Source organism: Setaria viridis, chromosome 7 (genome assembly GCF_005286985.2).
Source record: "Setaria viridis chromosome 7, Setaria_viridis_v4.0, whole genome shotgun sequence".
In the NCBI taxonomy this organism is placed as follows: domain Eukaryota; kingdom Viridiplantae; phylum Streptophyta; class Magnoliopsida; order Poales; family Poaceae; genus Setaria; species Setaria viridis.
In genome coordinates this window covers 23,143,284-23,382,763 of record NC_048269.2, presented here as the reverse complement: position 1 = coordinate 23,382,763, position 239,480 = coordinate 23,143,284, and the positions used below count along the sequence as shown (strand labels likewise).

The following is a 239,480-nucleotide window of genomic DNA, read 5'->3' as shown; positions in this document are numbered from 1 at the left end:
CAATTCAGAAAGCTATAGACAAATTTTCATGAATTACTGCAAACTTGAGATTCAGAATGATTAATAATGATGAACACTCAATTTTGATGCAATTCCAAGTCAAAAACAGTGCAATCCTGCTGTGCCTCAAGAGCTTATGGTTTGCAAAGCCCAAAACGATGCTGATAATGCAATGTGCCAGCCCAACCATGTTATGTATTCCTTCCCTGTAACATCTTATGGCAATAATAGTTTGTTAAGCGCAACCAAGATCTAATAATATACGAATTTCCTGTGAATTGCCGGATTGGCAATTGGAATCAGGGTCCCGGTATGCCTACCTGGTGCAGATTAGCAATTACATGTACTTAGTGGATATTATTTTATTTACTCTTACTATGTCATTACTTAGGTGTTTTCAGAACTTCTATTTCAAATTTACCTCCTATTTACCAATTACCATGTTCTCTTTTTTTGCAGTATCATGCTTTGTCCATGCCAGTAGAAGATTATTACTCTAAAACATTGGATTTTGGAGGTTCTTCTATGTGGCAACATCTTCTGAAGGTATTTTTTTACCTCTTTATTGTTAGCTAAAGCTCTTTTTACCCCATTGTGCCATTTGATCTGGATAGTCACTTTATGTTATTGGACGTAGTGATCCAGTGTTGCCCTTGGGTTCTTAAATAGTAGTGATACAAATAAGAGTGAAATTAAATTATCTTTCCTGCATACTGGTTCGCTTCAAAGATTTATCAGGTTAATGCTGCAGTTGTCGGGGCTGTATAGAGATCAATACACCAATTGGTAATCATAATTTTATTGGGATACATGTTGTAAGCACTGTCCAAGAAGAATGGATTACGTGCCAATCTTATCAACGTGGAAAAAAGCCCGTACCTCTCCGCGTCGCCTCCCAGGGCGACGGGAAGGGCGTCCTCCACCCCTGCCGCCTACACCGACTTTTTTGTTTTTCAGCCTTTTTTTTACGAAAGATTCTCACAAATACGCTCCTGGTAGAATCAATTTCAAAAATAGACCCTTAGCTTGGCGTGGCGCCAAGCGAGACGCTGGCGCCAAGGTTCATGCGCAGCTGCTGACGCAGACAACGACGTGGCGGGAGCTTGGCGCCATCCATCATGGCGCCAAGCCTTGCCACCATGGATCTTGGCGCCAAGCTTGGCGCCGTAGATCTTGGCGCCGAGCTATCTATCCCGTATCGCGTTTCGAACTAAACAAGTATAATTATTTTGAGGAGTGTGCAACAACTAAGCTATGGTTCAACTGGTTAGGAGGTGGGCTTCTTTTCCTGGAGACCTCAGTTCTTCAAGATAAGAAGCCCACCTCCTAACCAGTTGAACCACAACTTAGTTTGTTGCACACTCCTCGAAATAATTATACTTGTTTAGTTCGAAACGTGAAGGGGTACGGGGTAGATAGCTCGACGCCAAGATCTACGGCGCCAAGCTTGGCGTCAAGATCCATGGCGCCAAGGCTTGGCACCATGATGGATGGCGCCAAGCCTCCACCACATCGGCACCCGCGTCAGCAGCTGTGTATAGACCTTGGCGCCAGGACCTTGGCGCCAGGATGGCTGGCGCCGAGACATTGTAGCTTGACGTCAGCGTGGATGGCGCCAAGCTAAGAGTCTATTTTTGAAATTGGTTCCGCCAGGAGCTTATTTGTGAGAATCTTTCATAAAAACAGCTTAAAAAACAAAAAAGTCGGCCGCCTAGAGTCCCAGCGTGACGTCTTGCTTCGACCGCCGCCGCCCAGCAGTCTGGCAAGCGGCACTGGCAGCCCGCGGCGGCATTGAAGCCAGCACTTGTTCGCTTTCAACTCCCCCCTCTCTCCCACTCTCCTCCGTTCCAAGATTCACATAAGTCACAGTCATGAATTGCCTCCCCAATCCTCCACCCCTCCGTGCGGCCTCCCATGGCCGAATCCAGCCTCACAGGGTCCGGATCTGAGCGATGGCCGTGTGGCTAGGCTTTCTATGGGCCTGTTCGCTTCAGCTTATAAGCCGGCTGAAAAGCTGAAACGGCTGATTTGTTGTGAGAGGAAACACTGTTTGTTGGCTGATAAGCCAGCTGAATAAGCTGAAGCGAACAGACCCTATAGCTGGACCCATGGTGGAGTCCAAATCTGGCGTCTACTGTGCCCGACGCCGTCGTGGTCAACGGGGCCTCGTTCCATCTCTCCACGGCGGCGGCAGCTTCATACCAGCTCTGCGCAGGGGCACCAGTAGCGGTGCCCGGCGACGTCGTGACCAACGGCGGGTCTGGAGCTCAGAAAGGACGTGGTTGTCAGTGGCAACCGGCTGCCCCAGCAAGCCTGCTCATCCGTAAGGGCAGCTCCAGGTCGGGTGTTATTGGCTGGTGCTTAGGTCTCCTAGTTAACTTTTAAGCTAACTACTTTATGGCGTCTCCTTAAACAAGGGTAAAAGTGACCTTTCACCCTTTTTCTCTCTCATCCCAACTAAGAAATGAATATTTTATTTACTACAATATCCACTAGCAAATACGCACAAAGGAAACCCAACATTGAACAATGTCTACTGGCAAATACCGCGTTCCTACAATGTCCTGTAGCAAAATTACCGGGAAGGAAGCAGCCGAAGGATGCGTGGCCGTGATGAGGTCCCGCCGCGAAGTCGCGAACCGCAGCAGGTGCTGACCTGTCGATGCCACCGTCCCCCGGCTGACCGGCTCCCAGGCCGCCCACGCCGGCACGCCCCCACTGGCGCGGTGGCGCCGACGGTTTTGCAAGGAGCTCGGGCGGCGGCCGCCCACAGGAGGGCTCTACCAAAAAGCGCGGCAGATTCAGGTGCGTGCGTGCGTTGCGTCCGTGTGCTGGTGGTGGCCACCTACCTGGAGCCCAAAACTCTCCAAATGCATGCGTTGCGGTGGGCGCGCCCACGAGTTCTTCAGTCTTCAACGTCACATTCGCTCTCCTTTTTCTTTCCCTTTCTCCTTCGAACCAGGTGCCAGGATCTGGGTTCGCGGATCGCGAGAGGTTCTCCCCACCAAAAAAATGATTCAGAAAGGCTCGCCCGTCAGGCTGGCACGTGTGAGTGTGTGACCTTTAGATTCGCTTGGGATTTTTTTTTTGTTTAATCTGAAGCCTCGTCGGGCTGGATCCTTTGTTTCTTTGAACCATTTGTGCACGTCTGATGGTCTTGCTTCCTGGGGTGCGGAAGTAGTGAAAACTGGATTTCAGAAATTTTTTTTCAGACCTCGTTTTTTGAATTTTGATAGCACATGACTTGGCACTTCGAACTACGGAAGGTTATAGTGCTTGCTCAATTATCCATTGGTGGTTTATGAAGCCATCATGTTTATGATGATTGATGAATTGTAACTTCTGTCACTGATCATGAACTTGGTGCCTCGTGGCTCTGGGTTCATGTGACACCCAGCCCATGGCCCATGGGCAAGTTGGGCCGGGCCAAGTGGGCCAAAAACGTGCTGAGCCGGGTTCTCTAGTAGTAGTGTGAGTTAACCGTTTTACAACAAGCCAGCGTGTAGAATGAGCTTGAACTGGAATGTTACAGTTTATCCGTTTCCTTTTTCCTTCATTATGTCACCCTTCTACTGATGCAAAATTCTGGTAAAACAATCGGCAAAGTCCACGTTGCTGCCCTCGAACAGAGATTAAGCTATGTTCGACAAAGGTTCACGTTACTTGACAGTTGCTTTGAAGTATAACACTGATATTGCAATGTTCAGGATGAAGGTTCATGCTACTTGACAGTTGCTGTGAAGTATAGCACTGATATGATATCCTTGTGATTGTTCCAAAAACATGTGCTTCACTACTTCAAGTGCTAGTATTTAGACAAAATAGACAATATAGGGAACTTATACCTACAAGCCCAAGGTGACCACAACATATGTCTGCCAGTCAACCAGACACAATCAAATGAATCCAACAATGTATCTTTTCCACTCTGCAGAGTACAGGAAACACCTAACCTAGCTTATTGGCACCGTACAACTTCGCCATCCAATATTCAATGGAGTGCACTTGGTTAGACCCAGAGATCACAAGGTTTGAACTAGAATGGAGGGTTGAAGACAGTGAAATAAATAAGATACATTCGCTGTATGACATCCTCAAACTTGCTGATATACAAGAGCTGCCATATAAATACCAAATTATAGGCAGCCTGATTGACCGGTATATATTGATCATTCCCTGTATGCTATCTACTAGACTGGCGAGTGGCGCCCTTTACAGAACAGGGATAAATGAAATCAAAACCACTCTCCCATACAAACAGGAGCAAACCAAGCGCCATAATGCAATACAACACCAGATCACGGCATCCAGCATATAATTTACCTCGTAACATTATGCTCAGTCCCAAACCTCAATGTTTCTTCTTGACATGATTGTACATGCATCATCAATGGAGCTGCTGTTGGCTCCGTGGATGCCTGAACGACCCGCTTGCGTAGAGCATCTGATAGACTGGCTTTATCCTCGCTATGAAGAGCACGCTCAACAGGGTTCCACAGCAGCACACGATGCCACAGACATGGAAGGTGACTCTGAAGCAATCAGGCCCATAGCAGTTCGAAGGCTCCAGCACACCTGGGTGCTGCCTTGCCGCCTCCTTGTCATAGATGTAGCCAGCAAGAAGAGCCGAGAAAAAGAATGCACCAAGCGGATTCACCAACAGCATGAAGTTGTACATCAGGCCAAAGTCCTTCAGCCCGAAAAGCTCCGAGACGGTTGGTATCATGACGGCGAATTGGACCCCGTAGCATATCCCCAGGAGTGTAACCGAAACATAGATCAAGCTATGAAGACCAGTTGCAAAGAGCAGGAAGGTTACCACCATTATAATTTGTGTGCACATCATCCAAAATGGACGAGGAAGCATCCTTGACCTGCAAAATATCAGGTATTAGCCATTCTTTTCCAGAAGTAGCAGATCATATACGTACTCAATTTTTTTAAACAAAAATAACGGATTCAACCAAAACATATGCAAACATAATGGTAGAGATTTTCCTCAAAAAAAGCATAATGGTAGAGATAGTGATCAACAGCCAACACTGTATTAGTGGCTCGTTAAGAGTTAGAAGAGACGCAGAAGTGCAGTAAGTAATAGTTGCTTGCCATGGAGCAATTCAGCAATACCAGTAAAGAAATATCGAAACCTTACTACTTCATGTAATGTTAGTTAGGTTTCCATGCATACAGCTGCCTCATCAGTATATTTCAGTAATCCACTTATTGAAAATGCTGTGAAAGGGGGGGTTTGCAAACTCGTTAAAAGGAGCTTACCTTACAAAATATTCAGAGACAGATCCACCAAGGATACGCCCAATGAAGTTGCAGAAGCCAAAGAGGCACAACAAAATAGTGGTGTCATTAGCACCAACAGACATTCCAATCTGAGCCAGGTTGTTGAGAACAGTGACTCCTGTGCCAACTCCACAAAAGTATACAATAAACAGTAGCCAGAAGTCTGCTTTCACTAAGGCTTCAAGGAATGTGAAATCATCCCCCCTCCTTGGCCCTCTTTTCTTTTTCAAATTCACTGCTCCCTCACCCACTGCCAATAGAACATCCAAATCAGTACTGTCATCGGATTCATTGGTACCTGTTACAAGTATTGTTGAGGCGCTGCCCAGAAGTGGTTCTGAGTTCTCTGGATCCGCACCAGATAAACTGTCAGTTGAATAAGATGGAGCAAGGGTGCTGGGCTTTTCCTTTGTTTGTTTGTTTGGATAAAATGTCATCTTTATGGGTATGGCAAGTGGAGCAAGGAGCAAAAGTATCATTATACCAAACAAAAGGTAGGTGACAGCCTGACTTAGTTTCAAAGTATCACCAAGTATTGTAGCTACCATAAGGTATATGCCGAGAACCACACTTGAGATTTGTGTGTACATGAAATGGCTGTGTTCTGTTGAGTTGTCCTCGTCCAGTGATGGAGTGCAAGGCCTAACAAAATACATCACCACAATACAAGCCGTAGGGATCCCCAAGGCAAGCAACAGCAAGAGATTTGTGGGTGAATTCCCTAGCATTCCATTAAATGTTTCTGTGTAGACAGCAGCACTAACAGCAACATAACCCTTGATGAGACCAGCAACAGTGCCTCGGCTGAGAGGAAAATTCCTCATGTTGGTCACAAGAGCAGCAGTGCCCAACCATGCACTGCTGTTCGTACCAACACATAAAGCTATCCACAACTGCAAGCATCCGATAAAATTTGTCAAGAAACAAAGGAAGAAGCTAAATCTGGTAAGGATTCTGAAAATAAAAGCATATTGATTTTGCAACAAATGACAGCATCACAAGAAAACTAATGACGAGATATAACTACTTTTTATGGGATGCCAAAAGATAACGTCATTGGCAAAATTGGAAAAAAAAATTGTCATGACAAGCCATATGGTGAGCATTAAGTCTCACGTTCTGAATCTCCAACTAATCTATGAGTGCTTTTGCTTGAGTCTCGGTACTGGAGATCACTAACAGGATAACCATGCCGATGCAGCTCCCTGATGATAAAAGGCATTCATCTAACTACTTGCGATCTCCTCTCTTCAAACCTCTAGTGCTCAAGCACCCACCGCATGCCACAGCTAGCTGAGCTCAACCTTAGACACACAGCACCACACATAGGAACCAACTGTACAGGAATTCTGCCTAGTGCTGTCAATGAGTTGTGCTGAAAACACAGGTGATTAGCTGAAGCACTGTCATGGCATCACCTAATATCACTCCCATTTTTCTGTTAAATGCATGTATTTGGTTATAAGCTCCTATTGCTCATGATATGACTACAGATTTTGTAAACTTGTGGCTTACAACAATCCTCCAATAGTCAAGGTTATGTCATGATTACAGTTTCCCATTTTTTTCAGAAAGAACAATATGCAACGGCCCAACACGCACAATATTATCTCCAATCAGAGTAACTCAACGATACCTGAATAGCTTATGAGAAACAAACAATAACTTCCAATAAAGTATTTTGTACTTATTCATCAACGTTGGTTTTAGGTAATAATGCACCTTCCATCCTTAATCATTTCTTTGACAAACACTCCTCGATCATAACATGATTCAGTATACATGGAATACATTCAGAATCCACTCCAGAGTTAGAGACCAGCAACAACCATTGCTTTTTCAATTAATAATTATGATGTGTAGTTTTACCAGGATAGCCAATCTTTCCTGAAGCTATAAATTAAAACCAAGTTGAACTAAGCAATAAAAGTGCCTCGCAGATAACCTAATAAAACAGAATAATTTAAGTCAACTTCAGATCTTTGTGACTACTGAAGCCAAGTCACAAATCTTACCGAAACACGGTACCAATAAAGATATCGCTCCTATCAAATCTCTGCAAATCAAACTACTGGGGTGGGAATACATCTCAAGGATTTGACGAATTCAACAGAACTAAGATTCTGGATTTGCAGCACGGTACAATAGTGAGGCATGGCCCCCACTGGTAGAAAGGGTTGGCCAAAAACAACAATAAGAGAGATTGTGACCAAGACACGAATTCAACATGGTTGCAGTAAGGAAAATTTTCAGATCGTATCCAGCTTCACGGCACCTTGGAAAGGGAAAATATCTAGCTGTGCCAACATCAATTACACAATTAAGTAATACGCACATGTGGACACAATGATTTATTTACTTGAAACAACAATGCATAAACTAAAATATCATTAAATCTTGCCAGCTACACCCACGAAACTTGCTCAACCAACAACATACATTTAGAAAGTGACACAAAGAGGATAAAGAAATGGTAGAAATAGAAATTGGAATGTTTTAATTAAGGGAACTAGACACTGGAGACTTGAAAAACCAATGAGTATAGGCTCCAAATACCTCATTCATCACCCAGAACTTATGCAATGTCGCTGGCAATGGTAGACATCCCCCATGGCATGGAGCAGGCAGCAAATGAAGCACAAAGTAAAGACAAATGGCCCAAAACATCATACAAGGAAAGCACACATGTTGGGATTTATTGCATGGTCCACCGTTGAAACCAATTCCTTCCACTTAAAGGAATGATTGGTCAAAGCATCAATAAGCAACTTATCAACCAAAGCAAGCATTCTACGTGTCAGCAACAAAGGAAAAACATATCATATCTAGCTCCGTGCCCTTGAATAAGAAAATATGTGCTGGTGTTACCATCAATCATACAATTAACAAACATGCACATGTGGACACAATGATTTACTACTTACTCCAAATAAAACAGCATAAACTATGTCCTTAAAGTATGGCAGCTAACACACTTTACAATACATTTGCTCAAAAAATCAACTGAAAAAAAAGGGTTGAAAACACAAACTAGATTTTAGTTTAAATCACACTCTGAAAGTGGAAAGTTGAGAGCTAATGTCTAAGAACAAAGCCCCAATTAGCTCGTACATCACACAATCACACTAGTGCGCATCGTCGCAGGAAATCATAACCCCCACGGCATGCAGAACTCATCGAATCAAGCAAAGCAATGACAAATGGCCCAAAACAGCACGCGAAGGAAGCACACAGGTCAGGCGAGGGGGAGCGTACCACCCAGTACGGCATGGCGACAGTCTTGGTGACGGCGAGCCAGAGCGTGCCGAAGCCGAAGAAGGCGCAGGCGGAGCCGATGACGAGGATGAGCCATGGCGGGAGGCGGTTGGCGAGCACCCCCGGGAGGAGCCCCACGTTCTCGCCGACGTCGTTGCCGACGCCGAGCATGGTGAGCGCCTTCTGGTCGTACCCGAGCGCCTCCTTGACGGCGTGCGAGTAGAGAGGGAACACGTAGGCGCTCCCCGCAGCCACCTGCACCCACACCGCCGCCGCCAGCCCCACCCACGGCGGCCGTCTCCCCGCCTTCACCTTCCCCGGCCCTGGCCCTCCTCCCCCCGCCATGCCGCCGCAGCTCAAGGTTCCTGATCTCCTCTCCTCTCCTCTCCTCTCCTCTCCACCTAGCAGCGGCTGACTGGCGAGGTCAGGGCGTGGCAATGGGCAGTGTGGCAGCTGTGCGCCGCACGGGCGTGCGTGCCTACAGCGGCGGCGGCGGTATGGCTTCCTCAGTGCGTTCGCCGCGTTGGGCTGGTGGCTGGCCGGGCTCGCTGCGTCAGTGGGATATAAGATGCTGTGAGGCTCCCGGGACCTGCGGGGCGGCCAATTCTCGCGATTGGGATTTCGTTCGCTTCCTTTTCGTGGCGGGCGTCTGGGAACAGGAATTTGGGTGGACTAGTCAGTCTGAGTAGCGAGTACGTGCCCCGTGCCCTATGTTCAAAAAAAAAAAAAAACGTGCCCCGTGCCCGCCGAGCAGGAGGAATCCTAGCCGTGTTTTTCTTTCGGTTCTGGACTTCCGGCCGCGATGGATGTTGCTGTCGTCTTCAGCTCTGCGAAAGGGGAGTTTGGAAGCACCCTACATGATGAATGAATGCGTGATCAACTACTGTGCTGATAGGTTATAAGAGCAACTCGGCGGCTCAGGCTGCGTCCTCATCCGGAAGCTCCCCGGCCACGTCGAGCTGACCGGCTCCTCGAAGAGGAGCTGCGTCCACGGGGTCGTCGCGGCCGTGGCTGCGCTGTCGCCGTCGTGGAACCTGTCGCAAGGCGAGCTGTCCACGGTGAGGTCGAGCTCGGCGGCAATGGCGGCCTGGCGTCCGCGAGATCCGCGATTGCCGGCAAGGGAGAAGCTCCGCTTGGGCTAGAAGCGGCTCCGGCATGTGCGTTGGGAGGTGGGGAAGGTCGGGGTTGGAGGAATTTGGTCACGGCTCCAGCGTGTGCGTAAGGAGGCGAGGAAGGTCGGGCTCAGCCGAGGCGGCCGCGGCGCCAGGGTCGGGCCGGGAGGAGGCTGCGACGCCTTTGCCCCTGGCCTTGCGCTGCTCGTCCAGGTGGCACAGGGCGGCCTGGAAGATGGCGAGGGAGTCGCGGCTGTGGGCGTCGAAGAGCGCGTTTCGGACTTTCGGTCCTTGATGGGTAGCTTTCGGAGTTGCTCTAAGTGGACAGGACAGCTAGCTTTCTTTACTAAACTGCCTGCTAGTTATTTATAAATATAATAAAATCGTAGGCCATTTATAAAAAAAAACTGTTGGTAAAGGTCAGTGTTCTTTTCTTTCCAAATAAAGGGAGTTTTATTAACTAGGAGGCGCTTGGCCGAAGCATACTTCCGTACGCACAATCTGCATAACTAATAAGGCTAATTCATTTACGACTAAATTACACTCTCTTTTCACATGTGTTACTCTCCATTCTCGAATAGTTTCGTTTGTTCTATTGCCCCGGCAACTATGAAGCTAAGTTCTGATTTATCTTCCTTCTTCCACGACGCCTTAACCATTCTTGCACAGCTTGACCTGATGGTCACGAGCCCTTGCTAGTCGAGTTTCTTCTTCACAAGCTTTCGCCTTCGCTTCAGCCACGTCCGCGCATCTAAACAACACTCTACATGCTGTGAACAAGATATTGTCATAGCTGTTCTTCGCCACTGCTTTAATCCTAGTTGTGCGCCGATTTATTCTAGAAAGAAGCCATCCACGTTTTTTTTTTGTCCATCCAGGTGGTGGGGGTTCTCACTTCTCATGTTGCTTTTCTTTTGCCTTGTCGCATTATTATTGTAGCGGCGTTTTTTGCAATCGAGGTTCTATATGACTATATATATAAATGACATTTGTACCTTCAAAATATCCTTGCTGGGTTAGCCAATTATATTCACTCTGGATAATTCAGACCGTTAATCTTTGATGATTATATTTATTTATGTTTTATTCGGTAAACTTAGTAACGTCTAGTGCCATTTGTTAAAATAAATCCATCCTTTTAGTATTTATTTGTGTTTTATTATTTGGTAAACTCGGTAACGTCTAGTGCCATTCGTTAAAGCTATTCTACTTTTTAGTATTTATTTCTGTTTTATGCAGTAAACTCGGTAATGTCTAGCAGCATTCATTAAAATAATTCTGCCCCTTCTTAGCTGTGCACTGTACTTTTAGCAAAAAGAGGACAGCTGCACCGATACCGCGAGCTGCTGCTGAAAGGCTTTATATATTCGTATGATTGCTGTCTCCTTACAAAACTGAATGCACAGTACATATGATTTGCTGCTTAAGCTGGCAAACAGCGATCAGTTGGTAAATTGCAGATATGCACGACAACCGGAACCAAAGCAAAGAAACGAAATGATGTACATAAATCTATTTCAGTTTAGTCCTTTTTTCTTTGTATAAGAAAACTCTTCAAGGGAGCAAGAAACCTAGCTAATGATACAAGCTGCTGACAGAGATAAGGATGTTTCGCCTTCGCTCTATCCGGCCCTACTTGGCATCAGAAGATCCAACGCCCCCTTGTGCAGAATATGCCTTCTCTGACGAGGACCGAATTATAGAAAGCAAATCATTGTACTGCCAAGCATTAGCAATATACTACTAGTATACTCTACTCCGTGTCTTCCTCTCCGACAGGACATTTTCTCAATTATTCGCCTGCGATGCGACGACGTGTCGGCGCGACACGCCGCACCCGCACATGGAACTATGGAAGAGCCACTGATTACTTTTGTCCAGGCATAGTAGTATCATCACGACATCGCGTGGCTTCAGGAATTCTTGCCATTTTTCTGCGACGGCGCGCAGGAGTTGTTGCCATTTTTCTGCGAACGCCCGTGCCGTGTGCAACAATGATGAGCGGTTTTTTTATAAGGGAAGAGATTCTACAGGTAAGCGGAGCCGGGGAGACGCTGACAGTTTGTTTCGGGGGTAGGACGACGATGACCCGTTCAGCTATCATCATTCTTCGGGGCTCCCGGGTGATAAGGGGCCGCGGCTCCGTATTGGCTATCTGGAACTACGATCGGAATCGAAAACAATCGACTGCCGACCGATCGAGAATTGGCTCACGTAACCTTTTCTTTATTATGGGAGGGGATATTTCTTTTACAGGACTGTCATGTGCATGAACAAGAACAACCTGGCGCTGGTAACCTTATACGCTTCGTTACCACCTTTTCGAGGGTGTCGTGAGTCGAATTCGCTAAAAAAGAAGTGGCATGATCCCTTGGCAGCTAGCAGCTAGCCTAGCGCGGCGAAGATGCAATCTCCAATCTGATCACTGACGAGCGTGCCTCCCACCTGCTGGCGCGTGCGCCCCTGTCGACGACGAACCCTCTCTTGTCCGCCCTTGCCTGCCTCCCTCGACACCCCAACACGCAGGACAAAAATTGAATGACATGAATACCATATTCCTTCAATCCTTCCTTTTGGCTTTTGATCGCCCATTAGACCCTTACGTTGGGTGTTGTCGGTGGTTCTGCCGACACGGACAAGACTCGCAGGCAGTGACAACCTGGGACTGACGTGTCGCGCGTCACGCGAAAGGTCCAAAGGATACGGATGGCTCGAGCTCGAGCAGCAGCCGCGCGCTGCGCGCATCGGGCAGAGAACGATCGATCGGCTTACTAGGCGTCCCCATCGACCCGATTCGGAGCGAATCGGAAGCGGTGATGCGAACCAGTTGGCTTATTAGCTGCCTACGGGGTATGGATCGGATCAGCGCGAGGACAGCACAGCAGGGCTAGAATCAAAGCGGCCTTTCCGAGGCGCCAGAGGCCGTTTTGGCCTCTGCTTTGCCCCGGCCCCGATCGTCAGGCGCGGCCGATCTATCGGCGGCGCGGGGGCGGGATGAGGGTCAGGGTCAGGGGCCCGCCGCGCGATCCGTCGAGACTGATCGACGCATCGGTTCGTTCAATCATGCACCTAACCGGACAGAAGGGAGCGGAGTGAAGAAGGCGTACGTGAATAGCGGCCATGAGGGCTCAGGGCAATGATCGATTCGACAAGGACGGAGGACCGGCCTGTAAAGATTTCCAAATGGGCCAGACCCGTTGGGCGGCCCGAGGTCCGACACTAAAAAGCACGGCACGAGCACGGGCCTGGCACGAAGTGAATAGTGCCAGGGCTGGCCCGGCACGATGATAGTGCCGGGCCTGGGCCGCCTCCCCGGCACGCTGGGCCAGCACGAGCCCGGCACGATTTTTTGGCCGGCCCGATGCAGCCCGATCTAACTACCATATAAATGTAGAACCCTAACTTATCCTTTCAATTTTCCCCATTTCCCCAAGATTCCAGACTCCCAGCTCCTCCCGACCTTCCTGCTTCTCTGCGCGGGGCGCCAGCCGACGCCGCCAATGGCCGACGCGGGGGGCCGGCCGCCGCCACCGTCCGCGGGGGACCGGCCGCCGCCGCCGCCGCCAGGGGCTGACGCGGGGGGCCGGCCGTCGCCGCCGTCCGCGGGGGACCGGCCGTCGCCGCCGTCGCCAGGGGCTGATGCGGGGGGCCGGCCGCCGCCGCCGCCAGGGGCCGACGCGGTGGGCCGGCCGCCGCCGCCGGGGGCCGACCGTCTGCGGAGCCGGCCGCCGCTGCTAGTGCCGGGCCGGGCACTAGCACGGCATGGCCCGTCGTGTTGTGGGCTGGCCCGGCCCGATAAAAAGGTCGTCAGGCCGGGCCTGGACTGCCTCCTCGGCACGCAGTGCCAGCCCAGCCCGGCACGAAAACCCTTCGGGCCTAATAGTGCCGGGCCTATTAGTGCCGGGCCAGGATGGGTTAGTGCCGGACTAGGGTCGGGCGGCCCATTTGGAAAACTATGCCGGCCTGCCGCGCAGTGCTCTCCTCGTCTCTGATGCATGGGGGCCATGGCCGTCGTTTCCACACACGTGCTGGATGCCGGGATGGCGAGTGCATGCTATCCCATCGGGAAGCGAGGGGACGAAACGGCGGAGCGTCGTTGATCGAGATCTCGTTCGGCACACGCCCAGACGACGAAATGTTCGCATTCCTATCGTTGTTTTGGATAACGTCGCCGCATTCCTATCGTTTAGAGACCCATACCTGCTCCTCGGTACAGCGTACACGACGAACATTGGCTTCAAATTTTGTATGCGTTGCATTCTTGTACATCAACCGATCGAAACCAGAGAAGCCGTCCCGTGCATGGTCCAGATCAGGACGCGATGTTTATCTTTTTATCTCACTGGTCTACGACGCGTGCCCTCGTTCCATGCAAGCACTCCCTCGTTCGATTGTTTTGATTTTTCTAAATTCATTACTTTTATTTATCTATATTTTAAAATATCAAAACAATCTAAATTTGGAACAGGAGGCATGCGCCATGGGCACACCGCACATGACCTCCTGGTACACTTGATCTATACCTGAGTACCTCTATGTACAAATATGTATCTACAAGCTACATTTGTTACAAAGTTAATATTTTGCCTCGTTATATTGATGAGACTTCATCGATTCCTTCAGTTTGTATATTGTATACTACTCCACGCCTTACGTCGGACGTGATAAATTCTAGTAGTACTACACAACACCAACACCAGCCATGTATGACCATTTAAAGTTTTAAACGTGAGGATTGATTGACAAGGAATTAAACTAACATTACCAATAGTATCTGCTGCCTAAAAATCTCTAGTTCGACAATTTCGAAGGTAACCTCCCTGACACGTTGTGCCAGGTGACTGTGGAATCCGAGAGAAAAAAAGTACCACACGCGCGCCCAACAGTGGCGGAGGGAGGGGGGGCGTGGCACCCCTGACACGCTACTAATCCTGTAGACTCTGTTATAAATGTACGTATTAGCTGTTTAGCTCCTCACATCCTCCCATTCATTCCAAACATTAATTGGTTTTAGGTTTAGGCCCAATAAGAAGCAGCCCATTTAAGCCTATCTAGCTGCTGCTCGCCTTCTCCCTTTATTCTTGTTTGGAATACGAAGCATCAAGCGTCGTGACTCTGTCCGTTCGACTGTTCGTCTTCGGTCTTTCGGTCTTCTCTTTCGCCAGTTCGCCGGACACCGCGGCCGCGCGGCGTTGGTACTGCCGGACTGGCCACTGGGAGACCAGATGTGAGAGTTGAGACGCTGCGCGACGCCGCCGCCGCTATCCAAATTGACACTGCCGCAGGTAATCCATAATCATAAATCATCCAGTGATATTCTCTTATCTAATTAACAGTCACCAGTGATTCTAAATTTCCCTTTCTAATTTCAGATAATATGAAGAAGAGAAAGACCATCAATAGCTTTTTTAAGTCGATTGGTTCAAGTGCTAATTGTATTGAAGCCATTGCAAGCCGAGGCGGTCAGAGTAACGTGGAAGTGGAAGCTCCTTATCTAGAAGGGGAAACTCATAATGATCATATACAAAATCCTAATAATCAGAGTAATGTTGCTGCTACTGCTGAACCAATCGAAGCCGAGGTTGCCGAGCATCCACCAGTTGTAGCTACTAAATTTGAGAGAGACCCTGGTAAACGTGTTCAAATATAGGAACTGCCAGCTGATCAACAAGATAAAGCTTGGAGATTTTATATTTCAAAGGGTTCATATCAACCTGTGTTGGCAAAGTACCTACTCAGTGAATTAGCTTATCGTTATCGATTTCAGAGTAACTGGTTCAAGCAATTTACTTGGCTAAAAATATTCACCTCATACAAATTGTGTTTACTGTCTGCCATGTTTTTTTTAAGAAGTTAATTGGATCAGATACATTCATAGTAAAGAGGTTTCAGAACCGGAAGAAAGTTAATTGCGGAAATGAATGTTTTTTTCTAAAACACATGGGAGATGCCGACTTAGCCGACTTAGCCCACAATTCAGTTCAATATTTTAATAATTTTAAGAACACCATGTGCACCGTATACTACTGCCGAGAAAGATCTTTTGACACCTTCGAAACGAAAGAGATCAAAAGGCAAGCACCAGGAAGTATCAGGGCGCACTGTAGTGCCCGGTGACACTGGAACACCCCGAAAGCCAGGCAGGAAAGGCAACGAGCAAGAGGCATGCCGCACCGAGCAGTGCTGCGGCCTGCCGCATGATGCTGCCGTCGGGCGGCAGGGGATGACGCTGCTACGGGCCCCCGGCTAGCGAAGCCACTCTCGACGGCGACGGGCGACCCCGCACGCGTGCGGATGCTGTCTGGCTTTTCTCGCGCTGGGAGGGGTCGCCGCCGCCTTTTGCCTTCCACTTCTGGGGGAGCTCGATGAGCATGGAGATGGTGCATCGCACGGTTCCGTTGGAAAGTGGTGGGAAGGCACTGCCGCACCGCACCTGGATGGCAAAAGCGGATTCCAACTTTGCTTTGAATCCTGTCGGGCTCGGCATCAACCGTAATGGTGTCGTTGTGGTTGGAACGGCTTCAGCTGTGGCTTCTTTAGTGAAGTAACATTTTTTAGTTTCAGTTCATCTGGCTGAAAAATGTTCGGTAAAATAACTTTACCGAGTTGCTTAAATGGATAAAAAGTATGTAATGTCCAAAATACCCTTAGATTTTTTCTTTTCTTTTTCCAATTTTCTCTTATTCTTTTTTCCTCTTTTTCCTTCCCACTCTTTCTCCCTCTTTCTTATCCTCTCATCTCTTTTTTCGGCTCTCCCTCACCTCCGGCGCCATCCACCTCCTTGCCGACGGCCACTCCCTCGCAAGGCGCTCCTCGCCTCCGTGCCCTCCCACCTCCCCCCGCAGGCCGTGCCTCGCCACCGCACCTTCCACGCTCGTTGCCGGCCGCCTCTCCCTCGCAGGCTGCACCTTGCCTCCGCGCTCGCTACCGCCTCTCCCCGCGGGCCATGCCGTCGCCCCTGCCGTCGTCGTGCTCCGTCCCCACCTCGTCCCCGCATCATCAACATCAGTCCCTACCTCGTCCACTTCGCCGTCAACCTCTGCCCTCACCTAGCATCTGCCGCCGCCGACCACCGCACCCACTTCGCCCGCGTCGCCAGCCACCTCAGGGCCCGGCTCACCCGCGCCGCCAGCCACCTCGCCCATCTCCCTAGGCAATTTGGAAGAGTGGCCCAGCGAACGGGATGGAGCTGCGGGGAGCCAATTTTTTTGGCTCCCGCTCCCTTAATCGGCTCTGGTCACCGCAAAATCCGGGGCTTCTTCGATGAAGCTTTTTTCTGGATGCCCCTTTGGTAGAGCTTCTCAAGAAGCCGACGGTGAAGCCGGTTGAGAAGCCGTACTAAAGGGGGCTAAGGGCTCGTTTGGTTTGGCTTAGGGGGGCTTCGGCTTTGCAACTGCAGTAGCACTGTAGCAGGCGGAGCCGGAGCCGTGGGGAGCCACTTTTTTGGGCTTCACCTCCTTCTCAGTTCATTTTGAGGCTTTGGTATCCGTTCTAGCTTTGTGCTACAGGAACATACAATGCTAAATATTGCGCTTCCCGGTTTATTTTGAGATTTTGGTATCCGTTCTGGCTTTGTGCTACAGGAACGTACAGTGCTAAATATTTCGCGTTACTGTAGCGCGAAGCCGAAGCAAAGCGATGGCAAAGGGGGCCTAAAATTCCTAGGATTGATGCAATTCTAGGACATGTAGTACTGTAGCATTACCACTGACAGTGGGACCTGTTTTGAAAGAGTTCTGGTTGTTCGGTACTCCCTCCGTCCAGTTTAACTGCACTTGTAAGATTCAAAAAACGTCCTAAAAGAACCGCAACAGTAGCTGGTACGGGAGCATCAGTACACAAAAAAAAATCCCAGTGTTCCAGCTAAGCTTGCCGTTCACCCCCGTACGTGAGCCCATTTGTTAAAAAAATCTAAAGCACACGAGCAAGCCTTTCTCCATCCTCCTCCTGGAAAAATTCCACACTGCGCGCCTTGCCGGTAGTACTAGCTTCTGTAATTATACAGCTACTTCTCGAGATGTCTTTTACCTTTGAATAGGGGTATTATAGTCTTTTCCTATTAATACCAAATGTGCTACTCAAATCCTAAAAATGCACTTATACTGGGCGGAAGGAGTATGGGTATAGGTCACGAATTGTCTGGAACCATCGAACATCATTCTCGCCAACCCCACAGCTCCCCCGCCTCCGGCAGCTTCATCAACAAGACACGCGGCGAACCCCGCTCCCTATCTTCGTCCGCGAGGGCAACGAGAGGCGTAGCCGCCTCGATGCGCGCCGCCAAGAAGGATGAGTGCTGTGGCTGTATGCTGACCAGTGGCCATCCAGGGAGGAGCACGGAGCCCGGAGTGGATGAGCGGTGACAGTACGCTGGCGCACCGTGGCCGACGGGCGGGGCGCTCGCCGGTCGCCGCACAGGGCCCGTGAGCTGGGCAAGGCTGGCCTGAAGCGCTCCTCGGCCGCCACACTCCCCGGACACCACACTTGCCGGCGCAACCGCGCAAGGTACGTGCCCCGGCGCATCGCGTACGTCACTGCCGACTCCAACTCGGCCGCTGCCGCCCGCTTATGCTGCTGACGGCGTTGAGACGCTCAGAACCTGTTTGACAAAAGATGCGCAACGCATGTCCTGCGTGTTTTTTTTCTTTTGCTGCAGTCTAAGGTACAATCTGGCACTTGCGACGCTTGACAAATGTTACATGACCATTTTTTGGGAGAAAAAAAATAGAGATGAGGCTATCGAGTGACTCAGAAAGCAACTACATCACAGTGTGCTGCTGGCCTGATGCATAACTCATATAGTAGTTTACCAGATTGAATCATTGATGAAGTGATGATGCAATTTGAGATCTTAAGAAGCCTTATGTGATGCTTTCTGGTGTTCGGTACAGTTGCTACACGCATTACGTGCAGATGAGGGAAAAACAAAGTCACTGTCGACTTTGTAATCCTGGATACCCATGGGACCAAGATTCATTCCTTTGCTGGGGATTCAAGATTAATTACAACGCCTAGACAAAATAAATTGCTGGATACAAGATATCTTGATCATTCAGAGTTCATTACATTGTTCACTGCAATGTTCCTTTCTATTCCAGTTATTCCTATGTACATATATTCCTTCCACAATTATACACAGATACCTTAGACTAACAGCATAAGCAATGTCATGGGCAGGCACCGATCTGTCTAGTCGCTTTGAATCCACATCCGGGCTCGTCACCACCAACGTTAGGCTGGGGCCACCTATATAGGCTGTTAGTGTGTTAGGGCACCGCAATTGGTGCAGTTTTAGGTCCTGTTTGATACACCCTCCTAAAGATTAGGAGTCCACTTTTAGGATACTTTTAGGATTTGTGTATCCAAATATGGGTTCTAAAAGTGCAGTTTAGTTAGGAGTCCACTTTTAGGATACTTTTAGGATTTGTGTATCCAAATATGGGTTCTAAAAGTGCAGTCCTAAACTTTAGGAGGGTTATTTTCATTAGGAGGGCCAATGGGTACTAATGGATCCTATTTCTCTTAAAAGTGGTCCCAAGTCCCCCTTTACCCCTGTTGCCCTCGCATGCATTAATGGTGTGAATAGTGCAGGGGTAGTTTAGAGGAGTAATTGGGGGGTAAAAATGACATTTTCCCTCTAACGTCCTAATAGTCCATCCAAACAGCCCTGTACTAAACTTTAGGACTAGAGGGTACTAAAGTACACTACTAATCTTTAGGAGTTTGTATCAAACAGGACCTTAGGCCCTCTTTGGTAGAGCTCCAACTTTAGCTTCTATTCTGCCAAACGTTCTTACACAAAACGGCTTCGGGGGTGTTTGGGAGACAAGGGTTAAACTTTAGTCCCTGTCACATCGGATGTTTGGACACTAATTAGGAGTATTAAACATATGCTAATTACAAAACTAATTGCACAACCTCTAGGCTAAATCGCGAGACGAATCTATTAAGCCTAATTAGTCCATGATTTGACAACGTGGTGCTACAGTACCATTCGCTAATGATGGATTAATTAGGCTTAATAGATTCGTCTCGCGATTTAGCCTAGGTTTTTGCTATTAATTTTGTAATTAGCTCATGTTTAGTCCTCCTAATTAGCATCCGAACATCCGATGTGGCAGGGTTAAAGTTTAGCCCCTGTCTCCCAAACACCCCCTTCATTGTTGAAGCTACCAGTAGCTCGAGCTAAAATTGAACTGGGGAGCTGGAGCAAAAAAGGCAGCTCTCTCCGGCTCCTCCCTATCCCCTCAGTCATAAGTACAAAATTGCCCATCAAATTCATGATTATTATAGCGAAAATGCCACCATGGCTCCTCTCTCTTACCGTCAGCGTGCAACAGCCGCCTGCTGGCTAGGAGGACCACCGACGGCTTGTCGAAGCTCGTCCTCCAGCTCTATTCCAGCCCCGGCTAGCATCGACGCGGGCGCGTGGCCCAGCCTAGGCGGCCGGCCCCACCTCACAGTAGCAAATCCCTCATGCAGATGGAGAGCAGCAGCAGCGCTCGGGCGGTGCTTGGCCATTGGTGGAGGCGGGGCACCACCGTAGCAACGCACTTGTGGCCAGGAGCGACACGGTGAGGGAGCAAAGCTAGCGGCTTGGACCAGTGGCGTGGAGAGATAAGAATGAGCGGCGTGAAAAGATTGGGAGGAGGATACAAGTAATGAGAAAAAAAGAAAAAGGAGAAAAGGAGGTGAAGGGAAAAAATAAAGAATGGAGAAAAAATAAAAAAAGGAAAAAGAGAAGGATTATTGACCTAATACTTAATCATATTTATAAACCTTCTTTATTTTATACAAAACCACGTTATAAAATTGACATATATCATGCATCCATGAAAAACATGAGAAACCGTTTTGCCAAACATTTTTCAAAACGGCTTCAACTCCACCAAACAAGCCGCTCCACCAAAGGAGCCAGAGTCGGAGCCATTTTAGGCAAACAAGTCCTTAGGCTCTCTATAAGCTTCGAAAGAGAAATGAGGAATGCATGACTGATGAACCATCGATCCGAAAATGACAGAGAGGGCAATTGGCGATGTAGCGGCGACCTGACTGCCGCCGCCGCCGCCCTGCTCTGTAGGCCACCGTCGTTCCTCGTTTGTCAAGGAGGGGTAATGGAGATGGCAAGGCTTGTGTGTCTCATCCCGATGATGAGAATGCTCTCTGATTTCTGCGCCACCACGTGCGTTGGTACATGCAGTGCGGCGGGTGGTTCGTTGGGCGCTCCTAGTGCTCGTCATGGTACGGCGAGTTCAGTCACAGACTCGGTCGGGTTTTCAATCTAGAAGGATGGCGATAATCATCATTTATGGTGGCCTCTTTCCAAGTCCATCTGGGATACAGAAGATTCAAATCGATCGTACGGTGACAGGGAGGTCTCCTGTCCCTTTACGTATCAGCTTCATAAGAGGTATTCCTATACTCGGGAAGCAGCTAGGGTTTTGGTGTCTCCTTTATCTTCTTGCCGCCATGATGCCTATTGGCTCCCTTCCTATCTTCGATCTACGATCTGCGGTGGGGGTGATAAGGGATCTCCGCTGAGGAGGTTGCCCACATGAAGCCAAAGTTCGGTGATCTGTGTGGGTTGGGGTGTGTCCTGGTTATCGGTGCCATCGACTAAGAAGGAGATGAGTTCACGTCAGTAGCGGTCAGAGAAGAAGCTGGATGTAGTCGGGGATACCATGATCGATTCAGGCAGCTTGGAGGTTCAGCACCAGGGAGTAGATGGTGCAGATGCCGTGGCCTAGGAGGAGGTAAACTTGGATAGGAGGTCCATGGTCCATGGTGAGCCAGCAGGGGAAGACCTGGAGGAAGGAGAATTTGAATATGACTTCGAGGAAGAGGAACCTGCAGGAGGGGTGAAAAAGAAGTGGTTTGCAGTGGCGAGATACTATTCTAACCGCGTTGCCAAATCAAAGATCATGTTTGCAGAGTTGAGCAATGTGTGGGGTGATATGAGCTCTAGAGTTCTTGGTGACAACATATTCCTACTGGAGTTTACATCGGAGAGCTCGCTCAACTATGTTCTCCAAGGAGGTCCATGGAATTTTAAGGAGGATGTTTTGATTGTGGTCCGTTATGATGGGTTGTCTAGACTATCTGAGGTCATCATTGAATCCATACTTCTATGGATCCGCATACATGATATACCTGTGGGGATGATGACCACAGGTTTGGTCAATGCCCTGGGAGCAAAAGTGGGGAAAGTTTTAGAGGTGGGAGAAGCTGTCAAGGATTTCAAAAGGGTGAAGGTCGATTTTGTGCTAGCTGATGCTCTTAAGAGTAGTGTGCAGATCCGAGTTAGAGGGAGAGGCTTGATGGAGTTTATGTTGAAGTATGAGTATGTTCCCTACTTCTGTTTTTGTTGTGGCCGTATTGGCCATGCAGAACGTGAATACCCGAATGAGGAACTCTATGAAGGTGAGCCAAATTTTGGTATAGAGCTGTGAGCTTCGCCATTCAAGAGGGAGGCTGCAAGGACACTCTCCTTCCAAGTGACGGTGCCACTTGCGAAGAGAGGTCTCAATTTTAGTGGTGCGCAGAAGGATAAAGTTATTTCCTACTCCAGCTCCTCTTCGCTAAATGATGGGCGCCGCGGGAGAGTGCAACAGCGCTCAGGAAGGCAACAGAAGAGGGAGGAAAAGGAGGCTGGCGGCATGATGGTAGAAGGGCGGGTGGAGGAAAGCTCAAACACAAAATTTGCCGTTACCCCAGAGGTTGCGGATTACCTAGCAGATGGTGTCCAGAAGATGGCGGTGGATACGGCTGATCCATATATCAACTCTGGCCCATCAGTAACGGCAGGGTGTAACCATGATGCTATGTTGGGTTTTATGGAAAGAGTTTATGGCATCGTCTCTTATGATGGTTCGAGTGATGGTTCCCTATCTATCCAAGAAGAGCAAATGATGAATAAGTCGTCAGCTACACCGCTAAGCCTACATGACAGGTTGCTACGGGCCAAGGCCAAGGCCGGGGGGTGCACTAGACCGCAAATCACCAGCTAGGAGCCCTGGCGTGTCCAAAGACATCAATAAGCCATGGAAGCATAGGAGCGCGCTGAAGCCGGATGTGATTGCCAAGTCCTTGCAGGAGATGCAGCATGGTGGAGTGTGCCCAGATGGCTTGCATGTGCCATCGATTGATGTGGGCAGGAACAAGAACGATTGAAGTAGTGGCCTGCATGTGCCGTCGGTTGATGTGGGTAGGAACAAGAATGAAGGAAGTAGTGGATACAAAGGAGGGGAGGAGGCTACAGGAAACCTGGTGGGTGCTCAGGGCGAGCCCCACCAAAGGCAATGAATGTCTTGTGTTGGAACTACTGAGGGACCAAGCTCTCTCAGATAGTTCAAGAGCTATCGGCTCTGGTTAGAGCTAAAAGCCCGAGTTTAGTTTTTCTTTGTGAAACTCGTAATTTAGAAAATAGGGTAGCAAATTTGAGGTGGAGATTAGATCTTGAGAATTGTATCGCGGTTGATAGTGATGGTAGGAGTGGAGGTCTAGCTCTGTTTTGGCATGAGTCTGTTGAGGTTAAATTAATGGAGAAAAACTTTCACTACATCGATGTTTGGGTTCATGCTAGCTTGCATGTGCCCTGGTTCAGGGTAACATTTGTGTATGGGGAGCCTAGAACGGAGATTAGGCATCGCATGTGGGATTGCCCAAGATGCTTGCGCTCAGTCTCGGATTTGCCTTGGCTGGTTATGGGCGACTTTAATGAGGCGATGTGGGGTCTTGTACACTTTTCTGTTTGTGAAAGGCCGGAGAGCTGATGGTTTTGTTTAGGGATGCTTTAAATGATTGCGGTCTAGTGGAGTTGGGTTTTGTGGGTCTGCCTTTCACGTATGATAATGGAAGGGAGGGGGCGGCAAATGTGAAGGTTTGTATAGATAGAGCTAGTGCTGATACTAATTGGCGAGATTTTTTTGCAGATGCTACGCTGTACCATCTGGTGTCGTCATGCTCTGACCATTGTCCCTTGCTGCTAGAGATAAGAAAGGAGAACTGGAAACAGCACAAGCCACGGGTTTTCTGACATGAGATTATGTGGAAACTCTTGGAGTCTCTAGCGCACGAAATTAAAGAGGCCTGGTGCACGGCGCCGAGCAGGGAGGGCCTAGGGGGAGTGGCTACTGCTTTACGTTGTGTGTTATGTGCTCTGCGATCCTGGGGTAAGCAAAACTTTGGATCAGTGGTAGTGGAGTTGGAGTCCCTGCGTGCAAAGCTTGAGGAATTAAAGGGCAATCTATCGACTAGGAGGAACGACGTCCGTATTATTACCGACCGTATGGGCGAGCTGCTATACCGGGAGGAAATGATGTGGCTGTAGCGATCGCGTATTGCATGGTTAAAAGAGGGAGATAGTAATACGAGTTATTTCCATCGACAAGCAGTTTGGCGGGCTCGTAAATATCATTTAAAGAAGCTGAAAGATTCAGCAGGCAATTGGTGTGATAATCCGCATGGCCTTAAGCAATTGACGGCTAATTTTTTCATGAGGTTGTATGAAGCAGACCCGGATGTTATACCACACGAGCTACTGGACCTAACTGAATCCAAGGTTTCAGAGGTAATGAATCAGCAGCTATGCAAAGAATTCACAGATCATGAAATATCAGATGCTCTTTTCCAGATGGGGTCCCTGAAGGCTCCAGGGCCGGATGGATTCCCGACGCATTTTTTCAAGAGGTATTGGGACATATCGCGGGAAGATGTGATTGGGGTTATAAGAAGTTTTTTGTGGATGGGATTAGGCCACCAGGTATAAATGACACGGCTATAGTGCTAATCCCCAAAGGAAATAACCCAGAAGAGCTAAAGGATTTCCGACCCATTAGCTTATGCAATGTTATTTACAAAGTCATGTTCAAGTGCTTGGTGAACAGGTTGAGGCCGTTTTTGGGAGAACTTATCTCGTCAGAGCAAAGTGCTTTTGTGCTTGGCCGTATGATTACAGACAACGCTATTATTGCGTTCGAGTGCATACATGCAATCTAGAAGGGTTCTGGTGATAAGGAGGAGTTTTGTGCATATAATTTGGATGTGTCAAAAGCGTATGACTATGTTGGCTGGGGTTACCTAAATAATTTGTTGGTGAAACTAGGCTTTCAAAGTCAGTGGGTGGAGTGGATCATGACATGTGTGTGTACTGTTCGCTACTCAGTTCGCTTCAATGGGGCTCCGTTGGCGCCCTTTACCCCATCTCATGGTCTATGTCAAGGTGATCCACTTTCACCCTACCTCTTTCTTTTAGTTGCTGATGGCCTCTCTGTCCTGCTAAAACACTATGAAGGAATGGGACAGCTTGAGGGAACTAAAGTTTGTAGGCGCGCACCGAGCATCTCTTACTTGTTCGCCGACGACGGTATGCTCTTCTTCCGCGCTACTGCTGAACATGCATGCCTAGTTAAAGATGCTTTAACTATTTTTCAGAGGAACACAGGATAGTTGTTAAGCCCCAATAAATGTTCTTTGCTCATGCGAGAAGGAAGGGAGGGGGATGTTATCCAGCTGGTCCGAAGCATTCTAGGGGTGGTGAGATTGGATTTTGAGGAGAAGTACTTGGGCCTACCTACACCTTAGGGGCGCATGAAAAGAGGAACTTTTCAGCCACTCGAGGCGAGGTTTGCAAAGAGCATGCCTGCTTAGAACGAAAAGGAGTTATTGGCAGCTGGGAAAGAGATCCTAATTAAATCGGTAGCATAAGCGCTCCTGAAGTATATCATGAGCGTTTTCAAGTTTACCGATGGCCTATGTGAGGATCTAATGAAAGCTGTCGATGCTTACTGGTGGGATCAGAGAGGGGCAGACGAAAACTGCAATGGGTTCCATGGATGACCATTCTAATACCCAAAGATTTTGGAGGAATGGATTTTAAGGATTTGATTTTTTTAATCAGGCTCTTCTTGCTAAACAAGCTTGGCGCCTACTAATCTTCCCTGGCTCTTCTTGCTAAACAAGCTTGGCGCCTACTAATCTTCCCTGACAGCCTGTGTGCTTGCATCCTAAAGACAAAATATTTCCCTAGATGTAACCTTTTGGACACTGTGATAGCTGGGGAAGCCTCACGGACATGGAGGGCCATTGAGTATGGGTTGGAATTGCTCAAGAAGGGTGTAATTTGACGGGTTGGTGATAATAGTTCCATTTGTATATGGCGTGATAATTGGATACCCAAACCGTATGGTATGAAGCCCATCGGGAGTGTGAGGACGTGCAGGTTGAGACGGGTTTCCCATCTTATTGACCAGACATCCAATATATGGGATGAAGCTACTATTAGAAGGTTTTTCTATCCCTATGATGCTGATGAGATCTTAAAGATTAAGCTTCCATCCACTCCATCTGCAGACTGGATTGCATGGAACTTCGAGAAGATAGGCATGTTCTCGGTTAGAAGTGCATACAAACTGGCGATGCGTGAAAAATATGAGATGGGTGCCACCAGCTCCAGCTCTATATAGAACGAGAGCGAGCTCTGTGGAAAAGAATGTGGAGTGCTGGAGTTCCATCAAATGTTAGAGTTTTTGCTTGGAAGGTGGTCAATAATGGGCTACCAATGAGACAGAACAAGAAGTATAGGCATCTCGACCAGGAGTGTAGCTGTGAGTTGTGTGGTCACCAAATGTAGAATATTTTTCATGCGTTCATCACTTGCCCGCACGCACATGCCCTTAGGTACGAGCTTAGGAAGCAGGTGGCTTTGCTAGCGGAAACAGGACCTGAATGGCTACTTGCCATATTGGATAGGTATGATGTTGTTTCTAATTCAAATTTTCTTATACTAATATGGAGGTGTTGGAATGTCAGGAACAGGGTATTGCAAGCCAGGGAGCAGATCTCTATCACCAGCTCAGTCTTCCTGACATGCTACATAGAGGCATTGTTCCAGATCAAATATCAGCAAGTGGGAGGTGATACATGCGGGAAGAAGAAGCTGGACCGAGGAAGGAATGCCCATCCTGTCGTGGAGAAACCGACCGCTGATGGAAGATGGGTACCGCCGTCGAGAGAGACCTTGAAGGTAAATGTTGATGGAGCCTTCATCAAGGAAATGGGAGGGGCGGCTATGGGAGTTATTATCAAAAATAATTCGAGCCAGCCACTCTTGGCTTCCTGGCGCCTTCTAAGGTTTTGTAGAGACGCAGAGGAGGCGGGGGCATAGGCTTGCCTAGAGGGAATCAGGATGGTCGGTCGCTCGAGAGGCGATGTTGGAGTGTGACTGCTCAAGAGTTGTGGAGAAGCTTAAAGCTGGAGGCACAGACAGGTCGTTGGTGGCGTCCATAATCTGTGACACTCTCCAGGATGCTGAGGTTCTACCCAGCGTGAGATTCGTCAAGACTAGTAGAAAATAGAATAAAGTCATGCATGAGTTAGCTCATCTAGCTATACGCAATCCGAGTTGTATTGAGCCTTTTGTGCATACTGATTCCCTAGTTTCTTGAGAGAGAGAGAGATGAGGAGAGAGAGAGAAAAGCGCTGCCAGAGCTAGCAACAGCCGGTAGCACGCACCCCATGCTAAGTGGGCCTACCATGTGCTCATCAATTCTTCTCTCTTTCTTCCTTTGCCTCAGGCGGCCTCCGGCATGCAGGCGGAGCAGCTGGAGTCAGGCCACAATGGCGAGGCGGGGGGCCTGGCGTGGGCAACCTCCGACGGAGTCGGACAGGTGGCAAGGTCGGCAACACTCAAGGACGCGAATGGGGTGGTGACATTCGTCGTGGGCGGCCTTCGGCGCAGCCGTGGCCAGGCAAGACGGCGCTGGTAGCGCGCGGGGCCGCATGAGGGCCTCGATGCCGGCGCGGGCGGCGAAGCTCGGCTGGCGGCACGGAATCAGCACGACCACAACCGATGGGGCCGGCGGCGCGCGCGCAAGGCCGCAAATGGGCCTCGGCTCCGCCGCGGGCGAGCAGAGCGCAGCTAGCGGTGCGGAATCGGTGTGGCCGAGCGAGACGAGGCCGGCGATGCTGGCGGAGGTGAGGGGTCGCGGCCAACGCGGGTGCGGGGGAGGATTGGCGGGTGCTGGTCGAGGGTAGGGCGTGGCGGCCTGGACGGGAGGATGTGGATGGAAGACATGAGAGAGAGAGAGCTGTGATTAGAAAGCATTACCATGCAGGGCCCGCAAAGTTTTGGAGCATGCGGTTGTAGCTAAGGCCCTATTTGGTTCCTATGGACTAAACTTTAGTCCATTGTTTTTAGGCACTTTTAGTCCCCAAACACCCAAAAAGGTGGACTAAAGTTTGGAGTAAAAGCTTTAGTCCTATAGTCCACTAAATTGGACTAAAGGGTGTTGGAGACACCCCTACCCCTCTCATTAATTGCTCGTCCTCCCACCTGACTCCATCCCGCCGCCTCCTGCCCAGCCCCCGCCACCCTCCTGCCCGCCGCCAGCATCCCTCACACCCGACCCCCGCCGCCGTCGCCGCCGGCCCCGTCCCGCCGCCCGCTGCCCCCGCTGCCGGCCAGGGCCGTGCACTGACGGCAGCAGCCACTCGAAGCCGCACAACGCCGTCGCAGCGGGCCGCTAGGCAAGTCACCCGTGGTGGCCCAGCGCCGCACTAGGGCCAGCCACCCAAGTCCGCCTGCCGCCGCGCTGGGGCCGGCCAGAGGGACGCACCGAAGGCAACGGATGCCTAGGCTGCACGCTGTTGCGCTCCCATGCCCTCGCGCCATTGAAGTCGCAGATCGAGATCTAGAAGGAAGAAACAGGAAGAGATGGAGAAGGAGAGGGAGAGGAAGAAGGAGAGGAAAGGGAGGGATGAGGAGAAGGCAGGGGACTAGGGCCGCTACTGCCACCGCTGCCGTCGCGAGGAAGAGCTTCCGTCACGGGCTCACGCTTGCTTGATGCAGGAAGAGCTTCCGGGGACAGAGAAGAAGGCAGGAAGATCCTGCATCGGCGCCGGGGGCATCCAAGGGAAAGAGCCTGGTGCTCACTGTGCTGTTGCAATCCATCTTTGCAGTTCATTCTCATGGACAACTGCACTGATGAACTCTAGTCCATGTAACTAAACAAGCCAACTAACAGAAACTAAAGTTTAGTCCAACTAAACTATTTGAAGATTAGTCTATTATGCTCTCCACAGGTGACGTGGATTGCATCATAGAGAGCATGCTCTGTATATTGTTGCGGGTGCCCAGAATCAAGTGATCAAGTCACGTCACATGGACAGTGGACTTACTTGCTGCTGTGAGGCCCAGCCAAGAACGGACTAGAAAGCAAGGCCCATCGAGCCTCTTCTCTGGAGGCCAGCCCATCACGGCCCAAATACTATTTGACACTAGGGCTGCGTTCATGAAGCCCACTAGGTCCAGCCCACCTCCGACCCCGCCATTCATTTAAGCACAGAAGAGGTTAGGGTTTTAAGCCTCGGGCATTTCTTCGTCTCCACAGCTCCCGCCGCCGCCGCCGCCGCCGCCGCTTGAGGTCAGCGCGTTCCTCTACACCGGGCATCGGCGCCTCCTCCTTCGCGCGGCGACCATGGCGGAGCAGGTGAGACGCCTTGGGAACCACTTGTTTCAACCACTACGGCGCTGCGCCAGCTTTGATTGTGGCGGATCTCGTGTACATTGGGTGGTAGTGTACGTGTATCACGCGTTGCCTTGTGGCTCCATGTGGATGCTTCCTAGCGCTGTAGCAAGTTAGATTTTAGCCTTCGGAGATTGGGTGGTTAGGTTGTGAAGAGCTGTGATTTTGCGGCGTAGTGTGGATCTCATGAATCTGCACTGCACTATTCCGACATTGTTTAAGCTCCAAAATTTGATGTCCCTGCTAATTGTGGCGTAGCTGTGCATGTGATTTGATGCATTTGATTACTGTCGATGTTCAACATCTTCTCTTTGTTTTCTCTGCAGACGGAGAAGGCTTTCTTGAAGCAGCCCAAGGTGTTTCTCTGGTAATATTCAAGCGCTTATGTCTGACGTGCCTTTGTTCCATTCATATTTTAATGTGAGTCTCATGAGTTGTTTTCGAATTCAGTTCCAAGAAGGCCGCCAAGGGGAACAAGCCTGGCAAGGGAGGGAACAGATTCTGGAAGAACATCGGCCTTGGGTTCAAGACTCCCAGGGAAGCCATTGAAGGTCTGCATTCTTTTCTTGCTCAATCATTTTGCTGGTGTTTTCGTTTGCTTGATAAGTTGTATAAATCTGCTTGACATAACTACTTGCTATGTGTTAGGTTAGTGTTTCACCAGTTTGCTAGATTGTGCTGCTTCTACTTGTATATGTCCCTTAGAATGCATAGCATGATTTCTATGCTTGTTGAGATGTCCTGTTTTTATTTTTTTGCCAGCATAGGTTATTGTTATCCAAAATCTTAGTCATAAGGTTTTAAGGAAAAAAATGTAGGTTTAGGCTTTGAAGCTCCAAAACCTTGCTGTATAGCTATTACGATTGCTAAATGGTAATCTTAGTCTATAGCTCTTGTGGCGACGATGGCAAAAAGGGAAGCTTGTTTCTCTTAAACATTCACAGTGGCTGCCTGTTGCTTGGGACTTGGTAGCTTATGCTGGTTAATTCTTCCTTGGATATCTGATGCTAGTCACACCCACATTAGAACTATTATAGATCATGATTAACATGAATTATTATCATAGGTCCTTGGTCCGTTGTAATGTATGAATCATCTGTTGGTATATGCAAGTTGTACTGATTTTAAATGATGCATCTGTGTCTAAATAGCTGAGACTGCCACCATTTTCATACTATACTACTATAGTAATGAAGCGATATTAGTTTTGTTTCCAGAAAGTTCTGGTACCCTTTTAGATTGTTTTAGGTGCTTGGCTTTAGATTTACTCTGTTGAACCAATTTTCATTTACTTGTCCTTTATATGCTTCTTGGTGCAGGAACCTACATTGATAAGAAGTGCCCATTCACTGGCACTGTGTCTATCAGGGGTCGCATCATTGCTGGAACATGCCATAGTGCTAAGATGAACAGGACCATCATTGTTCGTAGGAATTATCTTCACTTTGTCAAGAAGTACCAGAGGCAAGTTAATTTTGTTGTGCCTGAAGTTGCTGAATTGTGTCACGTTGATTGTTTTGCTAAATGAACTTTTGTTTGGTGTTCTGCGTAGGTATGAGAAGAGGCACTCCAACATCCCTGCGCACATTTCACCATGCTTCCGTGTGAAGGAAGGGGATCATGTCATCATTGGCCAGTGCAGGTAAAACATTTTTATCTTTTCTGGTGATGAGCTTTATACTTTGGTACCTGGATGATGTGATTTCTGAAAATGAATTGGTCTTGTTTATGCTCAATGTAATCCATTAGTTTGACATGAAATATCTATCATGGCTCTTTTGGCACTTTGGCGTAATCTGTAAGTTGCATTGTTCTAATTTCAGGCCACTATCAAAGACCGTGAGGTTCAATGTGCTCAAAGTGATCCCGGCAGGTTCAAAGAGTGGAGCAGTGAAGAAGGCTTTCACTGCCGCTTAAGACATGATGAGTAAACCGTCGAGGGCCCGGAAAAGCTTGTCATAACATTTTGATGCTGCCTAGCCTTTTTTTTTTCTCCATATCAATTGTGTACTAGGAATTTGACTTGAATCACTTCCAGAGCTTGAAATCTTGAAAAATTCGGGACCCTGTGTGTATGTGATTGCTTAGTTCCCTACGATTTCAGTCATATGGTCCTGAGAATGCTTTTCTAGGTGTCATTTGTTTGGAATGTTTGCATCCATTGTGGGCTTGTGGCCCGTATCGGCTTCGTTGGGGGTCGCACTGCCCGCATCATGTGATTGCAATAAAATCCTGTTTGCGACTTAACGTGGAGCATTAGGTGTGGCGGCACGTTTGCGACTTCACCCAAGATCACTGCTCGTTTGCGACTTACCGAGGAGCATTAGGTGTGGAGGCACGACTGGAATGCCGTATAGCCATTAGGCAGTACTAGAATTGAAACCCCATCATTCTCCCTAGTTGTGCTGGCAAGAATAGACTGGATGGAAACAAACGTGTAAATAGCAAGTTATGAGTCGACATTCAGATTAAGAATCAAAGATTCTGGAATTATCAACATGCAATTCCCGTGCCTGAAATTCACTATGCTCGTACACTGTACACGACATGATTGTGTTACAAGGAAGCCTTCAAAGAGGCTAACAAACAAATCACATGTGGGGAAGGGAACCCTCTTGTATAAGATTTTTCACACCTACAAATGTCACGGTACAAAATGAGGTCTCTAAACTAACTCTGAAGAACTGCCTATGCTGTACCAACTACCCGGATATGGAATGGGGATCCACGGCATAGTATAGGTTCATCTGGTGACTCTGCCTTGGCACGAGCACGAAGAACGTCTGTGGCATCAATGATAACGGAAGAAGCTTGCAGCGAGTAGTCACCTGGTACAAGGAAGTACACGGAAAAAGGATGTACTACCTCTTGCAATGGTAGAACCTCCAGGTGTATATCACTAAGAACACCTGCACAGGAAAAAGAACACGTCAGAGCAGTGTAACAAGGACACTGGGTAATGCTTTGATGAATAAATCTCAGTTTGAAAACACCATAGAATCAAAAATATTTTGTCCAAAACGATCAGTATAACTCAGGTGAGGAAATGAAGGGGCTCTAAAAGTACAAATTGCCTAACCAAGTGCCCCTAATGTAAATATCTTTCATCATTCTGCATTACTAGTTAACACGGATTGTTTGCTGCCTCAATAAACTAAAATTGAAACCATGCATGAAAACATAAAGATAACTCACCAGCCCAGAGGACAGTTGCACTATTTTCATCGAAGCAATTCTCCCCTGCAACATCTTTGCATGAAATGCTAAGGTTCATTCGAATAATTTCCTTCGTGTTGTTGCGAATCTGAACTTCCATATGGGTCATTTCATGAGCAGATATTGGATCCTTTGAAGAATCAACATTGGTAACAGTTCCATTCTTAGCAAGCTTAAAGCTAAATGTCAAGGGATCTGGTAGCAGTATGTCCATTATAGATGCTTGTAGTGCCGCCTGAATAGCATCTTTAATATTCAGCTCACCTGAGCTATTTCTCCCAGAGTGCCATTTCACTTTTATTTTTGAAATCAAATTGTTGATAGACGCGTTTAGCTCTGCCTTGGCATTCCTTTCTGCTATGGCGGCAGCCCGGGATCCAAGAGGTTCATCACTACCACTTTCCTTAACAAAAAAGGAAGCATCAAGAACAGGTAATTTGAAGTTCTCAAGAGGTATGAGAACTCTGGCAGAGTAGTCGCGATCAATTCTAGTTTTGTGACAAGCCGCATCAGCAGCATTGCCTTCTGAGATTAGTCTTTGATCCAAATTTGTGTCATCCGAATGTACAGCAACATCAACATCAAAAACAACATCAGTAGGATTGAAAAGCTCAAGTTCCAGAAGGCGGAGGCCCCAACTTCCATTATAGGGATCAATCTTCAATAGATTAACATTAGTATGCTCTGTGTCATTTCCAGTGCTTATATCATGTTTGCCACTGACAGGCCTTAAATGCGCTTCAGTAAATCGAGCAGGTATTTCCATGGACAACAGGCGTGCTCTTACAAGACGCATGCCCTGCACAACACAGATATTCAATGGAACAACCAGGCGTCTTCCAGGTGGAAGAGAAATATCTCCATTCTCAGGATTAGCAGCAGGACCTGATGTGCAATAAACAAATTTAGTTTTGAAGCCACATAATGCCAAATATTTTAGCCTATGTAACAAGATGTGCATGTACAGGCTGTAAAGAAGAAATCTTATACAAATTACTGATGTCTATAGCTGATAAGAATATTGCTTTAACAGTAGGCACAGTAGATCATATTACCAAGAACGGACTAAACTATAATTAGGATGGTCATTTCAAAGCAACAATCACAACAAATAGCACATACAATAAAATGTCCATGGGCTAAAAAAAATAGAATTGTCCATGATGAAAGAATAATGAGACGAGGTGCAAGACAAAGAGAATAATAGGAAGCCCATAAAGCAGAGATGATTAAGAATTGCCGCTTATTAGAGCCATGTGAATAGCATTGAAACAGAGAGAGAAGCTAATGTTAAACCCAAAACAACTATTTCTATCTATGCTTCAGATATACTAATAAAAATATGAAATTAGAGAGGCATTAGTTCACAACAGGAAAATTTAATAAATTTGCAAATGTCCAGCTGTAACAGATATATGAAGAAAACTACAGATTCGGTCATTGAGTGTCCATAAAGGATGACAGTGTATTAAAGAGTTGAAACTGACAACCTACCAGCATAGTGAATATTCAAGAATGGGTTGATTCCTTCTCTTGCTATTCTCCTTGAACTTGCGGGAGATCTACTGCCATCAGCTTCCAAATCTGCCGAGCTAAGATGCCAGGCTCTTAGAGTCACTGCAAATGTCACTTCTCCACCTGGTTTAATAGGAAGAGCAGATTTCCATGTGCTATGGGCAATTGAAATAACAGAATCCTGATTCTTCCCTGACAAAGCAATATTTGCTTCTTCAACTGGTACGGTTCCAGCATTTGTCAGTGTTATCAGAACATCACGAATTTCTCCTTCATAAAGAAGGATGGAACCATCTCCACCCACAACATTGGCAACTAATAATGGCAGAGGAGGAACAACAGAAATACTAGGAAAGTTGACACTCTTAACCTTGCTAGAGCCACAACATCTGAAAGGATCAGAAAGGACAAGCCCTTGTGCAGCTCCAAGGAGCAAGCAGTCAACCTCTTTGAATAGGTGTTCAGTAATAACACCAAAGCAATGAACAATGCACCCAGGAATTGAAATTTGTCCGACTTGTGTTGGAATACCAGATAACAAAACTAATTTTGAGGTGTTAGGTGGAAGACTAACACTAACTGGAAAGGCATCGAAATTCCCAGAATGGACCGAGAGATAGATGCTCTCAACAACTAGGTCAAAGCTGCATGGGTTTGCTAACTCAACCATGACTTGAACTGGCTCCCCCACAATCCAACTAACCTCTTGCTTGGAAGTCCCAGACGACGCTCCTGCCTTGCTGAAAGGAGTATAAATGAAAGGTCCTGAAGGACCTGCACCAGTCCACCACTCCTTTTTATGTGGGTTGCGCTTTACTATATCTCTTTGAGAAGGGTGAAGAGGGAAAGAATGCAACCTGGAAAAATAGAATATAAGGAAAAAAAATTCACAGAAGATAGTAAAGATTAACTTTTCCATGAGCTTCAAACGTGACAATAAGATAATATTGATGAGCTTAAGTATACCTAATGAAAGGAAGGCATGGATCAGCACAGCGTGTGCCTGTTGGAAGCTTATCAGCAGAGTTCGCAAGTGAGCTTGCCAGGCCACTCTGACCAGCTGGTGTGATGAGTGGGTAAAATGATCTAAGAAGACGAGCTGCAGCACTCCATGATGAGAGTGGATCCGCAGCACGGATTGATGACATCAATATCTCTCTTAGAACGACCATTTGAATGGTACTCCATTGCGACTCAAACAATGACACTATAGACTGAGGGTGCACTTTTCCAGAATCAGTACTGCTAGCATGAGGTTCCTTAACAAAATAAGCAATGCAAATGAAACATGAATCCATAAATATTTAAGTATCTTTATGAAAGATAATTGATTCTCAGTATGCCGCAGATGCAAAAAAAAAATTATGATCTCACCTTGGATGGATCATGATTTATTTTGCTAGCCTTTCGGCTTTGGACATGGTATGCATTTGTAGTCATGGTTAGGACCTGCATAGCACTCATAGCAGCATATGCATTGTCCTGCTGAAGGTACAATTGTGCAACTTGTCTTGAAAAAAAGGCTGCCTTGCGCTTATAACCAAGTGTACCAAAAAGTCTTGCGATTTCAATATATAGTATGAGTCGGTCACTGGCATCAATCAGAGCCTTGGCACCATCTGCAGCTCCCATTAACAAATCTGACACCTCCTTGGCAAGTTCCCGCCTGACAAATAAAGACAGTGGATGACTTCACCATAAATAGAGTATGATTTGACACAACCTCAACCTCAACCTCATATCGTTATATCATGAATTCATGATTAACTGGAAACAAAGAACATGGGAGACTCACCTGCACAAGTATCTTGCCAACTTCAAGGCAGCTTCAAGCTCAAAGCTCACAGGTGAAACTCTACACCAAAGAGGACAGATACAATGTCAGTGCGCTAAGTAAATTTTCCAAGTAAATAGCTTGGTATTACATGCTATCCTGGATTCCAATTCCCACTGTTAAAGAAGTACTAATAAAGAAAACAGAAAAGGAGGGAATGGAGATGGCAAAAAACCAAAGAAGAAACAAAATGAACTCAAGGACAAGATAGGATATAACAGCCTTCAAGCCAACATGAATTCTATTCAAAACCAAAGGAGCTCATAAAAACAGATGAAAGAAATGCAGCAATGAAAGAAACAAACTGTTATAGAAGTAAGTATTATTTCTTCAATATACCAGCAGCTCACAAAAACAGATGAAAACACTTCAATCTTTTATGTGCAAAACAAAAGAAATAAAATGGGGTTCTGTAGAATATAACAGACCTAAAGGAGGAAACTGCCATATAGGACAGAAGGGCATGGGGTTCACAAACATAATTAAGACAACAGCAACCCTGAAATAATACCTTTGAGCATTATCTTGTAAAGTGGCTCTTCTGTATAGCTGGATAATGGTGTAATAACGATATTTCACTTCATCCTCCAAAACGGGATCACTTTGGCCCATCCTATCTACCTGTTCATAAGCACAATATAATCACCTAAAATGGTCATGGGTAGGTTGCCACAAATCTTATGTTATGTAAGATTTATAAATAAATGGAAACATTTCAAACGAAGTATAGATATACCACTTATCAAGATGAATGCAGTTCAACAACCAGAATGACTTTGATGTGAAAGCTTACCACTAATGCGCAGACACTACCCTCAAGGGCTCCAGCATGCCAGAAAACATCCCCAGTCAATCTTGCAAGCTCTATTGCGGTGGTGTAATGTGCATTAGCATCAACAGGTGATCCAGCCAAAAGGCAATAATCTCCTATTATCTTTTGTGCGCGACCCAGCCTTCTCTTTTTAGCCTTAATTACCTAAAAATACAGAAGTATATTGTCTTGTATAAGTAATACAATCTTGGGCCATTTGCATCATCAACATACACTGGTCAAAATACTTGGAACACCTAAAGTATGAACCTCCTCTGAGCCAAGACTGGATTGTGAATCCAAAGGTGTCTTTAGAATAGTTCCTGTAGATTCTGCACGCAAGACCCACTTCTCAAACTCCATCAACAATGAAGCAGCAAGATCTTGGATCATTGTAACCATATGAAGTTCCAGCGATTGCTGATCAGAAGGAGGGAACATGATAATATCGTCCCTCTTTTTTGCCACCATCTAAAAAAATAACCACAAACAGATAATGCATTAGAGCATCAGGTGATCAAACCCAACAGAAGTAGATGCATTACAACATGGGTACACCAAGATCCATGGTTCTAAGGCAGCTAAACAGCAACCTCATATATAAGTATATAACCTATCACCTAGGTGAATAATATCCTTCCTTCTATCACACGAGAAGGTAGGCGTACTGTTTGACAAGTTCTATTGCATTTACACAAAGAGAGAATGACATGGGAATAAGCACAGTACTGAACAAGCTAGATCCTCAGATACTAGCACAATGCAAGGCAAGTGAAGTGAGCACAATGCGTAACCAAACACCCAGCAAAAGTAAAATCCAACCCTCGAGCAGCAACAGGATTTTGAGCCCTCGAGCTAGAATTAGTGAACTAGCACAGTTTGGATTGTCGGATCAAAGGTCAAATGGGATCACACGGATCTCATATCCAAGTATTCAGAATACTTGGAAGCATGCCATTGCCATTCGGAACACTTAGTGGAGCAAATGAGCATGCACGAAACCAATGATCATCACACACACGCGCAGTGTAGATCACCAAGGTGAGATCCACGGATACCGAGCCGGGGATTCCTAAGACTTCGGAGGATACGCCGTGATAGCAGCAGGCACGTACCTGCTCGTCCGTGGGGCAGAAGGCGAAGCAGCGGTTGGCGAGCGCTGACGAGTACGACCGCGCCGTGTCGACGAAGTCGGCCGCGACGCGGTCGAGGTCGGGCGAGGACGGCAGGTGGCAGATGCCGATCACGGCGAGCACCTTGCGCGAGGACTGGAAGTCCTCCCAGGGGGAAGGCACGCACCCGCCGAGCACGAACTTGAGGCGGAGGCACCCGGTCTCCCAGGGCTGGTGCGCGAAGGGGCTCTTCTGGTGCTCCGCGTAGTAGGTGCGGAGCGAGGCGAGGTCGACGCGCGCGTGGCGCGACACCAGCGCCATGTACTCGCGCAGGCGCGGCGGCGGGATCGTGCCGCCCACGGGGAGCACCGCGACGCGGATGGCGGAGCCGGACTCGATGCTCAGCCCGGGCTCCATGGCAGATGGCTGGCGTCCCCGCCTCGCGCCTTCGCCTCGCTGGCTCTGGTCGGGAACGGCAGATCTGAGTGGCTCGCTGATGGAGGACAGGGAGGTGCCGGGCAGGTGGAGGAGAGGGGGAGGGGGGGAGGACAACGCTTTGCGCAGTGATGATCCTTTGGATCTGATTCTTTTCTGGGCCGGACTTTGGGCCATTATTGCTGGACATAGAGGCCTTCTCAGGAGGGCAGGCCGAGAGAACAATTGGGTGGATACAAATCAAGCCCACAACACCTGCTCCCGTCGCTCTCTTCCCGGAAGAACGGCAGGCGCTCAGCCCAGCCGCTCAGGGTAGCAGGTGGGGAAGACGACGGCCGGGCGCCCGGGCATGAAGCACGTGTTTCCCCGAATTCCCGCGCCTTTCTGGTCTCCGTTCCTCCCCTTACATATAACCCAACCCGACAGACCCGGCTCGACCGGTGGTCAATGCGATTTCCCCGAACAGCTATAGGACATTTCTCGGCAATGGATTGTCAGGATTGATTGTCTTCTCTGAATGTTCTGCGAACAGCGGCTCCATCGCCGTCGTCGTCTCATCTCGTAGAGGTAATTTATTCAGGTGCCGCCGGTGGCATCCGCTCTCGTGCTTTTCCATGCTTGAGGCTGCATTGCCGCATTGACCTGGGTTCCGAGGCCGTCTTGGACGGGGCCGGGAGGATGGAACGCGCAATCGGCATGAATGGACCAACCGGGTGAGGAAACGCTGCATGACAAGGTGTCAAGGTCTCTTTGGGTGAAATTACCCGGACATTGCATTAGATGCTCGGAGTAACCGCATATATATGCCTCGCTAATTGCGATTAGAAGCTGGCGCTAACTATTCACTACCTCTCTGCAGTTCATCCGCATCCATCGCAGCCTTCTTTGCAACTGGATGAATTCCTTCAATTCTTGGTCTAGCAAAAGCATTGGCTGCTGCTCCTCGTGATCCCTGGTCTGAAACCTTTTGCGAGAGCAGGTGTTGTGTTCGTTCCAGAAAAAAAAAAGAAGAAAGAGCAGGTGTTGTGTTCCGTGGCTTCTGTCAGTCTGAATGTCATTCAGGCATTCTGTCGGTCTGAATGTTCCTTGTTACTACGTTTCAGGCCATCTCTCGCATCACGTATTATCAAAAGTTTCAGTATCAGTAGGCACCATGGATGAAGAAACCGCTAGCTCTACGAAGGTAAGCGTCCCCATGAAGTTTTCTGGAGAATCGTACCCTTGTATTTTTCTCCATGTCAAGTGACATTATTGCACATAATCTTTCCTATATCCATTCACACTGTATGCCTCTCCTGTGTTTGGATGGAGGGACGGGACGGGACGGGATGGGACGGGATGATCCCAATTTTACAGGTGTTTGGTTGGAGAGACATGGGGATAAGGACGGCATCAAAATGGCATATTCCATAAAAAAATGGGATGGGTCGGTCAAAAAAACTCGGAACGATCCATCCCACCCACACGGCGTTAGCGCGCCGTCTCGCGCGAGTTGGGGCGCGACGTCTCGTGCGAGCTGGGGCCTTGGGCGGCGGCGCGAGCGGGCCGTGGCCGGGCGGCGGCGGTGGCCTTGGGGCGGCGGCGGAGCGGGCCGCCAGGCCATGGCCACGGCCGGGGGTGGAGGCGGAGCATGCCACAGCCATGGCGTCGGTGGTGGAGAAGGCCATTGGGGGGAGGAAATGGGCGACGCCCGCGAAGGGAGGAGGAGGCCGGCGGGGTGAGCGGCCATGGGAGCTCCGCGTACCAGAGTTGGAGGCGGACGGCTCGGGGGCGGTGCCGACGGAGGAGGGAGGGGGCGGCACCGCCGGGATGGAGGAAGGCCGGCGGGTTGGAGGAAGGCGGTGCCTGGAGGTGAGGGTCGGGAGGAAGAAGATAGGAGGAAGAAGAAGATAGTGGATGATATATGGGGCCTGCAGTTTTTAGGTGACCTACAGTTAACGGCACGCAAACGCCATCCATCTCGTCCCTCGGCCGTCCCTCCAACCAAACATAAAACTAAGGACGTCCCCGTCCCTCCAACCAAATATCAGGTGGGATCATTCCATCCCCGAAAACGGGAATAATCCTGTCACGTCCTCGCCGTCCCTCCATCCAAACACACCCCTTCTTCTTCTCAGAGCATCACAATAGAACTGAAAGTATACATGCACTGTGACGCCTGCGAAAGAAAAGTGCGCCGTACCATCAGCAACTGCGAAGGTGAGGAAGCTATACAGAAAATATTCCAACTTAATTATACGCCCGTTCGTGCTCGTAACGACGTCGTCTGGTATACCTATCTCTAGGCGTGGAGACAGTCGAGGTCGACAGGGAAGAGAACAAGGTTACGGTGACTGGCGATTTCGAGCCGGAGGTGGTGGTGAAGAAGATCAAGAAGAAGACAGGGAAGAAGGTGGACATCTTGATCCTCGAGAAAGATGAGGAGGAAGAAGGCATGGGACAAGAACCTTATGTTCCATATTATTACGAGAATCCAGCGATGTACCCTGATGATGCAGATGTGCCCGATGAGTTTCGAAGCTATAGGCCAGAAAGATGGAACTTCGACTACTTTGATGACGAAAACGCACAAGCGTGCATGATAATGTAGCAATGATAAATAAGTCTAATGTGTATATTTGTATATGACTTTTAAGGTTCTATGCAATCTGGAAATGGCCTATTAGCTCAGTTGGTTAGAGCGTCGTGCTAATAACGCGAAGGTCGCAGGTTCGAGACCTGCATGGGCCATCATTTTTTTTTGCTTCAGTAATTTTTTTCCAGAACTTCTTATCTTGGTACAAAATCTGACCATAATTTCGTGCTCCCTTTCTTCAACAAAATACAAAGCAAATAAGAATTATTTTGATGTATAACCACGGAGCATTAAAGCTAAACCAGAAAAAAATTGCGCATGCTTTGAAGCCTATGTGATGATTGCCGAAGAACTCTAGTGCCAACTGGGCAACAATCATTACCGAGCATAAGTTCTATGATATTGTCCTTCCAGTGAAGTTCAGGCCTTCAGGGTACTAGTTAGCAACTCCCATCATCTGTCTCTAAGATGAAAACAGAATGCTCACAGAATATATCACAGTTAAAGAGCTAGTTTGGGGGTGACAAACGCTAAAGGCAACTAAGCCTGTAGGACTCTTTTCTTTTTGGATATGAATCCACATCGAAACTTCCTAATGTCAACAACAATTGTTTCATGAAGGTAATTCCATGTTCCATCACCCAACAAATAAACTTACCTCCAGATTGGTACTATAACTCAACCTTCAAATGTGTACATCTCGGTGTCCAGATTTGAATTGAATGTCTACAGCAGTTCAGCCTCCACAGCCACAACACTGAATTCAGTGCCTTCAACAGCACTATCAGAAACTTCTTATCTAGACAGTGTATACTAGTTACATTTGTAAGCTGGAGCTACAATGACAGACATTACAAGTGGATCCGTACAATTAACAGCGCTCGGTTTGGCTGCAAGATGTAACCCTTGCAGCTACCAGAAATAATTTTAACTGAAGAAGAGAAAGAGATGCGGAACTAGTCAAGCTATCACATGCTTGTGGCTCGAGACTCCTGCCAACCCAATTGCCGAGCTCGTTGTTCCCACAGTGCTGTGAGTTTCTTCTCCTTAGAAATTGCAGCCTCAGACTGCTCCCGAGCTTCCTCGCAGGTCTCTGTGGCTGCATTACACTTCTCTGCCTCTCGCTGGTATTGAGTAGCCTGTCTTTTCGCTTCCACAAGAGTGGCATTCATGTGATGGCTGTGCTCCTCAGCTACAACCTGCTGCAGCTTGAGTTCCTCATTTAGGAGATCTACAAATTGCTTCTCCATTTCTTTGGCAAGCTCAGGGTCATTTTTTCCACAATCTGCATAGTTCAACCCGAGTATGATTTTTTTTTAATCCAGTGAACATAATATCTCGATAACAACAATATCAAGGCCAGAATTGTGCACTGAAAAGAAAATTTAGAAAACAATGTGAAACAGATATTTCCTTATTCCCCTTTTGGAAGTTTTAGTTATTTTGAGAGACAGGAAGCACAACTCATTGTGCAGAAAGGTGAGAGATTTGGGCTATCTTGATGAAGCATATGTACCGTCCGCATGAGAAGTATATCGGATTGTCGGTGAAAGAATCATATGCAGATGCAGACCTGAATGTTATAGTTACATGCTTTGCAGGTACTATTAGGCATTGCAAAATAATTATGATCTCCCCTATCCAGAAACAGCAGGATGCAACATGCCAGGTTGCGAAGTGCATCTCACTGGAGTGTTTGAACAGTGCGAAAATCTAGTTAGTTGGAAGAAATACTCTCTGAGCTTCTGTGGATGTGATGCATGTCAACACATACTAATGATTGTAGCATCATTAGCTTTTACCTGTGGTATATTGTTAGGGTAATAGCTAATAGACCAATGCCGCAGCCTTATGTATTCCAAACAAAGATAACGGAAAAGCATCCTTTTCCCCAGTGATGCCAGGATGCTATTAAGAAGCAAGCGTATTACTAGACAAATCTCTGAAATTTCATGCCTAAGCACAAAAGTCAGCCCTTCTAGAAAATTGCAGTGGTATTTCATAACCTGTTTGATAAGCTATCTTTCTAGTGTTCAAACAGGAAGTATTAGGCTTTTCTTTCCTTTTTTTTGAGGCAACATACTCGACTTTTCCAATAAAACAATCTGAGGTTAAGTGATAAGGAAAATATTTTCTGTACATTTTGAGAAAGCCAATTTCAATACATAATTTTACTTCTATAAGCACTGATCGTTTGAACATTTTAGTAGAGTGAAGAGGTGCTCTCGCAGGCGACTGGTTACTGGAGTTCGCTCTCAGTCCGGAGACCCTGGTTCCCTACATCCTCATATTTCAAAGCGGGGGTGCGGTCTGCTCCTTCCCAGCAAGTTTTTTTTAGTAACCAAAGTAAAAGGCTCCATCAGGTATAGAAATCACCCCGCGTGACTGAACTACTGAAGGAGGATAAAACTCCTCTACAGACTGAATTGTTCCGTAAGGAAAAAGAGCACGGTGATTCACTACAATTGCTATCATTCTTTGTTCAGACAAACACTATACTCAACTAGCAACGATAAGAATACTGGAAATTCATGAACCTCAACTGAACGGACCATGAAGGAAGGACCCTAACCTGTTGTGGAGAAGTTGGCAAGCCCTGCGAAGGTAGGAAAAATGCAAAATCATGTCAGTAACGCCGACATAGATGCAATTGAAAGCTTTCATGGTAGAAATAGCAACTTAAATCAGCTTATTTGATGTTCACATGCATGTGTCACTGGCACCACATAAACACGGATTTTGTTAACGAACTACGGGTGGCATACGTGCCGACATAGATCAGAGGGCGGCAGCGGCGAGATCTGAGAAGAGGGGTGGGACCGGACGGCTCACCTGGGGCAATGGACTTGAGGGAGAGGGGCGGCGGGCAGTCGCAGCTGCAGGGCGGGCACGCGGGGGAGGAGGAGGAGGATACCGCCGCGGGGGAAGAGAGCGAGGCGGAGAACCCCTTCTTGTAGCGCCAGTAGAAGGCGGGGCCGGAGACCCCCAGCGCGGAGGCCACGGCCAGGATGACCAGGCACCACCGCCCGAGCGCCGCCGCCGTCGCCGCGCGGCGCCCCCCGCCGCCCACCATCGGGTCCTCGGCCGTGGACGCGGACGCGCTCGGGGAATGCGGGGCGGCGGGCGGGGGAAGATCGCCGCGCTCCCGGCTCGTGGCCTGCCCTGCCGACTGTGCGTCTCGTCGCGCGGCGTTGGGGTGAGTCAGTGAGCGTGACCGCGTGCGATTTCACCTTGTTGTTTTGGCTGGGGGTGCGGTGGTGCCGTGGTGGTGGTGGCTGGTGCCTGGTGGGGTTGGGGGTGGTGAGAGGAACACTGGAGCAGGCAGTGGGGCAGTGGGGTTGGGGGAGTGTGGTGTGGGAAGCGAGCGAACTGCGGCTGGGGGTGGCGCGGAAAATGGCTGGTACACGCGGAGTTATGGAGCGGATTTCCTGCAAATCCATGAGCAAACGACAGTGCCGCGAGGGAGTGAGCTTGCCACTAGCCCACTAGCGTGCTGGTCCGTGTGGAGATGGACCCAACCCAACGTTTACCGCGGATGGGTCCTGGGCTCCTGGCATCCGTTGATGTTAGGTGGCTAGGCAGCTTTCCCCTTTTTTTAAAAAAAAATCAAGTACTCACGTCTAACCGCTTTAAATTGTGCGTGCGAGTAGACCCCGTTCTACGGTTAGCGGTCACCGTCACAAGCACTCTGTCTGATTGTAAGTTCTGAACCACATGCTCACTGCCATTGCCACGCCTCTCTTTTTTTTTTCTTTGTACGTCGACGGGGAGTACACAGTTTGGCGGCCGTCACAACTAACAAGTTTGGTTCTTCACTAGTACAAAAGGAAACACATTACCACGCATGAAATGGGTTTCCACTCAAGAGATGTACACTGAAGGTTACACACTGACCCATTCCATGCCTGTCGCAAAGCACATGATACATTGTTGACACGGGCAACACAACACACATGAAAATCGTAAGAACGGCACGAAAATGCTGTTACAGCTGATGAACACAACAAGACAATCAAACGGCTGATATGACCACACCAACAAAGGCACCATCCGTGGCTCACTAGATCCTACTGGCCTATCTATAATCTATCACGGCGCAGAAGGCGCGCAGTGTTAGTCTGGATAATCCATTCGCAAGTACATACACAGACCTTGATCCGGCAGGGCAAGTGCCACGCTGCAGGGGCACATGCGGAGTATGGCCTTGTACCGAGTCCAAGTGAACACGGTGCACATCAGGCAATTCATTGGTCGATTCGCACTCCAAGGATGCACTGCGCGAGATGGGTCAGGTACGGCTCCGCATGTGAACTGTTGCTCAGTGTAGGAGCAAGGCTCTGGAGCTCTGAATTGAACGCCGCTTGGAATTTCCTGCCGCAAAGACCAACGTGATGTTATATGATGCCGTAGCGGAGAACACTTTTGCTGTTTTGCAGATAGCCAGATAGGCAGAGATGCAAGATACGTACAGGATTGACTCTGACATGACAACATTCTCGGATGCTAGTTTCAGCTGCTGGTCTCTGTCCTGCGATTTGTTTGTCCTTGATCTTGACTTCCCAGATTTCGATGTATTCTCGGAGTTAGCAACTTCGATGGATGGCATTAAGAGCTGGATGGAAGTGGCATACTGAAGGCATAAAGCTTTCAGCTTCTCAACTTTCTGCACATGCAAGTAAATGAGATAATAAGGGTTGGACCTTTCAAGAGACTTGCATGTTATGTTAGCTAAGGAAAAACTGTCGACCAATAGTTTCTGTTTTATCTTCTTTTCTTTTGGTTTTCAGGAAAAGCAAAAGGACAGACCACAAGGAGCTCTGGCGACAACAGTAAGCATTCTTTTAGACACTTCTGGAGGAAGAAATCATGGATCTGGATGACCTGCAAGCAGTATTAACGCCAAAGGTAATGCACTCTGCAGCTTTAGCATTGCAAATGAACTTCAGTTGTAAAAATATCCCCCTAAAATATCAATTGTAAAAGTTCTGTAAAAACCTCATCTATGCTCCTTGCAGTTTGAAGGCGATCATGCATCAAATGCCAATTTGGTTCAAGAACCTGGGGAGCAAAAGAATAGCTTAGCACTTCCCCAACATGTATGGTTTACCTTGAACATTAGATAATGCATGGTGATATCTATGGTTTAGCATGGCCAAGAGAATAGTTTAGCATGGCGATATGTATGGTTTACCTCAAATGTTAGATAATGCAGAAGGCTATTTACAAACTTGAGCATGCTGCGACAGAGAATTGATGACCGCAAAATTGGTGTTCCTAGAATCTTGACAGAACGGAATACCTGTTGAAGCGTTTAATATCCAGTCAATGTTGGCATACAGCCATACACAAAAATAATTTAACTGATTTTACGGGATAAAAAGGATTCATTCGTACTTGTTGTATTTGCCATGCTGCACATAGCTGGCGACTAACATGCTTGCAGTGGAACAATAGGCGAAAGATCAATTGGTATTTTGTCAAAGCCTTCCTTGAAATTACAAGAGATAGCGGCCACTGGACCTGCAGTGTACAACAAGGTATATCATTTCGCTATCACAAGACAAACACGAATGAGGAAGGTTTTAAAACGAACTACAAGCAAAACCTTGTTGCTAAGGCAGAATGTTTCCAAACCCGTGATGCTTAATTGCATCGACTGATCAATATCTGCTGCAGCAAGCTTATCTGCAGGGCAATCACAATCCAAGTCTTTCAGAGTGGCCAGTTTCTTAAGGAGGGAGCTTCGTTCCTGTTGAACATAGATGTAGATAAATATGACAATAGAAAATACAGTATAGTATGACCAGACCTAGATAATATTTACCACACAGCAAATTAATTCTTCATGAGTTGGATCAGAAGCAGCTGCAGTACTCCGCAAAGCAATGTCAAGCAGAGACTGCAATGGAAATCAACAAAGAAAGCACAATGCAAAGTAAAGGAGAGTCAGCTTTTTCATAAACAGGGTTGCCAAAAATCTGTTTCTGCCATGGCACAAACAAACAGACAACATATACAAGACAAACCTGAAGTTTTTCAGCAGATATTTCTTCTGGTTTCTTCGTAAGCTCCTCTCGAGCAATATCCATGAAATGGACCAAAAAGTCACCCTGTAAACTAGAGAAAACAGATAAGATAAATAGTGCAAGGAAGGTCGACATGTATGGTCAAAATTAAATTGGAAATCATGACATTCATTATCAAGGACAATGTAACTAAGACACTCATAATTTCATATAACAGAATATAGAGATTATTTTCTGTATTTTAATAGAATCTCTGTACAAATTATGCTAAAGCATATAACACAAGCACATATATATGAAGTAATAACAGAAACATACTTGGTCAAGGAGTAGATAGCGCTTCAGGGATCGCAGTTTCCCAATGAGATCATACTGCACATTTAATGTGATAAAATTAGTAGCCTAGCTTATAAATGAACAAAATGCAACCCTAGGTTTACTATAAACAGTGATTACCTTATCTTTCATCAGAGTTAACAATTCACCACTTGCAAAATCATAAGCAGACTTAATACATTCGAGATATTGGTGGTTTGAACCAAAGCTCATAAGCTTAGAATTTTCTGAGAAGGAAACCTAAATAAAGTGTTCAAACCAATTGTGTTATTGTAAGTCATAAGACATACTACTAACATGGCATTTAATAATTTGACTTCAGGAAAAAAAAATGGATCATGTATACCTGAACATTGTGCCCACATTCTCTCATAACATTAAGGTACTTTCCTGTGGTCAGAATCATTGCGGCAACATTAGTAAGGAAACTAGGAATTCCTTCTTTTAGGCTGTATCGCTGCTGCCAATATTTGGCATCATAATCTTGAGTGAGGCTCTCCTAGAGAAACCAAAAAGAAAGGAAATAAAACAAGCACCTGGTGTTAAATAAGAAGAAACTAGGCTCAACATGTTAGGCTTAATATGATGCAGATGACAGAATGATAAGGTCCAAAATTTTAAAAGTCTTAAGGTACCTTCTGCAGAGATTTGTTTTCAGCAATGAAGAATTCACCATAAGGATCATCAATAACTCCCTCATACACCCACCTATATGAAAGCAATTATAAGATGCAGCTATTGTAGAAAAGCAAGCAAGCTAAGTGAACATTTGTTTTCCATCTAAACACTGACACTCCAAACAAGACAAGCCAGCAATTAGAAGATGTGTATTGAGTTCAGTTTAAACGTGAGAGCTAGCAAACTATTGAAAAGGTGCATCACTCCTAAGACCAACAAGGAAAGAAGCTATGAACAATCATGAACCTTTCTAGCATCCTGAGGTATGCTGCACTTGTATATTCTGTCATCTTCTCCAATAAAGACCGAACAGCACTATCGCCACCCATCGCCTTTGCCTGAGTTTCAAGGATATATTAGATGCATTCAATGTTTTAAATAAGCAATCATGTGAACCAAGGAGAACTACACTATGCGAAAAAATGTGAAGTAAGAAAGAAACAAGTCCTATTGAAGAAATTTGCTTTATCTATAAGAAAACTAGGTAGCCAGGTCCATTTAGATTAGATGTAAGTAGGCAGACAGAGGAAAGGAAGGAGGCATGAAACAAACAGTATGCAATCTCGGGAGCATAAATTCCTTGTGAAAGAGTACCTGGCTTTGAAGTAGATTAAGTGTTGCAGAACCACTGGTATTGTTGGAAGTAGCCTTCTCCACTAGAACTGCCAGTGCATTCAATGAACTCATCATCCTCTGCCAAATAGCAATATAACTTTTAATGCTAAAACCACAGATGGAAGTAAGGCAAATGCAGTAAAAGAAAACTTACCTGACAAAAGAACCATAATCCCTGAACAGAAAGCCTTCCAATGCGGAACTGGTGCTCCAGTTGAGCAACCATCGCTTGATAATCCTGATCATATTTTTTTTCAGAAGAAAAAGAACAGTAAGTGACTTTGTGCAAAGTGCAAAAATTTACAGACAAGCACCGAAACAGCAATACTGGCATAGACCTTCCCTGAGGACAATATATAGTGACTTAAGAAAGTCAATGTCTCATCAATGGGACTATCTCAGCGAGGATACAACTAATGAAAAAAATCCATGTCAGAATAGAACAGCTGAACTCTATCACATGATACAGCTATTTTCATATTCTTTCTAGTTTTGTCATACAGAAGAAAGCTTGCAATCACATACAGCAAACTACAGTTCTAAAGGGTGCTTCAATTCTCTCCTCAAAAAGTGAAAATCACAAATGTTAAAGCAGATTGAGGGCTTGATTTGCAACCACTCAACGTTCTCCTACCAGAAGTAGAAGAATACTGCTTCAACATCTAGACAACTTAGCTCTCACGAAAGCATAGAAGCACTATTCAAATTTTCTTTCTACAGATAGGGCCATAGGGGTCGTACCAGTAGGAATGCTCTTAGAGCTGCAGCTAGAGCATGGTTGACCAGACCATTCTTGAAATGTGACCTGGACTCCACAAACTGGCTTACCAGCACATAATCCTCACACAATGGGAAGATTCGGCGAGTCAATTCCTGCAAAAGCAAGATCATCAAGCGCCAACCAAATCCTTTTCTGTATGTGTGATCCAATGGGCTGTACACTTAGGGTTTACCTGGAGGGCAAGGTCCATTGAAGAATCAATCTGGAAGACAACATAGCCCTCCTTTCCACGGACTCTCTTAATAGAAATATATCGTCCCTCAATACCCACCAGAGCTGATAGCAAATCATCTATAACCAAAAGCTCCTGCATTGCAATTATACCAGCAACATTTTGTAAACTCGCTTTTATAGTTGTTCTGCGAAAGCTACATAAGTTCAGCTATTCTAACAGCAGTAAAAATTAGGCAGATATTAAGCCCTGCGGAAGAACAGAAAGTTGGTTATTTAGTTAGATGTTTTACAATGTCAGATTTAGACCAATATTTTTGCCAACTGGCACCAACCGACCGACACTTGGGCTCCAAATGCCAATTTTCACATTATTAGTAGGATTGACACTCGACCAAAAATCACATAGTAGTAACATGAACTGGGTCTCAAACTATTATCAGACTCGCACGCAATGACTAGTTGGCTCAAGACATCGAAGCAAAGTCTAATCAAGCATGACTACACTATTAAAATAGAGACATAATCTGCTTCGCTCCAGGAGGTAGACAATCTCAAAACAATACCCCAATGGCATTCCCATCACAACAGCAACAGATACAAACTAAGATCCACAACAATTCAAATTTACAAGTTAAAAAGTATGAAATCCACCGTAGCTAAGTCTCCAAATCATCAAGCTCAAATTCAAGCCCATAACCGGAACCTAAAACCTTGCCCCAGTTGGCCAGTTCACTAAATAAAGTCGCCTGAAGCTCAATTACGCTAGTTGAACCACAACCCTTTTACCTGCACCGAAACTGCGTACGATCCGATTACACTCCCGGGGCTAGCGCCGGAGCCGCGGCTGTAGATTCAAAGATTTTCCAGGCATCAGATACCACAGGGGATAGCAAAAAACCAAGCAGATTATCGCGCCTATACCACCCTGATTATGCCATAGTACCTACCTGAAGGAGTCGAGGGAAAACGGCTTGGATCCAGGCGCCTGCGCCGCCGCAGCTGCCTTGGCCTCCTGCCAGAGGGCGAGAGGGACATGAGAGGGAGGTCGAGACGTAATGCTGGCACCGGGCAGGATGAGGTAAGGAGCATACCTGGTGGAAGCGGCCAGTGAGGTACGGTCTCTCTAGGTTCCAACGCGGGGTCGCCGGCGCGGGATCCATATCTCGGGGCGGCGGGTGGAGCGGAGCGGGGGAGTGTGGAAGAAGAAAGCAGGGACCGGAGGAGGAACTGTGCGGGGGAAACGAGGCCGCGGCCTGCACCAGACTGCGTCCGTTGATGCTGGGCCGCTCTGAAAAATTCGGCCCAGCTGAGCGAGGACACACGTGGCAACGGGAAATCTATATAACTTCCACATTTTTTTCTTTTGTTACGTGCCTTTCGGTATTTGATATCTGTATACGGTAATAAATGGATGGTTAAGATAAGAACCATAAATAAATACATCATCCCTCGTGCCAACCATAAATAATATCTAATCCCGGTGAAATGTTTAACCTATTCAAAATGTTGAATTAGGATTCGCGGATTGTTGAATCAATTGTAAAAATATGTTGAAGCGTGTATCAAATATGGGAAAAGTTGGGTGAGGTGGGGGGAGAAAGTCAAAAATAAATATCTAATCTACGTGCAATGTTGAGTTAACCTATTTGAAATGTTGACATAGGTTAACAAATTGTTGAATCAGGTATAAGAAAATGTTGAATAGTATTTGTGAAGGGAGATTAATGGGTTGCAATGGTTATGTTAGATGGGCCTAATGGATTTTAACGTTATAAGACTTAACTACCTTGTTAAATAGAGCCCAAGCAAGTTAAAATTAAATATCTGATCTCCATGCAATGTTGAGTCAGTTTATTCAAAATGTTGACATAGGGTTAACAGACTGTTTAATCTAGTGTATGAAAATATTGAATGTTATTTGTGGAGGGAGATTGATGGGTTGCAATGGTTGTGCTAGATGGATCTATTGGATTTTAAGTTATGGGACTTAACAAAGCTACATAGGAGCCACTATTCCCACCACCGGCTCCGACATGGACGGATGCACATTAACCAAAGATGGATTGGGCAATGGAATTGATTTTTACCCTTTCTTAAGCTATAAACATCTCTCTTTTTACTTAAAAATTATTCAAGATGTGGTTAAATTTAACTAATTAAATTATAGTCTATTAGTAGCATATTCAGCTGCAAAAATAAGCGATTGCGGTTGCTTATTCTTGTCTCAAAAAAGTACTGTAGCTACAATACTTTGTGAGAGAAAAATAAGCGGCTGCAACAGCCACAGCCACTTATTTTTTCAGCCGAACAGGGCCTAGGTTTGTCTTGAGTCGAACTTTCTCTTTTACTGAAATCAGCGGAGGAAGCTTCAACCTATTTTTTTATATAGCTTTTTATTCAAAACTGTTTAATTCGCTTCCATGAGGGAGTTGAAACTACGTCTATTGGATGCTACTCAAATGTTCTAACCACTAGGTTAGAGATCATTTCACTAAGTCAAACTTTCTTAAATTTTAGTTATCAATGCATAAGCTTTTAGAGTAACATGTATTATGGACTTATGGCCTTTTAACTTTTCTTGTATTTCCAGTTAGGTTCATAAACTATCTGATCTAAGCCCCTGAATATTTTAAGTGGTTAGCGCTGATTGAGAGCCGAGTCTATAATTGGATCTAAAGGAGAATATATGAAAAGTTTTAAGGGCCCTAGTGCATTTCATTCACAATACTTTTATGTATTAATAGCACAAGATTATTTGTTAAAGCAAAGGTAACATCGTGTTGATGTCTTGACGACCTAATGGACTTATATTGGTGTTCGGAGGAAATAAGATCGATATCGAGATTGGGTGTATATTACTTAAAGTTTATTGTTTGTTTTGTACGTCTCGTGGTATAAACACAAAGTCTATCTTCTCCACATGACGTAGACAAACACATAGCACGTTTGGAAAGGCACATGAGCAAAGGTGTGCTTACGTCCACGTGGTGTATACAAACGTATAGCACGTTTGTAAAGGAGAAAGTGATTAGGTTCATATATGGTATTTGATATGTAGGTGAAGATGGTAGAGTATGTAAGGATTGGATATGGAAGGATAGAAAGTAAGGGAGTGATTGGTTCTCGTACTACCACCAGCCTAGATCGCACCAAGCATCCAGGCTTATTTAGTTGATGTTTCCATGTATCTAGGCTAGACGAGGATGTTTGGTTGCCTGTTCCTAGCGTTTTCTCTCTGCACACTTGTCCACGCACGCTTGCCTTGCACCGCGCAAGCCTGGCCATGTTGAAGCACCCAAATTTTCAGCATCTGCCGAGCCAGGTCGAGCGACAGCTTTTGCATCGAGCAGACCAAGCCCAACCTCACTACAGGCAACAAATAAAGAACACGTTGCATGTGGCGGGCCTGGATAAGCTGTATGTAGGGAGACAATCACCCCCTAGATGATGAGGCTTGGGCCGGAGATTAAAAGCCATTTGGGCCGGACTGTTTGACCCAAACTATAAGTGATTAAACCCTAGAAGGCTTTTGTTAAGCCTGGCTACCCTAGGCTACCCTAACCGTCTTATATATATTTTGAGGCCTCCTCAACACCAATCTTGCACCACCGCCGCCGCCTATTACTCTTCGTCTTCTACCTTGCCTCCACCATCCGTGAGTGCTTCCATCCATCCTATGTCTATTTGCTACTTGAAATGGTCACACATGCCCTGAGATGACTAAACGTGGCCTGGCGGAGACCTTAACAGCGATGTTTGGTCATCACGACGGAGTCGAGAGTGGCACAAGAGAATTGTCAACCATGGTGTTGTGTTGATGTTGCCTACTTCGTGGTGGCCATACCTCGATCGTTTGGGATAATATTGAAGATTGGGTACTTGGGTATGATGTTGAGAAAATTTACTTTATTCTTGGAGTTTATTAAGAGAAACTTTTAAGAACCTGATACGGGAGACACCAAATGTAAGTATTTGAATATGACATGCTATCATATTATTTTGCATTTCCTTGACGTACATCATACCTTTGCTTCAAGTCCCTGTATGCCATATAATTGGTGACATGAGTATATACGCTCTTGCATTTCTTTTATATTGATATGTCTATATATATAAGGGTCCATCCAAACAGTGCCTAAGAAGAGCATTTGCTACAAGGATCAAGACAATCACTAGGATTCAAAGTAGGATGTGTGGCAAGGGATATTATGGATATTGCCATTTTGCAGCAAATTGGGTAAACAATTAGAGTTTTATTAATCTAATCTTCATTTTTCCCTTTTTGCGAGGCAGATGGAGTGGGATGTTTTATTTGCTTATCGAGGTGACAGAAGATGACTAATTGTATAATATACTTCTCACATGTCGCCCCGTTTTATTTTATCGATCGTCATACTCCTTTTATTATTATTATTACTATTATGTGCTTCTCGTGTTTTTGTTGTCTAGTATTTTGTTTATATTTTATTTTATAGGTTTCGTTACGATGTTCATTGTATTATTTTTTGGGAAGGGCTTAGAGATGGTTAAGTACTTAGATTTACAAGAAACTAGTTTCAAAAAGTGCAAAGGAGGTTGTTTTCATCCATTACAGATGAAAAAAATAATGTTGGTTGAAATTTCTTTCTTATTTTTTTGCTTTACTTCGATTTATACTATTACTATTGACTTGCTATGTTTTTGTTGTTGGTCGAAATTTCTTTCTTATTTTTTTGCTTTACTTCGATTTATACTATTACTATTGACTTGCTATGTTTTTGTTGTTGGTCGAAATTTCTTTCTTATTTTTTTGCTTTACTTCGATTTATACTATTACTGTTGACTTGCTACGTTTTTGTTGTTGCACTTTGAGTAGAATCCACATGGGTCTTTAAACTTTTTTCCTATTCTCACATAGGTCCACAATTTATCAAAGTGAGCATACGGTCCTTAAAATTATCACGTGGCTCAATTTAGATCTAATTATGAACCTGGATCCTTACTTGGAATGAATCACTTAAAAAGTTTAAGAACCCAAATAATCCTAAGTGTGTTTTACTCTTTCATTTTGTTTAAACCTAAGGTAAGGACGATATATTTGTAGCTTCATTAGGATCCCTTCATGTAAGCATGGAAAATGATTGCGAAAGATAATAAGGAGAAAGAAGTTGGTGGCTTGTGTTTCTATTTTAAGTTTGGATTGGAGATGTTTGCAAGTGTTCATATGTGAGATAAATGATTTGGAAGTTGTGGCATCCATGATTTATATGTTTCTATTAAGAAGATTGCATTTTTTTTGTGAGTTAGAAATGAGAGTTCAACCAAAAAAATTTGATGTATACAACTTAGCAAGAGCTTTGGCAACACAGTTGTAAACTCAATTAAAATCATTCAAAGATTTGTTGGACATTAACTATTACAATAATTGATACACACATCTATTCGTGGAGGCATCCATGGAATACCCATAATCTTTTTCCTAGCAAATATTCTTTTCAAGGATTTTTTTTAGCAAATGTTGGTAAATGTGCATAAATAGCCTCTCACGTAAATTCTAACCTTGCAATTGCAGTAGTTATGCTTGTGATTAAATATTTTTTCTAAAAAAGAAAACATTGCAAGTTTTCACGTTAAAACCATTGCAAACAAAAAAAGGAAATCTTTGTCAACAGGCTTTCATGTAAACGCTAAACTCATGCTCCACATTTTTCAAAGAAAATCTGATCGTTTGCTTGAAAAGGCATGGTATTATAAAAAAAAACCGAGTATCTGCCAAGATTTTTTTTTAAAAGGAGGTATCTGCCAAGATTTTTTTTAAAAGGAGGTATCCGCCAAGATTTTCCTCCTTTATTATCCTTTGAATTCGAATTCGGAGCCAGCACGACCTGTATCTGTATGGCTGTTTGACCTGTCTCCTCGCAGTCTTTGGAGCCGACATTTTTGGTAAACTGGGTTGAAGGGGCCTCACCAGCTCAGCGCCTGCTCAACCCAACCAACCCAGATGTTCCCGTTGCGCGATTCGAACGGCGGCGAGTGGAGAAAAATTGGGAGGAGGGAGGGGCCGAGTGCGAACGCCTCCTCACCGCCGCCGCCGCCACCGCCGGCATCACCGTCGTCTAGTCGGCTATAAAACCCTGCCCCCGCTAGCCTTCCCGTCGCAGCCATCCCCCCTCGCCGAAACCCTAAGCCCACCCTCCCGTTAGGTCTTCCCCCGCTTCCAACGATGGCGGAGGACGCGTCTCCTCCAGCCCCTCAGATGACGCCTGAGGAAGTGCAGGCTGAGACCGAGCTGCGGCTGCGCGACATCGGCCAGCGCTTTGGCGCTCTCCCGCAGGAGAAGGAAGAACTGCTCCGGTTACTCTCGGTGAGCGCCGCGCACCGAACGCTTTGCTTTCGCCCTAGCTATCGTGCTCTGTTCCTGTTGCGTTCGTCAACCGGGCGTGCGGTTCTGAGTAGGCTGCCACAGAGACGGAGTTTGACTTGAAATTGTTTAGATTTTGGGAGATTTTTTTTTCTTGTAAAGCCTGCCCTAGCCGTTTGTTCATCTAGCTTAGGATTGAATAAAAGGTTCCCCTGTTTATTGATTGGGCCGGTGTGGTTTTGAGTAGGTTGGTTGTGGATAGCCTTGCGGTAGTTCAGGTTTTTTGGATATTATTTATGATATGCGAATTATGCCCTAGTAGGTCTCTCATCTAGCTTAGGATTGGAGAAAAGGTTGCTCTGTTGATTGATTAGGCCACGCGATTTTGTGTAGATTGGCACAGAGATAGAACTTGACTTGCAATAGTTCAGTTTTATTTAGATTGTTTTTGACGTGTGACGAATGCCCTATTTAGTCGGCCATCTTACTGTTGGTGACAAGGCCTACCTTTTTGATTGATTAGAGTTGGAATTGCTTGTTCGTTTGTGCAGGATGCTGAGACCTGGTTGTCCAGGGTGGACCAATCCCCGGATGAGGACATGCACAACACTCTTCGCCCCACCATGGCTATCTTGATTACAAATGAGCTACTGGAGCACCCTGATCCCAACGTGAAGGTTGCTGTTACCTCTTGCTTAACTGAAGTTACCAGGATTACCGCGCCAGAGGCCCCCTATGATGATGATGTCATGAAGGTGAGATTTGTTGCCATTGTTGTGATGAAATGGTGGTGTCTATATGTACTGACTGTTGCTGCTACTTGCCTGTTTCCAGGATGTGTTTAAGAGAATTGTGGAGGCTTTTGCTGAGTTGGATGATATGAACAGCCCCTCCTTTCAAAGGAGGGTTTCGATCCTTGATTCTGTTGCAAGGGTCCGTTGTTGTGTCCTGATGTTGGATCTTGACTTGGACCATCTGATACTAGATATGTTCCGTCATTTCTTCAAAACTGCCTCGTATGGAACTTCACTCACATTTATTCTTTTATCATATTTTCTGCATGCACTTAGTGCCGTATTTTAAGATCTGAGAAATGTATTAGGGCAATAATGTAGCTGTGGGTTTGTAGCCTATTTGGAACTCTATGAATGATTTCATTGCTGTGATGGTATAGTTTTAGAATATATGCATATGTTGCTATATTTGTTCCTATTATGCATATGTACCTGTTTGCATTTTTTATTTCATATCTCATGCATTTCCTTTCTGTATATTTCAGAATGGGGCACTCAGAACAAGTCACCAACTGTATGGAAACTATAATGGTGTATGTAATTCAGGAGAGTGATGATGTCCATGCTGAACTGGCATCGTGTCTGCTTCAGAATCTTACAAAAGAAGCACAAGTAATTCCATCCCTTTTATTTGCATTAACAACTAATTCTTGTCATCTTTACTAAAATTCTTATCCTAACTTTCCAGGAAACTCTCCCAGCGTCTTTTGGAATTGCAGAGAGGGTACTAGGCCTATGCAAGGACAAGCTCAAACCAGTGCTTCTTGAGTTACTTAAGGGCACTCCCTTAGATGATTACAGCAATGTTGTTACGTTGTTGTTCCAAGATGCTGGAGAAAACAATGTTGATGCATCAGGAAAGGACATGGTTAGTTAAAATCACTATTATATTGCGGTTCAATTGAAGGATTATTTAATACATGCTGAAAATTTGTTGGTCCAATAGTAGTACATTTCTGTGGCATGCTCAAATGAGATGCTTTTGTATGAGTTTGACATAAAGATATGCTATTTCTTCTGTTATTTAGATACTGCTAGGGTAGGGACATGGGAACTATACTGTTTTGACAGGCATGGCTTCGGTAATTATGTATCATCTAATGACTAATGTATCTTAACGCAAAATTCAGGCGATTCCTCGAAAAGGGATGTGGTCAGAATTTTTAAACCCTCAGTTTGAAGTGGGTTCTATATTGACCGTAATATAACAAATGTGAAATTTCAGTGGAACACTTTTGTTATGGACTGTATTGTGCACTGATAATACCTTTCATGGTATGTATAGTCACTTTGAATTCCAGTACCATCAGTAGCATGGTCTACCCTTATTCGCAATGCATATAATCTCCTTGTTGTGAATTACTAACGGTTTTTTCCTTGGTATGTATATGTCTCGACTGTGTGCTAACTTCCTCCAAATTATTATTGTGCAGGCAGCTGAAGGTAAACTTTCTGAGAAGTCTGTTTCTGATGAGTCCCCGCAGGTATGCCTACAGATTTTCAGTATTTACTATTTAGTGTTCTATAAAGTAATGTAGATACCACAACTTTATGTTTCTTATTTTTTCAGGAAACTTCAAAGTTAGAGCAAGATGTCAATTGTGTAGGACAAGATGGTACTAGTCCAATCAGTACTCCCGCAACCACCATTAGCAATGTTGGTGCTCCAGTTGACAATGTCAAGTCTCCAGGTGGACCAGCTTCCTCCAAACAGAACCAAGAAGTGCCATCTGGCGACGAGCAAATCAAAATTTCTGATCAATTGATATCTGGTGACAAAGAAGTGCCAGAACCAGTGACCGCTGAAAATGAAAAGCTATCTGATATCAGTTCAAAGAAAAGCCACAAGCTTGGTTCTTCCACTGGACCTGAGATGACTGAACAATCCAAGGTTGTTAAAGACAATGAGAGTCTGGTAGCTTCAGAGGAGTTATCTCCGGAGACAAATGATGGTGATAAAAAGCAGCTCACGGAGACTAGCAATAGAGCTGCTGCTGATTCATCAAAACCAGTCGATACTAAGCCTGCCGTGGTTAAACCAAAGCGAGGCCGGCCTCCTGCAGCAAAGTCTCAGGAGAAGAAGTCTTTTGGAAAGAAACAAGGATCAAACATAGAATCTGCAAAAGTTGATGCTGTCAGTGATTCTGGAGGGAGAGCTACAAGGCGGCTGAATAAAGATGATGCCAAGTCTTTATCAACTAAGGCTGCTGAAGGAGAATCTGGGAAGAAGCAACATAAAGCCAGTATGAAGTTGCAGAAAGAAGATGCTGCCTCTGATAAAGACACTGATGAGGATATCAGTTTGAAGGTAAATTTCTTGTTCTCAATGGACTATAGTACTTGCATTTAAGTAGTTTCTTTGCACTTCAGTCATGCCTGTATATCATTTGCTAAAGGTTAGATTTTATAGTGTCTATTTTTAGACTATAGTTTCATTACATGCTTTACTGTTCTAAGGTAGTTGGCAGGTAAAGCATTACTAAAGGTGGACCTGTAACTCAGTTTATCTTTCCAGACGTTTTATTTCTATCGTCCTTGGTTGCTGTTCATCATGTTTTTGAACTTCTCTGTATACACCTTTTTCTAATGTGGTTTCCCACAATAATTTAATTTTTATCAATTATCGTAATGCAGGAAATGGTGTCCCCAACAAAGATGGATAAATCAAAAGGCCAGCAAGAGGATAGCGGTGGATCGAAAAGGAAACATCTGCAGGAAGCTGAAGAGGTGTGCATACTTGATACACAGTGAATAGTCTTCAACCTAGTTTCTGTTTCAGTTAATAAGAACTTTTCCCATGCTTTTATCAGGCCACTCCATCGAAGAAAAACAAAATGCTTGATGAAAACCTTGTTGGCTCAAGAATTAAAGTTTGGTGGCCAGATGACAAAATGTAAGTTCGACGATCATCATATATTTTCTTAAGGATAATGGTGTTCTTAAGTGGTTAATTGATTTTATTTTTTGCATCAATACTTTAATGTCTGGTAATATTATGGGAATTTTTTTTCTCAATGAAGCATCTGACTATTTATGAGCATGCTATATGTTATTTGCTGCCTACCTTTTAGATACACTATGCATTTTTATTTCTCAAGGCTTCCTATTCTGTATTGTGGTTGCTCATTTGATTTGTTTATCACTAATAATATCGGTTCGGTCAATTGTTTATTCTGGTTGGAGTTCTACACCTATATATATTTTTATTTCCTTAAATCCTTTGTTATAACTGTTTTATTGAATATGCTATTTGCTCCGTGAGTTATGCTAGCACATAGTTTGGTTTTGAAACTGTTTCTTGATTTGCAGGTTCTATGAGGGTGTTGTTGAATCATTTGATGCCTCTTCAAAAAAGCACAAGGTTCCCATTTATACTCAGGCTTTATATGTGCTACTGCACACTTCATTTGTTCCTTTGGCCTTTCTGAACCGTGAAGCACTTTTTTCCCTTTTGCCTGATCTTTGGACCCTTTCTTATTGGTACTCAGGTTGCGTATGATGATGGTGATGTTGAGGTACTAATGCTCAGGAAGGAAAAATGGGAATGCATTGCTGAGGTATATCCATGAAGTTTGATGCAGTTATATACATCTTTCTTTGTTCCTTTTTTCTGATTCATTTGCTATCCTGCAGGAGCAAGATGATCCTGATGCAGCATCAAATATGTAAGCAAAATGTTTTATTTTGCACCTTCTATATGTTCAGTGTTTGAGACGATGATTGTAATTATGCAGAATGTTAAAACAATGTATGCGATTTACTGGTGTGATTCCTGCACAACTGTAGTCTCCCTTGCCTCGTGTTAAGGACTGACTTCTACTCAAGTTGCTCAGAGCAGCTTCATACACTAACTCCAGCTGTAGTGTGTATTTTTCTGGAGCACCAATGTTTGTCTTGTGCGTTTTATACTTAATATTGTTATATGTGCTTTTTCTCAAACTTTATATGCAACTCGACCTGTCTCGTGCGCCACTTGATGACAACTGAAATAGAGTATCATTTTGTGATTTATCTGATTCTGTAGCTATAATTTTGCTAGTTATTGGTGACCTGCAAGTTAAAACTTTGAAGTTGATTCGTTCATAGTGTTGCTTCTTTTTTACATATTTAAGATTTACTTGTGAATCAATTGATCAGCTTTTGGTTCTTTTGTTCCTGTTGCTTCCCCCACTGTTCCATGTCAATGTTACCTGATACTCCGTTCCTGTTCATTGATTATGTCATTACTTATACACAAGATTTCATTCATTCAATTATGAGCTGTTTCTTGTTTCAACCAGGCCACGTGGCAGAAGAGCCAAAGGGAGCTCAGGGCAGCAAATGAAGGAAGTAAAGACAGGAACACCTCAAAGGTATGTGTTTGTTATGGATGCACCATCTTGATAAATTGCAGGCACTGTAGCTTATATGAAACTGTTTAACTGCTTTCCACAGTGGCAGTGATGGTAAGAATCCTCCCAAGAAGAGAGGGCGTCCAAAAGGTGTGCGCTCCAGCAATAATACGCCAAATTCTGATAGCCCAGTGACTCCATCCAAACTGAAGGGGCAAGGTGCAGAGAAGGATAATCAAGAGGCACCTAAGACTGGCAGTAACTCTAAGAAGGAAGGTGCAAGGCCCTCTCGGTCCACTGGAAAGGCTAAGGATGATGTTGTCAAGGCAAGCAACAAAGATGAGACTGGTAGTACTGACAACTCAAAGGACGAGGCTGGCAGTGAAGACAAGGATTCAAAAGATGAAGTGAAATCCAGTGATGTTGATGGATCCAAGACCAATGGTCTGTCAACCAAAAGAAAGCCAAAGGAGAAAGAAGATGAGTCATCAGAGGAGGAAGAGAAGGGGTCTGCTAAAACTTTTATTAGGAAGAAGCGCAGAAGAAAGAGCCGCAACTAGTTGCTCTGAACCTTGCGGTCAGGGGCGTTCCACCCTCAGTGTCAAGATGTTGGCATGAGGCATGCCATGTATGCCTTCTACTCCTTAGACCGGGTACCTGCTTAGTGCAATGGTGATTGACCATCATGAGGTAGCTCGTAGTTAAGTCTTAAACTCTCAATAGGAGCTGTAATGTTTGGCGTTACATTTCTATTCTCCTTTCCATTGGCTGTGAAGCCTCTGGCGAAAATGGATTTCATGCTTGCTTTGGTTCAAGCGTTCTTGTTAGGTCGTAATGCAGTTTGAGTTATCTTCTAGCAAACAAACATGTGTTCCCGTTATGAAGTGAATGTTGCAAAAGAAAGTTGGTTCAAGTTTATAGCATCTTATCTGTTCTCTGATTTCCCCCTATTTTTTCCCCTTTATTTATCTGCTAACTTGAGCTATCTGCTGGGCGGGAAACCAGAAAACTGATTTCCCCTTTTCTATTCTACACTACACTTTTTAGGCATCTAACCTGTTGGCTGTTGCTAGTTGTCTTTACCGCACGGTTGTGATTTATTTTTACCACTCATACTCAGTTTGGCTCTTGGTATTTGTTTACTGATTCATGGTCCTAGCTCAAGTTTTAGATTCCATCATGAACTGCATCGCAGTTCTAAGGTTTTGTTTGTTCAGCTGGGGGATACCAGGAGATTTGGTTTTGTATTGTACTGTGAGCCTGTGTGCTGCTGCTCTGCAGTCGCACGTCGTTATTTCACAAGGATCGAGTCCGTCCTCGATCCTGCTCTGTGCACGGCCGTGGCCGCTTGGCAATGGCGAGCTAACCATTGCCAAATGCATCATGAATCCATTGGCGAGCTAACCATTGCCAAATGCCCTGAAAAAAGAGTCGTCGTCGTGTAATCGTGCTCAGCACCTTCCTCAAAGCCGTCGCTCCGGCCACCTGGGATCCGCCGCCAGGAGCCCCCAACCCAACAACCGTGCAGAACAGAACAAGCGCGCCGGTACGGCCGCGGCGCCATCTCCATCCACGAACCCCGACCGACAAGCCCTACGGCCCCCTACCTCGCGCAGTAGCAGGGAATAGCAGGGAAGTGGAAAGGGAGGAAAAGGCACGGACACCGGACACGGGGTTCAGGTCAGCGGCGGGACGCGGGACTAGAAAAACGCCGCGCGAAACGAGGCCGGAAGATTCGGCCGGCGCCGATGATTGGAGAGGGCAAAGCCCGACCGCGCGAGGTCTCGTGGAGCGCGCCGGGCCCGGGGCTTGACGACGTGAAGTGAAGTCAGTCCTGTGTGGCCACGTTCGCGGCGGTTGCACGGTTGCAGCTAACAAGCCGGCCGTGCGAATCCTGCCTTTCCACGTCAAACGTGGCGGACTCTAATTCACCATGACGACTCGACGTCGACGAGGTCCCCCCTATTTGCCCCTCGAGAGGATCGTTGACTAGGTAGCAAGATTACAAGCAATTTAGGTGGAATTTTTGTCACTAGGCGTTTCGCTCGATGGACCCCCAAATGGGGAAAACAGCTAGAAACCCCGACCCCGGCCGCGGCGGTGGCGACGGGGGACTTGTCCTCCCAAGCAAGCGCCGTCTTCACGCCAAAGCGACACCACCCCACCACCACCTTCGCCTGCTACCTGCCCGTCCCCACCACCAGCCTCGCCCGTCCTCCCCCGTCTCCTCCTCTTCCCCCGCCTCCGCCTCCGCGCTGCCGTTACGCCATAAATCAGGCCGAGGCAGCGATCCAACCAACCAGTTGATGCTAGCTCGTATACATACACGCCGCGACCTCGTACAGACGCGGCCAGTAGTAATTGCCCAATCCGCTGCGGCCTCCCCAACCGCCAGGTACAGCGCAGCAGAGGAGGCAAGTCCGGCAATTCGATCCCCACCGGATTCGCGGCGCAATTCGATCGGAGATTGTGAGCCGGATGCCGCGCCAAGCTGGGACGGTGTAAGGATCGGTTCTTGGGCAAGCGCCGGCGATGGCGGGCAGCGGGCGCGTGCGGTTCAACGTGGGCGGGCAGGTGTTCGAGACGACCACCACCACGCTCGCCAACGCCGGCCGGGACTCCATGCTCGGCGCGCTGCTCGACTCCTCCTGGAACGTCTCCTCCGGCGGCGGGGGCGGCGGGGTAGCCGAGTACTTCATCGACCGCAACCCGGCGTGCTTCGCGGTGCTGCTGGACCTGCTCCGCACGGGCAGCCTCCACGTGCCGCCGCACCTCCCGGAGAAGCTCCTCTACCGCGAGGCGCTCTACTACGGCCTCCTCGACCACGTCCGCGCCGCGCGGTGGGGCGCTTTCGACGGGGACCGCCTCCGCCTGGCCGCGTCCGTGCCCGGGCGCGCACCCGGGGACGGCACGGCCATCCGCGCCGCGCCCGACGGCGGTTGCTGCGTCGCGCACGGCGGCGCCGTGCGCGTGTACAACTGGATGCTCGACGAGCGCCGCCCGGTCTCGCTCGACCACTCGCAGGTCAACGACGCGGCCTACCTCGACGCCGGCACGCTCCTGATCGCGGCGCGCGAGCGGCTGGGCAAGTGCGACGGCGGCATGGCCGCGTTCTCCGCCGCCTCCGGCGAGCTCCGCCACCGCTTCCGCGTCGCGCACGGCCGGCAGGCCAAGTCCTTCACCGCCGGTGCGCTGGCGTTCGACCAGGACTCGAGCATCTTCGCCAGCTGCAAGGGCCGGCTCAACGAGTACGGCATCGGCGTCTGGGACCGCGCCACCGGCGAGCAGGCCGACTTCTTCTACGAGCCCCCCGGCTGCGCACTGGGCGACGCCGACAAGCTCCAGTGGCTGGACGCCACCAACGCGCTCATGGTGGCTACGCTGTTCCCCAAGGCCGACAACTGTTTCATCGGCCTGCTGGACTTCCGGGCCAAGGACGTGGCCTGGTCCTGGTCCGACGCCGGCGCCGCCGCGTCGCTCGACGACAAGCGCGTGCTCCACGCCATCGCCATGGAGGACGAGCGCTCCGTCTGCGTGATCAACCAGTACGACGACCTCGGCTTCCTCGACCTCCGGAGCGGCGCCGGCGGCGTGCGCTGGAGCTCCCGCAGCAAGCTGATGAACCGGAAGGTGCCCGGCGAGGAGAGCTGCTACCCGAAGCTCGCCACGCACGGCGGGCAGCTCTTCTCGTCGATGAACGACAGCATCTCCGTGTTCAGCGGGCCCGAGTACGTGCTGACGTCGACGCTCCGGCGGAGCCACGGCGGCGCCATCTGTGACTTCTCCATCGGCGGCGACCGGCTCTTCGCCCTGCACAACGAGGAGAACGTGTTCGATGTCTGGGAGACGCCGCCGCCGCCGATCATCTGACCGCCGGTGGACCACGACCTGCTTGTTTGCTGTGTACTCGTGACTTGATCCGTAATGTACCATTCGTTCTTGCACTGCAGCTTGCAATTGCAAGCGCTGGTGCGCACTTAACACAGGAAAGAAATACCCAGAATGGTTCCTGCATACTGAACACATTGTAACTTTTGGTCTTAGAGAATGAGAATTGGTTGACGGTGTACCTAAACTTTGTAAACAAAAAATAGATGAATATTCGACTGCTTTCTGATCCCTAGTTTGTGCGTATAGTATACTTGAATTTGCTTGCTCCTTGTGTCAGATGTTCTGTCGAAATCATCACACGTGGATTCCTCTCTGAAGGATGTCGGTTTATGTGAGCCCCTCTCTGCAGCTAGGCCTGCGTTTTCATACTACTGACGTACTAACGACAGTTTTCGATGTCGCCCATCATCGCTCGCATAATGTTGTTCAAGCCTGTCTCGACGATCTGCACTCATCTATTTTTCAGATTTCCTTCTTGAAATGAGTTCAGATCATAACCATTCTGTAGCTACATGGTTTCTACTCTGTTCTTCAGCAGTATACTGGCAACCGCGGATACTCCCTGCAGGTGGAGCTGGAGCTGGGGAAACCAAGCCGAACCAGTGGAGACGAAGCGAGTGGGTGAGCTTTTGCTTTTTTGGATTTGGTGGTGCCAGTACCTGTCTGGATATATCATATTTATTATCTATCCATCCCGAATTTCTTATCCTGCGATGACTCGACTTGGAACGGAAGGCACAGGACGGAGCTAGCTCATCCTGGCCATGGCCGAACCCTGGCGTAAAGCGCACACGAAAAGGATGCGCGACGCTGCCGTGGCATAGCGATCGCTACCCCTTGTCATGACTGACGAAATGATCTCGCCCTGTTCCGTGACAGGGACCGAACATTCCGAACGTCACCGAGCAGAGAAAAGAACGGTCAGCAGAGAGGCTACCCGATTGTTCGCTCAAACATGTTGCAACGCTGGATTCGGCTCCTGCTCATTGGTTGGTTGACTTGGGAGTGGTGTCTCGTGCTATCTGCGACTGCGAGAGGGGGGTTGGTTACAGCATCAGCGTCAGAACTGAACTGGTGTACGAATACTTGGCTTGAGGCGAAACCTGACTGAACAGCTGAACCAATGAATTAAGCTGCCAAGTACATCAGTGTTTAAAATCTGGAGTCGAGTACGATGATCTACCTAGCGTACAGCTGAAATAATTGGAGGAACGCAGCAGGAGCAGGAGCACGAGGGTGCGTGAGTGCGTGCCCCCCTGCTGTCCGTCCGATCCATGTGCCGGGACAGGGTGGACCAATCAATGATAGGAGCCGCGGCACGCCCCACGGGGGGCAGGGGGCGCCACTGGAGAGTGGAGAGCGATATCGGGAAGGCTTTGCCTGGTGTCGACTCGATGATTCATATCCCCAGTGTCAGAGCATCTCCAACTGTAAAATGAATACGTATCCCTAAAAAGTACCAAGATATCTTAAAACAGCAAAACAGAAAAAAAAACTACTCCAACAGCATATATATGCTATTACTATTTTTTTTAACTATGATCTAAATTTCTCTCTCAGTATACGTGCCCAACTCCCAGTTTGCTATATTCTCTCCTCTCTGGCGGGAAGGCCAACCGCTCCTGGTCGGAGCTTTCCGTGCCGCTTCTGTCCCCTCCGCCCCTGCGTCGCTGGCGTCCTCCTCGCCTCCGGCCACCACTGCCGCCATGGAAATCCACCCCGAGCTCGATTCAAGAACCCCCATGCTCGGTTCCACCGTCCCCATGCTCTTGCCGTCCCCGTCCTCGATTCACATCCACTGAACCAGCCCAACCCTTTGTGCGCGCCGCCGGCCTCGAATCGACGGTGAGGATGAAGGTGAGGTGCAGGAGAAGATGAGGACCGGCTCAAGAACAGCAATTGGTGCAGCGTACCTTGCGGGAGCCGTCGCTGGCGTAGTAGGGCACAAACCGGAAGCCCCCGTCGTCGGACTCGTGCAGGCGGCGGACCTCGTCGACGCCCCCGACGAGGAGCTGCGCGAGCGAGAAACCGGGGCCCCGCGCGGCGAGGACCCCCTGGAGCTCCCGCACAGCGCCGGGGCGAGGAAGGGCACCAGGGGACGCCGGGCGCGGGCCGGGAGTAGAGGACGGCGGCGGAGGTGCGCGCGGAGCAGCTACGGGCCGCGCGCGGGTGGAGCGGCGGCGAAAGGACGCGGGGAGGGAGGAGAAGGCGGCGGGGTGAGTGGAGCAGGGGGCGAGGGAGAAGAGGAGTGGAGCGACGCGGCGTGGCGCGAGCGGCGGCCGGCGGGCGCGAGGCGAGTGGCGGCGCGAGAAGTAGGCCAGCGGCGGGATGAGGAGGTGAAGGGATAAGAAGATAGTCAAGTTATAGATTGGCCCTTGAAAAAAGATTTTATTTGCAGATTAGTCCTTGAAAGGATTATAGTCTCCAGATTTACCTATGTTGTTGGAGAGGCTAACTTTGAAGTGTCTAAATTTCTCTCTTTCCTGTAACTAAAACTGATTTTAGGTCACAGTTTTACATATGCTGTTGGAGAAGTTCAGAATCCCCCACTAAAAAAAAAGAAGTTCAGAATCTTGACACAAAATTCACAAAAGAAAAAAAAAACAGAAAGCTCAGAATTGCTAAGAACAGAACGGCTAACCCTTGCTCGTCAAACGCGTGTAGCCTGAATCTGAGACCTTACCAAAACTACGCACCTCCCAGTTTCCACTTCGGAGATCCAACCAACCCATCGCGACCGCACGAGCCGAGCGGGTAGATCCGCCGCGCGAGACGCGGACGTGACTTGCCCCTGTACGCACCTGCAGGTACACGCCCGCTAGCCTCTAGCCTGTACAACTAGGCAGGGCCGGACGCCCGGCCCCGATCGCGTCGTCATGTGGCCTAAGCCATAATTGACAACGGCAAGTACCACGGCTCCACCACGCCACTACAGCGCAGTACGAGCGCGCCAACCCCACACCCGCTCGCGCGGCGGGCGGGCGGGTACGCTGGGGCGCCGTGCGCGCGCGTGCACGGCCGCCGCGCCCCGATCCGCCGAGGCCGAGGCCGGGGGGCGGGCGACCGGGGGCCGTGGCGCCCATCCTATTCGCTTGCCGGCCGGCCTTCGCGCTCAGCTGATCGACCGATGCAAACACCTTACACCTGTCGGCGCCCGGGCCCATCGGCCCATCGCGCTGCTTGGCATCGTCGGTAGCTAGGCATGGATGCGTGTGTGCCAAAATGCTCAAATATTCAAGGGACCACAAGCATTGTTGATGACCGATTTTATTTGCCCGTGTAGTACTGCTCCAGCATCGATCTTTACCTAGTGGCTTTTACCTTTGAATTTTGATATAGGAGGGGCTTGGTACAGACACACATAGCTTCGGCGCGGCACGCGAGCGAATAGGACCACAAGAACTAAAGCAGCATGCGTGCTAGTGCTAGCTTGCTGAATTTAACAAATGCGACCATGCTCGTGCGGCCGAGAGGGGATAGACGAACTCACGCACGCGTGCGAGATGATGCTCTGGCGAGCGAGAGGGAAGCGCGTCGATCCGCGACCTAGCTATTGGGAGTAAATTAGAGCAGAGGAGTATGAGGCGAAACGGAATTCTGCTAGCGCGGAGATTGGCTGTGCTCCTGCCCCCCTCTGGAAAGAAAATTCCGTGCATTTCTTTTTAATTTCTCGGCAAGTCGGCAGTCAAACATGTTCGCATGGCATTTTCTTTTCCTGGCTTCCATTGTTGTCCCACACCTCCGGACGTGGCATTTGTTCTCTGCTTCCACAGTCCAAGAGGATGGGTGCCATGCGTATATATAGCCAATATAGGGTAATCTTGTAGGAGTACTCGCTAGAAGCCATGCATGCCATAATTCATCACAGGAGCCGGGTGGCATGGAGTCGACCCATAATCTATGAGGTTTAGGGGGTGCCAAGTTCAACTTCGTTAGTTCTATAAATAGAAAACTTCTATATAGCTCCATTATTGCCTTTACTCCTTCCTATAAGCCTTAACCACTTATAAGAGCTCTTAAAAGAATGATTCAGATGGAGTATCGGTGGGAGGAAAACTGACATTTGTCATGTAACGAATGTTAGCAAGCAAAACAAGTAGGCCGGTTAAGAGTTTCTCAAAGTCAACCCAAGCTTCACAACTGTAGCTATAGCTTACAAAAGCATATTTTATCTATTTTGTGCATTCAATATCTAACTCTAAAGCGGTTAAATGCAGGTTGATTTTTAGAAAGTGTTAACCTTAAAGTTTGAATTCAAGTTGTTATCACTATAAGGAATTTTCCGATCTATAACGAAAATAATTGACTTTTACCTATTTGCATGTACGCCAGAGCAAGCAAACCTTCAGTTCAACAGTTCCCGCCACTAGTCCAAAGATGTGAAAACTGTATGCTAGTAACTTCAAATCTAATTTGCTCTCCGGAGCAGGAAAACTAATTATGATAAAGTCAATAATTTCTTCTTTTACAAATTTGCTAGTATGCACAAAGAAAGTGCCAGTTACCATCTTGAGATGATTGATCACTTCAGGAAACATTGTCTTTGGCATGCATTAGATATGAATGCAAAGAAACCTCAAAAAAGGTCGCTTGCTAAAAGAGGAAGATAGACTATCTATTCTGGACCTATATAAGAGTTGAAAATAATGCTTTGCTTTCGAAACACTTTTTATCTTAGGTTCAGAAGGAAATCATCAGTTTAATTTTTAAAATTAATTCCTACACTTCATCTTAAATTTCAATATTTAATTTATTCAGTAGGGCCCTGCTCCTGCTATTTTTTTAAAGGCAAGGTCCCTACCTGGTCATAAATACTTGCTAACACTTGCTTCTGATGAATGTCCATTTTCTCATGTTTTGTCATCAAACCACATATATAGATGAGTACGCACCTTCTCAACTCTCAAGCACAGGGCTTCAGCATGGTTATAAATACATGCTAAATCACTTGTTTCCTATGAATGTCCCTTCTCATGTTTCACCTAGTTCTCCGCTGGCACACCTTGAATAACGCTCTTAATCCATTTGTAAATGAGGGGAACGTTTACCAAAATTTAGGGGATGCTTATTCTTTTCTTCTAAAAAATCCACCGAATCTGGCTAAGTAAGAAACTCCAATTGAATTTGGATTTATATACTCCGACCGTCACCACCCTTCGCGTAGGTCCAGCTGGTCTTGATCCATCTGGAAAGGACATGAACTTTTGCCAATTTCTATAAAGATCGTTATTCTCTCTCCAAAACCCCATGACGCTAAACTATTTTTCGTTCCAAACGGGACCCCCTGCAGTGGTACCCGTACCGTGGACCACCACCACCGGTGTACAAATTCTGTGCTGGTAGCCTGGTACCAGGCCTATGGCCGTAGCGCTCCGGCGTAGCATATCTTGGTCTCAGCGGAACGGTTAGCAAAGGCGCGCAGGCCACAGGGTGTGCATGCATGCTTCGGGACTCGCAGCGGTCGCAGGCACGCCCCAGAAAAAGAAATCCACGGGGGAGGCATGCCGCGGATCAGCTGGCTCACCCCGGCCTCGGTGCCGGCGCCGATCGACCACCGGCGGACCAGGCCGCGCCCCACGTCGTACTGTCATATCATATCGCTCGCTGCAGGGGCAAGGCTACCCAGCGTCGCAGATTTCCACAGCACCCGTCGCAGGAGTACTAGTCTACCCAGTGGTGGACCCCCTGATTCTTTGCGCCACTCCCCCATGTAGTAACTCATGCTGTTTTTATCGAAAGGTAACTCGTGATCTTTGTTTAGATTTGCACTGCAAAGCACTAGTACTAGCAGCAGTAGTGAACAACTTGCCAAGAAACTTGGAGGTTAACTTTACGGGTCAAATTTTGTTGGCTGGAAAAGTTTTACCAGTCAGTTTCAGCGTGTCCCATTAAGCCGGATCACCTTTTTAACTGTCCGGACTACAAGTGGCCACGTACCCCCTGAATTGTGGAGTAATAATGCGGGCGTGATCTCGTTCCCTTTCTGAATTTAGCGGCGCGGCAGGGAGGAAAAAAAAGCTACTGGCAGCGTGGGGTCACAGGCAAGGGCATGTGCTCCGTGTCAAGCCCCTACTGGCCCTCCATTTTAATACCCTTATCTCCTGGAGCAACCCCACCCCGCGCGCGCACCAATTCCCCCGGCCGCGCAGAGGCAAGGGTAACCGGCCGCCAGCCTAGCTAGCCGGCCAGCGATGCCGGCCGGCCGATCGATCGAGCCGCCACCCCTCGCCGTTGCCAAGCTCCGATCCCGCCTCTCGTCGGCTCGCAGCAGCCGCCGCGCGCGGCACGCGGCGCACACCACCAGCGCGAACCCTAAAGCCCCTCAGCTCTTGATCAGCTGGAGCGAGAGCGTCCAGCCAGCCTGCCTGCCACGCCTGGCCTGGCCCACCTCCCCGCTATAAATCGGGCACGGCCGGTACGCGCTCCTCCTCGCCAGTCGCCAGATTAGCGGCCAAAACACCCCCAGGCTTTCGCGTCTTTCTCGCCGTCCCAGTTCGGCCGTGGACCAGCCAGGCCGGCGGTCGGGGGTGTCATGGGAGTGACGAGCGGCGGGGCGGGCGGGAGGTCGGCTGCCCGGTCCGGCGGCGCGGGCGGCGCGCGCGGTGACAGAAGAGAGTGAGCACACGGCCGGGCGTGATGGCACCGGCGCGGATGTGCCGTCGCGGCCGCGTGCTCACTACTCTTTCTGTCATCCGCTGGCACCCCTCATGGGCGCGGCTCTCGCTCACGCACCGCCGGCCGGCGCCGCCCCTCCCGCCACGCCCTAGCTAGCCCTCGGCCTCCAGCTTGCCTCCGTGGCCCTGGACGCGGGATCAGGTTCTCATCTTTGGGTTGTGTTTTTCATCTTCTTTCGCAAGAGAATTTTGATCTCGACTTTGGAGTTTGGATTTGTTCGATCTATCGGGTCGTCGTTTTACATTCATGGCACTGTTTGATTTGATGGTTGATGGAACCGGGGGGTTCTGCTGCTGCCTGTACTTGCTCGTGTCTTTTCCCTCCTTGCTTCCTCGGCCTCGTACGAGGCTCCTCCGTTCATCTTTTCCGAGGAGGCCTATACCATTAGGGGAAGTACCACCACAATTTTTTACTCCTTTCTTGGGAAGGAAATACATAGTGTTTACTGTGCCATTGATGGATCTTGGAACCCGGGACATGGCAGCAGCATCGTCCATGGAATCTACCGGCCGGACGCATGGATCCGAGAGACCGTGATCCCTCCATGGTTTTTTTGACCAGATCTATTTACTCCTACTCACAGGCCAGTCAGCTTGTTCCTCTTCTGTCTCGTTCTTGGTTTCCTCTTTGGTTTTCAGGGGCAGGCACTGTTAAGCTCGAGAGCGATTCACAAGCAGCACAGTGTGGAGCAGATGAGATGATGAGCTGAGCAAGACAGAACAGGAGACGCTAGCGACTGGCGAGAGGACGGGCAAGAAAAATGCATGGAATTTCGGGGGTGGAGGAAGGGCACAGTACGTTGTCGCGGTTGGCAGATCTGTCGCTGCCGTTTCCACATCTTATCATCCCGATCGGTCAGTTATCTCTTGTGCTGCCGTCCTTTTCTGTTCTTGAGAATTTACACCTCGAATAGTCACGTCGCTGGTATTCAAAGTAGGAGTAATGGTGCAACGATACATTGTCCCCTAGTGGCACCAGATATGTAGGATACTGTTGAGATATAGCTAGCTACTGTTCTATTCACGGAGCTCGTACTCAAGTTCCTGGCCGCACATGCAGCAAGTTTGACTTGATGTGTCCTTAGGGAGACTCACGATATATTTCTGAATTTCTTGTTGTGCAAATTAAGTACATAAATCCTATTTGATGGCCAATAAGAGATTATAGATTATGAAACAAATAGTTCCAAAAAGTTTGCTCAATTTAGTTAAGGGGATTTACTGTGCATTGCGGGTAGAATTAGTTGGGGACTTGGGGTATAGGATTTAGCAGAATATCCTCTCATTTCTAATTAAAAGAATAATGCTTTTCAGGTCATACATAGGCCAAATACATGTTGTACTGTCTCACCGTAATTTATATTAAAGGTACAGTATGCTGAAGCATGGAATTTTCGTAGGATGTTTCAACGTACGTGCAAGCAGTCAAGCTGGTAAAAATAACATGTTGGTTTAGAAACATTTAGTGGCATAGGCAAGCTTGGGAATTTTAAGTTCGATCCTACAAAGTTCTCATCAGTACAAGAATATTGGTTCTTCGCACACAAAATGACAATTCTGTTAACCTAAGAAATTGCAACTTTGCACATGCATTTGAAAGGCGTGAGATCGATGCAACTGCATGCAATGTCTTTCCATAAAAAAGATGGGCAAGTTGCTCCTAATTTTTATTTTACTGGACAACCATATATAGAACGTCCAACTACTATACCTAGGCTGCAATATTGCATGCTTTCTTTACAATATAATAGAGTCTGATTTCTACTTTAGAACTGCTAACCTTCTTGCCACGGCTGTTTTTCTATGTTCTTTTGGGGCTATAACGGTTAATGTCTGTATATAAAGTTTCAAGTAGAGATCCTATTCCTGTAAACAATAAAATGACATGTGTAAGATATTCTCAGGAATAAGAGAGCATTCTTAAGTTCCAAAAATGACTATATACCTTCTTTACGAATGCATGTGACCCTGTACTTACTCAGTTCATCATCCTCCATTACTCACATATTTATAAATAAACATACTTCAAATAAAAATTGACGCATGCATTGATCTTCCATGTAAGGGTTGCTAGTCTGGTGAATCTTTCTAGTTTGGCCGGTAGTCTTGGTCTACCGTATGAATGATCATGGCAGTACTTTTTTTTTTCATAAGCATGTTAACCACTTGCATTATCTAGCCAGTTCCCATTAGTTCTGTCACCTAGTTTTGTTCACTACAATCTTATGTTTAGTTGACCTATGGCTATGTGCCTGTGTGCAACTGAGCAACAAAACTTCCTTTATCTAAAAAATATAACTGAACAGTTATAAGATGGTCTTGAGGTGACGAGGAATCCCAATCGATGCCTGTCAGCTAGTCTGTCATGTGATTAAGGATGGAACTAGACTGGAGCCTACATGTTAGTTCTCACATCAGTGTGGCATGCATGCGCCCCTAGCCAATCTCTAGCGATCGCATACAGCCACCACAAGTAGAGAATAGACCTTCCATCCAGTATTTTTAGTTCCGGATCTAAATTTTATAATCTCTCGGAGCTCTTTTAATCCCGGTTGGTGGTTCAAACCGAGAGAACTTTAGTCCCCTTTTAGTCAAGGTTAGATCCTCCAACCGGGACTAAATATTTTCACGCGGCGCCCCTTTCTCCACCTTATCTTCTCTCCTCTTCTCCCTTTCTCCCTTATCTCGCGCAGGCAGCGCTCTTTCTCTTCTTCCTTGTCTTCTCTCCTCCTCTCCCTTTCTTCCAGGCAGAGCGACGGGCGGCATGAGCGGCGCGGGCTGGCCTTCGGCGGGTGAGCTAGTGCGGCTCCCGACGGCCGGCGCAGATGGGCAGGTGGCCGGCGGGGCGAGCTAGCGCGGGCGGGGCACATGACGGCCGGGACTGCCTCCCGCGGCCGGTCTGCTAGGGTTGGTGGGGTGCCGGCGGCCGTGGCAAAGGCCATGGAGCGGCGCGCGGCCTGGCCTCCAGCGGGGGCGCGGCTCATCGCGGCATGCCGTCCGGCCAGCGGGGGTGCGGCTCCCCACGACGAGCGGCCGGGGCCGTGCGGCTGGTGCGGGAGCGCATGGGTCGGTGGGGCACGCGGAGACCAGGACCGCCTCCCGCGCCGGCTTGCTAGGGGTTGGCGGGGTGCCAGGGGCCATGGCCAAGGCCATGGAGCGGTGTGCAACCTGTAGCAAGAGTGCGGTGGTGGGTGGCACGAGCGGCTGGGGCTGCGCGGCCCAATTTTTTTTTTATTTTTTTAACCTTTTTAGTCCCACTTGGTGTTACCCGGATTTAAGGTTTAGGGTTAGTCCCGGGTGAAATACCCGGGACTAAAGATGGGACCCTTAGTCCCGAATGATTAGTCTTGGTTGGATTTTCGAGACCTATATGTCTCTCCAACCGGGACTAAAACGCAGTTCTCCACCAGTGATCATGTATATGAATAAAGACACTCAAGAAAGAGGATCTTTTTTCAAGTTTGAATAATACTCCATATTGCTGGTTAGACTAAGCATATCTAATTTTATTGGTAATGGCAATTGTAAATGTAAGTCATTTTAGGATTTTTTTTTCATCATTTTTTACAATCTTTGACCATCAATATTTATAGAATTAAATACATGACAATGTAAGACTATTGGTTGTAGATCCATCATGAAAACTTCTTACATATAATCTCTAATTTGTTGGTCTTAAATTCAATATTGTTTCACAGATATTGCTTGTCAAATTTCACCTTGTGTAGACATTGTCGACACTGCAAGCAACTTATATTTGTATCAGATAAAGTACTTAGGTAACTTATCAATAATAGTATAATACATTGCAAACATTAATATAGTCATAAGATACCTACTTATACATTGTAGATGGTGGAGGTATACATGTATGACAAAAGAATGGACATACATATAGTGTAAATTTAGTACTTTCTATTTCTTCATCTGTTTAGACCACAAAATGTTTGGAATGTATTTCGATCAAGGAATGTTCTGGATTTTGCGAGTCATTGATCAGGTATATGTTGTTAATATGGAGTTGAGGGTAAATTATATATATGATCAAGAAAAATGTATAATTTATTTCATTTTGGTTTTATCATTTTGAAACTGACATGAATTATGCAGTTAGTTAACTTCAGGATCATGCACTACATCCCTAGACAAATTAAAGTGAGTATAAAAGCGTATCGACTATCTCTTTTTTTTAAACATATATTAGTCTGCCTACAGTTGCTTATGCGTGTTGATAAGTTAATTCATGCCTTGAAGCTAAAGTGCTGCACACATTAGATTGCTGAGTAGTTTATTCAACAAATAAATAATAAATAAGGTTAAAATAACGGGACAGATGAGACGTAAGGTGGATCATATTTGATCATTTTATGAGAGATACAATGATTGACCATTGACATAGGTGGTTGGCATCTCTGGAGAAAGTTTGGAACCTTGTTATTTGCTTGATTCAGTATTGGTTCCTGATGGTTAGTGAATCGATACATCATATGTATATGCAGGGATTTGAAATGTACCATACTGCAATAATGCTGAACCTGCAAGAATACTATGTTCTGATACTGTGATTAAACTCTACATATATTCCATGAATTCTTCATTTGAACAATTGATCACGGTGTGCTGACCCCCTAAGCTAATTATATTATGTTGATTGCACAATAATAACGATAAAGCCTTTTAATCCCAAGCAATGTAAGCTAGCATTGAAACCTACCAAGAATCACTGATATGGAGGGATGAGTAGCAGCAGCATGACTAACACAGGATGATAAGTAAATATTAGTAGTAGTAATAATAGTATGGTAGTAGCAGCAGCAGCTGAAGGGTACTGATATCATGGGTCATGTTTATGGCACCATAAGGAAACGTTAACTAGTACTAAACATAAAACATTCATGTGCTTCCTCAAAAAAAGAGTACTAGACATGCATGATGGCGATATCGAATACATATACATGCACTGAATTTGAAGGTGAGCCTTCGAGGGGACTAGAAACTTTGCCGTGTTGATCAATTATTAAGTTAGAAAAAGCAATGGTTTAGCTTCACACTCCAATTAATAAATAATTTGGTGTTTTAATTTTTTATTTTTACCAATATTCCTCAACATGATATACAAGTGTAGATATTGAGTTCTGACAGTTAAATGATAACCAAACAAGGGCTCTACACGTGTATTAAGTTTTTGTTTAAAAAGGAAAAAAAAGATAGGGTTCTGTATCAGTTGTTAGGTTATAGAAAGCAACAGTTTGCTATAGGAACCATGATATTATCTGGTACATTATAAGAGGGTTTATGAAGGAAATATGTACATCAGATTGAGACAAATGCATGGTTGGATTCCTCGCATTAACCAGCTAAACTAATAGTTGAATATATATATGTATGCATATTCTTTGCTTGAGATCATATGTCGGCTGCCTGTACATCGTGGATTATTGTCCTTTGCTCTGAAAGGGAAGAGACTGCTGATCGTTTGCCCTCCACTGCCATCATGCATTCATCCTTTTTTGACTTTTTCGTTGTTGTGATTCTGTTGCTGATGGGTGTTGGAAACAATTTTAACTCCTGCAACTGTCAATTGGTAATAAAGTCACTGAAGTTCATTCACGTACTGATAAATGGATCATTGTACTGAAAATTTCGAAACTACGATGTGGTTTCCCGCTACCTTGAGATGTTTACGAAAATGTCGGAAATGTGAAGAAGCCTACAAATGAAATGTTTTGCAACCTGCCAAAGCCGTGTATAGTTGGTTGGACTGCTTGACGAATGTAATGTTTTGCGACCTGCCGAAGCCGTGCGCGGTAGTGGGTTGGTTGGACTGCACACTCTCTGCGGGGTGACGTCACTGAGCCACGGCCCAGTTCCCCGGCCCAAAGGATCGGCAAGCAGCAACACCAACTACAAGGCGCAGCCCACGGAGCTGGGGCCGAAGTCACGGCAACTCCAAGGAGGAATTCCACTACACACAGCAAATTCTAGTCCAATTCGACTTCGACGACTTCGATCGATCTTCTTATAATAAACCGTTTCGACTTTCTACTTGAAAATATCGACGAGGGCTAGGTAGGAAGCACCTGCGCCGGCCAGTTTTTCCTATCCGAAATGGCGTCGGCGCCCGCAGGAAACAAGCGAGGCAGACCGCTCGCGGTCGCCAACGACGACGACGGCGTGCTGCCCACGGATCTCCTGTGCGAGGTCCTGCTCCGCGTCCCGGCCGACGCGCTCTGCCGCCTCCGCCTGGTCTGCCGTTCCTGGCGGTCGCTCACCTCCGAGCCGCACTTCGCCGCGGCCCACGCGTCCCGCCGCCCGCTCGTCGCCGGCCTCCACAATCGCAGCGGCGAGATCCGCATCATGGACCTGTCCGGCGGCGTGGTCAAGCGGATACGTGTCAGGGAGGACGGCGCACCTGCTCCTGAGCTGGCAGCTAGACACGGCCTGCGTCTCATCATTATCCAGGCACGGGAAGAAAGCCCGCGTGCGCGTGCTCAACACGGCCACCGGCGCCAGCGCCGTCTTGCCCAGCGACGTGCCCGTCGGCTATAGATTTCCAAATGGGCCGCCCGGCCCTGGCACGAAATAGCCTAGCCCTATCTGACACCTATTCCGTAGCGTGCTGTGTTGTGCCGTCGTACCGAACAGTCAGCCTAAATCCGGCACGACAATCCTTTTTTTTGCCGGGCCGGCACGGTGGCACGGTAGGCAATAGCGTGCTAGTGCCGAGACATCATGAATTCCAAAAGCAGATACACCAGAATCTGAACCTGTGGAAAAAATATCATCCCAAGCACTAGTTTTCTTACCAGAAGTGGATGGAGGTGGAGGCTTTTGCAATTTTACTGCATCAAACTTGTCATCATACAGTTTAAATGCAGTGGATAGTTCAGCTCTAACATCAGTGAAATAAGACCAGTAAGGTTAGATAACAACCTGAGCACATTTTGAAAACCTTTCAATTTAGTTCTAGGATCCAATATGAATGCAACAGAATAAAGCATAGAAATGTCTCTCCCGTACTTAAGATAGTAATCTTTCGTAGGAAGGACCACATGCCTAAGCAATTTATCATTTTCATAATATTTAAGATGCTTAGCAATCAAGATGAGCTGATGCAACATAAGTGGAGAGGTAGGATAATAAACACCAGATAGTGCAACGGTAATGAAAGAGTTCAAAGAAGGATAGCACACTCTATGCAACAGTCCAATGTTCTTCTGTCAACAGTAAAGGATCTTTTTCACCCCTGGGATAGTTAGTCTCAATGAAAATATTAAATGCTTGTTTGTAAGGGAGCAAATGCTTGAGCATGAGGTAAGTGGAGTTCCACCTGACATCCATGTCCAAACCAAACTTTCTAGGACAAACATTCACAGCAAAAAAAAATCTCTTAAATGCAGCAATGCGCTGGTTAGAAGCATTGATGAAAGATATTGCAGATCTAAATGCATCTAGATATGGCTCAACGAGATTCAAGGCAGATTTAATCATGAGATTGATGATATGACAAGCACAACGCTGATGTAAGAACAATGATCCAACATAAGAAGCTAATTTAGGACTAAGTTTCTCCATAGCAGTAGAATTAGCAGATGCATTATCCAAAGTAACAGAAAACACCTTTGAAATCAAATCATACTCCTCTAGCACATTAGTCACACGGTCAGAAATGTTCTGGCCAGAGTGAGATTCATCAATGAGCCTTAAACTAATTAACCTCTTCTCTAATTGCCAATCAGCATTAACATCATGAGCAACCACACTAAGGTAATTTTTCTTAGCATTACCAGATCAGATATCAGAAGTGATAGACACAGATGAAACAGCAACAAATGATTCAATAAGCTTAGCATGGCAATCAGTAAAGTGCTTGCACATATCTCTAGTGGTTGATTGCGTAGAGACAGCAGAAAACTTAGGATTATGAGGAAGTTTAATATATTCTTCAAAAGCAGCAGATGCACCGAAACATAGATCCAATCAAATGACATAGTTGAGTACGAGCTACCTCAGCAGAGTAATCCCATTAACGGACAGAACCGTCAGGGTTGAATTGGATTAAAGACGGGGAACTACGAACCTTAGCCCTCATCTTTGGGCATTTCTCAACATGCCTGTTGAGATGGCCAGTGCCAATGGAAGATCTAGCAGCATATATAATGCCACAATGATTACACTTGGCAGAGACCCTTACCTTCTTCCCATTGATGTCCTTGAAGATCTTTTCAAAGTCCTTCCAGCACTCAGAGGTGGTGGAATGGGTCCTCTTGGTGCCGCTGCTCACCATGTCTAGATCAGGAGCATCAGGTGCTTCTTGACCAGCAGGTGGTGCTTCAGCATCAGCTATGTTGATTGGATCGAGAGCGCTGCCACCGAAGAGCTCGTCCCACTCTGCCTCCATGTCACTCTCGTCATCACCTCGCTAGCCCATCATCCGAATCTCGTCGTTGATGGTGTGCACCTAGAAATTGTCGCCGCCATCCATCACCGACGCTCTGGTCCCTCAATGGATCAACCTGCAAACACAAAACAAGAACAAATCAGTAGAAGAACACTACCAGACAACAACGCAATGGCTTACCAACGAATCCAGAGCACCAGAGCGCACGGCAAGGTCAACGAACAACGAATCCGGAGAACCAGAGCCAGGGAGGAGCGAGAGGAGGCAACAAGACAGAGGAGTGGGCGAGGGGTGGGGGAAGAAGACAACAATGCAACGGCTTACCAACAAATCTGGAGCACCAGAGCGCACGACAAGGTGAACTAACAATAGATCCGAACACCGAAGCCAGGGAGGAGCGAGAGGAGGTGGGGCCGCGGGGTTGGGGGAAGAAGACAACACACCAACGAATCAATAGAAGAACACCAACAGACAACGGTCGAGAGGCGAGGGGGGCCAGGGGAGCCGGGAGGCGACCGACGCTGACCTCCGGTCGCCCGAGAGGGATGAGACGAGAGGGGCAGAGGTGAGAGAGCAGAGGCGGAGAGCCAGAGGTGGCGAGGCGCGTGAGAGAGCGGAGAGCCAGAGGCGAGAGTCGACAGCGGCAGCCAGGGGAGGGAAATGTCGCTAGGGTTTGCGGTCGGGGGGGGGGGGGGGGAGGGCGGCCGGCGAGGTTATATACGCCCCTCTCCAATGGCTTGATCCAACGGTCGGGAGGCAAGGGGATGCCGGCGATCAACGGTCAGGAGGCGAGGGGCGCGGGGGTGTCGGGTCAGCATCGAGCCGTCCCATTAATCATGTCGAGCTCGTGTTGGCCCAACATGCCTGGGATGCGGCCCAGACCTAGCACTGTCATCGTGCCGGGCCGGCCCAGGCACTATTCACCTCGTGCCGAGCCCATGCTCATGCCGTGCTTTTTAGTGCTGGGCCTCGGGCTACCCGGTGGGCCTAGCCTATTTGGAAATCTATACCGTCGGCGTCAACCGTAAGAGCACGGATCGTATGGGATCAGGCTTGTCTACGCTCGACTATGTTCCCTCGACCGGAGAGTTCAAGGTGCTTTGTATCCAATTGAACCTAGCTAGGCCGATGTCGTCACAGCGCTCTGCATAGGGGATGGACGGAGGTGGAGGGTGAGACCGCACCCTCCATTTAACGTACGGTCGATATCGGATACAACGTAGTCGTTAATGGGATCGTCTACTTCTTGGCAAATATGGATCTCATGAAGGACTCCAGCGGTGTTAAGCCTGATGATCGTATCTTAGAAAACAAATACGAATACTAATATATAATAAAGAAATATAAAAAAAATAAGAAATGAAACAAAAGAAAAAAGAATTTAGTACCAGTTGCGGAGACCAACCGTACTAAATTAGCCTCGGCCACGCGCGACGTGGCAGCCAATAGGTACTAAAGTACCCATTTGAACAGGTACTAAAGGACCGCTTTAGTACTGACTTAGCAATACCGGTTGCACAACCGGTACTAAAGGGAGGTTTGGATCCAGTACTGAAGGCGCTTTCCCCAGCTGCATGCTTACTGGCCCCTTGATCGTTGTCGGCCTCCATTCGTGTTGCCTTGTATAAGTTCAATACACTTATCAAGATATTAATTAAGATATGTTATTCTATCTGGCTGGTTTATGGTCAGCATCGGCGGGTCCTTGCTGTTACGTTCTAATCTTTTAAGTTAGTGGATTGATGCCATGCCCTCTTATTCGTGTTATCTTGTCTGAGTTCAATATACTTATCAAGACATTGGCTAGATCCGTTAGCTTATCTGATAAGTATGTAGTTGACAAGGGCTCCCTTTTATGCTTGTTGTGTTACAATAGTTTATCTTAGCCTGTCGGCTGACATAGTCGATATCACATGCCATTAATATTTTATTTACACCACATCCTTATATTAAATATCTATCTATCATGGTGTTTATTCCAAGAACGTCTACCCATGAGTTCGAAAGGTTTCGCTGCCGATCGGCCCAGAAATTTAATGTTTACTTTGTCAATTTTTAGGTCAAATTGACTAGCACACCTTGCACCATTTGCGAGCCAATTTGGAGCATGCACAGGAGTTAAGCAGATATCCCAGATCCTTCGTGTTGTTCAACGCAAAAGCTTGAGGTCCAGATTTTGCGTCAACAGGTGTCTGATCATTTCATTTTGCTTACTTTTTTTTTTGCCAACGCATCAATTTTGCATGTGCCTTATTTTTGAACAAACGCTTCAAACGTGGTACTAAGGGAAATACCAAATTACCTTCGCAGGAACTTTCTTCTTGCTGACCTACCCCTCAACATCACCAGGGTCATCTCGCCTACTCTTATAACGCAGCGCTTCGCTCACAGGACAAGCCTCCAATTTCTCGTATTTCTCACCGTGATAGAGGATACAGTCATTAGGACCTGCATGTATCTTCTGTACCTCCAAACCTAGAGGGCAAATAACCTTTTTCGCTTCGTACGTTGAGGACGGCAATTCGTTCCCCTCGGGAAGCACGTTCTTTATAATTTTCATTAACTCATCAAAACCGTGTTCAGAAACTCCATTTTTTGCCTTCCATTGCAGCATTTTCCAGTATGGTATCCAACTTTTTGTACCCCTATTTGCAATCTGGGTACAATAATTTTTTATGATCATCTAATATACGCTCGAACTTCTTTGACTTTATATTCTCGCAGTATTCCTTTGCATCTCACAACACCTGACCTAGATCATTGGTAGGACCTTCTGCAACCATCTTTTCTCTAGCCTCGCCCATTGCAGCATCTGCATAGGCAGCTCCATGAGTCCAGTCAAGAATGTAGTTATCATCTTCTTCTTCATCATCATCTTTCATCATAACTCCTCTTTCCCCATGCTTGGTCTAAACAAAATAGTTAGGCATGAATACCGAACCGTATATGTGGGCGTGAATACTTTTTCTAGATGAGTAATACTTCTCATTTTTGCAAATTCGGCATGGACAATAAATGAAATCAAACGGTGGCTTGTTGGACTCTGCCAGCCACGCAAGCCATTAATGTACTCCATAGATCATTTGTCCATGTTGTACATCCATTGCCAATCCATCTACAAAGTATTACCAAACCAAAGATATTCTGATCATCCATAAAATTATACATGAAATATAACAAACGTGATACAAAATTCATTAGACTCAAATGTTGATGAAAGTTTAGATATAAATACATAAATTTAAATTTTAGACCCAAACAATATCTAGGAGGACTTTAAGCATTCTTAAGTGGTGAAGACGAAGGTTTCGTTGACCCAGCCTCATCCTGTAGTTTATTTGTGCCTTCTGTGACGGTAGTACTCAGTGAACCTGAAACCCCCGTGACTGGCGGTGGAGCATAACGACCACCAAAAAGAGGTTCCTGACCCGCTGCAACAGCATCTTCATGACATCTTTCCAAATAACGAAGCATTGTTCTCTCCCATGTGCTCATTTTCTTCGGGTTATCACGAGGGCCAATTATGGTTTTCCTCTTGCTGCGAGAGGAACGAAGATCGTCCCCACCATCGCCACGCAGTAGCCATCTCTATGTACCACAATTTATTAAGCTCATATTTGCAACTGACTAAACTATGAACACATTATATTTTTTTTGCCACAATTTATTTAGCTCAAACATAACATATAAATGAAAAATTTATCCATTGTATCTTATTCTAAAAATGACTAATTACATACCTCTATTTCATCTTATTATCTCTATGTACCACAATTTATCTTGCTCATATTTGCAAATGACTAAAATATGAACAAATTATAATCTTTCCCCATAATTTATTTAGCTCATATTTGTAAAGGACTAAACTATGAAATTATTCCTCTAACCTCGTACCAATTTCTTTGACTAATACGTCTAACCTCATACCAATTTCGTTGACTAACATGAAACATAGCATCCAAAAAGTTGTATCTTATTCTAAAAATCACAAATATGAGCTCTAAATAACACATGCATATAAATGAAAATTTTCTCCATTGTATCTTATTCTAAAAATCACAAATTACTCTAGCTCTAAAGCATAAAACTTAGTATACTAACCATGTATCAAGGGAGCATAGAGTTTCTAACTTTTAGAACACTTGAATGAGTAAAATTCCCACGAAATAGTTAAAAATCCGGTAGCACCTCCCCTATTTCACCATGAATGGATGAAACCCGAGCTGGAGGAAATGGCTCGGGCATGAGGAAGAAGACACCTGATTTATAGGAGGAAAGTTAGTGGGGGCTCTAACCGGTACTAAATGTCAGCTATTAGTACCGGGTGGAGCCTCTACCGGGTACTAAAGGCCCTCAGTCATATTTGTATTGGGTGGAGCCTCCACCCGGTACTAAAGACACTCAGTCATATTTGTACCAGGTGGAGGCTCCGGTACTAATGGGTGACCTTTAGTACCGATTGGAGCCCCCAACCGGTACTAAAAGAGATCACGGGGGGCTCACGAGAAACTAGCCGTTAGATCCGGTACTAGTGTTAGTATCGGGTTAAAAAGTAACAGTATTAGACGACGAATGTCAAGTTTCCCGGCAGTGATGGTTAGCGCCAAAGACAAGGGCATTTTACACGAGCAAAACATGAACAACATTCGGTTAGCCGGGTTGGATGGTTGCTTGGTCACAGTCATTTATAACGATCAAGATTATTGCTCGATGGATCTCTGGTTCCTGATGGACGTCCACCGCTGCATGTGGACAAAACGATACTCCATACGGTGTACATCTCGTTCGGGGCCTCTTAGTTTCAGCAGCCCATATCCGCTGATGGTTTTAGACAACGGCAGGGTTATCGTACAGGATGAATTTGCCTTAAAAGCGTATGATATAGTAACTGGAACATGGGAGCGCCTGGCCTCGATTAGAAATTGCTTTTATATTCGCAAGCACGAAGGAAGCCTTTTGCGATCAAGATCTTCGGAGTAGGGACCGGCGTGAGCTTCCTCCTCCATGGACCATGGGCCAACGAAATGGGCTTCGTTGCATCTCTAGATCGAGGCATGGCATTAGCTTGTTTATAACATGTATATTCGTTGTTCATAATTGGATCCTGTTATATGTTATATATATATCTAACAGCAGCTATACGTATATTGATTGGGGGAAAGCACTCTAAGAAACAAAAGAAATATGATAAACTAAATAGATACGTATAATTTAACTCTAGGATTCCCGAGCGCTCCACGCCCCCCAGTCCCAACTCCCAAGCGGATGGGAGAACAAGGGTGTGGTACTGTGGTGCAGCGGCAGGCATAGCCCTGAAACAAGCCACCCTGGTGAGCTCGGGACCTCGGGTCCAGTCTCGAGAAGCAGAACTGCAGAAGAGGCTGCGACAGCAACGGCAACGGGCACCATCCCTCTTGCTCCTGGCCTCTTGGAGGCACGACGGCAATGGCACAGGAACCGAACGTTTCCGGGGAGGCACAGAGACATGGAGCGAACTGAGTTTTCCAGTTCAGAGGGAGTTGCTTGGCTGTCGATTCCGGGTGCTTTCCAACAAAAAATGCAGCGGTTCTCAGCTTTTCAGATATACTCTGAGCATGCCGTTTCAACTATTCATTTGGATACATTATCCTGTCCGAATCACCCCACCACCTACTCAACCCTCCATGTCGATTGTCGGAAGCTACCACTTTTGTCACAGCATCTCTGAACTTGCTGCTTGAACTATTAGGCTCTGAGCTAGTAGTTGTTTCCACAGCTCCATTGGATTCCGTACGGGCCAACCTACCCCTGTCCCACTTCTTCCTGTCCATAGACCGGTTTTAAGTAACAACTGGTTTTTATTCCTATATGTGCAGGTATGGACGAACTAGAATAGAGAACAAAAGCATATGGTACTTCATGCTCGTGAGATACAGGTATAAGCAACAACGCTTCTCAGAAGTGGACAAGAGGAACAACAGCATAGCTGACAGCGACAAGCCGGCTCAAGCAAATTTTTGGCAAACAGGTTGCACTCGCATCACAAAGAATATACATCATGACACTGCTGTCGGTTCAATGGTCTGGACACGCCCAAGGCTACAATGGTTCTACCTACATTGACGAGTGGTAAACTATGGAAAAAGAGCGTCGAATCACACCTACACTACAGCACACAAAATACACAAGCTAAGACCACCTCACCTCAGCACCCCGCACCCCCCTCCTCCTAACTGCTAGGAAATGCTGAGCTCGTCTATAGTTCTGGAGAGTTCAATATCCGCAGCCAGGCCATTGGTCCCGTTCATCTTCTGCTCCGTTGGGGCATGGTTGCTGTCACTTGAGTTTGCTTCGCTTCCATCAGTAAGTTTAGCAGGACTAGCAGGGGACGCTGCGCATTCAGCAAACCGGTAGCAGGAGATGAGGTGGTCGTTGGTCATGCCAGAGACTTGCATGAAGGTATACACGACTGTTGGGCCGACGCTGCGGAAACCCCTCCGAACCAGATCTTTGCTTATGGCATCTGCTTTTGATGTTTTGACAGGCACTTGACGAGGGTACCTGAATCGGCTCAATATAGGTTTGTGGTTCACGAAGCTCCAACAGTATTTATCAAATGATCCAAATTCCTCTACAATCTGCCAGAATAAGTACTTAATTCAGACAAGAACAGGTGTTATCTAAGAAATACTTTAAGTAAAAGGCATATATGGTGCTTCTCACTAGGAGCGTGCACAAAATGAAGAGCCACTAAAACATAGATGATGAAAGCAATTATTTTGAGGACTCCAAAGTTTCAGAAATGTATTTAAATACACGTGATTATATTTCAAGCTATGCCACATCATCATTCCTTAACACAAATAGTATCTAGACATCAGACTATATGCTGTCACGCCAGCAAATTATTCAAGAGTGCGAAGTGCTAACCTTGAGTATTTGGCGTGCATTTTCAATAACACCACGCAGTTTCTGTTCAGATAACAGTGAACTGCTGGGACTTCCAGGTGCAATAATTTTCTTCTCACTTAATTTTGAGACCAATACTGGGTCAAAATCCATGAAAACTTCCCTGTGAGGCATATTGAAGATTACTAAGACCGCCAAACACAGTATTAAGGTTCATGAACAAGATATAGCACATAAGGAAATGCAAAGAGATACCTGAATATGGCTCTCTTGTTCAGAATCGCTGGCCATGTTAGTTCAGCTAATGCACCTGACAGCACTAGCAACTCAAACAACTTCCTGCAATTATACAAAGCATTTTAATATTGCATAACCGATGCTGTTATGAGAATAAGGGGGGAAAAAGCATATCTGCATACTTGTCATCATGTACAGGAACTCCCCACTCTTCATCATGAAATGCAGCATAACAGGGATCTGCATTTGTAAGTGATAACAATTAAACTAAATATTCAACACACAGAAGATAATAGAAGGAGACTAAAAATAGCAGTTACATTACTCTGGCAATGAACACAAACAGAAAATATATGAGGGCCAATAACAATCCTACATTGTGCTCATTAATCTCATATGCATTCAAACAAAGGTGTAAACTTGATTTCAGATTGAACTATCATTTTTAGGGATGAATAAGTGACAAATTAAGTTACCACTGACTACATTGTTGGACCTACCCTGGTAAGGAAATCCAGTCCTGTCTAATTCAACTTCAACATGTCTATAATTGGGCAAACCAGTGAAAATGATTCCGCACATTGACCAAACTGGTAACCCTCATTAGCAGACTCATTTTCAGTGGTTTCCCTGATCAAAATGGCATTAAAAAGGAACCTTGGTGTATAACATAATCACATCCTATTCTGGATATTTTGAGGTAAACATCCTGATTTCAGAATAAATAAGAACTACAGAGCACGAAATGACAAAATCTGTAACTGTAACTCAATCCTCCGTCTCCTGATAGTCCCAGCATTGCAGGTTTCTTCCTGCATAGAAGTAATAGAAAATCTCTGCTCCCAAATGAACTAGTTCATTGTTAAATAACATAACATAACCAAATAGAAACAGCATTTATTTAACATTTCAATTTTGGGGTCTTGGTACAATGATCATAGGAGAACTTTAGATTAAAATGCCCCAACCATAAACAATTAATATGGTTCCCAGTTCTCACTATGCAAGCCCAAGTCTACTAGCATTCCGGATTCTATCTTAATAAGAGATATGCCTGGAGTTGTGCATTCTGAAGTCTATATCCAAAGTTTAGCTTCTTTGCCTACAACAGAATAACTACTACAGCACTGTAAGCTGTTACACTAGACTAATTGTTGGTTACCGAGTGAAGAAGTGCTGAAAAAATGGAAGCAGAAGCAAAATCACCTACCAGTATTTGCTGTCACCCAGGCGCACCTCCTCTTCACACCAGCAGCATCAGTCTGGGAAGCCAATCCACCATCCCTTTCCAGCATGGAAACAGCCTTGTAATCGGTCTGAGAGAGGGCCTTCTTCTTCTTCGCCCCAAACGCCGGCCTCCCAATCCGCCCAGTGGACGCCCTGCTGCAGAACGAGTCGGTGGACGCGTCCGAGGAGCAGGATGCGTCAAGAGACAGGCCCGAGCGCAGCAGCAGCTCCTGCCGGCGCATCCCGGCGGGCGCGCTGAGCGAGGGCAGCAATGTGGGCACGCCAGCGGGCTTCTTCTCCTCCGCTGCCGCAGCCGCCGCGGCCACATCCCTCCCGGGCCTCGGCGACGGCTTCCGCCCGCGAGTAGCGGACACCGAGCGCGTCCTGCTCCCCGCGGACCGCGGCTCGGAGTCCGCACCGCCGCCGGACGCCGGCGCCAGCCGCCCCCTCGCGCCAGCCCCGGACATTGCGCCCGAGCCACCGGCTCCTCACAATCACGAACCACCCGGCAACCCCTTCGCCCTTCAGAGCTTCAGAGCGAGCTCAAATCGGCGAGGCATTGCTGGGGAAACACCGAATTCCTGCCAAGGCAAGCGGCGGATTGCAGGCAGCTCCCGCGCTCGAAGCAAACCTGAGCTCTCCCCGCGAAATCCGCCCAGAAAACCCTAGCAATCGCCGCCCGACCAGCCCGGCATTGCGGAGGCACAGCTCGGGGCCCTCGATCCAAACCCCCGCAAGCGTCAAAACCTTCCCACCCGAAGCTCCCCTGAGGCCGAGGCGCAAAACCCCGCAGGAATCAGCACGAACAGCTCCGGCGAGGCTCGATTCGGAGCTCCCCGAGCGGCGGGACGCCCCACGCCAGCGCCCACGGCAATGGCGAGGCGGACACGGCGCGCCGGCGAGGCGAGGGGAAACCCTAGGAGGAGGAGACGGGTGCGGGTGCGGGGGGCGAGGAGAGGGGGCCTCGGCAGCTGCTGCTCGGAATTTACTGCCGCTGGTATTGGTGGGTGGGTGGAGGGTGCTCGGTGCCTGGTGTGGTGGTCGGCAGTAGATTTGGGCAGCAGGCGAGCAGCGAGCTAGCTCTCGGTGACCTCGGTTCGGTGTCTCGTGCGTGCAGCGTGCGTGCGTGCTGTGGTTTGAACTCTGGTGAGAAGACAGGGAGGGCGGAACGAGATCTGGAGGGGAATGAGGCAGGGCAGGCGGAGGTTTGTTGGCCGCAGCTGCCCACAAGCAAATTATTTTCAAATCGTAAGTGAGATTTGTGCAGAGATTGTGTTTCTTGCCATCTTTAATTAATGGAAAATTGCAGGAACCACCCCATATATATCATCTAAAATTTGAGGTAGCAGCATGTAAAACGTTTTTTTGTTGCAAATGTTCACCTCCATTTTACTTCCAACTACACCTGTGCTTGGCCGGTTTTGTCGACGTGGAGCTACTACAAGCCATGCTAGCCCAGTCAAGTTTGTTTTGGTGCTTTGATTATGCTTATTCATTATGTTGTTGTGAAGAAAATTTACATACGGCAAAAATAACCAAGCTTAAGCTTTTCATTGGTAATTCTTTTGGTGAAACCTCTGAAAAATGCTATGCTTATACTCTTAGAAGTATCTAATAACATCAATAAAAGAGTATATTAGTGGCTCTGTATCGGGGAAAACGGGGAATTGGCTTAGCTCATTTGTGGTTAGGCGATTTCTAGACAAAAGATTGGCAAGGTTTCACCGTACTTGCGCGAATTCCAACATTTTAGAGGTACTTCTAGAAAACTGTGGCTCACTAATATTGTACCATGTCACCGCCTAGAGATTGGCAAGGTTTCACCGTTCGAGTAAAAGACCTGGATACTGTCTGAACTAGGGGCCAAGCACACATTGGACCACCTCGGAGTTTTTACTGTGCAGTTTGACCCGATGGATCAGGCAGGATTGCAGGAAGACTGCGTGGATGCACCCGGTGTTCCTGCACGAACAAGGGCACCTCTGACGCTGTGGACCAAGAGGGACGGAGCTGGAGAACTCGGTTTGCCCCGGGAATAATCGCGGAAAATCACAAATCACCTCTTTGTGGCCTATCTGTTGGCATTTTTTCCCCACGTGTAAGCAAATCTCAGAACAGAGGTATCTATCAACACTAGGCCATCGCTTTCTCAGGGAAGGAATTATTAGAAACGACGTTCACCAATCGCCGCAGAAACACTACGTGCCGGTCCCGGGCAAAACGCACCAATGGAAATGTGCTATGTGTGCCTCTCCCTGACGTGAAGGCAACCTGCCTCTCTGGTACCACTGGAAGTCTGGAACACAAGGCTTCGTCTTCGTGTAGCCCTTACCACAGCAACACCCGCAATGCGAGTACTTTCTTGAGAGAGAGCAGCACAGATCTGTGTCATCTTTTCCTCTTTCCGGTGGAACAGTGTCACATGTACCAAACAGCAATAATAAAAGGTGTACAGCGGACGGGTGAAGCTACGCGATCAGAGCCCGTAATCTTTGAAAGGAGAAAAGGTCACGTGTACAGACAGCGGGGCTCTCGCTCCATCACCGCGCATTCGAGACGCTGCGGGGGTGTTTGGTTCCTGCTCATTTTTAGCACGTGTCACATTGAATGTTTAGATACTAATTAGAAATATTAAACGTAGACTATTTACGAAATCCATTACATAAGTGGAAGCTAAACGGCGAGATGAATCTATTAAGCGTAATTAATCCATCATTAACAAATGTTTACTGTAGCAATGCATTGTCAAATCATGGACTAATTAAGCTTAATAGATTCATCTTGCCGTTGCCGTTTAGCCTCCACTTATGTAATGGGTTTTGTAAATAGTCTACGTTTAATACTCCTAATTAGTATCTAAACTTCGATATGACGGGTGCTAAAAATAATAAGGAAGAGAACCAAACCAGGTCCAACAATTGCCGTGACCAACCTGCAAGATGCCACTTCGGCACAGCGGCGGCAGGGAGAAAGAGAATAGAAGGAACACCTGGCCTGAGAGCTTTCCATCTACAAGGGGAGAATCCTCCTCTTCCTGAAGTACCAGAGGAAGGAGCCGAACACGACGGCGCCGCAGACCCCTGTTATGACGAGGGTCCACTCGAACGCGTGGGGCACCTTGAACAGGGCGACCTCAAAGTTCATGCCGAAAACTCCCGAGACCACGCCGAAGATGGCCACCACGAATGTGGCGGTGGTCAGGAGCAGCTCGAACTGGATCAGCTGGTTCCGGACGTTATCCTGCAATATCAGCATTTGAGATGATCATGTGAGCATCTCTCTTTTTCGTCAGGATTGGGGGCACAAGTTGTACAGAAGTAGGCCAGGAGAAAATGCATAGGCCAGGAGAAAATGTATCTGTCGCTCACAGCAACTTGACTGCAATCTGAACAACTACAAAACCGTATCATCGAATCTTTGTAAACTATAGAGATACTGTAGAAGGAAAGAGTTGAAATAGGTTGGCTATCACCAGTCACTGTCGCTGCTTATTAAGAAATCTTAGTGTTCTGTATGCTATGTTCAGCTAGGCAAGTTATTTTGAGTTATTATTTCCCTGTCCCATCTTAATTAGAAAATTCACTGTATTGGAATTGGATTCTGCAATCAAACTAGTATCTCAATCATGCCATCGCCTGAGTCAGTCCTAGTGGCCACTATGTATAAGTGTATACTGCAAAAACAGTAGCTACTGGTTGTCTTACGGAGTACTTCATAAGTTGGTCAAAACGAAAGTTTTTTTTTTTTGCCAGACATCTGAAATCTATGGCAAAAACAAAAGAGCAACATGAAAGATATTCAATTGAAGGCCACAGTAAGTTAATATTTGCTCCAGCAGCCTCCTGCAAGCATCTGATATACGAGCCAGCCTATAGCGTACCTAAAGCCTCATCTTTGCCAACATTAATCATTTGCACAATGCTTCAGCTCAACTGAAGCTCAGGCTACTGTCCCCAGTTTACACTCAAAATTCACATCATATCACCTAAAGTTGCCATGTTATACTCATAAATCCAAAAGAGCATTCAATCTAGCCAATTAGTGTGCCTGAAGTTTCCAAGCTAACCTTATCATGCCATTTTAAAAAACAAAAAGGAGCATTCAACCTCCCTAAGTACTGCGCCTAACATTTCCAAGCTAACTGATCATTCTATTCTAAAAAAACAAAAAGGAGCGTTCAACCTCGTTTAGTGATGCTATTCAATATTTCCATGCCAACTAACCATTCAGAGATGAACAACATTGACATGCTTTCATACAGTTCTAGTTTGGGAGTAGCATATAGGCAACTTCTTTAAAATTTGCAGCATTGGAGAAGCAATAAGTAAATTCCTGAATCTACACAATGGGAATTAATTGATTCTGAGGGTGAAATTACCAGCTGTATGCTGATAAAATCCTCTGTATCATCAATATACTCCTTCAGCTGCAAAAATGTGCAAATAGCAAAAACCACTATGATGCTTCAAATAGAAACAATGCTAACATAAACTCAATTCAGGATTTATACCGAAGTTAACTTGCTGAGGGTGTAATCGATGACAACAAAGTAGGCTTCCAACAACATTTCCAGTTCTTCTATGTTGTACTGACTGCTATCTGAGCTCTTGAAGCTGCTGTGCCTGCTTCTGGCGAAACTGAATTCCTTCTCAAGCCTCCGGGATGCAGGGGGTGTTGAAACAGGTGAAACTGGAGCTGAGAGAGATGCACTGAACCCATTATGACTATTGCCAATTCCCTGAAGGTCCTCATCATCTAACAGGGATGCTTCCATCCTCATTTTCTTCTCAGTGAGATACATTTCAGCCATATCACCGTCATCGTCCATGAGCTGCTCTATCTCATCTCTGACCTTAAGTGAAAAAAGTGGATTGGAATATTGAAAAAAGCTGCCAAGCGATCGCACCAAGCAAAAGCATAACTATGACCATCCTTTTACCTTCTGGACTCTCCTTGTCAATGCAACCAGCTTGCTCTTTAGGCGCCGGACACGTTCCAAGTTGAGGGTGCTGATTTTTGCTGTCAGCTCATCTAGTAATGGGTAAGCTTCAGCCTCTAATTCGATAGCCTGACAAAGTGTGCATTAGTTTTAAATTTTCCACTGATATGCCAAATCATTATCTGTAATAGGAGGCATAACTGAAAGCCCACAAGTCGAAAAGCGAAGTATTGGATTTGCTGAATGATTGTAAAATATGTGAAGATGGTTTTGTTTCTTCCGAAATATTGGTGGTAGTAACTAGCAAGCAATCTCAGACACTGGGGAGCAAAAAAATGAACAGTAGATCAAGAGATACTGAAACTAATAACTGCAACTGAGGATCATATATACTGTTTGTCAAGCTTCAGACCTTCAGTTACTTCACCATAAAAAAAATAAGGGAGGTTAATCATTACAGTTCTGGTTATAGCAATATATACACCCTCATTTGATTCTTGGTAATCCAGGCAGCTATGATTCAGGGAAGTTAAAATTAAGTTCAGACCATCAACCAAACAATGTGGACGGGAAGTAACTAGACATGACAGCAAAGTAATGGCACACTGTTTTGCCAAATGCAAGGGTCCAAGTGGGCAAAAGACCCGTCATCACCTCACTCCTAGGATACACTGAGAGTAGTAGAGGACCCAAATCATTAGAGCTCACTGTGCAATGTGCACACATCACTAGACGAACTAATGCCATAAGTGGAGGCACGAAGGAAGAAACGCGAATGAAAGTTCTCCACTAGGCGAACCAAAAAACTAAAAAAGCTGCTAATCGAAGAGTGGTACCTGCGAGTCCAGGAAGGAGCAGGCGGCCTCGAGCGCGACCTCCAGAGCGATGAACTCGAACGGCAGGTCGTCGGCGCGGTCCACGAGGCGCCGCTGCAGCTCGTCGACGTACCTCCGCACGGCCTCCTCCGCCGCGGCGCCCCCCGCGGGGTCCTGCTCGCGCAGGACGAGCGCCTCGTCGGCGGTGATGATGCAGCGGACCCGCTCGAGGTTGCAGACGACGGCGCGCTCGCGGCCGAGGATGGCGGACGGGTAGACGAAGAGCGGGTCGAGGAGGCGGAGGTCGCGCGCGGGCAGGTCCAGGCGCCGCATCAGCGCCGGCTTGGCGACCTCGACCGCCTCCGCGGCGCCCGTCGCCGCGTCCACGCGCACCCACGAGCGCCGCCCGCCACCGCGCCGCTTCAGGCCGTTGACGTCGATGGACACGCCGCCCGCCCCGCCTCCGGCGCCGGGCGCGGGCGCGGCGCGGCGGTGGTGGGGCCCGTTCGCCGAGGCGGCGGCGGCGGCGCGGGAGGACGGGAGGAGGAGACGGTCCTTGAGGTGGTCGTGGTCCATGGCGGTGGCGGGGGGCGGTGACCGCGGCTGGGCTGGGGTGATGGTAGTGACGTGTCAATGGAGGATGTGAGCATGTATGTGGAGGGAGGGATGGGATGGGATCTCCACGGACACCGGGGTGGGGAGAATCCGGTTAAGGTTGCTCGCTGCATCGCCGCGTTATCGGTGCTGCGTGGTGGGGTCGGGTTGGCCAGGATGAGACGCGACGCATCTGCTGCCGTTCGATTCGCCCCATTTAACTTTAGTTTTCCGTACGCTAATTTTTTGTCCTTCCAACATTATATATTTTTTTAGCAGATCTACCAACAATAAATAATCAGCCTTTGCAGAAAAAATCGGAGACCCGACTCTGGCCCGGCCCAGCATATCTGTGGGGAAAGCCCAAATGGAAGTGCTTCCCTCTTTGTTTTGCGAGAAGGAAAGCATCGAAATCTTTTGTAACTGGAAATCTCTATCGAAAAAATTGAAACTGGAAATGCAGTGAAGATTCGAAGATATGTAAAATTAGTAGAGGCAGTACAGATTATTTGCGAGGTAACATCAATGTGTTTGCTCGTGATCGTGGCCTCGTGGGCATCAGGTCAAACCGGATTCGGAATCGACATCGACATCGACATCTCCGTGTCTTGGTCTGACAGGGAAACACTGGTCACATAAGTATGTTCTTGGTCTTGCAAATCCTTCACGGGCCATACAATCTTTTTCACGTTGCGCTACGCTCCATCGGCACAGCCGCCACAGCTTCGGTATTACTCCTACTACTCGGCAAGTCGGCACCCCTCGACGATGGAGCCCATAGTACAGGACCTGGTGATCCGCCACGACGCCGCGGACAGCCTCGCCTTCACGGCCTCCGCCTGCGGCGGCGCCATCCGCCTGCGCGCCCTGGGGCGGCGAACGCTGGTCGCAGACCACCACGAGCACCAGCTGCACGTCCACCTCGTCGCCGTCCTCGAGCACGGGGGCCGCGAGCTCAGGGCCAACAAGTCCGGGAGCGCCGCGAAGTTCCTGACCATGGGACCGGGCAGGCGTGCCGCCGCGGTGGCGCGCGTCGTGGGGAGGGCGCGGTTCCCGCCAGGCTGCGCGGGCGCCGTGGCGCGGTTCTGCGAGCTGGCGGCGCGGGCGGCGCACGGGAGGAGGTGCGACGACGTGACGGTGACCGTCGACTGGACGCCGACACGGTCGGGGGCGCGGAGCGAGCGCGAAGAGGTGGCGGGCGAGGACGCCGGTGGCGGTCTGCTGCAGTTTGCACGGGGGTTGTGCAAGTATGCCCTCGGCTACTTTGGATTTGCTTGAACGAGGTGACCGCTTCGCTTAGCCTCTCAAGGAAGCATGAAGACTTGGCAAGTTCACACAAAATTTGGCTGCGAGTGGGAAGCTACAGAGTACTGAAAGCAAGAAAAACCAACCATCCATGGTCTATTTGGCAATGGCTCACCACATCATGTAGAGCAACAGATGCAGGCATTACACAAAGTTGTGATTGACGCCATGCTACAGTTAAAACTATTTGATCCGCACCCACAAACTGAAACTGAATCCAGTCATGGTCAGGCTCAGAGCTCAGAGCAAGGCATAGTTGCAAACAACATATCCAATATGACATACAAAACCACTGGTGATGCAAGAAAACCTAATGGTCTGCTCATAAAGGAACTGATAGTACAAGCAAGTGCAAAGCTCAAATTAGCTCAACCGGTCACTTGGACGATACCGAATTCATAAGTGTGCATCAAGACATGGTAACAGAGCCACTGCGGCCCAAGATAAGGAATAGCTACAAAACTCTCGTTTCCCATAGAACTAGGACACAGATGCCTAATACAGTAGCAAGTAACTTAGATGATGCCGATTTTGTTGGCCACATCAAGAGCATCGTAGTCCGGTGTCAGCTTCACGTAAGCCTTCTTCTTCCCATCAGGCCTACACCAACACAGGTTTGATCGATTAGCAACACAACATAGACAATACAAAACAAGTGAACAATTAACACTGGAGCAAATGCGCTAACCTGATCAGGGTGTTGACCTTCTTTGCCTGAATGTCATACATCTTCTTGACAGCAGCCTTGATCTTCTTCTTGTCCGCCTTGAGGTCCACGATGAAGACCAGAGTGTTGTTATCTTCAATCTTCTTCATTGCTGATTCAGTGGTGAGAGGGTACTTCAGGATTTGGTACTGATCAAGCTTGTTCCTTCCAGGAGCGCTGACTCTTGGGTACTTCGGGTCCCTAGCCTTCTTCAGGGTCTTGGGGCGGTGAAATGTCACAGACGTGCGGATCTTCTTGGTCTTCTTCTTCACTGTACCAGACTTCACAGCCTTGGCAACCTTCAAGGCCTGGGCCTTGGCATCACCCTTCTTAGCAGGAGCAGCTAATCAAGCCACACAATTACATAAATAGTTAGCTCATTGGCCATGCATAGTGTAGAGTAAGCCTATCAAGTAGAAATAATTCATGAGTAGAAGGTGGTGATTATGCACAACAATAGACAGGTTCTGATCAAACAGGAAACAACACATGGATATGGTAGCATTAGATGTCTCTTCCGTATGCAAATGACAATGCAGTATTTCCAGTTCGCTTATTCTATACTGTCCCGTTTGAAATGATTTGCATGTCCTGGTCAAGGCATGGATTACAAATAGGTGCCAAGCAAGACCTTATACAATTCAACAGTGGAGACACACATACAAAGGAATGCAGAACATCCAATCCACAGAAATTTAAAGGCTAGCACATGACTTGATCAAAATGAGGCCCATAAAAATATGCAATATTAGTTGTGTACCTTTAGGAGCCATTTGTGCTTCTCAGAACTGCCTCCTGGACTGCACATAGAGCAAGATAATTATGTCAGATGGTGCAGATGCAAAGGAATATACAGGAACCATACAAGATTCCGGGATAGCATTAGCAAAAGCTATTATACATGAAAACTACTACATCAACAACAGTTCTTGTTAGTCTAGCATTAGCCCGGGATTGCAGTATTAGCACCAACAGCTGCAAACTACGTACTAATTCAATCTCAACCCAGTCACAGTTTGTCACTAAATGTAGTTACTTAACCACACAGCCCAGGCAGCAACATATTAGATCTCGATTAATCCAAAAACGCCATAGCTAAGCAATTATACCATGCCCCAAATCAACCATGAAAAGCATATTGGAAACATAAACATCACCCCTACGTATCATTACCACATGATACGATAAGCGTACCAAGGTCAAAGAGACTCCCCATAGAACCTTCTCACGATTAACCACAGCCACGAACAGAGACAAGAAACCTACAAGGAAGGCGAAAGAATTCCTCAAACGAGCTACACCTTGACGAAACAGCGCAATAAACCGCCGAATAACAGGCGCGTACAGAACAGATCCGGCTCCTTCAACAAACCAAGACCGAGCCGGCTACACAACAAAGAAATGCATCCGATTCGGAAGGCTAAGGAGAGCACGGAGCACGTCAGCCGGACCGGGATAGAGATGGGGTGGGGGGAGGGCGGCGGCGGTGGGTAGCTTACCTTACCTCTCCTGGCGGCGGGGCGGCGGCGGACGCGAAGCGATGACGGCTGGGAGGAAACCCTAGCTCGCGGGCGGAGGTTTTATAGAATGGACCCGAGTGACTCACTACCATGGGACAGGTGGGCCTAGTTGGGCTGGACAGGAAAACCCTGTCGTGCGCCGCCGTTGGTTGCATGGGCCTCATATGGGCTGGCCCACTTAGATTTGAATCAGAAGAAAGGTTCGCGTCGGTTCGGATACGCGCCAGCGGGCACTCTGGCAAAGGGCGTATCCCCATCTCTTGCTATCCGATCGAGATCTCCTCCGCGTCGCACCAACTCGCCGGCGACCACGGAATCCCGTATGGCCTCCTCGCCCTGGCGGCCGGGGATCCCCATGCATTCGACATGCCTGGCCCGTTTGAATCTAACATCGCTTTGGTCTTCGCGGCGGCAGAGGGCTGAAAGAACATGGTGATGCCGTTCGATCCTGTGGTCAGATTTTCAGTGCCTTTTGTGTTCTGGTGAGTAGGTTTCAGCTCGGTGCCTGGGTGGGATTGTGATCTGCATAACTTGAATGTAGCCTGATGGTGTTGTTTTCAGTGAACTTGTGGCTGATCTACTTTTGATCCATCCGGTGCGTGTGTGGTGAACAGCAGTGGTGCTTGTCTGTGCTGTGAACGAATTTCTGTAACTCTGGTCCTGTTTAATACATGCGCGGGGGTACGGTCGCTTCAACTATAGAAGAATTGGCAAAATATGTAGCACCGGCGGCTCAGTTGGCTCGAACTTGGATGCACGACCTTCTGTTTGGTTGGTGCGGGCGCGACGCAGAGAATGAAAGTATTTCGGTTTTTTTATCTGTTCTTTGGTTGGCTCGCTTTTGTGATTTGGATTGGACGTGTGACGTGTTCCCGCCCTGAACCGCTGCACGTCGTTGTCAACGATGGCCTCCGGTCTCCGGAGCGACGTTGGCTCTTTGCCTCCGCCCTCATCGTTCTCGGGTCTCGACTACCACTGCCACTCTGATTGCTTTTGCGGCTGTTTGTTCGATGCGACTAGCGGACCGGTACCGTGCCACCGCGCTTGCAACGGCTTCGCGGGCCAGAGAAGCTGCCCCGAGCTCGCGAAGAAAGTGTAATTGCGCGACATCTTAATTTGATCTCTGAATTTGAGCTATGCAATCTTTCGCAGTGCAGCGATCCATAAAGCATTAGAAATCCAGAATACCCACCCACACCCAGCTTTCCAGCCTAGCTTTCATAAACAAACTTCAAGAAATATGCAGTGACCATGTCTGTAAGACGTTCGTAATCTGGTGTGCGTGGAAGTGGAACTGGAACATAAACATTCTTAAGGCAGTGCTTGCCAAATACATATGCAACTATGCAAGCTCAAAATCCAGGCATGAGAAATCAAAGACACAGGAATGCATACAGAAGTTCTGAAGGAATTAACCATTTAGACATTAAGCATCCTCCAGACCGTAGGAAACAAAGAATATTGGTGTGTTAACCCAGACATATAGCTCACAGGCCAAAACCTCCGTCGTCAGTATACCTAGTACGACAAGCTACTCTCATAGGAAATCACAATATCGCAGACAGAAATCAAGTTCATCTTGTCCTGATGAAACGAATCCAAAACTCTTGTGGGGGATAAGATGCACCACATGAACGATCCAGGGTAATCAAGCTCATCTTTTCCTGAAAACGAACTCAAAGCTCCGAGTTCTTGGAGCCCTCGGCTGAGTTCTGGGAGCTTTTGGTCCTGGATTCGCCTGGGATACGGACCGGCGGAGGCGGGAGGCCATCAGCTGCAGAACCCCAGTTGGGGGTGGGCGGGTCAGAACTGGTGCTAGTGGGCTCCTTTTGGGTTCTCATACTCAGTGGCACCATTTGGGACTGCAAGCACGAAGCTTCACCTTCGGCGGCAGCAGCTGGTGGCACCTGATCACCATGGCCAGCGGCAGCAGCTGGCAGCACCTGATCACCATGGCCGGCGGCAGCAGCTGGCAGCATCTGATCACCATGGCCGCCAGCTGCTTCTGGCGGCACCTGATCACCATGGCCGCCAGCAGGTGGGACGATTGCTGGTGGCAGTGGTGGCGGTGGTGGTGGCAGCACGTTGCTGGAGCTAGCTTGGCCGGCGCCTGGGGTCTTGAACCGAACCAGCATGACAGTCATGTTGTCCCTCCCTCTAGGAAGTGCTACGCAGTGATCAAGAAGGGACTCGCAGATGAACGTCAGCCCTGCGTTCTGGATCACAACATATGTTAGGGCGACAACAGATGAACAAGATAAAAAGCACGCTATGCTATTTGAGAGTAGGCTGTAAATGCCCATAAAGTCAGGCAGTAGCTAAAATAAGAAGGCCAAGCACACTGCTATCAGTAAATAAGCACATCATGCACCCAAACCTGTTTTAGAATGCGATAACAAAATTTCCCCTTTTCCTTATGCATCACTGTTTAAAAAAAGCAAACACGCTGAGAGGGAATAATACTCACGGCAGCTAAGTATATCCTCACATAATCAACTGCTTGCTGGCTTGTCATGCAATCCCTACAAAGAAGGACATGAAGAGATGTGTGAATCTAGAGCAAACAACGTAAAGAAAATTAATTACATCAATGAATACTACTCAGGTTGGCCAGAAGCCACAACAACTTCACCAGCATGTTTCATTAAGTACTGATGTTATCCAGAGTTCTTCAAGTAAGTTCTTCCAAAATAAATCAAATATCTGGTGATCATTTTCAGAAAACTAGCACAAATATCTGGACTCGAGAAACATAAAACACACAGAGCATTGGTAGATTGCACCATGCTGCAACACTGACCCCTGTAGGCCCATCACAACAAACACTGGAAAGGAGTTAAATCCACAGCATTTTGAGAAATCATACAAATTTATGCATAATGGTGCAGTGGCCCAGTCCAAAGTAAATCAAATTAACTGAACCAAAATCTACAAATCCCTTGTGGACAATTTGAATACTATTCTACATAGGAACTTTGAAGAAACAAAAATGTAGAAGATAACTGTCATTTCAACTTGATGTATTCTGCATGGAATCATGAACACTGAATCAAACCATAATAGAACAATGCACCTGTGTTAGCTGAAAACTTACCAGATTCCATCACATGCTAAAATAAGAAACTGAGCATCATGAGTTATATGTTCCTAAACAAACAAGGGGAAATTTTCCATCAGATGATACCCACCTCGATAAAATCACATTCTAATGACACAATTTAGTAACACTTACAGTGCGAACTTCAGGTAAGGCAGTAATTGCTTGTTCTATGGCAGGTAAACTATCATCATTCTTGTATGACAGGTCACCTGAAATGTAAGGAAGTAAAACACTGATTACAACAAAAGCAATTGTATAATCCAATAACGGGCCAGAAAAGTCAGGCAGAACTATACCGAGTGTTCTTGAGACCGCAATTCCTTCATCAATACGAGGGATATTTCCTCTTGCTTCAGTTATGGTTACCGCACGTCCTGCATTTTCTATTCTCTGTCTTTCGGCTGGAAGGTTTGGTTTAAAATCGGTGGATAAATCAACCGCCTTTGCAAACAATAGAACAAACAGAGCATTTAGGCACCATTAGAATACATGTATTGTTACAAAATATCATGCTGATTTGGTATCAGATAAACACAAGTGAATTAGTCAGCGCACCAGATCATTCCTTGAGAGTACACAACGAGAATCACCAGCATTTCCCACAATGATTTCGTTGCCTCTAATGAGAACCACACATGCTGTACATCCATCTTGTAATGGCCCCGAATAGGGAAGCTTCTGAAAAAACATTGAAGACAAAGTAAATATTACATGTTTTCATAGATCAGATTTTATGAAAAAAATAGCTGAGTTTGCACCTGCCCACAGAATGGTAGACAAAAACGTCGTCCACGAAGGGCCTCTCTATATTCATCCCAATATTCATTACCACCATACCCAGATAATTCCTTCCCTGCCTTTCTGCGTCTCATCATCTCATCCATCCTGCAACAGTTAAGTAGGAACAACAATCACATATTTGTTATTTGCATGTGCAGCAAGTTTAACTATCAACTATAAACAAAGAAAGTGGCAATATTAGTCCTTCGCCATCCACTATAGTAATGAAAGGAGCTAAGTTATGTGAACTCAAAATATGTAATGCATGAATTTAGTGAGCTACAGAAAGTTTCAAACCTTAAGAACGTTTCCTCAAGTGCAGTAATGGGATAACGATGAAATTGTGGATGTTTGCGAAGCTCAACGTGTAAGTGCTTCCCGCAATACCTTGAAACAGCAGGTCCTGAAACAGAACGTCAAATAACTCTCAAGTATCATGGTAAATGGTATATATTGCTAAAAACAAAATAACGAGTCAAAAGGACTCATGAATGCATAGAGGACTACATATCAAAAGAATGCAATGAACTCATATTGCTAAACATCCAGCTGTCTGCTGGCATCATGCATTTAAAACTTGTTCAACAGAACTAGGGTTAAAGATCGAACCTCCATGGCCATCATAAACACCAAAGAATGATGTGGCAGTTGCAGCATCAAGTTGTAAAACAGCTGTGTGCTGCAGAGCAAGAAGGCTACACATGAGGCTTCATCATTTAGCAACAACTAATAGCAAGTCAATCATGTATATTTCATATAACTATGCTCTCAATGACCCTACAAAAGCCTGGTAGGTTACTCACAGCATCTTCCATATTTTCACGAAATCCTTGCATAGCTGACACGGCATAAGCAAGTCTTCCATTCTCACCACTCTCAGTAGTCTTTGCTGTCACAGGCACACTAAGTGCCATAGTGGAGCTTGATATCCTGTGGCATAGTAATGTGAGTACAATATCCTAAAAATCCTATCAAGAAAATTTTAGGAAATGGACAAACTGACATCAGATTGCAGATCAAAAAGGTACTAGAAAGCACTGATGATATACAAACAGAAATATTCATTAGCAATGGCAGTCCACCGCATGCAAAATTAGGATTTCTTCGGATAAAGAAACCATAGATACACATACTTCATTGCTTGCAATGCTTTATGCGGAACTCGTCTTCTCTTGGCCCCACATTTTCTATGAACAAGGAAGCAACAGAAACAATCTATGATGGCAGGATGTAACTGAGGCTTGGGAACAGGGCCTTAGGTGCATTCCAGGACAATTGTACAAGATGGAATGGCAGTTTTCAAGGATGCATTAACAAAAGTTGCACCTAGGATCTATCTAAAAAGTTAACCCGCAAGTGAACTGAGATTTTGCAATAACAACATACAAAGTTTCAAACCCAAATCACAATAGCAAATTTCGACGTGGCTGGAGATGTTCAACTTCCGCGAATTTCGATGACTGGTACTTCAACTTGCCCAATAACAAACTAGTCGTACAGGCACTCGATCTAAATGAAGAAGACAAGCAACAGGAATAGCAGTGCAGACATTTCTGACAGCAAGGAGCTAGCGATGTGCCACTGCACAGAACCCTTGACAAGAATTATAGTAATAGATAAGAACACACACCACAGTCTTGCAAGAGACGGAGATCTAACAGATCTAGCACAAGTGTTTAGGGGAACAAAGCAAGGAAACAGGTAAAGGAGACAGGCAGAGACCACGACTGCCGCACGCACAGTATTGTCGAGAAGATCAGCAGGGAAAAACGACAAGAAAAAGGTTCAACTTCACACGATTCTAAAACCCTAAAACCACATAAAGAAACAGCGATCTCTCAAACGTACGGCGATAAATAGATGCCAAAACAATTAAAAAAGCAAGAGAGTTCCCTCAAAAATAAAAATAAAAAAGCAAGAGAGATCACAAGCAGATTTATCCACGAGTTTTGAATTTTGACGCACATAAGCAGTAACACGAACGACAGGCTTACAAGAGAACTAAGAAACCAGTGACGAGAGGAAGACGGTATAATTTTCGAGGAAAGGCGAACAGAGATCACCATGGAGTCGCAGCGCTCCCCTGTCGCCTTCTCTCCGAATAAACGACTACCAAAAGCAACAGCAAAACGAACACGGAACGCAACAACACAAGCGAAACTCTAAGTACGAACTGAGGGCACGACGGCGCAAAAATGTTTTGGAGATCCAAGGGCCTCACAGAGAACGAAGAACTCCCAAATGAAAGTGCTCATCGACACTGCATAACCACATTATCAGCGCACAAAAACAACAAGGGAGACGTCAAGAGATCGACGACGGTGAGACGGCACGCGTAGTTCCAACTTCCAAGGAGGGAAGCGAGCGGAGATCACCATGGAGCCGCCGGTGTCCCCGCTAGCCCCCTCAACCTCCTTCACCACCACGAAAACCACCGCGACAGCAAAAATCAGCAACGGCAACACCACAAGCAACAAAAACACGGAGGAACAACTCACAACAAGACCAAAATCCGCGGGTCAAAATCTCCTCAAGGATTCGCAAACCCAAAAGCGCCAGCACGTCGAGAACGAAAATCCGCTCCACGACAAGGAGAGGCAGCAGCAACATTCAAAACACCACCGCGTACATCACGCACGGGAGCGAGACCAAATCGCAGCGCGAGAGCAGAAGAGGAGACGAAATCGTACGGGTTTCGGAAGGAGTAGCAGGAGGATGGGGTTTTGGGAGAGAAGGGGAGGAAGGCGTAGGGATCAATCTCACCTTCCCTGGCGGTCCTCGCAGGAGAGAGGGAGGAGAGAGGGAGGGAGGGAGAGAATGCGGCGTCGTCCATGCAAGGCAAGGGAGGGGAGCACTTTATACCCTGCGCCACCCGCTCCACGCTTTCCACCCCGGCTCGTTTGCTTCGTCGGGTGGATCGGCTCGGCTTGCTCGGCTCGGGGTCGGGCTCGGGCACAGGCTCGGCTCGGGGTCGCGCACGCGGCACGCCCGGCCAAGATCACGCCGCGCGCGCGGTGATTTGCCTTTACCGCCTTTGTCTTGACCTGCCCAATCAGGAAGGCGGTTAGAAACTATCAATCCAGATTCCAGAGCCATCAATGGCAAGCCTACAGAAAATGTGGATCAGTAATTAATCGGGATCGCGGGTCAATCATATGATAAGTGGATTAACCATATGATAAGGTGGGTTAATCATATGATAAGGTGGATTAAAGCGTGGTGAATTCCAGATTTTCGAACGGAACACGGCCACACGGGTGCCGTACCACACCGTCACGCAGTCACGCTTCTTTCTTGGAGGCCACTTCTCTCTAGTATTCTGTTGTGTTTACAGCGGCCTGCTTTTTGACCGAGACAGCTGTAGCACATTCCCCACCCCTATTATCTTCTTTTGGTTTAATTTTTCGGGCGGAATATTCTAGAACCAGGGGGAAAATATCTGGTGCCACAAAAGCGAAGATTTGCTAGGTCGATTTCGAATTCGTTGCAGATCTAAGCTTGGTAGCATCAAATTATTAGGAATGGCATTGTGAGAACAGTGTCTAGACTCGAGATCATCAAATTGGCACGGCTCTAGTGAAATACAGAAATCAGGGTGTGGCTTAAATGCTTAGTGAAATAACAAGCATAAACAGAATAGGAAACTGGGAAGCTACGAGACGCTAACGCGTGACTGGGGGATTAATATTAAACATCTAGCATAATCAGCGAGAGAAATTCGATCTCTCGAGGTGATCTGAATTTGCTGTAGGAGTAGGAGTAGTACCTGGGGGCGGCCCCCGATTCCCCCGCACGTGTGGTGCGGATGCGGCGTGCGCGAGGCGGAGTTGCGGTGGCGCACGGGCCCGCGAGCAGGTTGGCTGGCACTCGGCGTGCGCCGCGGCGAGCGGCCGACCAGCCGGCGCGCGCACGGGGACGCCCACACGAGCGCCGCGGCCCGGTGCTGGCGGCGCCGGCTCGATGGCCGCGCACGTGCGGGCAATGCTGCAGGGGTCGTCGCGGCGCCGGCGTCTGGCACACGGCCAAGGCGACCGGCCTACCAGCAGCAGCTGCGGGGTCGAGGCGCCCGGCGGCGCTCGCGAGATGGCGGGCCGGGCGGCGCCAGGTGCCCGGCCGGCGCTCGCCCTCGGCATGGCGGGCCGCGGACAGCAGCCGCGGCGCGGTGGCGGTCTTCCGGGGCGCCGCGGACCGCGCCGGAGCCCAGCCAGCCCGTGCTCCGGCGGCGGCGGCCCAGCATTCCCAGCGCGCCGGAGCTCTCGAGGCGCCCCGGCACTCCAAGAAACGCTCGCCCGCGGCCGCGCTGCGTCGTCGGTCGCGGAACGACGGGTGGGGACTAGCCCTAGCCCGGCGGCGCCGCTGCTTCATCGCGGAGGGAACGAGACGGGAAAAGGCGAGGGGGGCGGAGGCGGCGAGGTGCGAGTGGGAGTGGGACGCACCCCGGCACGTGGCCTCGGGCTGTGCGCTCTGAGGCTTCGAACTCCCCGAGCGTATCAGCCTTGCCTCAGCGTCCGTCGCGGCCCACACGTCGGTCGTGGACCAGTGGCAGAGCTAGGAGTAGCATTTTTTTTTTTTGCGAAAAGCTAGGATTAGCACTTGGGTATTCCTGAACTGCCGGAAAAAAATGTCAATAGTCGCATGTTGATGTCTTATCTTATTCTTTGCGTGATTTATTGAGGAAAATGTCCTCTCAGCACTAGCAGTTTCTTTTTTTCAAAAAGCATAACACAGAAAACGCGCAACAATATTTTCAAAACTCAAATGCAACTTGTCCAGATGGATTTTAAACAGGAGCGGGGTTCTAACGAATTGTCGAATGTCCATATTGTACACAAAACGAAATATCAGTACAAGTTGCGCAATGAAAACAAGCTCAAAATGTAGAGGGATCATGACAGTGTGAGCGTGCGAGATCGAGAGACGAGGTGGGCTGCGGGCATCAACCAACACTTGGGTCACGAGGGCGTCGGATTTGGCGAGTGCTGAATGGGCACTAGGAACTAGGAAGGTCTTGCTATAGTTGTTGTAATATCGCAAATTGAGCACAAAAAATAATATGTACTCTAAAGATGTGTGATATACTCGTCTTCCTTGCAAAATTTTTGGGTGTTAATTACAAATAATAATAATAATAATAATAATGCTGGCTCAGCCCCTGGCTTCGACAACAGCGAGCGGCAAGAACTCATGACTTGTGGGCTTGTACAATTATGTGGAGCTGGCTCCAAGTTTCTCCACTGCAAGTTTTATCCTCTACATAGAAAGAACCCATCACTTGTAACTTGTACAATTAAATGTTTCAAGATATCCCCCAACCAAGGGAATAAAATGGCCAACTATGAATTCACTATACAAGACCTATAGACCAACAGAAACTGGGTTCACTCTGAAGATTCAGCCATTCCACCAGCGAGAACCTGGGTACAGCCTGGAACTTTTCTTGCCCAAAATCCTTCTTCAACAAGTAATAACGCCTTCTGTTTAAAACTCGAAGATTAGCTTTCTGAACTTCTCCATGTGCTCAGCCTGCAAGGATATCACGATGGACAGGCTCCATCGCCATTTGCGCTTGGGAGAACAAAACCCAGACCCTCGCATGTAATTGGGCCCATGAACACAGGCCGCCCCCAACCAAAGTCAGCATCATGGATAGGCAGCCGTGTCCAGCTGGAGAACCCCAGGTTCGGGCACTTGAAGATGTGATCTCCAGGTAACATTTTCGATAAATCCGGTTGCATCCCCAGGTAGTTCAGCACCGAGCGGCAGTAGTCGTTGTCCATCCTGTTGAGGGCTCCCTGGATGACTGCTGCCCCATCTGCTAGCCCATTGGTCACCTTGCTTGCCTCAGCAATTGGTGTGGCAGTGAAGATGACATTGCCAAAGACATCTGGAAGTGGAGGCTGCACTGCTGCAGCCGTTGGCGCCCATCAGTGGCACAAAATAGCTTGGTGGGCTGTTCAGGAGGCAGGCCGTACGCAAGGGAGACACACCGCCAGACATGCGCAGCTAATTTACATATGTGCTGAACCGCGGTGCACATTCACCGGCAGTAAGCTGTGAGCGCAGCCTACTAAGGTCTGCGAGAGTGAGCTTGAAAATGCCCACAGCAGGGGAAGGTGGCACTGACTTGGGAGCAAGGGGATGAGGCGTGGAGGACAACATGGCCGGGGGAGGCTGATACTCAACATGCTGGAAAGATGGAGTCGGTGGATCACAGGCGCGTAGAAGAGTGTGGTCAATGAAGGGCATCAGAGAAATTTGAGTTCCACGGCAGAGATCAGACCACGAGTCAATGAAGTGCAAGCTGGACATGCCATCTGCCACGTTGTGATAGGTGCCAACACCAAGTGAGACGCCTCCACACTTGAAGCAAGTCACCTGGAGCAAAAATAGAGGAGAATCAACATTCATAAATGTCTATTCCTAAGAAGAATGTAATGCATATTGCAACCGGTAGCTACATGCAACAGCGCGTGATTGCATTAGAAAGTTGCCTTGACTAAAAGGCAGCAGACAAACCTGGAAATCTGAAATTATCCATGCAAAAACGAGACTGATAATAATTTTTGAACTGAAATACAATTTCATACCACCACTCAACACATGGAACCGAAATTTGACCAGATTAACAACTCTTAGATTCAGATTGAGCACAATTTTCAAAGTAGACTTAGCCATAAGCACATTTGCACATGAACCCTAACTTGCAAGTTCTAACGATATTTTAACTGTGAAGCATTATCAATCTAAACTCTGACATACTTCATGAGGACAATGAGGCAAATAATTGAAATCATATTGTATGCATGCATATTAGACCTCAGTGTGGTAGCATGGGGGGCACATGTGGTTTACAATAGGGTAATTTAATTCATTGGATTTAGAGGTAAACAACATTTAGTTGCTGTTTCATCAAAACAAGTAACTGGTGATTGGAAATGTCGATGTTGGTACTTAGTATGAGTTTGTCCAGCACAATATAATCAGCAGATCAGCTGTCCAACGTGATGTCAAAGTATTCTACTGCAAAAACAGCAGGTGCATGAATTAGCTGAGTGCATTACGCATATGGGTATGTAACCTCATGATGTAATCTTACTACATGGTTACCCTTCATACCAAACTGTTTTCATTTTAAAAAGATCATATGCCCCCACCCCCACCCCCAAATAATAATAATAATAATTGCAGGTGCACGAGACTCAACACTGGACCATCTAATACCCAAAGGCACACTGAAATATGCCTTCAATAGTTTATTCTCTATCAATCTCACTAATCTAGTAGTACGAAATTGTCCATAATTGCTAATAACAATACTTTTTGCATGGCAGAATGAGCAGCTATTCAACAAAATGAAATCTTGCAACAAAGCTCCAGCAAAATAAAAGCGTTCTAGTGAGAACAAGTAACTTCTTTCTTTTAAAGTTTGAGGTAGGCAAACAGCACCAACTAAAACTATTGGGAGAAGAGGCAAGCTTCAATATTGCTCGATACTAAATGCTCCTCAGGTTTGGGCTAAAAGGCTTTCTTTTTCTTTTTTGTAGGGGCCACTATGTAACTGCTAAAAGGTTTGGGCTAACCAGTTTTGCCACAATGGTTTTAAATGGGCGAACGAAAATGTTTTGATTGAACATAATAACGTTAACAATATACCATTAGTACCTTAAGACTAGATTTAAAAAATGGAGAGGACTTCTCAACAAATGAGGGAAAAGGATGCATAAACATAAAAGATTATTCTTAAAAAATAAAGCCTTTTACAGAAAATTTTCACATGAGAATGCTCCAATTAGACTATAATTTCCACACCAACAAATTTCAAGCCCACATCACAAACAAGAGTGTCAGCATGTGGGTGGCAACGTAATAGTGAGTGAAGAAATCACAAGTTCAGCACACTACACGAGGACCTAGTAAACTGGTATTTTTCAGGTATCGTGGAAATTCATAACAGCAAGGTGAACTGCATGTGCCATCGTAATAAGGTAATCAACTGTTGGGATAAAGCTTATGCTCCAATTGATCTGAAAAGCACTGTTTTTCATTATATGTTGTACTGTACAGCCTTATTGGTATCTTTTGAAGTTGAGTACTCTGGATCTAACAGTGGTGATTCAGCCTACTCAATCTTCTATTCCAGAACATAAGAAACTTGGACCAGCTTCATGGGAAACAGAAATGAAAGCGGAACACCTAAATGAAGTATCTGTCAACACAAAGCAACAAATGAATAGCTTACATGGTTCCACATGGCAAATTATCCGATTCAGGGACAGGCAGGAAAGCTATTAAGCTAAATGTCAATATCACTATCGATTAAGCTTTACTTTAAAAAAACTATCAATTAAGCTTATGCCGTGCACGTCCAGACCATTGGATAAATGCTGACATTTTGGAGCTAAGAACTTGAGCAGTCAACCCCAATAGGGTGACGTGTAACGACCAAACTGTCCCTATGTGTATATGGCATGATTTGTGCAATCAGCCAGTTACTGCTAGCTAAAAGGGTGCAATGTTAATGAGTTAAAGTGCTACATATTATTGTCACCAGGATAAGTCCACACATGCTAGTTTTCAATTATTGTCATGAACTGGATTAAGATGACTAACAGGTTACAAGTGCGCTCAATAAAGCAGCTGGGTGGGGCAAGCTTCTCAATTATAAATGCTAAAAGATCACCATGGCAGCAACCTCAATGTTCAGAACCACAGTAGGAAACGGTAAAATGAGCATATCGAATGATGTGCAATTACTAATTAGTAAGTACTCAAGTTTGGCACGATTATATTTTCATCAGTGACCTCATTGACAATTAATTACACTTTAACAGAACCAAACACACAGTGCCATTAATTTTACAGAGTGTAACCCTCAGCGAAAGAAAAATAAAAACTCAGTATAAGATAAAGTAGACAAATGGTGGATTCTAAATGCATAAAAGAGCAATTGCTTGAAAACAAATCAGTTTATTAGCAATACACTTCTACCTGATCAAGGTGAAGCAAGAGTCTATTTCCATGGACTGACCAATATGAATGATGATGCCACCGACTCTTAACCAATCCTAGCTAAATCTTCTGATCAAGTGTACCGTTACAGGTATCCAGCCAAAAATAGTATCACCACACCCACTAGAACAAGACATCAACTACCCCGGGTATGACCACAAAAGTGGAGTCCACCACAAAGCTAAGCTCTAGGAACTCTGAGTGGACCAAATCCACAGCCAACCAACAAGGGACCCAGTTATCCAATCCAAACATTAAAAGTAAGCCCAAATTAGGTCCTGTTTGGTTCTCACTTTAGTCTATGGACTAAAGTGGTGTTTGGTTCCTTGATAAAAGTGACTAAAATCATTAAGGCCTGGTTTGGTTCCTCCTACTTATTTTTAGTACCCGTCACATCAAATGTTTAGATACTAATTAGAAGTATTAAACGTAGACTATTTACAAAACCCATTATACAAGTGGAGGCTAAACGGCGAGACGAATCTATTAAGCCTAATTAGTCCATGATTTGACAATGTATTGCTACAGTAAACATTTGCTACTGATGGATTAATTAGGCTTAATAGATTCGTCTCGGCGTTTAGCCTCCACTTATGTAATGGGTTTTGTAAATAGTCTATGTTTAATACTCCTAATTAGTATCTAAACATTCGATGTGACACATGCTAAAAATAAGCAAAGGGAACCAAACGCCCCCTAAATGCTGTAACAAGAATACCATTTTGCCCCCGGTTCTTCTTCCTCACGCAGCAGCCCTTGTCCCGCTCCAGTTACCGAATTGAAGTTCCCCGCAACCAAAATCGAGTTCCTACCGGCAAGAGATCCCAACCGTCCAAATCGAGCACTTCCATGGAGATCGAGGCCCTCGACTGCTGCTCCTTCCTGCGCACGCGGCGAGGAGCGGAGTGTGGCACTCGAGCCTTTCCTTCTGCCCGCGCAGGGCGCCGTACCGGAACACGAGGAGCGACTCCACCGCGGCGCGGTCGACGCCGGAGTTCCTCCGGTCCCCCGCGAGGACGGCCACCCCGGGTCGGAACGGCGTCGCCGACGAGGGTGGCGGTGACAGCATCGAGCGAGGATAGCATCAGGCGAGGGCGGCGGAGCCTGGGGCGTCGCGGCTAGCCCCTGCGGCGCGGAGGAGCGGGGGCACCGCAGCCAGCCCGTGCGGCGGCGCGAGGGAGGGTGCAGGGGTAACAGGTGGGAACTCAGGGGGTGTTTGATACCCTGCTAAGTACCTGTCACATTGGATATTTGATACTAATTAGAAGTATTAAATATAGTCTAACTACAAAATTAATTGCATAGATAGAATCTAATTCGTGAGACGAATCTATTAAGCCTAATTAGTACATGATTTGACAATGTGGTGCTACAGTAACCATTTGCTAATGATGGATTAATTAGTCTTAATAGATTCGCCTGGTGAATTAGACTCTATCTGTGCATTTAGTTTTGTAATTAGCTCATGTTTAGTTCTCCTAATTAACATCCGAACATCTGACGTGATCTGCTAAAGTTTACACCTCGTATTCAAACAATCTTTAGTGGGAGGGCTAAAGGATGCTAAAACTTTTTAGTCATCTTTTGATTAGGCTGTTTGGCTAGTTTTTAGTTACTTTTTAGTCAAAAGATCTTAGGAGCTTAGTCAACTTGTAAAGCATTATGGCAGTACTTCTTCCGAATGATTTCGACGGTCTGATTGTACTAGCATTGCGTACTATAAGAACTGAACTTAGCTCACCTGAAGCAAGACGAATGGGCGCGAAGTCGCCGTAGTCGTCGACGGCGGTGTCGGGCGCGTCGGCCTCGACGAAGAGCACCCCCTCCCGGCTGCAGTCGATCTCGATCCTCCCGTCCTCGTCCCGCGCGAGGCGCCCCGCCCTCGGGTAGAACGGCACGAGCGCCTCCGCCAGCTCGCGCCGCATCCGCTCGCCGTCGAAGAACCCCTCCGCCTCGGGGCCGCCGCCGCGGCGGTAGAAGTAGACGCTGGGCGTGTGGGTCCGCGGCATCACGAGGTCGAGGTCGGAGAGCCACAGACGCCGGCCGCACGATCGTCGACCGCCGCACCGCGATCGTCATCCGCATTCCCGCACCAAACAGCTAGCTCACTAAGCAATTCCCAAATGCCAGAAAATAACAGCAAATCAAACTATGATCCAGCGGAAGCAGAACGGGGACCAGACCAACCTCAACGGAACGCGGTGGGATCGGCAAAAATCAGGCAGATGTTTTGGGATGCAGGAAATGGCTAGGTGAAAGCCTGTGTCTGTAGCCTGTAGGCGAGAGTGTGGGATTGGTGCGTTTTTGGCGTATTGTATGCCGTACGTATGCGGAAGCTCGGAGCCGGGGATATAGACTCGTACCGTATTTTTCTTTTTGTTCGCTCCGTCGGCGTGGCGCACTGGCGCCGGGCCATACTAAACTCCAATACTGGGCTCTGGCCCAGCGCGCAGTGCCCGGTGCATCAGATTAATCCATGTTGACGTGGATTCCTTCCCCCGGCAGGTCACATGAAGATAGCTCCCGTCACATCGAATGTTTGATACTAATTAGGAGTATTAGATATAGACTAATTACAAAACCAATTTCACAACCCTAGGCTAAATCGCCAGACGAATCTATTAAGCCTAATTAGTCCATGATTTGACAATGTGGTGCTACAGTAAACATTCGCTAATGATGGATTAATTAAGCTTAATAGATTCGTCTCACGATTTAGCCTAGGGGTTCTGCAATTAGTTTTATAATTAGCTCATGTTTAGTCCTCCTAATTAGCATCCAAATATCCGATGTGACACGAACTAAACTTTAGCTCTAGGATCCAAACACCCTCTAATCTTGACGCAGCAGTGTCAAACTGCGGCATTGGGGCTGCCGCAGCCGTTGCACGTGACTCGACGGGTTCGTTCTTGGGAGCTTCAGCAAAGGCAAAATTTGCTCATGGACAACGATAAAATATGTCTTTTACCACAAGCCACTAAAATAACGTGATTTAGAGGGTGTTTAGATCCTTGAGCTAAAATCTAGTTCATATTATATCGAATCTTCAAAAGCTAATTAGAGGACTAAATATGAATTAATTATAAAACTAATTACATAGATAGAGACTAATTCGAGACAAATCTATTAAGCCTAATTAATTCATGATTAGCACATATTTACTGTAGCATCATATTATCAAATTATAGACTAATTAGACTTAATAGATTCGTCTCGCGAATTAGTCTCTATCTATGCAATTGGTATTGTAATTAGTCTATATTTATATTTAATACTCTTATTATGTAAACATCCGACGTAACATGGAAACTTTAGTCCAATAACGACTTTGCTAGAAGACACTACAATTCCGTGTAAATTTGCCAGAGACACTGCAGCATTATTTTATCCGATTTAATTGGAGAGCCACCGGAAAGGACAAGTTTGCCCCCGTTGCCGACTAATTACTCCCGCGGAACCGGCCGCAGCCTTATCCAATCGTTGATTCGTCGCACGCTCCCTTCCATCCTCGCGAACAGCGAACTGCATTCGCCGCCGGCGGTCCCTCCCGATGCAGCCCCCTCCCCGCGAGGGCCCTTCTGGCATTGGCTCCTCCCGGAGCGCTTCCCTTATGGGCGGAGGGGAGTCGAGCAGCTCTGGGGAGCCGGGACGGGTGACCGTACTGGAGCTTGGAGCTCGATCTGCTTTGCCGGATGCCGGTGGACATGAGATAGAGCTACTCCTTTGCCTTGCCATTTGAATATGGATTCTGCAAAGGATTTAGTTTGGTGTTGATTTTGGAGGTGGGGCTTGGAAGTGAAGGAGCTGGAGGTCGCTTGCAGCTCCCTGATTGGTGCTTGCATGTGCTTGCTTTGCTCTGATTGGAAGGAAGGGAGGCGGACAGCTGCAGCTTCTAGCTTATTTTTCGCCTGGATTGGCCGCAGGGAGGGGGCTACTCCAGCCGTCGAGAGGGGCCGACGCGGGGATGAACTACCGCAGCCGCCGGGAGAGGCCTGCGGAGGAATGCACGACGCCCGCTTCTGACGCGGGGCTTGCTCGAGGTGGACGCGGCTCCCGCTCCTGGACACGCGCGTACGATGTCAGCTCGAGGCAGCCAAGACGCTCGATCCCGGCGGGGCTCAGTCCAGGAGGCCGCGCGCTACGGCACCACTCCAGAAGATGGCGAAGAGGACAGGGGTATACTAGTCTTTTACAAGTGTTTGATCCGTTCGAGTAGAAAATGTTATTAAATGAACCATAGTGTCCAGCAGCATATTTTGCCTCAGCAACAACATAGAATTGTAGGTGGTGTGTGGCAAAAGACACATTTTAAGTTTTTAACGGTGTCCACCAGTCAATTTTGCCTCAGCAATAACACTTGAAGGGATAACGGGCCCTGGCATGCAGGGAAGGTTTTTCAGACTAGCAAGCGACTGCTTGAATGTGATCAGGAGCATATGCGCGAGGAGGCGATGGGCGCATATGGCCACATCATTAAGGTAATCAAGGCAAGGGCGTCTGACTTTCAGTCCGGACTTCATCCATGAGAGAAGAGAAGCAAATTTCGACGCGCATGTATTAGCTAGGAGCTCACTATTTGAAACTCTAGGCAGGCATGTGTGGTACCTGGAGCCGCCAGCAGGCGTTTGTAATTCTTACAATATAGACGCCTAGAAAGGGCGCTATCCCTAAAAATAAAATAAAATCAGCCTTCCTCCCTACAATATAGATTAATCCATGTGTCGTCTCCTTTCTCGCAATTTTGAACATAATTTTATCAAAATTACCGTAATGAAGTATGAATCCCATTGTAACGAGAACAAAGGACCAATGGTACATGATCAAACGTTTCAGCCTTCCTTCCTGTGCCTGGAGCCCTGGAGGTTCTTCTTCTTCCAGGCTTCGGGTTAGGGGTCGTTTTCAAGATTGCCAAGATCTGCACCTGTTATGATTTATGAACCACGCGCTGGATGATAGATCAAGATTCGCCAATTGATGAAACCTCAGCCAACCAGATAGACCATCACCGGTTGCAGCTCAATCAGAGCTAGGTCTACGAACAAGTAGAAATTGTGGATCTTCAAATGTTCGCCAGCCGCTACATCCACGGATCCCACAAAATCATTAAACCTGGCGGTTGCTCGCTCTTTGATCAGTGATTCACCGGCCACCAGATCGATGAAGAATCTCTCAAAAATCCGCTTTTTGATCAGTGATTCACCAGCCACTACATTCTTGGATCCCACCTTATTCTCAAACCTGGTGGCTCGCTTGATTGGCAGTCCTGTAAGCTCATCTTGCATACAAATTTTGGGGGTACCAAGGCCTGCATCCACCAAGAACATTTCTTCCCTTAAGCGTAAAACAGAAGATTGTGAGGCGTTTCCACTGACGCTCATGTTCAATACTTCAATTAAACCCCATCTATAATCTGGTACTCTGGTATATGAGTGTGTTCACTTGGTTACAATGATTTCACCATGTTCCTTTAGAAAAATGTCTAACCTTTCTCTATTATTGATATTAGTCCATACAAGTAGAAGTTACCCAAAACATCCCCAGCCGAGGGTAAAAAAGAACACTGATCTTGAAGGGTGAAAGCGCAGCAACTTGGTTCACTTGAAACTTCAGGCATTTTTTATGAGAACTGGATACAGCCTTTAGCCTCTAGCCCTATTACATCCTCCTTCAAAAGGTATAATGCATCCCATTTATAACTCATAGATTAGCTTTCGGAACTTCACCATGTGCTCAGCCTGCAACGAGATGGCGATGGACAGGCTACCATCTCCATTGGCACTAGGGAGGACGAACGCCAGACCCTCATATGCAATGCCGCCTGGCCCCATGAACACAGGCCGGCCCCAACCGAAGTTGGCATCATGAATCGGCAGGCGCACCCAGCTGGTGAGTCCTAGGTTCGGGCACCGGAAGGTGTGTGCTCCACGCACCAGTGCTGACAAATCTGGCTGCAGCTCCAGGTAGTCCAGCGCTGAGCGGCAGTAGTCGTTGTCCATCCTATCTAGTGCTCCTTGGATGACTGCTGCTCCTTCTGCCAGCCCACTGGTCACCTTGCCTGCCTCGGCAAGTGGTGTGGCGGTGAAGATGACATTTCCGAAGTAACCATCTGGAAGTGGGGGCTGTAGCCGTTGGCGCCCGTCGGTGGCACAGTACAATTTGGTGGGCTGTTCAGGAGTCAGGCCACGTGCAAGGGAGACACATTTCCAGACATGCGCAGCTAGCACTGCATACGTGTTGAACCGGGGTGCACCTTCACCTGTGGGAAGCTGTGAGCGCAGCCGACCAAGGTCTGAGCGAGTGAGCTTGAAAATGTCTACGGCGGTGGCAGGTGGCTTTGATATGGAAGTGAGGGACTGAGGTGTGGAGGACAACATAGCTGGGGCAGGCTGGTACTCGATATGTTGGAAAGATGGAGTTGGTGGATCACGGGCGCGAAGGAGAGTGCGGTCAATGAAGGGCATGACAGAAATTTGAGCTCCACGGCAGAGGTCAGACCATGAGTTAATGAAGTGCAAGCCAGACATGCCATCTGCTACGTGGTGTTGCATACCGACACCAAGGGAGACGCCTCCACATTTGAAGTAAGTCACCTGGAGCAAAAAAGAAAAGGGGGATCTTTAAATATTTCATAGCTAATAGCTCCCTTTTAACAAATTGTATATTTCCAGCTGCAGCTACCAAATAACAGGTGATTGAATAATCCACTCTTAAAACATATATAAAGGTGCATGGATGAATCAAAGTTGCTTTGACTAGTAGGCACAAATATACAGATTTGAAACTAACCATGAAACAAGAAGATGTTAACCATTTTTTCTAAATAGAAGGGTCCACAAGATACAGATGTATATTTGAACTGAAATCCAATTGCATGCCATCCCTTAAGTAGGTAGAATTGAAACAATGGATGGCTTACAACTCTTATCGTAGCCATAAGCACATGAAATCTAAACTGTCAAGCACTACCAATCTCAACTCCAACATACTTCATGAAGTCTAGGCATAGGGATACCTAAATATCTAATGCAGCCGGATAAGTATTGATTTGTATTTATGAATGCATTTAGAAAAGAATGTTATGGGCACACATGTGATTTCCAAGACAGGTAAATTTATCCATCGGCTTACTGTCCCACTGAGCCTAAAGAAGACCAAATACATCTTGAGGTCTGGTGAAGGCAATAATTTGTGGATTTTGCATCAAAAGAAGCAACTGGTGAACCAGAAGCATAGAGCTGGTACGAGTTTGTCCATGAGAATCAGCTATCCAGAGAGGTCACTAAAAACAAGAGTCACCTGACAACCAATGCAACTCAAAACACCAAAACTGGAACAGCAGCACGAGATGGCAGAGCACTCCAATATGAAAACATCATGTGCATGAAATAGCTCATTGCACAGTGGCATGGGTTTGAATTTGTAAATATCTGATTCACACTAATGATGGATTATAAATTTATAAATGATGAAGTCTGGCAAGCAATTCCAGAGTGATCTGACTGTATTTGTGAACTATTCTATTGCCAATTACATAATATAGTTGCAACTGTGTATCTGCATATAGCTTGCCTGCCCCAGGGTGTAATACTGCTCACCTAACATAGGGTGACCCCTTATGACAGTTTGGCAAGAAGCCAATGTAAAAAGATAAACTCTGCTGTGCTAGCTTCAGGTGTGAGACATGGTACAAAAAACACATGCTCATTTACAGCTTCCTCCCTTCCCACTGGTAATATCTCATACTAATGCTTCCAGTTTAACATGTTATTCTGTATCCATCTCAACAAGCTAGTAGTAGAATAACTTCCACAAACCTTAATTTGTGCAAGGCAGCATTAGGTATTCAATATAATAAAATTATACAACAAGATCCAACATATTGTATAAGAACAATACAAGGTTTTAGCTCTAGTGAGATAAGCAGAGTCCTGGGCGAACTCAAAACCTTTATTTTGGAAAAGTTGGATGTCAGCCAACAACATCAACTAGTACTAATGTAAAGTATACTATATTATCTGCACAAAAGCATTGAATAGTCGAAGTATTGAAGTGGTAAATATTGAAGTCAACAGAAAGGTTCTGCACATGCTAGTTAAGTAGTTGTCGATTATTGGTTAAGGAAGCAATTCCAGATTAAAAATGGTTAAAGGTCAGGAAAGTTTGAGAAGTGGACAAGCACAAGGTATATGATTAACACATTGCATGAAGCCTAATTAGTGAAGTGCCCTTCTACTGAGAAATTACCACATTTGGCAAGGCTATGTTCTCATGACTGAAAAGCTTGACCGTTATTGTGTGCAATGAATTGATGCAACAACAAAACGAATGCAGACAATCATTTTAGACAGTACAAGATGTACAGCAATGATGGGGAAATTTTACAAAATACAGTCACTTGATGACAAACCAATTTGTTAACAATTGGCTTTCGAGCCAGTCAAGGTGAAGCAAGAGTTTATTCCGATGCACAATCGGATGATGACACCAAGCATTTCTAACCGAAGCTTCAGACTACGGATACTAATCCAGCCAAAACAGAGGCCCCACTAAAAATAACAAGACAGCAACAACATGCATGAAACTAGGAAAGTGGTACAGGCGTGCCGCGTGCACAATATGAATTCCCAGAGGATTAAATCAACAGACAAAAAAGGGACCCAGCTATCCAATCATGTACACAGGTAAGCCAAATTAAATGCCGTGCAGAGCTTGTATAGCACTATGGTACGCTACTTCCAGGTGAGGATACTGGTAACTGAACTCACCTGGAGCACGAGGAGCGGGAAGGCCGAGATGTCGTCGGTGTAATCGACCGCCGGGATGAGGCGCTTGAGCTCCATGGTAGGGGCGAAGTCGCCGTAGTCGTCGATGGCGGCGTTGGGCGCGTCAGCCTCGACGAAAAGCACCCCTTCGCCGTTGCAGTCGATCTCGACCCTCCCGTCCTCGTCCCGCGCGAGTCGCCCCGCCATCGGGTAGAACGGCACGAGCGCCTCCGCCAGCGCGCGCCGCATCCGCTCGCCGTCGAAGAACCCCTCCGCCTCGGGGCCGCCGCCGCGGCGGTAGAAGTAGACGCTGGGCGTGTGGAAGCGCGGCACGACGAGGTCGAGGTTGGAATTCCACAGCCGCTGCCGCGGCGTCTCCCGCGCCGGGCGCACCATCGTCGACCGCCTCACCGTGATCGCCATCTGCATTCCATCCATCCCGCCGAACAGCTCCGTCAGGTCAGCACCCACCTCAAATTCACCCCCCCCCCCCCCACCCCCCACCCCCAACAACAACAGAATTCGAACAATCGGAGCTAAAAATACTACTGAGGAGTTAGAGAGGAAGCCGGACGGCGACCAACCTCGGCGGAGACGCGGCGCCGTGGATCGGATCTGGGGTCGCCGAAACGGGCAAAGCTCTGGACGAATCCAGCGACCGGTTTGGTGGTAGCAGCAGCTCTTGGTGGAGAGCAGCTGGTGAGCGAGTGGGGGGTGGGGCGGCTTTTATAGGCGGAGATCTCGGAGCCGGGGAGGCGGGGTGATCCTCTGACTTGCTCGGTTTGCCTTCTGCTTCTTCCATATTCCCCTTCCCCCTCGTCCTATTCGGCGCTGTGCGTTACTTCGGAGGAGGTGGTGTGACGACTAGTGGGGTGGGCGGTTGGTGGGACGGGGACGGGAGGCTATAGGGAGGGAGAAGGACCGTGGAGTGGAGGTGTGGGTGGACGCGGTCCAGCCCACCTGTTCCTGGACTCTGGGGGCTTCTGCACAGTTACCCGTGCATCAGATTATCGTTGGCAGATTATCTTTTTTTTTTGGCAGAACAGTGTTAGTTAAGTTAATCCTGCACGAGCATCAGCCACCCGCTGGCAGTGACTTGTGGTGGTTGCTGCATTTGACCGCCGCTGCTGCGCCACCATCGTTTTCTCTCGGCGGCAATCATTCAGCCACAGCGCAGGTTAATCTCAAGTGACATCTTTCGGTGCGTGGCCGGTGAATGAAGAAGAAGAAAACTAACCGGACTGAGGTTTGTATGTGTACCTCACCTCGGCTGGTATACAGCCTAATCATCGAAGGACTAAAGGAGAACACTTGGGTCTTGTTTAGTTACCCCAAATTTCCAACTTTGACACTATGCAAAAGAAGATTTCCCATCACATCAAATTTGCGGTATATGCATGGAGTACTAAATGTAGACGAAATCAAAAACTAATTGCACAGTTTTGTTGTATTTTGCGAGACGAATCTTTTGAGCCTAATTAGTCAATGTTTGGACAATAATTCACAAATACAAACGAAATGCTACAGTTGCGTATTTATGGCAAAATGCTAATTTTGCCACTCCTAAATTAGGAACTAAACAAGACCTTGTTTGACCGTTTCACTTTCACCCACGGTCACACACACGCACGCACACAGAGCTGGAGTGAACAATCTGAAGCTTCATTTACCTACCCCCGTGATAGAAGCGATGCCGCCCCAGAATTGTTGTTAAACTTGCCTATCAACCTTACGCAACAAAGATGTTATGTTACAAGGCACATATCTCCTTTTTTTTCCCCCTTTGGAGCTGTCGAATAAAAATCAGATCGCACTTTGTGAGGTTCTGGAGATGTAAGTCCAGCTAAAGATGGCAAGGTCACCAACTCACCGTGATCATGGTGTGATTAACACTGACAAGTGTGGATCCCTTGTCCCATAGCAAAGGAACTTTAGAAAAAGAGAGACAGTCCATGAAAGAGAACTGGTTTCATCAGTATAATACTGGCTTCAACAGTTCAACTAGAATGTCCGTGCTTTGCCTTCTCCAGTTCTCCGTCCAAGCAATCTGTTTCTCCCTTTTGTCTGATCGTTGCTGCGTTCTGATCCGGCGTTCCTGTTCCTCACGTCCCGACTTTTTTTGTTTTTAGCTCCTTTTTCGAAAGATTCTCACAAATAGGCTCTTGGCGGAACCAATTCCAAAAATGGACCCTTAGCTTGGCGCCATGCTACAACATCTCGGCGCCAACCATCCTGACGCCAAGGTCTATACATAGCTGCTGACGCGGATGCCGACATGGCGGGGGCTTGGCGCCATGGATTTTGGCTCCAAGCTTGGCGCCGTAGATCTTGGCGTCGAGCTATCTACCCCGTACCTCTACGCGTTTCGAACTAAACAAGTATAATTATTCCGAGAAGTATGCAACAAACTAAGCTGAAAAAAGGTTTAATAGTGGAGTTCGAACTCAGGTCTCCAGGATAAGAAGCTCACCTCCTAACCAGTTGAACCACAACTTAGTTTGTTGCATAATCCTCGGAATAATTATACTTGTTTAGTTCGAAACGCGTAGAGATACGGGGTAGATAGCTCAGCGCCAAGGCTTGGCGCCAAGCCCCCGCCACGTCGGCATCCGCGTCAGCAGCTATGTATAGACCTTGGCGCCAGGATGGCTGGCGCTGAGACGTTGTAGCTTGGCGCCAGCGTGGATGGCGCCAAGCTAAGGTCCATTTTTTGGAATTGACTAAAAAAACAAAAAAGTCGCTCCTCACGTCCTCCGTGTCAGCATTGGCCTAGTACTTTTTATGAAATCCCATGTGGCGAATGAGTAAACAATACAGACACGACGGAGGAGTGGCGGGTCAATTAGCCAACAGCTATTATACTCTGATCTGAATTTGCCTACCATGACGAATAATTGTTGCTCCCACGGTGACAGCTGACAGCTGTAGAGGGCGGGTCGATACGGTTGCTTCTTGTTTTGGCGTAGCCTCGACGTGGTGGACAGATAGCACGTACGGGGCTACGGGCGCGCGCGCGCGTACACACGGCCACACGGGCACGGAGAAGACGACGACGCTGCGCCTCCATTTAGACTGCGTGCGCGTCCGTCCACGGCGAACCAAACAGCCTGGATGGGATGGATGCCCCGCGAGCATTGATGGGAGTCACGATCGGCCACCTGGTGGCGGTCACGTTCGACGCCGTGGAGTGCATGTGCATAATCCGGCCCGGCAACGTGACTACTAGTAGCAGGCAGTCGATCATGTTTCATGTGTAGTAGAGCATACTCTGGCAGATCATATGTACGGAGTACTAGTTGCTAGTTAAATCCTGGCTCACTGTCGAATAAACCCAACGGATGGGATATAGAGCTTCCTTCGTGCTGACATTTCTATGTAGAGTTTACAGAAAAGTTAACTGCTATATGACACGATGACACTTTTTTACGACGGGACTGAAGCATCGAATTCTTGCTTGTGGAAACGGCGTCGATTGAATTATCAACGGGTGGGAACTCAGGGTGTGTTTGGTTGGTTGTATCATTTGATTCATGTATGAAATGATTCAAAATAATAATGATCCTTTTGTTTGGTTGGTGAAATGGACCAACTCATCCAGGATGAGGCCATCCCACTTAATACATTAGTTTACTAATTAGAGTGAATCATATGATACAAGCAATTTGGTTAAATCACCCCATCCAGAATCATCCATGCATGTATCATATGATGCATGCAATCAAACACACCCTCAGAACTTCAGATGGCACACGTACCGGAGCCCGGAGCCGCATGCAGTTCCCGACTCTTGCTGTCTGAGTCGGAAAAACTATTCCATGATGTGCAGTCGCACGAACGTCACCGGTGACCGACGGGGACGGGCCACAACCCTTCTTGCTCTGTCAAGCGCGCGCATAGTGGACTCTATCCAATACACGAACGTAGCTGCTTGGAATAGACGAATAGTCCACAATTCGCACGGCCAGATTCAAGTGTTAACATGTTAGCAGCTCTTCCTCAGGAGTACCTTCGTCGGGACAGTTGGATGTGCCGCGAACGAGTACAGCTCGAGGGTCGTTGGGCCAGAATGGGTCAATGTGCTTGCATGCACAGAAGAGGCAGAGCCCATGTAATGTTGCTACTGCTATATTAGGCAGATGGGAGAGGAGAGATGAGGATCGTGTATGAACTGAATCAACTTGTATTCCAAGCTGTCCTCTGCCTGTATCTCTTTCTCCTTCCCGATCCAATCTAATTGCTACCCTTCTCCAATTCCTGTATCCGTGTCTAGTCCGCTGCTAACAAATTAGTATCAGAGCTCGTCGATCCTTGGGCGAATTCAGATCGAATTGGTTCATAACTCCATTGATTGTCCTGAGCAAACGGATCCGGTGGGTTATTCCTAAGTTCGTACGCTTTGTGCGAATTGAGTAGCCCGTGATTCCAATCCACGCTTGGGCAATTTGTGGGAACCTATCGATCTGGATCCAATCCCTCCCCACGACCAATATACAAGATTCCAATGCCGCCACGGAGCCATGAACCCTGAGACGAAAATCATCATCGACACCCTTACCTAGTGATTCGACGATCTAGAAGCGAAGTGGGAGACACGCTTCACTGAATCGGAGAACAAGTGGGATTCGCACTTCTTCGAGTCCGACAAGAAGTGGGAGCGCAAATTCACTAACCTCAAGGTGTTGCAGGACGCGCGGGTCGACGCGCTACAGCGCGTCGCCGTGTCCTTTGAAGACGGGAAGCCGAAGGTGGATGGTACAGTCGACGACGTCCGTCTCGAGGTACGCAAGCTCTCCAAGCACTGGGAACGGACGGTGCTGGACCGTCCTCATCCCCTTCTGGCGACTACTCCCCCGGCTGCTGAGCGCCCATCTTCTCCGAGCGAAGCCGACATGCACCATGGGCACCGTGTCGACAACTTCCACCGAAGGATAGCTTCGGGTCTGTTACGATCGTAGTTCATCCCCCGGTCAAGGGTGCGTTAGAGCAACTCCAAGAGACTGCTAATCTTACCCCCAATACTTTTTTAGGGAAAAAGGAGAAAAAACGAACTCCAACAGTCCACCCAAACCTTCCCCAATTTTTCAGCAATGCTAAAAAACAGACTACCATCGCGTATATTTTAGCGTTAGCATTCCTCCCCCCAATCCTGATTCCCGCACGCTCGCGCGTCCCTTCCGTTGGGTCCAATACGATGACGTGGCCTGTTTTAAAATATTGGGAGCTATTTATTAGCGATCTGCTGTGGATTGATATGATTTTGGGGGAATGTTTTTTTGAAAGAACCCCAATACATAGTTTTGGGGAAGAATTTTTTGAAGTACTCTTGGAGTTGCACTTACGCCTCCCCACCCCTCCCTAACCTAAATTGTCGGTTCCTCCTTTGCCTAGCTCTAGAAATCGTTGGAGATCTGCTAATTGTGGGGAATCTGGAGGGTCTAGGACAGGACGTTTACCTAAATTAAACTTTTCTAAGTTTGAAGGCGAGAATCCCAAACTCTGGTTGAGTCACTATGAAGATGACTTTGAGCTCTATAATGTTGAACCCTTCCGTTGGATCATGGTAGCATCTATGCATTTTGACACTACTTCTGCACGCTGCTTACAGTCAATAGAGGAAAAGCTTAAAACCTATACTTGGTCTACTTTTTCGGCTACGGTGATAGACCGATTTGGTAGGAATCAGCATGAGCTCCTAGGGGGTCTTTGGATCCCCGAACTAAATTTTAGTCCCTGTCACATCGAATGTTTGGACACTAATTAGGAGTATTAAATATAGGCTAATTACAAAACCAATTTCACAACCCCTAGGCTAAATCGCGAGACGAATCTATTAAGCCTAATTAGTCCATGATTTGACAATATGGTGCTACAGTAAACATTCGCTAATGATGGATTAATTAGGCTTAATAGATTCGTCTCGCGATTTAGCCTAGGGGTTCTGCAATTAGTTTTGTAATTAGCTCATGTTTAGTCCTCCTAATTAGCATCCAAATATCCGATGTGACACAGACTAAACTTTAGCTCCAGGATCCAAACAAACTAGTAGTACGGGAAGATTATGTTGACCATTTTGCTGGGTTAGTTAATTTGTTGGCTGCTTATGAAAGCAAACCAGATCCTCTGCATTATACCATGAGATTCATTGATGGGCTTAGAGAGGATCTACATGCTGTTGTTCTTATTTAGCAACCTTCCTCCCTGGATACTGCTTTTGTTCTCGCTCAATTGCAGGAAGAGATGTCCGTTCCTGTAAGGAAAGGCTGACTATACTCTGCCTCATAAGAATGATGGGCCTTCTTCAGTACAGCTACCTTCTACTCCAAGGTTGAACAAGCATCCTATGGTTCAGCCTTCTGATTGTCGTGGTACAGAGATCGCTAGGCAGCTCTAAAGGCACACCGCCATGCCCAAGACCTTTGTCAAAGATGTGCAGAGCCATGGTCTAGGAACCATGCTTGTGCAGAGAAGATTCAGCTCCATGCTATGCAAGAAGTGTTGCACATGCAGTCTGATGATGTCGCCGGTGAGGACCCCAAAGCCCAACCTGCTGAACAGTTATTTTTTACATTATCTGTCGCTTCTGTGTCTGGCACATCTGCTCCCAGAACTATGTGTATGTTGGGTTCCATTCAAGGACAACAAATCAGGATATTGGTGGACTCTGGCAGCTCTCATACATTCATTAGCTCCCAGTTGGCTCTGAAGTTACAAGGCATGTCTGCTATTGCTTCTCCCCTGTCTGTATAAGTAGCCAATGGTGGAATTATTCAGTATTCTTCTCAGCTCTCACAGGCTTTGTGATCTATTAATGGGTATGAATTCCAATCAGACTTGAAGGCTATTCCTATGTCATCATATGATATGATTCTGGGGTTAGATTGGTTGGAGACCTATAGTCCAATGAAAGTTCACTGGAAGAACAGATGGCTAGCCATACCATATCAAGGGTCTACTGTCCTACTGTATGGTGTGTGTCCTGAACTGCCTAAAGAGATAATTATTGAAGTATGTTAAGTTGAAGTCACTGTGGGTGATATAGTGGAGGTCTCCCTACCTGAACCTATTCAACAGCTCATTGAAGAATTTGCTACGCTTTTTGAGGTACCTGTGGACATGCCCCCTCCCAGATCTTGTGACCACTCTATACGTCCGGTAGATGGTGCTGCTCCTGTCAATATTCAGCCTTACAGATATGCTCCAGCTCTTAAAGATGAAATTGAGAAACAAATTGCAGAAATGTTGAAAGCATGTTTAATCCAACCCTGTTCTAGTCCATTTTCATCTTCTGTGCTGCTGGTTAAGAAGAAGGACAATACATGGAGGCTTTGTGTGGACTATAGGTATCTGAATGCTATCACAATCAAGGGCAAATATCCGGTCCAGTAATTGATGAGTTTTTGGATGAACTATCCCTTGCTAGTTGGTTTTCTAAACTAGACTTGAGAGCTGGATTTCATCAAATTAGATTGAAGCCAGGGAGGAATATAACATTTCAAACTTATTGTGGCCACTCTGAGTTTAGAGTGATGGCATTCGGTCTGACGAGAGCTCCTGGTACCTTTCAGTCAGCAATGAATACCACACTAGCACCATATTTATGGAAATTTGTCATAGTCTTTTTTGACGACATCCTTATATACAGCAGGACATTTGAGGAGCATATTATCCACATCAGGTTGGTATTTGTGCTGTTGGCTAAAGACCAGTAGAAAATCAAATTGACCAAGTGTTCTTTTGCTCAAAGACAAATCAGTTACTTGGGCCATACTATAAGTGAGCAAGGTGTGGGAACTGATCCTCAAAAGGTAGTGGCTATTGCTGGCCGTCCCCTACTACAGCCAAAGAATTAAGGAGTTTCCTTAGGTTGGCAAGCTATTACAGAAAACTCGTGAGACATTTTGGGGTCATCAGTAAGCCATTGATAGATTTACTGAAGAAACACACATTGTTCATTTGGACCAGTGATCATGAGAAGTCCTTCCAAGCACTTAAGTCAGCATTGACTCAAGCTCCATTATTAGCTCTTCCAGACTTCTCCAAGGTGTTCTGCATTGAGACTGATGCCAGTGCATGTGGTGTAGGTGCAGTGCTGTTGCAGGACAATCATCCTTTGGCATTTATTAGCAAGGGCTTGGGACCTAAATCAAGAGGTTTATCCACATATGAGAAGGAGTATTTGGCAATTCTTATGGCTGTGCAACAGTGGAGGTCGTACTTACAATATGCTGAATTTATCATTTATACTGATCAGCGAAGCCTGATCCAACTGACAGAGCAGAGACTGCATACTCCCTGGCAGCAGAAGGTTTTTACCAAGCTTCTCGATCTCCAATATAAGGTGGTGTATAAAAAGGGTACTGAGAATCGGGTGGCAGATGCACTGTCCAGAAAACTAGTTCATTGGTGGTTGAAGGTTATCAGCAAGATGAGAGTGGCCAAGTTATCTATAGATCCTCAAGCTGTGCCTTATTACACCTTGTGCAATGGACTGCTCAGATACAATTCTAGACTATGGATTGGCAACAACACAACCTTGCAGCAAAAACTGATATCTACTTGCCATTCTAGTCCATTGGGAGGTCATTCAGGTGCTCCAGTTACATATATGAGAATGAAGAAATTATTTGCATGGAGAGGTATGAAATCTGCAGTTTTTCAATTTGTTCAGTCCTGCATCATTTGTCAAAAGGCCAAACCAGATAGAGCAAAACTTCCTGGTAAATTGCAACCATTACCTGTTCCATCTGAGGCCTGGCAGATCATCTCCTTAGATTTTGTACAGAAGGGTTACCAACTTCTGGTCATGCCAACTGCATTTTGGTGGTGGTTGACTCGTTTACCAAGTATGGACATTTTATTCCCTTACACCACCCATTCACTATTGCTGCTTGAAATAGACGAATAGTCCACAATTCGCACGGCCAAATTCAAGTGTTAACACTGTGCCGGTGACGGCATCTGCGCTGCACGGTCCGCCCATTTTTAGTATAGTCAAGCCTGTGCCTGTCGATCGCCCGCGCGTCTCGGGCGGGTTTCAACGAGCTCAGCGTCACCCGACGGCCCCGGGGCCGCACCGGCGGCGACATTTCAAGCCGAGGAGCAGGAATTGTACGTGCTCGCGCGCGTACGTGACGGGCGACTTCTCTAAGTTCTTTGTACGCTCTCGAGAGACGGAAACGGACGAGGTGACCAGACTGGGACGAGCTGCATGCTTACCAACTGGTGTGAGTGTGACAGGGATGACGTCATGCGCCGCGGGCTCGCTGCCTTGCTCGCTACTTGCAGGCTGCGGGGTCAAACGGCACTTAAACTGCCGGCGTGAGACGACGACCAGTCGGCCAGGGCAGCGGCAGCATCGGTGTACGCCGCCGGGAGAAGGGCGTGGCCGAGATGATGAGCCTCCTCTGCAGTAGTTCAGGAACCGTTTGGCCCGTGCGCATGGCATCATGCGCGGCGCCATCTCAAGCTGCAACATCTACATCTTCTTGGTAGCGGTATTGCCGTGACAGAGAAATTGGACCGCCTTTTTGTACCTTTGTTAGCTTTTGTTTCCTCTCATAGTCTCTCATGCATCCTGTGGTTCGCAGACTTGGCCGAGGCGTGGAGTTGCAGTTGCAAGTTTGTAACCTTGCGGGCGGCCACACGACTGTGGTTAGCATCTCTTCTGTCAAGTTGGTGTGTTCGTTCTGCCACGCGTGAGCTTCGACGTTACACGGAGCTATATACTCCTAGTAGTATAAGACGTACTGTATCTGACACTGGTAGGAATTAATCCAGCATCACAAGCTGACCCCAATCACAAAGGCACACATTTGAATTGGCAAAGAACAACACACGCGTGCTACGTATTCGGACTCATCGACTCCGATACAGAAACCGCATACATGCAAATCAATGCCACTGGAGCGAGAGCTGCCGGGCATCTAGGCAAAATTAGCTTAGATACACTGGAGCCCCAGCGGACCCTCGACGCACAGCTGGGAGAAGAGGCTCGGGTGCAGCCAGACGCGTACGTTGATCTCGAAGAACATGTCGCTGGCGCACCCGTTCTCGGCGTTGTCGTTGAGGAGGTCGCTGTAGGGGCACGCGAAGGCCTTGAACGCCCCGCAGCACCACTCCGCCGACGGCACGCCCCTGCAGCTCCTGATCACCGAGCCGATGCCGCGCGCGTGCTCGAACCGCACGGGGCTGTCCGCTGCACCAGACATCTACGCACGCCGACCAAACACAGAGCACGCCGGTCAGGATCACGCGCCACCACGCCCGTTAAGCTTGGTTTGATTAGAGCATCGTGTATCGTTTAGTTACCTTGTACCAGCTTGCGCGATCGGTTTTCCGTTGTGTTGAAATTGGAGCACTCAAGGGCGTCCACCGGGGAAAAAAAAACGGAGCACTCAAGGGTGGACAAAAACGGAGCACTCAAGGGCGTCCACCGGAAAAAAAAAAGGACATATAGGTTAGCTGTCACCGCTGAAAAAACGGCTCTTTAGTCCCGGTTGGATAGAACCATAAATCCCGAAAATCCAACCGGGACTAACTATTCGAGACAAAAGGGCCCTTCAGTCCCACGTCATCCACCCAAGACTAAAGACCTCCTTACCAACCGGAACTAAAAAGTTTCAAAGAAATAAAAAAAGCCACCCGCGCTGCCTGCCCACCCTCGCCCACCTCCACCCGCGCCCGTGCCACACACGCCGCCCGCCGCCTGCCTTCGTCCGCACCCGCTGCCGCTCGGCCACCCGTTGCCCGGCCGCGCCACCGTCCTGCCCTCACCTTGCTGCCACTCCTCACTGCCGGTGAGGAGCGAGCAGAGAGGGAAGGGGAGGGGCAGCAGAGGGGGAGGGGGCGACGGTGGCGCATAGAGGGAGGAGAGGATGAGGAGAGGGAGGAGAGGATGAGGAAAGGAAGGGGGTGTTTGGGAGGAGGGGGCTAAATTTTAGCCCCCGTCACATCGAATGTTTGGACACTAATTAGGAGTATTAGACCTACACTAATTACAAAACTAATTACACCACCCCTAGGCTAAATCGCGAGACGAATCTATTAAGTCTAATTAGTCCATGATTTGACAATGTGGTGCTACAATAACTATTCACTAATGATGGATTAATTAGGCTTAATAGATTCGTCTCGCGATTTAGCCTAGGGGTTCTGCAATTAGTTTTATAATTAGCTTATGTTTAGTCCTCCTAATTAGTATCCGAACATCTGATGTGACAGGGCTAAAGTTTAGCTTCCTCCTCCCAAACACCCCCGAAGAAGATAAGGTTGAGAGGAGGAGAGCATTGCCTAGAAGGAAGAAGATAAGGAAGGTGGAGAGAGAGGGGGCCGCGTCCCTTTTGTCCCGATTGGTAATTCGAACTGGGATTAAAGCCCCCCCCCTTTTGTCTGGTTGGTAGGCGTCGGTGCCAGATTTTTTAGCCGTTATAACCAAGACTAAAGGGAGGCTTTAGTCCCGGTTGGTGTTTACAACCGGGACTAAAGTCCTCCTCTGGCGGCCTTTGGTGCCTCATTTTTTGACCAGGACTAAGGCACTTTAGTCTCGGATCTAAAGTTAACCTAGACAAAAGTACCTGAATAGAAGGTTAGTTTTTCAGTAGTGTATAAGAATGCCAAACTATTTTTACAAGTCTCCAATGCTACGATATGTCGGGAAAAAAGGATGCACAAGGTTCTTTTTTAAACACAATATATGTTAGCTGGAAAATATGTATTAATACCAAGATGTACATAATACATAGATGAAAAGGAGGGTGCATAGAATTTGAGAAAGTTAAACATTGTAAGTTTTAACCAATAATTTATCAATTTGTATGCATGCTTGCTGTATAAAATTGTATCAGTAGAATCACACAAATATTTACATATGTTGGTTCTTTAGCACATGATGATATTTTGTAGGAGAAATAATGATCAGATCATAGAACACACAATATAAAATGGAAAAAATGAGAGAGTACGTGATATGAATTTGGGGTTCCCCTCTAATACCGCAAGCCCAACGGCAACCATGGACAATGCGATGCAGTACAAGAGCATCGTGGTAGTGCTTGTGGAACCCATCCCGCTCAGATCTTTTGCCTCTCACAAGCCACAAGGGTTAAGTTTGCGGCTTTTTTTCGTGAGTGCAAATGTTCGAGGAGGAATTGGAGCAGTGGTGCACCACTACGGGAATCAGAATATTTGCCGAGTGCCCTAGGCACTCGGCGAAACCCTAAAAACACTCGGCAAAAGTGTTTGCCGAGTGTTACACTTGGCACACCGCACATGGCAAAAAATTTCTCAGCAAACAAACTTTGCCGAGTGTTTTTTGTCGGGCATTCAGCAAAGCTTTGCTGAGTGCCCAAAAAACACTCGGCAACATTTTTCTAAAAAAATAAAAAATAAAGCACATCGCCGGCCACCGCCGCCGCCGGCCGGCACCACCACCACCACAGCACCACAGCCCCACACTGGCCTCGACCGCGCCGCCGGCCACTTGAAGACCGCCACCGCTCCCGGCCTCGACCGCGCCGCCGCCGCCGCTCCCGGCCTCGACCGCACCACCAACGCCACCGGCAGGAGCTCGGCCGGTTCTCCGTCGCCCAGCTCGACCTCGGAGGCGGCGGATCTGGGAGGCACTGCCGGCTGGCCTACCATGGAAGCCGCCGCCCAGCAGCGCCCTGCTCCGCTTCCTGCTGCCGGTGGCCCGTCCGGATCCGGGGACGGGGGGCACGATGGCGGCCGGATCCGGGAGGAGGGTCGCGGTGGTGGCCGGACCCGGGAAGGGTCGGGGCAGGGCGGCGGAGATGGAGGGGAGGGGGTTGGATCCGGGGAGAGGGAGGTGAGGGAAGGGAGGGGGCCGGGGCCGGGGTGGCGCCGGGATGACGGATGGGGCGGCGGGAGAAGGTGGGGAGGGAGGAGGGAGAAGGAGGGCGCCGCCGGAGGGGAGGGGTCGGGGCCGGCCGCCGGCGTTAGGAGGGGAGGGGCCCGGAAGAGGGAGGAAGGGGAGGAGGGGCGTCGACTGGCAGCATGGAGGGGATGAGGGGCGCTGGGGGAGTGGGGACGGGAGGCTGGGAGAGCGGCAGAGAGGGAAGAGGGGAGGGTGGGGCCACGCCGGCGTGGCGGAGAGGGAGGGGAGGAGGGGGGCACGACGAAGAGGGAGGGGGTGCGCTGGGGGTGTAGTGCGGGAGAGAGAGGAGCGGGGGAGGGGGGCACGGGAAGGAGGGGTAGGGAAAGGAGGGGCATGCGGGGGGCCAGGTGCGGGTCGTTTATTTGCGTAGGGTTGGGGATTTGCCGAGTGCCCTGATCTGGCACTGGGCAAAGCATTGTTTTGCCGAGTGCTCCCATCAATATGTATTTGATTATTCTACTCATATTATTTCATTATTTCATGCAGTTATAGCTTAAATTTAATTTATATCAATTGAAATTCTATAATTGCACTTAATACATTAAAATTATCAAACGGTTCCAAAAAATTACCAAAATTTCACATGAAACAATATATGTTCTCTATTGCCTATAAAAAAGTTTTGTAGTCAAATCAAATTTGACCATCACTTTGACTCCAAATCTTATCGAATCCTTCTCAACATTACAATTCTTCTTCTGAGATGCTTTGGTTTGTAAACATCCTATGTGATGAAATGTGCGAAACTTTCTTAATTTTTTACCACAACCTCCATGTATGATACCATCACATCATGACAAATCTCATAATTTTTCGACTTCGTTTGCTTTTTTTACAATTTAAAAATAATTCGGTCACATGTTCGTGGTTGTGTTTCCTGAAAAAAATGTTTGAAATTTCTTTTTATTTCATGAGTAAGGCCTCAAACTGAGCTAAATAACATAAATATCATTTTTATACTTATTTTATTCTATAATTTGAATCACTGGCGGTTCAAATTTGACTTACACAAAAAATTCCCTTCAAATGCAATTAATTAATTAAATGTAGCAAACAAATCCAAAAATATACCAAATTTTAATATGAAGTACCACATGTTGTATGTGGAGAGTAGAAAAAATTTCAAGGTGAGAAGAGAAAAAAAACTAATTATTTTGCCGAGTGTCAAAAAATCACTCAGCAAACCTCCTCTTTTGCCGAGTGTTTTTTTTACACTCGCGAGTGATTTTTTGACACTCGGCAAAGCTCCTTGTTTGCCGAGTGTTTTTTTTACCGAGTGTTTTTAGCTCGGCCCTCGGCAAAGATCTTGTTTGCCGAGTGTTCGAAAAAAACACTCGGTAAAGAAAAAACACTCGGCAAATTTGAGGTTTCCCGTAGTGGTGGTTAGCGAGACGCCGACCACACCGGCCTCAAAATTTGTGAAGGGAGTTGGTTTTCGCTCAAGGCCTGTTTTTATAGCATGGTTGATGGTGAACTGATTATTATTGTATGTGTGGTTTGAGCTTTGTGTGTACCTCCTGGTTTTGAGAGCATGAGGCAATGATGAACAAATTATTGTGGTTGTGTTGAAAGAGACGACCGAGTCAACTAGCTCTAATTTGCTGTTCTCAACGGTTTCTAATGTAGGAAATGGCCCAAGTTAGTAGTATTAGGAGATCTTCAAAATTTTTCTGAACACGAACGGGCGCAGAGTTGTATGCCATTCTATTGATAAAGCGTAGGAGAATACAAGGATGCAATCCGGGAGGTTTCTTACATGACAAAAACATAAAACATGAGGCAACTAATGAAAAAAAGGATCGCACGTTCTTGCTTGGTGCTCCATGCAAAGAAGTCTAAAAATAATGATCGCATTGCTAGGTTCAACTACAAATTGAACCAGATAGAAGAGGGATTTGGGCAGAATTTAGAGGAAGATCATGGTTCACCATTTATACGCACGGTCACAGGCCGGCCGGGCTGGCCAAAGCTTACGCGGCTCAATGGGCTGCAGCTTGCAGACCTGGGCTTGGCCCACATGCCGTCGTCCGTCCCTGACAGTGACAGGCATGAATGCAATAGCCCTCCAGGAACTCCATAGGCAACAAATCTGAAGCACACGTCCCAGACTCCGTAACATCGTCGTCATGGGTTGCCGAGTTCAGTAATTCTACTAAATCATATATTTTGTATAGAGTTGGGGGGGTCCTTGACATGAAAATGTGCAGAATCCATACCATGCTAGTATAGATACGGAGTATGCTCCAAACTTCATATAGATCGAGCCATTTATTTGTTATGATATTTTGAATGAGGCTACGTATCGACAAGAAAGAAACACATTTCACGAATTAATTTGTCACTCACAAAGTCACATTCCGACAAGCTCAATTGTTCATGCCCTCGTTCATAATAATCTAGTTCTTCCATGATAAGCCACAAGGGACAATCCTAACCCAACTCCAAGCGGTAGTGTGAAATCCCAACCATATATTACTTCGATTCGCTTCAGCCGGACGATTCCATCAGATAAATAAGTTAAGAGGAAAACACACAACTAGAAGATATCATTCCGTATATGAACCCCTTCAATCAAGCTTATTGCTATCGATTTGATGATCCCCATAGGGGTACTTCCTTGCTTCTCCTTCAAAACCGCAAGATATTCACTCGATGACTTGAAGACACTATAAGCACATGTGTAACACAATCTAGAAAATCAAAATAAATTTCAAAAATATGCTAATAACTACTAAAATTTGGAACAACAATACTAATATATTCCAACCTCTCACCCAAAAGTATATAATTATATTTTAAAATGTAACTTTTAAAACAAGCTAATTAGCATAAGTAAACTAATTAGCTTCCCTAAGGGTGGTTTTTTAGAAAACAGAGCAAGTATTATACTACAATCATTTATCAGTGTGTATCCCACATCATCAGTAATTGAATAAAGTTTCTTTCAAACAGTGCAATATTGTCGTTTTTACCCTGTTTTAATATAAGATGTCATGAATCCTAATAAAGAAATGATGACAAATAGCAGAGGGATCGATGGTCGATATGACTGCGGTTGGTACGAGCCGAACTCAATTCCCACGGCTCAGTTCCCTCGCGGAAGCCGAGCCCACCAGCTTCCTGGTCCGACTCAACCAAACCAGGCCCAAGTGCCCAACCCCAACCAGACACGAACGCATACGTCCACACAAAACCCTACCTCCTCGGCTCCTCCCAATTCCCAACCTCCCGCCGCCGCCGCCGCCAACGATTGCAATGGCATCCACTCCCTCCACCCCCGCCAGCCGCCTCCGCCGCGAGGATGCGGCCCGCGCGGTGGCCGCACTCCTCCGGTGGCTCCAGAAGCACCCGACCCCGGCGCCGGAGCCCATCTACCTCATCGTCGCCCTCAAGAGCGCCCCCGCCCGGCGCTTCAAGCATCAGCTCCGCCTCCCGCACTCCCCGTTCCCCTCCATCTCCCTCGTCTCCGATCGCCTCCCGGCCGACCTTCCCGACGACGTCGACCCGCTCCCTTCCTCCGCGCTCCGGTCCCTCCCCGCCACCGCGCGGCGCGGCCTGGTCCTCGTCGATCGCCGCCTCAGGGTCCCCGGCGCCGGCGGCAGCGGCAAGCCGGCCGGCGCCAAGCGCGGCGTGACCGTGCCTGTGGACCCGTCCGACCCGGCGTGGGCGGAGTCCGCGAGGGAGGCGGCGCGGTGCGTGGAGCTGCAGGTGGAGGGCGGGACGTGCCGCGCCGTGCGCGTGGGCCACGGTGCGATGGCGCGGGAGGAGGCCGTAGAGAACGTGGTGGCCGCGGTGGAGGCGGCCGCCGCGTGCGTGCCGAGGAAGTGGAGGAACGTGCGGGCGCTGCACATCAAGTCCCCCGAGTCGGTCGCGCTGCCGCTCTACTCGGTGCCCGGCACGAGCAGCGGCCAGGACGGCGACGGCGACGGCAACCCAGAGGCTGCGAAGCGGGAATTCGCGGCGGCGGCGGCGGCAGAGGAGCAGGGGAGGGTGAAGAGGAGGAAGAAGAGTGGCGTGGATTGTAATTAGGTGTCAATTGCCCTGTTTCCCAATTCTGCCGAGTCTGAATCAGCTGTATTCAGTTGATGTGCGTGTCGATGGCCATAACATTGCTTGATTGATGCCCAACAGAATTTTGATACGAACAAGTGTTGCTTAGCTTGTACTATGCATTTTCTGGATATTCATTCTGCATCTTATTGTTCATGTACTCCTCGGTACCAGTGAATGACAATATAGCATCTTCTAATCCAGAAGGAAAAAGGATGTATAGTTCAGCTTGCAGCAATCTGGATTCTCCAACAAACTGCGAGCTTCATTTGCACAACTCAACACAAATGCTGAGCTTAAGTTGCTTTCCAAACTGGAAATGCCTAGACAGCAATTTCTTGATGTGTTCTTTGCAATCAGGTTCCACTGCTCATGATTTAGTGCCAGGGCCTTAGATTATTTGATAGCATCATGAGTTCATGCAGTAGCAAGAATTACTATTGCCATGCCAGTAGCAGCACATAATTGACACCATTTCTGTATTACTGGGTTCAGATCACAAAAATAGGAGATGCCATTTACCAATGAGCACAAAAATAGATCAAACATTAAACTGGAAATACATTTTGACTAGAGCAGATCAAATTGACACCAGATCATAAACAAACACCAATTTCCTATGGTACAATCCATGTTGATTACCGGTACAACTTTACAGTATGATTAATCAAATTGCTGTCAATCAAGATTTTTTTATTATGCTTAATCAACTTTACACTATGCTTAATCAAATTGCCGTCAAAAGAGCAGTTGCATCCACCAATGAATAGAAAGTATGAAACTATGCATCATGCATCCACACATGATCAGCATGGAAGATTGGTGGATCAGCACACTTGCGCCTTTCAGGAGGAAGGAGAGGCGATCAATGTACACGGCGTGGAATTTTTGAAAGAGAGGAATCGACGGGTCTTCGAAGGGAAGAGGACGGGTCTTCGAAGGGAAGAGCACAACGTCTCTTGAAATGTTCGCATTGATTGAAGAAGATGTAAATTTGCATCATCGAGCGTGTGGTACCCCATCCGTGGGATAGAGATCTTTTAAGTAAGGCCTGGTTTGGTTACTCTTGCTTATTTTTAGCACCCGTCACATTAAATGTTTAAATACTAATTAGGAGTATTAAACGTAAACTATTTACAAAACACATTACATAAGTGGAGGCTAAACGGTGAGACGAATCTATTAAGCTTAATTAGTCCATGATTTGACAATGTGTTGCTACAGTAAACATTTGCTAATGATAGATTAATTAGGCTTAATAGATTTGTCTCGCCGTTTAGCCTCCATCTATGTAATAGGTTTTGTAAAATAGTCTACATTTAATACTCCTAATTAGTATCTAAATATTCGATGTGACACGTGCTAAAAATAAGCAAGAGAACCAAACACCCCCTAAATTATGTTATTGTCTCATGAATTTAGCTTATTGTCTCATGAATTTAGCCTTTTATGTAATAGCAGACTACCTGTAACTTGGACCTCCTACTTTCTTCTTAAATAAATTAGCAGTCTCCTCTTTTATTAAAAAAAATGCATCATGCATCCATAAAGTAACAGCCCCTCTGCTCAAACTGCCTCACCTAGGAAACCAGCTGTTTTTCTTCAAAAAACAAACACTCTTTTCTTGTCACTTTCTGCACTCCTATTCCTATACTATATGGCTAGACATTTAGGCCTTGTTTAGTTCCCAATCTGGGAGTAGCAAAATTGGCATTTTGCCATAAATGCGCAACTGTAGCGTTTCGTTTGTATTTGTGAATTATTGTCCAAATATTGACTAATTAGGCTTAAAAGATTCGTCTCGTAAAGTACAACAAAACCGTGCAATTAGTTTTTGATTTCGTCTACATTTAGTACTCCATGCATGTACCACAAATTTGATGTGATGGGAATCTTCTTTTTGCATAGTGTCAAAGTTGGGAGTTTGGAGGGAACTAAACATGGTCTTAGTATCAAACAAGCTAATGTTGTCACTGTAAAAACACTAAGAACATGCTGTTGGATTTAATGTGGGCCAAGCCTAATATTTTATCTAATTAAATCAAATAATTATAAGACCCATATTAAATATTGTGCGTACTCTCTGGTTTAGTACCACATGAGAATTTGACTGAATGTTGACTCGATTTATATACATGAAACATATTTGCTTATATTGAGAAGTTGAGAAAAGGGTGAAGGTGTGCCACACACGCACGCCGCCGCCGCCGAGCTGAGCCGAGGTATGCCGTGCCTGCCTGAGTTTTGCCACTCAAGGCTATTAATTCTAGTAGCTTCTAATGGAAAGGGGTTTCTAGAGTTTAAAGCTGGTGGGATGGTAGTGTATGCAAGGGTTACAAGAGTTACTTCCTCCGTGACTACTGACTCCTCCGTTCAGTTTCTGCCTGTGAGAATAAAAGGAGAACTCCTTCAACATTTAGTAAGTGAGGGTTCGAGTTCACTGCTGGATCAAGTTTCCCCGTCCCTGTTCTTGCAAGCACAAGAATATGGAGAGCAGGCCTCCAAAACTGAACCATCTACGAGTTCATCTGCTTCGGGTGAAGGGCGGCCATCAGGTTTTTGGGGAGTGTCCAGAAGAGACGCGACTCCTCGTTGGATGACATCTGCTTTCACTGCATCGAGAGGAACAACTACATCAATAGAAGCTTTGAACGACGCTGCTGGGTATGCTACTATTACACTTCGTATTCTCATTTCAGCTTTGATTAGTATTGTCTACATGTTCATGAAGCTTAGATCACCCAAACACTTCCACATATTTGATGTCACAAACTTGGTAGTATTTTTTTGATTAAATTAGTACTAAAATTGTCTAGTTTGCTAATACATGCCTCATGCCACATAATCTCAGTGCTCCTCCTACGCGTCAGGGCTGTCAGGCCAAGGGTCCTTGCTGCCTGCCAGCTGGGGGCGGCGCGCGCTCTCCGACGGCCACGGCCGCTGGCAGGAGAGACGGATGGCTTGGGCAAGCTCAAGCTCCACCCTCGACGAGCTCCATGGTCTGGCTTGGGGGCAAGAACAGGGAGGAGAAGATGGGGTTGCAGATGGCAGCCGAGTGGAGGATGGATGAAGCAGGAAGGAGGAAGGATAAGGTGCTTGAGAAAAAGGTCCTGGGTAGAGAATGACTAGGGTCCACTTTTAGATGACAGGTAGGACCCAGCTAACCGTCGGATCCTATCTCGCGTACTAAACAAAGAATTAGGATAGAATCTCTCTCAACCAAACACGGAATATGACCATTCCATAAAAAATAAAAAATAGGGATAGGACCATCACGACCGACGTTGCCTCCGAACCACTGCGCTTGCTGCTTGGGTAATGGGACTAGGACGACGAACTGCTGTTGCGTGTGCGGACAACAACACTTGGTGTTGTCAGTTTGTTTTTTAATTTTTATATAAACATGTGGGCTCCACATAATAACCTGAATCTAAACCTGGACATACCAAAATATGGGGATGGGATAAAACTTCATATATCCCTAACCCAAATCCAGTTAATTATATCGTAACTCATTTCCCGATGCCTAACCCAAAGTCTATCCAAACGCCACCTGAGGGAATGAACGTGTCGTAGCAATAATATCACAAATTGAATAGAAGGGGATGTACTTCACAAAAGGACATGAGTACAAAAATCGCACAAACATTAACATGAAAATAGAGTAGATCGCGCAAACATTAACATGAAAATAGAGCAAATCAAATTGACACCAGACTATGAGCATACACCAATCATCCTATGGTACAATCCATGCTGATTATTTGTAGAAATTTACCCTCAAATTCTTGAAAGTTTAGATAATCACTTCTAATATTTCATCATGTTGTTGTCAATTGTCAATATATTTGAGAACTGCATTGCATCCATGAAAGAAATGAAAGCAAAACCCATGGACAAAAGAAAGCATCACAAACTTTTTTCTTGTCACTTTCGACACTCGTCAACTACGAGCGAACTCCATCTATTATTCGAAGGCACCTGCAAAGAACATGACCAAAAGATGACCGGGTAGGAAACCAGAATCAGAGAACATATCAAGACAAAACTAGATTAGAGAAAGATCCAAGAACTGTTCCTTTCAAGAAATAGGAAAACGTGTATAGATCCATCACCACAAGAAAACCAACATGACCATCACATGAGAACATCCATCAATTAGCAGGAATCAAAGAAAACACCATGCAAGATACCACTCACTTAGCATTTTAGATTCTCATTTTTCTCCAGTACTCATTCAAAAATAAGAGAAACGACATCTACATGCTGTAGAAAATTGGCTCATCGTGCCTTGATTACATTGGCATCAGGAGTGTCATTTCAGTATGTAGACACTTTTTCACAGCACAAAATCGGAATACCTTGATTCCTCGAATGGGTTGCGGCACGACTCCACGCTCAGGGGCTTAGTGCCATTCATGTTAGGAGCAAGGTTCGCACGGAACAGACGGACAAAAGAGCGGAACACGTCGTCATGGCAGCCATAGCGCGCCGCCACCCCAGGCATCGATCTACTGACGTACACGTCGTCATACGACATCTTGCCACAAGCATGCGCCATGGTCACTTGCTTTAGGCGAGTGGCATGGGTCTTTTGCTTTGGATGGTGATAATATAGCCAAGTTGCATTTGTGTATTTACTTGCTGCTAGGGGCAAATGCAATGGTGCTATGCGCACAAGGGAAGCTCCAGAGAATCACAAAGGTCATGCCACACGTATGCACCACAGCAGGCCGGCCAATAGGTATTCTGGTCACTGCTGAACATTTGTATATTTGTTTTCTTTCAAACTATTTTGTTATTTAAACATGTAATTCACTGTTGGTTTCTATTTGTCTTGAAGAAGTGTTAGATAGAATTGCATGTTGTTGTTTGGTACTAAATTCTATCACTTTATATGTTCTAGCACTTTATATGTTACATGGTGCCATCGCATGTAATAAGTTTGTAGATTAATGCTCTCCTATCTCAACCGTCATTTGGATGTCTCATTCGTGCTTAGTATTGTTCACAATGCTTTTTAGAGATAGATATAGAATATGAGAGATGCTTAGGTAAGATTGTTCTAAGAATTCTACTTCTATTAAGCCTTGAGCAATTAACGATGTATTAACAACATGAAGATTTAGAAAAACTATCATCGGTATCATGACAACACATGATGGTAGCTAGCCAACACTACTCTCCAACAACGCTTTATTATTTATTTGGAAGCAAATATTTTGCACACATTTTGAATGAATATAGATGCACGGAGTATCTTAACGAGTACAATAGAGTTTTGAATTATATAGTTGAGAATCTTGAGTGCACTAGAGTTTCGTTCTACAGTGGCAGTCATGTCATCTTAGCTCGATATGAGAGGTCTATGGTGAAGTTTGTAAATATACTTTACCTAATATCACATTTGTTAGTCCCATCTTGATGATTGGGTATATATTTATTTCCATACTTTTGATAAAAAAGAAATAACTTAGCACAAAACTCGCGATGGATGATTCGATCACAAAATAAATCATTGACACTCCTCTTTCGTAGCTATATGACTAGACACATTTATTCTCAAATAAGAACTATCAAACAACATTTCACAAGTCTATATAAATCATTTAGAATTTTCTCCATTCTTATCCTATCATACAAATATCTCTATTCTAGAACATTCCACACTTCACCGTGAAGCATGTCTACCCAAATATATAACTTATACACTCTTCTTACTTTGACACGATCTTATCCTCATACATGCGTGGCAAAGTTAGTGTCTTGTAACCTCAACAACATTCTAGAAGTTTTCAAGTATGCATTGCATATTTCAACATGTCTCATGTCATATAATCTCTATGTTAACAATGATGGATTCCTGCGTAGGTGAAGGGACGATGGTGCTTTTCCCTTGATTGCTGGTTTCTCTTATCTTGCGCTCTAGCCGTATATATTTCTTGCCCCCTCTCTTATTTTTCTTTGGTAGGAATCGAGAGTTTTGATCATCGCTATCGGGCTGATGTTCCTGCTCGTCGGTGACGGTGGACGAGGAAGTAGCCCTCACGCCGCCAGTAATTGGAGGGGGAGAACCCTGACGGGTTCCCGATCTTGCTTCGCTTCTCTCCTGTGGTATCATCGTGATTTTTTTGGCAAAAACCACGGTGGGTGCCACTATTGGGATTAGAAATCCCGAATAGACAAGAGGGAGAAAGAGAGAGGACAAGCCCAAAATGAACAAGTGAGCAAGTGAAGAAATGGCCAAGAGCCCCCTCCTTCAAGCCTTGTGGCTCTATTTATAGGAAGGAGGAGATGGTTGTTTATACTTATTCCATTGGTGGAGTTAAATATTACAAATAGATTACTAAACTTTACAACTAAGTACCTAAGCCTCACAAATAAGCCGTCGTACCCCTATTTCGAGCAACTTTTATACACAAGAGGTCACTAGCCTTAGGCCTTCTAAGACACACTCCCAACACTCAACCCCCATTTTGTACTAGTTTTGCCAACTGGTACAACTAAGTCGGCACTAAAGGGGTACAAATAAGTCAGCACTAAAGGGGATCCTTTAGTACTTGGTGCTCAACCTCTATATTTTGTACCGGTTTCGCAACCGGTCCTTTAGGGTTTGTATTAGTACCACCAAGGAGGCTCACGCATCGTCGCAAGGCACAAGTCAAACTTGTGGAGAAGATTTTAGTACCGAATCGTAAAACTATCCGATACTAAAAGGTCTCTGAAACCTCCCTCCAAATTTGAAGCGATACTAATGCTAACATGACTACGAAAGGTCGTTTCTCGCTTGTCGCGGACTGCAGGACCCCGCGAGCCTATCTCGTTGCGGCGGCTCTTGTATCCGCTCCTCATCGTCCTCCCTGCGTAACTGCGGAGGAAGCCCGCGATCTGCCTCGTCGTCGTGCGGAGCTCGATCTCGCGCTGCAGCGCTGTTGGCCGGAGCACTACGGCCGGCTCGTCCAGCGCCCTCGTGCCGTACTCCTCGCGGACGCATAGCCGGAAGGACTTCTTTGGAATCCTGAACCCGACTCCCCTCTGTTGACGTTTCCTGTGTAATATTAAACATGCATGGGGCTCAATCGTTAGTTTCTGCTGTGGTCGGCGATGATCATCCACGAGACCACAACCAACTAGGAAATTAAACTAGCTATGCAGCATGTCACATGGCACAGTGCTTATTAATGGCAACATTCACCAATTTCAAAGACAGGGAATACAATCACTAAGAGTAAACAGTGATAGAATCACAGCGAGTTGCAACCATCAAAATACTAGTTGTGTTCAATCTTCTGCATCAAATGGCCAGGATGGCGGAGCACTAGTCCTCTAGGATCACTTGGCTCATCACTTGTTTAGCTTCATATGCTTCTTCAGCCTTCTTCAAGTAACGGGGCAACTGTCCTAGCCACTTATTCCTAATTCCAAGGGCCCACACGATGTCTTCATAGACTACCAGGATGGCCTTCCGCTTTAATTTGTCTTTGTATTCTGGTGCATTCTGCAGCAGCTTCTTATGCTCATCTTCTGAAAAGATCTGGAAAAAAAAAGCACATCAGCCCATTACCCAAATGACAAGTTTGTCAAATGCACACAATATTAGAACATATTTGCAAAATACTATGATTTACCTGCCGAGGATCACCAGTTAAAAAAATCTTCAGGGTAACATACCATCTTGAGAGCGGTGGCAAGTTTCAACAAATCCCAACCCTCAGAATTAATGCCAGATATGTTCTTAAGGTGTTTGCCAGCCTCACACGCAAGGATTCAGAATGTTTGTCCACACAATAATCACAGTTTGACACATGCCACCTCAATAATACGATCATTAATCTGGATACAAAGAGCATTTGTATGTCACTATCAGAAAAGAAACAAAAGCAAAATAAAAATATTTCATCAAAATACTTTGGCCAGTGAAATTCACGAGCTAATATGCACATGAAGAGTAACAGTACATGACAGGGAGCAACATAAAGCACTTCACGTAAGACATATATGGGAAATGAGGTGATGAGCTCACAATCTCTGGTTTGTAGTCAAAGTGATGTTTATCCAAGACCCTTTTCATTCCTTCACTCATGAGGGGGCGATCATCCTTAGTCAGCTCGGCAGGCACATAACGGTGCATGCAATTCTTCAGGCCCCACATAACCTCCATCACAGTACTATCATGCAGGCAAGATATTTTCTGAAAAAATCCGCAGTAAAATTGGTGCTCAAAATTGTTCACAGACGACATAAGCAAAACAAGGAGCTCATACTGACCATGGTTTTTTCAATGATTTCCTTATATTCATGACTTCCAACTGCTAGTTTCTGGTCAGGCTTGATACAATCTGTGATCATCCTCGCAAGCTGTTCGTTAACACCAGTATCAGGGTTAATGGCACTGGTCTTATCCTCAAATGCTTTCAGCCAACAAATCTGATAAAGAAATAAACAGAGACAAGAATATGTTAAGAGGACACATGCAATTAGTGAAATGACATGCCATGTCTTAGCTATAGAGCTGGTAATTCAGTAAGTATATGTGCCTCAATTGTAAAGATATAGCCTTGCTTGATTGAAAACTGACCATAGCGGCATTAGTTGGTAGTAGTATCATTACCATTTCAGGCCTCAATCATCCCTATCTAGCAATTAGTAGTCAGAAATTCGGGCATAATATCGCCAAAGGTATAAATTTGTACCAACCGCTTATCTCTTTGCACCTCTAGTGACCTTTTAGCTAGTAAAATAGTTTTGGGGCATAAGAGTAATACCATCATGCTACATGCTTTCTAACTGATTTATGGAGACAATTTTGCATTCAGAGTCTGTTAAATTAGTAAACAGCTAATGACCACATGACTTCACAATTCTTATCTGATGCAACGAATGAATAAAAACAGCAAACATGAATGCTGCTAGATTGATGCTCACAGTATAAATTGGAAACGACAACATAGAATCGAAATAACAATCAGATGGAAACAAAGAGTTCTAACTTCTAACAGTTTCTGCTCTATCACACTTCACGAAGTCAGTCCATATGTGCTGCATGTCACAGAGAATGGAGAAAAATGAGGTCAATGGCAAAGACAGGAAGAGCAAACTGCAGATGAATACACAAAGGATGCCGAATAAACAAAGTTACCTCTATGGCACCTGGCCGAAGGAGCTTCACCCCATCATAACTGAACAACGCAAAGCCAGAGGGCGTTTCAAAAAGAACCAGGATGATCCCACAGTTTCCCAACTCGACACTTGAGGAAACGAAGATTTAAAATAAATTTAGGCAAGCAGAATTAGCAAGGAGAAACATAGTTCGTCCAGATACGAAGCGCGAAGTCAATTGTTCAGAGGCTTTCCTCGTCCACGACAGATCGACCACCGCAGATCACCACAGATTGACCACCTCAGACTAACCACAACACGTCAGCCCCAATTCCCGAACCCTAAAACCTAAATCGACTTCAGCACCCTAACAACAATGTCAGGCTCAATTCCCAAACCCTAACAACTAGATTGAGAGATAGAGGATGATGGCAGCGGGGCGGTTTGACTCACCTAGCCCGGGGAAGCAGTTCCAATTCTCATATTCCTCCTCGTCGTCTTCCTCCCCCTCTTCCAACTCCCAATCCTCATAGTACTCCTCCGACTCTTCCTCCCGGTCCACCGTTTCCTCCGCCTTCTTCTGCTTCGCCTCTTCCCACGCCCTGGAGGGCGAGGCCTTCGCCTTCACCACTTTCCCCTCCCCCCGCGGCGTTGAGGGCGAGGCCTCCGCCTTCACCACCTTCTCCTTCCCCCACGCCGTTGAGGGCGAGCCCTCCGCCTTCACCACCATCTCCTTTGCCCCACGCCGTTAGTCTACTCTGATTACTCCGGATGAGCCCGGCCCGGGCTCCCGTATCCGTATGCCGTTGCGTTGCGTAGTTGCGCGCACACGACAGGAGGCCCGAGAGCGCCACCGCGTTCCGATCCTCGCCAAGACGCCAACGGCGAAGGGGGGCACGCCTGCTCCTCCGTACGTCGTTGAACTTGGTGTGAGTGATCGATCAGCAGCATGGCTGCGTGTGTTTGAAATGGGCTGTTTTAGCTTCGGGGCCTCGGCCTGAATTTGGTAAAGCCCAGCCCAGTTGAACAATACGCAGTCCAGTGAACAATACTGTGGGCTTTCTCTGCCATTTTTTTGTTTGGGAAACGGATTAGAGAGAGACGTTTGGGCAATTTCAGCCTCCTCCTGTTCAACCTTTTTATTTTTCGGGTGCCACTCCTCTGTCGTCCGCTCTCATGTTGCTCACACAGTTGCAGCTTGCACTCCTACCGATCCATTTCAAGACTTTGAAGCTGGAACACAGTTACATTCCTTGAGGCCACGGCACCGTGCGCTCCAGCCTAGCCGCTTCCAGAGCTTTCACCAGGCAATTACATTCCTCATGCTTTCCCTCCTCAGCCAACAGCCATTACCCCGTCCTTCGCTTTCGCGCCAACGCCAGCTGCATCGGTTGCAACCTTGCCGAAGGCAGCAACGCCACATTTTGGGCTCCCGTATTCACAGCAGACCAGATCGACCCGCTACAATAGATGGAGACAGAAGAAAAACACACAAGTAGTTACCTCTCCATACAGTTTTGTCAACAGGATGGATTATGCTGATCAGTTACCTCTCCATACTATTTTTTTACCGAAAAGGGAAAAACAAGCAATTCTTTCAGTATCACGCGTGCTAGGTCGAATAGTGTTCGACCATGACATCCGGTCTCTTATCTGCTTACGAGGCCACGAGCACCACGCGCGGCAGCAGGACACACCACGTACGGATGTCAACATCTCATTCCTAAACAATGTTGTCGCCGGGACTGTCGCATCTATTAACCGCTATGCCGTGCTGTCGTATGCTTGCATTTCGTATATCTAACTATATACTTAGAAAATCCAAAATAAATACTAAATAATTTTACTAATCAAGGGAGGTGGTAGCTTACATGCGACTAAAAAATGATTTAGTGTAGTTAGATAATGCCCCTTGTTTACTTCCTAAGTTGGGAGGTGCCAAATTGGCATTTTGCCATAAATGCGACACTGTAGCGTTTCGTTTGTATTTGTGAATTATTGTCCAAATATTGACTAATTAGGCTTAAAAGATTCGTCTCGCAAAGTACAACAAAACTGTGCAATTAGTTTTTGATTTCGTCTACATTTAGTACTCCATGCATGTACCGCAAGTTTGATGTGATGGGGAATCTTCTTTTTGCATAGTGTTAAAGTTGGGAGTTTGGAGGGAAGTAAACAAGGGCAATGATCTTCTACATAGTTAAATACTCCCACCATCCCAGATTACTGTTCGTTTTGGTTACTGTTCGTTATGGCTTTTTTAGATACACACATTTTGATATGCACCTAGATATATATTTATGTCTAGATATATAATAAAAGTGATGTATCTAGAAAAACCAAAACGAATAGTAATTTGGAACGGAGGAAGTAGTTACTCCCTCCATTCCAAATTATAAGTTGCTTTGATGTTTTTTACATCTACTTTATTTGCTATGCATCTAAACATATTGTTATATCTATATACATAGCAAAGTGAATGTATCAAAAAAGTCAAAGCGACTTATAATTTAGAATGGAGAGAGTAATTTCTACTGTTCCTGAATTTTTTCTGCACCCTCTTCAGTTCTTCTCCTCCTATCCGTTTTGCAGCAGTGTTGTGCTCTCCCTTGCCTTCCGCCCTCCTGTCCCGCCGTCACTAGTGCCACCTGCCAATGGCTGCCACTGGTGCGGTCTACTCTTGAGCCTTTTCTCAGGCTCTCAGCCTGAGGTTATCAGAGATACGGAAACCCTCTTTTCCTAACCCCTCCCAAACCTTTTGCATGTAACAATTCGAAGAAAACTGCATTTTCACACACATTATCTGAAATCTCGCATGATTTTTCTGAAGACTGAAATATAGGGCGTGCGTTTTACTAAGTAACAATTAAAACACTCCAAGCATTCACAACTATTATAAAAGAACTACGGGAAGTGCCTGTGGGCAGAATGTTAATTATACAGGAAGAAAACTTCATTACTTTAGAAGACTGATTATTACAAATGGTGACCTAAGGTATGCGCCAACAGCCAATCGACATCATAGTACGCATGCGCAAACGTGTTCGACACAAGAATTGAAACAATCTATGAAAATAAGTAAACAGTTCCAAAAAAAATGAAAATAAGTAAACTATTGTTACACTGACGCAACTAGTCATCATGCTGACATGCTGTACCAAGAATCCGGCCTGCATCCATTGGCCATCTGTTGGATCGCTTGGTTGCAATGATGGTGCTACACACGTACTAGTCTCGGAACTAATAGGAGCTTCTCCTTCCTGTGCACCACCAGCCCGAACTCCTCGGTCATGTCGATGTCGCGCGCCTCCTTCCCCGGCGGCATCTCCCAGTCGAATCGGTGCACGAGGTTCGCCAGCATGACCTCGACGGCGGCCATCCCGAAGTTCATCCCGGGGCACTGCCTGCGGCCGGCGCTGAAGGGCAGGAACTGGAAGTCGTTCCCCTTGAAGCTGACGCCCGCCGCGCTGCCGCCGTCGAGGAACCTCTCGGGGATGAACTCCTCCGCGTCCTGCCAGAAGCGCGGGTCCCTGCCGATGGCCCAGACGTTGATCAGAACGCGAACACCGGCGGGGACCACCATCCCGTCGATGCTGCAGCTGGCCATGGAGAAGTGCGGCGCGAGGAGCGGCGTCACGGGGCGCTGCCGGAGCGACTCCTTTATGACGGCTCTCAGGTAGGCCATGCTGTTCAGGTCGGCCTCGCTGACGATGTCCTGTCCGGTGGGCACGATGCTCCTCACCTCGGCTTGGAGTCTCCTCATCACTTGTGGCCTCTGTATGAGCTCAACGACGGTGTATTCCAGTACCGAAGCTGCTGTGTCTATTCCCCCGAAAAACACATCCTGCTTGACCAAAACTCCTTTATCATCAGGATTCAGGCCTGAACGAAACAGAATTCGCGAGCTGTGTGTATTTGTGCATCGAAATTTATTAATAATATGAGATGAATGTAAACTTACAAGCAGGATAGCTTTCATGTTCTCTCTGGTAAGGCCGTACTCCTGCCGAACAGAGAGCAAGACGTGTATGAAGTCGTCATCCTCATTTTTGGACTCGTGCCTTTTGCTCTCATGGTCATCGATCAGCCTGTCCAGCAGCTCGTCCCACCTTCTCCTCAATCTCTCGGACTTGGCGCGAACCAACTTGCTTAGCACGCCGAAGCGGGCGAGGAACGGGAAGAATTCCTCGGCGTGGAAGCCGCCCAGGAGCGGGGACGTGTCGACGATGAGCTGCCGGAACAGCTTGCTCCGGTCCTCGTTCCGGGATGACTTTCCCATGACGGCGCGGCAGGCCAGTTCGTTCGTGAACGCGCCGAGCAGATCGCCCACGTCCACCGCGGCGCCGGCGGCGGCCGCCTCCCCGATCTGAGCCATCGCCGTGCTCACCTACCCAAGAACACGCAGCATCAACTAATACTAATTAAGAGTTGCTGACTTTTCGAAGGATTATATCATTGTCGCTTGTAAAGGGTGGGTAATTAAAGACGTATTAATCATTAATTAATCTTACCTCTTCCTCGCGGGCGTGGCGTAACAGCTGCACCCTCTTGACGGTGAGGAGGTGCGTGGTGATGAGCTTCCTCGTCTTCCGCCAGTAGTCCCCGTACGGCGCGCAGCCGATGTCGGTCGTGCCGTACATGACGACGTCGGCGACGAGGGAGAGCGGTCGGGACGCGAACACGTGGTCGTGTGTGCGCAGCACCGCCTCGGCGGCGCGCGGCGACGAGACGACGACGACCGGCATGGCGGCGAGGCGGAGGAGCATGAGGTCCATACCATGCTTCCTGGCGAGGTTCTGGAGGGAGACGTGCGGGAGCGAGCCAACGAGGTGGAGGTGCCCGAGGACCGGCAGCGCCGGAGGCGAAGGCGGTACGTGGTCATTTTGCTGCTGCCTGATCTTCCTCGATCTCTTGGCACTCAACGAGAAGCGCACAAGCAAGAGGAAGACTGGGAGGAGCAGGAGCATCCATGCTCGTGGAGCCGTCAGCTCGCGCATGAACTGTTGCTGTGCTATGTTTGCCATGGCAATGGAGTCGTAGCACGAGGCCACGGCCCACGAGCACCACGCGCGCCGTAGGACACACCAGAAGAATCGTGGATGTCAACATCCCATCTTAAACAATGTTATCGCCATAATGGAGTGCCCCATTTATTAAGCGATATATATGGCGTGCTGTCATATCCTTTGCATAAGACGTTCTTTGACTATCTTATTGTTCTAGGAATGGTTCATATAGATACGACCAACGATTTGACTAAGGGTACAGGCGACTGAAAAAACAGTTCAGTTTAGTCAGATCATTTCAAGCCGCCCGATCCGCATGGAATCGATACGATTCTTTCTACGGCTCCTGGATTGTTTCGTGAATTCGTGGCCCCCCTTCTCCTATCAGTAATCAGTTTATAAGTAGTGTTGTGCTCTCCTGCCTCCCGTCCTCCTGCTACGGTCTTGCCGCCATCTCTCAAATTCGGTGCTCCTCCGCGCACTGACTGCTAGCCTCTTGTGCCACCTGCCACTAGCCGCGGTCTACTCTTGAGCCTGGCCTCTCTTAGCATGAGGTCGTCTGCGATACAAGAACCCCCTTATAACTTTCAGAGATGCAATGGCACAGAATGAGTTCTCACAGAATTTCCACCTGCCACTTTCCATCCAAGCTTTCCAGCAGTTCTCTGATGTTCAAACCTTGATTGCAAATGGCCAACAACATGATGGCAGCGATGTTTGGTCTTATATTTGGGGCAATCCAAATTTCTCAGCATCCAAAGCATACAAATCCTCAATTGGCACCAGAAATGTCCACCCCATCTTCCAGTGGTTGTGGAAATCCAAATTTCAGATAAAACACAAAGTATTCTTCTGATTAGTTCTCAAGGATTGGGTAAATACAAGGGATTTACTACGACGGAAAGGAATGGAACTAGAATCCTATACTTATGACTTGTGCATTCTTCAGAGGATAGAATCGGTTGCCCACCTCTTCCTGAGGTGCAATTTTGCAAGGACCTGTTGGGAATTGATTGGGGTAATTGTGATAACTACAAGACCAATTTTGCAGATTCTCATGAGAATTAAATGACAACTAAATGTCCCTTTTGCCATGGAAATAATTGTCCTAATGACTTGGAGTATCTGGACAACAAGGAACAATTGAGGATTGCAGAAACAAGTTCAAAACTGAATTCTCTCTAGTACTTCACAGAGCAAAACCTAGTCTTTTACCTCAAATGAAGTCTTGGCTTCATGCCCTGTAATTTTCCTTCTGTTCTCTTGCTTTGGTCTTTTCTTTGTCCCTCACTTGATTTTGTTTGTTTGTAACACTCTTTTTTGTCTATTTATTTATATATAATCAGTACGGGCTTGCATGGAACCGTGCCAACTCAACTGTATTACAAATTACCTGAAATCTTGAATGACTTTTAGAAGACTGAAATATAGGACCTCTGTTTTATAAAATAACTCTTAAAACTAGCAAGATGATTTGTGTAGGTTAGACTTGTTTTATTATTTTATATTTTTATGTAAGACATCATAAATTTGCAATTGATCAATACATAATTTTTGGATTTTCTTGACAGATTTATCAAATAAAATTACATGTGCCTCTCCATGATGATGCTTAGAACTGTTAAGTCATTACTAATGTTCCTCAGTTTGGATAAATGGTGAAATTAAGAGCAAAACATGAAAATAGGAGTTTATATTTTCCTTCAATTTGTACTCGTGCGTGTTCCTTACCTTTTCCCATAATGTACTCTATATAAACTCTCTTTTCTATTTTTTTTATCTGAATCCAATCATTGTCAATTAGATTTTACATAAGACATTTGTTTAGGTCTTTTTCATCACAGCATGTATGAAAATATAACCACATAGTGATTTGTTTAGCTTATAGTTTTACTAAAAACTTGGGCATTTATTTATCTATTTGACATAGACTCTTATTTTATTATTTTAATATGAACCATATGAAAAAACCAAATTACTAATTTTAATTAATTTTGTTGTCTCATTGGGCTCACTAAGGATCTTTGATTTGACATAATTTCATAGTTTTTAATTCATTAAATGTTTCTATGTTTTTATGAAGATCATTTATTTAGTTCTAAAATTATTTGGAAGAGAATACAGAATAAGCCCTCTGAATGCACACCGGTCTCTCCGTGGTTTGGCTATGTCCTTCCTTCTAGGAATATCCTACACATCATAGTATGCACAAATGTCGTTCGACACAAGAATTCAAACAATCTATGAATATAAGTGAACAATTTTTAAAAAATGAAAACAAGTGAACCATATATTGTTACATGGATGCAACTAATCATCATGCTGACGTGCTGTACCAATAATCCTGCATCCTGCATCCATTGGCCATGATGGTGCTACACATGTAGTTTGGGAACCAAGAGGAGCTTCTCCTTCTAGTGGACGACCAGCCCGAACTCCTCGAACATGTCGATGTCGCGCGGTATGACATTCACTCAATTTGTGGTGTATAGTGTTTATTGCTCTCACGGATTCACCGAGCAATACGAGTACAATGATTCATTCAACGACTACTAGTTAACTAGGGTACACACGGGATCCGTAGATCACCGCCTCCTTCTCCAGACACACCCGACCAACAACGTCTTCTTCCTTCCTACCTCCTCTCTCCTCTAATTCCTCTTCAAATAGATAATAGACTCCTTTTGTGAGCCGACATTACTTGGGCTGTCAATCTGGACCGTGGTAGCATGAGTTGGGCTTGCAAACCAGTCTAGTCTTCCTTGGCGGCCTGTCGATGGCTTCACCCCCTTCAGGTTCAGCAACATCTTCGTCAGTGGCTGCTTCATCAGGTAGCAGGTCCGTGACATCTCCCCCTCCATGAGAATCGGCTTGCCCCCAAGCCGGTGCAGCCAAGAACTATTGTTGGAGCTTGAGTTCATCCTCCCAAGTTGCCATAGACACCGGCCAAGAAGACCAATGTATCAATACTTGAGAAACTTGTTTGTTATCTCTCATAATGGTGCGACATTGAAGAATTACTTGTGGTACTTGGTATTGAACACATGAGGAGGGGAGAGTGGGAATGATATGAGAGGTAGCACCCACTGCATGTTTTAGTTGAGAAACATGAAACACAGGGTGAATTGCAGAGGATGGCATCAATTAGAGTTTATATGCCACAACACCAATTTTATCAATGATAGTGAATGTACCAAAATATCTGAAAGACAACTTCTAATTAGCCCTCAGCATCACAAACTGTTGGATGTATGGCTACAGTTTTAGGTACACAGCTTCGTCTATAGAGAAAGACCATTCAGTCCTGTCAGCTTGACACTTTTACCTTTGCTGAGCTCTCATTAATTGTTGTTGCATGAGTTGAGTCATTGTCTTTCTATTGGACAACCACTCTTTGAGATCATCCACAGCACAAGATTCAACTTTGTCAATCCCAAGTTGCCCAGGCTCATGGCCATAAAGAATCTCAAAAGGAGTCTTGTTGAGAGAAGAGTGATAAGTGGTGTTATACTAGAACTCAGCTAATGATAGCCAATCCTTCCATTTTGTGAGACACCCATGAACAAAACAACACAAATATGCTTCCAGACACTGATTAACCCTCTCAGTTTGACCATCAGTTTGAGGGTGATAAGCTGAACTCAGTCTCAAATTAGTACTAGATAACTTGAAAAGCTCTTGCCAAAGATTACTGGTGAAAAGTCTATCTCTATCAGTAACTAAAATTTGAGGTAGGCCATGCAACTTATAAATATTATCCATGTAAAGCATAGCCACTTTCATAGCAGTAAATGGGTGAGACAATGCCACAAAATGAGCATACTTGGAGAATTCATCTACCACCACTAAAAGGCAATTGAAATGCTTATAAGAGGGTAAACCTTCAATAAAATCCAATATAACCATTTGCCAAGCATAATCAGGTACTGGTAAGGGTTGGAGCAACCCAGGGTACTTAATTTTCTCAGTCTTAGCCTGTTGACATATGGAGCACTGGTCAACGAATGCATGGACCATCTTCTTCAAATCAGGCTAGGCAAACATGCTCTTGATCTTGATGTAAATAGGATATATTCCAGACTGGCTTGAATGGAGGGCTTGAATAATATTTTTCTGTGCATTAGGATTATGAGCCACATATATTCTGTTCTTGAATCTGATTAGACCATTTTTCAGGGAAAAATCACCAATAGTATTCTGGACAGATAGGGCTAAAAACAGTTCTTTAATTTTAGGGTGATTTAGATATCCATCTGTAACTTGTTGGACCCAACTAGGCTGTAAATGAGAGATTACTAGAATTTCTTGTTCTTGTTCATTGGGGGCTTGAACTCTGGAAAAAGCATCGACAACTCTATTATCATAGCCTTTTCTGTAGCATATCTTGTACTGAAGCCCCAACAATTTTGTCAATGCTTTGTGTTGCTAAGGAGTTGTCAGTCTTTGATCATCAAGGTGTATAAAACTCTTCATCAAGGTGTATAAGACTCTTCTGATCAGCTAATATCATAAACTCTCCTTGCAGGGTACTGTCTCCAATGATCAACAACCAGAAGTATTGCCAAGTATTCTTTTACATAAATAGAAAAGCCTTGATTTTTAGGACCTAGAGCCTTGCTAACAAAAGCCAAAGAATGTCCTTCTTGTTGTAAGGCTGCACCTACTCCTTTATCTGAAGCATCAGTTTCAATCACAAATTGCTTGGAGAAGTTAGGTAGTGCCAAAACAGGGGTGGTGGTGAGAGCAGACTTCAATGTTGAAAAAGCCTCATCATGAACTGATGTCCACACGAATGATTCATTCTTCTTAAGAAGATTGGTAAGTGACTTGGAAATTATACCAAAATTCTTGACAAATTTTCTATAATACCCAGCCAATCCTAGGAAGTTTCTCAGTTCTTTGACAGATTGGGGTGTAGGCCAATTTTGAACAATTGTTATCTTCTTAGGATCAATTGCAACCCCACTAGCACTAATTATATGCCCAAGATATGGTAGTTCTTTTTGGCAAAAGAACACTTTGACAGTTTTACTTTGAACTGATTCTTCTCCAAAATCTTAAAGACAACTATGATGTGCTGAATGTGTTTCCCCCAGGTTTTACTGTAGATTAGTATGTCATCAATGAATACAATGACACACACTCTGAGTAATGGTGCCAGTATATTGTTCATCACTCTCTGAAAAGTAGCTGGACCACCAGTGACTCCATAAGGCATTACTTTGTACTCAAAATGGCCATGGTGTGTTTGAAATGCAGTTTTGTATTGATCAGCCTCCTTCATCCTGATTTGATGAAAACCAGATCTCATATCTAATGATGTGAACCATTTAGCCCCCACTAACTCATCCATGAACTCATCAAGAATTGATAGTGAAAATTTAGCTTTAACTATGTAAGCATTTAGTCTTCTATAATCCACACATAGCCTCCACACATTTAGGCTTGAATCATGCCATTTTGTAGTAACTCAGCAACTTATTTTTCAATCTCATCCTTTTATGCAGGATTATATCTATATGGCCTAAGCCTGAAAGGTTGAGCACCAACTATGAAGGGTATAGAGTGATCATGGGGTCTTTGTGGAGGTAAACCCTTTGACTCCTCAAATAGCTTAGCAAATTGAGAGATCAACTGTTGAATGCCCCTAGGCCAATCATAAGTTACTTTAGCTTCAGAGTTGACAGTATACAGTTGGAGGATACACCAGACTTCATCTTTCTCGTGTAGATGCTCCAGTTCATTTCCATTAACAATTTCACAAGCCTCAACCTTTGGTTGGATACCCTGAGGTGTAATTCTGGACCCTTGATACTCCAATGACATCCATTTCAGTTTCCAATGTACTTCCATAGGACTATGAATTTCTAGCCAGTCCATGCTTAAAATAATATCATAACATTTTAGAGGAAGTATCTTCAGAGAAATGGTGAAGTACTACCATCAATCCATACCTTGCAATTCTTAAGCTCATGAGTGCAAGTCAAGACAGCTCCATTGACAACCTTCACCTGTATGGATTTTGGCAACCTCTTCCAATTAGGTAAATTTGTAGCCATCAGCTCACTGACAAAATTTCCAGAGCTGCCAGAATCAACCAAAACTATAGCTTCTGAATTTCCTATTCTTTCCATGAACCTAATTGTCCTTGGTCCTTCCTCACCATTGACTGCAGCAAGTGAGAGAGCACAGAGATCATCACCAGAATCATAATCATTCAATTGAGCAGAAATATTGAGTTCAGTAGTTGGATCTTGAACTAGTTGCCAAAGTTCTTCAACTACATGTAGGGGAACTGTAGAAGCACAACTGTGATTAGACCCCACTTCAACCCACATTTATAGCACATGACTTCAGCTTTCCTAGAAGCCATGAGTGTCGTACATACACTTGTGGGTCCACCAAAAGGTTTGGATAGTCTTAAATATAGGGCTGGACACCGAGACATATCTGATATGGAGATTATGGCGCAGGATGGCGTAGTCTACATGGCAAGACAGGAACTAGTTGAGGATTAGAAAAAATACTCTTAGCAAGAAGTAGAACTTGTCTAGTCGAATTCGACTAGTATTCTTGTAAACAACCGACCTGTAATCCTGCCCTCAGAAATGTAAGGTGAGGAAGGGACCTCCTCCAAAATAATTCAATCCAACCAACACACAGGACGTAGGGTATTACGCTATTCTGCAGCCCGAACCTGTCTAAATCATGTGTCTGTGTTCACCTTCGAGTTCTTGATCTCGGCAAGCCCAACTAACCAAAACACTACCTCAGGCACCCCCTCGGTAGGTTGCCGGGTCTAAACACCGACAGCTGGCGTGCCAAGTAGGGGATCTCACCAAGAATCCGCTGACGAACTCGATGGCACGAGTCATCATCAAGCCAATCATCGTGTTTGAAGCAGGCATGATGTTCATCTTTAGCTCCTGGGTTTGCGTCGCAGACGCTCGAAATTTCCATCGCCACATTACGTCGACCCTGGAGAAGAAGCAGCAAACCATGAAGCTCCAACGTCAAGCTCTGGAGGATCTCGTCAAGAATTTCAATGAATTTTCAATTTTTAACTTAGTTAGAGGCTAGGGGGACGAGTCCGAGTAGAACTCGACTTCTCCCGCCAGTCGGATTGACTTTCACGAGCCGGCACGTGCGAGTCGGACTACCACCCGAGTCGATTCCTGTTCAGACTACGCAACACGACCACTGTTTATCAGGCAATCTTGTCCAGATCACAATCCAATATGGACACGATCGAGGACTTCGACTACTACTCGGACCCGGATGAGGAGACCTCTTTATTAGGTCCACAGCAGGGCCTGTTGATCACATCAACTCCCCAAGGCAAATTTGTCTACTAGCCCAACATGAAGCCACCTGCTCTCACCAAGGATGATGATTCACGCCTCATTACCTACCTCGACACCCTCCTGTACCAGGTGGAAACTCCTCTGTCACCCATCAATGAAGAAGGCAGCACCACGGAGGTCATCACCTCAAGTTCAGGAAGCTACTATTCAGAATGAGAACTCTTCGCTCTTATTACTGGACAAGAGAACAAAGAAGAAAAGCAATGGGACAGAAACCCGCGACATGAACGTCACCCGAATGATGTCTCACAGGATGAGCAAGGAACACCGCAAGAGGATAGCGCCGTCGCCGCCTTGCAGCGGACCTACCAATCTAGAACCTAGATAACGCTTTCAAAGCAGTTCAAATGCGTCATCATCGCACTCCCCTAGCTACCGTCGCGTCTATTGATCTCATCACCCGCACAATGCCTCAGAACAAGTACACAAGACAGTTGGCTCAACTAGCGGAACTCACTTACAAACAACTTGATCAGCATAATCCAATACAGTCAGTTCAACATTCTCCATCCTAGTGTAGTCATCATGGTAGTAGCCATAGAGGCTCTTGGTCCAGATCAAGCCAACTTGGAGGCGCCATACCGAGCCAAGCTGGAGCAGAGGGTAGTCAGGCAGGACCCTTGGGAGGCCGTGGTCATTGTGGGGCTAATCCAGAACTCGAGTGCCCAGCAGAAGACCTCCACAACAAGATCAACACTAACTGCGATGCCTGTACCATCATCGATGGATGGTGCAGCGAGCGCGAGCAAGAAGTCGAGTACCTAGGAAATGATTCTGAGGGGTTCCCCGCCTTCTCAAGATGCGTGAGGAGGATAATTCTATCCAAAAAATTGAAACATTCGGGTACCACAAAGTATGATGGCAAGCAGGACCTAGTCCAATAGCTACGATGCTACTCGCTGTCAGTGCAAGCAGCTGGGGAAACGACAATACCGTCATCTACTTTCCCATCTGCATGGAGGCAGCGCAACTCACATGGCTCAAATCATTGGATAAGAATTCCATCGATTCGCAGCGACCTGGCAACAAGATCGACTTGTCTCAACTTAAACAACAAGAAGGGAAGACCCTGCGGAGCTACTTACGTCGATTTTTTTGACAAGAAGGTTACAATCGTGGACATCACGGAGCACGACGTTATAGACTACTTCTAGAATGGTCTCGATGATTGCCGGATGTTCTAAGATTTTGGCAGAAGACGCCCCGTTGATGTCAAATCTCTCGAGATCATGATACAGGCATGGGCAGATGAAGAAGGCAGGGAGATCAAGAGGTTCGAGTCTAATCGCAACAAAGGCCAGAACAACAATAATCAGAACAATGGCCAACACAATGACAAGAACCGTAATGATCACCCTAGCAACGACAACCAAAATAACTACTTGGAAGGTAACAACCGCAAGCGAAAGCCAGACAATACTATTGTGACAATATCACAGCCGTCCAAGAAAGGTGGCAGCAAGAATCAAGACAGGCCCTCGTTCAACGAGCTCCTGAAGAAACAGTGCCATCCCATGGCACCCATACCACAAGCAGACTACGATAGATTGTTTCAGTCTACGCAGAGTCATGAATGACCTGTCAGAACCATCTGGCACAAAAGATAAGGGCAAGACTAAGGAAGACGAAGACGATGGTGACAATAGCAAGTTCCAGAACCTATCCAACACCATCAACACCTGCCAATGGCTGCCACTAGTGCGGTCTACTCTTGAGCCCTTTCTCCAAACTTACTGCATTTTCACACACATTATCTGAAATCTTGCATGATTTTTCTGAAGGCTGAAATATAGGGCGTGCGTTTTACTAAATAACAATTAAAACACTCCAAGCATTCACAACTATTATAAAAAAACTACGGGAAGTGCCTGTGGGCAGAATGTTAATTATACAGGAAGAAAACTTCGTTACTTTAGAAGACTGATTATTACAAATGGTGACCTATGGTACGCGCCAACAGCCAATCGACATCATAGTACGCATGCGCAAACGTGTTCGACACAAGAATTGAAACAATCTATGAAAATAAGTAAACAGTTCCAAAAAAATGAAAATAAGTAAACTATTGTTACACTGACGCAACTAGTCATCATGCTGACATGCTGTACCAAGAATCCGGCCTGCATCCATTGGCCATCTGTTGGATCGCTTGGTTGCAATGATGGTGCTACACACGTACTAGTTTCGGAACTAATAGGAGCTTCTCCTTCCTGTGCACCACCAGCCCGAACTCCTCGGTCATGTCGATGTCGCGCGCCTCCTTCCCCGGCGGCATCTCCCAGTCGAATCGGTGCACGAGGTTCGCCAGCATGACCTCGACGGCGGCCATCCCGAAGTTCATCCCGGGGCACTGCCTGCGGCCGGCGCTGAAGGGCAGGAACTGGAAGTCGTTCCCCTTGAAGCTGACGCCCGCCGCGCTGCCGCCGTCGAGGAACCTCTCGGGGATGAACTCCTCCGCGTCCTGCCAGAAGCGCGGGTCCCTGCCGATGGCCCAGATGTTGATCAGAACGCGAACACCGGCGGGGACCACCATCCCGTCGATGCTGCAGCTGGCCATGGAGAAGTGCGGCGCGAGGAGCGGCGTCACGGGGCGCAGCCGGAGCGACTCCTTTATGACGGCTCTCAGGTAGGCCATGCTGTTCAGGTCGGCCTCGCTGACGATGTCCTGTCCGCTGGGCACGATGCTCCTCACCTCGGCTTGGAGTCTCCTCATCACTTGTGGCCTCTGTATGAGCTCAATGACGGTGTATTCCAGTACCGAAGCTGCTGTGTCTATTCCCCCGAAAAACACATCCTGCTTGACCAAAACTCCTTTATCATCAGGATTCAGGCCTGAACGAAACAGAATTCGCGAGCTGTGTGTATTTGTGCATCGAAATTTATTAATAATATGAGATGAATGTAAACTTACAAGCAGGATAGCTTTCATGTTCTCTCTGGTAAGGCCGTACTCCTGCCGAACAGAGAGCAAGATGTGTATGAAGTCGTCATCCTCGTCCTTCGGATCACTCGCTGCTGACATCGGTTTGTTGTGCTTTTTCTCGTGGTCATCGATCAGCCTGTCCAGCAGTTCGTCCCACCTTATCCTCAACCTCTCGGACTTGGCGCGGACCAACTTGCTTATCACGCCGAAGCGGGCGAGGAACGGGAAGAACTCCTCGACGTTGAATCCGCCTAGAAGCGGGGACGTGTCGACGACGAGCTGCCGGAACAGCTTGTTCCGGTCCTTGCTCCGGGATGACTTGCCCATAACGGCGCCGCAGGCCAGGTCGTTCGTGAACGAGCCGAGCAGATCGCCCACGTCCACCGCCGCGCCGGCGGCGATCGCCTCGCCGATCCGAGCCATCACCGTGCTCACCTGCCCAAGCACGTACACACGTCACGTTTTTACAGCGTCAACTAATAATAAGAGTTGCTAACTTTTGGAAGGTACTAGCATCAATCTTACTTCTTCCTCGCGGGCGTGGCGTAGTGACTGCACCCTCTTGACGGTGAGGAGGTGCGTGGTGACGAGCTTCCTCATCTTCCGCCAGTAGTCCCCGTTCGGCGCGAAGCCGATGTCCGAGGAGCCGTACATGACGACCTCGGCGACGAGGGAGAGCGGCCGGGACGCGAACACGTGGTCGTGCGTGCGCAGTACCGCCTCGGCGGCGCGCGGCGACGAGACGACGACGACCGGCATGGCGCCGAGGCGGAGGAGCATGAGGTCGTGGCCGTGCTTCCTGGCGAGGCTCCGGAGGGAGACGTGCGGGAGCGGGCCCACGAGGAGGAGGTGCCCGAGGACCGGCAGCGCCGGAGGTGAAGGCGGTACGTGGTCGTCCTGCTGCTGCTGCTTCATCTTCCTCGCACTCTTGGCGCTGAGCGAGTAGCGTGCAAGCAAGAGGAAGAGAGGGAGGAGCAGAAGCAACCATGCTCGTGGAGCCGTCAGCTCAAGCATGAACTGCTGTGCTAGGTTCGCCATGGCAATGGATCGTATCGTCTCAGTTTGTGGCGGAGGTTGATCGATCAGCGATGGAATGATAGTGCTTATATAACATTTCGATTGTATTGTAGGTTCTGACTTCGGTAGTTTCCGCACACATGATGACATGCATACACGATCGCATCCATAAATGTCAATGATGTATGAGAATTTGTATTTTTTTTCTAAGTTTAGATAACCCGTGAAGTATAAAAACATATCACTCATTCAACACGCTAATTAACAAGCTACTAGCGTTGATATCGTAAGTGCTAATAAGTAGAGGCCAGAATAAAGAATACGGAAACGCTAGGCTACGGGCGTCCGGCGTCCGGATGCTCCGCCAGCCAACCTCATTCTCGTTCACATATTCGTTTCCACCGACAGGCATATCTTATCCTCTGCGCTCTTCATCGCCGCTGCAGCCTTCCTTCTCATCCCCGCATCAATCCCGTGCTGCAGATGGAGGCTAAGGTGGATGCCTAGGTGGGTGCACTCCCCCACCCCAGCAGCCTCGTCCCCCACCCCGGCATCCTCCTCGCCCACCCCGGCGGCGCCCCTTCCCCACTCCGGCATCCTCACCCACCGGGAGCGCCCAACGTCCGCGGATCCGATAGTCCTCTTCCCAATCCCAGTGAGATCCAAGCAAGCCCCTGATCCTCCCCTACCCCGGCCGGCGGCGCCCTCCCCATATCCGGTAGCGTCTCCTCTCCTTCGACCGACGATGGGCAGGCTGGTCATCATGGATCTGAGCGAGCTCCGTCTCCTCCGCGTGATGCTCGACGTCGTAGCGAACCGGAGCAGCAGAAGCTCGCGCCTACTGACGGCTCCATGTTGCAATAGGTACCTCCTGGTGTTGCATTAGTTATTTTGGGATGTTGCAACAGTGGCTTTTGATATTTCATCTGTTTTGCAACAGTCCGACTTGCCAGCAATCAGGTGCTGCACCAACTTGTTTATGATGTTGCATATAGTTGTTTTCTTTATTTCGGTCTCTTATTCTTTCGTTGTTGCAATGCTGTAAGAGATACTTTTTATGTTGTTGCAATGTTGTTGCAATGTGTCTGTTTTGAATGTTGTACAAAGTGGTTCGAGATGTTTCATGCACGTAAAGGTATTGCAATCCTCGTGTTGCAAGTGTTGATTTTTGATGTTTCGATAGTTATTGTTCAATGTTGCGACGGAGCGTTCGATAAAAAAAAATTATCAAACGTCCGGGCGCTAGTACGTCCGTAAAGAATATTCCTTTGCCGAATTGTGCATGACAGCTGTAAAAATGTCACGACGACACTCCGCGAAGTTGCTCTTGAGTCTTGACGCATTTTGTTGGTTGCAAAACTTTGATTTGGTAAAGCCGCCTCCCTCAATTACGAGATAGGTTGGGCTTAGCTATCAGTGGACTTGGGCTCATGAAAGGACATTCCTCGTGAAATACAACTTCGAAGTGGGCTCTGATAAGCAGGCCTGCTGCAAGAATTTCCCACTTGATGTATATCACAATATAATTTATATATATGTATAGAGTCAGAACAGTGATTTCTACCTTAAACTAGCTTAAACTAAGAGTTCAATTAAATGCATGTCAAATATGTATTCAAGTGCGATGCAAAGTGAAAAAAAATACTCCCTCCGTTCCTATTTATAAAGCGCACACATATCAAGATTCAAACTTTACAATCTTTGACCAATAATTTAACCAACAAATTTTTATTTTTAATATAAATTTGACATGATCAGATTTGTAACCAAATGTACTCTCCAATGATTATAAGTTTATAATCATAAATAATATAAGATAAGATAAATGAATGATCAAAATCTAATTTGGAAGACGCCTTATGAACAGGAATGGAGGGAGTATGATCTGAATGAAAAAAACTAAATATAGTAATCGCTAACTACAGTTTATGAAGATGGATAAAGATAGATATATATATTTATATGAGCATTTATTTTAAATATTAACAAATAAGAGAGGAAGGTAAGCTATTTTGAGTCTTAGCTTATGCCCTAATTATTTTTATGAATTATTAGTCCGTGCAGTAGCATGGATCGGCGAACTAGTTATTATAATTTTATAGCTGTACTGCAATTAAAAAGACAGTAGTTTTGTTTTTTGTCAGACTCTGTAATTAATATTTCCATCACTGCCCTACTGAGCTCTGTTTGGTTCGTAGGACTAAACTTTAGTCTCTCCTTTTTAGCCTCTTTTAGTCCCTAAACTGCCAAACATAGGGACTAAAAGAGGACTAAAGGGTTTAGTCCTCTAATTCCTTAGGTGACTAAAGTGGACTAAAAGCCCAGAAGGACACCCATGCCCCTTCTTTATTGCCTATTCCCACCCGTTCCGAATCCTCCCTTTGGGTTGCCCTCGCTCGCTCCCCACACCGCCGCTACCGCCCCCTCTCCTCTCCACACCCTGCCCCCGTCCCCGCTCCTCCCCACGCCGCCGCACCCGCTCCACCCACACCCGACAAAGAGGAAGATGGGCGACGGCGGGGCTCCGGTAGCCCCGGGGGTGCCGTCGACGATGTACTTGACGGTTGAGCACTCCAGGAAGAGCTCGGCCGGGAAGTTGGACTTGGGGATGGCGGCGTAGTGCGGCGGGAAGTGGTTCCTGGAGAAGCAGAGTGGGCAGATCCAAATCTTGGCGGCGAAGTCGACGCGCGCGAAGGGATTGAGGAGGGCGGAGCAGGGTGGCTTGCAACGGAGCGGTGGGTAGGGTAGCGGCAGCAGGGCCATGGCGGAGGGATTCGGGACGCGTGCGGGTGAGACAATGGCGGCGAGCGGCACGACGCAACGACTGGCCTCGACCTTGGAGCGCAGCCAGACGTTCCAGGTGAGGTGGACGGCGTTGGGGCTGTCTGGGTCGGTGGCCGCCACGGAAGGGTCGGTGGCCGACATCAGGGTGCGGCGAGCGGCGGGGCGGGAAGATCGGGCGAGGAGGTGGTGGTGGTGGTGGGATGCGCCTGCGCTCTGCGCTCTGCGCGTGCGTGTGGTGGCGTGGGCTTGGTTTCGTCAGTCGTTTGTTCGCTCCTCCTCGATCTCCTTGGTTTTGTGATTTGATTAGAGATATTTTCGTCTTTGTTTGTTTGTATTAATGGACTTTAGTCTTTGATTCAAACATGGTAGGGATTGAAGTTTAGTCCTGGACTAAACTTGACTAAAGGAACCAAATAGAAGCTTAGACCAATATCCAACTACGTACGTTTCTGCAAGTCTCCTTGCACGCAAGCGCCTCTGCTTGGAAGTTGGAACTGAATGGGCGCTGCAAAGTGCAAAACCCCTCACCTGTAACTGTAAGTTCTTGCTAGCTCCTGCCGCAACCACAGTACTTTGTATATTCAACTACGATCTCATATATTTTTCTCTTGTCCAATTAAATCACCAGCACCACGAGAAAGTAAGATGCACCAAAATATTTCGGAAGTCGACTTGGGATCCTAATTTTATATTGTCGTACGTTGTACGATTATTGTGCTTAATTAAGCAATATAGGCCGTAGCGGTTTCACATCCCTTGCGGCCTACTTCTACCATTTAACAATAATTAATTTGAGTTACTACCTTTAGGAACCTATATATGCAAATTAAAAGTTCAAAAACCAAAATGGTTACTATTAATAAACAAGTTTGAGGACAACTGGACAACTTATTCTACTATATCCACGGCCATTCGACATTTATTTTAGTGCTTGCATGTAACATATATGATTCTATATACGTAATTTTGGAACTAGCTAGGAGAAGCTTCTCTCTTTGGCTCGCCACTAGCCCAAACACTTCGGACATATTGATGTCACCTCTCTTGTTCCCCACCGGCAACTCCCAGTCAAGACGATGCACAAGGTTTGCCAGCATCAGCTCTATGCAGGCTATCCCGAAGTTCACTCCAGCGCACATCCTTCGTCCAGACCCAAAAGGCAAGAACTGGAAGTCGTTCCCCTTGAAGTTAACATGCGTAGCACTACCGTCACCAACAAACCTCTCAGGGATAAACTCCTCGGCATCCTCCCAGTAGCGTGCGTCCCTGCCGATCGCCCAAGAGTTGATCAAGACTCGTAACCCAGCAGGGATCGTGTGACCATCGATGCTGCATCTAGCCATTGAGAAGTGCGGAAGGAGAGGCGCCACGGGGTGTAGCTGGAGCGACTCTTCAACGACAGTCCTCAGGTAATTAAGGTCTTGTTTGGCACGACTTCTTCAGCGATTCCTCCATCGGTTTTTGAAGAAGCCATACCAAACGCTAGTTCCCGGAACGACTTCGCTGATGAAGCCGCTTGAAACCCACTGACTAGAGCTATCCGAGGGAGGGGAGAAAAAAAATTGGCTCCCCGCGACTTCTCCCCTTCAGTTGCCATCCTTGCCCCCGGGAGGAGCCCGTAGGCGGAGCAGGCGACTAGTAAGGGCAGGAACGAGGAGGTGGAGGCCGAAGGCGATGACGACGCGGGATGCAGGCTCGAGGCGGCCGGCGGCCATGTGGCCCCCACTGTGGCCCCCTGTCGGCGCATGGGTGGTGGCCATGGTATCCATCGTAGCCCCTGGCGGCGCATGGGTGGTGGCTATGGGCCTCGTCGCAGCCCCCGACCCCCGGCGGTGGTGTCGGCTCGAGACGGCGGGGAAGGACGCTGCAGCGGGGTGGGAGGGTGTGGTAGGACAGCGACGGATGAGCAGGCCTCAATCCAGAGACTCCCTGCTTCTCCACCAGCAGGCGCTGCTTGTGGATGAAGGGCGCAGCAATGGCAATGTCACGACAGGCCTGTGGACTCACGAGCTAGGTTGGAGAGGATAAGGACGAAAGAAAGAAGCAGGGCCGATAGAAAAAAAATGACCGTGAAAAAATACGGTAGAAAAAGGAGGGGTGTCACGTGGGAAAAATATTAATAATTATTTTTTTATTTCATATAAAATTACATTATAAATTGATAAAAACATATGCACATCCAAATTAAATTAACAAGGGCACATTTGACAGTTTCCATTTTCCATCTAACGAACTCAAATTATAATTTATCCATTCAAACAATCCGCTAAGGGCATGCAGGACATTTGATCTCTAGCATCCATTCCTAGGAATACAGGAGAAGTCATTTTGCCAAATACTTTACAGAACAGCTTTAGCTTTACCGAAGAAACCACTCCACCAGAGAAGTTGTAGCTGGAGGCGTTTCAGTCACAGTCACAGCCCTACCAAACGAACCTCAAGTCATGTTTGTTGTTAGATCCGCTTCACTGACAAGTTCTACTCCCTCGGGGACGCTGCTATTCACCTCAGCTTGAAGCTTCGCCATCATTCGTGGCTTCCGCATGAGCTCTGCCATGGTGAAGTCGAGCATCGAAGACGTTGTCCCTATTCCTCCGAAAAATACGTCCTGCACACCCAAAACTCGAGAAAGATCATCAGGTCGAGAGGACAAAATAGCACAGGACATGAGACCTCACCTAGTACTTCTCACTAGAAGAATTCACTTAGAAGCTTTGTACTCACAAGCAGGATAGCTTTCATCTGCTCTCTGGTGAGGCCGTACTCGTGTCAAACGGACAGCAACACATGGATCAAATCATCATCATCTTGTCAAGAAGCTCATCCCACCACCTTACTGCTGGAAAACTGAGCATTGGTCCTATCCTTTAATACCGGTTGCTTTTTAACCTAGTACTAATATGAGCATTAGTACCGGGTCTAACGGCTAGTTCTCAGGAGCCTCTCGTGACCCACTTTAGTACCGGTTGGAGTCACTCATTAGTACCGGGTAAAGCCTCCACCTAGTACTAATGTGCCTGAGGGCCTTTAGTACTGGGTGGAGCCTCCACCCGGTACTGATGGCTGACCTTTAGTACCGGTTGGAGGAGCTCCCACCTGTCGCCCCATCCGCCTTATCCACCCCCCTACCCCGCTCCTATCCTCTTTCTCCGCCCCCCCTCAGCACCTCCTTATTCGCACCCTCCCTCCTCCCTCTCTCCCTCCCCCGCCAGCTTTCTCCCCTCCCTACCTCCTCTCCTACCGGCCCTCCTCTCCTAGCTACCACCCTCCGCCCCTTTGCTGCCCCTCCCCTTCCCCCTCCACTTGCCCCTCACTGCTAGTGGAGAGCAGCAGCGGGGCTAGGTGCGGCGGCAGCAAAGGCGAGCGCGGATGGCGGACGCAAGCTCGACCTCGGTGGCGTGGCGGCTCCGACGGCGTGGCAGCCTTGGTGGGTGGCGGCTCCGGCGGCATGGCCTCGGCTTCCTCTTCCCTGGTATGCCTCTCTCTCTCTCTCTCTCTCTCTCTCTCTCTCTCTCTCTCCATCTCTCTCTTTCTCTCCCCCCTCATGGCGGGGGTGCGGCCGGGGCTTCGGTGGGGTGCGACAGGCCGGATCCGACGGGGCTGCGGATGTCGGCGGCCGGCGGGGAGGCGGCGGTTAGATCCGGCGAGGTACGACCGGTGGGTCGCGGGGGAGGGGCAGCCGACGCTGATGAGCGCGGTGGCGGGGCAGCCAGGTGCGGTCGGCAGGATGCAGCTCGCCCCACAGCGGCGGGGTGCAGCTTGGGCCCGGCTTGCCTCATCAGTGCCACATGGTGCCTACATGGCAGCCATGTGGGCCACAGTGGCGGCACGTCACGGCGCGGCATGGGCGCGCACAGGCGGCCGATGGCGCACGGTGACCGCGCCCACGACATCGCGGCGTGGCACGACGTTGCATGCGGTGCATGGCCAGAGCATGGTGGCGAACAGTGTGAGCGGGCGGGCGAGGCTAGGCTAGGCGGCACGACACAGCAGCGCACGGCCCCAGCGGCCGGCGGCGAGGCTAGGAGGCGGCGGTCTAAGCTCTTCGGCACTACTGTTAGGTTACAAGAGAGAGGGAAGGAAGGGGACCTCACATAGGCAGGACAAGGGCGACGGTGAATGGTGGCGGCCTCGGATGGCTTCGGGCGGCGGCGCTCGAGCGGCGATGGCGGACGGCTCCGGCTCCACGGGCAGCCTCCTCTTGTTTCTCCCTTCTCCTCCTCTCCTCCTCCTCCTCCTTCTTCTTCTCCTGCCCCTCCTCTTCTTCCCCTTCTTCTTCCTCCCCCACTCCTTCCTTTCTCCCTCGGCTTCTCTTTCTTCCCACTGGCGGCGGCGGCGGGGAGAGCCCCGATGGCTTGGGATGGCTCGCAGGGGGGGGACGCCGAGGTCCTATTTATAGCCCAAGGCCGGCTAGGGTTCGCACAATGGGGCACCATTGACGAGCATCATCGATCCTCGGTGGACGAGCTTGAGGCGGCGTGGTGCCTATCGTATGGCACCGTACTAAGGCTCTGGGGCGCGGTGCAGGGGCAATGCGGTCCTTTCCCCCCCAGTGGAAGCTTCCGGAAGCTCACGGGCACGGTAGTGCATGCTCACGTGGCCGGCGGGCGCTCACGCGCCTCGGGCATGCCGCGGTTGGAGAAGAAAGTGGAACAGGGCGGCGACTGACATGCAGGCCCAAGTAGCAGAGAGAGAGGAAAGGGAAGGCAGGGCGTGGCGCTGTGCAGCTGGGCTAGGCCTGCTGGCAAGGAGCGGGGAGCGGGCGAGCGAGCGCTGGCATGAGCTGGGCCGACCTGTTGGTAAGGTGGCCGGCTGGGCCGAAGGCGAGGCGCGGCGTTGCGAGCGGGCTGGTCGGGTTAGGTTAGATTAGTTTAGGATTTGGGTTTAAATTTAATTTGAATTTTTGAATTGAATTCAACTTCAAACAACACTTAAACATGAATGAGCACACAAATTTTTAAATGGAATTTTTGGGATGAGAGAGAAATTAACTAGCATTTTCAAATGAGCACACAATGCAAACAAAAAGTTTTAAATTTTTGCAAATTTCACTCAAACAAATATTACAAATTTTTGGAATATTACACCTATGGTCACCATATTGACATCCTTAGATCCAGATCTATGATTAGCCCTTTTATCCTTGCGATTCTGCGCGATCTGGATAATTCTTTGAGAAATGTCCCAACTCGCCGCAGGTATAGCAAGACAACTCGGCTTTGTTCATCTTCTCCTTGAAGGTAGTAGTGTTAAGGACCTTGTTTTTCCCTTCATTGTTGTTGAGGTCCTTCACAATGCACTTCACCTCATGCGTTTGCTTTACCATAGAATAGTTGTTCACTATCTTGTAGTCATGGAAGCTCTTCATGAGGTACAGTTCAGTGCCTACATCTGTTGCACCATGCTTTGTAACCAAAGCATCCCACAACTCTTTCGCATATGTTGAGTCCACATAGATAGGACCAAACGGTCAAAGAGCATGCTAATGGTACATCCCACGAAAAGATTATTGGCATCCGTGAACTTCTGCTACTACTTAGCAGTCCGTTTGCTTTCTGATTTGCCTTTTCTCGTGTCCCAGATGTGCATTGCATTAAGCCACAGATTGACCTTTGCTTGCCTTCTCTTAAAGGTCACCAGAAAATTTTTAGGACCTCAGTGACTCAGCAAAACCAGCCATCATAAAATCAGCAGATTGCCTATGATAAGATTTTTGGATTGTTGGATATTTAGATAATTGTTGTATTAATTTCAAAATAAATAAATCATGACAAGAGACAATCCTAGTATGCAAAACTCTAACATATTAGGGAACATGATCAACACAATCATGATCTCAGAAAACATGATTAAAAACCAGATCAGATCATGGCGCACGTACCGAGAAGCTGTAATGACGAGCGCCGCTGACGGGATGACGACGGTGTTGACGGATCGCAAAAGCCGGCATTGAAGATGACAAACTTGAGCAATCGTGCAAAGCGCTTCCCAAAAATCTTATTCGCCCTCTCCCGATGCAGGATCACAAGGATGACTAGTTCCGGAGAATTGCTCTCCCGTTTGCTGGTGCACGCCGACGCAACGGAATGGAGAAGACTACAGTGGTGGCGCAGCAGTGTAGAGAGGCGAAACCTAACTCGTATAAACCACCTTAGGGATACCCGAACTAGGAGCATTCCCGTATAATGGTCTATGGTGCGTCTTTTTCACGAGGGGTGGTCCGTATTTATAGTGAGAAAAATCTCCATACCCTCATCTATTAGCAATATGGGATTAATAGATGGTGTACACTCTAACGCTAATAGACCTTTAAGATTTATTACGGATTATTTATATGGTCAAGCTCATATATCTAACAGAGATGTCCTCGATGAGCACCCGCAACAGCTTGTTCCGGCGCTCGCTTCGGAAGGACTTTGCTCATCAGTCCATCACCGCGCGGCAGCCCGATGAACGAGCCGAGCAGGTCGCTCATGTCCACCACCGCACCTGCGGCGGCCGCATCGTTCATGCGTGTGAGCGCGTGTCATCTCATCACATCGCATGCTTATGCTCAAAGTGTCGTTAGTCCAGGAAAATTTGATTAGTTGGTAATTAATGCCACATCACTGGATTAATCAATGGAGTTTTTTGGTTTATTTACCTCCTCCTCGCGGGCGAGGCGCAACGACTGCACCTTCTTGACGCTGAGCAGGTGCGTGGTGACGAGCTTCCTCGCCTGCCGCCAGTAGTCCCCGTGCGGCGCGAAGCCGACGTCGGAAGGGCCGTAGAGGACGATCTCGGCGACCAGGGAGTGTGGCCGGGACGCGAACACGTGGTCGTGCGTGCGCAGCACCGCCGGCGCGCGGCGACGACACGACGAGCACGGGCATGGCGCCGAGGCGGAGGAGCATGAGGTCCATGCCGTACTTCCTGGCGAGGGTCCGGAGGGAGACGTGCGGGAGCGAACCGACAAGGTGGAGGTGGCCGAGAACGGGCAGCGCCGGAGGGGAAGGCGGTAGGTGGTCATCTGCTACCTGCTGCCTGCTGCCTCCGCCTCCCTCTCATGGCACTGAACGTGGACAACGAGTAGCGTACGAGCAATAGGAAGGGAGGAAGGAGTAGCACAGAAATCATGTTCGTGGAGTCTTTAGCTCACGCACGAACTGTTGTGCTAGGCTTGCCATGGCAATGGATATGATGGCAGTGCTCTCAGTTTGGGAGCTTGAACTGAGAGGTAATGGTAATGCTTGGCATCTGATGGTTAATATAGCTTCCAAAGTTTGTAATTTCTACACACATGCGTCATTGATGTATGACAGATCAAGTATTTCCAAGTCTAGATATAACCGGAAGTGAACGTAACTCTCAAAGTTGCAGTGTATAAATTTAAGTGATTCTGACCCTTTTTGAGTGGGACGCATTTGTTTCCTAGGATCCTATTTCTATGATTCTAATGTATCTTCCTTGAGGTCCACGACACTATGCCCCCTGTACTTAAATCCAAGCAATGATCGAAATGCAACCTATTATTACCATTAGGAGGTGTATGCACCCTCCTACGTGTCACATTGGATGTTTGTGTCACATTGGATGTTTGGATACTAATTAGAAGTATTAAATATAGTCTAGTTACAAAACTAATTGCATAGATGGAGTCTAATTAGCGAGATGAATCTATTAAGCCTAATTAGTCTATGATTTGACAATGTGGTGCTATAGTAACCATTTACTAATGATGGATTAATTAGGCTTAATAGATTCGTCTCGCGAATTAGTATAGGGGTTCTGCAGTTAGTTTTATAATTAGCTCATATTAGTCCTTCTAATTAGCGTCCGAACATTTGATGTGACACTCCTAAAGTTTAGAATCTCGTATCCAGACACCCTAAGTTTAGTCCATTATCGTGTTGCTATGCAGAGCTACTTGTTGGATTCGTTCCATCTCTCTCCATAGCACTGCCTATGCCCAAACTGCTAGCCCTGCAAAGGTCAGATAGATATATGCTCGCCACATGCATCGAGCTACTTTTTAGGTTGGTGGCATCTCTGATCTCCCAACCTATATGCTCAATCTGCTGGTGCTGGCTACGCAAAATAAACCTGGCTGAACAGTGTTCGAATACGACCTGTACGTCCTCCTAGTTCTTGTTCACTAAAATAGAAAGCCCACGAGCACCACGAGAAAGTAAGAATCAACAGATACAAAACACTATGTTGGAATGTCAATTTGTGATATTAATCTTTTTCATTCTACAAATTACTGTGTTTTTAATTAAGCTATATGCCGGGCTGTTTTCATATCCCTTGCAGCGCACTGCTATCAGCCGTTTTCACATCTTAAATATAATGATTTGTAACCAACGATTACTGTTCTTTCAAAAATAAATTTAAAAAATACAAGTGCGTGACTCAAACTCAAATGTGCAGCATCTACTACAAGATACTCGATGGCAATATTTTTCTATTGGATCTGAAGGTATTTAAGGTGCAATAAGGGAATTATTGCCGCATATCAATAGTTCAAGCCTGGGCAGAGCCAGCTATAGAAACTAGGGGAGCTCCTCCTCTTCTTCTTTTTTCTTCCTTCTTTCTCCTCAAAAACGATAGGAGGGATCAAGAGACAAGGGGGCTTCATTATTGTGGGAAGGTAAGGGGGGCTCAAGCCCCCAAATCCCCCACCCCCTTAATTATGCTCCTCGCGAACTATCAACAAAGCACGCTTGTAGCAATACAATCTAAAATTTCAAACAATTAAAGCAAAAATATACAATAGATGAACTCATTACTTCAAGATATTGATCACTGAAAAGCAATGATGTATTGATGTACAACATTTGTGCACAAAATGAGAGATGGGTAATTAAACAAATTGGTAACAGTAAATTAAATAATTTAGGAAAAATTCTATTTTACCACCCTGAACAACTAACTTTGTCCATTTGATCTCCTGGCTAAAATTTCGCTCAATATACTCCCCTAAACTATTTTAGATGCTCCAATCTACTCTTGTTGAGTTTTTTTTTCATTTCTCCATGTACTCGTTGAACTTGAAGTTGAAATTTTATGAGATAATAGAGGACATGGACATGGTGTACTATGTTAGAAAATCACCTTAAGAACTTATTATTATTGTTGTTTTTCATGCAATTTTTGTATATCGTAGGATTAGTTTAGTAGAAATGCCCCTCGCCTATAATATAAAACTAATAACAAAAAATTCTTGATATATATTTTTCTAACGTTTATCACAGGTCAAATGGACAAAGTTAATTACTCAGGTTATAGGGATGGGATCTCCCGATCCAAATTTCCGTAGAAATGACCCACATTGCCTTTCATAAAAATCATCTACATTTTTTCGCGCATACACAATTGTTGCATTAACTGATCATCATGCTGTATAGGAAGTGAGCTTAGATCATCCAGGTTCGAGTCCCTCTAACTTGAATTTGAATACCTATTTCTTTTTTTAATGAAAAATCCCCTAGCTCCTCCTAGGTTCATCTAAATTAATATTATCATCATGCTGTATGCATGTAATAGTGATGTAAACAGTAAACGTACACCCACCGATGAGTTTTTATTACAGTGCCTCCATCCAACACAAGCACTATGCACGTAATTTTGGAACCAAGAGAAGCTTCTCCTTCCGTCGGACCACAAGCCCGAACACCTGTGACATATCAATGTCGCGCCCCTCCTTCCCCGGTGGTAATTCCCAGTCGAAACGGTGCACCAGGTTCGCCAGCATCACCTCTACGGTGGCCACGGCGAAGTTCATCCCGGCGCACATCCTTCGTCCGGACCCGAAAGTCAGGAACTGGAAGTCACTCCCCTTGAAGCTAACATCCACAGCGCTGCCGCCATCAATGAACCTCTCGGGGACGAACTCCTCGGCGTCCTCGCCCCAGTAGCGCGCGTCCCTGGCAATGGCCCAGGCGTTGATCAGGACCTGCACCCCGGCAGGGATCGCGTAGCCGTCGACGCTGCAGCTGGCCATGGACAGGTGCGGCGCCAGCAGCGGCGTCACGTTGTGCACCCGGAGTGACTCTTTCGTGACGGCTCTCAGGTAGGGCATGCTCTTCAGGTCGTCTCCGCTGACGATCTCTTGTCCCGTGGGCGTGCTGCTCCTCACCTCGGCTTGCAGCTTCTCCATCACGCGTGGCTTCCGCATGAGCTCCGCGATGGTGAACTCGAGCGTCGAAGATACCGAGTCGATTCCCCCGATGAACACGTCCTGCATGTCCAATTCTTATTCAGGTAATCAGGTCTTACGAATTTACAATTCTAATTGCCAGACATGAGCTGATGTATTGTATACTTACAAGCAGGAGGCCTTTCATTTGGTCTCTTGTGAGGCCGTAATCCTGCCGAACGGAGAGCAGAACGTGTATGAAGTCATCGTCATCCTTCGGATCACTCGCCGCCATCGGCTCGTACTTGCTCTCATGGTCCTGGATGAGCCTGTCGAGCAGCTCGTCCCACCTCCTCCTCAACCTCTCGGACCTGGCGCGGACCACCTTCTTGAGTACGCCAAAGCGAGCCAGGAACGGGAAGAGCTCCTCGACGTTGAAACCAGCCAGCAGCGGAGTGGTGTCGCAGACGAGCTGCCGGAACAGCCTGTTCCGGCCCTCGCTCCGGAAGGACGCGCCCATCACGGCGCGGCACGCCAGGTCGTTCGCGAACGAGCTTAGGAGCTCGCCCGCGTCGACGGCCGCGCCCGCGGCGGCCGCCTCGGCGATCCGGCCCACCACCGCGCCCACCTCTCCCTCGCGGGCGTGGCGGAAGGACTGCACCCTCCTGGCGCTGAGCAGGTGCGCGGTGATGAGCTTCCTCGCCCGGCGCCAGTAGTCCCCGTGCGGCGCGAAGCCAACGTCGGAGGGGCCGTACAGGACGACCTCGCCGACGAGGGAGTGCGGGCGGGACGCGAACACGTGGTCGTGCGTGCGCAGCACCGCCTCGGCGGCGCGGGGCGACGAGACGACGAGCACCGGCAAGGAGCCGAGGCGGAGCAGCATGAGGTCCGGGCCGTGCCTCCCGGCGAGGTCCCGGAGGGAGACGTGCGGGAGGGAGCCGACGAGGTGCAGGTGGCCCAGGACGGGGAGCGCCGGTGGCGAAGGTGGGAGGCGGTGGTGGCCGTCTCGCTGCTGCTGCTGCTGCTGGTGGTGGTCCCTCGCTCTGTTGGCGCCGAGGCCGAACAGCGTTGCCCACCAGCTGCGTAGGAGTAAGAGGAAGAGAGGGAGGAGGAGCAAAAGCCACGCCCGTGGAGCCGTCCACATCTCGTGCACAAACTGCTCTGCTAGGTTCGCCATGTCGATGCAATGGAGCTCGATCGACCTGCAGTGGAGGTTGATATAGCTCCAACTCTTGCCGCTTCCAAACGAGCTAGTTGATCAGTGAGACAAGGACACGATCGATCAGCTGTGCACACGTCACTGACGTAGGACAGACTTCAACATTTCTAAGTTGGGTTTATAGGGGGTTGGTCAAGAACATATCTAAATTCAGCAATCGGCTCCAACGAGCATTGGCATTTCCATTGCGTGTGCAGGAGGGTGAATGTGAATTGCATGATAACGTGGTGCCACGAGAAATTAAATGGCATGGAGATTGCCGAGCCTCTGTCGAATCGGCTACAGCTACGTGTACGGAGTAACCTTGAAGGTTTTGGGCGTGGATCTTGTGGCGCTGCGAAGCTACAGGACAGGGCTGTTCGGTGCTGCGGTTTTGGACGGGCGAGCTCTCGGCGTCGCGGGATCGGACCGTCAGGATCAGCAATGCTTTTGCCATTCAGAAGTGCAGTTCGTCATTTAAGCACCAAAGGGAGAAGTAGGCACCCTTCCTCCTAGACGTGGATAGTTTGTCGTAGTGTATCATGTTATTTGAATCTGAATTTTAAATTTGTGTATTTCTATCAAAAATTTCAGCAACATTTGAGTTTTATGAGATTTGAATGATGTTTGTTATGCTTTATAACTAGATGCATGATCACAAAATCTTTGGTTTGTTAATACTTTGTAGATGAATCGATAATCGATGTACAACGCAGACAAACGCTTCATGGAGTACATTAATGGCTTGCGTGGTTTTCTCGATCTGGCAGAATCCAACAAGCCGCCGTCCGGTTTTATTTGTTGTCCATGCAGAAATTGTAAAAATGAGAAAGATTACTTATCCAGAAAGACTATTCACGCCCACATATACAGTTCTGGATTCATGCGTAACTATTTTGTTTGGACCAAGCACGCGGAAAAAAGGAGTTATGATGGAAGATGATGATGAAGAAGAAGATGACAACATTTTTGACTGGACTTGAAGAGGTGCCTTTGCAGATACTCCAATGGGCGAGGCTAAAGAAGAGATAAGCGAGGCAGAAGGTCCTATTGATGATCGAGGTCAGATATTGCGAGATGCAAAGGAAGATTGCGAGAATGTGAAGGAGTCAAAAAAGTTCAAGGGTATGTTAGCTGATCATATGAAATTATTGTACCCAGATTATAAACAGGGGCACAAAAAGTTGGGTACCACACTACAAATGCTGCAATGGAAGGTAAAAAATAGAGTTTCTGACAAGGATTTTAATGAAAGAACATACTTTCCGAGGAGAACGAATTGCCGTCCTCAACGTACGAAGCGAAAACGGTTATTTGTCCTCTGAGTTTGGAGGTATAAAAGATACTTGCATGTCCTAATGACTGTATCCTCTATCGTGGTGAGGAATACGAGAAATTCGAGGTTTGTCCTGTGCGCGAAACGCTGCGTTATAAGATCAGGTGAGATGACCCGGGTGATTTTGAGGGGCAGGCTAGCAAGAAGAAAGTTCCTGCAAATGTAACGAGGTATTTCCTTGTAGTACCACGCTGGAAGCGTTTGTTCAAAAATAAGGCACATGCAAAGTTGATGCGTTGGCACAAAGAAGAATGTAAGCAAGATGAAATGATCAGACACCCCGCTGATGGGTCCCAGTGAAGAACAGTTGACAGAGAATTTTCCGAGTTTGAAAATGATGCAAGGAACATAAGGTTTGGTTTAAGTACGGATGGATTCAATCCATTCGGTGAGTTCAGTAGTGGTTATAGCACTTGCCCTGTGACCTTATGTATATTCAACCTTCTGCCTTTGATGTGCATAAAGCGGAAGTTCGTTATGATGTTGGTAATTATCCAAGGTCCAAAACAACCTGGTAGCGGCATTGATGTTTATCTAAGACCATTGGTTGATGAACTTTTACTATTATAGAAGGAAGAAGGTGTACGTGTGTGGGATGAGGACAAAAAGGAGACTTTTAATCTACGAACATTGTTGTTCTTAACCATCAATGATTGGCCGGTGGCTTGGGAATCTGTCTGGACAGATAGACAAATAAGGGATATCGAGCCTGCATGCACTACTTATATGAAACTTGCAGCATGTATTTAAAACATTGTTAGAAGGTCGTGTATACGGGTCATCGTCGATTTTTTTCCTACTAAGCGTTAAGAAAGAAAGGGAAGCATTTGGAAGGGAAGGAAGAAAAACATACTAAGCCCGTTCACCGTAATGGTAAACATGTATTTTCTATGATAAAGGATGTGAGGGTAGTCTTTGGCAAGGGATCTGATAGCCAACATGTTCCGAACGATGAGGACGGATATGCACCCATATGGAAGAACAAGTCTATATTTTGGGAGCTACCTTATTGGGAAGTCCTTGAGGTTCGTAATGCAATCGATGTGATGCACCTGATGAAAAATCTTTGCGTGAACGTGCTTGGCTTCCTAGGTACATATGGAAAGGCAAATGATACAATTGAAGCACGTCGGCACCTGAAACATGGGATCCTACCAGCTACATTCTCAGCAAGGAAAAGAAGGAAAGCATGTTTGAGTGTTTAAATAGTGACAACTTCAAGTGAGCGTGTTTCCCATCTCTTTTATTTTTTGAACTAGCATTTAAAAATAATACTAAATAGCTTTTCACTATGTATATATGTCCATCTTCCACTATATACTCCTTGTTATCGTGGTTGATCGAAGCATGGTCTATATCCTGGACTCTCTGAGGAGACCAAGAAATCAATGCATCGACCTCATAGACATGCTTAACAGAGCATGGGCTCGCTTCCGTCAACATCACTTGAATACAACAAATACTTCATAACTTATTTTGCCATATATATATAGTGTTTGAGATAGAATCCGATGAATAATTTATGCGGACACTACGTATGTGAGTTCATCCATGGCTTTGTACATCCTAAGCATATAACTGACCACAAATTCAGAGTACTTATACAAATTTCTTAACAATAAATTAGTTCTAATTGTGTAAATCCATTGATCTAATATAATAACCTTTGCTAATAACATAGATTATGCACATGAAGGAAGAACTCCTCAAGATGGAAAAAATCAGGGCAATTCAAGACACAACTGGAAAACTAAGCATTGGTCCTAGCCCTTAGTACCGGTTGGTTTTTGACTCGGTACTAATATGAGCATTAGTACTGGGTCTAACGGCTAGTTCCCCAAGAGCACCCTGTGACCCCCTTTAGTACCGGTTGGGAGCTCCACCCGGTACTAAAGGTCACCCATTAGTACTGGGTGGAGCCTTCACCCAGTACTAAAGGCCCTCAGGCACATTAGTTCCGGTTGAACACTTCACCCGGTACTAATGGGAGGCTATTAGTACCGGTTGGAGCTATCAACCGGTACTAAAGGATCTCCCGACCTTCAGCTCCCGTCGTCCCATCCGCATTATAATCCATCTCCCCCATATCCGCTCCCATCTCTCATGCTCACGCGATGGTGGGATTGATGATGACTTGGACCATCGAGTTCGCAAGTGGATTCTCAGCAACATCCCCTACCTAGCGCACCAGCTGTTGGTGTTTAGACCCCAGCAAACTACCAAGGGGGTGCCCGAGGTAGTGTTTAGTGCGTGAGGCTCGCCAAAATCAGTAACTCAAAGGTGAACTCGAACACACGATTTAGACAGGCTCGGGCTACTAGATTGCATAATATCCTACGTCTTGTGTGTTGGTTGTATTGAATTGCTTTGGAGGGAATTCCTGCCTCGCCTTATATTGCCGAGGGGCAGGGTTACAGGTCAGTTATTTACAAGAATACTAATCGGATTCGACTAGTGAGTCCTACTCTAATTTCTACGAGTAGTTTCTTAATCCTCGACTAGTTCCTAGCCTATCACGTAGACCACGCCGGCCTGCACCGTAGTCTCCATGTCTAACGACACGTTTCGGTGTCCAGCCCTATATCTAGGACTGTCCAAACCTTCTGGTGGACCATAAATATATGTACGACACTCTCTGCTCTCTCATCCTCTCGTTCTCCCCTGTCACCAAGCTCCTCTCTACTCTCTCATCCTCTCATTCTCCACCTCTCGTTCTCATTCACGGTGGGAGGGCGGCGGCGGGGGCCGGGCGGGAGGACGGCGGGAGGGCGGGTGAGCAGCGGGATTTCTTTTTTTAATACCCCTTTATTACCGGTTATTTGACCGGATACTAAATACCCCCTTTTACTACCGAAGTAGAAATACCAATTGCACAACCGGTACTAAGAGCAACTTCAAGAGTATCCTAAAAAATTCTTCCCAAAAACTATGTATTGGGGCTTCTCCAAAAAAAATTCCCCCAAAAACATATTAGTCCACAGCAGATCGCTAATAAATAGCCCCCAATATTTCAAACACAGGCCACGTCATCATATTGGGCCCATCGGAAGGGACGCTGAAGCGTCCCCACATAAGTAGAGACTAAATGTGATACAAATATCAGTCCCAGAAGGCTGATAACACATTTATTCGACAGATAATTCAGTTACCGTACAACTCCCGAGGGAGTGGGCGTGAGAGCCATGCAGCGATAAGAAGTAAATAAACAACAACGGCTAACCAAGAGACTGCCAAAAGACAGCACTCGGGACTACACGGCAGCAACAGCATCTTGGAAAGGCCAACACCACAGGCAGCGTTGGGTGCGGACACAACCTCTACTCAGGGTCTTCTACGATGAAGTCCGGGTCTTCCTCTGAAGCAACGAAGCAAGGGTGAGTACGAACGTACTCAACAAGTCCAACCCCATCCACAGAGGGGGATACAAGCAAGTATATGCATAGGATACAACAAGGATAGGCTAGAGTTTATTTGCAATAAAGCTAAATTTTCAACACATGCATAGGTTCGTTTTTAAACAAATTTTTGTAAAGCTTTTCTTTAGTAACCGAACAAGGAGTGGGGTTGATCCTACACAAAGGATCCAAGTTTTTATCGCTATCGGACTCCCCGTCCGCCATAGCGCACGGCACGACTGCCGGACTCTTCCAAAATTCGACACACACACACACACACACACACACACACACACACACACCATCCATACCCAAGTGCTAGTTATGTGACCAAGCCGTAACTCGTCCAATGCCGTGGACACGGCTACCCGGATAGGTTTTAACTCTGCAGAGGTTGTACACTTTTCCCACAAGTAGGGTACCGCAGCACGATCACCTTAGTGTCGGTGCAGATCCTAACAAAGCCATTACCCACCTTAGCTAAGACTGGCTAGCCCTCACGGAAGCACCCAAGGGGTTCACGGCTCACCCACGAGACCGTAACCGGGACCTAAGTCACCAAGATCTTACTCCTTTTCCATGGGCTCCCGTTTCTCACCAGCACCCCTGAAGACTAACATTTTAGCTAGTGGGAATTATGCTAAGCCGCTGCCCATACAACGGTCGAGTGGTTGCACGATGGTGGAATTAGGCAAGATGACACATCAACTCGGTCCTTAATCATGACAAGATGGATATCTCCCGACATTGCTCAACCACCAAGGTACGAGCACCACACCCTGGCATCCCACACAAGGAATACCCATCCATCCTGTCTACGCATCCTTTTTCCTCTGAACCCAGAAAGCCATTTTCCTTACTTGTACACACACACGCTTATTTTCCGAAAACATCATTGTAGTGGTGATTGTATTTAAGTAGTAATTTCCTAAGCATTCTAGCGGTGGCTATCGTCCAAATAGAGCGAATCATATTTAGAGACAACCATAGGGTAACAAGGAATGTTCATAACAATCAAGGGGTGGCTATCCAACCATGTCTTGCGATGAAATAATATGCATTTTGTAAAACAGGCCAATAGGTTGTGTTTGAAAATCTAGGTATTAAATATGCATCAAACGGGTGAGATTGGACTTGCCGTCTTCAAAGCCTTCCGGGAGTTCCGGCTCGTGCTGCTGGTCCTCGGGCTCGGGCTCGCGGTCGAACTCCTCCTCGGGATCCTCCTCGGGCAAACCGCGATCTACGGCACACACAAACGGACACACAAATAAATAAAAGAAATATCGGTTTTTAATCGTGAGCTCCGAACAGAAAACGCGAACGGAAAATAGGTAGAAAGATTATTTCTGGGAAATTTGGATATGGATCGGCGAAAGTATTCCAGAGAATGACGTGGTGAAATTTGGGATTAATTGGAGGAAGTTTGGCACATGAAATGACGGGTTAAACATGAGTTAGGGGCTTAAATGGAGGTTTAGGACTGATTTATAATAAACTAGGGACCTATTTGTGAATACTTTTGGAGGTGGAGGGGCTTATCCGCGAATAGCTTTATGAGAGTGGTGGGAGGACCTGTTCGTAATTTGGGAAAAAGTAGGGGTCAGATCGGAATTTTGGGGAATTTTCCCCTTCTCCTTCGCTGGGCCGGCCAGGAGGTTGGGGAAGGTGGGGGGGGGCCGACGGCGGCCGGCCGGCGGCCTCACCGGCGGCGACCGAGGGGTGGAGGAGGTGGGGAAAGGAGAGAGGATCCCGTTTTGCCCCTTACCTCGAGCACTTGGGGTAGGAGAGGGGCAGCCAACGGGGGTCTAGGCGGCGGCGGCGCTCGGGCGGCGGCGGTGGGTGGTGGTGGCGGCTTGGCTCGGGCGGCGGCGGCGCTGGAGGTGTTGGCGGGTGGAGGAGGTCGGGGTGTGGTGTGGTGTGGGGAGAGGGGCGGCTGGGCGGCCTCCTTTTATAGCCGGTGAGGAGAGCGCCGGCGGTAGGGGACCGGCAAGGTCCGGCGGCGGCCGGTGGCACGGCACTGGTGGCGTGCCGTGGCGGGGAGGTAGGGGCCGGGAGCGGGGAGGTAGGGTCCGGCGGGTGGGCGGCGCAGGGACGTGCCGGCGGGGCCAGGAGGGCTGAGCGCGAGCGCCTGCGGGGTGGCGCGCGGCCCGATGGCGCCGGCGTGGCCGGCGGGGCCAAGGCGGGCGGCGCGGGCCCGGGCGTGCAAGGGGCTGGCGACGGAGGAGTATGGCGCCAGGGGGGTGGGGCGTCGGAGTAATGGCGTTGGGACCGGCCAGGGGTAGTGGCGCCAGGGGAAGGTGGCGCCGGGTGCCAGGAAGAAGAAAGAGGAGGAGAGAGAAGAGGGAAGGAGGGAGAAAAAGAAAGAGGAAGAAGGAAGGAAGAAGGGAAAAAAAGAAAAAGAAAAAAGAAAAAGGAGGGAAAAGAGAGAGAGAAAGAGAGGGACCGGCGGCGTTCGCGGCACGCGCGCGGCGTCTGGCGACGGCACGCGCGCGGCGTCTGGCGACGGCACGCGCGCGGCGTCTGGCGACGGCACGCGGCGGAAAGTACGGGCACGGATAAAAGAAAAAAGGCAGGGGTCGGCCTGGGTGCCGGGACGGCGAAATCGCTGGGGAGACTTTCGATTTCCGGGAGCTCAGCGGTAAAAAGATTTTAAAGACGATTTTTAACGGGTGATTTTAGTTGGTGATTTCCGCGGATGTTACAGACGCGCGGGCGTGCGGGAATCAGGATTGGGGGAGGAACGCCAACGCTAAAATATACGCGGTGGCAGGCTGTTTTTTAGCGTCGCTAAAAAATTGGGGAAGGTTTAGGTGTATTGTTGGAGTTTATTTTTTCTCTCTTTTTTCCTAAAAAAGGTATTGGGGGTAAGATTAGCAGCCTCTTGAAGTTGCTCTAAAGGGGGTTAGGAATCGGTACTAAATGCCCTTTCCCCAGTAGATTTCTTCTGGACGAGGTAGTAATTCCAGCGGGAGAGTTCCATAATGATGGATCAAATCTGCATCACCGTCCGGACATGGGTTCAGAATAGTTGATCCAAAATGTTGAAAATATTATTCATATATGTGTATGCACAATATGTTTATATATAATATTATCTCAAATATAATATTATAAATCAAATACAACTTTATATATATTAGCATAATAGAGCAGTATACGAAAACAAATACGAAATACTAATATAGAATAAAAAAAAGAAAAGAAAATGACAAAAGCAATAGAAATGAAAAAAGAATTTAGTACCGATTGGGGAGACCAATCGGTACTAAATTGGCCTCGGTCACGCGTGACGTGGCATCCAATTTAGTACCGGTTGGTCCCTGTCATGTATACATCCCCGGGCCCACGAGTAGGCCTTGTATGGCCTACCCAGGGGCGTACTCGGACGCGATCAGGACTTGGAGGCTACGCCGCAGGGTAACATAGAGTAGAACTCTGTAACCGTGTTCGACTAGGATTCTACCCTGTAACCCTACTCTCCTGAGTATATAAGGGTGGGCAGGGATCCCCTCCGAAGAATGCAACACAACTCACCAATACAATCCACACACAGGACGTAGGGTATTACGCGATCTAGCGGCCTGAACCTATCTAAATCGTGTTCCCTGCGTCACCATCGACTCCTTGGTTCTCGGCGACACCAACTGCACAAAACACCACCTCGGGTACTCCCTAGGCGTGTTCCCGGTATAAAATACCGACAGTTGGCGTGCCAGGTAGGGGATGTCGCCGAATTTCTCCACGCGATATCGATGGCACCGACCATCATCAAGCCTGCGTTCGCCTTCGAGGCGGGCGCAACTTTCGTTTTCGACTCCTGTCTCTTCATCGCCGATGGTGTTGGGTCCTTCCAATGCCACACCATCAACAGCTGGGCGAAGAAACATCTCGATGAAAACCCTTTTCGATAAGAAGCAGAAGATCTCACCGAGAAAATCTCAAATTTCAGATCTTTTCAACATCGTGTTTGATTACAACTCGGACTCGATCATGGCTTGGAGTAGTCCGTGTGAGCTGGCATTCGAGTCACCACGCAGGCGACGACTGCGGGCGACTCGCCGACGACTTCTTCGAGTACGTCGCGACGCTCGCCGATGACTACGGGCGTCTCGCCGATGACTACTCCGACCACACGTAACACTCGCCGACGACTACGGGCAGCTCACCGACGACTACTTCTACTACAAGTCTCGACTAAAAAATTAGTCGGGGCAAACTTTGCACTGTCGACAACTAGTCAGATCCGCCTCCAACTAGCCGATTTTGTCATCAACGATCGCTACGGCTTCATCAACAATCGTCCATGAATCAAGCTAAGTCTCTTTTCCAACTATTTTCCAGCTTGCTTTCCTCTCGCGCTCTACTCGCCGGAGGGCAGCAAACTCTTACGCACCACACGCGCTCCATTCGCTGAACTCTCGCGCACAACACGCGCTCTACTCGCTGGTGGGTAGCAAACTCTTGCACGCAATCATGCGCTCTTTTTATCGCAACAGCGCTACTCTTTTTTGTTTTCTCTTAAGGTCACTATTCTCCTCGAGCAGGACACGCCTTAATTTGTGAAAGCCTCGGGCACTTCCGTCATGCCTAATCCCATACGCGTATACGGGATACAGATCTCACACACGCAGCGGCAACGACTACTCGGAGACCGAGAGCCTAAATGTAACAAGCTAACTACTCGGGCATAATATGACCGAAACAAGAGCTTGACACACAATATTCATATTGATCGCTGAATAAATTTCAATAGTTTCAATATTCCACAAATATGCTACATAATATGTGCGTCTTTTCTTTCAGATCAATATTCAGCGACGACGCTCCAGTACAGTCAGCATACCTCCAAAAGCGCAGACTAGTTCCCGAACTCGGGGGCTAAGCGCCAATCAGTACTCGGGATATCTCCAATGGCTCAGCTAGCTCCCAAAAGCTTGGGGGCTAAGCGTCAACAAGTACTCGACGTAGTTCCTACAGCTCACCTGGCGCATATGCTTGGGGGCTGGACGTCGCGAGACTACTCAGATGGTGACTTAAGTAAAGATTCAAGATCCTTGAGTTGATTATTCAATCAATCCAAGCCTCGGGGGCTGCGTACTCCCTCCTCGTCGGACAAATTTTTTCAAGACTAAGAGAAGTCGAAGCAAAATTGCAAGTTTGACCCTCAGCTTGATTCTTCAATTCAATCTAAGGCTCGGGGGCTACTCCATATGGAGTGCGATTCTCATCGCACTACCATATAAAATTTCAAGACAAAGGTTACTCGAAGCGATGTCAAACGAAGCGAAGAATACCTTCCAGCCACGTGACAGTACTCGGATACTCAAAGACTAGCCGTAATGAGAAGCACTCAATGAGCGCCAGAAGATACTCGAGCGACATCTTCGAAGTACTCGGAACTGCTCCACTCAACTACAAAGTACTCGGAGGCTTGTCGGGCATACATCCCCAGGCCCACGAGTAGGCCTTGTACGACCTACCCAAGGGCATACTCGGACGTGATCAGCACTTGGCTACGCCGCAAGGTAACGTAGCCTACACGGACTCCTGAAGACTAGTTGGATTACTCAAGGAAACTACTCTACCGATTTGGAGTAGAACTCTGTAACCGTGTTCGACTAGGACTCTACCCTGTAACCCTACTCTCCCGAGTATATAAGGGCGGGCAGGAATCCCCTCCAAAGAACGCAACACAACTCATCAATACAATCCACACACAGGACGTAGGGTATTACACGATCTAGCGGCCCAGACCTGTCTAAATCGTGTTCCCTACGTCACCATCGACTCCTTGATTCTTGGCGACACCCACCGCACAAAACACCACCTCGGGTACTCCCTAGGCGGGTTGCCGGTATAAAACACCGACAGTCTCCCGAACTGGTACTAAAGGACCCCTTTAGTATCAACTTAACAATACCGGTTGCACAACTAATACTAGGGGGTTTGGACCTGAAGGCGTTTTCCCCAGTAGTGTCCTTAGATAATTTTTTTCTTAATTAAATGATGAGCGCTTAGGAAAAGTACATTAATGTGACCGTGTTGTTTTATTTATACGTGGTGTCGTGCGTTGACACGTAATTTTAAGAAGAATTTACGAATATATTACGTGTCAATGATTAAGTCTTATTTATATAGCACTGAAATAATATGGTTGCATGCACCGATTGTACACGATCTTTATCATCTTTGCACTCACGACAGTACTAGTAAATGGTTATAGCACTGAAATTCCTTGTTGTAAAATTTGGGACCACTTATAGATTATTCTGGACCCAGAAGGCCCGTATAACAATAAAAATGTTATGGGTGTACGGCAGAGACCTTCTGGACAATTCTCTCGACATCATGTGTGTACTATTTTTGATAGCAAGTTTGACTTTTACATTGAACCATATGCCTCAGGACCATTCAGATTTTTTAAAATATTAGGACTCATAGCATTGATTGAAACAATCATGGAGCGGAAATGACAATCATGGACAATTTCTCAAATAAATACTCCCACCAGTCAAACAAAAACGTTTCATACCAGTAAAACAATTTATTTCTACTGCTGCTAGCTGATTGTTTGAACGCCACAAGTATTCTTGGCTCGAGGTAGGATATATATAATAACCAACGGTTGCTTCCGTCAGGGGATTTGAAACGTGTGGAGCGGAAATGATCGGGTGCCCGTGTGAAGTTCTATCGGAGAACGGAGAGCATTCGATCCGCACGCGATAATATCCGTTTAGTACAGGCCACGGATAGGGCGTGCAGCGAGAAGATGGAGACTGGCTTAAATCCAGGATTAATTGACCATCGCAACTCGACAACGATGAATTCCCTCACAACCGTGTGGCGGCAGTCGTCACAGGTCTCTCGAGCAGAGGGGATTGGCCGTGCAATTCTGCACAAATATAGCTGGTCATGCTCAGTGGCGAGGGTCTGCCCTCTGCCGGCCGTCCAACCGATGTCGCCGAAGATGCAGTTGGGATGGGACTCGGGACTGGTGGGACGGCGAGCCAGCAGAGGGCTGTGAGCCCGGCGCTGCTGGTAGTATGTAGTCAGGCGCGGAGACGCTAGTGTGCTAAAATTAGCATGTCAGGACTTTGACGATGGGGCTATGGGGGGAACAACAAAGAAAAAAAATCCAAATTGCTATGAGTTTATCAACTATGCTATGCATTTTTTTTCTTGAACGACGCAGTCTCCTGCGTGTCATTTGATTTGATTAGAAGGAGAATGATATGCATGTTAACTCTCCAGCCCTACTTTTTCCCCAATATATGGTGCTCGGCTTGAGGTCGAAACATCTTCCATTTTCTAAAAAAAATGGTGCTCGGCTTCTGATCTGTTGCGATACCGATACCGTTCCATTTTTTAAAAAAAAAATGGTGCTCTAGAAGACTAGAATTGTCCATAACATCCGAGGGAGTTGGACTGGAGCTAAGTATCCCTACCCCATGCATCATACAAATTTTGTATTGTCGATTTACTAATCATCGACAGGTCTCTTTGTGTCTTATGTGGTGGATTTTGGAGACCAAATTAAAAGGAAATAAATATTGCACCATGATTGGCCATCACCAACGAGAGGAAAAACAAGAAATTAATTCACACAAGACTATGGTTCAGGAAAAAATCTTAAATAGTATGCCTTTTCACAAAATTCTACTGTTAATTTATTTTAGAAAAAAAATTCTAGCCCACGCTAATTTAGATGTATCCTTAGATGTTGGTCACCATACATATGGTACATGCTAATTTAGTTACTGTGGTGTGGTCACTACTTGGAACATTGATGGGAAAAAATATTTTCCTTCCTCCAAAAAAAAAAACTCCAAGCGTGAGCAGTGTTGTAAGGTAAATACTCCAACAAAACTAAAAGCACGTACAATATATGAATTCACTCGCTGTTGGGGGGAAAGAGCCTTCGGTACCGGTTCCTAACCTCATAGTACCGGTTGTGCAACCGGTATTGCTACTTTGGTACAAAAGAGGGCCTTTAGTACCAGGTCAAATAACCGGTACTAAAGGGTATTAAAAAATAAAAAAAAGAAATCTGCCGACCGCACCACGCCGCCACGCCCGAGCACCAGAGCCCTGACCGCACAGCACCTGAGCCCCGCACCAGAGAGAGAGAGGGAGGGAGGCAGCATACTTACATTGCTCAGCCACCACCGCCGGTTGCCGCCACCGGTGCTCCTCAGCCCACCAATTGCTGCTACCGCCGAATCTGAGGGAGAGGTGGCCGCTACTCCAAGATCCACGCGCTCCTTGCTCCGCCACGCCTGCCGACGCTCCGCCGCCTCGCCGCAACCTCCCTTCTTGTCTCTACCGCTCCTCGCCATATGAGGTGAAGGGCAAGCTGAGGGGGAGGGACGGCGACGGCAGGGGCGGCGATGGGATCGATTTGTGTGGGGGGGGGAGGGGATTCGGTGAGGCGCGGGTGAGAGATTGGATGAGAAGGACGAGCGGATAAGTAAGTGTGGGGAGGGGGGTTGAGCGTTGGGTGAGAGAGAGAAGGGGCTGATGACACGTGACGGGAGGTACCTCTTTAGTACCGGGTGGAGACTTCACCCGGCACTAAAGGTTACCCATTAGTACCGGGCTTCACCCGGTACTAAATGCCCTCAGGCACATTAGTACGGTTGGAGGGTTCGACCGGTACTAATGAGTGACCTTTAGTGCCGGGTGAAGCCTCCACCCGGTACTAAAGGGGGTCACGGGAACTCCTCGGGGACTAGCCGTTAGGCCCGGTATTAATGTGAGCATCAGTACCGAGCCAAAATGCAACTGGTACCGAGCCTCGGGACGAATACTGAGTTTTTCGGCGGTCACTGGTTCAGAAAAGTGATACAGATCGTACTACAGAAATGAGATGATAAATGAGTAATCTATGGAAAATAAAGAGTGTATTTATAGTGATTCCCCGGTCGATTCTTTTTATACTAAAATTCATATGCGTTTTCCACCCGTACACTTCATGTTGCATGTTGAATTGATATACGCCAATGCAACTTTTATTAATTGTAGCGCTCCAATCCGACAGGCTAATATACACGAAATTTTGGGACTAAGAGAAGCTTCTCTTTCCGCTTCACCACGAGCCCGAACACTTCTGCCATATCAATGTCATGCCCCTGCTTCCCCGGCGGCAGCTCCCAGTCAAAGCAGTACACAAAGTTCGCCAGCATCAGCTCTACGGCGGCCATCCCGAAGTTCATTCCAGCGCACATCCTCCGTCCAGACCCGAAAGGCAGGAACTGGAAATCGTTACCCTTGAAGCTAACATGTGCAGCGCTGGCATCACCGATGAACCTCTCGGGGATGAACTCCTCGGCATCGTCCCCCCAGAATCGGGCGTCCCTGCCGATGGCCCAGGTGTTGATCAAGACCTGTACCCCAGCTGGGATCGTGTAGCCATCGATGTTGCAGCTAGCCATAGAGACACGCGGCGCGAGCAACGGAGTCACGTTGTGTAGCCGGTGAGACTCCTTTATAACAGCCCTCAGGTAAGTCATGCCGGCTAGGTCGGGTTCGGTGACAGCGTCTGCTTCCTTGGGGACGCTGCTCCTCACCTCAGCTTGCAGTTTCTTCATCAGGTGTGGCCTCCGCATGAGCTCGGCGATGGTGAACTCGAGCACCGCGGCTGATGACTCTATCCCCGCGAAAAACACGTCCTGTGATTTCATAACTCAAAGAACATATTAGACGTACGAGGAATATACTAATGTATTTCTATTCATAATAACTCAAAGATTTCGCTTGGGAATTGGATTACTTACAAGCAGGAGAGCTTTCATCTGTTCTCTTGTGAGGCCGTACTCCTCTCGAACGGAGAGCAAAACATGTATGAAGTCATAGCCCTTCGCATCACTCGCCGCCGCCGCCGGCGCATCATACTGCCTCTCGTGGTCATCGATCAGCGGCTCCAGCAGCTCGTCCCACCTCCTCCTCAGCCTCTCCGACTTGGCGCGGACCACCTTGCTGAGCACGCCGAAGCGAGCAAGGAACGGGAAGAACTCCTCGATGTTGAAGCCGCCCAGGAGCGGAGACGTGTCGGAGACGAGCTCCCGGAACAGCTTGTTCCGGCCCTCGGTGTGGAAGGAACTGCAATTGCCCATCACGGCGCGGCACGCAAGATCGTTGGTGTACGAGCTGAGCAGGTCCCCCACGTCCACGGCCACGCCCGCGGCGGCCGCCTCGCCGATCTTGGCCATCACCCTGCCCACCTACGCACCCAAGCACAGCATGCAACTTATATATTTACAACGTTATAATAAGTAATCACCTGATAAATCTTCAGGTTTATCACAAAGCCAATGGTCTTCAATTCCTTACCTCTTCCTCGCGGGCGTGGCGGAACGACTGCACCTTCTTGACGCTGAGCAGTTGCGTGGTGACGAGCTTCCTGACCCGCCGCCAGTAGTCACCGTAGGGCGCGAAGCCGACGTCGGACGGGCCGTACATGATGACCTCGGCGACGAGGGACTGCGGCCGGGACGCGAACACGTGGTCGTGCGTGCGCAGCACCGCCTCGGCGGCGCGTGGCGACGACGCGACGAGCACGGGCATCGCGCCGAGGCGGAGGAACATGAGGTCCATGCCGTGCTTCCTGGCGAGGTTCCGGAGGGAGACGTGAGGGAGCGAGCCGACGAGGTGGAGGTGGCCGAGGACCGGCAGCGCCGGAGGGGAAGGCGGGAGGCGGTGGTCGTCGTCCAGCTCCTTCCGCTGCTGCCGCCGGTCCCTCGCGCCGTTGGCACGGAACCATCTTGCCAGCGAGAAGGAGCGCGCGAGTAAGAGGAGGACGAGAGGGAAGAGCAGCAGGAGCCACGCTTGCGGAGCCGCCACCATCTCGCGCATGAGCTATCGTGCAAGGTTCACCCTGGCGAAGGCGAGGAAATAAGACGTGCCAGTACTACGGCTAATTATGGAAGGGGAGGTTGATTTATTTGTGTCCGAATCTTGCCGCTTTTTAACAAGGAGGAGGGCAATATCGATCACATCTTCAAACGTGTCACTGACGTAGCCACGTATGTTGGAGAGATTTGTACACTTCCTTATCTGGGTGGGGCCTGTACGTAGTCAAATGATGAACAGGTACCTCCACCAACCAGGCAACAATAGATTCGTACTAATGATAACAAATTAAAAGCCTAGAGGAGACGCCCTGGCCTGTGCTTGGCGCATGCATGGCGGGGAGCTGCTGAGTGCTGACCTTGGCCGCGGTCAGCAAGACGTGGCATGGCTTTGCTACGTGCGGACGCACGAAAGCAGGAATTTTTTTTATTTTCTGTTTTACGATTTTGCAGGAATAAATAATCGAACGAAAAATTTGCAGAAATAGAACTACGCCGCCGTACGAAACGGCGGCGGGTCCACTTCCACCGGTTGGATATGTGTTTTTCGCTGTACCAAATGGCACTAGCCTACTTTAGCCGTTTCGTACGGCGGTAAGTGGCTTTACGCCGTTTCAAGTGGCGGCAGGCTCCCCCTACCTGGTTTAGCTAGGTTTAGCCTGCCTTAGCGGGGTGTAGGATGCTATAGCCGGTTCAAACGGCTATGGCGGAGTTATAGGCGTTTGATTAGTTATTGTTCGTGTAATTTTGTATGATATTTTTAGAAGTGAATATGTAGTTCTATTGCAATATGTAACTTCGTAATTTAAGAGAGGTAGAGTGATTGAACGAAATAATTGGAGATTTAACTCCCGACCATTAGATACATAGCTGTTTCCAGCGAGATTACAACGGATCCAAACGAAATTCCTAAACCAAGTGGCATGTTGCTAAACCTAGCATGCCTTAGGTAATTGAAATAGCTGGGGAAAGAGCCATGTCTACTTCCTAGTAGAACTGGCTCTGCGAGAACTGCGATGGCCCAGCTCCATAGTAGCCAGCAACCCCAGAGGATGGCGGAGACAGGAGGCGATCCTTGTTGTGGTGGTAGGGGCACTTGCACCATGGATCGGTGCAAATCAAGTCACCTACGATGTCAACCGCCTAAGGATTCGCGTGAACTTCGGACTAAAGATCCTCAACCTTATGCTCCAGGTCAAAGATCTTGCACTTCAGGTAGTGTATGTACTCCTGCGTTGGCTCAGGAAGTGGTGGATGCGTAGCGGCAATTTCCTTCATCGAGATAGGTCTGAACATGATGTTAGTTTGAAGCACAAGAAGTTTAGAAAGAGTAATGAAGTAATAACTTTACTCACCAACCCATACAGGCATCGAAAGAAATAGCGACTTCCATCACCGTAGCCATCATAGAGCTGGACGACACAAGCCACGCCATGGTGACACATTGGCCACGCATCCTGGCGGTCGTCATAAAGCCTAAGGGAGTTTGGAGGGGCATAGTTAGCCCTGTCCTCCAAAGGGAACTCGTCGAGGGGTGCCTCATACTCCGTTGGGCCAAAAGAACCTGGCCAAGTGATGGTTGGAATAGGAGCACCCCCTCCTCTTCCCCTCCCCCCATGACCTCTCCCTCTTGCAGATGCCATAGTTCTTACTCATGCTCAGTGGCGTGGAAGGATATGGGAGTCTTACTCGTGCTCAGTGGCGTGGAAGGATTTGGGAGAGGGGGGTTCAATATAAGGAGTGCTGAGATGAAGACGCGTTGTGCCCCCATGTGCTCAGTACGCAGTCGTGTTCAATCATCCTGAGAAATGGTACATATAGCTTTTGCAGGTGCAAGGATGTAAGTGTAAGTGTGGAGTCCCATCCGCCTGAGAAGGCATCACAATCAGGGTCCTTGCAATCTATAGTGTAGCCTTTTCAGCGAGGGTTCACGTCAACATTATATAATGTAGGCTTTTCAGTGAGGGTTCACGTCAACAATGTGTAGTGTATGCTTTTGAGTGAGGGTTCACGTCAACAGTGGAAACCACTATTTGAGTAATGTACTTGCCGCAGAGTAGTGTAATTGAAATAGTGTGGAATCTCAGTACTCGATGAAAGGAGATGAAATGTTATAACAGTAGAAGTAACAGTACAAGTAATAATACAATGCCATCCGAGGCGCTCAACATGACAAATCTAAAAGAGCACCTTCACTAGGATAGAATGCCTTAAGTAATGTAAATCGGTGGAGGACAAGAAACATCCTACTGGGTGAACCGGGGAAGTTTCCCCTTCCTCGCTGTTTTAAAGGAAGATTCTGCCTCCTGCTGCTCCATCTTCTTCTATCGTTCTTCTTCCTGGAGGAGCTGCGCCTGACGAGTTTCGAATTCTTCCTCCTACCATTTGAGTGCTGCCTCTCAAGCACCTAACTCCTCACGCGGTCTTTGTAGTTGATCCTCCTTGCCCTTCAAACGGATTTGTCGTTGGCGGACGCATCGTTCTTCCTCAAGCTGAGCAGCACATGCCGCATCTCGAGCTGCTTCCATCCTTCCGTAGTATTGGGCTTTGGTCTCCAGCTGCACTGGCCAAAGGGGCACCCCCCCTATAGGCCTAGCGTCGATCCATTCCATAAATGTGCATGCCTGCATGTTCACTCGTTATTAGTTAAAGGAACCGGAACATGTAGAAAATATATGTAAAATCTTTGTGAACAAATGTACTGACCACGAAATTATCATTAATGTCGGGACACTTGAAGTACCTACACCCCTTCTCCCCCCTGGATCTGTCATTCTCGCATACCTGCAACCACGCATGAGCCGCAATGGAATTTGGGGCGCTCATTCCATGGTGAAACCCCATTTGACTCTTGCCTCCATGACAACATTTTTTAGAGGGAGACGCAACCTCACTACAAATGGTGGATTCAGGTTGGGTAGTGTTAGTAGTACATTTGAACGTTGGCTGAACGTCTCATACATAGAACGCTATTAAGATGGTCCATGGACCATGTCCATAATGGCAAATGGAAAAGCACATGTATGGACATCATAGCCTACACCGGCCTACTTGGGATAGGCGGGGACCGACCTGGGTGAAGTGATGTCTCGACCAGACAAGCTTTGCCGAGAGGACCGAGGAGAGGGTAAGCATGTCCGCTTTTGTAGTAAATAGCCTACAGAGTACTGTACACTCTAGCGATTCAAGAGCTTGGGCATCATGGATGATTTTTTTGTTGCAAGCATCGAAACGTACACAACACACACTGGATAACATCATAGCCTGCATCGGCCTATATAAGATAAAGAAGGTCCTATGCACTAAATGAGTCCTTGCTTGAAACAAGGCTCACCGCGACCACGACCTTGCCTCATTGCCCGCTGCGCTGCTCTGGTCTGGTACTGGTCGTACATGAAGGCCTCCGGAGGGGTAACATCGCGAGGCGAACGTCCTGGTGCGGCCGCAGGTGGTGTCACGAAGTCCTGGGTGGCACCCTGTGTGGGAGGCACGGGGGCATCCCCCAACTGCGAAGGACCAAGCTCGTCAGGGTCGGATCTGAAAAAATCGTCCACCCATGCCGAGCTCGACCTCTGTCCTTCCTCCTCGACGGAGTCCTCCAAAGCCCCTCCGCAGTCTATGAACCCTGTTATGGAACCAAGAAAATATTATTGTAAGGTTTGTTCTGTATTTAAAATGGAATAGAAAGCATGTATTCACGACGCACCGAGGTGGTGTAGCTCTGTACCCGGTGTAGCTGAAGATGGCCCTGCTCCACTGTAAGCTCGGTACATCTGCGGGGCTGTGTTACGAAATTATATGTTAGTACGAGGAATTAGACAACATTTCGTTAGTGGAAAATGAGAAACTAACGAACGTGTACCTGTCGAGGTCATGTACTGCGAAACAGTGAACATGCTGGGGGGGCATACCAACACGGTGGGACAATCGATGGCCCGGGGGTAGGTGCATGTGCCTGTGGTGCAGTACAGGGGTCGGGGTACGGCGGACGAACGGGTGGCTGAAAAGATGTAACAGGCTGGTGAATAGGAGCTAGAGAGAACGAATGGGGGTAGGCAGCCCGTGGTGGAAGCACGACATCCTCGTGACCCCCATGACAGCTAATGGCCTCATGAACCTAATGCAAACGCCCAATGCCCTCCTGTACAGTGTCTCGTGGTCCCTCACAGTCATGTCCTGGAAGTGCTCGATGCCGCACCTCAATGTTGTCTCTACCTCTGCAATAACGTTGTACTTTTGGCAAGGACAGAGTTGAAGTTAGGCACACCACATGATGCAGTTTGAGTAACAAATGATGCAGAAGCTTACTGCGACATCGAAGTTGACGTCCCTCGAACGAGGGTACGTCTGCATCATAGGCGCGGTCTCCGTCGGTGGCTATCTCGGAACGTACATGACCCACGCCCTGTTCCTCGGTAAGAACCACCGCAGGTACGCTGCGAAAGCATCATCGTCGTGCTGACGGTTCTCGTCCAGCACCTCCTCCGAAGCGTCCGCCCACATCTCCAACCACGGAACCATCCTCGGACCCCATAGGGTCCCAAACTCACCACCACCTTGATGGGTCCACCTAACATAACCATCGTGCAACGTGTTAAAGCAATGAAAAATCTTTATTACAAGCAGAATGAAAGGGTGGGGTGTACCTGAGAACAGCAGCCGGGACGACGTGAGTAACAAGGACTGGGGAGTGCTGGTACTGGCCGAACTGCCTCATCACACAGTGCACTGCGTAGTCCTCGATGTGGATGTCGTAGACCAGTGGCCTCTTCGCCATCCAGTACTCCATGTCCCGATGGCACAACGAAGGGAAGCCATGCGGGGAACGAGCGTGCACCTCAGCTACATTGTACAGTCTCCACCTCATGTCGGTGTTGACAAGAGCGTCGAACTGACCGAACAAAGTCAGGGTACAACTTCTTTGTCTGGACCCCAACCCACAATCCCTACAAGAAACAAATTCACGAAAACGTTCACAAATCAAAACATGTAAGCATGCATCATATGAATTGAGTAATTGTAGGTGTAGTACTCAAACACCACATCGACCCCATCATGGGTCTGTCGACGTCGTCGTGGTCGAAAGGCAGCTCCGAGTAGGGTGCCATGTCAATTCGTGGCCAACCTATTAGGAAGCGCTCGTACGACTACAACTGAAGCATCAACGGGCAGCCAAAGAAGATGGGCTCCATTGAGTCTACCTTGCAGCAGCCCGTGCAAAGGCCCCTGCAGGTCGCTGCCAATACAGCTGAACCCCAGTTGTACTGCGGAACCTCATCGAGCGGGGCCTCCGCAATGGCCCTCACTTAAGGAAGTAGGTGCTTTGGCACCGAGTTCCCTTGTGACGTGCAGAACATGATCCACCCAAAGAGCCACAGCAGGTACGCCTCCAAGTGCCGTGCAACTGTGGTGTCGTCGGTGTCGTCTCTCATGTACTCGGCCTACACAACAATAAAAGTTAGTTGACAAATTGACAAAAGTTAAATAAAATGATATGAAAATTCAGGTAACTAAGTACTCACACTGAACTGCATGAGCCACTTCTTTGGGGGCCCGTGTGTCGTGCTGAAGGTCCGGTACGACTTGGCTTGATTGTTCCGCTGAACGTGGGCAAACCAGGCCAACAACTCCTCACGCCAGCTAACTGGCACGTCCACTGCGACAACGGCCCACCCGGCACAAGAAGCCCACGTAGGAGGGAGAAGTCCTCGAGTGTCGGGGCCATCTCACCCACTGTGAGGTGGAAAGTGTGCGTCTCGTGCTGCCAACGGTCCAAAAGAGCTACTAACAGTGACATGTCGAAGTGGAACCGTGTCGACTTCTCCGCCCCCCGCGCATCGACGTCTCCCTCAACCAACCTCGCTAGAGGGAGGAGGCCCGCAGCGCATAACCTGTAGCATGCATACCATTTATTAGTTCAAACAATGCAATGTTAGAACTTTCCACTTATTTAACTAAGTACGATGTACCTCGGAATCCAACGGGTGTCGATCAGCATCGTCGAAAGCGGGACACATGCTCGAAACGTACCTAGCCTCGCACCCCGTACGACTGACATCAACGGCCTGTGAAGGCCGTCCAAGGTAGGGTCAAGCAACTCAGGGGTCTGATACTTCTCTGAAACCTGCTGCACCATACTTGGAATACGAAAAATATAAGTACACACCAAAAATAATAACAGAGGCAAAACGTAAATGAAATAAAATGCACTAGATGTGATATTGCAAAGGCAGCATAAATGAAATAGTACATGATATGCAAATATTACAATGTCTTACTACTACAAATTAGGTTACATTCCACAATCTAAGAAATATAGGAGTCTCTCGACATACAACAAACGTCATGAATGACATTACATATGACAAGGTTCGCCTAAGTTACAAATTCACAAACATACAACACAACGACTTCACAAACATAAAACTTCCTCGATGCATGCAGTAATAACATGGGTGCAAGGCATGTGTGGCAACCTTAGATTTTGGTAAGAGCAAACACACCCTTCATTGCTAATGATACACTCCTGTGTGTGCTTCTTGCGCCTCCCCCCAATCGACCTTTGTCCTCGCAAACAACCTCGAACCATCGTTCCATGGCTCCTACTTCATTGACACGATCTTATGAGCCTTCTTAATCGCCTCCTCTATGTACTCTGTCATCTTGTACCCATAAATTTTGTGATTGTCGCGCATTGAGTTATCACCGACATGATACCTTTCCTTGAAATACTTCATGGTGCGATACTGAAATAATTCCACGATACCGATAAGGGCAGTCCCCGAACGCCGTGCAGGACCCAGTTGTAAACCTCAGCTAGGTTTGTAGTCATTATTCCCCACCGAGCACCTCCCTCGTCATAGAGTAATGCCCACTTTTCCTTCAGCTCATGCTTAATCCACTATGAGAAGCTCTTGATGGACCTTCCCCGTCATCGCCTGACATTCGGACCATCAAGTCCGACATCCTCCAGAGACATAGGGTGGTCGGCCTCGCTGTTTACTGGCCTCTTGCCTAGATTTTCGGACTATTTCTTTGTAAGCTCATCAAGTTTCTTCCACAGCAGGTTGAATTTCCTCTCCTGATTCTGGCTGCATAGCCGCTTGAACATTTTCATAAGGGACTTCTTCTTGAATTGACTATGGAAGTTTGCACCCATATGCCTCATGCACCACCTATTCTTCAAGTCCGGCCATATCGGCACCCTAAAATGTTGCACACTTCCATTATGTAGGTTTTCGATTGCTTGTAGAATGCCTTTGTGCCGATCATGAATTAGACAAACACCCTCCACGTCCTTCACAATCATATGCTTCACCCTCTCCAGGAATCAATACCAGCTATCTCAAGATTCTTTCTCCGCAAAGGCGATCGCCAGCGGCAACACCTGATTGTTACCATTGGACCCAATAGCTATCAAGATTGTGCATTTATACCTTCCAGTCAGAAATATACCATCAATGCAAATGACTGGGTGACATCGCTGAAAAGCCTCAATGCAAGGACCCAAGGCAAGGAATGACCGTTGCAGGACCTGTTTGCCTGGAAATTGAGCACATAGATAGGCTTTCAGGTCGTAGTAGCTTACATGGTTCCTCTGGCATATGGTGTGCAATAGGAGAGAGAGGTTATCATACGATTCTTCATACGTACCCCACTTCATCTCCAGCACCTTCTGCTTGGCTGGGTAGACTTTGTTGTAGCTAACCATGTACTTGAACTTCTCCTCTATGGCACAAACAATCGACTTGAGCTCGAAGTTGGGATCCTCCACCATCTGAGGATATATGTATTAAGCAACAAAATCAGCAGTGAGGTTGTCGTGTGTTCCTTCCAATTCATCCAGCAAACATTGGTGCCCAACCACTCTAGTCACCTCCCATTAATCCTTCCACTTCCCCTTATATGCATGCACCCTAAACAGGCAATTGCTTCACACACAGCACACATCATACACCGTCGGATTGCTCTTCACCACCCTAAGCTGACGCTACAAAGATAAAATGGACCATCGCTTCACAACTGCCTTCACCTCATCCCCACTGGGGTACATAGCACACGCAAACCTCATTCTCCCTGTACTCCTAAGGGATATTTTCCCCTACATTGACCTTTAGGGCGAAATGGTCATAACTTGACCAGTTCCGCGGGATAGGGTAAGCATCTTCCTCATCCGACGAGTCATCATCCATGGCACTATTGGCCTTTTCTTCTTCCCTCTCCACCTGCTCAACTAACTCATGCATGTCTTCCCCCTCATCAGCCTCCCCATTTGGCTCACGGGTTGCAACATCATCCTCTACATTTCCCTTTTCTGCCCCCTCTTCATGAACTTCTTCATTTTGCCCATCAGTACGCTACACACCTTTCTCGGCTTCAACTTCAGCACTTCCCACATCTTCTTCCATTTGACTGCTAGACCCAGTCTTCGTGAACACTTGAACATACAATATGAGCGATAAACCGTGCTTCATGCAACCATTTACATAAGTCCGGTAGTTCTGGGTTTCTTCAAGCGAGATCAGCTCCTAAAAGCTTATATCAGGTCGTCTCCTCACTACAGCCCTAACAAACACATCCACTTGATCTCTATCAAGACCGAAATCCTTACAAAGCCACCTACATATGCCTCCCCAAGTCCTCTCTCTTGCTCTTGGTAAATACTTGCATAAAGACTGAAATCCACTCAAATCTACCCCTTCTGAACCATATCTAATCTTCCCCGAACCATAGAACACTTGGAAATATAAAATTTCTGCATGCCTACCAATACACACGACACGAGCAGTGCAAGTACTCTCAATAACTTAAATCACTCAAACAACACCTACATTTCAATATACGGTCCAACCTTACCAACTAATTCATTTCATTTTACCAGGTCAATATACATGATACTATCATATCCCATTACAAAATATTACTACATTAATGTAACTTTAAACCACAGGTCAATATACGTGACAAGAACAAAAGTTCTAACTAAATCTAATAATTCCAACTACCCCTGAAACAACTACATCTTGAATAACTATACATAATATAACTCTAGCATTGCAAATAATATTCATCTAAAATTAATCTACATAAATCAACGAACTAATTGTACTGTCAACTAAATATCTAAGCTAAATCCACTAAAGCTAACTACACTGTGAACGAATTAAAAAAATAACTAAACTAGACTAACTAAACTAACTAGATCTGCTAACTACACTAACTAAACTAACTACACTAATTGAACTAACTATATCTATCCACTGCACTAACTAAACTAACTAAATTGGAGGATTAAAAAAATGCCTCTAAGAAAGCAACGAATGAACTCTCAATCTCCCTTCCTTCCTTCCTTCCTTCCTTCCTTCCTTCCTTCCTTCCTTTCCTTTCTCTCCCTTCTCCTCCCTCCCTTCCTTTTCTCTCGGTCTGGCTCGCTCGGCTCTCGCTCTGGCATGGCACGTGAAAATGAACTGGACGAGAGCCCGGAGCGGCCGCGCGTCTCCTTTATATGGGGAAGCCCCGCCGGCTCATTTGGCGGAAGTGCCCCACTTCCGCCAATTCAAACAGCGGCCCGCCAGTTTCGCCAAATCACGCAGCGAAAGAGCCTTGACCCCGCACCACTGCATCCCGTGGGCAGCCCGCCGGACAGGGGGCGGTACGCTGTATGCGGGGCCCTACCGCTATTTCACCCGGCAGTAGGTCCCCTTACCGCCGTTCAACCGGTGATACTCCTTTACCACCATTTTGTACGGCGGCATAGTTCTATTTCTGCAAATTTTTTCATTGGACTATTTATTTCTGCAAAATCGTAAACAAAATAAAAAAAACTTCCGAAAGCAGAAAGACTTCGGCAGTCGATCGGGACGCGAGCCCTGCGACGTCGCACGCGCCGTGGCCCGTGGGCGGCGGGCTGGCTGGCAGTGCCGCACGCCACGAGCGAAGCCAGCAGCTGGGCCTGGGGAGCGGGCGAGCAAATGCGGTGGGCTACTACTTCTGGAAGGCTGCTGGGCCGATGGTATATTTGTTTTGGGCTCGATGGGAATGAGGTTGATGCGGGCCGGCTAGTAGAGTGGGGCTGGCTAAGGAAGGCAGGCCACGGGAATAAGGAAATAGGTCGTTTCGGTCCAGTTCAAGACTGGGTGGGAGTGTGGTTTTTATTTTTCTTTAATTTTGTATGCATTTTGGAAAGGATTTCAAGTTTTCAACCGAACAATTCTTGATGATATGTATTATCCTTGTTTCCAGTTGGCTTTTAAGTGCACGTTTGCTCTGAAAGGTCTAATTTGTGAAAAAAGAGCTTACATGTTCAATCGAGTTCAAGTTAATTGGCACCCTTGCAAATTTCACGGCCAGGGAACAACCCGGACTTCCATTTTTCTGTTAGGGTCCATAGATGAGAAATTAGCATTAAAGAAAAATTCTCAAATTGTAAAAATAGAAAGGTAGGCCTTTTTTGGAATGCGAGTTTTTTTTTCCGAATCCTATGCGAACTGAACAGATATTCGTATGGAATTCCTGCAAATTTTCTATGTCCCAAAGGAGCTTTTAGATTTGTGCAAATTGGCTAAACCTGATGTACTGCCTGCCTGATAGAAAAAGAAAGAACTTAGGAGTATCGTATGCTAAATTCTGCTGCATTTTACTGTGCGAGTGCGTTCCCGGTCTCAACTTACGTCCACTATCAGGAGAGGGGACTAGACGAGATAGAGCATCATTGTGCAGCTGAACGCGGTCACCCAGATGTAAATACCCCGACCTCTCCTGCCCAGAACCGTCATTACCCACCACCACCACAGCCAACGCACCCCGACAGGCGGGCCCAAAACGCCACCCCTTCCACAAAAACCTTGCACGCAATCACGAAACAGCCCTCGCCAACCCGCAGGAAACTACGATACCGCCCCACAGCCCTAGCTCCACCGATAAAACCCCACCACCTCCCGTCGCCCACGCCTCCCTTCCCTTCTCCTCTCTTCCCCCGAAAGAGAGGTCGCAGACGGAACCCTCCCACCCTCCCCACACAACCTTCGATTCCTCCGCGATTTCCCCCCGCGCGCTCGCCGATTCCTCGATCGAACGCCGCGCGATTCGCTTCCTGGTCGGATTCTCTCCCCCGAAGCATGCAGCCGGATCAGCCTGTGATCAGCTTGCGCCCCGGCGGCGGCGGCGGCGGCCCGCGCGCCAGCCGCCTCTTCTCCCCCGCCTTCGCCGCCGCCACCTCCGGCTCCAGCGACTTCCTCCGCCCGCACGGCGGTAGCGCCTCCGGCATCTCCAAGGTGAGGGGGGCTCGATCTGGTGGGATGTGTCTGCTGTCTGTAGCGGGTTCGATTGGTCTGCGGCAGGGCGGTAGGCGGAGATCCGGGGGAAACGATCGGATCTCGTTGTTAGGGAGCGGGGTGAATTGTAGAGGACCGTCTCTTGGCGCTGCGTGCTGTATCGTTGTCAGATACGGGGAGATTTAGTAGCCGTCACGCCATTTAATGAGGTTTCATGAAGTGCTGATGCGTAGCAAAGGATTGATACTCATAGCTGGGATGCGATTTGGTAGATTCTGATGCATGGGATGCGCGTGCTAATGTGTTTTTCGACCTTCCGGGCTTACTTGCCCTAGTATGTGGTTTGTGGGGTAAGATATTATGTGGCTAAGTTGTTAGCTGAACCTGACTTTGCTTGTTTGTCTATTTTATAAGGACCTATACTTAGTAGGACGCAAGATTTGTTTACATCGTTTACTTGTTTTGATTGGGTTCAGTTCTTAAAATTATACCACAGATTGTAATCTGCTGCTAAGTTCAATTTGCAAACTTGTCAGTGCTAGTCTGACATACCCAAATTTGTGGTGCAGATTGGTGATTCACATTTTGAGCCACGTGAGCGTGTTCGTTATTCAAGAGATCAACTTCTTGAGCTCCGCGAGGTACTTGTTACTTAATGTCAGATGCTTCATATAAAGTCGGTTTCTTGATTGAGGCTTTGCTAAGAGTATCTCATTACATGTTTCATTTGTGGTTTAATGGAGAGGTGCCTATAATGCAGCTTGGCATATGTGGAATAACAGAAATTCTTGTAGAATGTTCCTACAGTCGTGCTATGGCAAAAGAAGCATATGTGCATTTTAAAATACTACCTCCTTTTATTGCATACCACTGTAAGTTGCAGCCAGATGGCAACTTCGGCTGAGAACAAAATTCTCTAGATTGAATGCAAGAAAATGGTTTCAATGGATTACTTTCCTATTTTTTTAGATTTTCTTGAGCATATCACTTGGAAAATTATATTTCTCTGAAAGTTGTATCTTGGAGACAGTGCTGTATTCAAAGTGAAATACATTTTTAAACTGAGAGTAAAACTGAGGATGAAGGTAGAGTCGTTCAAAGTACACAAGCGTGACATGCTGATGTTAAAAAGTTATGGCAGGACACCTTCTAGCTGATTAAACTTCTCTCTGATCAGTAGTTTTTAGGTAGCTTGTTCTAATTTGAAAGGATGGCAACTGAAAAGGCTGGATGAGTCTAGATGTTTATGTGCTATCTTTCCTTTTAGAGATATGCATGCTACAGCTCTGCCAATTTCAGTGACTTGGTTAACACTTCTTGGGAAAATATTTCATATGACACTGGGTAACTTCATGATTGTAAATAGCTGTGAGGCTGTCATTGAATGCATCATGCAGTATACTTAGTTGACCTACCGTTCTTCTTGATATTTTATACGCTTTGTCAATTTTGCGTGCACTGATTGCAGTTCTTCCCCTTTACAGATTGTTGATGTCCCTGAGGACATTTTAAGAATCAAGCAAGAGATTGATGCTGAGCTTCATGGTGAAGATCAGAGCTGGCTTCGCAGTGAATCTACTGTGAGCTCCCCATTTTCTTCTATTTACTATTTTACCTTCTACTTTGCTCAGATGTTCCTTGACCTTGCTAAACAGTTGACAAGAGTCATTTTGCTTAAACCATCAAAAAACAATTCATTTCTGCACCTTTTTCCTTAATTCTTAAGCTAGTTCTTTGTTATTCAGGTTCAAGTGCAAACCCAAGCCCCAGCCCAAGCACAAGGAAACAATCGGTATGCTGAGGCAGACAACCGTGATTGGCGTGCACGCTCAGTACAACCACCTCCGAATAATGAAGATAAATCTTGGGACAATATTCGTGAGGTTAAAGCTTCTAGCAGGCAGCAAGAGCAAGCTAGAGATCAGTCAAGCTCCCAGTTTACTTCAAAAGCTCAGGTACCTTCAATATAAAGAGTATAAATTGCTCTGGTTACTTTTGCTGTTCCAATGCATTTTGAATATGCTCCTATGCTAATCTTGTTCGCTCTTTATATTTGGCATATTTTGTTTTGCTTTTGATCGAAACTGAGTTGGTTATCTACCCATATATGTTAGTTACTCTGCTTGTTGGATGCAACTTGTTTCATCAATGTTTTGCAGAACAACTTGATTCTGCTGACCTATTATCATGTTAATGTTCGAGTCATCTGATTTGCCTCAATAATTGAGTTGGAGATGTTTCATTACTCTATTTGGTTATGGTTATACCTTAGTCACGGATGTTGGGCATGTAAATTACACGAAGTTGCGTGCTGAAAACAAATTGTAACCAAAACAACACTGACCTGAAGTCGAGTAAACCGGAAGCCCTTAGTCGTATGCCTTCAAGGCTTCAGCATTACATATTGTATTATTTATTATATTAACATAGCTTGCATGTGTATTGAGCAGTCTAGCCATTGCAATCTGTCTGTTATTTTCATGCACTTCAGATCATTATCATTCTTTTATTTTTTTTAAATTCCAGGTTGGCCCTACCCCTGCTCTTATTAAGGCTGAAGTACCTTGGTCAGCCCGAAGAGGCAATCTCTCGGAGAAAGAAAGAGTCTTGAAAACGGTGAAAGGGTAATATAATGATTATGCTTTTGAATGGTTATTTAAGTGTGATGTTTGTTGGTATTATTTAAAAATAAAACTTCTGCAGTTGTAGTTTGCCCATTATTTGTTGTTTAACTGCTCTTAATTGTGCAGTATACTGAACAAACTTACACCTGAGAAATTTGATCTACTCAAGGGTCAACTAATGGAAGCTGGAATCACTACTGCTGATATTTTGAAGGTTTGTTTCATTCTGCCTAGAAATTCCCTTGCCTTGTGTGGTAACTTTCAGCACTGAGTACGCCCTTATCTTTTTATTCCTTTCTGTTTTCTGAAATTTTGATATCTTGTGCTTTTGATTCAGGATGTTATCTCCCTCATATTTGAGAAGGCAGTTTTTGAGCCCACCTTCTGTCCGATGTATGCTCAACTTTGTTCTGATCTCAATGACAAGCTCCCATCATTCCCAGCTGAAGAACAAGGTGGTAAAGAGATCACATTCAAACGTGTGCTATTGAACAATTGTCAGGAAGCCTTTGAAGGTGCCAGCAGTCTAAGAGCTGAGATTGCAAAATTAACTGGCCCTGACCAAGAGATGGAAAGAAGGGACAAAGACCGGTTGGTCAAACTTAGAACACTTGGAAATATTCGGCTAATTGGTGAGCTTTTAAAACAAAAAATGGTTCCTGAGAAAATAGTTCATCACATTGTTATGGTACGTATCAGGAACTAACAACAGTACCTTTATTATTCAGTGAACATTTCTAATCTATTTTGCGTATGCAGGAGCTGTTGGGGGCTGGGCCTGATAAAAAACCATGCCCTGAAGAGGAAGATGTTGAGGCCATCTGTCATTTCTTCAATACGATTGGTAAACAGCTTGATGAGAACCCAAAGTCTCGGCGAATCAATGATACTTACTTCATACAGATGAAGGAGCTAACAGCAAACCCTCAGCTTGCACCACGATTGAGGTTCATGGTTCGCAATGTGATTGATCTCCGATCGAATAACTGGGTGCCCCGACGGGAAGAGGTAAATAAAATCACTCAACTATGATTTGGCTTTTCTACATTTGCAATTACATTGATCCCAAGCATGCTTATGTTCTACTATTTTTTTATATGCCACTTAGACTGTACTTAAGTTAATGCTTGGTACTTTGACTGAACATTCTTGATACCGTATGTTGTAGAATGGCCAAAAAGCATAGTGACAGAATTGTATTTCCACTTTCAGCTCCCTTGTAAAATTATTCTGAGATCTATGCTGTTTTGACTTTCAGATTAAGGCCAAGACAATCAGTGAAATTCACTCTGAGGCTGAAAAGAATCTTGGTTTACGACCTGGAGCAGCATCAGTTATTAGGAATGGCCGTAGTTCACCAGGAGGACCCCTTTCGCCTGGAGGGTTTCCAATGAATCGGCCAGGAACTGGAGGTATGATGCCTGGGATGCCTGGGTCGAGAAAGATGCCTGGGATGCCTGGGTTAGACAATGATAACTGGGAAGTTCCGCGTTCTAGATCAATGCCAAGAGGCGACTCACTCCGCAACCAGGCTCCGTTGCTTAATAAGCCGTCAACAGTTCACAAGGCATCATCTATTAACTCCAGGCTTCTTCCTCAAGGCAGTGGAGCAGCACTAATGGGCAAGAGTGCACTTTTGGGAACTGGTACCCCATCTCGTCCTCCCAGCTTTGCTACTGCGCCAACACCAGCTCAAACCACACCATCTCCAAAACCGTTAAGCGCAGCTCCAGCCGTTGCCCCTGTCCCTGATAAACCTGCCAGTGCTCCCAAGGGGAACTCTGCTGAGCTTCAGAAGAAAACAGTGTCTCTTCTTGAGGAGTATTTTGGAATACGTATTTTGGATGAAGCACAACAATGTATTGAGGAGTTGCAGAGTCCTGGTTACTACCCTGAAATTGTTAAGGAAGCTATCAATCTTGCCCTAGATAAAGGTACCAATTTTGTTGATCCTCTTGTTAGGTTACTGGAGCATCTGTACACAAAGAAAATTTTTAAGACTCAAGACCTGGAAACTGGATGCTTGCTGTATGGCGCTCTGCTGGATGACATTGGCATTGACCTTCCTAAGGCTCCAACACAATTTGGTGAAATTATTGCTCGTCTGACTTTGTCGGGCGGCTTGAGATTTGAAGCTGTGGAGGAGACTTTAAAGAAAATGGAGGATACCTTCTACCGTAAGGCAGTTTTCAACGCCGTCATGAAAACCATGGAGGCAAACCCATCAGGTCAGGCTATCTTGGGTTCACATGCTGCTGTAGTCGACTCCTGCAAAAGCCTTTTGGAATAAGGTCTCTCAGCAGCTTATGGCCTATATCAACTTTTCTGGATGCTGTATCTAGTGCGAGGCAGCATCGTGTATTCTCTTAATAGTTTAGGTGTCCGAGGAACTCGTACCAAAGATGTGAGGAACAGCCAGTTTTGAGCTGTATAATTTTGCGAGATCAGATGAGTGTTGATTATTGTTTCGACAACAATGAAGGGAAAGAAAGAAGCCATGGATTTTGCTCTTGGACTGCCAGCTTAATTTGCTGGAGCCCGAGATGAACAAGGCTGAATGTGATGTTTTTGTGTCCACCTCTTAAATGTTGTTAGATCTTTTTTCTGTGACTACACATTTTGTAACAATGTACTATGGTTTTGGAATATTTTGTCGGTTACAATATATTGTGTTATTTAGGGGTCAGGTTTTGGTCTCTAGGTGTGGCTGCTTTAAACTTGTGATGATGGTGCGGTATGGCCCCTGAATTTCCCTGCTGCTAGCAGAAGATACGATGTTAGGCTGCTATGCACATGGCTTTCGCTCTGATTCTGTAATTTCGTCGTTCAGCTGCACAACTGCTGGTTTCGAAATCGCGAGAAGTTTGCCGCTGTCTCAGTTACAGTAGTTTATTTTTTTATAGAATTTTGCATAGTTTCTTCATCGGCTTAGTCGAAAGGCTCAGTTGCCCCACGGTTCAGTCGTTTCATCCGCTTGGTGGCGCATTTGCAAAGCTCTCTCTGCGTTGCTCGTACGCAACCTCCGCCTCTTCCCCTTTGCCCGACCGGCCAAACCCACCAATCCCTCTTCAACGCTCTACCAGCTGTTGCGGGCGGGGGCAATCGGCAGCATTCCTGCTTCTTGGTAGCCTTGATCAACATTCCTGCTGTACTTTCCCCACTTCTCGACTGAGCAAACCTTTTCCCCCTCGGTTCTGCTCGCTTCTGCTCTTGGAATTGCCGCGGTCTGACTGCAAATTCGCGTGCTAGGTTTTGGTCGGTGGACTCTGCGGCGGATCGCGGCGGGATCCCCGAATTCCAGTCGCCAGCTGCGGTTCCGCGCCGAGGCCCGAGGGCATGGTACGACGATCTAATCCTGCTAAAAATCCAACTGTCTGCTCCTCCACTGGCGGCCTGCAGGCTATTTTCACCGTTTCTACTCTAGCCGTTTCTGTGGTTATTAGTGGCCGTGGAAGTTTGTACAGGTAGCGCAGGCAGCCGGAACCGGTGTTACCTGTTGGACCTCAGCAGGCCTTGTCGGCCCCGTGCTCATGGCGACCGCGATGCTTAATTAGTTTCATCATCAGCGAGCATGGTTAGATGTCGATTGCAGTTTGTTCTTCTGGGGGATTTTGTTTTCTGGTTGTTGCCCTATTGGATGGTTCTTGACTGTGATGAAAAAAATTTCGGCGGTAGTTATTCAGTTGAGAATGGCCGAAGGTGCGCACTGCAGTCAGTGAAAAGTGAGAAAAATTGCAGACTGCTCTTTAGCGCCTACTCTTTGTGAGCAATATCATGATAATATCAATTGTGTTTCACTCTCAATGTATGTGAATAGTGAGAAAAATTGCAGACTGTCCTGTTCTTTAGCTCCTACTCTTTGTGAGCAATGCCATGATAATATCAGTTATGTTTCGCTCTTAATGTCCTGACAGCAAGGTCTGCTTGAAACTGATACTTATTCCTCATGACCACAATGCCTATATCTGATTCAAGGCTCTTGCAGGCAGGAAGGCATACCATCATTCTCATGCAGCCATCCCAGAACAGAGCGACAAGGACATTTTTGGACTTCGATTCAGTTAACCACGCACTGGATGGTATGTAACTTTTCATTTTTGTATTATGCTTGTTTAAAATGTAAATGCCATTCTAGCATTTACAATTACTTTATTTTCCTCTTTTGCGAGGAATTAATTACTTTATTTTCTCGGTCTGTTTGTAATGGTTAATCTTTCTTGATTCTTGAATGTAGTTCATTGTTTTTAACCAGTAGTATGATTCACTTTCCCTATGTTTAAATCATCTCCTTCATGCAGTCACTGATTTGAGAATGGTTGCATATTCTTTCCTTTCTCCAGCTATGTAAACAGTACTGCTATTTTTTAGCCATTAATGGTGCAAATGATGTATCTACTAAAATTTCATCAGAGAGCTATAATCTATTTGCTTCAGTCTTTATTGGTGTGACATGGAAGTTGAGGCCCCCATCTTCTGCTTTTACTGGTTCTTAAGTTGTTGACTTTTGCATATAACTGATTGCTCTGCCAATTGTTGTGAACAAAACATTAATGCTTGGGTTCTTTTTTATTGATTTTTATTTGGAGAATATGAAAGTTACATTGGTTTCAATGAAGATATGCGGATTCACAGATTCAGCTCACCATATGACTAAAAGAATGTAAGAACCACCAGAATGTGCCATACTGCCATATGACCATATTACTCAGCAGCTATATGACTCATATTTGAGCTCTTTGTTACCAACACACCTTTGTTCTTACCAGGTTGTTCTCTGAAATGGCAGGAATCTGTGGCCTTTATGAAAGGAAAATCAGGAACATCAACCCGATGGTCAGGAACTTGACTTATGATATCAGTGACCTGTACAATTTCATCGATGGCCTGACTGACATAAGCGCACTAGTGTGAGGACATGTTTCTTGATTTCCAGTTTCAATCAGCAAGGTGAACCGACTAATCACATGATGCACAACTTTCTGGCGCTTGCAGGTTCGATGATTCCCTTCATGCTTTCCTGCCATATGACCGTCAGTGGATAAAACAGAAGCTGTTCCAGCACCTGAAGAGGCTGGCCCAACAGTAGAGCGCTGGTGGCTTTTAGTCTGCGTGAGCCGGGAACCAAGGTGCCTGATTGTTGGTTCAGGCTGGTTTGAGATCTCTGGGGTGTCTGTATAAGATTTCTTGGCAGCCTAGCAGTGTTGATGTAAAACCGTGCGGTTTGCAATATCATTGCAGGTGGTCTGGCAACTGGCATTGTACTGTGAACGGCTGAACAATGCAGCTTCCAGATAATCATCTCTTTATATCTGAGCTCCGATTGACTTGGCATCATGGTGACTGATTTTGGGATTGGGAGGGTGCCAATTGATTGTCGAGATTCTCACGCTATAAAAGAGCAAATGCAGTCGGGGCTCAGGTTCAGTACTTCAGTATGGCCGTGTTCTAATGCTACTTTGATCCTTTGGGTCAAGTCGCGCACGGGAGAGTGGCCGGGTTGCGCGCCGTGGGGGTGGAGCCGTGGTCCGTGGAGATGGACGGCGGTTGTCTCTGAGGCACGTCCGCGCACGGTGAGGGCGACCGGGGCAACGAGGCCGCAGCGTCCGAGTGCTTGTCAAGTTGACAGCCAGCTACCGAGCGCGGAAGATGATCTCACAGGGACCCCGGAACAGTCTCAGCGCCTGGTGCCATACCGTTAATACACGGTTCAAGCGGCTGGGCCAGACCACACATTCAGCAACAGGACAGGTTTTCGAACTCAGTTAGCTAAGAAATCTCGTTTAAAAAAAAAGTTAGCTAAGAATCGGAAATGGCTTGTGTCAAATGCATGGCTACAATTTCTCCTTGTTTATTATGGATCTAAAGAACTTGTACCCGAAACACCGTATCATTCCAAAAAAAAATGGATTTCTATAACAGGAAGGACTTCGTTCAGTAAATGTGTATGGTTACAACTTACAAGGAGTAATTGAAGTGCCTAAACTGTGTATAACAAGCTATGCTTGAGCTCCGTCGACTCTTGCTAAGTTGCTCATGCCTGCTGCCACCTTTGTAGTGAAACTTGCATGTCCCACCTTTCAGTATCAAATCTCCAATTCCTTTGTTCGATGGATTGTCTTCCCATCTTCAACGGACGGATCGCAAAGGGTACGAGCAGTGGAATCATATGCCGATCATGATATTTGACACATCATGAATCAGTGGTCGGATCACTCTTATTAACCAGCGGGGTTGATTCCACATCATCGGTTTCAGCATCAAACATTTTGGTCCGTTCATCCTCAGCCGCCACATTGGGAGAAATACAGCCAGAATCATCTTGAACAAGGACAGAGAATTCAACCGATCCTGCCTTCACAGCTTCTGTAGATTCACCATCTTGAAGCATCTCTGCAGGCAGGAGCGTTGAGTTCTGATCACTTTGAGGAACAAGAAACAGTAGTGTCAAGGGGACAAGCCTTGAAATGTTTCTAATCAAGACGGCGATCCAGAGGTTACTGAACTCCATTCGAGTCACATTCAGCTTGTGCAGTAGCAGGCCACCCCACCAAGCAGACATCAGCAACCCGGCATTTTGTAGGGACATGAGTAGTGCGTAAAATGTTCCTTCGATGCCGGGGGAACAAAGCTTGGAGCAAAGCACAAGAAGTGGCAACCATTTGAGTCTACCAACCATTTGGGAGATGCTGTTATCGATCATCGCAAAGAAGTAATCCGGTATGCCAATTTTCAAGTTTAACCGGGTCACCAATACCAGGTCGAGCATTCCTGCCAGACTAGACAGCACTTGGCCCCATAAAAGTATGCTGCGGAAAGGATAGTCCTTCAGGGTGGTTTGGTATAGCAAAACTCCAAGTAGTGAACCAACTGAACCAATGGCATAGATGAGACCAATAGATCCCTGTACAGATGCAAATGTTCTGTAAGTCCTTTGGCAACAAGGCATCGCGATAACAGGTAGTAAAAGGTAGTAATGAAATTTCAAGATAATCTGCACAGCACACTAATGGAAAAGTAACAATAGAAAATACATAGAGAATATTTGAGTGAATTGGCAGGTGTCAAGCTTTGACGTTCATCGAAATCAAATTAATATTGGCCTGGCCAAGTGGCCATAAGCACATAACACAAAATTTCATGTTCATCTATGGAAAAGAAACAGTTTAGTAGCTTGCATGTCTTGCTGTCTGGTCGTTGTATGAGATAATCAGAATAGCGCCAGATGATGACATATGAACAAAATGGATTCAGCTGAAATGAAACCTCTTCTTAAGAACTATGTGCTTGTAATTTCTGGCTTTTAGTCTTTTCTGTATGAACTGATGATATCTAGTAAGTGTGGATACCTCAGAAAACCCAGGTCCAACCACAGGGTCTGTGTACCAGTAGAACATTCCTCCCTGAATATCCAAGCTCAAATTGTGAGAAACAAACATATATATACATGGCTGCCAGACCTCAGGGCACTTCAGTGTTGCGCCCATACACTGAATCGCTTTGTAGAACTTTTTATGAACCTGAATTCAGCAAGATCTTAAGTGTGCATTACTGTCCATGGCTGCATCAACAGTTCAATCAAACAGAAATGTTGGTCAGTTATCTGACCTGCTTGTAGTCAACTTCTGCAGCACGGTTCTCCTTCAGTAGAATCCCGGCTGAGAGCACAAGTGCAGAGGGGATACTCAACAGGCCAAGAGCAGCCTTTGAACAACATGAACCAAACATATGATTTTATAATAACGAGTCAGAGATAAGTATGACAAACAAAGGCAATCAGTTACCAGAAATGTCACACCTGAGAACCCATTGAGTGAACAAGCAGGCCGCTAATGGAGAATCCAAGCAATGCCCCAAGAGAGGAGCTAAACCCACACAGGCTTTGCATGTCGGAAGCAAGGGCCTCGTGCGTGATGCTGTTCTGAGCGACCACGGCGTCCACCGTCACGTCGGCTATTGCGGCGCCCGCGCTCTGCGCCGTCAGGGCCAGCAGTGCCGACATGATCCCCAATCCGCGGTGCATGGAAAGCATCAGCATAGACGATACGCCGACCACGCCTGCATTATCGCAAGACAAGGATGCAGAACGCGCTGGCTCGACCAATCTGATGGAACCAAGGAAGTTCAGATCTTTAACCTGCGAGAACGAAGTACGGGCGGCGGCGGTAGCCGGCGACCGGGATCACGTCGGTGAGCAGGCCCCAGAGGGGCTTGACGACCCACGGCGCGTCCGTGACGCCCTGGTAGAACTGGGCCGCCGACGGCTGCACGCGCTGCACGTCCTTCCAGTAGTACCCCGCGGCGACGCCGCCGACGGCGTTGCCGACGCCCTGGCAGGCGCCGTAGACCGCGACGACCGCGAGCACGAAGCTCCAGTGCAGCTCGCGGGACAGCCGCCGCAGCCATCGGCAGGGGAACGCGACGCAGCTTTTGCCAATGGTGACGCCGCAGCCGCCGCCGGCGGATTCTTGGAGGCGGAGGGCCCTGTCTTCCTGGGACTCCATCCGGGCAGCTTGCGATGACCAATTACTTCCTTCGCGGACGGGATCTAGCGAGGAGCCGCCGGAATCCGCTCAAAAATAATGCAGGTATCGGCTAGTCGTCCGAGCTCACTCAGCTCGGGGTTTGACTTCACTGGACTCAAATGCTCTAGTAGATCGTGATCTGCCATTGGTGCGCTCTGCAGGTTCAGGTTTGCCTGCTTCTGTATCTGTACCGCGTGTGAGCATTGGATATGGATCCCGTTCTACAAAAGTGTCGATCAATCCATCAGCTACGCCGACCAGACAAGAATGTCTGAATCAGTGAATCGTCTGCTTGTCTGACTGGTGCCCTGTACAAAAATCATCACCTCCCGTGCTGCTGCGCTGTCGCTGTCTCATTTTAGTCAGATCAGGTCAACAGCTGCAATGCATGTTTATTCTTATGGCTTTTACCTTTTATATTCCCTTTTCCCTTATAAATAAATCCTCTTCATGCTTTACGTTTTCCTTTTTCTTCTTATTTAGCATTCTCTTCCATTACGTTGAACTTTCTAGATATTTCATTGTCAGCCGCATCGTTTTCCCAGTTCAGAAGCATTTGGATTCCATTGTCAATAGGGGGGCACTATACAGTCGGTGGGTACTCGAAAGAGATACATCTCCATTTGTTCAAACGCATCCAAGTTTCTCTCCGTCATTCTTCATGATATTTTTCCTTTAATGAGATAAAAGAACATTTTTCATTGATCTTTTTTCTTAAAGCAACTCTAGCAGACCCTCTAAACAGTCCCCTACTCTAAGTTTAGAGGGTCACGTCAAAAAAATGTACTCCAGCAAGTCCTACTTGGCTCCCCATTTTGAGGAGGCCTCCAAATTTCCCCCCTCACCCTCCATTCGGTTTTCTAGGGAGTCCTCCATCTATTGTGGCTATTGCTGGAGTTGGAGACATTTTTATGACCCTTATTAAAAAAATAGAGAGAACCCATTTGATCTTTAGGAGCTTTAATTTGAGGGCTATTACTGGAGTTGCTCTTAGTTGTTCAATTTTGTTCGAGATGCCCTAGTGTTTTCAGTTCATGCTAGATTGCTAGAGGACACCAAAGGGGATTTAGTAAATTTCTAGCACCAGATATGCATCCCATTAATCCTGTCTACTGTCATATATTACCAAGCTGGATAGTTTCAGGACAAGCAAGGACTGAGATATCTGTCATATTGTTCAAAGCAAACGAACCATCGATTAAGATTGTGCCAAATTGTGCCTGTACCTTTAACCGGTGACTCGGTGAGTAAGCAATCATCGCTAACTACACGAGGATCACCTGGTAGAGAGAGAGCTTCTTCTCCCAAGGCAAAAATCACCCCAGCATGGGCGCATCAATGCCCGTGGCTCCTCTTCCCTTACAAAGTTCCAATCAATGGACTCCCCATCTCCAATGTTGATAGCAAGCTGTTGCTTTGATTCGAACCGTCTCTGGAATCATTGCACAAGCCCAGCGTCAAATTAAATCACTGCCTACTGCTAAGTACGCAAAATTTTTGAGTTGCCGGCACAATCTCAGATCGGCGGCGGCCAGCAAAACCGTGTTTGACTCCTCCCTGACCTCAGACCTCTCCTCCCTCCCAGGCGGCTACGGGCCCTATCTGGCCGCGACCCGTACGCCGTACTCTGATTTGGTATCATCTCCCACTCATGAACTCCAACGCGGTTGACGCGTAGTGCTCCTTGTCACTCCCTCTCGCAGGAGTTCAGCCGCCCCGTCCGTTTCTTTTGTGCTCCTCTTCTTCGACCATCTCGTCATCGATCTCCTCTGAGTTGGCGGAATCGGCAGCACGGAGTATGAGGTGCGGTGGCGGAGGAGGAGCGGGGTCCTCCATCCGCGAGTATAAGGTTGGTGTCGCCATCGCCGGACGAGGAGGGGAGAGAGAACAGCCGCAACAGAGGGGCCAATTTGCAAAATAGTCTGATCGTGATGAATAGTCGCGATCCAATTTAGAGGTATTATATTAATATTTGGATAATCACGATCCAAATCAAAATATTTGGATCACGTCACGACCCAATTTAGGGTGTCTTTTGCAAAATTAGCTGACCAGGGTTACGCTGGGATAGGCTACTTGTAGCTGTCAGATCCGTTTTGCGGCTCAGATCTTGGTCAACAAATTCCAACGAACACGCCCTTGCTTTCTTCCTCACCATTGCTGCCGGCGAGCTCTTCCGCGACCGCTCGATGACCCGTCGCGTCCGCCGCTCCTCGTGGATCTCCTACACAGCGCACCAGGTAGAGATCATCCGCGCCTCTGCTCACCATTCAGCGACTTCCCCTCGCGCCGCTTGAACGCGAGCTGGAGCTCCATCGGCATGTCGCTGTGCCCATGCCCCTGCGGAACACCGCTGCCGTCCTGGATCTAGAATCGTAGGCGACGCTGTCGCCGGCGGCCATCTACGGGGCGAATAGTTGAAAGGCCACCCGGCTGCTCGCTTTGGCCTGGCGTGACCCTGCTCCGCTTAGCCTGCCAAGCAGAGCTGGGGGCTGTCACTGTTTGTTCCGAGCGCCGGCAAGGGGGCACTCCGGCCAACCGCGCCATTCCACTGGAAGGGCCATCTGCTAAGGACTCTAAGCCGGTTCCTCTCTAGTCTCAAGCCATGGCGCTTGCTTTTGCGCACGGCACGCGTCCTCTTTGATGCACATCAGAGGCTGCTTCAGCTCACAAGAGCTTCAGGCTTTAGTATTTTACCAGTGGGCAATCAAAGTGCAAGGTCACCACAACGTCCGCACATTGCATTGCATCCCAATGAGAGAGCAAAAGAGCATCAAAGATGCTGGGGAAATCACCATATACAGTCACATTGATCAGCACATAACAAGGCAATAATGAAAATTATCTAAAGAATTTTTCAGCAGCTTGGCAGACCATTCTGTATTGCTCATTCATCGAATTTGAATTTGCATTGATCTGCCTATCAGAATATAACACAGTATATTGTGTTCATATACTTAAAAACATAGTATAAAGAGTTAGTTGAATCAGAATGGTGTATTGGTGTATGTCTGGTTGTGGTTTTACTTGATGATTAGAGTGTAAGTAAATTCAGCTGAAACAAAACCTACAAGAAGAATTGATCATATCTGGGAATTAAGTACCCTTGCAGCATACCTCAGAAAAAGCCGGTCCAGCAATCGGGTTAGTATACCAGTATAACATTCCGCCCTGATTGTGCAGGCTAAGATTGAGAGAAACATACATATATAAACATGGCCGCCAGACCTCAGGGCACTTCAGTGTTGCCCCCATGGACTGAACTGCTTTGTAGAACGTCTTGTGAACCTGAATTCAGCATGACCTCGAGTGGCATTACTGCCCAAGGATGCATTCAACTATTCAACCAAACAGAAAGGTTGGTGTTTTGTTTGACCTGCTTGTAATCAGAATCTGTAGCAGGGCTCTCGTTCAGCAGAATCCCAGCCAAGAACACCAGCGCCGAGGGGATAGTTAACAGGTTAAACATTTTTCTCTTTGAGCTGAGCACAAGGCCCAAGGCCTAGTGCGAGATGTTTAGTCGAGATCAGAGTTTGACTTCACTGAACTCAATCGCTGCTCGTCTGATTGTGGAAGACTGAATTTTCTTTATACATAGAACTCGGAATTTCTGGGAGAACAAAAGATGGAGAACAGTGAAGTCATAATTTCTCCAAATTTCCAAAAAAAAAAAATTGGGTTGCAATCTTGGATGCTATTGCATTTGCATAAACTCTTTATATCTCAAATGGTAAATTCTAGGATGCCCCTATTATTTTTTTTAAAGAATGCCGCTAATTTTTTTTTTTAAAAAAAAGAATGCCCCTATTGTTCTCACTGGGTCAAAGCACTTGAAAACTGCAGCCAGCATCATTTTGCAGATTTCTGATTTTGTTGCACGTAGTATTTGGAACTTGGGATACACTCTCAAAAAGGGAACTTGGGATGCGTGAGATTTGTTTTTTGAGGGCAGATACGTGAGATTTGTTGCTCAGTGTACACGTTGCCTAAAATTTGGGCGGTTGTTTTGGCGCCGAATCGCACATCTCGTTTTCAGAAACCCGCGCGACGGCCGTCTCAATTCCTGTCCGTCCGATCCGCCCCGCGGGCACCCTCACTACCACATCCCTACCGTCGATGTCCTCTTCGTCCCCAAAGGGACTCCGCAAGCGCCGCCTCCTGCCGACCGTCGTCCCTTCTCCCCTCTTCCCCTCTCCGGCAGCAAAGAAAGGGTGAGAGCGGACAGCGAGAAATCGTTAGAAGGCGAAGCGAGGCGAGGAGATGCAGCCCAAGATCAGCGCGTTCTTCAAGCGGCAGGAGACGGAACCAGATCCTAACAGGTTGTTCTTGTTTCCCCCTTCGAATTGATTACCCTTGGTACCAAATCTTGCTGGATCCAAATCTTGCTCAATTGCTGTGGTGTCTGACGAAATAATGCATAGGATTAGATGGATTGCTCAGATGTGCTTCGCTGGGGGAAGCAATTTGTGAATTCGTTCTCATTTCCGCGACTTTGCGCAGTGGCGGTGGAGAGGAGCATGGGCAGGGAAGCGGCGGCTGTGGCGGCGCGACGGAGGCGAAGAGGAAGCCCAAGGACGGCGAGCGCGGCGAGCTTGTCAGCAAGAAGAGGAGCTATGCGCAGTTCCATTTGGAGCTGGGCCAGCCCGATTTCCTCCTCCACACGTGCTCCGTCTGCGGCATGATGTACGCCCGAGGGAACGACGACGACGAGAAGGTCCACAAGGCGTACCACAAGAATTACTTCGAGGGAGTCCCGTTCAAGGTCTTGTTGCTCTCCGCGTCGTACGCTTGTTGTGCCTCTCTGGAGAGCGCGAACTAACTGATGAGCTGCAGGGCTGGCGCAATGAGGCTGTGATTGCAAGGTCGGAGGGCGGAGACCGGGTGACTCTCGCAACTGATGAGAATTATTGTATGTGGAATAGTAAGGTACAACTCAGCCCAACTCGGTTCCTTGTGTTAAATATTATGAGCGCAGCAATTTCTGAAGAAATGCAGACTGTTAAACTGTGTAGTTTCACATGCAAGAACTATCATCAGTATGAGTTTTATTTATGCTAATTGCTTGTAATTGCGTAAGCTATTCCTCAACTTACAAAATGTGGATGCAAGTCATATAGATTTATATTCATAAGACAAGTTATGTGATGCCAAGCAAATATGTCAGGTCAAAGAGGTCATCACAGTAGTGGAGAAGGAGCTGGGATTTGCTGAAGGGAAACTTCTCCACAAGCTTTGCAAGGTAATTATGTTCTCTTAGTTCCTTCATGATAATCTCTGCATTACATTTGTCTTACTTGTTAATAAAATAAAATCATCTTTACTGTATAGGTTTATCTGTACATATCTGGCCAGAGGATCGTGGGCTGCCTTGTCGCCGAACCAATAAAAACAGCACATAGAGTTATCCCTAGCTCCATGGAACAAAGCCATAGCGACTTGCTGGCTAGTAATACTGAATCGAGGAAAACAGATCATACATTAGAGTTTGGCAAAATCAGCTTCAAGAGGGAAATCATAAGACGGAATACTCCCTCAGTCAAGGACAAAGAAGAGCACCAGGATCCTGGTGCTATAATCTGTGAGAAAGAAGCTGTTCCTGCACTTTGTGGATTTCGTGCCATCTGGGTAGTACCATCACGCAGAAGAAAACGAATAGGCTCCAAACTAATGGATGTTGCAAGGTAAGCCAGTTTGATCTCTCATGATGCATATTTGTCCCACCAATTTCGTCCATTTACAAGGCACTCATTTTTTTTATGTTAGGCATTCCCATTGTATCCACAACTCTGATCATTTTCAAGCACGATCTGTTCCGACTCGCAACAAGATATTATGGCAGACTGCCCCAGTTTGTGCAGTGAACAAATTCTTTGTTAGATTGTAAAAAGTATTGCTAAGTTATTTGTTTGATGACACCCTAATTTATTTTCATGTGCCTTTTGTGAGCAATTTTCATAGACCCAGCTCTTCTCTCCTGATATTGTCACTTCTATTCATCTCATGCAGAAAAACCTTCAGTGAAGGTGGGACTTTGGGGATCTCTCAGTTTGCTTTCTCACCCCCAACCTCCTCCGGGAAAGCGCTAGCATGCCGCTACTGCAAGACCAGTGCATTCTTAGTATACAAGGAACAGATGTATAACAGATGACTCAAGAAGGCGGAAGGCCCCCCCTCTCAAAAACTTTCTCCCTATTGTAAAATAGTTAAATTATTGCTACATCTATCCGCAAAAAAAAAATTGCCACATCTGCAAGTGATCTACTAGTATTCAGTTTGACTGGAAATTGCTAATGTTTTGTAGCTTCTCTTTGTGACAAATTTATAACAGCTGCCTTTTGATCTTCATAAATAAGTTCTTATGATCTCACAAACAACATTGCAGCAATGCTACTGAATCGACCATGGCACTGACAGGGTGCATGTACAACAAGACCAGTGATGTATGCGAGATTGTAGCAGAAAAGAAAAGGAGAAAAGAAAGAAAGAACTGGATATTTTCAAACATCAATTGCATTCCATGCCGATGTGAATCATCTAGAATATTCATGCACAGCAGGGAAAAATGGAAGATGAAGAAAATCCTAATGTTTCCTAGTTGATGGATCATTGATGGCAGCATTCGAGTACTTGTCAACTCCTGCTTTTGTAAGAGAGGGTCTCAATGAACTTCGTGCGGTCTGGAAGTGGGTGTTGTGTATCGAACTTGCAGAAAGATCTTCCCTCAATGCTGCCATTCCAGCTTCCCTGCAAAGGCCTTCAAGATCAGCACCAGTGAACAGCTCGGTGCACTCTGCAATCTTCCAAAGATCAACATCTTCCCCCAATTTCATTTTCCGTGTATGAATACGTAGTATTTCATATCGCCCTTCCACATCTGGTGGTGGAACATACAACACCTGCAAATCAATGGAATAATTATTGTTGGTGTCTGTATATCATGCCTCCCAAGAGAGTGACATTGAAAAGTAAGAAACCTTGTCAAAACGCCCTGGACGCATAAGAGCAGCATCAATTGCATTTGGGCGATTAGTAGCAGCCAATACAATAATTCCCTACAAGAAAAAAAGAATAGCCTTCTGTTAAACATAAATGTAGATATGCTCGGTAGACTCACATAAAGTTATCAGCAGGCAGTTTACCGTAGCCAATTCTAAACCATCCATTTCAGTCAACAAAGTTGACAAAAGTCTTTCTCCAACTGTGACACCGCCACTAGAGTTCCCACCAGGGCCAGTTCTGCAAGATCATAGAAATACTGAATCTAAAAGCAAAGATTGAGTCTGGAGTCCACCAATACTCTAATAAAAAGGAAAATCTGAGGAAGCATTCAACAAGAATTTTTTTGCACTCACACTGTTCAATTCTCCACACATTGCATGTGCTGTATTAAATGCAGATTTCATTATTGTGGTAAAAGATTGGTTATGAAAAATTCATATTCATTTTTGTAAGAGAGGACTGTTATAATTTCTAAAAGATCATTTTTTACTAAAATTGTGCAATTGTCAGTGTGTACCTTTTGGGGGCAATTGCATCAGCCTCGTCAAAAAATATAATGCTTGGAGAAGCAAGACGCGCCTTCTGAAATGTTCTTCGTAACAGAGCTTCACCTTCTCCAACATACTTTGAGTATAATTCTGCACCACTGTCATAAGAATATATGTTAAAAACCTAGTGAGCGTTGAGGAGAGGAAATGAAGGCCTCCAGTTGATTTTAGGTTTTTGCAGACTTCCGGATACCAGATATTAACTCAACCAGCAGAAAATGAATGAATTATGCTAGCCTGTTTCAAATTCCGTGGGATAAATTTCTATGTTCTTCGCATGGAAAGTGAGCTGTTATGAAGATATAACATTGTCCTATGACGAACCTCAAAGAAAAGAAAGAAGCTTGAGAAGCATGTGCTGCAGCCTTTGCAAGGGTAGTCTTCGAGCACCCTGGTGGACCATGCAAAAGCACCCCCCGGACTGGTGTTATCCCAAGTCTGTCATATCCAGCAGCATGCTTGATGGGCCACTCAACAGCTTTCTGCAGCTCTTTCTGAAGCATATAAATAATCACCATCAAAATTGGTTTTCAGTTTTCACTAGAAGGAAGCTAAAACAGGAAGCATCTAACCTTTAGATCTTTCAAGCCTCCTATATCATCCCATGAAACAGTCGAAAGTTCTTTGGTTATCCCTCTTGTTATGCTTGGTCCCACCATAGATCTAGCAGACTCCCAGTCCTCCATTAGTAGTTTAAGTACTTTCTCACCCCTGTCCAACATTCTATGATATGCAAGCTTGGCAGCTTCTCGACATAAAGCTTCTAAATCAGCACCAACATAACCATTGCAGAATGCAGCAACGATTTGAAGATCAACCTTTTCATCAAGATGTAGGTTCTTGGCATAAAGCTGAAGAAGATAAAGGTCTATGAAATTACACCTTAGGTAAAGACATCAACAACATGAGTTCAAGATTTCATAAAGCACGGACATTAATATGGTGCCCCAAAAACTTTTCATTCAGCACATATACAGACAAGTGGCTAAAAGTCAATATTGCATTTTCCAACAGCAATTCTAAGCTATGAACCTAAATTGTACATTAACCACAAAAAGAGAACCACTACAAAAAGAAATTTCATGAAGGAAAAAAATCGCAACTTAAAAGAAGAATATATTACCTTAAGAATCTGCAGCCGTTCTTCAACCGTAGGAACAGTAACCTCTACCTCTGATTCAAAACGTCCTCCTCTTCTCAATGCTGGATCAATGGCGTTCACCCTAATGAGATGACAAGCTCTTTGTTCAAGAAGGAAGACAATATCCACCACCAGAATGCTTAAAAGGCAATTTTAAGCACACTTCCTGTGCATTTGTTTCAGCATAAAAACGTAATATAGTATGACATGGACCTTGAGTTACGCCAAATCATTGTCCCAGCAGAATTCTTAAACATGGACCTTGAATTATGTCAACAATTCTGAAATAACAAATCACAAGTGTGGCATGCCCATACCTGTTAGTCGATGCAACAACAGCTATGTGAGGAAGCATCTTAGACGATTTCTTGTTTCCATCCATCAGAGTAAGAAGCTGACCAACGATGCGGGCCTCTTGCTCTCTCCTGTGAAAGTACATTAAGTAATTCCATTTTCGACAACGCACACGCCAAAAGAAAAAAAAAGAGTTATGACGAACTTGCCTATTATTGCGGCATGGACATATGGCATCAATTTCGTCGATGAATATAATAGCTGGTTTACCCCGTGAAGCATGAGAATATGCTTCAGAAAAAGCTTCACGCAGGAACTTTTCTCCCTCTCCCACATGAGCTTTGTGTACAGAATATGGGCTGTCAAGATGGGCACAAACAAGACTCCAGGATCATGTCTAAACATACGATTTTCTGGTCAGCACTAAATAGAAACACTTCAAAGTAAATATTGGTACCTGACCATTATCAGGTGTGCATTGCATTCTCGAACAATAGCTCGAACCAGGCTTGTCTGCCAAAATAACAATCACCATACTAGTTAGCTCTCGCAAATTTTGATACCAACAAGTAAATTAACAGCAAACGCCAGCAAATTCCACATAAAACCAATCTGAGCACTCTCCGGCATATGAAGATTTGTGATAGAGTTAAGAAGAGGCATTGCAAAATTCAGTACCTTTCCGGTGCCAGGGGGGCCGTGGAGCAGCAAACCTCTCGGCCACTGAAGAAAGCAAGCTGAATGGCGATTAGCTGATTGATTTACCGGAAGCGCTGTAGCGGACAGTGACGAAGCCTGATGAGGGCAAGAGGAGGCGACACAGTACCTTGAGGCCGAGCAGGCGGGACTCTCGAGCGTAGAGGTAGGGGTACGTCACGAGCTCCCGGAGGGCCTGGAGCGCCCTGCGGTTGCCCGCGATGGCATCCTCCGCCCGCCAACCTGAGGTCGACTTGCCGTCGGTCCCGCCACCGCCACCTTCGTTCGCCGTGCCCATCAACTCACCTCTTCGTGGCTCGTGCCTCGTTGCCCGGTTCGCGCTCGAGAGTTGCCTTGCCGCGCGGGGGCGTCGCCGCTCCGATGGCTTCCGCCGGCGGGAGGAAGGAGCTGAGGGCAGGAGTTCACTTGGGGACGAACCCTAAACCTTCCTTTACGGCCCAACCCAAGCCCATTTCGAGGCCTGCGCCGCCGCCCGTATTTGGGCGTGAAGTGCACATGTTATGGGCCCTTTTTGGGTGTATTTGTTGCGGACTGCGGACTCGTGCGTTCGCTTTTTATCTTTTTGTCAGGTTCGCTTGGAGCCCAGCCCACTCCGCAGGCGTGCCATGAGAATTGGGCCTGAAGGAAGGAAGCTTAGCCGGCGCCATGTTATGGGCCGTCCGGCCTGATAGAATGAAGTTTAGCCCAACCTGCAGGTGTTGCGGGTAGCGTATGCGTATCCACCTCATCCAACCGCCCCGCAATCGCATCTCAACCCGCGCCGGCGCCAGGGCTTGACCTACTTTTCCTGTTGCCGTCTCTTGCCCTGCAATCCAGATCTTCCTTCCTCGCTCGACCTAGATCGCAGCAATCCTTGCTCCTTGCTCGACCTAGCACTACCCCAATGATGCCCCCTCCATGCGTTTTACTCAACCGCAAAGTGATATTCGTGAGCGGAGGAACGCCAGTAGGCTCGAGCGAAGATGTAGAAAGATCCACCGGCGGCCCGAGCAAAGCTGCAGCAGCGATCGGCAGCCCTGCGGCGTCCATGGAGGCCATCCTCCAAGCCATGAAGCCTGATCCGGCCGTCGTTGATCCCCCTGAAATAACCCACATCTCCATGATGCGCCAGATGGAGGGAGGACTGCATGCATGGTGGCATCATCTCCAGCACCGACAAAGCGCTCGTCGTCCTCTATGCCGGCCACTACCGCCCCGGCTGCTCTCACTCCCCTTCGAGCGGGTGTTATTTGGTCTACGACGCCTCCAGCAACTCCCTCTCTGCGGTTCCCCAGCTTCCTGATTCATACTCCTTCCGTGCTCTTGGGCGTGGAGCTGCCATTCTCAGCCGCGGGAAGGGCGAGTACCTGCTAGCAGAGCTCGTCGCCACAACTTCCGGGTTCCCCGATGGCGCACTGTACCTGTGGCAGTGCCCCAGCCCGAGCCAAGGTCAATGGATGCCACGGTAGCCAGGGAAGTGTGATGTTGGCACCCTCGGACTGCCTTGAAGGCATCATCCAGGTTTCGGATTGGCAGGGCTTCTCTTAGGCGGCGATGGCCTCGCAGCGTTCCTTGCTCTGCGTCTTGTCCCTTGGACGTCTGTTTCTTCCTCGACTACATCATCAGTCAGCTCATCCTTGGACACATCTTCTAGGTAGCGCTCGTGTCGCAGGTCCCTCTCCCGCTATTCATCGTCTTCTTCACCTCCAGCGATGATGGCGAAGACTTCTTGCTCTGGAGGGTAGCTTCCTGAGCTTCATGTGATGACTTCCGTGGTGCCACGTTCTTCGTAGAAGGGCAAAAAAGGAGCTCCCTCTTGGAACGGAAGAGTGTCGAGGTAGGCGATGAGGCGCGAATCATCATTCTTGGCAAGAGCAGGCGGCTTCATGCCGGGGCAGTAGATGAATCTGCCTTGCGGAGTATATGTGATTACCAGGCCCTGCTGCGGACCTAATAAAGGCTTCTTCTTGTCCGAATCTGTGTAGTAGTCGAAATCCTTGATCCCGTACAACGATTGGAATCTGGACGTGACCGTCTGGTAGACAGTGGCCACGTTGCAGAGTTCAAACAGGAGTAGAGCTTGGGAGTAATCCAACTCGTGCGATGGCTGCAGCGCTGGCTCGCCCAAGCTAGACCGACTGGAAGAAGAAGTTGAGTTGTATTCGGACTCACCCCCCCGGCCTCTGACTAGATCAGAGATTGAAAATTTACTGAAATTTTTGACGAGATCTTCCAGCACCTTGCGATGGAGCTTCATGGTTGAGGGCTTCTTCTCCGGGGCTGGCGCAATGTGGCAGCGGAAGTTTTCGGCACCGTCTACGACGCAAATCCAAGAGCTGAAGATGAGCATCGCGCCTGCTTCAAACGCGACGATAGGCTTGATGATGACTTGTGCCATCGAGTTCGCCAGCGGATTCTTGGCGAGAGCCTCTACCTGGCATGCCAGCTGTCGATGTTTAGACCCGACAACCTATCAAGGGGGTGCCCGAGGTAGTGTTTTGGTTGGTGGGGCTCGTCGAGATCAGCAACTCGAAGGTAAATGTAGACACACGATTTAGACAGGTTTGAGCTGCTGAATTGCATAATACCCTATGTCCTGTGTGTTGGTTGGATTGAATTGCTTTGGATGGGGTCCCTGCCTCACCTTATCTGGTCGGGGGTAGGGTTACAGGTCAGTTGGTTGCAAGAATACTAGTCGGATACGACTAGGAAGACCCTACTCTATTACAACGAGTATTTCCTAATCCTTGACTAGTCCTTACCTTTCCATGTAGACTACACCGCCCTGCGCCATGGTCTCCATATCAGATGCGTCTTAGTGTCCAGCCCCATATTTGGGACTGTCCAAACCTTTTGGTAGGCCCATATATGTATGTACGACACGCACTGCCGCAGCAACCTCGTGCCGCCCACTACCGCTATTGCGTCTCCCGTGGCACCGTGAGTTGGTTGGAGCGCCTCCATGACCAGAGCTGCTCCATCCGCGCCCCCGCCTGCTCAGCTCACGCCCCACGGCCTCCACGTGACGTGTTGTCCCCAGTCGTGCGTCCTCCTCGTGCCACACTGGTCGTAAGAGATCGCCTCCGCTTCGAGCCCACCGCCACACGGCATCCTCGTGTCGTGCCGACCACGAGAGCCGACCTCCACTCTGGGCTGCCGCTGTGCAGCCTCCACGCACCTCACCCAGCCACAGGATCCCGGCCACACCCGAGCAAGCGCTAGGTGCCCAGCGGAGCAGCACGAGTAGGCGCCGAAACGCCTGGCCGACCTACACGAGCAGCCGGCAAAGACCTAGCAACCCACAGATCCAGTGGTAGAGGTCGCAGATCCGGTGACCGTGAGGGTGGATCTGGCCGAAGAACCTGAGCTTGCCGGCCTGAGGGAAGGTGGTCGTTGCAGTCACCATTGATGGGGAGGGAAGAAAAATCTGAGAAAAGGAAGAAGGGAGCTCCGCCGTTGCCTTCCGTGGAGCCGCCCGGGCTTTCGACGACCACTCAGGCCACGATGAGGTGGGGGAGAGCGATGGAGGAGGGCGGCGGTGCAGGGTGCTCGGTTCCACCCGAGTCACCCCGAGGAGGAGTGACACAGGGGTCATAAATTGCAAATTTGACCCTTCCTGCTGTGTCAGCTTCATTCGCTGCTAGTAATTAGGCCAACCGCTAATGTCTAATTAGGCTTTTGTTGAGCGCTATTGGGCTTCCAAGTTTGGTACCTTCTTAACCAACTTCTGGTAGTTGCATAGGAGCTGGCTTTGAAATTTGATTTATCCTAAGAGTAAGGGCTCGTTCGGCAGGCTCCTGCCGTGGCTAAAATGGTTGCGGCTGTAGCTTATCCGATCGAGTAATTTTTTTTTGTCCGGCTTGTCCGGTAACAAAAACATTTTGTAAAACGGCTTCTCCCAGTAATAAAATTGGTGAAATGTCTATAATACCCTTTTATTTTTTTCTTTTTTCTTTTCTTTTTCTCGTTTCTTTCCATTACTTCTTCCCTCCCTTTCCTTCTCCATCTCTATCTTTTCCTTATCCGTTCGTTTCTTCCCTTCTGCGGCTCCCTCTCCCTTCAGGCACCCGTCGACCTCCAACCCCACTGTTGTTCTCCAGCCCCCTGCGCCCGTTGACCTCCAGCCTCGCCGCCATCCTCCAGACCCCTGTGCTTGCACCGCCATCCACAAGCCCCCACGCTGACACTTGTCCGGCTCTCCCGCACCTGCGCCGCCACCTTCCTCCGGCATGCTTGCACCCGCGCCGCCAGCGTCCACCAGCCCTACTGCACCTGGGGGAAAGTTGGGGACTTTGGCTCCGCGGAGGGGATGAAGTTTTTCGAGCTCCTCCCCTTCCCCCTGAAAGTGTATTTGGCCCCCTAAGTGGGTTTTGGTGTTGATGACATGCATGGTTAGGGGACTAATAATTTTATGAAGTGATTAACAGGTTTTAATTCTAAAGAAGTGCAAAGGGGTATGAAACGAATCTGAGGAAAACCCTAGCTTCAAAGAAAGAACGGTGTTGAGCTCAAAATAAGACTTGTTCTTAATTTCTAATTTTGAATTTGAGTATAGGAACGCCGTACTATTAAGGGGGACGCGGATGGATAGCTTGAAGATGCTAACATGCTCAATTGAAGATGCTAATTACCTATTGAGAGACACAATTCACTCACTTGCACATCCTTTACCTCAGTTATTCTGTGAGTGTCGGAAGTTCCGACACCAGTGGTGTCGGAAGTATTCAGAAACACCCGACTGGGGTCCTCTGCCGATTTATTTTGAAAGTATCGGAAGTTCCGACACTCCATCGAAAGTTCAGATAATTAACCATCGGATGTTTGTTGAAACTCCCAATAGTGGTCCCCTACAATTTGACTTAATTCCATCGGAAGTTCCAACCCTGTGTTGGAAGTTCCGACAGGTACATAAATGTACTGTAACGGCTAGTTTTGGGAGCTCGGGTATAAATACCCCCTCAGCCCCCCCCCCCAATTCATTGCTGCTGACCTACCCGAGCAAGAACACCTCTTTGAGCATTAAATACTCCCTCCCCTCTCCCCTTTGAGCTAAATATTTGAGAGTTTAAGCTAGGGTTTGGGTGAGAGCAAGATTGATGGTGTGAGACTTGACGTTTTGAGTATAAGGTTCAACTTGTTCATCTCAAAAGCACTCCAAGCATCCTCGGCTTCGATTCATGTTTGTTACTCTTGAAGCTTGCTTCTAGACAACTAGGCGTTATCCGTTTGACCACCCTCTTTGTGTGGTGCGCCCGGGAACATTTGTATTACCCATCCTGCGTGGATTCATAGTAAGTGACCCAATCCTTCTTTGTGGTTGATTGAGGGAGGTAAAGGGTTAATGAGAACCCAGCTCTTTGTGAGCTCCTCAATGGAGACGTAGCTCCCTTTGTGGAAGTGAACTTCGGTAAACAAATCCTTGTCTCTTGTGCATGTTGTGTTCTTCGATTTCTTTTTGACCTAGAAGCTTGTTTTAGGCCGATCTATAAATTTGTGTATTTTTTGCTTATCTATCACCTGCAGTAGTCCCTGCACTTCATTTACAATCTTTTGTTTCAAATAGAATTGTCAGATTCAGGTTGCATTTTAAATTTCGTTGAGCTCACTCTATATTGTCGGAAATTCCGATCCATGAGAAGTTCTGGCACAACATCGGAAGTTCTGACATAACTAATACCGCTGCGAAGTTTGTTCAGAAAAAATTTGATGTGAGCCTATTCAACCCCCCTCTAGGCATCACAAGATCCTTTCAACCCCCCTCCTCCTCTTAGCAGAAATCCCAGGGCTCCTCCGATGAAGCCATTTCATCTCGGTGCATTCGGCAGGGCTTGAGAAGAAGCTGGTAGAGAAGCCGCTTAAGAAGTCCTGCGAGTTCAACACATCATGGATGGTTACAAATTGACTCTTGCCAGTGTTGGAATTGATCTTGGCTTAGTCAAAGGACCAAGTGTTAAGGGGGCTAACTGCCTAACTGTTGCCCCACATTGCTCTGATTTGAGGCAAAAACTCATTGACAGCCTGGTCCCAAGGATCGGCCTGTGCTATAAGAAGGGGGAACTCCACCTCAACAGATTAGGTAAGTTTTCTCCTAATTCTATTTTGCACGGGTACGTACTTGAAGGCCTCCGTCGACCACCGTCGACCACCGTTCGCTCGTGACGGTGTTATTCCACGCCATGCCTGTTTCCTCGAACAGGCACGGGGACTTCAGCGGCCTAAGGGCATCTTCTGATCTACAAGCAAGTGCTATTAAGGGCTTGTTTGGGAAGAGGGTGTTAAAGTTTAACAAGGTGTTAAATAGGAATGTTAAACCCTCCCAAACAGGCCCTAAGTCCTTAATTAATTGAGTTCTTAGGTATTCGTCGGATCCTAAAAATCAGTCACGTTAATTTACTATGTTAATTTCCTACAGCCAGGAGTTTGCGGTAGTACGATTTGTTTAAAACAATAATCGTAGCACACGTGGTGGTTTTGCCTTCTAGATGTTTCGGCACGAATTGCATGTTAAAAGAGGTATACAGTCGTGTTTGGGACAATTTGATCCAGTTCATGGTAATTGGCGCTTTCTGTGCACCGAAGAACTTGGGAGCTCAAACTCGAGTGCTCAGTGCTATCATGTGCCGTCTAGGGGTGATAAAAGTGCTCTCAAATATAGGCTCCGTTTTCTTCCACTGACTTATTTTTAGCATCCGTCACATCGAATGTTTAGATACTAATTAGGAGTATTAAACGTAGACTATTTACAAAACCCATTACATAAGTCGAGGCTAAACGGCGAGACGAATCTATTAAGCCTAATTAGTCTATGATTTGACAATGTGTTGCTACAGTAAACATTTGCTAATGATGGATTAATTAGACTTAATAGATTCGTCTCGCCGTTTAGCCTCCACTTATGTAATGAGTTTTGTAAATAGTCTACGTTTAATACTCCTAATTAGTATCTAAACATTCGATGTGACACATGCTAAACATAAGTCACAAGAAGAAAACGTCCCATAGCTTTGCAAATTTAAGAATAGAATTTAATAAGGATTGGATCGTGATAATATATAATTTTAAATTAAAAATAGATAGAGTTGAATTGGATTGTAAAGGAGCTACGAGAATCATCTATTACCATCCTACGCCGTCCCAGCTGTATCAACTTTCTCCCGGTACAAACACGTGACAAACGCTGGCACACAAAAATGCAAGCCGTGCGCCGGTGGTTGGTGCGTACCGCGTAACGAGCGAACTCTGGATCACCGGCATGGATCATCGTCCAAGAAGTTATCGTTCGTTACGGACACTGGACACACATTCTTCGCTGCCCAGTTAAGAGTGTTTGACTGCCCCAGAACGGGGATGGCGCCACAGTGCCAAGTACAGGCGCATAGTCAATCCAGTCACCCAGCCCAGCTCTCGTCGTCCTCGGTAATAAACGGCAGGCGCCAGAGAGGACGACGCTCCTGTAGCAGCAGAGCGCGGAGATGGCACGCACCCCAGCCCGCGCGCGCGCCAACAGGCCACGTCCACGGCCACCGCCCCGCCGACCTCATCTCCGTCCCTTCTCCCCTCCGCCAACTAACAGCGACGCGGGGCAGTGAATGCCGCCATTAATGGCGCACTTAGAGCCCCTCCGCGCGCTGGGGCCTGGAGGCTGGAGCCCAGCCAGGCGCCGGCCGCCCGCTGCTCGCCCGGGTCGCCATCAATGAACACTACGTCCACATGCTGCCTCAGACCCTCACCCAGTCACCCGCGGCTGGAGGAAGGAAGCCGCGCGATCCGGGAAGGAGGAAATCCGAGCCGCCGTGGTAAAAGCAAATCGGGACCCGGCCAGTGCCGCGTGAGAGCATTTACTTGAACCAGTGAGAGGTGGAGAGCGGGCAGCTGAGCTCAGGCGTAAGCGAAAACCGAAGCAGCAAACACGGAGGCTTTCCTCTGCATGGCCTCGATCCCTCGCGTGATCAGTGGTGGTGGTACCAATAAGACGCCAAGGAATTAAGCGTGCACGGCAGCGTCGGCGTCGCTAGCTGCGCGCGGCACATGGTACCGCCCTGTCGCTGCCGCTACGTACGGGTCGCGCCGGTTGCGCGGCCGCCGTACAGATCGCGCTAGCTAGCGAGGTGCCCACCAGTGTGCTGCCGGCGCCGCTCGAATGCCCGGCGTGGCCGAGCCCCTTTTAATGGCAGACCTGCTGAGAGAGACGCTCCCGCGATAGATTCCCTCCCGACACCGCCTGGCCTTTCCGCCGCCCGCCCCCATCTCTATCTCGCTCTCGCACCCGCTGCGTGCGCCGAGCCACCACCTGCCCCTTACTCCAGGAGAAGGAAAACGGCCTTTTCTTGCGCGCGGTGACGTGCCCGTGAGCTTCCGACGTGCTCTCCTTGTCCTCGTCCGCTCAAGATGGGGCGGGGGCTCGGCGGCGCAGTCGTCTGCTCAATGCTGCTACTGCCGGCGCTGCTGGCGCTCGCCGCCTCGCAGCCGCCTTCCCCGGCCCTCTCGCCGGCTCAGAGCGCGCCGCGGCCTACTTCGGCGCCGGCCGCGAGGGCGTCCACGCCAGCTCCGAGGATGTCGCAGCCACCGGTGCCGGCTTCCGCGAAGCCGTCATCCCCGCCATCCGCAGCGCCAGCTGGGAAGCCATCCCCGTCTCCGAGGCCGGCTCCAACGCTGCCGCCTCCACCCCGCGCGGCACCGACGCCGAGGCCGTTGCCTCCGCCTGCCTCGCCAGTTCCTGCCGCGCCGCGGCCGGCTCCGCCGCCGAGGCAGTCGCAACCACCTGCCGCGCATGCTCCGCCTGCGCCACGGCCGGCTCCGACGCCGCCGCCGCCGCCGCCCTCGTCGTCGCAGGCGCCAAGGCCGTCACCTTCACCTACCATACCGGCCCCGCAACCGCCAACGGCTCCGAAACCGTCTCCATCACCGGCTTCACCACCGCCACCGGCTACGCCGCAGCCTTCGGCGAACTCCACGCCGTCGACGTCCTCGACATTGGGCCAGCTCTCGCCCAGCTTCTACGCGCAGTCCTGCCCGGGCGTGGAGCTGGCGGTGAGGGATGTGGTCAGGTCGGCCTCCTTACTGGACCCTTCTATCCCCGGCAAGCTTCTCAGGCTGGTCTTCCATGACTGCTTCGTCGAGGTAAGGGAGTGAACTGTGTCTGAAACTCTGAATCTACTCTCCTTGCTTGCATTTGGGGGAAATGGGACATTGCATTGTTGCAAACTTGGGAAATTTTGTTGTGGATGCCAACAAATAATGAAACGGATGTTTTTTTATGGATTAGTTTTTCTGCATGCAAATAACTAGATCTAGCCATCTTGATTACATTCAGGGTATGGTCAAGTGCAAATCCTGTTTCAGGCTACTTTGTCCAATCACTAAAATCACCAGAAAATTAGAGCACCGAGGAAAAAAGATGAAGAAGAAAGCTATGTATTCCAGTTAAAATTCTGCAGACTTCTCAATTTAAAAAAAAATAATCTGTAGACTTGAAGAAGTGAAAAGGGTACACATTGCAGCAGCAAATTTGGAACACATGGAGTAGTAGGAATGGTTGGCTATCTGATAGCCAAAAGCAAGTACTTCAGACGTCATTAATGCCTACTTGAATACTGGATGCCAAACAGCAGTGTAATCTTTGAAAACCTACATGTGAAGGCAGCAACTAGCATCATGCATCTGCACTCTTTGTGAAAACTTTCAAGCATGCACATCGACAGATATCGATTTAAAAAGTTCAATTTTCTTGATCTCAGGGATGCGATGCGTCAGTGCTGATACAAGGTAGCGGCACGGAGAGGACTGATCCTGCAAATCTCTCGCTTGGTGGGTTCAACGTCATCGATGCTGCCAAGAGATTGCTTGAAGTCGTATGCCCTGCAACTGTTTCTTGCAGTGACATTATTGTCCTCGCTGCAAGAGATGCTGTTGTGTTTGTAAGTATCAGGCCAATCAGCTCAATCTCTTTTACAGTTGCTGTAGTTTTTGCCTGCGTTTTGCTACAATTCATTAAAAATGTGAATGCTTAGTTACCTTGGTTCTTGACTTGAAACATCTTAGAGAAACAATAGTACCAAGCTTAACTGCTGAGATGAACATAGCCAACACAGAATCTCTCGTTAATAAATGCTGAAGGGATTAGATCTCCAAGCATTCAATGAATTCATTTTTCCTGGTCCCGTATATGATATGATGGTGACCAAACCTCTGCAAAGATACAACTTACGTACTAGGTTAGTCATCCAAATATGTATTGATTATGCACAAATACAATGGGACAGGGACAGCACCGTGGGCTTGGCATGTCCAAAGTCAAAATAATTCTATTTCCATTAGCTCAAGTTTGTCATCATATGTTTGGGACCTAACCTTTAGCTGTACAATTCCGTGTCACACACTGTCTCATGGTCGGTCTTATGAGAAAAAAGACTCTGGATGTGGACATGGTTGGAATTGGAATTCTGAACCTTTAAATCAGCTGTGCTGGTGACAGAGACCATTTTGCCTGTAGTGTCTGCATGTCACTTTCATAGTGCCACTGTACTTGAGTTGCTGCATGAATCTGGATTCAGTGCTACAAGAAAAATCCAAATTAGCTGACAAATCCGGTCAAGAAAAGCAGCCGAAACAAATTTAAAGCAGTTCAGTTCAGACGTGCCAATTATTATATTCAGTTCAGAGTGTGAATAATCCACCAACTGATTGCCTGTGTATCGACTTTTGTTGCAAAACCAGACCGGAGGACCGGCGGTGCCTGTCATGCTGGGAAGGCGAGACGGCCTGGTCTCCTTGGCATCCAACGTCCGGAGAAACATCATCGACACCGGCTTCTCCGTTGACGCTATGGCGGCCAGCTTCACCGCCAAGGGGCTCACCCTGGACGACCTCGTCACCCTCTCAGGTATACAGCAGACGAACACTTTGCTCGTTTCGAGTTTTTACTCACCGAGACTGAACATTGTGCCTGCCGGCCTCGACGCGGGTAGGGGGGCACACCATCGGGTCGGCGCACTGCAACACGTTCCGGGAGCGGTTCCAGGTGGCGAACGGGAGCATGGCGCCGGTGGACGGGTCGATGAACACGGACTACGCGAACGAGCTGATCCGGGCGTGCTCGGCGAACGGCACCGTGTCGGCGGGCACGGCGGTGGACTGCGACTCCGGGTCGGCGTCGGTCTTCGACAACCGCTACTTCGCCAACCTGCTGGAGGGGCGGGGCCTGCTGCGCACGGACGCCGTGCTGGTGCAGAACGCCACGACGAGGGCCAAGGTGGCGGAGTTCGCGCAGAGCCAGGACGGGTTCTTCGCGAGCTGGGCCGACTCGTACGCCAGGCTCACCGGCCTCGGCGTCAAGACCGGTGCCGACGGCGAGATCAGGCGGACCTGCTCCAGCGTGAACGGCTGATGGTGGGGGTCGATCGGTCAGGGCGGGAAGCAAAGTACATGTAGGGCGATCTGTTGCATTTTAATCTAGTGATATATTGTGCACTTGCGAAATGAAAAAAAAATCGATGCCTAATCATATAGTTCACAAATTGACCGACAACATCCACATGAATAGACCATGCAAAAATGCCAACATAAAAGATTTTGTAAAATTTGCCTATTTGGGTTTTGTTAGAGCAACTCCAACAGATCCCTTAAACTTCCCCCAAAATCTTAAATAGGGAAAAATAGCCAAAACAGTAGCTCCAACAGCTCCCGTAAAACTCCCGCATATTTACAGCCACCCGCATTCGCGTCTATTTCTTCCGAAAATATCCGGAGCGCATTTCCTTCCCCAATCCTTTCTCGCGCGCCCAGATTGGCAGTCGCGCGCCTTTTTTTTCTACCGCGCGCGCCATTTGCCCGTGCGGAGGCAGCGGCGGCGGCGCCCGAGATTCGCTGACCGGCGGCCGCCCACCCGAAGGTCCCGCGCCCGCGCCCGGCCCCAAGCTCCCCGCGGCCGCCCCCCCCCCCCCCCCCCCCTGTCCGGTGGCCGCCCGCCCGACAGCCCTGCGCCCGCGCCCGGCCGAAGGCCGCCAGGCGCCCGCCCGAAGGCCCCGCGGTTGCTGCCGGCCGAAGGCCGCCCCGGCCGGTGCCCCCCGCGCGGGCCCAGCCTGTCTTCCCCGACCGGCGGCGGCACCCGCCTGTCTTCCCCGAGCTGCGGCGGCGCCCGCCTGTCTTCCCCAAGCTGCGGCGGTGGCCGGCCCGTCTTCCCCAAGCGGCCTAACTTCCCCGACCGCCGGCGGCACACGGCCACCTGTCTTCCGCCAATGTCGAGTGCTCCCGTCCGGCAAGTTCAAGATCGACGCGGCAGGCAGCAGATGCGTCGGGTCATGGCCGTCGGCGGCCCCAACGCCCAATGGAATGGCGGTGTCCAAGATTTGCAGTTTGCCGGCGGTGAGTATCTTGGCCGGACCGGTGGAGGTGAGATGCAAATTGAGGGACGTCTTGTGTTACAACAGTTTTTTATTATTTGGAACACACTTCAGAATCTGGTGGCTAACTGGTACTTCTTGTGTTAGGGCCTTGTGAATGAGATCGATGTGTTAGGGAATTGTAGCTAGGCTGAAATTGTAAATTGAGCAAAATGAAGATTAATTTGTTCCTTGCCTTGCGTGCATGCCATGCCTGCTGCTCTCTGCTCATCCCATAGATTACAAAAAAATTACTTTATTATGTAGCAACCAAATTCTTTAAACTAGGGAAGAAGTTTGAGATTACTTTGATCTGACATTTCACACATCGTGTGCACCTCATTGTGTAGTGAAGCTACACTGCAGCAGTGGTGGCAGGAGTTTTTTTTTTTTGAACCCACAAGCATTGCACTTATAAGCTCACAAATTTGCAGCACAAGGATATAATCAACTGCTGAAGTCATCTAGAAAATGGTACTATCAGTTGTTATGGAACAAGTGATCAGTGTGAGCTCAGCCTTCATATTTTTAGTACATGTCATTTATGAATCATGCAATTAGTTCTTGATAATTCCATTTGTTAGTTTATATTCAAACTAACCTTTAGTTTTTTTTTCTGAAAAGGATGGCATGCCAAAAAATTATATCAAACCAACAGAAATTAGCAAAAGCAAAAGGATAGATCAGCAGTCCTAATATTCCATGTTTTTTTAATTGGCGAGCATGTACTGTTTCATGTCGTGGTGTGTTGTATAGCTAGAGATGAGTTGTTCCAGTGATAAGCCTTGAAGTTATCTGTTGCTAACCTTGAACTCAGCTTACAATCTCTCTTAATTGACATCCTAAAAGTTGCATGATTCAAGGCTATGTTGTAAAAGGTCATTTGAAAGTTGTAAAGCTCCATGTAGTGTTGCTTCAAGTCAGTTCTGAATTTCAGTGTGCAATCCAAACATGAACATTCCAGACTCTGATGAAAGTTCAATTTCTTCAGTTGAAATGTGTTTTAACTTATTCCTTCACAGAGCAGTCAATTACATGCCGCAGCAGTCAAGTATTGTAGTTCTTTTGGTATACTTACAACCATTCTCTAAGTAATATTACCATATACTTACGACCACCATGTCCTCCGATGGTAGGCTTTGCCGGCGACGACGATGATCCCCTGGCGCAGCAGTACCTTGGTAGCGATACCCCCTCTGCATCTTTTGAGCACATGGCCGATGGCAACACTTTTCTGAACGGTATGGTTCTCATGTTTTGTTGAAATTCATCAATCAAATTCATGTTTTAAGTTTATCTTGAAGCTGTTCGGTTGTGATTGCTGCTGTAGCCAAGTTAGCATCTAATTAGTTGAAAATGGTGGCTGTACTTTCGTGCTGAAAGTCTTAAGCTTTATGTTACCCGTCATATCTTGTAGTTCTTGTACTAGTCTTCCCTGAGCTGCTGATGTTACCATGTGCTTGATGCTGTGCATTATCTTTATGGTGCATCTGAAATGCTGAGTGCTGGCAATATTATCTACTGCTATTTTCTAACTTTTGTATACTGAACATAACAATCTCAAATACAAGATAAGGTACTTTACTCACTATGCAGTACCAAGTTTTATTTTGACTATTTTATGTTTATATATCATATATGAATATCCCTTGGATGTTGGTGTGTGCAGGTTGCAGAGGCATGTGCTTTGTACAAGTCTGAAGACGAACATCAAAAAGCATTCCAGTTCATGCATTGCTGGAATAAGCTGAGAGCACAACCAAAATGGCTTGCTAAAATTGATGAATTGGCTGTTGGTAAAACATCTAACAAGAAGCAGAAGACAAGCTCAAATACTGGCCCAAGTGCAAGTTTACCAAGTGAATTAGGAGAAGGTGAGGTTCAAGGCATAGAAGATAATGCACTGACAAGGCCAATTGGTAAGAAGAAGGCAAAAGCAGCACTGCTACAAGAGAAGAAAAAAAGTGTGACAACAACCTTAGAAAATATGTGGGTACAGAAGAAAGAAATTGATGGGGAGAAAGAGCTAAAAAAAGAGGAGAGGTTCAACAAAGCATTTGCTCTTGAACAGGATCGAGTTGCTCTTGAACAGGATCGAGTTGCAAATGAAAAACTACTTATTGAGCTGAGGAGCTAGGAGGTCCAGTTGCAGAAAAGGAGGGATGAAGAGGATTATGACCATGGACCTTACTACCATGCCAGATGAACAAAAGAAATACTACATGTCCTTGCGGGCTGAGATCATGAGCCGACTATCTATGCCTAGTGCTTAATTACTATCATGTTTGTGTTTTGTTGATTTAGGAACTATTTTCCAACTATAGACTTATTTTATTCACTTTGGAACCTATTGATTGATCAGATGATGTGTACCGCATATTTAGTTGATCAGATGATGTGTAGCGTATATTCAATTGACCAGATGATGTGTAGCGCATTTACTCAGCTATTATATGTCTATCGCTCTGTGAGTGGTTGGTGAGATAAATTAATGTCAATTTAATTGCCGTGAGTGCATGGATATGGTCTTGTGCCTGTGCTATTTTTGAAAATAAATACTCGGTGAAAGTATTTGCTGCTAGTACCGTGAAAGACTGGGACTTATTTTGAGCATCGTAAGCATGTCCTTATCACAAGGCTTGTTTGGTTTAGTGCCGATTGACCAGATGATGTGTAGCGCATTTACTTGGCACTGGAGAAGCAATATATGGAGACTGAATGCCTATGAAAGTAACAATTATTGAAAGAGAATTATGTATGTCTGTATGGTTTATCTCAAACTAAAAAAAATTATAACGTAGCAAAAATTATTGAAGCATAACGTAGCAAAAAATCCGGACAATTACTATGAACTATAGACAATCATTTGTAGAGGTCTGAATGGTGTTGCCACAGGTGCTCAATGAGGTCATCTTGAAGCTGATTGTGAATATCTTTGTCCCTTATATTCCTGTAATTTTTAATAAACTCCTCAAGTTCAGGTGTTTCATCGTGAGAAATATTCACCTTTTCTCCCACCCCATCATAATTTAAATCATCTCCCTCATCGCGCTCATTCTCAACTATCATGTTGTGCATAATGACACAAGCCCTCATGATTTGTCCGATGGTGTCTTGATCCCAAAATCGAGCTGCCCCCTAACGATAGCGAAACGAGACTGTAAAACCCCAAATGCTCGTTCCACGTCCTTCCTACAAGCTTCTTGGGCAGTTGCAAAATATTTCTTCTTGCTACCTTGTGGTTCAGGTATACTCTTCACAATTGTAGCCCATGAGGGATATATGCCATCAGCAAGATAATAACCCATTGTATATTCATTATTATTAATGGTATAATTCACCTTTGGAGCTTGACCTTCAGCTAGCCGT

General features: G+C 47.3%; 23 protein-coding genes, 2 non-coding genes and 4 pseudogenes across 29 annotated transcripts; 10 read left to right on the top strand and 19 right to left on the bottom strand.

Moving 5' to 3' along the window:
• Nucleotides 1-3,901: 3,901 nt before the first annotated feature.
• Nucleotides 3,902-9,253, bottom strand: LOC117864096 (protein NUCLEAR FUSION DEFECTIVE 4). 2 transcript variants are annotated; one of them, XM_034748100.2, is made up of 3 exons: nt 8,551-9,253; nt 5,275-6,188; nt 3,902-4,874 (listed from the first exon to the last, which is right to left on the bottom strand). In XM_034748100.2, exons 1-3 carry the CDS (start codon nt 8,893-8,895, stop codon nt 4,388-4,390), a joined length of 1,746 nt encoding a protein of 581 aa, XP_034603991.1. In that variant the 5' UTR covers nt 8,896-9,253; the 3' UTR covers nt 3,902-4,387. The 2 variants fall into 2 exon arrangements, with proteins under 2 accessions (XP_034603991.1, XP_034603992.1); XM_034748101.2 differs by lacking the exon at nt 8,551-9,253 and adding an exon at nt 7,852-8,496.
• Nucleotides 9,254-28,990: 19,737 nt separating this feature from the next.
• LOC117863199 (small ribosomal subunit protein uS17) lies at nt 28,991-31,316 on the top strand. The gene is made up of 6 exons (XM_034746815.2): nt 28,991-29,149; nt 29,512-29,552; nt 29,636-29,736; nt 30,505-30,649; nt 30,738-30,827; nt 31,009-31,316. The coding sequence occupies exons 1-6, from the start codon at nt 29,138-29,140 to the stop codon at nt 31,100-31,102; spliced, it is 483 nt and encodes a 160-aa protein (XP_034602706.1). The 5' UTR covers nt 28,991-29,137; the 3' UTR covers nt 31,103-31,316.
• Nucleotides 31,317-31,653: 337 nt separating this feature from the next.
• LOC117863198 (trafficking protein particle complex II-specific subunit 120 homolog) lies at nt 31,654-38,197 on the bottom strand. The gene is made up of 10 exons (XM_034746814.2): nt 37,677-38,197; nt 36,832-37,032; nt 36,544-36,726; nt 36,262-36,371; nt 35,712-35,771; nt 35,291-35,582; nt 34,883-35,175; nt 33,896-34,773; nt 32,381-33,286; nt 31,654-32,094 (listed from the first exon to the last, which is right to left on the bottom strand). The coding sequence occupies exons 1-10, from the start codon at nt 38,088-38,090 to the stop codon at nt 31,874-31,876; spliced, it is 3,558 nt and encodes a 1,185-aa protein (XP_034602705.1). The 5' UTR covers nt 38,091-38,197; the 3' UTR covers nt 31,654-31,873.
• A 1,552-nt stretch (nt 38,198-39,749) lies between these two features.
• Nucleotides 39,750-40,778, top strand: LOC117863819 (heavy metal-associated isoprenylated plant protein 20). The gene is made up of 3 exons (XM_072295320.1): nt 39,750-39,959; nt 40,178-40,307; nt 40,394-40,778. The coding sequence occupies exons 1-3, from the start codon at nt 39,750-39,752 to the stop codon at nt 40,696-40,698; spliced, it is 645 nt and encodes a 214-aa protein (XP_072151421.1). The 3' UTR covers nt 40,699-40,778.
• Nucleotides 40,765-40,838, top strand: TRNAI-AAU (transfer RNA isoleucine (anticodon AAU)). Its single transcript has one exon. It is a non-coding gene; the product is annotated as a tRNA-Ile (tRNA).
• A 494-nt stretch (nt 40,839-41,332) lies between these two features.
• LOC117864776 (gamma-tubulin complex component 2) lies at nt 41,333-50,543 on the bottom strand. Its single transcript, XM_034748872.2, has 24 exons — nt 50,385-50,543; nt 50,241-50,305; nt 50,080-50,137; nt 49,292-49,426; nt 49,080-49,211; nt 48,493-48,576; nt 48,318-48,416; nt 47,970-48,061; nt 47,681-47,753; nt 47,392-47,544; nt 47,166-47,285; nt 47,028-47,081; nt 46,710-46,793; nt 46,508-46,582; nt 46,289-46,432; nt 46,078-46,203; nt 45,875-45,982; nt 45,679-45,741; nt 45,490-45,564; nt 45,153-45,346; nt 44,931-45,054; nt 43,516-43,906; nt 43,256-43,279; nt 41,333-41,968 (listed from the first exon to the last, which is right to left on the bottom strand). The coding sequence occupies exons 1-24, from the start codon at nt 50,451-50,453 to the stop codon at nt 41,652-41,654; spliced, it is 2,859 nt and encodes a 952-aa protein (XP_034604763.1). The 5' UTR covers nt 50,454-50,543; the 3' UTR covers nt 41,333-41,651.
• A 4,683-nt stretch (nt 50,544-55,226) lies between these two features.
• On the top strand, nt 55,227-61,681 carry LOC117863099 (sister chromatid cohesion protein PDS5 homolog C). Its single transcript, XM_034746692.2, has 14 exons — nt 55,227-55,636; nt 56,185-56,388; nt 56,468-56,649; nt 56,913-57,039; nt 57,116-57,295; nt 57,861-57,911; nt 57,998-58,735; nt 59,062-59,154; nt 59,238-59,320; nt 59,737-59,788; nt 59,916-59,984; nt 60,061-60,092; nt 60,708-60,779; nt 60,862-61,681. The coding sequence occupies exons 1-14, from the start codon at nt 55,496-55,498 to the stop codon at nt 61,316-61,318; spliced, it is 2,481 nt and encodes an 826-aa protein (XP_034602583.1). The 5' UTR covers nt 55,227-55,495; the 3' UTR covers nt 61,319-61,681.
• A 1,118-nt stretch (nt 61,682-62,799) lies between these two features.
• Nucleotides 62,800-64,881, top strand: LOC117863101 (BTB/POZ domain-containing protein At2g24240). Its single transcript, XM_034746693.2, has one exon. The coding sequence runs from the start codon at nt 63,291-63,293 to the stop codon at nt 64,626-64,628; it is 1,338 nt and encodes a 445-aa protein (XP_034602584.1). The 5' UTR covers nt 62,800-63,290; the 3' UTR covers nt 64,629-64,881.
• Nucleotides 64,882-85,708: 20,827 nt separating this feature from the next.
• On the bottom strand, nt 85,709-89,285 carry LOC117865273 (uncharacterized). Its single transcript, XM_034749429.2, has 5 exons — nt 88,060-89,285; nt 87,032-87,089; nt 86,868-86,951; nt 86,634-86,775; nt 85,709-86,341 (listed from the first exon to the last, which is right to left on the bottom strand). Exons 1-5 carry the CDS (start codon nt 88,541-88,543, stop codon nt 85,940-85,942), a joined length of 1,170 nt encoding a protein of 389 aa, XP_034605320.1. The 5' UTR covers nt 88,544-89,285; the 3' UTR covers nt 85,709-85,939.
• A 1,171-nt stretch (nt 89,286-90,456) lies between these two features.
• Nucleotides 90,457-94,519, bottom strand: LOC117862415 (magnesium transporter MRS2-C). 2 transcript variants are annotated; one of them, XM_034745880.2, is made up of 5 exons: nt 93,852-94,516; nt 93,016-93,144; nt 92,587-92,928; nt 92,455-92,502; nt 90,457-91,316 (listed from the first exon to the last, which is right to left on the bottom strand). In XM_034745880.2, exons 1-5 carry the CDS (start codon nt 94,404-94,406, stop codon nt 91,086-91,088), a joined length of 1,305 nt encoding a protein of 434 aa, XP_034601771.1. In that variant the 5' UTR covers nt 94,407-94,516; the 3' UTR covers nt 90,457-91,085. The 2 variants fall into 2 exon arrangements, with proteins under 2 accessions (XP_034601771.1, XP_034601774.1); XM_034745883.2 differs by lacking the exon at nt 92,455-92,502 and having other exon boundaries at nt 93,852-94,519.
• A 1,509-nt stretch (nt 94,520-96,028) lies between these two features.
• LOC117865014 (large ribosomal subunit protein uL23) lies at nt 96,029-98,051 on the bottom strand. Of its 2 annotated transcripts, none has more exons than XM_034749089.2 (4): nt 97,935-98,051; nt 97,196-97,235; nt 96,418-96,778; nt 96,029-96,329 (listed from the first exon to the last, which is right to left on the bottom strand). In XM_034749089.2, exons 2-4 carry the CDS (start codon nt 97,206-97,208, stop codon nt 96,245-96,247), a joined length of 459 nt encoding a protein of 152 aa, XP_034604980.1. In that variant the 5' UTR covers nt 97,209-97,235; nt 97,935-98,051; the 3' UTR covers nt 96,029-96,244. The 2 variants fall into 2 exon arrangements, with proteins under 2 accessions (XP_034604980.1, XP_034604981.1); XM_034749090.2 differs by having other exon boundaries at nt 97,940-98,040.
• A 1,304-nt stretch (nt 98,052-99,355) lies between these two features.
• On the bottom strand, nt 99,356-104,711 carry LOC117865013 (probable protein phosphatase 2C 42). Its single transcript, XM_034749087.2, has 11 exons — nt 104,599-104,711; nt 102,639-102,765; nt 102,445-102,514; nt 102,133-102,238; nt 101,814-101,940; nt 101,611-101,733; nt 101,352-101,496; nt 101,188-101,264; nt 101,050-101,102; nt 100,423-100,477; nt 99,356-100,171 (listed from the first exon to the last, which is right to left on the bottom strand). Exons 2-11 carry the CDS (start codon nt 102,747-102,749, stop codon nt 99,632-99,634), a joined length of 1,407 nt encoding a protein of 468 aa, XP_034604978.1. The 5' UTR covers nt 102,750-102,765; nt 104,599-104,711; the 3' UTR covers nt 99,356-99,631.
• Nucleotides 104,712-107,313: 2,602 nt separating this feature from the next.
• LOC117864774 (hydroxycinnamoyltransferase 1-like) lies at nt 107,314-113,889 on the bottom strand (annotated as a pseudogene).
• A 2,339-nt stretch (nt 113,890-116,228) lies between these two features.
• On the bottom strand, nt 116,229-120,461 carry LOC117863898 (hydroxycinnamoyltransferase 1). Its single transcript, XM_034747805.2, has 3 exons — nt 120,191-120,461; nt 119,610-120,029; nt 116,229-117,434 (listed from the first exon to the last, which is right to left on the bottom strand). The coding sequence occupies exons 2-3, from the start codon at nt 120,027-120,029 to the stop codon at nt 116,535-116,537; spliced, it is 1,320 nt and encodes a 439-aa protein (XP_034603696.1). The 5' UTR covers nt 120,191-120,461; the 3' UTR covers nt 116,229-116,534.
• A 9,083-nt stretch (nt 120,462-129,544) lies between these two features.
• Nucleotides 129,545-131,669, bottom strand: LOC117864773 (GPI-anchored protein LLG1-like). Its single transcript, XM_034748870.1, has 2 exons — nt 131,598-131,669; nt 129,545-129,814 (listed from the first exon to the last, which is right to left on the bottom strand). Exons 1-2 carry the CDS (start codon nt 131,667-131,669, stop codon nt 129,545-129,547), a joined length of 342 nt encoding a protein of 113 aa, XP_034604761.1.
• A 3,863-nt stretch (nt 131,670-135,532) lies between these two features.
• LOC117864772 (uncharacterized) lies at nt 135,533-136,708 on the top strand. The gene has a single exon (XM_034748868.2). The coding sequence runs from the start codon at nt 135,535-135,537 to the stop codon at nt 136,525-136,527; it is 993 nt and encodes a 330-aa protein (XP_034604759.2). The 5' UTR covers nt 135,533-135,534; the 3' UTR covers nt 136,528-136,708.
• A 7,478-nt stretch (nt 136,709-144,186) lies between these two features.
• Nucleotides 144,187-146,377, bottom strand: LOC117865524 (uncharacterized; annotated as a pseudogene).
• Nucleotides 146,378-148,582: 2,205 nt separating this feature from the next.
• Nucleotides 148,583-150,756, bottom strand: LOC117863002 (indole-2-monooxygenase). Its single transcript, XM_034746567.2, has 3 exons — nt 150,159-150,756; nt 149,609-150,034; nt 148,583-149,491 (listed from the first exon to the last, which is right to left on the bottom strand). Exons 1-3 carry the CDS (start codon nt 150,669-150,671, stop codon nt 148,865-148,867), a joined length of 1,566 nt encoding a protein of 521 aa, XP_034602458.1. The 5' UTR covers nt 150,672-150,756; the 3' UTR covers nt 148,583-148,864.
• Nucleotides 150,757-159,903: 9,147 nt separating this feature from the next.
• On the bottom strand, nt 159,904-162,091 carry LOC117862910 (indole-2-monooxygenase-like). The gene is made up of 3 exons (XM_072295169.1): nt 161,466-162,091; nt 160,929-161,375; nt 159,904-160,811 (listed from the first exon to the last, which is right to left on the bottom strand). Exons 1-3 carry the CDS (start codon nt 161,976-161,978, stop codon nt 160,185-160,187), a joined length of 1,587 nt encoding a protein of 528 aa, XP_072151270.1. The 5' UTR covers nt 161,979-162,091; the 3' UTR covers nt 159,904-160,184.
• Nucleotides 162,092-165,637: 3,546 nt separating this feature from the next.
• Nucleotides 165,638-172,029, bottom strand: LOC117864771 (indole-2-monooxygenase-like; annotated as a pseudogene).
• A 2,133-nt stretch (nt 172,030-174,162) lies between these two features.
• Nucleotides 174,163-176,055, bottom strand: LOC117865154 (indole-2-monooxygenase). The gene is made up of 2 exons (XM_034749290.2): nt 175,049-176,055; nt 174,163-174,960 (listed from the first exon to the last, which is right to left on the bottom strand). The coding sequence occupies exons 1-2, from the start codon at nt 176,033-176,035 to the stop codon at nt 174,334-174,336; spliced, it is 1,614 nt and encodes a 537-aa protein (XP_034605181.1). The 5' UTR covers nt 176,036-176,055; the 3' UTR covers nt 174,163-174,333.
• A 13,615-nt stretch (nt 176,056-189,670) lies between these two features.
• On the bottom strand, nt 189,671-191,728 carry LOC117862789 (indole-2-monooxygenase). Its single transcript, XM_034746314.2, has 3 exons — nt 191,117-191,728; nt 190,561-191,007; nt 189,671-190,455 (listed from the first exon to the last, which is right to left on the bottom strand). The coding sequence occupies exons 1-3, from the start codon at nt 191,636-191,638 to the stop codon at nt 189,826-189,828; spliced, it is 1,599 nt and encodes a 532-aa protein (XP_034602205.1). The 5' UTR covers nt 191,639-191,728; the 3' UTR covers nt 189,671-189,825.
• A 10,902-nt stretch (nt 191,729-202,630) lies between these two features.
• On the top strand, nt 202,631-208,217 carry LOC117863815 (eukaryotic translation initiation factor). Its single transcript, XM_072294954.1, has 9 exons — nt 202,631-202,907; nt 203,477-203,548; nt 204,392-204,487; nt 204,653-204,862; nt 205,434-205,531; nt 205,658-205,745; nt 205,869-206,219; nt 206,291-206,539; nt 206,790-208,217. The coding sequence occupies exons 1-9, from the start codon at nt 202,752-202,754 to the stop codon at nt 207,819-207,821; spliced, it is 2,352 nt and encodes a 783-aa protein (XP_072151055.1). The 5' UTR covers nt 202,631-202,751; the 3' UTR covers nt 207,822-208,217.
• A 1,399-nt stretch (nt 208,218-209,616) lies between these two features.
• On the top strand, nt 209,617-210,544 carry LOC117863813 (uncharacterized). Its single transcript, XR_011898715.1, has 3 exons — nt 209,617-210,191; nt 210,318-210,438; nt 210,524-210,544. It is a non-coding gene; the product is annotated as an uncharacterized protein (transcript).
• An 877-nt stretch (nt 210,545-211,421) lies between these two features.
• On the bottom strand, nt 211,422-214,397 carry LOC117863811 (probable folate-biopterin transporter 2). Its single transcript, XM_034747667.2, has 5 exons — nt 213,666-214,397; nt 213,327-213,586; nt 213,137-213,232; nt 212,878-213,048; nt 211,422-212,432 (listed from the first exon to the last, which is right to left on the bottom strand). The coding sequence occupies exons 1-5, from the start codon at nt 214,030-214,032 to the stop codon at nt 211,722-211,724; spliced, it is 1,605 nt and encodes a 534-aa protein (XP_034603558.1). The 5' UTR covers nt 214,033-214,397; the 3' UTR covers nt 211,422-211,721.
• A 1,397-nt stretch (nt 214,398-215,794) lies between these two features.
• Nucleotides 215,795-220,337, top strand: LOC117863812 (protein CHROMOSOME TRANSMISSION FIDELITY 7). Of its 2 annotated transcripts, XM_072294955.1 has the most exons (7): nt 215,795-218,372; nt 218,554-218,815; nt 218,887-218,979; nt 219,218-219,292; nt 219,382-219,734; nt 219,817-219,940; nt 220,060-220,299. In XM_072294955.1, the coding sequence occupies exons 1-6, from the start codon at nt 218,314-218,316 to the stop codon at nt 219,935-219,937; spliced, it is 963 nt and encodes a 320-aa protein (XP_072151056.1). In that variant the 5' UTR covers nt 215,795-218,313; the 3' UTR covers nt 219,938-219,940; nt 220,060-220,299. The 2 variants fall into 2 exon arrangements, with proteins under 2 accessions (XP_072151056.1, XP_034603559.1); XM_034747668.2 differs by lacking the exon at nt 219,817-219,940 and having other exon boundaries at nt 215,818-218,372; nt 220,060-220,337.
• Nucleotides 220,338-220,526: 189 nt separating this feature from the next.
• LOC117863810 (cell division control protein 48 homolog B) lies at nt 220,527-224,158 on the bottom strand. Its single transcript, XM_034747666.2, has 12 exons — nt 223,862-224,158; nt 223,714-223,758; nt 223,493-223,548; nt 223,245-223,394; nt 223,059-223,166; nt 222,724-222,823; nt 222,173-222,451; nt 221,925-222,094; nt 221,570-221,698; nt 221,193-221,289; nt 221,028-221,105; nt 220,527-220,949 (listed from the first exon to the last, which is right to left on the bottom strand). The coding sequence occupies exons 1-12, from the start codon at nt 224,027-224,029 to the stop codon at nt 220,635-220,637; spliced, it is 1,695 nt and encodes a 564-aa protein (XP_034603557.1). The 5' UTR covers nt 224,030-224,158; the 3' UTR covers nt 220,527-220,634.
• A 7,442-nt stretch (nt 224,159-231,600) lies between these two features.
• On the top strand, nt 231,601-235,258 carry LOC117862729 (peroxidase 18). The gene is made up of 4 exons (XM_034746228.2): nt 231,601-232,851; nt 233,469-233,648; nt 234,448-234,613; nt 234,699-235,258. Exons 1-4 carry the CDS (start codon nt 232,120-232,122, stop codon nt 235,115-235,117), a joined length of 1,497 nt encoding a protein of 498 aa, XP_034602119.1. The 5' UTR covers nt 231,601-232,119; the 3' UTR covers nt 235,118-235,258.
• Nucleotides 235,259-238,973: 3,715 nt separating this feature from the next.
• The window catches only part of LOC140223480 (uncharacterized), a 1,345-nt pseudogene continuing 838 nt past the window's right edge, over nt 238,974-239,480 (bottom strand).

Bases quoted from the DNA above. Each gene is read 5' to 3' on its own strand.
- LOC117862415 (XM_034745880.2), bottom strand. From the start codon at position 94,406: ATGGACCACGACCACCTCAAGGACCGTCTCCTCCTCCCGTCCTCCCGC. The intron at 93,145-93,851 runs GTACCACTCTTC...ACACTTTGTCAG, and splicing joins GCTCCTTCCTGGACTCGCAG to GCTATCGAATTAGAGGCTGA. The intron at 91,317-92,454 runs GTAATTTCACCC...CTGATATTGCAG, and splicing joins ATTTTATCAGCATACAGCTG to GATAACGTCCGGAACCAGCT.
- LOC117863811 (XM_034747667.2), bottom strand. From the start codon at position 214,032: ATGGAGTCCCAGGAAGACAGGGCCCTCCGCCTCCAAGAATCCGCCGGC. The intron at 213,587-213,665 runs GTTAAAGATCTG...GCGATAATGCAG, and splicing joins CCCGTACTTCGTTCTCGCAG to GCGTGGTCGGCGTATCGTCT. The intron at 213,049-213,136 runs GTCAGATAACTG...TGCTGAATTCAG, and splicing joins CAGAAGTTGACTACAAGCAG to GTTCATAAAAAGTTCTACAA.
- LOC117863099 (XM_034746692.2), top strand. From the start codon at position 55,496: ATGGCGGAGGACGCGTCTCCTCCAGCCCCTCAGATGACGCCTGAGGAA. The intron at 58,736-59,061 runs GTAAATTTCTTG...ATCGTAATGCAG, and splicing joins ATGAGGATATCAGTTTGAAG to GAAATGGTGTCCCCAACAAA. The intron at 59,321-59,736 runs GTAAGTTCGACG...CTTGATTTGCAG, and splicing joins TGGTGGCCAGATGACAAAAT to GTTCTATGAGGGTGTTGTTG.
- LOC117863199 (XM_034746815.2), top strand. The intron at 29,737-30,504 runs GTCTGCATTCTT...TTCTTGGTGCAG, and splicing joins TCCCAGGGAAGCCATTGAAG to GAACCTACATTGATAAGAAG. The intron at 30,650-30,737 runs GCAAGTTAATTT...TGTTCTGCGTAG, and splicing joins TTTGTCAAGAAGTACCAGAG to GTATGAGAAGAGGCACTCCA.
- LOC117863815 (XM_072294954.1), top strand. From the start codon at position 202,752: ATGCAGCCGGATCAGCCTGTGATCAGCTTGCGCCCCGGCGGCGGCGGC. The intron at 203,549-204,391 runs GTACTTGTTACT...TCCCCTTTACAG, and splicing joins AACTTCTTGAGCTCCGCGAG to ATTGTTGATGTCCCTGAGGA. The intron at 206,540-206,789 runs GTAAATAAAATC...TTTGACTTTCAG, and splicing joins GGGTGCCCCGACGGGAAGAG to ATTAAGGCCAAGACAATCAG.
- LOC117863002 (XM_034746567.2), bottom strand. From the start codon at position 150,671: ATGGCAAACATAGCACAGCAACAGTTCATGCGCGAGCTGACGGCTCCA. The intron at 150,035-150,158 runs GTAAGATTAATT...GTTCTTGGGTAG, and splicing joins GCCACGCCCGCGAGGAAGAG to GTGAGCACGGCGATGGCTCA. The intron at 149,492-149,608 runs GTAAGTTTACAT...TTGGTCAAGCAG, and splicing joins ACATGAAAGCTATCCTGCTT to GATGTGTTTTTCGGGGGAAT.
- LOC117865154 (XM_034749290.2), bottom strand. From the start codon at position 176,035: ATGGCGAACCTAGCAGAGCAGTTTGTGCACGAGATGTGGACGGCTCCA. The intron at 174,961-175,048 runs GTAAGTATACAA...TTGGACATGCAG, and splicing joins AAATGAAAGGCCTCCTGCTT to GACGTGTTCATCGGGGGAAT.
- LOC117862910 (XM_072295169.1), bottom strand. From the start codon at position 161,978: ATGGCGAACCTAGCACAGCAGTTCATGCTTGAGCTGACGGCTCCACGA. The intron at 161,376-161,465 runs GTAAGATTGATG...GTGCTTGGGCAG, and splicing joins GCCACGCCCGCGAGGAAGAA to GTGAGCACGGTGATGGCTCG. The intron at 160,812-160,928 runs GTAAGTTTACAT...TTGGTCAAGCAG, and splicing joins ACATGAAAGCTATCCTGCTT to GATGTGTTTTTCGGGGGAAT.
- LOC117863819 (XM_072295320.1), top strand. From the start codon at position 39,750: ATGGCGTCGGTGGTGGAGAAGGCCATTGGGGGGAGGAAATGGGCGACG. The intron at 39,960-40,177 runs GTGAGGGTCGGG...GAATAATCCTGT, and splicing joins GAGGAAGGCGGTGCCTGGAG to CACGTCCTCGCCGTCCCTCC. The intron at 40,308-40,393 runs GTGAGGAAGCTA...ACCTATCTCTAG, and splicing joins TACCATCAGCAACTGCGAAG to GCGTGGAGACAGTCGAGGTC.
- LOC117863812 (XM_034747668.2), top strand. From the start codon at position 218,314: ATGCAGCCCAAGATCAGCGCGTTCTTCAAGCGGCAGGAGACGGAACCA. The intron at 218,816-218,886 runs GTCTTGTTGCTC...GATGAGCTGCAG, and splicing joins TCGAGGGAGTCCCGTTCAAG to GGCTGGCGCAATGAGGCTGT. The intron at 219,293-219,381 runs GTAATTATGTTC...TTTACTGTATAG, and splicing joins TTCTCCACAAGCTTTGCAAG to GTTTATCTGTACATATCTGG.
- LOC117862729 (XM_034746228.2), top strand. From the start codon at position 232,120: ATGGGGCGGGGGCTCGGCGGCGCAGTCGTCTGCTCAATGCTGCTACTG. The intron at 233,649-234,447 runs GTAAGTATCAGG...TTGCAAAACCAG, and splicing joins CAAGAGATGCTGTTGTGTTT to ACCGGAGGACCGGCGGTGCC. The intron at 234,614-234,698 runs GTATACAGCAGA...CGACGCGGGTAG, and splicing joins CGACCTCGTCACCCTCTCAG to GGGGGCACACCATCGGGTCG.
- LOC117864772 (XM_034748868.2), top strand. From the start codon at position 135,535: ATGGTCGATATGACTGCGGTTGGTACGAGCCGAACTCAATTCCCACGG.
- LOC117865013 (XM_034749087.2), bottom strand. From the start codon at position 102,749: ATGGCACTTAGTGTGCCTGTGACAGCAAAGACTACTGAGAGTGGTGAG. The intron at 102,515-102,638 runs GTGAGTAACCTA...CTTGCTCTGCAG, and splicing joins GTGAAAATATGGAAGATGCT to CACACAGCTGTTTTACAACT. The intron at 101,265-101,351 runs GTATAGTTCTGC...CTTACATTTCAG, and splicing joins TGCGGTCTCAAGAACACTCG to GTGACCTGTCATACAAGAAT.
- LOC117863898 (XM_034747805.2), bottom strand. From the start codon at position 120,029: ATGGCGATCACGGTGAGGCGGTCGACGATGGTGCGCCCGGCGCGGGAG. The intron at 117,435-119,609 runs GTGAGTTCAGTT...TTTTTGCTCCAG, and splicing joins TCCCGCTCCTCGTGCTCCAG to GTGACTTACTTCAAATGTGG.
- LOC117862789 (XM_034746314.2), bottom strand. From the start codon at position 191,638: ATGCGCGAGATGGTGGCGGCTCCGCAAGCGTGGCTCCTGCTGCTCTTC. The intron at 191,008-191,116 runs GTAAGGAATTGA...TTGGGTGCGTAG, and splicing joins GCCACGCCCGCGAGGAAGAG to GTGGGCAGGGTGATGGCCAA. The intron at 190,456-190,560 runs GTAAGTAATCCA...ATGAAATCACAG, and splicing joins AGATGAAAGCTCTCCTGCTT to GACGTGTTTTTCGCGGGGAT.
- LOC117864773 (XM_034748870.1), bottom strand. From the start codon at position 131,669: ATGGGTTCCACAAGCACTACCACGATGCTCTTGTACTGCATCGCATTG. The intron at 129,815-131,597 runs GTATTAGAGGGG...CGGCGTGCGTAG, and splicing joins TGGTTGCCGTTGGGCTTGCG to ATGTCTGGTGCAGCGGACAG.
- LOC117864776 (XM_034748872.2), bottom strand. From the start codon at position 50,453: ATGGATCCCGCGCCGGCGACCCCGCGTTGGAACCTAGAGAGACCGTAC. The intron at 47,286-47,391 runs GTATACATGATC...CACTTTATTTAG, and splicing joins AATGTGGGCACAATGTTCAG to GTTTCCTTCTCAGAAAATTC. The intron at 45,742-45,874 runs GTAAACCATACA...TTTGCTCCCCAG, and splicing joins TGCATTATCTAACATTTGAG to GTTCTTGAACCAAATTGGCA.
- LOC117863198 (XM_034746814.2), bottom strand. From the start codon at position 38,090: ATGGAGCCCGGGCTGAGCATCGAGTCCGGCTCCGCCATCCGCGTCGCG. The intron at 37,033-37,676 runs GTACGTGCCTGC...TTATTTTTTTAG, and splicing joins TCTGCCCCACGGACGAGCAG to ATGGTGGCAAAAAAGAGGGA. The intron at 36,372-36,543 runs GTAAGCTTTCAC...GCTTATGAACAG, and splicing joins GTAGTGTCTGCGCATTAGTG to GTAGATAGGATGGGCCAAAG.
- LOC117863101 (XM_034746693.2), top strand. From the start codon at position 63,291: ATGGCGGGCAGCGGGCGCGTGCGGTTCAACGTGGGCGGGCAGGTGTTC.
- LOC117865273 (XM_034749429.2), bottom strand. From the start codon at position 88,543: ATGTCCGGGGCTGGCGCGAGGGGGCGGCTGGCGCCGGCGTCCGGCGGC. The intron at 86,952-87,031 runs GTATGCAGATAT...GTATAATTGCAG, and splicing joins GTTCCTGTACATGATGACAA to GAAGTTGTTTGAGTTGCTAG. The intron at 86,342-86,633 runs GTTAGCACTTCG...TTATTCTGGCAG, and splicing joins ATGCACGCCAAATACTCAAG to ATTGTAGAGGAATTTGGATC.
- LOC117865014 (XM_034749089.2), bottom strand. The intron at 96,330-96,417 runs GTTAGCGCATTT...GTGTTGGTGTAG, and splicing joins AAGGTCAACACCCTGATCAG to GCCTGATGGGAAGAAGAAGG.
- LOC117863810 (XM_034747666.2), bottom strand. From the start codon at position 224,029: ATGGGCACGGCGAACGAAGGTGGCGGTGGCGGGACCGACGGCAAGTCG. The intron at 222,824-223,058 runs GTATGGGCATGC...TCATCTCATTAG, and splicing joins GTTGTTGCATCGACTAACAG to GGTGAACGCCATTGATCCAG. The intron at 221,106-221,192 runs GTAAACTGCCTG...TTTTTCTTGTAG, and splicing joins ATGGTTTAGAATTGGCTACG to GGAATTATTGTATTGGCTGC.
- LOC117864096 (XM_034748100.2), bottom strand. From the start codon at position 8,895: ATGGCGGGGGGAGGAGGGCCAGGGCCGGGGAAGGTGAAGGCGGGGAGA. The intron at 6,189-8,550 runs GTACGCTCCCCC...GGATGCTTGCAG, and splicing joins TCGCCATGCCGTACTGGGTG to TTGTGGATAGCTTTATGTGT. The intron at 4,875-5,274 runs GTAAGCTCCTTT...GATATTTTGCAG, and splicing joins GTCTCTGAATATTTTGTAAG to GTCAAGGATGCTTCCTCGTC.